General features: G+C 39.7%; 1 protein-coding gene across 5 annotated transcripts; it reads left to right on the forward strand.

Annotated features, from left to right (window-relative positions):
• Window positions 1–5251: 5251 nt before the first annotated feature.
• Window positions 5252–197272, forward strand: LCLAT1 (lysocardiolipin acyltransferase 1). Of its 5 annotated transcripts, none has more exons than XR_009600134.1 (7): window positions 5252–5393; window positions 81854–82022; window positions 88960–89158; window positions 115251–115397; window positions 119664–119780; window positions 193147–194943; window positions 195004–197272. XR_009600134.1 is itself a non-coding variant. In XM_060413845.1 (7 exons), the coding sequence occupies exons 3-7, from the start codon at window positions 81858–81860 to the stop codon at window positions 193647–193649; spliced, it is 1131 nt and encodes a 376-aa protein (XP_060269828.1). In that variant the 5' UTR covers window positions 5252–5393; window positions 67149–67290; window positions 81854–81857; the 3' UTR covers window positions 193650–197272. The 5 variants fall into 5 exon arrangements, 4 of the variants coding, with proteins under 4 accessions (XP_060269828.1, XP_027822450.1, XP_060269829.1 ...); XM_060413845.1 differs by adding an exon at window positions 67149–67290 and having other exon boundaries at window positions 193147–197272; XM_027966649.3 differs by having other exon boundaries at window positions 193147–197272.
• Window positions 197273–224822: the final 27550 nt, after the last annotated feature.

A 224822-nucleotide genomic window follows, 5' to 3' on the forward strand; every position in this document is an offset into this window, starting at 1 on the left:
CTTTAGAATAGACTGGTAACACACAATAAGAAGAGATTAATAGTAGAAGGCTGCGGTCAACATTATTCCAATGAAAAGTTATAATAACTTGCATGATTTAAAGACCTGAGCCTGTACGCAAACCTAGAATGCATGAACCAAAGGAAAGACTACGTGTCTATGAGAAAGAACGTGAACACCAGGGCAAGTGTGTACAGATTTTTTTTCAGTTCTTCTCCAAAGTGATTTATGGTTATTTTCTTGGATGGGAAAGAGGACTAATCTAATATTTTGAGGGATGTTGGATACAGGGTCTAAGTTGATGAGGATACCCAGGAGTCCGAAGCATCAGTAGGCCCTCCTATTAGAGGAGGGGCATATTGGAATCAGATAATAAACGGAGACTTCACCCAGGTCTGTCTCAGAGTGGGCTCACTGGCTCCTTTTATCAAACTGGTGGTCATGTCCTTGATTCCCAAATGTATGATTGGAATGGATGCACTTAGAAGTTGCCAGGATCCTCACATTGGTCCTTAGACCAAAAGTCTGTAGAGTGAGAGCTACTGTAGTAGGAAAAGCCAAGGAAAGCCCCTGGAACTGTGTCACCTCTGCCCCAACCAAGTAGTAAACCACAACAACGTTCAGAGGAAGATAACATTCACGTGGGCAAGAACACAATTCTACTTTTATAGTCTTGCTCCAGGGCTATGTTTATTTTCCTGTTTTCTGTCAGAATACATTCCAAAGGGACCCAGGCCATCTGGCCATTCCACAGAACATCACATTAGTCTATCATAGCGAAATAGCACGTTGCTTGGGCCTGACAAGCAAGACATGCAAGTAATCCGGATGTCTTGATGAGATACACGCTTTCCAGAGGGTGAATAAACCCCATAAAAATTCAGAACACTGATGAAAATTTTAAATGGCAATTATTACTTTTAACATTTTGAGATAATTTTAGATTGATAGGAGAGATGCAAGAAGAACACAGATTTCTGCAAGCATTTTACCCAGCTTGCCTTTATATTAACATCTAATATAAGCATAGAACATATATCAAAACTAAGAAAATAAACTTGTTGCTGGGCCGTGCTTCAGTCATTTCTCATTCTTTGCGATCCTATGGACTCTTGCCCACCAAGAGCCTCTGTCCATGAAATCCTCCAGGCAAGAATACTGGAGTGGATTGCCATGCCCTCCAGAGGATCTTTCTGACCCAAGGATCAAACCTGTATCTCTTATATCTCCTGCATTGGCAGGTGGGTTCTTTACCACTAGCACCACTGGGGGAAGCCCAACCTCGGTACAATACTATTCTCCAGAGCACAGACTTTGTGTGGATGGTGAAGAGGTCCAATGGTCAAAGGCATGCCAGAGATTTTTCTCCACAGTAAAGGACAACTTACCTTCTACAACTAAGAAAGAGTGCTTGGTAGATCTCTTCAGGTTAAGGTGGAAGGTTTCTAGTTTTAAGAAGGGCTCAGATCCATAAAGGACTCAGTAGCAGGTCCAGCCTCATTACAAGCAGTCCCGTGATTTGTGCTCTATCACTTGGCACATCTCACGATACTAGAAGTATCTGTGGTAGAGAAAAGGCCAACTGGAGTCTCTGGCAAGACCCAAAAGAAGAGATACAGCGCAGCCCATTACAGTTCTGGAGAATGGCCGAACCAACTGGGGGAGAGAAACATACACATTTGAAAAGCATCTACACTGGTGGTCCAATGATTAGACTTGGTGCTGGATGGGCTGGGACTGGGGGGTGGAGGAGGGCAGAGACCTGTCCAAAGGCCTACTCCCCCCTCTGACAATTAGGGGATAACAGTTTTATAGACAGGGAATTCCCTGAGCAGTGGGTAAAGAATCTTCCTGGGTCGGGAAGATCCCCTGGAGAAGAAAATGGCAACCCACTCCAGTATTCTTGCCTGGAAAACCCTAGAGACAGAGGAGCCTGCTGGGCTACAGCCCATGGGGTTGCAAGAGTTGGACATGATTTAGCGACTAAATCACCACCAGTTTTATAGACCTATAGATAGGGGTGGGTGTGGGGGTGTACATGCAGAAACAGCATAGTCAGCTCTGACAGTTATTTGAACGCGATCACTGGTGGTCTGAAGCATCATCTTGATTAAGTACAATTAATCTTTTCATTCCAGGGCTGGCTTGTTCCCATTTCCTTGAAGCCAGTTCTCAGAATTGTGGCAGCTTATGTCATGGCTACAGGCTGGTCACCAGGTAGTTAACTCCTTCCACCTGGTAGGGGTTTCAGTATCTATACAACAGCTCATAGGGTATGGCTCAGAATATTATCTATAGCCCTTAAGAAGGAAATAAACATCCTTGACTTTGCGTAATGACTAGCCTATTATTATTTGGTCTTCTTTGGCTGTTTTTCTTTGTTTCTGCATTTTCCTCACTTTTCTGATTAAACTTATTATTTAGTTTTTCCTTAGACAAAAGGCAGGTGAAAGTTATGGTAGGGAAGGACTACAGAGTCCTGCTCCATTTCAAAGGGGTTTATGAGGGTCTTTTGGTATTTATAACAAGCTTCTCTGAGCCTGTGTTTAAGCTAATGAATTGACTCTGGGAGAAGGGAAGCTGGTTGCCAGAGGAACAAACTCTGAGATTGGAGGCTTGAAACTTTCAACTCCACCCTTCAACCTCCCGGGCAGGGATTGAGTTAATCATTAGCGGTCAGTGATTTCATCAATTATGCCAAGATTGAAGGCAGGAGAAGGGGATGACAGAAGATGAGATGGTTGGATGGCATCACCGACTGAATGGATATGAATTTGAGTAAACTCTGGGAGTTGGTGATGGACAGGGAGGACTGGCATGCTGCAGTCTATGGGGAAGCAAAGAGTCGGACAGGACTGAGTGACTGAACTGAACTGAATGAAATCTCCATTAAAAAAACACTGACAACAGTTTCTGAGAGCTTCCTGGTTCCTGTGAACAGCGGAGTGCGACACACCCAGAGGGGGAATGGAAGCTGAGTCCCCTCGCCACAGCCCAGACCTTGCCCTATGCCTCTCTTCCATTTGACTGTTCTGAGCTATATCCTTTAGAATAAGCCAGTAGACAGAAGTAAAGCGTTCTCCTGAGTTCTGTGATCTGTTCTAGCAAACTGGACCCTGAGCAGGGTATTGTGGGATGTCCTGATTTACAGCCAGTTTGTCAGAAGTACCCAAGGTCTAGACTTCCCACTGGCATTTGAAGTAGGGAGCAGAGTTGCAGAACTAAGCCTTGAACCTCTGGGGTCTGCACTACTTTGGAGTTGTGAGTGTCAAAACTGAATTACCTTGTAGAACACTCAGTGCGTGTCCACAGAGCATTGGAGAATAGCTTGGTGTGGAAAAGCCACACACGTGGTAAACAAGAGCTAATGCCTTTAGTCTCTACAGTTTTGACCCTTTTCCTTCAGGTTCCACTGCTCCATTCCTCAAAAACTCCTAAGGCTAGGGAATTGAGATAGAGAAGAAACCAGGATGACTCATCAAGTCAGTTAATGTTCTGACTTGATGTCAGAAGTCAGTTCTTCATCAGTTGGCACTGTTTATTCTAGGAGTTACAAAGATGCAAAGATAAACTATTATATAATTCCTTCTTTCAAAAATCCATCTCCAAGGCTTTCAGGATGTCCCCCCTGGCCTCTAATAACAACAAGTTAAAAAACTTGTCGGGGTGAGCGGAGGAGGTAAGACTTTAGATAACTTTTTTTCCTAGCAATCTTATATTAAAGATTTTTTTTAAATGAGGCTTACGGTCACAGGGGTAATTGATAGAGCTGGCTTCTGTCTTGGTGTTTCCCTCTGTTGTTTAATCTTCATTTTCTAACACAATTTCAAATTTCAATATTTCTGAATAAAACTGGAGAGTTTGTGAAGCTGATTTTAGAAAAAGAACATGTAAACTTTTGATTCACAGAGAGTTTGGAGTATAATTTTTTGTTTGTTTGGTGGACCCTGTGGCTTGTGGGATCTTAGTTCTCTGATGAGGGATCAAACCCAGGCCTCAGCAGTGAGAGAACAAAGTCCTGACCACTGGTCCACCAGGGAACTCCAACGGAGTATAATTTAGCTACACTGAAGCTATGCATCCCAAACCTAGATGTTCATTATTGTTACACTCCATATTTTGTGAGGACAGGAATTCTGTATTTTGAAAAAAAATTCTTTCTCCTCTGTACTCTGATGAATAAATGAAAAGTCCATAAACATAGGTAAAGTGGCTAAGTGTGTGATGGGTAGTTAAATTTATTCTTTTTAGGGTTTTTAATCAGTAAATCTTTGTTGAAAACTAGCAAGAGGAAGGCACTATGCAGGAAAAGAAAAAGGCTTAACTGCAGTCCCCAACATCATGGAGCTTCAGAGTTTAGTAGGTTAAGGAACAGATGTCTCAGGACAGAAAGTGGCAGTGAAAGCCTTCTGTGAGGGATGCTCAAAGGAGGTAAAGTTTCCCTCTGACTGGGAAAACTTCATGCTAGGGAGAGCGTGGTGCTGCGCATCACGACCTGAATTCTAGAACTGGTTCTATTACTGATCTGCCTCTGTAGGTTAGGCTTTGTGGACAAAGAGTATCACCAGCCATATCAGTAAAGACAGGATGTTGTGGCCATCAGCCACTGTCCCCCGCCCCCACCCCGCCCAGATAGTTAAGGCGCCTGTCGGAGGAACTATTTCAGTGAGCCCAGACTCTTGCGTCTTTCCATAGGTAAAGTGCTAACTTCATTAATTTAAGCTGTCTGGCTTTTAATTAACAGTATATATTTTTTTAATATTCCGACTACCTAGTTTTTGTTGCAAATAAGTTCCTAAATATCCTGGCTCCTCTCTTTTCTCTTCTGAACAGCCCCTCAGAGCGATATGAAAGGCTGCCTCCTGGGCTTAAGTCCTCAGTATGTTCCTCCAGGAAAACTCAATTCTCAATTTTTAGGTCATACATTTTCCCACAGTACACAGTTTAAATTAAGCTCCCCAGATTTCTATTGTCACTCTGAAACTCTAGGGGTTAGAGGGAAAATGACCTTCAGATTTCCTATTTCTTATTGCTACTCGCCCCTACACCCCCTCGCTCTCTAAGTCCCTCTTCTGGAGGCCAGAGGGAGAAATGAAGGTGGTCCCTTTAAGGGAGCCCTCAGTGTCTGGCCTCGGGAAGCCCCAGGCAGGGAGCAGGGGCGGGGCTCCGGGGACCCGGGCTTCCCACGCAGCCGGGGACGCCGCTGCGTCATGGCGCTCACAGCCAATCAGGATGAAGCCTGTCTGGACGCATTACTAGGGCGACGGGCCCGACGCCTCTTGCTTCGGGATGAATTAGCGGCGGGTTCTGCACCCAGGTTGTGACCTCCACGGATTCTGCAGCTCACCCACGCGCTCTCCACTGCGTCGCGCGTAGTCCTCTGCTGGCCACAGGTAAGAAGCTGGAGCCGTCAGGTGGGGGTTCCGGCGCCGGGAAAATGGCGGCGGCGGTCGGGGGATCCCCGGTTGGCGGAGGGGGAGCAGTCCCATGGCTCTTCCCTGGACCGCGGGCCTCCCCGGGATGCGACCGCCTGTAACGGTCACTTGACGGGGAATTGAGGTCCGGATGCGGGTGGCTGTGCCACCGGCTCAGGTGAGAGGAGGCGTGGGGAAGCGATTCCCGGAGGCTGGCGGAGGCGTCGAGGGCCACAGAGCCGCTCGGCCGGCTCGATGGGCCGCTTTGCTCGGTGTTTACAGAAAGCGCACCAACACGTCCCTGCTACAGACCTGGGCGAGTCCAGGAGCTGCACCGTTGCGAACACAGTCCAGCCTTTCACTGTTAGATCGGATGTACAAAAGGTCCCAAGTGGCCGCCACGTGCGAGGCTTAGATGTGAACTGGAGAAGGCAGGGGCTGGAACTGGTTAATCTGTATCCTCCAGGCGCCTGCTTGTAGGTGACAGGGGCAGTGCCACGAAAGGAAGGGTAGGCCCCAACGAGGAGCTGATGTCAAGTCCGATCATTAAGGCGAGTGTCTGAGCTCCTGCTTCTCCATTGGAAGAGAAGAAGTAAAAAGTTTGGGCGCTTAGGTGTTGGGGAGACAGTCTTCCTCCTTGTACTTTCTGGGTTCAGGTGGGTTCCCCGGGGGCATTGCCCCTGCCTTCGAAGTTCTTTAGCTCTATTCCACGTGCACGTGGCTGCATGTACAGTTGAGGATTTGTTGCCAAAATCTTGGCTCTCTGTACACCAAAGCCAAACAGAAATAGACAGAGTTATGGAAGAGAAAGAAAGGGTAGCTTTATTACTTTGCCAGGAGGCAAAGCAGGAGCTCAGTACGCTAGCGGGAGAGGTTATGTAGTCAGACAGCAGTTTGTGATAAGGATCAAGGCGGTGACAGTCTTGTATTTACATCTTCTGAGAAGTTTCAAAACGGTGGGGGTTGCTAACAAGATGAGGGGTATGTACAGGGTCTCAGCAGGTCAATCTCCTAATCTTGATGAGCCTCTCTGTTCCCTTTAATCTTTGCCTCAGGTGGTTACCCTTGCTGTTCCTCCTACCCTTTGGAACTCAGAGAAGGTCGTGGGAGGCCGGAATCTTGCCTACAAGGAATGGGGAACAAAAGAGGTCTCCATGCCCAGGAGCCCAACCGGGCCCTGCTCAGTATCAGACTGACATTCAGTTTAAGCTCAGGAATGTAACGTGAAAGTGAAGTCGCTCAGTCATGTCCGACTCTTTGCGACCCCATGGACTGCAGCCTACCAGGCTCCTCTGTCCATGGGATTCTCCAGGCAAGAACACTGGAATGGGTTGCCATTTCCTTCTCCAGGGGATCTTCCCCACCCAGGGATCGAACCCAGGTCTCCTGCAATGCAGGCAGACGCTTTAACCTCTGCACCACCAGGGAAGCCCTTATAGAAGGGCTGTAAGGTCTTACAGAAATGAAATTTTGTCCATTTGTGTCAGTCCCTTATTTGAGCAAAGGCTTGTCATGATATATGAGGAAGCACAAATCAATAATTGAAGAAGGTTTTAAGTTTTTACTAAACTCTTCAAGAGAGTACTTTGCCAGATGACTTTTACAACATAATTTATGTTAGATGTTAAGATTTATTGCTTTGATGTATTTTTCTGGTTTCTGTTTATAGAAAAAAGGTAACATTGGTTCTTTCATTGAGCCTTGGTGGAACTGCCCAGCCAAGTCCTTGGGATATAAAGATTAATTGCTGATCCTGAGTGAGACAGAGAAGTTTGATTCACTAATGCAGGTGATAAGGACTCAAGTATAGTTGGGGTGGGTACAGAGAGCCACAGGAATGCATAGCAGGTAACAGTCGCTCTACTGTGGTCCTGTCTTAGAAAGAAAGGGAGCTGATTGCAAAGTAAAGGGGGAAGGAGCTTTAGGCAAAGGAGAAGGCAGTGCCAAGTTAGGTTGGGTTAGTTTTTTTAAAAAACTGTCTTGATGAAAGTCCTTTTTGCAAAACTGTTGTATCTTTTGAGAATAAAAGAAAAAGATTCATTTAAATTTTTTTCCCGTTTTAAAAAAGTTCCTATTGTACATTGCATGAAATGTACTTTCATGTGACAGAAAAGCAGGTTAAGTGCTTTTTGTTTTCTGTAGCAGTTTTGATTTAGTGGAGTACCTTGTTCTGTTATTAAGAGAGAGCACAGTGGCCCTTTTCACTTGGTATTTTTGGAGTGCCTGCTGTGAATCAGGCACTGTGAAAATGAGGTGTCTTCCTTGTTCTAATTTGAGCAAATGATGGTCCATTTCTTCCCCCCAGGTGCTTAGTCAGGCTGTTGCTGAGGACCAAGGGTAAACAATGGGGAAAAACCCAAAAGAGACTTTCTTCCACACTGCATCTGTGGAGATTTGGTGTTGGGCTGGAATTAGGTACAGTTTCTATTTCCTACTCTGCCACTGAAAATATCTTAGGGAAATCATTGTTTCCTTATTACCTTATCTTTGACATGGACAAAGCATTTCTCCTCCAAGCAATCTCACTGTTGTTGTGAGGAGAAAACAAAAGTATAGGTAAAAGGTCTTTAAAAAGTTAAAAGCACTGTGATGACAGTTGACATTATAGACACTGTTCCAGGAGCCTTATACAGGCTCACTCACCCAGCAGCATTGTGAAGTGAGAACTTTATCGTCTTTGTTTTACCGATGAGGAAACTGAGACACAACTGAACTTTTAAGTTACTTTCCCCAAATTGCGCTACTGTGTCATGGTGCCAGGCTGTGTTCTTAGCCACTGGGCATACTATCTTCTGTAACATGCGATGTTAATGTGTTAGGGGGATATATATGAACAGGCTTTCAATGAAGTAATTTTGTGTGTGGTCTTTTAGTTGTATAAATAATGACCATGACTCATTCCATTGGCATCCAATAGTGGTTTATATAGTGATGACTACGGTTACTTTGGTTAAGTGAAATAGTCATCCCACCTTTAATGTCCATTATTTTTAAAAGTATTTTAAAACAGGGTTGTTACTGACTTCCAAGAGGAAGCACAAATCAATAATTGAAGAAGGTTTTAGTTTTTATGAAACTCTTCAAAAGAATACTTTGCCAGATGACTTTTACAACATAATTTGTGTTAGGTGTTAAGATTCATTGCTTTGATGTATTTTGCTAGTCTCTGTTTATTTAAAAAAGGTAACATGAATAAAAGTGGCTGGGACATTCATTCTTTCATTGAGCCTTCATGGAACTGCCCTGCCAAGCCCTTGAGATGTAAAGATTAATTGCTGATCCTGAGTGAGACAGAGAAGTTTAATTCACTAATGCAGGTGGTAAGGACTCAAGTATAGTTGGGGTGGGTATGAAGAGCTGCAGAAACGCATAGCAGGTAAACAGTCACTTCTGCTGTGGTCCTGTGTAAGAAAGAAAGGGAGCTGATTGCAAGGTAAAGGGGGAAGGAGCTTTAGGCAAAGGAGGAGGCAATGTCAGATTGGGTTGAGAGGGCATGAGTGCCCAGTAGTCAGGCCAGAGTTTTGCAAAAGTTGGGGAGAAAGAAGCCAGGAAAGGTCAGGGCCAGATTATGAATTCTCAGTTGTGAGAGTGATTTTATCCTGTGGGCAGTGGGACCTATAGAAGGATGAGTAACATGACCACCTTTGTGCTCTGTAACGGGAACTTTGGTGATGGCAGGGTCAAAGACAGAATGTAAGGAAGAAACCAGTTAAGGGCAGGTTCCATACTCCAGACCAGAGACGGTGAGGGAGTGAGGCAGGGCATTCTCTGTGACAGCAAAGTTCAGAGTCCACCACACACATTTTGAAGGCAGAATGGAAGATGGCTGGGTGTTAAGAATAGTGGGGTGGGGAGGGGAGCACCTGCTGAGGGAGTGAAGGTAAGACTAAGGTGTTATATTTGGGGTGTTTTGGTAACCATATGGTTAGAGATCAGAAATACTGTTAAAAATTTTAAGGAAAAGGATGGAGCAAGGTGTTCTTTGTTACTGGGTTTTGGGAAACCTGTAAACCCTCTGAGGTGCTGGGTTACATAAAGTGTAACAGAACCACGTTTAACAGAAGCCTCTAGGCTTCTGATTGCTGAGACTATAGAACTTTTAATTATATCCTTGAAGACAGTAGGGTCTAGTGTAAAGTGACCCATTGAAGGAAAGCCACTCAAAGGGAATGGGAAGACGGTATGGTTGAAGTAAAATATTAGAATAACTAGTGTTACAGGGTGTTCCCCCCCGCCTTTGTTAACATTATGTTTTAATATATTTGTACAGAAGTCATATTACGAATGTAGTCACAAATGAATTCTCTAGTTGTAAAACTGACCGCTACTCAAATTTCCATAATACTAGAGTTGTCTTCTCACCAACCACATATCATAAATGCATTTGAAATCAACCACATGATGAAATTGTAAACCTTGCAGAGATGCAGAAACTCATGAATTCAGAGCAAGGCCAGGAACTGTTCAAACCATAAGCAGAACTCAAAGAACTACTGAGTAGAGTAGGCATAGATTTCTTTAAAAAGAGTTAAGGCAATGAGTGTAACAATGATTGACAAATTTGACTTCAGACTTTGTTAAAATTGAGAATTTTTCTCCATCTAAAGATAACATTAAGAGAATGAAGGGCAAAATACAGATTGGAAGAAGAAAATGGGAATTCATCTGGCAGATGTATGTATATTATGTAAACTTATTAAGAAAAAAGTTTTATTTTAAAATGCACAACAATTTTGAATAGGATCTCTGTATGGCCAGTATGCATATAGAGAAGTGTTCAACATCAGTCAATGGAGAAATGCAAATTAATTAATACAATAATGAAAAAACAACAGTGAGATACTACTGTCTGCCTTCTGGAATGGCTAAAATGAAAGAGTGTCAGTGACTTTCTTGGCAAGGATGTGGAGCCACAGGATCTCTTAAATGTTTTGGTAGGAATGTAAAATGGTATAGTCATCTTGGAAAACTGGCTGCATCTAATCCTACCCATGACCCATCATTTTCATTCTTAAGTATATACCCAAGGGAAATAGATGTATATTCTACCCCTCCCCCCAAAAGTAAAAGGATGTTCATGGCACCTTTATTCATGATAACCAAAAATTAGGTGAAACCCAACTGGACATTGGCAATAGAATGGATGAATAAGTTGTGGTTTATTTATATAATGAAAAATTAAAGAAGCAATAAAAGAGAAGGAACTACTGCTGATGTGCACATCAACATTGATGGATCTCACGGACTTAATGAGCCAGATAATTCATTGAATGCTATGTGGCTCCATTCAAATGAAGTTCAAAAACAGGTAACAGCTGTTTCCAGGTCAGAATAGTGGTTCCTCCAAGGGGTGGTGTTGGTAATGACTAGAAGAGGCATGAAAGAACCTTCTGGGATGTTGGAAATGGTCTGTATCCTGAGATGGCATGGGTGTATGTATATGAAAAATTCAAGTTGCATACCTAAGATTTGTACAATTTCTCTTATACTTTAATTTAAAAAGAGGCGCTAGTGAGAATTTGGCACTGTTAGACCGGTTAACTTTTGATGAGGAAAACCAGCAGGAATGACAATGAGAAAGGTGCTTTAAAGGAATATGAAAGGAGTATGAGAGGCTCCAGGGAAATGATGAAATCAGGATTTTTTTTTTATTTTTTATTTTGCAAAAATGTCTTTTATATGATTGTCTTGTAAAAGGCAAATGTGAAATTAAGGCTGCTGGGTTGTTTTACAGTTTGGTCTCAAAGTTATGTTCCAAACGCTGTACCAGTTGATTAGTTCCTTGTCCTAAGAATTAGTGCATAGTTTCAAGTGTAACCTCGGTTTTGGTAAATACAAGATATGTTATGGGAAATAAGTTGATGTGCATTTTGTTTAGTTTTGAGGGGAAAAATTCTAATCAAATCTCTTTTTCATCAATATGAAATGTGGTCCCTGTTTAAGAGAAGTCCCTGTGTGGCTTTTCCGCATCCCTGCTGATTACTTTTGGAGAATGAGCCCTGAGTTGTGATTCCTTTGGCTGCAGGGTCTTGAATGTAGTGATGGAGCTAAGAAAAGCCTTCGGTGAGCTACCTGTTGCAGCGAGGTAAAGCTCAAAAAAGGCCTTTGAACTACCATCGGATTTGACAGTGTTCATCACACCTCTCCCTGGTGGTGGTGGTGGTTTAGAAGCTAAGCCGTGTTTGGCCTTTGCCACCTCATGGAGTATAGCCTGCCAGGCTCCTCTGTCCATGGGATTCTCCAGACAAGAATGCTGGAGTGGATTGCCATTTCCTTCTCCAGGGGATCTTCCCAGCCCAGGGATCGAACCAGGATCTCCTGTACTGCCGACTGAGCTACACCTCTCCCTAGGTCTCTCTAACTGACAGTGGGGACGAGGGGTGGGTGGAGCCTACTGTGATGACCTGGGAGGCAGAAGTCTGAGGGGCAGCCACCAGTGGGAGCTGACTGGAAATGATTAACCACATCATCAGCTATAACTCTGTTATAGTTGAGGTTTCTGCACACATACAGTGCTCACTTCCTCCCAGGAAGGAGATTACTGTTCTAGGGATGATAAGGAGCACTTATGCTATCCTTAGTTTTCCATCTCAATTAGAGATCACCTTCTTTTTATGTTTGTAAGTGAAACTTAACCCCCTCCGGAGACCTTGTGGAGCAGGGACACAGCTTATTTCTGTGGTGAACTAGAGTCTACTGGTGTTACAAAGCAAATGATGGATAAGAGACAGGAATAAAGATGCAATGAGGGAAGAGATGTGAGTGGTGGCAGCCATCCTTAGGCTCTATGTGGCCAGTAATGTGGACTGAAAGATTGTTGTTGTTTTTTCTTAACTCTGACAGTGATTCTTTCCACACATGAATGTTAAGTATCTTGGGGAAAACATCTTTGGGTTATTATTTCTGCCTTCCTTTTCAAATATGAATACTTTTATTAGATTTATTTTTAAAATTATGTAGCCTTTAAATAATAATTTGCCTTTTGAGAAGAAGAATGGAGAAGAATGATGGTAACCAGGAGTGACTTGAATCCCGAAATGTTTATTTGTTTAATCTGAACATTTTTGAACCGTTACTATGAGCTTGGTGATGGAGACAGAATTGAGTAGGTACAGTTTCTGCCACCTCCAGAGGCTCTAGGGGGGGCCCTGCTCCTGGCCTCTTCTAGCCTCTGGTGGCCGCCTGCATTCCTTGGCTTGTGGCCCCATCACTCATTCCTCGTCTCTGTGGTCACTGCCTTCTCCTGTTCTGTCTGTGGTCAGATCTCCTTATGCCTCTTTTTTGAAAGAATATATGTGATTGTATTTAGGGCCCGCCATGATAGTCCAGCTTCCTAGGTGGTGCTAGTGGTAAAGAACTTGCCTGTCAGTGCAGGAGATATGAGACAAGGATTCAGGTTTGATCCCTGGATCGGGAAGATCCCCCAGAGGACAGCGTGGCAACCCGCTCCAGTATTCATGCCTGGAGAATTCCATGGACAGAGGAGCCTGGCAGGCTACAGTGTGTGGGGTTGCAAAGAGTCAGACACGACTGAAGTGACTTAAACAGGCATGATATTCCAGGATAATCCCTCCATCTTAAAAGGTTTAAGTTAGTCATATCTACAAAGTTTTTTTTTTCCCCCCCCTTTTCTGCTTAGGTAATGTTTACAGGTTCAAAGGATTAATACCTTATGTGGGTATCTTTTGAGAGGGTCATTATATAGCCAAGGTATTTGTTAATCTATGTATTGCAGGTGAAGAGATTACTTAAAGTCACAGAGTTAGAATTAACTTCTCTCTCTTTATAGATATGTTTCCCATCTGTGTACTACCTTTTGGAAGAAAGTAATATTCTGTGTTTATGTGGATTTGTGTCAAATTTAGGGATTCTTTTTTTTTTTTTCCTAAAAGACTTGTTATTTTGAGATAATTGTAGAATTACATGCAATTTTTAAGAAATAATACAAAAAATCCCCCATGTCCCCTTTATACAGTTTTTCCCAATATACAGTATTACAAACAGAATATTGACATTGATACAGCCAAGATACTGAGCAGCTTCCTCACACAGATTCCTTATATGGTCCTTTGATAGTTTCACATCCCCTTCTCTGCCCTCTGGCTATCACTAATGTGTTCTCAATTTCTATAATTCTGTCACTGCAAGAATGTTCAGTTCAGTTCAGTCGCTCAGTCGTGTCCTACTCTTTGTGACCCCATGAATTGCAGCACACCAGGTCTCCCTGTCCCTCACCAACTCCCGGAGTTCACTCAGACTCACGTCCATTGAGTCTGTGATGCCATCCAGCCATCTCAACCTCGGTCGTCCCTTTCTCCTCCTGCCCCCAATCCCTCCCAGCATCATGGAATTATACAGTGGGTAACCTTTGGAGATTTATCTTTTTTTCACATAGCAGGCTTCCCTGGACATTCATCCAAGTTGTTTTATGTATCAGTAGTTTATTCTTTTTTCTTGCGTAGTATTTCTTTATAGTCTTCAGTATTTTTGGTATTGTGTGTGCGTGCTCAGTTGTATCTGTCTCTTTGTGACCCTGTAGACTGTAACCCTGATGTGAAGAATTGACTCAGTGGAAAAGACCCTGATACTGGGAAGGACTGAAGGTGGGAGGCGGAGGGGACGACAGAGGATGAGATGGTTGGATGGCATCACCGACTCAGTGGACTTGAGTTTGAGCAAGCTCCAGGAGTTGTTGATGGACAGGGAAGCCTGGCATGCTGCAGTCCTTGGGGTGGCAAAGAGTCAGACATGACTGAGCAACTGAACTGAACTGAGACTGTACCCCACCAGGCTCCTCTGTCCAGGGAATTTTCCTCCAGGGGATCTTCTGGACCCAGGGATGGAATCCGTGTCTCCTGTGTTGCCAGGCAGATTCTTTACCATAGAGCTACCTGGTAATGTAGCTGAAGGACATCTTGTTTTTTTCTAGTTTTTGGCTGTTTTCACTAAAGCTACAGTGAACATTCATGTACAGATTTTATATGAACATAAGTTTTTATTTCATTGGAATAAATGCCCAGGAATGCAGTTCCTACACCGTATGGTAGTTGTATGGGTACATTGAACTCTTAATTCTCTTCTGTCCTGATGCTAATACCAAACTGTCTTAATTATCGTTGCTTTGTGGTAAGTTTTGAAAACGGGAAGTATGTCTCCTACTTTCTTTTTCAAAATTGTGTTGTTTTTTCTGGGTCCCTTGTAAGGCCTGACAAATGTTAGAATCAGCTTGTTGGTTTCAACAAAGACATCAGCTGTGGATCTGTTTGTCAGTAATTTTTAATACTGTTTTCATTGAGTTGTACAACCATTACCACAGTTCATTCTAGAACATTTTCTTCACCTCAGTGAGAAACCCTGTATCCATTAAAGGGACACCTCATCTTCTCTCATCCTCCTCTACTTTTGACCTAGGCAAATACTCATCTACTTTCTGCCTATCCTAGGCATTTCCTTTAAGTAGAACTACACAATATATGGCCTTTTGTAACTGGTTTCCTTCACTTCTTAGCATAATGTTTCAAAGGTTCATCCCTGTTGTAGCATATAACAACACTTAATTCCTTTTTATGTCTGAGTAATACTCCATTGTATGGATACACCACTTTTTATTTATCCATTCATAAGTTGGTGGACATTCATGTACAAGTTTTTACATAATTTTTTTTGCGTAATTATGCTGTAATTTTTTGGGGGGATAGGTACCTAGGAGTTGAATTTTTGGGTCATAGAGTAGCTTATGTGTTTAATCTTTTCAGGACTTTTCCAGACTTGCCCATCTTACAATCCCCTTGCAGTGTGTGGGGGTTTCCGTATTTCTCCATCCTCCTCCAACACTTGCTGTTATCTTTTTGATTATAACCATTCTAGACAAGTTTAATAAAACATTCTCTTGTAATAAAACATCTCAAAGAATAACAAAAAATCTTTATTACAGTAAAATACAATGTTTAAAATATTATATTTCATATCACTCCTAAATTCTTCATCATGTATCTTCCAAAAACAAGGTCATACATAACAAGAGTATAATACTACTACTCAACAATTTAATATAATACTATTGTTTAGTATACAATCCATATCTATGTTTCCTCAGTTGTCCTTTACAGATGTTTATTTCTGTATTAAGAATCCAATCAAAGAAGTGTTTTCATGTCTGTTTAGCTTCTTCAATCTAGACTAGTTGTAAGAAAACATTCTCTTGGATGTGAGGTGATCTCTCATTGCAGCTTTGACTTGCATTTCCCTGATGACAAGTGATGTCAGACATATTTTCATGCGGTTATTAGGCATTTGTTTATTTTCTTTGGGGAAATATCTATTCAGATCCTTTGCCCATTTTTTCCTCTTTTATTTTTTTTTAAATTATGAAAATATAACGCATTTTGCAAGAGACTTGGAAAATACAGAGTGAATTTACATATAGTTCTCTATATTACAATTTCTTTTTAAGTAGATAAATAAGATTTTTAGTTGGAGTTTCAATATCAAGCTCAAAAATTAACAGAATGACTATACATAGAAGTAGAAGGATATAGTAGACCTAAAAAGCACTATGAACCAATTCAACATAATTAAGATTTATACAGCTTTGCCTGTTTTTAATTGGGTTATTTGCCTTTTTACACTGAGTTATACCAGTTCTTCATATATTCCAGTTAGAAGCCCCTTATCCTATGTGTGATGTGTAGAAGTTTCCTTCTGTTCTGTAGGTTGTCTTTTCTATTGAAATGCAGTTTGCAGTTGATTTTCTTTCTTTCTTTTTTTAAGCTTATTTTTAATTGAAGGATAATTGCTGTATTGTGTTGGTTTCTACCAAACATCAACATGAATCGGCCTTTTCTGGTATGTTTATCTTGTATCTGTAGCCTTACTGAATTCACACTTCAGGAGGTTCTAGGACGTTTTGGGGCAGATTCTTTGGGATTGTGTATGTCAACCATCATGTCATCTGCAAATAGGGACAGGTTTATTTCTTCTTTCTGTATGGCTTTTATTTTCTTTTCTTGCCTTCTTGCATTGAGTAGAATTTCCAGCACTGTGTTGTACAAGAGTGGTGAGAGTGAACATCCTTGTTCTCAATAATAGAGGCAATGAATGCAGCGTTCATTTTTGTCATTTATCATTATGTGTAGTAATGTTTGCTGTTTTTTTACGATAGATGCTCATTATCTAGTTGAGGAAGTTCCCTGTATTCCCTTATTTTTATGAGCGCTTTTCTCTTGAACAGGATTGACTTATTATTATAGCTGCTACCAAGTTTTCTGGTCTCTTTTTGTAACTTTTTATTTTATATCGGGGTATAATCGATTAACAGTGTTGTGATAGTTTCAGTTGTGCCGCAAAATGATTCAGTTATACATGTGTATATTCTTTTTCAAATTCTTTCCTATTTAGGTGATTACATAATATTCAGCAGAGTTTCTTGTGCTATATGGTAGGTCCTTGCTGGTTGTTCATTTTTTTTATTACAAAAAAATTTTTTTTTCCTTTGTACAGCCAACTCACTAAACTTTTATTTTAAATGAATTGGTGTTTATGGTATGTATGATGTCACAGACAGCGACCATAGAACAGTTTTATTGTTGGGAACAGGCACAGTTGAAAAGTGGCTGACTTGCTACCCGTATACACAGGAGTAGGTCAGTTAGGGAGTTAAAATAATAGTCAACATAAGGCTGTTTGTTTTTTTTTTTTTACTTTTTCTTTTGTATTGGAGTATAGCTGATTAGCAAACAATGTTGTGATAGTTTCAGGTGAAGAACAAAGGAACTTAGCTATATACATACATGTATCCATTCTCCCCCAAACTCCCCTCCCATCCAGGCTGCCACATAACACTGAGTAGAATTCCATGTGCTCTAAGTAGGTCCTTGTTGGTTGTCCATTTAAAATATAGCAGCGTGTACATACATGTCAGTCCCAAACCCCTTAACTATCCTTTACAACCAAAACAGGATTTTTATCAGATGATTTTTTTCTGTGTAGACTGGTATGATCGTGTAAATATGTGTTTTTTCAGTTTGTTAGTATGTGGGTTACATTGATTCTTGAATACTGAACTAAGGATTTTTGTCATTATATTAATGTATTGGTCTATATTTTTTTTTTTTTTGTAGTAATGTCTTTTCCTGGTTTTTGAGGGCTTTTTTTTTTTTTTTTGAGGGCTTCTCTTGTAGGTCAGTTGGTAAAGAATCTGCCTGCAGTACAGGAGACCCGGGTTTGATCCTTGGGATGGGAAGGTCTCCTGGAGATGAAAATGGTAACCCACTCCAGTATCCTTGCCTGGAAAATCTCATGGACACAGGAGCCTGGTGGGCTGCAGTCCATGGGGTCCCAAAGAGTTAGGTACAACTGAGCGACTACCACACTACACTTCCTGGTTTTTGCATTAGGGAGATACTAGATTCTTAAAGTGATCTTGTGTTTTCCAAAGAGATTGTGTTAATTCTTGAAACATTTGGTAGAATTCTGTAATGAAACGATCTGGGCCAGGAGATTTCTTTTTTGGGAGGTTTTTAATTATGAGTTTAATTTCCTTAATAGTTACAGGGCTGTTCAGATTGTTTGATTTTGAGTGAGTTGTGTGTTTCGAGGAACTGGTCTGTTGTGCTGCTGGGCAGAGGTGGGAGTTTCAGCTCCTCTCTAGGCCTTTACTGATAGACTGCCTTCTTGCTGTTCCCCACATGGCCTAAACTGACACCACTGGGAGGGGATGACCTTCTTATGACTGGAGATAGAGAAAGTCCTGACTCTCTACTAGGCTGTCTCATACTATTCTGGTGGAGATGAGAAGGGGAGCCTCGTTACTGTCATAGGAGTAGAAGTGCAGGCTCTCCAGGTGTTCTTCCTAGATGCTGTGTGGCAGGGGCCAGGGGTCCTTAGCAAGGGAAGGAAGTTGGGGGTGGCCTCTTGTAATGCTGAGGCGCAGCAGTATATAGCCTGGTGAGAGGGAACGTTTAGGCTCCTTACTTGGCTTACCTTGCCAAGGTAAGGGTGAGCTACAGTTTATTCTGTGGTTTTGGCTGGAGTGCCAGTGGTTACTGTCTACAAGTTTTCTGTTTTGCTCTGCTGCTCTTTTCTTGGTTCTCTGAAAGAGCAGGGACTTTCTTTGTCTGCCTCCATTGGCGTTTCTGGATTACCGGCTGCTTCAGCTCTGTGCCCATGCAGTATTTGAGGCAAAAGGAAAACCCAGAGAATTCACCACCATGTTGTTCCACAGATCCCAGGGTCCCTCCCGAACTAAAGTGCCTTCTCTTCACTTTCAGAGTCTTCTTTTGTTTGTTTCACATACAGTGTCGTGAATATTCATTGGAAGGACTGATGTTGAGCTGAAGCTCCAATAATTTGGCCACCTGATGAGAAGAACTAGCTCATTAGAAAAGACCCTGATGCTGGGAAGGATTCAAGGCAGGAGGAGAAGGGAATGACAGAGGATAAGTTGGTTGGATGGCATCACTGACTCGATGGACATGAGTTTGAGCAAGTTCTGGGAGTTGGTGATAGACAGGGAAACTTGGCATGCTGCAGTCCATAGGGTTGCAAAGAGTCGGACATGACTGAGTGAGTGAACCAGTAATGTCCAGGGATTTTATTTGCTCTTAGCTGGAGCAGCAGGAACAGTACATTTACTGGATTTTATGGAGCAGTAGTTGGACTGGGATTAATTTTTTTTTTTTAATGGAAGAAAACATAGGGTAGAAATTAAGACACATAATTGGCTTGTTAGACACTTAAGTTAGTTTTGGGTCAGTTACTTTGAAGTGACAGTTTAACTATGTCTTCTATTCCCCTAGAGAGTAATTCTGTTTGTCATTGTTCAGTAAAACCAAACCCTCATTAGTTTAAGATCTCTTTTAAAGAAGCTTGAAAGTCCAATGAACTAATTTATTTCTGCATTTATATATTATAAATGCATTCGTAATTCTACATTTCTGGCTTAGTGTGTGATAGAAAAAAAATTATTGTAGTGAAATATTAGTTTTATAGAGGGACTAACTCAGTTTTTCTAATAGAGATCTTGAAGCTGTGGATTCTTTTCTTAAAGAAGAAAAAGGCATTGTGCATGGTGGTTAAGAACGACATAAGGAAAATTTGTGGAAGTCTTTGAAATGTACAAAACAGATTATGGGGTATCTTGGAAAACACGTTTCCTGGAGATTTGATCTATGGAATCTGCAGCTTTTATTATTTTTTGACTGACTTTATAACTTTGTAAGTTGTGGATAACTGACAGCAGTGCAAATTACTCTTGTCTTTAGACATGCAGATGAATTTTGTTGGCTGGAGGTACTAATGATTTCTTTTCCTCTTCTTTGGGAGAAGCCAGTTTTAGATCTGTTAAGCGAATACATTTCACCATTTCCAATTGCCTGTGTGTTTGTGTTCTTTGGATTCACTTTTGAACCAGATAAAGCATGTTATTTATTCCATAATTAATTAGTGAGTGAAATAAAATCATAGGTGTTCATTTTATATTTGTATGGGAGACACAATGTTATCTTTTTGTTTGTTTGAATTATCGTTTTAACAACTTAAACTCTGATGTGCTTGAATCCCACTGTAACACTTACTGTCATTGTGATTTGGAGCAGGGAGTTTTATCTTTTAACCTAAGTCTGTCTACCCGCTATAAAAAGGGGTCACAGTACTATTTTCCTGTTGATGTTTTTGTGAGGACTGAAAGAAATGTTGTTAGGAACACCCATCTCACTGGACCTCATACATCTTAAGAACTTTGCTTTTTACTGTTATAATGCTGCGGGCAACCATTTTACCTTCCTGAGACTTAATCTATTTTTTTTTTAAAGGAACTTTTGTATTTGGTTTTTAGGCCATAAGTTTTACTAGTCATAATTGCAAAGAATGGAAGAAGTAGCAGTAGTTGCTTCTGGAAGGAAGACCATTTTAAACATGCAAGTCACCTTGCTGCTCTGAGAAAGAGAAATGTAGAGTTGGATCTGGTGAGCCATTCATTAGAACAGTAGCCTGGTGATTGATCAGTAAACATTGATTGACGGGACCCTGCTGTGCTGGCCTTTGTACTAGGAAGAAGCAGTGGGGCTGGGAATGGGGCTTACCGGAGTAACAGGAATGTTCTTTTTTGCCATAAAACAATTTGGAGAGGGGATCAGGATAGATGAAAGACTTGGAGCTCAATACCCTGATGGATGTGGGCATGCTTAGCAGTGAGTAGAACTGGAAAAGGCTGAGTTTTGCTAAACAGGTAGGGCCATTTGGAGTTGTAAGGGCAATCTGGGGGCGAGTGGGAAGGTGGGACAATTGAAGAAGAGGGAGGAGCTGGAAAAATGGCTCCAGGATAACTGTTAACTTAAATTGACCGTTCCCTCTGACACTCAATATTGACCAGTGTTTTTACCTAAGGGTTTTTTGGGCTTTTGGGGGTTTAGGTAGATGGGAGCAGGATTCAGTTGGTGAACTGGTCGAGCTAAAAGAGGAGGTCCTTAGGCTGAGAGAATTTAAGTCCCTCAGAAATGAGCGCTGGTCTGGGAAAGGCCTATAATTGGAGCAAGCCAGGGGATAGTTCAAGGCAAGGGTATCCCCAGCCACTCTTAGTTTAGGATAGTGAGAATAATTCCAGCTACACTGCCAGGTGAGTATGGGGAGGAAGAGGACTTTCCTCTGCCTTCATAATCCTTCTGACTGGTCTAAGAATTAAATTGAGACAGACAGATTAATACGAGAAATCAATCCTAACTTTGTAAATACAGGAATCCCACGTACATGAGAAGGTCAGGAACTTCACATCCATGGGCTGTTCAAAGACAGAAAGGTAAAATGAGGTATGTATGTCATTTCTGAGCTAAGGGACTTCCAGAGTATATGCGTGTGACCTAAGTCACTTCAGTCATGTCCAACTCTCTGTGACCCTATGGGTGGTAGCCCGCCAGGCTCCTCTGTCCATGGGGATTCTCCAGGCAAGAATACTGGAGTGGGTTGCCATGCCGGTCTCCTGGGGATCTTCTGTCCCAAGGATGGAACTCATGTCTCTTACTTCTGCACTAGCAGGCAGGTTCTTTACCACTGGCTCTACCTGGGAAGCCCAGGACTTCCAAAGAGAGGAAGGTTACTCACAGAGCCGAAGAAGAAGAGCAGGTGTTGGGTAATTAGATGGTTGTCCTGTCTTACAGATGGGGCCACTGAGATAGTTAATTTCCGATAGTTACTCTTTTCCCGACAGAAATCGCCGATTTAGACTCAGGTGGTCAGGGGAGAGAGGCAGTACTAATAGGCGAGCGGTGTCGGATTTGTGATCTCCGAAGATTCAGCTTTGGGACCAGAAACCAGGCTTGACCACTCAGGGCTCTCATGTGGCAGAAGTTTTACTACAGTGAAAAGGGGCTGAAAAAGCTTCTGACATGGACATCAGAAGAGGGCGGAGAGTGGCCCACTCAGTCTTTACCAAGGGAATTACATACTTTTTAATCAGTTATTATAATAAACAAAAGAATGTCTCAAGGTTGTAAAAATTTTGTCAGACCCACTCCCACAATTTACATTTTAGGATAACAGGATTAGAGCTTAACAATAGGAAGATCCTGCCAGACCCACTCCCCTAATGTATGTTCTAAGGTATCAGGATTAGTCAGGAAGGTTTTCAGCAAGGAGAAACTGCCCTCAAGCAGGATACGTTATTGTTATATAATCCCTGGTACAGAGTTTAAACTGAGTTGTTTGTTGTGTGATCATCAGTTTAAAGGACTTAAAGGAAAATACTATTCTATGTGACTAAGGCTAAGGAATGTAGAGGGAAAAAAAAAAAAAGTTTGTCCTTTCCTCTTCCTCGAGAATTCCAGATCCCTATCTCCTCCTTGAGAACCCCAGGCCCCCTCTCCTCGGGGACCCCCGAACTGCTTATAAACCTGCCTAGGAATTGACTTTCTGAGTAGTATCTCTTGAACCTCCAGAATCTGGATTGATTTCAGCTCAAAATAGTCTTCTCGCAAGAGGGACACATCTTGGGGACGGACGTTCTGAACCTTTCCATGAACAAGGAGTTTATACATTGACGGATGACCATAGTTATAACCGGCTTATACACTGATTCTGACTTAACAAAATTAAGTACTACTATACACGAAAGCAAGAGTCTGCCCAAACATATTTTAAAGTTTTATGCACAGTAAAATAGTCCCTGTAATTTGGCTTTAGACTTGGGGCCCCAGAAGTGGGAAGAACGTCGTGTCTGCTTGCTTTCTTACAGAAGGTCTTAAGGTTCCTCTTGCCATCATTGGAACCTGAATATCCCAAGTGTTGGGTGTGGGGAGGGGAGCTGCTGCCTACCCCATTCCTTCTGGAGGTTGAGATCTGAGCTCAGATTTTGCCTTCACTGTCCAAATTCTGGCTAAGGGTGTTGCGGTGAGGGGAAAGCTGAAGCTTCAAGGACCCGGCTGGTTTTAGCACTCCAGCCTTGGGCTTCCCAGGTGGCGCTAGTGGTGAAGAACCTGATGCAGGTTTGATCCCCAGGTTGGGAAGATCCCCTGGAGGAGGGTACTGCAACCCACTCCAGTATTCTTGCCTGGAGAATCCTGTGGACAGAGGAGCCTGGTGGGCTGCAGTCCCTGGCATTGCAAAGAGTCAGGCACACCTGAAGAGACTGCACTCAGCCACTCCAGGTCTTCTCTCTCTGGAGCCTGAGGGCATGGGAGCACGTGTCGGGCTCTCACTGCTCTCTGGCATTCCTAACATAAGCACAGTCCTGCGGGCTTTCTGAGTTAATAAGCCTGTTCTTCAATCTAGTCAGTACTTGAATGTCTCAGTTCCATGGCCCCTTAGCCCTTTTATACCAGGAACCATATGACTACCAGTGTGCTGGCCCAAATTCCGCTTTTCCTTTCGTCTCCCGCTTGTCACCTTCACTGGCTGAAAGGGTTGGGAATTTCTTCTGTTAGCAACAAAAGGCTAAGATGATGTGTAAGTTATAGGGAAGAGTAAATTGTGATGCTTCAGAACGGTGGGCAATTAACAACAGTTTCTAGTTATTGAATGTGCTTTCTAAAAGCTGGCAGTAAGAGCTCTGAATGTCTGTGTAATGGTTTCCATGCTTGAAATGTTCATCCTGCTTCATGTATCTTTACAGGAAGCTTTCCTAAATTGCTCATAGTTGTCCTGTTTATGTTGTGTTGATGAAATGTTCTGTGGTTGTTCCATAAACTTTTCTTTGAAAAATAAACATTCCTGTTAGAGAGATGTAATGTAGGTTTCCTGTTGATAGAAAATAAAATGGTCCTTTTCTATCAAAGAACAAAACCCAGCATTTCTGTTTGGCATTTAATCCTGTGATTCTGTTTGAATCTTTATGTTAAAAATGAGGTACACCCTTTTGTTTAGAGTTCAAAATATTAAACCAAATATGTCCTAGAATTCAGCCCTTACATTTTCTGCTGTATGTGGTAACTTGCCTTTTTTTTTTTTTTTGACTTAGATGGTTATGTAACACCATTAGCTGATATCCTTCTTTGAGTAGTGATGGCTTTTGTGTGTTATGTTGTGGGTGGGGGCAGATTTTATCTCCGTGGAAAACTCTGACAGCTGATTCTGGCTGTTATCTCCCCGATCACTGGGCTCACATTCTCCTTCTGTCTAGGTCCATTTGAAATCCCTGGTCATTGCCACCAGACTCAACTTGGCTAACACTAAATTCATTCTCAATCTCCTCTTTGTCTGCCTGGATATGCCTGTTTCTGTCTGTTTAGTCATCCAGGCTTGAATCAATTTGACACCCCCTCCTTTTTCCCCCCTAGTGTTTCGTCTATTGTAATGCTTGTGATTTTTTTCCTTCCTTATCTTTATGCTTATATTATTTTTATAGCCTACTACTTGGTTTCTAAAATAATAGCTTCCATTTATTGTGTATGTGAGATAATAAAGAATATATCTGGTCTCTGTCCCTGGTTCCAGACACAGACCTTCAAAAACCCTTGGAATTTCCTGAGTAATAGGAGTATCCTTTGTTCATAAGTCCTCTTTAACCATACCTGAGTTTATGCTAATAAAGTGACCCAGGATGGGCCCACACATAGTTCTAAAAGAGGGGCTGGTCATACCAGAAAGAGTTTGCTCTTTTTAAAATTTTTTGTGAGGTTGTCATTTTTATTTAATCTGTAACCTGAAGCTGATAATTGGTTTTTGTTTTGTTTCTCTTAAAGATTATACTCCATTTATAGTTCTTATAAAACATGGCTGTATTCCTTGTGTTATACAGTGTATCCATGTAGCTTATTTTGTATGTAATAGTTTGTATCTCTTAATCACCTACTCCTATATTGTCCCTTTGCTCTCCCCACCGGTAACCACTAGTTTGTTCTCTATATTTGTGACTTTGTTTCTTTTTTATTATATTCACTGGTTCGTTTTACTCTTAGATTCTGCATATAAGGAATATCATCCAGTATTTGTCTTTTTCTGACTTACTTCACTTACCTTCCAGTCGATCCATATTGCTGCAGGTGGCAAAATTTCATTTTTTTTTCATGGCTGAGTATTCCATAATCCATTCATCTATTGATGGACATTTAGGTTGCTTCCATATCCTGGCAATTGTAAATAATGCTGCTGTGAACATTGAGGCACATGTATCTTTTTGAATTAGTGATTTTTTTTTTCACTTGTATATCCAGGCATGGAATTGCTGTTCAGTACAGTTCAGTCACTCAGTTGTGTCTGACTCTTTGCAACCCCATGGACTACAGCACGCCAAACCTCCCTGTCCATCACCAGCTCCTGGAGTTTACTCAAACTCACGTCCATCAAGTTGGTGATGCCATCCAACCATCTCATCCTTTGTCGTCCCCTCTCCTCTCGCCTTCAATCTTTCCCAGCATCAGGGTCTCTTCCAAAAGTCAGTTCTTTGCACCAGGTGGCCAAAGTATTGGAGTTTCAGCTTCAGCATCAGTCCTTCCAATGACTTTTCAAGACTGATTTCCTTTAGGATGGACTCGTTGGATCTCCCTGCTGTCCAAGGGACTTAAGAGTCTTCTTCAACACCACAGTTCAAAAGCATCAGTTCTTCAGTGTTCAGCTTTCTGAGTCTACTCTCACATCCATATGTGACTACTGGAAAAACCATAGCTTTGACTAGATGGACCTTTGTTGGCAAAGTAATGTCTCTGCTTTTTAATATGCTGTCTAGGTTGGTCATAACTTTTCTTCCAAGGAGTAAGTATTAATTTCATGGCTGTAGTCACCATCTGCAGTGATTTTGGAGCCCAAGAAAACAGCCTATCACTGTTTCCATTGTTTTCCTATCTATTTGCCACGAAGTGGTGGGACCAGATGCCATAATCTTAGTTTTCTGAATGTTGAGTTTTAAGCCATCCTTTTCACTCTTCTCTTCACTTTCATCAAGAAGCTCTTTAGTTCCTCTTCACTTTCTGCTTTAAGTGTGGTGTCATGTGTATATCTGAGATTATTGATATTTCTCCTGGCAATCTTTATTCCAGCTTGTGCTTCATCCAGCCCAGCATTTCTCTTGATGTACTCTGCATATAAGTTAAATAAGCAGGGTGACAATATACAGCCTTGACGTACTCCTTTTCCTGTTTGGAACCAGTCTGTTGTTCCATGTCCAGTTCTAACTGTTGCTTCCTGACCTGCATACAGATTTCTCAAGAGGCAGGTCAGTGGTCTGGTATTCCCATCTCTTTCAGAATTTTCCATAGTTTATTGTGATCTACACAGTCAAAGGCTTTGGCCTAGTCGATGAGGCAGAAGTAGATGTTTTTCTGAAACTCTCTTGCTTTTTGGATGATCCAATGAATGTTGGTAATTTGATCTCTGGTTTCCTCTGCCTTTTCTAAATCCAGCTTGAACATTTGAAAGTTCACAGTTCATGTACTGTTGAAGCCTGGCTTGGAGAATTTTGAGCATTACTTTGCTAGCGTGTCAGATGAGTGCAATTGTGCGGTAGTTTGAGCATTCTTTGGCATTGCCTTTCTTTGGGATTGGAATGAAAACTGACCTTTTCCAGTCCTGTGGCCACTGCTGAGTTTTCCAAATTTGCTGGCATATTGAGTGCAGCACTTTCACAGCATCATCTTTTAGGATTTGAAACAGCTCAACTGGAATTCCATCACCTCCACTAGCATTGTTCCTAGTGATGCTTCATAAGACCCACTTGACTTCGCATTCTAGGTGAGTGATCATACCATTGTGATTATCTGGGTTGTGAATATCTTTTTTGTACAGTTTTTCTGTGTATTCTTGCCATCTCTTCCTAATATTGTCTGTTTCTGTTAGGTCTCTACCATTTCTGTCCTTTATTGAGCCTATCTTTGCATGAAATGTTTCCTTGGTGTCTCTAATTTTTTTGAAGAGATCTCTAGTCCTTCCCATTCTGTTGTTTTCCTCTATTTCTTTGCAGTCATCCCTGAGGAAGGCTTTCTTATCTCTCCTTGCTCTTCTTTGGAACTCTGTATTGAAATGGGTATATCTTTCCTTTTCTCCTTTGCCTTTCACGTCTCTTCTTTTCACAGCTATTTGTAAGGCCTCATCAGACTACCATTTTTGCCTTTTGCATTTCTTTTTCTTGGGGATGGTCTTGACCACTGCCTCCTGTACAGTGTCACAAACCTCCATCCATAGTTCTTCAGGCACTCTTATCAGAACTAATCCCTTGAATCTATTTCTCACTTCCACTGTATAATCATAAGGATTTGATTAAGGTCATACCTGAATGGTCTAGTGGTTTTCCCTATTTTCTTCAGTTTAAGTCTGAATTTGGCAATAAGGAGTTCATGATCTGAGCCACAGTCATCTCCTGGCCTTTTTTGCTGACTATAGAGCTTCTCCATGTTTGGCTGCAAATAATGTACTCAATCTCATTTCAGTGTTGACCATCATCTGGTGATGTCCATGTGTAGAGTCTTCTCTCGTGTTGTTAGAAGAAGGTGTTTGCTATGACCAGTGCATTCTCCTTGGAAAAACTCTTTTAGCCTTTGCCCTGCTTCATTTTGTACTCCAAGGCCAAATTTGCCTGTTACTCCAGGTATTTCTTGACTTCCTACTTTCGCATTCCAGTCCCCTATACTGAAAAGGACATCTTTTTTGGGTGTTAGTTCTAGAAGGTCCTGTAGGTCTTCATAGAACCGTTCAGCTTCAGCTTCTTCAGCATTACTGGTAGGGGCAAAGATCTGGAATTGCTGGGTCATGTCATAATTCTATTTTTTGTTTTTTGAGGAATCTCTGCTATTTTCCATAGTGGCTGCACGAGTTTGCATTCTCACCAGCAGCGTACTGTGTTTCCCTTTTCTCCACATCCTTGCCAATCTTTGTTATTTGTGTTCATTTTGATGGTAGCTGTTCTGACAAGTGTAACGTGATATCTCCTTGTGGTTTTGATTTGGTGATTTCTGTGATGATTAGTGATTTTGAACATCTTTTCATGTCCCTGTTGGCCATCTTTGTGTCTTTTTTGGAAAAAAAAAAAAAAAAAAAGGTCTGTTCAGGTCTTCTGGCCATTTTTTAAATTGGGTTTTGTTGTTGTTGTTGTTTGGAAAGATTTAGCTTTTGATTGGGGGGTGGGAAGTATCACCCCCTGATCTCTGAGGTGGGGAGAGGGACTAGAGATTAAATCCAGTCACTTGGCCAATGATTTAGTTAACCATGCCTGTATAAGGAAGCCCTTTTCATATAAACCCTGGGATACTGGAGTTTCTGGGTTGTTGAATGTGCTGGGCGGGTGACACTTACATCTTAAAGAGAGGGCATGGCATCTCTGGATCTCTGCATCCTCTCTCCCTAGACCTTGCCCTGCACATGCCTTCCACTTGGCTGTTGCTGAGTTGTATCCTTTTATTATAAACTATAATCATTTAGGTGTAGTTTTTATTTGTGTTTTTGTTTTTTAGTGAGTTCTGTGACTCATTCTAGCAGATTATTGCACTTGAAGGAGGATCATGGGAGCCCCTAAATTTATAGCTAAGTTAGACATTGGTTCTGATAGCTTGGGGATGTCTGGAGCAAGGGCAGTCTTCTTGGGTGTCTTGCCTTTTCACCTGTGGGATCTGATGCTCACGCTCGGTAATAAGCACCAGAATTGCGTTGTAGGACACCCAGTTAGTGTCGGAGAATTGGTGTCCGAATACAGTGTGCTTACTGCCTCATCAGGCATTGTGTTGTGTGTTATATTCTGTAATACTCCCCATGGCTAGGTAGGCTCTGGTTTTCTCATCCTTGTTTTATGGATAAGGAAAAGGAAGCCTTTAAGAAGCCATATTACTTGCCCAGAGCTAGAAGGGTTAGAGAACGCAGTGCTTTCTGACTTTAACCCTTTATGCAAAGCTGGCTGCCTCCCTTGCTTTAGATGTTATAGCCTTTTCCAAATCTAGATGAAAGAGTGCTTTTTCTAAAATACACTTTTATTACATCATTTTTGAACTTAAGAACTTTATATTCTAGATCATTGCAGGATAAAACCCACACTTCTTAGGCTGCTATCCAAGGCTCACCACGGTCCATCAGGCCCAAACTAGTTAACTGTCGTGATCTCTATTTAGATGCAAAGGAATCAAATAACTATTGTATTTCTTGGATGGGCCTCTCATCTTGTATTTCCAGTGAATTGCATTAGAGATGGAAGACATATCTTCCAGTTACTTATAAACTATAACTAGGAAGTCGGAATATATTTAAAGATTGTCAGTATAAAAATAGCACATGCTGATCAAGTACAGATACTGAAATGCTTCTGGAGTTCCAAAGAGCAGCAGCTTCATGGAGCAGATGTATTTGGAGCTCAGTCTTAAAGAGATGGTAGGATCATATCTGGGGAGAGGACCCTTGTAGGCAGGATGCTCATGAATGAAAAGGAATGGAGTGGCTTACTGGACATGTATGGAAAGGTGGTGTTGATGGCAGTGAATAAGCTTATCTGGAGGGAACCTTTTTCTGAAGACCAGGGTTCTAGTCCCTGTCTCAAAACATTATTTCAAAAACTGCAGCATAATATTTTAACTAACTGAATTTGTGCTCGGTCTCTGTTCTTTGAAACCAGAGTTGTTTGAAATGACCACAAAATTATTTTAGGACCTCTTTAGGTACAAAGGTGGAGTGATCTTACTGGTTAATTCAATTTTACTTAAAAATAAGGTACAAGTATAATTGAGTACAAGTATAATTAAGGTACAGGTATAATCAAGGTACAAGTATAATCTTTTTATATGTCACCTGAGCTGATCAAAGGACATTTCAAACTATAAAAGTTCGAAAATACTTTCAGTAATGCAACATCACAATAAATGTAGTACTTCAAGTAACCAGTCTGAAGGAGATAGCATTGTTTATATTGGGCAGGTTTTGGCAAATATGTATTTTAAAAGGTCTTCTTTGTACCTGAAGTCATTGCATCATTTTATACTTAGTCTCCTATATTCCGTAGGGTTTCAATCATTCCTGACTGAAAGAGTTTTTTGGGTTCCCATTTAAAAACAAAGCTTTAATTTTTGTTTTGATTTTTTTAAATAACATGCATTTTGGAAAATAAATGTATAAAGAACAGATCAAAATCACATTATTACTCAGAGGTAATCACTCACCCTTATTAATACTGCACTGTTTTTGCTTATGTAATTACATACACAATTTTGTAATCTCTTCTTTTCATTGAATTTTATAAGGATTTTCCCATTTTATAAGATTTTTTTTGAAAATATGGCTTCTATTAATATTACAATATGTATAACTTTGTTAATTTGTTTTTCCCCTTAAGTAAAAACAGAGTAATTTACTTATTATATTTCAATTGCTTTTTTCACTTAATGTATCATGGCTGGCTTTCTAAATGACAGCTTGTATTGTTGTGTTTCATTTTTTTACTGGCCACATTGTATTCCATTGTAGATATATGCCATCATTTAGCCATTTCTCCTTTGATGGGCATTTATAACATTTCGTTCACATGCAAATAGAATTTCAGTGAGCATATACAATATTTATTTATTAAACTGAAGTACAATTGATTTACAAATATAGTTTCAGATGTACAACATAGTGATTCAGTATTTTTATAGAGTATATGCCATTTAAAGTTATTTTAAAATATTGTCTGTATCCCCTCTGCTGTACAATATATCCTTGTAGCTTATTTATTTTATACACAATAGTTTGTCCCTTAATCCCCTACCCCTGTCTTGCCCCACCTCCCTCCTCTGTCCCCATTGGTAATCGATTAGTAGTGTATTCCCTACATCGGTAAGTCTCTTTCTGTTTGGATATATTCATTCATTTCATTTTTTATATTCTACATGTAAGTGATAACATATAGTATTTTCTCTGACTGACTTCACTAAGCATAATGCTCTCCATTAGGTCTGGCTGGGTAATTTTCCAGAGTAGAGAATATGGCTGAGTAGAGAACACACTACTGATTACCAAGGTACTTTTAATGAGTATTTTTGTAAGATAGAAGTTAGAAGTGGAATTTTGGGGTAGAAATCTATTTAACTTTTAAATCTTGCCAGCTATGCAGAACTGCCTTTTAAAAGGTCCCTATCAGTTTATTCAGTTAATACTCAGGTAATAGTATGTTTAAGAGTCCCTGTGTCCCCACACCCTCACTTTTGCTAGGCATTATCGTTATCAAATATGGAAGGGTAATAGTTGGAAACATGACATCACATTGCTTTCATTTCTTTCTTTTTATTTTTTAGTGCTTCATGTGTGACTATTTTTCTTGCTTATTTTTCTGTTGCTATATTTTATTCTAATTCTTAATGCTTTCATACTTTACATATAACTCTTTAGTTCATCTGGAATTTATTTTGATTTTATGGAATGAAAACTGCTTGATTCTGGAAGAGATTCAAGGGCTAGTGGGCCTTGAAATTATGTATTGGAAAAATTTAGACAATAAAATTTTTGCTGTTTTTGGAAAGTAGTCCATTTCAAATTCATTTAAAAACTTAGTTTATTTTTACCCAATACTGTAAAGTTTGTTGGAGAAATAAGAAAACCCTGCCAACAAATGGACCTCTCTTTACCAATGTAGAAGGGAGAAAAAATTTATATTATTTATGTAGAAAGTTTAGGAGAGTCTCTAAAATTTGAGTAGAATTTCATTCATTTTACAGTAAATAGAGATTTAATTTTTCTTTTGTATTTTCAAGAGACAAATGGATGTCTCCTGTGATGGTTTCTTATGCACCTGGTGATATATTGCAGAGAGTTCTGAGAATCAGAAGGTTTGTGACCTTGCATTGTAAAAACTGGAGACTTAAGATTACCTACTTCCTGACCAAAAGGTTGCCCTGTGTTTTAAAGGAGACACACTGTGGTAGGCTGAAAATGGCTTTCCGAAAGAGTCAAGTGCCAATCTCTTGTAACACCATATGGCCAAAAAGAGTCTTTACAGATGTGATTAAATGGGGGGTCTTGAAGTGGTGCAGTTATCCTGCATTATCTGGTTGAGTCCTAAAGGCAATCACGTATACCCTTCTTAGAGGGAGGCGGAAGGAGATTGTACACATACAGAAGAGGAGGAGCAAGATGACCCATCAAGGAGGCAGAGATCGGAGTGATGAGGCCACAGGTCAGGGAATTCTGACGGCGGTCGGAAGCTGGAGGAGGCAGAGAGTGGATTCTCCCCTAACGCCTCTGAAGGGAGTGTTGCCTTGAGACTTTGATAAGTAACAGCCTACTAATAACTGATTTCAGACTTTTCGCTTATAAAACTGTGAAAGGATAACTTTGTGGCGTTCTAAGCCATCAAGTAATTTGTCACAGCAGCCATGGAAGGGAAATATGTCTCCTAAGGAGAGGAGTGCCTTAGCTCTCTCCCCTTTATTAAACTAAGAACATTTCATTTTATTTACCCTTGTATTAATTATTGGTAATAACACTTGGCTCTTGGCTTCCTCTTAGCTAATGACCATTATATATTTGTTCCTATGGACAGAGGAGCCTAGTGGGCTACAGTCCATGGAGTTGCAGAGAGTGGGACATGACTGAGCGCACACACACACACAATGTTGAATAACAGAGGTTAAAGTTGAATACGCTTCGAAGTGACTTAAGATAAAAATGAAAATTTTAACTTCGATGGTATTTGTAAAGTTAATTGTGATAAAATTTGACTGATAAAATTTTTCAGGTTTTTTTAAACCTGAAGAATGAGTAATTTAGAATCATTTATATCATGAGATTTTTTTTTTTTTTTGCTTTTGAATTGAGAATAAAGTTTATTGCTCTTATTAGTGAAACTGAGTGATAGTTACTAGATACTTATTAACCAGTTAGAATGTTTGACCTTTTTTTTTTTTCTGCAATGGAAAGACTTTAAAGTTCATAGAATTTTGTTAAGATTTTCCTCACTTTACAGGTTCTAATTTTTTTTTAACCAAGCAGCAGATTAGAGGGCTTCCCTGGTGGCTCAGGTGGTAAAGAATCTGCCTGCAAAGCTGGAGACCTGGCTTCGATCTCCGGGTTGGGAAGAGCCCCCGGAAGAGGACATGGCATCCCACCCCAGTATTCTTGCCTGGAGAATCCCCATGGACAGAGGAACCTGGGGGGTTACAGTCCATGGGGGTTGCAAAGAGCAGGACATGACTGAATAAGCACAGCACTGCATAGCAGATTGTAGCTAATGTCATAATTGAACTTCTGACTTTTTCATTGACAAAGAATTTCTTATATTTTTGATGAACTAACCATGTAGAGATTTAGAGTTATTAAAAAATCTATTTTCCAGAGTTTTCTGAAAAGTTTATTTTCTTTATGTTTTATTTTTTTTAAAGATGATGATTAATTTCTCCCCAATTCTATATTTGTCTATTTGAGAATTTATTTTGTTAGAATTTTCAGGACTTTAACCAAACTCATTTTAAAGTTTTGCTTTTTTAGTTTCCTAGACATGTAATTTTAGTTTCATTTATAATACCTTTATTTTAAAATTTTAAGTTGACTGCTTAGTTTATGTTCTCTTAAATTCTATTATTTTAGACAGTATATATGAATACAGCTTTGTGTGAATTCCAAGCTTTTGATAAGCAGTGTCTTTAGATTTTTTCCTTAATATTTTGTTATTGTTTTTAAACTTTGCTGGAGGGCTTATTAAAATATGGATGCTCTAACTCCACTCTTGACCTATTAAATGAGAATCTCTGGATGTAGGGCCTAAGCTTCTGTGTTTTAAACAAGCTCCCCAGGTAATCTGAGTGTACACCAAAGTTTGAGAAGTACATCTTACTTATCTTTTAATTAAAAAAAGTAATTCAGCATTATTTACGAGTTTAAAACTTTCCATTCATTAGGATTCTTTGTTTTGAATTTATTATTAATTCCTGGTTTTATTGTGTTATAATCAGAAAATAATGCCTTGTGAATTCATTAAGATTGCCATTATGGCTTAAGAGATGACTGATTTTTTTTGTAAATAACCTCCACTATGGATACTTGATAAAGAGATTATGACATTTGGTTTCTACCTATTAATTTAAAAAAGCTGAGATGAAATTCACAGATCATAAAATTAGCCTTTTTAAGTGAATGAATCAGTGGTGTTTAGCACATTCACATTGTTGTGCCACTGCTGCCTGTCTGGTTCCATGACACTTCATCGCTCCAGAAGGAAATCTCATTTCTCCCTTTTCTCCTGAGTCCCTGGCAACCATCAGTCGGCTTTCTATCTCTGTGCGTTTACCTATTCTGGATCTTTTATATAAATATTATAAATATGTGACCTTTTGTGTCTTGCTTCCTTTGCTTAGTATACTGTTATCAAGGTTCATGCATATTGTAGCATATATCAGTACTTGATTCCTTTTTAAGGCTGAGTAATATTCCCTGTATGTATATACTACAGTTTGTTTACCCATTCATCCATTGATGGGCCTTTGAGTTATTTCTGCCTTTTGGCTGTGGGTAAATAGTGCTGTTATAAACATCTGTGAACCTGTATTTGAGTATCTAGTTCTAGTTCTTCTAGCTATGTACCTAAGAGTGAAATGCTGGATGATTAAGTAAATCTGTGTTTAAATTTTAGAGAACTGCCAGCCTCTTTTCCCACAGTAGCTGCACCATTTTACATTCTCATCAGCAGTGTATGGGGGCTTCCAGATTTTCTGCATCTTCACCAATACTTGTTATTTTCCATTTAAAAAATTATGGCCATCTTTGTTGGGTCTGTAGTGGTACTTCATTGTGATTTTGATTTGTGTTTCCCTAATATTATCGTTGAGCATTTTTAAAATGTGCTTATCAACCATCTGTGTATCTTCTTTGGAGAATGTCTAACTTAAGTCCTTTGCTCACTTAAAAAAGTTGTTGTTTTGTTGTTGAATTGTAAGAGCTCTTTAATATTCTGGATACTAGGCCCTTGACTTGCAAAGGTTTTCCCCGTTATGTGCATTGTCTTTTCACTTTCTTGATACTGTTTTTTGATGCACAAATGTTTTAAATTTTTGATCAAGTCCAATTTTGTTTTCTGCCGCTCGTAGTTTCAGTGTCATATCTAAGGATCCATTGCCAAATCTAAGGTTACGAAGATTTACCCATATGTTTTATCTAGGAGTTTTATAGTTTCAGCTCTTACATTTAGATTATTGATCCATTTTGAGTTAATTTTTGTCTGTGGTGTAATACCAAAGTCAGTTCATTCTTTTGCATATGGAACTCCAGCTGTTCTTGTATTATTTGCCACAGACTATTCTTTCCCCATTGAGTGGTCTTGGCACCCTTGACAGAAATGTTGACCACAGACATATGGGTATATTTCTGGACTCTCACTTTTATCCCATTGATCTGCATGTCTTTTCTTATGCTACTACCATACTGTTTTCATTACTATAAGCTTTGTGGTAAGTTTTGAAATTGAGAAGTGTGAGTCTTTCAACTTTGTTCTTTCTTTAAAATTACTGTTTGGCTAATTGGGACCCATTGCAATTCCATACGAATTTGAGGATCAGCTTTTCCTTTTCTGCAAAAAAGGCTGTCAGAATTTCAAAAGAGATTGCACTAAATCTGTAGTTTATTTCACTGTTAAGTATGTTAGCCATATTTTTCTTTTAAACCTTAAAATTTTTGGAAATGGAGTTAATTGTAAAACTTTACATAAGCTAATTTAAATATTTTTGCCAGTTTATGGGAAGTAGTCTCAAAATTGAGAACAGAATAAATTTTTACATGGTAATAAGTTTTGGTTCATAAATGGTCAAGAATATACAAAAAGCATTTATGATAAAGGAGAGAAAAGGAGACAGGACCTTGAGAACTCACTGAATACAGAGTTTTACTCTCTAAACTACTGCCAGATTGAACCTTTTAAAATTAAACATGGGTCTAAAAACATTTTTTTTTATCATTTGGCCATGCTGCATGGCATATGGAATCTTTGTTCCCAGACCAGGGATCAAACCTGTGCGCATCCCCGATCCCCCCACCCCCCTGCCCAAACTGGCCTCATAGTCTTAAACACTGGACCATCCCAGGGAAGTCCCGAAAAATGTTTTTTAGTGTGTTAATTTCTTTGTTGATTTGTAATAAATGTTTATAAATATCAGTAAGTTTCTTTTTCTGAGGCCTACACAAGAGGAAAGAACCATTGACCAGTAACTAATTGACCAATGACTATATCAGAAGTTGCTCAGAAAAATGGAAATTCATTTTCTTATTAAAATGGAGTGGCCTGGGGAGGGAGGTGGGAGGGGGGGGGCATGTTTGGGAACGCATGTAAGAATTAAAGATTTTAAAATTAAAAAAATAAATAAATAAAAAATAAAATTTAAAAAAAAAATAAAAATAAAATAAAATGGAGTGGCCGTAAGAGTCAGAATGCACATTGATCTTGCAAGATATTACTTGACGTCCTTATAGCTATTTTAGTGACATTTAGATAGGCTTTATGCAAAATATTTTTGATGGACAAGGTTTTAGAAATATATTTCAGAGAGATACGAGGTAACTACCTTTCATATTCAGTTATTTTCAGTTTTCCTAAACATTTATAGGAAAAATAGCCAAGAACTTTTTTTGGTATTCGGTATTATGGTATTTCAGCATACCCAATTTTGCTTCTTTGAATCTTGCCAACCGTCCTCCTCCCAACCCTGCCCTTCGTCTTTTGTGCCGTGTTCAGCTAATGCATTCAAGTGAGACTTTTTAAGTCACAGAGGTAAGGAAGAGAAAAGATTAGCTTGGATCAGTGTGTTTCCAAAAACTTTTTGCATTAGACAAACCATAATTATCTTTTTCTCTCCATCCTCTCTGGAGTTTAAAAAATAGTGTAATGATTTATTATCTCTGAATATAATTGATATTTGTATACAATGTATCTGTGGCCTCACCAGTCAGTGAGAGCAGGTGTTTCCTCTTGGAAAGTAGTTTGCCTGGACTAGATATTTCTGATTGCTAATTTATTTTATATCTGTATTTATTTATTTCTGAGACAGCTCTGAACAAGGGCAGGATGTCTCTGTGTGTGTGTGTGTGTGTGTGTGTGTGTGTGTGTGTGTGTGTGTATGTGTATCTATTAGCGTTCTCCAGAGAAACAGAACCAGTAGGAGATAAGACATTTGCATATATGTCTTAAATATTAAAAATTTAAATGTATTTAAAATTTATATGTATTTATTTTTAATACATATATCTGTATATGTATTTAATATATATTTAATATACATAATATTAACATTTGAATGTAATATAATATTCAGTTCAAATGCTAATATTATATTGAAACACCCTCATAGACATATTTAGAAATAATGTTTAATCTGGGTACTCCAGTTAGGTTGACCTGTAAAATTAGCCATTACATTGTGCCTCTTATAAGTAAATGGAGTTGAAATCCATTAAGATCCTTCTTACTTAGGCTTGTGTCTTTTCGATAAAGGGAGTGGGTAGATGGAGAAGAACCTGGTGGACTTAGAAGTCACCTGGTTCTCCTAATGTGAGTTCTTGCATCTGGAACATCTTCGTTGACGCTGTTATCAGTATGTTTGTCATCCCTTTACTTCTCTTTATATTAATGATTCTCCATAATTATACTTCTGTGAAACTAAACAAAGATTTTTGCATTGATTTCTTCTAAAATGAGATAAAAATTGATTAGTACCTGCTTTTATGGTTGGGAGGTGAACATGGATACATGCAAAGGGATGGTAAAACCTTTAATAGAACAGAGACTACCAAATGTATTTTTCCATCTTCTGATATGAATGCTTCCATTGGATTGGCCATTATCTTTAGTCTTTTGAACTTCTTAAAGGGAGTCATTGAATGGATAGTGGAAATGAGTAGGCAGCAGCTTGTGTTGCTATTCCTTGGCTTTACCGTCATCCACAGTCTGAATATGGGCTTTTTGGTTCTGAAACCTGATTTTCCTGCTTCAAGTATGTGTGATTTCATTCATTTCATGCCAGCCCAAGTCACAGGATTGATTTTTCAGAAGCCAAGGGTTAGTTAATTAATTTACATGGTGAGATGGACCTTTCCAGTCCAATTCATACTCACTGTTGGAGTATCATTTTATGTTGATAATCTAAGTACTGAACGGTGTCTTTCCAATAGTAAGAAAGTTGACTAGTGCAGTAAACGATAATATAATGACTTAGATATAAAAATAAACATGTGTTAAGGATTTTATTTAATTCATACTCAACGTGGGAATCAGACAAATGTTATATAACCAGTTCAAAGAAAAGTAAAAAAAAGTTTCATAAATGTATATATGGAGTAAAGTAATGTTGAAATGGATTGCAAACGGATACAGAAGTGGTTTGTGGGGGAGGGGGAGCCACTGAGAAGTGAGTTAAGTCGGTTGAACCCTCTTCCTGACAGGATGTATCTGCTGGTCTTTTAGTTACTTATAGTCTACAGGTTTGTAAAATTTCCATAGAAGTTGGAATGTGATGAGGTGTAAGGGTGTGCTGTAAATAGTGCGCCTGGTTTTCCACGGTTTCCTCTCTGTGAGTGGGAGTTAGAAGATGTTCTAGGACTGTTCTCCTGGATCCTCTTAGGACCTGATAGACCTCTACAGTTGTACCATCACTCTGTTAATGAATGTGGACATGTTAAAATACTTTGGTTTTGGATCATATAAATAATTGGTGATACACAGATCCAAGTTTGAAGATTTTTTATAGACGTTGGTAATTTTCTCTCTGGTACTGGGTCTTTTCCTGGAAAGCTGGTGATGGAATATGGCTGCAAGGAGCATTAATGAATCACCCGGTTTTGTATGCTTTTCTCTTATAAATACATAAATTTTGAAATTGCTTAAAATTTTTTGGAGGCCTTATTGTGGGGTTGAAAAGAGCCCAAGGTTTATAATAATCTGAATTACTTATACAAGGATATGTAAATTATGATTTTATAGTCTAACTTCCTTTTAATTCCTTCTGAACATTTTCATGTTTGTTTAAACAGAATAATTTTTAAGTTAACATACATATTTTACACAGTTGGGTGTAGTATTTCTCTATTAGCCAGAATAAATGTTGAGTGATTCTTTTCTTTTCATGGTCTTTTCTGATAGATGATTTTTCCTAATATTGTGATGCCATCTAGTGAATTCAGCCTTTCAGATAAGAAGTTATGAGAGGAAGTAATGAGTACAATGAAATCTTCAAAGGGAACATTCTAGCAATTAGAACTGTTTTTATATGTCTTGTTGAGAAGGCAAGTTTCTGTTCCAGGAAGTGTTTAAGCAAAGATTTGATAATCTCCCACAAGTCTTACTGTTAAGTGAAACTGTTCCAGATGACCTCTAAAATCTCCTTCAGTTTCCAAGTTCTAGATTTCATATGAATTGCTGGTCTTCAGTCATAAATACTGAGCATCCAGTGTTTGGCACTGTCCTGAGAGTTGTGCAGATTTCAAAGGTATTGTTACGGCACTAATGTGACTTCAGGTAACTTTTTCTGCATCAGTTTGGAGAAAACAATAGTGTCTACCCTTTATTGAACACTTACTCTGTTCCTGAAGCTGCTCAGAATAATTTACCTTATGTCACTTAATCCACACAATAATCATGAGGTAGTAACCTCTTTCAGTTCAGTTCAGTCGCTCAGTCATGTCTGACTCTTCACAACCCCGTGAATAGCAGCACGCCAGGCCTCCCTGTCCATCACCAACTCCCGGAGTTCACTCAGACTCAAATCCATCAGGTCAGTGATGCCATCCAGCCATCTCATCCTCCGTCGTCCCCTTCTCCTCCTGCCCCCAATCCCTCCCAGCATCAGAGTCTTTTCCAATGAGTCAACTCTTCGCATGAGGTGGCCAAAGTACTGGAGTTCCAGCTTTAGCATCATTCCTTCCAAAGAAATCCCAGGGCTGATCTCCTTCAGAATGGACTGGTTGGATCTCCTTGCAGTCCAGGGGACTCTCAAGAGTCTCCTCCAACACCACAGTTCAAAAGCATCAATTCTTTGGCGCTCAGCCTTCTTCACAGTCCAACTCTCACATCCATACATGACCACAGGAAAAACCATAGCCTTGACTAGACAGACCTTTGTTGGCAAAGTAATGTCTCTGCTTTTGAATATACTATCTAGGTTGGTCATAACTTTTCTTCCAAGGAGTAAGCGTCTTTTAATTTCATGCCTGCAGTCACCATCTGCAGTGATTTTGGAGCCCCCAAAAATAAAGTCTGACACTGTTTCCACTGTTTCCCATCTATTTCCCATGAAGTGATGGGACTGGATGCCATGATCTTCGTTTTCTGAATGTTGAGCTTTAGGCCAACTTTTTCACTCTCCACTTTCACTTTCATCAAGAGGCTTTTAGCTCCTCTTCACTTTCTGCCCTAAGGGTGGTGTCATCTGCATATCTGAGGTTATTGATATTTCTCCCGGCAATCTTGATTCCAGCCTGTGTTTCTTCCAGCCCAGCATTTCTCATGATGTACTCTGCATAGAAGTTAAATAAGCAGGGTGACAATATACAGCCTTGACATACTCCTTTTCCTATTTGGAACCAGTCTGTTGTCCCATGTCCAGTTCTAACTGCTGCTTCCTGACCTGCATACAGATTTCTCAAGAGGCAGGTCAGGTGGTCTGTATTCCCATCTCTTTCAGAATTTTCCACAGTTTATTGTGATCCACACAGTCAAAGGCTTTGGCATAGTCAATAAAGCATAAATAGATGTTTTTCTGGAACTCTCTTGCTTTTTCCATGATCCAGCGGATGTTGGCAATTTGATCTCTGGTTCCTCTGCCTTTTCTAAAACCAGCTTGAACATCAGGAAGTTCACGGTTCACATATTGCTGAAGCCTGGCTTGGAGAATTTTAAGCATTACTTTACTAGTGTGTGAGATGAGTGCAATTGTGCGGTAGTTTGAGCATTCTTTGGCAGTGCTTTTCTTTGGGATTGGAATGAAAACTGACCTTTTCCAGTTCTGTGGCCACTGCTGAGTTTTCCCAATTTGCTGGCATATTGAGTGCAGCACTTTCACAGCATCATCTTTCAGGATTTGAAATAGCTCAACTGGAATTCCATCACCTCCACTAGCTTTGTTCATAGCGATGCTTTCTAAGGCCCACTTGACTTCACAATCCAGGATGTCTGGCTCTAGATTAGTGATCACACCATCATGATTATCTGGGTCGTGAAGATCTTTTCTGTGTAGTTCTTCTGTGTATTCTTGCCACCTCTTCTTAATATCTTCTGCTTCTGTTAGGTCCAGACCATTTCTGTCCTTTATCAAGCCCATCTTTGCATGAAGTGTTCCCTTGGTATCTCTAATTTTCTTGAAGAGATCTCTAGTCTTTCCTATTCTGTTCTTTTCCTCTATTTCTTTGCATTGATCGCTGAAGAAGGCTTTCTTATCTCTTCTTGCTATTCTCTGGAACTCTGCATTCAGATGCTTATATCTTTCCTTTCCTCCTTTGCTTTTCGCCTCTCTTCTTTTCACAGCTATTTGTAAGGCCTCCCCAGACCTACTTTAATAGTGCAGAAATAAAGACTCAGAGAGATTAAATAATCTGTCCAACTCATACAGTAAGTGATAGGATCATCTTATGTGAAGTAATAGTGAATAGGTTAAGGTGATTTTTAATTGTTTATAGGTTTCAGTTCAGTTCAGTCACTCACTCGTGTCTGACTCTTTGCGACCCCATGAACTGCAGCACGCCAGGCCTCCCTGTCTATCACCAACTCCCAGAGTCCACCCAAACCCATGTCCAGTGAGTCGGTGATGCCATTCAACCATCTCATCCTCTGTCGTCCTGTTCTCCTCCTGTGCTCAATCTTTCCCAGCATCAGGGTTTATAGGTTGGTAGCTCTCTGATTGAGTGGTTAGTTCTCTATTTCAAGCTAGTTCAGATTACTTTTGGATACATTACCTTTACATTGCTAAGTATGGTTTCTTATTTCATACAGGAAGTGGTAGTTTAGTAATTTGTATCTAAATTTTTTAGTCTAGTGATAAATTTTGGTCCTTTAGATACTTATTTCAAAGACTTATTTGACAGGATGATACAGTCTTACTTTACTAGTTTGCTTTCTGAAAATATCTGTTCTTTAAAGTTCGGAGAACCTACTGTTTATTCCTATGCTTAAGAGTTCTTTGAGGGCATTTATGACTTTTGGCTTTCAGAGTCATTTACCATCCTCTTCTTGAATCTTAAGGCGAGTGTAGCTCTCTCCATTTGGTTTTCATTATTTAGACCAAGTAGAAATTGATTTCTCCATTTGTTGGTAAGTTAATTTCATCAGATCGAGAGTGTTGGCTTTTTGATACCCTGGATTTTACCTATGCAAAGAGTTGACTCATTGGAAAAGACTCTGATGCTGGGAGGGATTGGGGGCAGGAGGAGAAGGGGACGACCGAGGATGGGATGGCTGGATGGCATCACTGACTCGATGGACATGAGTCTGAGTGAACTCCGGGAGATGGTGATGGACAGGGAGGCCTGGCGTGCTGTGATTCATGGGGTCGCAAAGAGTCGGACACGACTGAGCTACTGAACTGAACTGAACTGTGGTATACTGTGGTCAGTGTTAGTCATACAGAAACAGTATAGCATTCATTTTTGGTATAATTATTGGAAAGAGAAGGTGTGCCCTAGAACAAAAGAATATTGAATTATGATATATAAGGTAGATTTTTCTTATTTCTGAAAACTTATTTGGTGTTCATTTATGAAACTGTGTCTTTGCTCCAAATCACTTGTGTACAGTTCCTAATTTGTATTTAATAATTTACATTACTTTTGACCTTAAAGGCCTGACTACTTCTTAATCTCCATTTCTCTCTATTTCAGTTCTGTGTTTATACCTAAAGCCTTGTTGTCAGTGTGCCCTTTTTATTTTTCCATTTAGGGTCTCAGTCAGAAATGAGAGAGAATGTGAGAAGGAACAAAATAGCAGCTTTCTTAATGGAACAGAGATACTCAAAGTGCCCAGCCTAGGATTTTTAAAAGTAGGAGCTTAGAAAAATTGCATGCAACTCCATGTACCCTTTGGCACGTTTTAAATTTCATAAGATTTTGTGATCCTGCTTCATTTGTTTTTCCTATTTCTCTTTGTCCTTCTCCCAAAAGTTTTTTATAGCAGTGAAAAATCTTAAGAGTTATTTCAGAGATGAGAATTATTGGGTAAGTGTGGTCTTGAATTCTATGGCCCAGGATCTGGGAAAATAAAATGAAGAGTTTGGGTAAGAATAGGTATAAGCTGGCCACGTTCAAGAGAAAAGACAGAGATAGGAGTGAGGGAAAGGAAAGAATGAAAGATGACTCCTAGGTTTCTTGGTGGAGAATCTGAGTGGTTGCTGATACCATTTACAGAGATGGGGAAGGACAAAGGCTGGTGAGGGAATGGGGGAATGGCATTTATTCTGGATATGTTCTGGATATGCTGTTGGCTTCCCAGGTAGCTCAAATGGTGAATAATCTGCCTGCAATGCAGGAGACCTGGGTTCGATCCCTGGGTTGGGAAGAACTCCTGGAGAAGGGAATGGCAACCCATTCCAGTATTGCCTGGAGAATTCCATGGACAGAGGAGCCTGGCAGGCTCAGTCCATGGGGTCACAAAGAATCGGACACAACTGAACAACTAACACTTTCACTTTCACGCTCAGTTTACTAGAACTGTTAGACACCCGAGTGTCAGGTAATCAGCTGAATCTGCCAGTCAAGCTTGGAGGAGAGGATCGTGTTGGAGATACATTTTGGAAGGGTCACAATGAGGAGAGTAGAGAAGGAGGGAAGGAGGAAAAGGACAGAGAGAAGACAATGTCCCAGTGATAGGAAGCCCCAGAATTCAGAGGTCCAGTAGAGGAGGAGGAGCCACAGGAGATTCTGAGAGAGGGAGCAGTGAGGTCACAAGAAACCCGGGAAAGTGGTGTTGCAGAAGCAAAGAGAGGCGAGCCTTTCAGGGAGGAAGTGGCCATTCATATGGAGTAAAATGAGGACAGAGAAGGGGCCATTGGATTTGACAAGGTGAAAGTGGGCTTTTTTGCTGACGTGGTTACAGTAGAGTGGTAGAAGCAACAAGTCAGACTAGTTGATTGAAGAGGGAGTGGAAAGTGTCATCGCGATGCATTCCTCTATGGGCAGACATAAACTGAGGATACATGAAGAGTCTTCCAAACCCATTCAGTAAGCCTGGAGGTTTGCATCATCCACAGATGACTGTAGGAAGTTAGCAGTGACCTTTGTCTCCCAGTAATTTTCTTTGGTTAGCAGTTGACTGTTAATTTATAAGGTTCTAAATTTCATAGGTAGCTTCCATTTTAGAGTAAAATCAAATGTTCAATCTGTGTTAACTTCTAGAGTTATATTAACGTAAAACTTAGAGTATTTACCTTTTCAGGAAGGTAATTACAAGCCTTGAAAGTTAAGCCAGGACTGTTTCATCTTGCAACACTTAGAAATTCATTTTGGTTTTTTGTAATTACAGTGTTTCAGTTAGCGACATCTAAACAGGGATTGAGTTTGGCAGTTATGTACATGTTCTAAACTAAGCACTGTTTCTGTGGTTTAGATTTTTCCTTTATAAGTAGAATTTTAATCAGTATAGCTTAAATTTTTTTCCAAGCATGTTATAATTAGCATTGGCAACAACTTAATCCTAAATGTGCATAATAAATTTAATAGTATTTTGTAAGTACTGCTATTAAATTAAAGTAAATAGGACTTATGAATATTTAGAAACGTCTCTGGTTTGTATTTTTCTGTTATAGTGTGGGAAGAAAATATGGCTATTTAAAAAGAAGTAGTATTACCTGCTTGGTCATATCACTGGGAATGATGTTATACTTACATTTTGGAGTCAGATTTTATATTAGAGTGACATGGTCTTAAATACCATGACAGCTCATTCATATATTCTTCTGAATATACTATGTATTAATGTAGTTACTGGCAAAAAAAACCCTATTTATTGTAGGATCTGCTTTCCAAGTGTGATTGATCTACCAAGTTCAGGCCCACTGCACTGACCAACACATAGGTTTTAAAAATTCACTGCACTTTTAAAAATTCTAAGGACAAGAAATTTGATGTATAGGAAATTGTTTTGCAGAGTTGTTTTTCTGTAAATTTAAACCTGTTCTAAAATAAAAGTTTATTTCGGGGAAAAAAAGAACACGTGGGATAGGAGATATTTTTGTAGCTATTGTTGGGAAATACAATCTTCCATACTTCTTTACTCTGGTTATGTAAGCTTTGTGGATCCGAGTTTCCTTATCTTTAAAATGGAGATATAATGTGCCTTCCTAGTAGAGCTGTTTTGAGGGTTAAATGAGGAAATATAAGTGCCTAGCATACTGTCTCAGAGAATGAGACATACAGTCCATGGGGTAGCGAAGAGTCGGACACGACTGAGCGACTTTGATTTCACTTTTCACTTTCATGCATTGGAGAAGGCAATGGCAGCCTACTCCAGTACTCTTGCCTGGAAAATCCCGTGGAGGGAGGAGCCTGGTGGGCTGCATGTGAGTCGGACATGACTGAAGCAACTTAGCAGCAGCAGCATACTGTCTGGTGTTGTAAATGTTCAATAAATGCTATTAAGCAGTAATGATGCCAACTCATTAAATTTTATTTTTAAAGTCTGCATAAGAAACAAAGCATAGTCATACATTTTGACTGAGCTGTGAGAAGTGTGGCCTTCCCATGCTGGCCCTAGTTTAGGGCCTAACCTCACTGAACCTCTGTCCTTCAGTTGACTTTCTGATTCCCTGTCTCCTTTTTCTAGCAGTTAGAATCGACATCTCTAAAATTGCATTTCAAAATCACATTGCATATTATTAGAGAATTTGGGGGATTCTCAGTTGCCTTAACTTTAAAACAAAAACCCTTAATGAATTTTAAAGGCAATTCTACTTTCCTCTTCTCAAGCCTTGAAAACCATAGGCAATATAGCGTATAGGAAAGAATACTGAACAGGAATTAGGAGACTTGATGTTTAGTTCCTAGTTTGGTTGTAAGTATTGATAGTTAGGTGATTTGGGGTAATTTCTTTCAAATTCAGTTTTCTTAGAAGTTTCTTAGAAATTCTGTTTTCTTGTTGATAAAAGAGTTGGAATGAATGATAGTTGTAAAAGTTGATTCACATTGACATCTAAGTGAAAAATGTGCTTGGAACAGGCACTTTGGGATACTTTACTTTTCCAGGGTTGTCTCACAAAAGAAAATTGTCATTGCCTTATTTTATTTCTCTCCCTCTCTCTTTTTTTTTGGCTGTGCTGCACGCATGAGAGATCTTAGTTACCCAGCCAGGGATCAGACCATGCCCCTTGCAGTGAAAGTGCAGAGTCTTTACCCACTGGACCACCAGGGAATTCCCATACATCTCATTTTTGACCAAAAATATATTACTGTGCTGATGATCTCTATAGCAAACCTGTGAGACTCTTTCATGTTCTCTGTAGCAAACCTGTGTGACTCCTTCATTGGTTTGAAAACTCAAATATGCTAAGTTGGAAGATTCATCAAGGGTACTTAGTAAAATGTGCTAAACGTTCTGCAGAGATTTCCCAAAAATGAATTGTAAAAAAAAATACTATAATCATCAGCAGCATGTTGGAGTAAGTATTATAGCATCCTAAGCCAGTTTTTTTTGTTTGTTTGTTTAAGCCAGTGTTCTTTGAAGCATACACATCTTATTTGGAAATAATGACTCTGCAATTTCTTTATAAGTTGATTTGCTTTATGGGACTTACTTCCCATTGCTCTCTGTGACCCTAGATTTGAGACTCTTATTTTAAACTCTTATTTCTAATGATATTTCAATGTCATGTAACTCTTAGCTTTCCCATTGACCAGTATTATTGTAGTGCTGGAGGAGAATTGTAGGCAAGAGCTATGTTGTATAGAATAAAATCCCTAACACAGATCTGGTGTCTGTTTCTTTCCCGCTCACTTAGGGGGAACTACAGCTTGTCCATACATGTAATAAGTCTTAGCTATCAGATTTTAATATTACTAAAACTAGTATAATCAGTGTATATAACTGTTTGTCCAAGTGTGTAGCATTTAGTAACATATCTGCCAGACATTTTTTAAAAAGTGATTTCATTTTAAAATAATGAAAAATTGAACAGTTTATCAGATACTATTTCATTTTGCCAAGTATGTGGTAAATTGAGTTTTAGTAAACTGAAACTCTTTATTTGTATAAATAACTTTTCAGATTTTTTATCATGGTAATGGTATGTGAGTGTTAAATTTTTAAAAAGCAGTAACTTAGGGCTTCTCTGGTGTCTCAGAGGTAAAGAATCTGCCTGCCAATGCAGAAGACAAGAGTTTGATACCTGGTCCCAGAAGATGAAGGAAATGGCAACTGACTCCAGTATTCTTACTTGGGAAATCCCATGGACAGAGGAGCCTGGCGGGCTGCAGTTCATAGCATTGCAAAAGAATCAGATACGACTTAGCAACTACACAACAACAACAGCTCTCCGAAAATTCTTTAGAACCCAACTAAATGATCCAAACTCGTAACAGACTGCTCTGTGGTAGTGCTACGTGCTATGTGATGAAAGTGAAAGAGGAGAGTGAAAAAGTTGGCTTAAAACTCAACATTCCGAAAACTAAGATCATGGCATATGGCCCTGTCACTTTGTGGCAAATAGATGGGGAAACAATGGAAACAGTGACAGACTTTATTTTTGGGGGGCTCCAAAATCACTGCAGATGGTGACTGCAGCCATGAAATTAAAAGACACTTGCTTCTTGGAAGAAAAGCTATGACAAACCTAGACAGCATATTAAAAAGCAGAGACATTACTTTGCCAACAAAGGTCCATCTAGTCAAAGCTATGGTTTTTCCAATAGTCATGTATGGATGTGAGAATTGGACCATAAAGAAAGCTGAACAACCACAAAATTGATGCTTTTGAGCTGTGGTGTTGGAGAAGACTCTTGAGAGTCCGTCCCTTGGACTGCAAGGAGATCCAACTAGTCCATCCTAAAGGAAATCAGTCCTGAATATTCATTGGAAGGATTGATGCTAAAGCTGAAATGCCAATACTTTGGCCACCTGATGCGAAGAGCTGACTCATTGGAAAAGACCCTGACGCTGGGAAATACTGAAGGCAGGAGGAGAAGGGGACGACAGAGGATGAGATGGTTGGATGGCATCGCTGACTCAGTGGTCATGAGTTTGAGCAAGCTCCAGGAGTTGGTGATGGACAAGGAAGCCTGGGTACTGCAGTCCATGGAGTTGCAAAGAATCAAACACGACTGAGCAACTGAACTGAACTGATGTGGCAGAAATGGTTTTCGATGATTCCACTTAGACTGATCTTTCACCAGGGAATATTTGAACATTTTTCATGGAAAGCAAATTCTAAACTGCATAGAAAGATGTGTGACTAACATCTGCATGATGTTTGGAACTTACTGAAGCGTACTCCAGGCTTCTAATAAGTAGAATTTGCATCGGTTCTACTTCTCTTGAAATAGAGCTTTTTTTCTCTCCATTTTAAAGAAAGCATGCTGTGCAGTGTCGTCATTTCAAGCCTTGCCATTAGTGGTATATAGGATAAAAGGTAGAAAAAGTAGTGTTTATGGGCTTTGTTCGTTAAGAGGCTTGGAATTAGCTTTCTGTCTTTGATAAGCACATATTTCCATTGATGATAAGACTTTCTAAGTGTTCACTTTTAGTGTTTAAATTTAAAACTCCTTTATTCCAAATAAAATTCTTATTATTATGTCAGGAGTTGAATGATGACGCTTGAATTTCTCTGGCGAAAAGAGCATTTCACCTGCAGTTTTATTTTGGTTTTTCTAAATAGACAGTCACTTCTGTAAACAATGGGATTATTGTTTCAGCCCCAGCCCCTCATTCTTTACAACTTTTTGGTCTCACGTATTGGCTAGAACTGTCATTGTTGTTTAGTTGCTAAGTCATGTCTGACCCCCATCAGACTTATCTGTCCATGGGATTTCCCAGGCAAGAATACTGGAATGGATTGCCATTTCCTTTGGTTCACTTAGATCACCATTCCTCCCTTCCCCCCGTTCTTTCATACTTATTGCAGAGAGTTATGTGTCATCAGTCATATCTGACCCTTTGTGACCCCACCAAGGCTATATAGCACACCAGGCCCCTCTGTCCATGGACTTTTCCAGGCAAGATGAGTGGAGTGGATTGCCCTGCATTGGCAAGCAAGTTTTTTACCAGCTAAGTCACTGGGGAAACCTTTTGTTACTTATTAGGTATTTGCTAGTCTTTATAATGGAGAAGGCACTGGCACCCCATTCCCTGGATTATCTGCAATGATGCTAAATTTAGTTAACTTCATTTAATTTTCTGTGGTTACACTTTCATTCTAAAGGAGAAAAATACTAAAAATCCTTTTAATAAATTAGAACAAAGATCTCACAAGCTAGTAAAATTTGTAATAGTGAAGTCAGTTCCTTTTATCTCTTCTCCCTCCCCCTTTCCTTCTACACATGTGAAACATTTACAGCAGGGTCCTGTTCAGGCCCTAGGGGTACAGCAGAAAATAGACAAAAATTGTTGCCCTTTTGGAGTTTGAAAGTGAAAGTCACTCAGTTGTGTCCAACTCTTTGCGACCCCATGGACCACACTCCATGGAATTCTCCAGGCTAGAATACTGGAGTGGGTAGCCTTTCCCTTCTCCAGGAGATCTTCCCAACCCCAGGGGTCGAACCCCAGTCTCCCACATTGCAGGTGGATTCTTTACCAGCTGAGCCACAAGGGAAGCCCAAGCATACTGGAGTGGGTAGCCTATCCCTTCTCCAGCAGATCTTCCCGACCCAGGAATCGAACCATGGTCTCCTGCATTGCAGGCAGGTTCTTTATCAACTGAGCTATCAAGGAAGCCCTCATGGAGTTTACGGACAGTCAACATTAGAATGCTAGATGTTTTCAATATCTGGGGAAAAAGGAAGTGTATGCATGGGGTAAGGGCAGGGGGAGGCGGGTGATATGACGCTTGATGTGTGTGCTGCATGGGTGGCGTTACAGGTGTTGACTGGGTGGCCAGGGAAGGCCTCTCTGAGAAAGTGACCTTTGGGCTATGACCTGAGCCAGGTGAATGGAAACCATGTGGCTAACTGGAAAAAGAGCTATTAAATAGAGGAGACCACAAGTGCTCTTCAGCCTGAGGTGAGAATAATGAAAATGTTCTAAAATTGATTGTGGTGCTTCCATCTCACTACTCTGTGAATATACTAAAAACCACTGAAAAGTACACTTTAAATGCATGAATTTTCTGGTATGTGAATTATATCTCAGTAAAGCTATTAAAAAGAAAACCATCAGCTTTAGAGATTTTCAGCTTTGACCCAGGGAAAATCCTTCTCTTCCTTACTTCTCTCGTTAGAAATGGTAGGGTGTGTAGTAGTAGTCAGCGCAGTGAATCACACAAATTATGTTCCAGTTAGACCAGATACTGGGAAGCATGATAATCATTATGAATTATTTGTGAATCCATGTCAGCTTACATGGGCTGTTTTAAGTTTTTAAAAATTTCAGCACTGAAATCTGGTCATGTATATGCAGTCTTCATAGCTTGCTGCTAAAGTCACAGTAGATGATTATCCATTTTTTATATAACTTGGGAGGAAAAGGTACTGTTGGCTTATGCTCAGTAATGACTGATTTGGGATGGAGACTCGACTAAGTTTGCAGTCGCATCCCTCACCGACATGGCACTTGCCCAAGAGCATTGCCATTAGACTCAGGCTTGCTTTTTGTTTCCTTTTAATGATTTATATTCAAAACATCTTGGCTGTCTTAGCTCCTTTAGAAAGATGGTAACAATAACCCTATATGTAAGACACCAAAAGAGATACAGATGGATAGGACAGTCTTTTGGACCCTGTGGGAGAGGGTGAGGGTGGGATGATTTGGGAGAATGACATTGAAACATGTATATTATCATATATGAAAAAAAAAAATAGCTACACCAAAAAAAATAGTTTAGAGCTAGAAGGTGTCTAGTGTTCAGAGTTACATAGTCACTGCAAAGCTTGTATTAGATTCTCAATAATCTTGAATTCCATCTTCAGTGTCTTTTTCCAGTTCCATCACTGTACCTCCATACGAATAAATAATACTTATAAAGGTAGGTTCCCATTGACCCTAAGGAGATTATTTAGATTCTGTTACAATGTCTAACGGAGAAGGCAGTGGCAACCCACTCCAGTACTCTTGCCTGGAAAATCCCATGGGCGGAGGAGCCTGGTAGGCTGCAGTCCATGGGGTCACAAAGTGTCGGACACGACTGAGCAACTTCACTTTCACTTTTCACTTTCATGCCTTGGAGAAGGTAATGGCAACCCACTCCAGTGTTCTTGCCTGGAGAATCCCAGGGACGGGGGTGTCTGGTGGGCTGCCGTCTATGGGGTTGCACAGAGTCGGACACGACTGAAGCCACTTAGCAGCAGCAGCACCGTGTCTAAAAGTACTGATTCCAAATATCTTATATAAAGCATCAGATCATTTTGTCTCAGTCTGTAGTTACTCTTTGTCACAGGACTACTTTCCTCTTGTAGGTAAGGGGAGGCAGGTAGGTGGTCTGTTATTCCCATCTCTTTAAGAATTTTTCTCATTTTGTTGTGATCCACACAGTAGAAATCTGTATGCAGGTCAAAAAGCAACAGTTAGAATCCGACATGGAACAGACTGGTTCCAAATTGGGAAAGGAGTACATCAAGGCTGTTTATTGTCACCCTGCCTATTTAACTTATATGCAGAGTACATCATGCGAAATGCCAGGCTGGATGAAGCACAAGCTGGAATAAAGATTGCCAGGAGAAATATCAATAACCTCAGATACACAGATGATACCACCCTTATGGCAGAAGGCGAAGAAGAACCAAAGAGCCTCTTGATGAAAGTGAAAGAGGAGAGTGAAAAAGTTGGCTTAAAACTCAACATTCAGAAAACTAAGATCATGGCATCTGGTCCCATCACTTCATGGCAAATAGATGGGGAAACAATGGAAACAGTGACAGGCTGTTTTCTTGGGCTCCAAAATCACTGCAGATGGTGACTGTAGCCATGAAATTAAAAGATGCTTGCACCCTGGAAGAAAAGCTATGATAAACCTAGACAGCATATTAAAAAGCAGAGACATTGCTTTGCCAACAAAGGTCCATCTAGTCAAAGCTATGGTTTTTCCAGTAGTCATGTATGGATGTGAGAGTTGGACCATAAAGCTGAGTGCCGAAGAATTGATGCTTTTGAGCTGTGGTGTTGGAGAAGACTCTTGAGAGTCCTTGGATGGCAAGGAGATCCAACCAGTCCATCCTAAAGGAAATCAGTCCTGAATATTCATTGGAAGGACTGATGCTAAAGCTGAAACGCCAATACTTTGGCCACCTGATGCGAAGAACTGACTCATTTGAAAAGACCCTGATGCTGGGAAATATTGAAGGCAGGAGGAGAAGGGGATGACAGAGGATGAGATGGTTGGACGGCATCACTGACTCGATGGATATGAGTTTGAGCAAGCTCTGGGAGTTGGTGCTGGACAGGGAATCCTGGCATAGTGCAGTCCATGGGGTCCAACAAAGAGTTGGACATGACTGAGCAACTTAACTGAGTTTCCTCTTGTACTGATTAAGTTATCAAATGATTTTATTGCAGTTTGAACTGTTTATTTCCACAGTGATTCTAGGCCTGGCTCTGCCACTGACTTACTCTATGACTTTGTCAAGTAGTTTTCTGATTAAAGACAAATTTTGTATTTTAGAGGTAGGTTTTATAAGCAGGATTTCCCCACCCCGACTCCCCACCAAGAGAATGGATTTTATGTTGATATTACAGCTGAAAAGGTATAAGAGAAAAGCAAATGTAACATAAGTTTAGTAGACCTCCGGAAGGAAAGGAAGGGATTTTTTACTCCGTAAAGAGCTTCACAGTTTATTCTTTTTTTTTTGGCATGGAAATGATGATGATTATTAATTTATTTATTTATTTTTAATGGAGGCTAATTATTTTACAATATTGTGGTGGTTTTTGCCATACATTCACACGCATCAGCCATGGGTGTGTTCCCCATCCTGAATCTCCCTCCCACCTCCCTCCGCATCCCATCCCTCCCCTCAGGGTCATCCCAGTGAACCAGCCCTGAGGACCCTGTCTCATGCATTGGACTTGGACTGGCGATCTATTTCACTTATGATAATATACATGTTTGAATGCTATTCTCTCAAATCATCCCATCCTCACCTTCTCCCACAGAGTCCAAAACTCTGTTCTTTACATCTGTGTCTCTTTCACTGTCTTGCATATAGGGTCATCATTACCGTCTTTCTGAATTCCATATATGTGCATTAATATACTGTATTGGTGTTTTTCTTTCTGACTTACTTTGCTCTGTATAATAGGCTCCAGTTTCATCCACCTCATTAGAACTGATTCAAATGCATTCTTATTAACAGCTGAGTAATACTCCATTGTGTATATGTACCACAGCTTTCTTATCCATTCATCTGCTGATGGACATCTAGGTTGCTTCCATGTCCTGGCTATTATAAACAGTGCTGCGATGAACATTGGGGTACATGTGTCTCTTGCAATTCTGCTTTCCTTGATGTTTATGCCCAGCAGTGGCATTGCTGGGTTGTATGGCAGTTCTATCTGCAGTTGTTTAAGAATCTCCACACTGTTCTCCTTAGTGGCTGTACTACTTTGCATCCCCACCAACAGTGTAAGAGGGTTCCTTTTTCTCTGCACCCTCTCCAGCATTTATTGTTTGTAGACTTTTTGATAGCAGCCATGCTTCACAGCTTCTTACCACACAGGCAAGATGCAGTGGGGAAGGAACCCAGCTCTCTGTCATGTGGTCAAGGAAGAAGGGCTAATTTCGCCTGTAGGGCTTTGTAAGACAGGAGTTGGGGAGTGTGCTGTGGATTTGGTCTGGCCCAAGAGAGCTCTTAACTTTCATATGAAGCATTTGTATCTTGATTCAAACAAGAACATCTTAATCTAGAGCCTGCTGTTAATAAGAATGATAAAAACAAATATTTACTCAGTATGTACTATGCACCAATTGCTGCTCCAACCGCTTTCCATGTATTAACTCATCAGATTTTTCACAACTCTATCTGCTATTGACCTGACTTGGTACTGCTATTACCCCTATTTTTGAAATTGAGGAAGTTACAAGTTGGCAGTTCACAATTAAGTGGCGGAGCTGGGATTTAAACCCACAGCCTGTCTGACCACAGGTTTTGGTTTAAATAGGGAGAAGCCTGCTATCAAGGACGAGTGAGTTTCATTGTAGAGGCCTAGGACTCCCTGAGAGCCTCTACTCATAGCACTGAATTATTTCTCTGACTTTGTCTCTAAAATAGTTTTAAGAAATTAGGCCTTTAAAGTGCTTGCTGTTGGAGAAGTCTTAGGATTTTGAATCCACAGATAAAACGCCTCAGTCCCTCTTTTCAATAAACTTGAAGCATGAAGCTTTTATCATAATCTTACCTATAGTCATCAGTATGCAGCGTATACTACATGTGTTGCCCTGTGTCTAGTTGCGATGTGCCGTAGGGTTAAAATACGGAGCAGATTTTACAAACTTATTGTGAAAAAATGAATGTAGAGTATCTTATTAGTAATCTGTTTAAATTTGATCATGTTTTGAGATGATATTTATATTAGGTTAACTGTTAAAATTAATTATATCTTATTTTTCTTTATTTCTTAATGTGTTTGCTAGAAGATTTCAAATGACAAATGTGGCTCACAGTGTATTTCTGTTGGACAGTACTATTAAACGGAGTCTTAAGTGAGAGAAAGAAGGTATTTTTCCTATGGGTAGGAAACTAGTGAAGTAGATGGGAAAAATATGCATATCTGGTCAATCTGAGTGCATCAATGTTGTCTCCTACTTGGGTGAATAATATATGTTGTAATAACTTGAAAATGTTTGAAGAAATAAATTAGTTGAAAGAATAGATATATTTATGCCATATATAAGTCAGTAATGTATTTATTGAACTCTTACTACATACCAGGCACTCGTCTAAGCACTTTACATATATTAACTCTCTTAATACTAATGGTAACACTGTTAGGTAGGTACTGAAGAGGGTACAGTAAAGTTAAGCTAAGGCCTCTTAGTTAGTATAGGGAGTAACAAGAGTTACTTCAGGTCTATACAGTTTGGCTTCAGAATCAATACTCTTAACCATTCTTTTTATTACCTCTTTAAACCATTAGGTTCCCCAAAAAGGTTGTTTGGGTTTTTCCGTAAGATGGAGTGAAAGTCCCGAATGAACTTTTTGGCCAGCCCAGTACTTGACCTTGTGATTTGTTGTATTTTTGAATCTTATGATTTAGTATGGTAATATGTGCATGAATATAACCCATAGAATTTTTTTTTTAAGTTTGGCATTAATATTTTGTTTATAAATTTAAAGTTCCGAAGAGTGAATAATTTTTGTTTAGCTTCCTCTTAAAAGGCTGGTTGTTAAAGCTGAAACTCCAGTTCTTTGGCCACCTCATGTGAAGAGTTGACTCACTGGAAAAGACTCTGATGCTGGGAGGGATTGGAGGCAGGAGGAGAAGGGGACGACAAAGGATGAGATGGCTGGATGGCATCACTGACTCGATGGACGTTAGTCTGAGTGAACTCCAGGAGTTGGTGATGGACAGGGAGGCCTGGCATGCTGCGATTCATGGGGTCTCAAAGAGTCGGACACGACTGAGCAACTGAACTGAACTGAACTGAACTGAATGCCTTAATTTTAGCCTATTAACTGTATTTGTGATAATATTCCATAAATTTTGTATATTATAAAAGTTCTGCCTCAACTTTCAGGGAGAAATGTATATGACTAAATGATAATCAATAAACTTTTTATAATTTAAATGAGTGGGATCAAAAGAAAATACAGGAATTTTGCCTTGGGTTTTCTCTTTCTGAGAGCTACCATTTAGGCATTAGCCTTAGTAAAGATAATACATGTTTTAAATGTGTTTATGCTGAAGGGGAAACAGTAATACTTTGTCTAGGTGGAGCGTACATTAGATACTTATACCACATGTATTACATAAATATTTAAGGACAATTCTAAATTAGTTGTTACCTAAAATTAAAAATATTTTTCTGCCTACGAAAAGGTGTGATATGCTGTAGATGATACAAGAATAGATGTCACAGATCCCTGTCCTATAGAATTAAGACACACAGGAAAAAATGAAATACCAGTTCAGTTCAATAACACTGTGTACATCATGAAGGGACAAATAGGTGTTATAGGAATTCTGAGAAAAGGAGGAAGCTTTTGAACTAGCAGCTTGGGAAGGGTTGTAGGAAGAGGAAAGAATTGAGCTGGTCTTAGAGGACATGTTGGATTTCCTTACGTGGAGTAAAGAGGGCATTTGAACAAAACTTCAGACACAGGGAGGGACATGTAGAGCTAAAGAAACAGGAAGAATTCAGCCATGGTTAAAACAGAGTGTTAGGAAGATAAAGGCTTGGGCCAGACTTACAGAAGACCTTAAATTCCAGTAGTGGGAATTTGGATTCCTTAAGAAGTTTGGAGTTGAGGGGAGAAAAAAAAGCTTTGGGTATATGATACTTTATCCTTGATTTACTGCTCATGTGATGGACATCACCTAATAAGTCATATTCTTGACCTAAAATGCTAGATATCTTTAGTTGTTGGTAACAAGAAACACTGAAGGGCTTGTTTTCTTGATTCCTAGTTAAGTCTAGTGCTTAAAGTTAGCTTTTGTTAGCATTATCTGACTTCCTGATTGGAAGAATTTTAGATCGCTAGCAAATATTTGACGGTTTTTAGAGATGACAAATCAGTATTTTGCACTTATGGTTAATTTTGTTTATAAATTTCCACATTTGTATTATAAATTTCTACAGTTAATGTATACCCTTATTACCAGGCAAATGAAAACTTGCTCATATTTTAATGCTCTGGCTTATCTTGGCCTTGCTGTCTCATTAATCCAGCAACTGTGGGCTGCATTGTTTAACCTGCTGAACTCCATGTTCTTTCTTTGTAAAACTGGAGAATTATCTCTCTCCCATCGGTGGGAGATTGTTTAATGAGATAAGACTGTTTGAAAGAGAATGCAGTAATGATGTTTGGCCCATTTTGGACGTATATATTGAGTAAATTTTCTCTCCTTCCTTTCTGACTTTGAAATGGTTGTAAGACTAATTATTTCTTAATTTAAATAGACTCACATAACAGAACTTAAAAGAAATGTGGAAGTCAGTTACTTTTGCAAAGTCTGACTTTGTTGTATAATAACTTGAATTTTTAAAATGTCGATATGCTGAGAGAACTTATCGACAGTTAAAGATAAATTTGCAATGGTTTAATTAGAATCTCCGTAAAAACATCTGAACTGTTAAAGGACTAAAGTGTTTCTACCAGGTTATTTCATGAGCTGAAAGCAAAATTGGGCTGTGGCTTTGAAAGGAAATGAAATCCAGGAGAAATATTCTGTATCAGCCATTTTCTATATCATGTTGTTACGGAAATGCATTTAAACTTTTTTCTAAATGGATTTTTTTTTTTTTTTTGGTGTTCCTCTATCACTGTTAATGTATGTGTGGATTTGTGTAACTCCCACCATAGTTGGGAGCAGAATAGTTCCACCAGCCCCAAAAGTCCTGTGTGCTATCTGTCCCTTGTAGTCAACACCCTCACCTGGCCATCACTAGTCTGTTTTTTATTTCTTCCTTTATGGATGTATTAATGAAGGCTCTCAAATGATAAATATCTTATCAAATATGACAAAATATGAGGAATATCAAGTAAGAACGTATACAAAAGTGCTTGGCATATGTAAGACTTAATGAAAATTAGTTTCATATATAATATTAGGTCAATAGGTGAAGCTTAACTGTACTCTTCTTTTAGGGTCAACTTTGCATAATGTTTAACAGCTCTTTTCTCCTTGCTCAGAGGCTTTTAGGCATATTTTGGAAAGACTTTTTGTTCTACATGGCCTCAACTGTTGGAAGTCTCTGTGTTAAATGTCTTTTAACTTCCTGTCCCCTGGAGAAGGAAATGGTAACCCATTCCAGTTTTCTTGTCTGGGAAATCCCATGGACAGAGGAGCCTAGTGGGCTCTAGTCCATGGGACTGCAAAGAATTGGACACGACTGAGCAGCCTCATGTTCCTCATAAGAAAGAGTTGAAAATAGTGTCTACCTTGAGAGTTGTTACAGTAATTAAATGTGATGATATATATATATATATATATAAAAGCATACATATATTTGAAAAAATGAATCTATGAATATAAATACATGTTTACACATAGACACAGGTGTGTATGTTCACATATGTGTAAGTGCCCTGATCCATAGTAGGCATTCTACCAATTAAAAAATATCATAAATAATACAGTTTACAGTAACTTTGGAATAGCTTGTTAAAAGAATATCATGTCCTCTTGTTATCTGGATTCTCACCCACCCCTCCATCCTTCCAAAAGCTTCTGGAATGGGAAGGATGATCCTCAAAATACCAACTTTCTGTTTTAATAATTTTTTCTTAAGTTTATTTTTTTTCCCAGAAATTTTATCACCAATAAATTTCTGTTTTGGGTTGGAGGGGAGAATACCAATTCTGTTTAACTTTACCTTAATATTTCAGAGTTCATATCATAGTATACCCATTTCACAAAAGGTGATTTTTTTTGAAAATTGATGATTGGGACATATGGGCTGAATTTTTGCCAATCTCATGGCTGCCTTTCGAACATGTATCCCGAAGCTTCTACTTATAATAATGACTTTTCTGGCCATTTAAAACTTTTCCTTAAAAGTAAAGCACACGGTATTCTGATATATAACACTAGGCAGTGGGATATGATTGTTTTTCAACAAATTTAATTATTTAATCAAGTACAGAAGCAGATTTAGAGTTTTTTCCTTACCCACAGATCATCTACATTCTTTATCAGTGTGTTTTGTCACATTATTAGCATTGAACATATTAATAGAATCAGTAAATTACAAGACTAGAAAGAACCTTTGAAATCGTCTAGTCAAATACTCTTAATTCTGTCTAACCCAAACCCCCTTTTTATAATAAATATTTTGCAGTACTCTTTAGTGTCCAGAAGTGAATTTCAGTTAATGAAAAATTTTACCCACTTAATTAAATCAATTTAATTCTGTAAGTGTACTATAAAGGAAAAATAAAAGGAAAATTATTGGAAATATAATATGAGGTATGCTGAAGAAGGAAATGGAAAACCACTCCAGTATTCTTGCCTGGAGAATCTCATGGACAGAGGAGCCTGGTGGGCTACAGTCCATGGGGTCACAAGAGTCGGACACGACTTGGCAACAAAATCACCACCACCACCATGCTAGAAAACAAAACCTCAAAAGACAAAGAGCAACCCAACAGATTTCTAAAATGCTCCTTGTGGGGTGGGCTGCTCCATAGAGAACATGAGTTTTCTCATTTCATAGGTAAAGAAAGTAAGGGGTGGGTGTAAGAGAGCAGAAGGTGGGTATTGGATGGGCCTTGGTATCCTTCTCAGAATTACACAAGTGTTATTAGCAGTAGAGCTTGGATAGGAACTCTGGGTTTGAGGATCTGCCTTGCTGCCCTTGTTAATAGTGCTTCTGAAGCTGCCCTGGCTTCGGATGGAATCCAGTGGGCCACAAGTCCAGGGTGCCACTGTAGGTAGTCAGTAGGTGCCAGACTTTGCTTCCTGGTTTTTCTGAATACCTACCTTTAGGATGTCACACCTTTTGTCCTCTCCCCAGCAACTATCTTCACCAGCTCAGTCCTCACCTCCTCTTCCATCCTTCAGTAAGCACACAAACAAAAAACTTTAAGCAAAATTTTTCTCTTTTAGCTCCACTACTTGTATGTCAAGGAAGCCTTCTAGAAGAACACAGAGCCTTTGGTTAGATGCTTGCAGAGCTTTTTTTTGCATTATCACTCTTTACTGATTTGAATTTTTATTTCCTTGCTCAATTGTAGGTTCCATGAGAATTTTCTAGTCTACCCTATGTGCTTGTGTTGAAGGTAAAAGCATTATTTCCAAAATATTGACTCTCAGCAGAGAAGTGCTCTGTTTATATTCCAGTCTCAATCCTGTGTGATACTCTGGTGTTTCCAGAAGTGCTTGGAGTAGAGCCCAATATAAAGCACACAAGTTTGGGTTCCTTTTTATTTTCATCCCATTTAATTTCTTGGAGGAAGCATCATCCCCTATTACTTTCAGACTGTTGCTCCTGAATTTTACCAGTTATGCAGAATTCTGTTGTAGCTTAATTTTGATACTTTTGACGTTAGCCTTATACATTGAATTTTTTTATAAAATAGATTCCAAGTAATCAGGATCAAAGATCAGTTAATGAAGAACTAATACCTTTGTGGTATTCTACTAAACATCTGAAAGACATTTTACTCTTTTGTAAATAGTTTTGTTTTAGGTAGACTGTAACTTACTGTTCTACAGTAGCTATCTGACTTTGTATTTTAGACTTCATGTTTTTTTCCTCTTGTATTTTGGAATATCTTCATGTTTTTGCTTAAGTACAGTAATTTCACTTCTCATCGTTGATTTACTGAGTAGGCGCTGGTGATGCTTTCTTTACATTCGGCAGCTATGCCTCATTAATTTAAACCTGGCTTTGCTTTGTCTTACTGTGTTGTCAGCTATATTTCTCACAACCCCATTTCAGTGCTGCTAACTTAGGGTGTTCATGTCAGTAAATACCTTGATACTATTTTGGAGACTCTCTGGATGTTTTTCCTGGCTTGGACCATGGATTCCTTTCTTTTCTTCTGGCATTTGTGCTTTACAGCTGTAACACAGTTCATTGGAAAGAGCACAGGCTTATGAGTTAAATGGATGCAAGTTTAAATCCTAGGTTTGTGACCTGTCAACTATATAGTCTGGGAATATTTGGATGCTTTTGAGGTCACTTTCTCCAACTGTAGAATGGGTATACTTGTACCCATTTTTCAGAGTTGTGAGATAAGGAATATTGTATGTAAAGTACTTTGTCTTTTTCTCTCTTCTATGTCTCTTAACTGTCTCTGAAAGAGAAGCAGAGTAAACTTGAGGGAGATACACTGAGAGTGGAAGTCCTGGATAGCCCTACCCTTCTGTCTCAGAAATTACGTGTGTCTGTGGCTGACCCAGAATTCTGTATTTATGAATAAAAGCAGTAATGGACTTCAGTCAGAAAAACCTTGAATTAAAAAATATTTGATTTTATTCATCTTATGAGGTATTAAATAATAGCGATATTTCAGATATTTTTTAAGACAAGGCTTACTGCAAATAAATACAAATAAGTGATCTGTATTATTTCTACCCTTTCCACCACACTTTGTTGGTTTTTTGACTTCTTAATGAGAATAGTGGCTATATATGATTTATCCTTGGTTCTGTTTCCTTTTCCAGATACTTGTGTCTCATGGAAGAAAATTACATAGCATAGTTTCTTGAGAGTTAATGTCTCCAGAATTCCTGGTAACAGGAGACGATTTTAGGCTTTGGTTCACGTATTTCCCTAAAGCAGGAGAGCCCTGAACACATTCTGTGAAATACCTATAGGTAGACTACCCTTTGCTCTATGGAGAATAGATTGTGAATATTTTCTTTGTTTCCTTTTATCTATTAAAAGAAAAAAATATTATCAATGATTTTTTTGTTGTTGTTTAGTCATTAAGTGATGTCTGACTCTTTGGTGACCCCGTGGACAGTAGCCCACCAGAGTTCTCTGTCCATGGGATTTTTCCTTGCAAAAATACTGGAGAGTGGGTTGCCATTTCCTTCTCCAGGGGATCTTCCTGACCCAGGGATCAAACCCACATCTCCTGCATTACAGGTGGATTCTTTACCAGCTGAGCCATTGGAGAAGCCCCACATCCATAGCTTTGAAGTCTTTTGTTAAAGCTATATAACTACAGCTTTTTGAAATAATGTGATCAACTTGTTTTGTAATAATAAATAGGAAGAAAAACATTTTATTGCTTGTCCAGTCAAATCACTTGTTAGACGTTTCCCTGTAACAGTGGTATTTTATGCCTTCCAGTGAATACCAGTAATTGGGGGGTGGGGAACTATTGATATCAGAATATCAGCTCTTTCATGTATGGAGAACAGGGGGCCAGTGTCTTTAATATCAGATGGTTCACACTTTATATCTCTCTTGGTGGTTAACTTTACCCTCAGTATTTTCTTTGTGATGCACCTTGTCCAGTCTCTTAATGTAAGAGATTCTGGCACTTGATTTTTCCCTTTGAAATAAATGTTGTTGAGACTTTCGAAAAATTCTTTAAAAATAATACTGTTTGTCCCACAATTTGGGAAAAAAATCAAGCATAGTTTCACTCTACAGGGACAGTCCTTGTTAACATTTTGATGTCTTTCTGTGGTCTTTTTTCTGTTCTGTGATTTCATTCTGTCCATGTTTTGGTCCCCTTTGTTCTCTGGCTCCATTTGTATATGCTCGTTTCTAATTTCTTTTTTGTCTGCTTGATAGGTAAGAAGTAGATTTGTTTAGAGAGAAACACACTCCACAGACCAAGTGTGAGTCATCTCAGAAGGCAAGAGCATCCTCTTGTTTGTAATTTCTGAGATGTCAGTTATCATTTCTCTTTTCCTTCACCATTCATGATTTCCAGGGTAGAGTTGATTATAGAATTATTCATGTCTTGGTGATCTCCCAGCTAATTAACTTTTATTTTGAGATATAACTCACCTGCCATACAATTCAGCCATTTAAAATATACAAGCAGCAGCTTTTAGACCACCACTATTTGATGTTAGAAGACTTTTTTTTTACCCTCAAACAAACTTTATACTCATTAGTCCACTTGCCTTGAGCCCTAGTCACTAGTGCTAAGTTGCATCAGTCGTGTCCAACTCTGTGATCCTGTGGACCATAGTCCACCAGGTTCCTTTTTCATGGAATTCTTCAAGCAAGAATCCTGGAGTGGGTTGCCATTTCCTTCTCCAAGGTATCTTCCCGACTCAGGGATCGAACCTGCGTCCCTAGAGAACCACTAATCTCCTTTCTGTCTCTATAGATCTGCCTATTCTGGATATACATAAGTGAAATCATAGAATATGTGGACTTCTGTGACTGGCTTCTTTCACCTAGCATGACTTTTCAAAGTCCATCTGCGTTGTAGCATGTATCAAGTACTTGTTCCTTTTTTTGTTGAATGATAGCTGATATCTATACCAGTTATCTAATGAAGAAGTTTGGGTTGTTTCTACTCTGACTATTATGAATTGTCCTGCTATGAGCATTCCTGTATATGTTTTTGTCTGGACATAGAATTGCTGGGATATATAGTACCCTATAGTTAACATTTTGAGAATTATGTAAGTAATTTCAACGGGGAGAAAACTCTAATATAATAGCATTATACCAACCTGTCTTTCATGATTTTATCTAGTAATGTTCCACTTAGTGTGGGGGTGTGTGGTTTAAACTTTTACATCTTAAAAGGAAACCTCGTGTAATAACAGGAAATTGTTAAAATATAGTGAGTGTGCATGCCATTTACGCAGAAAAAAATTGGTGACATTTTCATTAAAAAAAAATACTTGTTCTTAATAATTCATATTGTTTGAAACAATTTCAAAGAAACAAAACCCAACAGAAATCCTGAGACTTTGGAAAAACTTCCTTATGACTAAGTAGCCCCCGTGCAGTGTGCATCATAAAGAATAACGTCAAGAAGTTGGCCTCTTGCCTAGCTTTTGTATCCTAGCTTGACAGGGTACTGTTCTTCCTCCAGGCCCAGGCCTTGTTTGCATCCTGATTCATTCATCATGTTTTAGTTGATTGCCTTAGACCTTTAGGATCCCTTTCCAAGAAAAGCACCCTGAGCTGCTGACTGGAGATGGGAGGTCTTCACCTAGTTCCATCATCACTGGTTTTGCCGTTGTGAGCACAGTCAGGTCCCTAAACGTTTCTGCTTTTCACTTTCTTCATTGGTGTGATTAGAGAATCATCTGTGAAACCAAAAGAGGTTTGAAGCTTGGTGATCTTTGTTTTTTTTAATCTACCATTTTCTTTTTTTGGCCATCCCATGTGGCTTGTGGGAGCTTAGTTCCCTGACCAGGGACTGAACCTGGGTCCATGGCAGTGAAAGGACCAAGTCCTAATCACTGGACTACCAGGGAGCTCCAAAACCTCGGTGGTCTTAATTCTAGTTCTGGACTTCTAAATCTTACACACTGATTGTCACACATACTGGTTTTTTCATGAATTTGACATTTAATATATGCTTTGTTGTGTTGCCTTCCCATCTTTTTCAGATTTGTTCTTCCCTCACCACCTAGATGATCTGCCCTAGAAGGGCAAAGAGTTTTGTTAGCAGTAACAAAGAATAGTCTTTAATACCTTGCCTGAGGCGGGTTAGTGTTTGATAGTGCAAGTATCATGAGTTTTCAGTGACTGTAGAATGACTCTAATTGGTCATATTCTCTGTGTAAATGAAATGATGGAAAATAACTTGATAAATTTACATAGATATTTTAACTTTTTCCTGTTTTCTTTTGAAGAGTATGCTTTGACTACAGTAGACATGGTATAGTCAGAAATGAACGTTCTGCTTTTGATAACTTTTCTTTAAATTAATTGATTTATTTTAATTAGAGGCTAATTACTTTACAGTAATTAAAGACTCGCAGAGTCAGACACGACTGAGTGACTGAACTGAACTTTACAGTATTGTGGTGGTTTTAGCCATACATTGACATGAATCAGCCACGGGTGTACATGTCTCCCCACATCCTGAACCCCCCCAAACCCCCCTCTCACCTCCCTCCCCACCCCATCCCTCTGGGTTGTCCAGAGCACCAGCTTTGAGTGCCCTGTTTCACGCATCGAAGTTGCACTGGTCATCTGTTTTGCATATGATAATTGACATGTTTCAGTGTCCTCTCAAATTGTCCCACCCTCGCCTTCTCTCACATAGTCCAAAAGTCTGTTCTTTATGTCTGTGTCTCTTTTGCATATAGGGCCGTTGTTTCCGGGTTTCTAAATTCTATATATGTGTGTTAGTATACTATATTGATGTTTCTCTTCATGACTTACTTTACTCTGTATATTTAGGCTCCAGTTTCATCCACTTCATTAGAACCGACTCAAATGCATTCCTTTTTTTATAGCTGAGTAATATGGCAATACTTTGGCCACCTCATGTGAAGAGTTGACTCATTGGAAAAGACCCTGATGCTGGGAGGGATTGGGGGCAGGAGGAGAAGGGGACAACAGAGGATGAGATGGCTGGATGGCATCACTGACTTGATGGACATGAGTCTGAGTGAACTCCAGGAGTTGGTGATGGATAAGGAGGCCTGGCGTGCTGTGATTCACGGGTTCGCAAAGAGTTGGACACGACTGAGCGACTGAACTGAATACTCCATTGTGTATATGTACCACGGCTTCCTTATCCATTCCTCTGCTGATGGACATCTAGGTTGCTTCCATGTCCTGGCTATTGTAAACAGTGCTGCAGTGAACATTGGGGTACATGTGTCTCTTTCAAATCTGGTTTCCTCAGTGTGTATGCCCAGCAGTGGGATTCCTGGATTGTATGGCAGTTCTCTTTCCATTTTTTAAAGGAAGCCACACTGTTCTCCATAGTGGCTGTACTAGTTTGCATTCCCACCAACAGTGTAAGAAGGTTCCCTTTTCTCCACACCCTCTCCAGCATTTATTGTTTGTAGACTTTTTGATGGCAGCCATTCTGACTGGCTTGAGAGCACTTAATTGTGGTTTTGATTTGCATTTCTCTGATGAGTGATGTTGAGCATCTTTTCATGCATTTGTTAGCCATCTGTATGTCTTCTTTGGAGAAATGTCTGTTTAGTTCTTTGGTCCACTGTTTGATTGGGTCGTTTATTTTTCTGATATTGAGCTGCATGAGCTGCTTGTATATTTTGGATTAATTCTTTGTCAGTTGCTTCGTCTGCTATTATTTTCTCCCATTCTGAAGGCTACCTTTTCACCTTGCTTATAGTTTTCTTCGTTATACAAGTTTTTAGTTTAATTTGGTCCCATTTGTTTATTTTTAATGTCCATTCCATTCTGTTTTTGGTAACTTTAATAACTGTTTTCTGCTAGAACTTTATCCTTATGACACTCATATGTGAAAGGTTCAGTTAACTTGCTTGCTTTCTGACAGTCTGTGTACCTCCATTACTTAGTACTTTAATTATACATTTTACTGGCTAGCTCTGTGGCCCATGAGGGAAGAAGCAAAACATGACTTTAAACTTCAGGTTGATGGAAATATAGTGCTATAAAGTAAACTGAATGATGGTTTTGAGTGACCTTTGTTAGGACAAGGATCCTTGAGGGTGCCCATGTAGTATTAGTTTACCTAGGATGCTTTAATCATTCATGTCTCAGTGTATGTTTTGAGTGGTTTTTAATATGTCTGTAAAAATTAAACTTTGGCAAATAGTAATTTGTCTAAGAGGTATGGGTTATTTCTTCCTCCTGATTTTTACTTTGATTATGGCATCACAGAAAAACTGGCATTACCAGCAAGCTGATTTTTTTTTGACTGTGCCTAAGCTACTGCTTTTTTCCTTTCTCTTTTCCTCCCTCCCTTTGTTCCTTCCTTTTTTCCCTTTTACTATGTAAGTGGAAATGTTCTCTTTTTAAAACATTATAGAAAGCTCTATTCCTTTTTGACCACCCTTAGTCACAACCTCATCCATCTCCACCAAAGCAACCATGGTGACATTGGCATGTATCCTTCTGAACTGATTTATATGTATTTACATTTATTTATATAAGCCAGATAGCATAGAGTTTTTGTGTGGGTGAGGGGAGGAAATGTGGTTCCTCCCTTCCAAAAATGGTACCATATTCTTTTCCACTTAGCAATACCTCTTGGAGACCTGTTTATCTTAGAAAAGACAGCTTACCCTCTGTTTCTTTACAGCTGCTGGTAGCATTTCATGTACTACAGTTTATTTAGCCCTTCTCTCATCAGTGGGCGGTTATATTTCCAGTTTTTACTGTTGTTATAGACAATGCTACAATGAAAATCTTTGTACCTAAAACTAAAGTATTTCTCAAGGGTAGATACTGAGAAAGCATTATGATGGTAGGCACTCAAAATTCTAATAACTGCTTATCTGTTTTCCCTCTAAAGTTTATATTCCTCTCCAACTGTGAGGGCAAAGATCCTACCAAATGAGTTTCAGAATATCGAAGTTAAGACGTAGACATTTTTATCAATCTTTGAGAAAGAATGGTGTTTCTTATTTTAACTTTTGCATTTTCTAAAAATAGGTTGAACTTTGTTGACTTGACCATTTGTATTTTTTTCCTATAAATTGCATATGTTGAATTGGATTCATTTCAGTTCAGTCACTCAGTTGTGTCTGACTCTTTGCGACCCTGTGGACTGTGACCCCATGGACTGCAGCACGCCAGGCCTCCCTGTCCATCGCCAATTCCTAGAGTTTACTCAAATTCATTATCCAGTTTAAATGATAACTTTGAGGGTAAGTATTATTAAAATATACATAAAGAAAGGTGTATAAACCACAAGTATATAGCTCAGTGAATTTTCAAAAAGTAAATACACCATGTGTAACCAGCACCCAAATAAGAAACAGCATTGCCAAAGCCCTTGAAGCCTCCTGGTGCCCCTTTCCGTAATCAACCCTGCTCTGCACTTCCAGGATAACTGCTCTCCTTACTTTTAATATTATAAGTTAGTTTCTATGCTTTTCATTGTCAGGTAAATAGAATCATACAGTATATACTCTTTGCTTCTTTCTTAGTATTAGCTTTTGAATATATCTTAAGTAAAAAATTGTATCAGTGTAGAGCTCTTTATACAGATAATTTCTTCTCTCACTAAACTTCAAGAGATAAGTTGTGTCATTTTATATAACCCCCAATGTCCTTACACAGGTGTAATAACTCAAGAGTGGACTCCCCCCAGCCAGGGCGTTAACAGACTTGTTTACTCAACTCCAGTTGATAGCTGAAAGTTCTTGCTTCGTTTTGGCTTAGTTATGGTTTGATCCTATTCTGCTCATTAGCTGTCTTTTTGTGTTTTGTCAGAATTTGCAAACCAGTTTTATTTCTTCTTAGTGCTCTGTAATGAGACTGCTGTCTAACCTTTCATCTTCTTTTTATATCTGGGAAAGTATTATTCTCTTGTGCTGCTTCAGGAAGGATGAAACTGTATAGTTTGCTCCTTTCCTGTTATCATTGTTTTCCCGAACAGGTAAAGGGACCTGCTGCAGCTTTAAATATTATCCTTTCCAGCTTCCCCTGGTTGCCTTATAAACATTTAATTGATAAGCAACGGTTTTAACTTCTTTTAACTAGTAAAATATGTAAAACTGAGTAAGGTTCTTCATAGGTGACACCGTTTAAACTTATTTTTAATTGATAGTCTGCTTCCTAAAAGAATTTAAAGTGATTTACAGTAAAAGACACATGAAGTATGCCAATAAGAATAAAAATATAAGATTGTAAGAGGAGAGAAAGATAATAATTACCATAAGTTTTGCTTCCAGAATTGGGTGTTAAATTTAGCTTTGAGCCTCTGTCTTTTGAGACTTGAAAACAAATATAATTATCACTTGGGAATAAGGAAGCTCATTATTTCATCAGGCAAGGCAGATGTGTTTGTTACTAAATTCCAAAAAATGAATAAATGCTCCTTAGAATCAGGTCATGCAGTGTATCTAGGGATTTTAGCATGTATCTAGGGATTTTAAAACGTATTGATGGGTTTGAAAGAAATCAGTCAGTTCATAAACATTTCACTTAACGTTTGTGAAAAAACTGTCAGTGTGATGGTATTTGGTTGTGAAATATTCATCTAGCTTACAGGAGTAGAGCATAAAGAGGATGCGCTTAAATTATTTAAATAATGAACAGTGTTAACTTCTTTCAGGTTGTGGGATAATTTCAATCATCAGGCTATGATTGTTGTAGTTGTCTGTTAAAACTATTTTCATTGCAAAGTGATCATAACTCTTATTATATATTGTATATATGCAGTGATTGATATTAGTGTTTATGCCCTCACTTTATGTATTTGATTTTGTCATGTGAATCAGGATCGGCATGTTGCTTATTTATTTTGGAGTAGTCTTAAAAAAATTATAAACACTTTTATAATTAAAATATCTTTAACTGTAAATTGATATGTTTATTCTTTATAAAATTAGAGTAATATACAAATACATGAATAAACTAGTGAAAGCTGTGTTCTTTCCTTGTTTCCACCAAAGATGGTAGTCACTAAAAGTTTTTGTTACTCTTGCTAATGTACTGTACAATTAGAATACTGTATGATATATGGAGTGTGTGCAGACTGGCAAAAATTGCCCTTGATATTATATTCTAAAAGTCATTGTTGGTGGACATATAAATAGCCACCATACTTAAGAAAGCTATTATCCTTTTCTGTTAGTTGTTCTTTTACTTTAAAAGTTTATCTGTGTTTGTATCCCTGGAGTGTATATATACATTTTTTTTTTCCTTTTTTTGAGAATTTGAGAGGTCGGCATAATCTGTTAAACACTGCCATCAAACACTGCCACAGTTAGATGAAGGCTTCTAGAGGTACAGAGGCACTGGGTGATAGTCAGACCTCAGCTTCCCAGAAGGCTCAACAGATAGATCCTTTTTAAGGGGAAGACAGTAGGCAAGTTCCTGCATAAATAAGTCCTAGAAAACTACAGTGGGAGGGCTCACCACAGTCAGGACTCTGCAAGTGTTAACTATCCGGCGGGAATATATTTTGTGCTTCTAAATTCACCATGCCCTCCCTCCATCTCTCAGGAGTAGATCAGAGCAGGGTTACTTATGATAGATAAAATGAATATCATCAGCTGATCTGGCAGAGAACAGGAATTTTACCAGCACCTGTTCAAGAAGCCAAGTACAGATTAGAACCTGTGCTGGGTTTACCTGGGCATTCTGTTCTGTTTCGCAGCAAGGATTTTGATGATACAGCATTCAAAGTCTTTTTCTTGTGTCACCCCCACCACCCCTGGTTTGTTTAGATTGGATATCTTCTCTGTCTTCCGCATGACTGTTACCCTGGGATCTCCCTTCATGATTCTCTTAGAGGTTTTCACCTAAGTTGGATCTCATTTCCTGTGCTTCAAGTCTTCCTCAGTCTTGTTTACTCTCTCGTTTTAGCAGAGCCCATTTTTCCAATAGCTTCTAGAGAAAAAGATTTTATGGGAGGTAACTTTGAGACCTTGTGGTAGTGTTTTTACTGTCCTTATACTTGATTATCTGATAGAGAGAGTGAATGGAATAATTTTCTTGAGAATTTTGTAGGGGTGGTTCTGTTTTCATCTTGCTTTTGGTATTGCTGCTGAGTCCAAAGCCAATCTAATTTTTGATCCTTTTTAACCTATTTTCATCCCCTCCAGAGATTGTGTAGACTGGCCATTGTCTCCTCTAATCTGAAAGCTGCAGCTATGTGCGGAAGCGAGCATTTGTTCTCTTCCATAATCCTAATTTTCAGTAGGCTCTGTGGAATGTCATGCTGTCCTATTCTGGGGAGGTTTTTGTTACTTTGTTGCTGATTTTCCTCCAGTTTCTCACTGCTTTCTTTTCGGGGTTTATATAATTTGCCTATGGCCCTTGTCTTGGTCCTCTAGTATTCTTTCTACTTTGCATTTCTCTATTGTCTGCTTGACTTTTGGGAGGATTTCTTCAGGTTTATTTTCTAACTCTTCTGTTGAGTTTTCATTTTTGCTGATGTTTTTACTAAACATTTGGCATGTTTTAAACTTCCAATTGCCCTATTTTCTGTTTCTATTTTTCATTTTACTTAAATTCTTTCCCCACAAGAACATATTATTGTTGTCCACCAGACACAGTATTTCTTATCTTTTTGAAAATGTTAAAGATTGTTTTCTTTTCCTTCCTAAATAGTTTGTTTCTTTCAAGTATACTTTCGTCTTGTTTTCGTATCTAATGTCATGTTAAAGTCTTTCCCCAGATGTCTCATAATCTACTCAGAATAAAAACTAAGGGACTTACAAAGCCAACTAGAAGCTTGCACATCGGTGTGGGTTATATGAACTTTGGGCTTCACAGTAGAGTTAATAGGTCAACTTTTTATTAGGGAACCACCAGTGTTTCTATAGTTTCATCTTGCCTCATGGTCTGGTAAGATTCCTCAGAGAAGTTTGTTCCTGTAAGTCTGCATAGAGCTGTGAGACTCATACTCAATACAGTAGCCACATGTGCCTGTTTAAATGTAAATACCATTGAATTAATAATTCAGTGTCCCTATTGTTCAGTTCAATCGCTCAGTCATATCCAACTCTTTGTGACCTCATGAACCGCAGCACGCCAGGCCTCCCTGTCCATCACCAACTCCCGGAGTTCACTCAGACTCATGTCCATGGAATCGGTGATGCCGTCCAACCATCTCATCCTCTGTCATCCACTTCTCCTCCTGCCCTCAGTCTTTCCCAGCATCAGGGTCTTTTCAAATGAGTCAGCTCTTCGCATCAGGTGGCCAAAGTACTGGAGTTTCAGATTCAACATCAGTCCTCTACCAATGAACACCCAGGACTGATCTCCTTTAGGATGGACTGGTTGGATCTCCTTGCAGTTCAAGGGACTCTCAAGAGTCTCCTCCAACACCACAGTTCAGAAGCATCAATTCTTCGGTGCTCAGCTTTCTTACATAGTCCAGCTCTCACATCCATACATGACCACTGGAAAAAACCATAGCCTCGACTATACGGACCTTTGTTTCCCTTTTGAGCTAACCACATTTCAAGTACTCAGTAGCCACATATAGCTAATGGCTGCCATGTTGAACAGCACAGCTACTGAATACTTCCATCACTGCAGAAAGTTTATTGGAGTGCACTGGACTAGAACTAAAATCTTGTTGCAGTCATCTGAGAGCTCAGTGAGGGAAGACTCTGTGGGGTCTCAATATTCACAATTCAGTAGGTATATGGTTACCTAATCCCACTGTTCTTAGAGTAGTGACTGCCCTTAGCTATGTATCCTCCAGCCCAGAAACTCTTGTTTTATCTTTTCCAGAGAAGACAAAGGCTTAAACAATATGCCTAACTCTTCATTTTACTTTAAATACTCAGTAAATACCTTTTGGCCTTGCAATCCTACTGGTCCCTGTTCTAAATTCTCCACTACATTTTGCAGGTATGCCCCTGGTAATAGATCCTCTCTCAGTATAAATAGTGTTAGGGACTTTTCATTAAGAGAACAAAGTCTCATATTTCTTCACCTGTAAATAACCACTGATATAATTAATATCTTATTTTGAAGTATTTGAATCGGATGAGAATGTTTTGTAAACTGCCTATTTCAGGACACATTGGGCATTATCAAGTTTTATAGCAAAGTCTTTGTAAGTGAAAGTGAAAGTGGCCCAGTCGTGTCCGACTCTTTGTGACCCCATGGACTGCAGCACACTAGGCCTCCCTGTCCATCGCCAACTCCTGGAGTTTACTCAAACTCATGTTCATTGAGTTGGTGATGCCATCCAACCATCTTATCCTTTGTTGTCCCCTTCTCCTCCTGCCTTCAATCCCTCCCAGCATCAGGGTCTTTTCCAATGAGTCAGTTCTGGCATCAGGTGGCCAGAGTATCAGAGTTTCAGCTTCAGCATCAGTCCTTCCAGTTAATGTTCAGGACTGATTTCCTTTAGGATGGACTGGTTGGATCTCCTTGCCATCCAAGGGACTCTCAAGAGTGTTCTCCAACACCACAGTTCAAAAGCATCAGTTCTTCCGTGCTCAGCTTTCTTTGTAGTCCAACTCTCACTTCCATATGTAACTACTGGAAAAACCATAGCTCTGACTAGACGGACCTTTGTTGGCAAAGTAATGTCTCTGCTTTTTAATATGCTGTCTAGGTTTGTCATAACTTTTCTTCCAGGGAGCTAGTGTCTTTTAATTTTATGGCTGCAGTCACCAACTGCAGTGATTTTGGAGCCCAAGAAAATAAAGTCAGACACTGTTTCCACTGTTTCCCCATCTATTTGCCATGAAGTGATGGGACCAGATGCCATGATCTTAGTTTTCTGAATGTTGAACTTTAAGCCAACTTTTCACTCTCCTTTTCACTTTCATCAAAAGGCTCTTTAGTTCTTCACTTTCTGCCATAAGGGTGGTGTCATCTGCATATCTGAGGTCATTGATATTTCTCCTGGCAATCTTGATTCCAGCCTGTGCTTCACCCAGCCCAGCATTTCACATGATGTACTCTGCATAGAAGTTAAATAAGCAGGGTGACAATATACAGCCTTGACATACTCCTTTCCCTACTTGGAACCAGTCTGTTGTTCCATGTCCGGTTCTAACTGTTGCTTCCTGACCTGCATACAGATTTCTCAAGAGGCAGGTCAGGTGGTCTGGTATTCCCATATCTTTCAGAATTTTCCAGAGTTTGTTGTGGTCCACACAGTCAAAGGCTTTGGCATAGTCAATAAAGCAGAAGTAGATATTTTTCTGGAACTCTCTTGCTTTTTTGATGATCCAACGAATGTTGGCAATTTGATCTCTGGTTCCTCTGCCTTTTCTAAATCCAGATTAAACATCTGAAAGCTCATGTTTCATGAACTGTTGAAGCCAGGCTTGGAAAATTTTGAGCATTACTTTACTGGTGTGTGAGATGAGTGCAATTGTGCGGTAGTTTGAGCATTCTTTGGCCTTGCCTTTCTTAGGGATGGGAATGAAAATGGACCTTTTTCAGTCCTTCCTGCTTTAGTAGGTGGTCATGATTATCAGGCTGTTGAGAGGTGGAACTGGATCAGGTGCTCCTGGCTCACATACCTCTCTGTTACCACCATCTATGAATGCTGCATTTTTGCTGTCAGTCCCATGCACTGTTTTAGAGAGCAGAGAAGCCCTTTGCTCTTAATAACTTTTAATCAGAGTGGAAATTAATTTTATTTATTGAGTCCAGGCTTACCTGCTCCATGTCACTTTTAATATTTATCCTAAAACACACCTTAGGTTTTTTTCCCCACCTACAGTGACATGCTCAGGGTGGTATTCTTGGCTATTTGGGCCTGGTTTTGTGCCCTTTGTATCTAGGAACTATGTTTTCTTGATTTCTTGCAACTCTCCAATGTATACGCTGTATCTCATTGATATCTAATGAGTTACAGTTCCTTATTTAGGGCATGCTGTTTCAAATTTCTGTGACTCTACATGTTCTGTTTTACTCTGTGAAGTAATCCCTCCCCTCCCCGAGTCTCTCATCCTCTAAGAGCCTAATGCATTCTTTAACCCCTTTTAGCAGAGTTCATCTTTCCTTACTTTGATCTAGCCGTAACACCCATTACATATCTCACACCAAACTGTAATCATTTCTTAACACACATAGTTTCCCTCCTAGACTGTGAAAGCAATGCTTGTTAATCCTTGAATTGTTAATGGGAATTTAAAAACTAAACGAATTTCGTGAAGTAAAGCATCTTTCTTTCCTGAGTAAGGAAGTATAAGTAAGCCTAATAGAGTCCACTAATCCTTGTCAGGGAGTGTCCTTCCACATCGTCATACTCCAGGAATAATATATGTAACCAAATAAGAAGTACAGGTGGGCTGTGTTTTGATTCCTGCCTTTGCTTGGCATTGCAGTCATTGGAACCACAAATGGTTAGACAAGGACAAGGATTAAAATTAGTTTATGAGCTAGGAAGTTAGTGGAGTAAGAGATCTTATTAACTCTTGAAAGGACAGTGGTATTAAGGGGAAAAGCTTCTGGATTACACTAATGTGTGGGCATAGCTTTTCTAGACGATCTTCAGTTTAGTTCTGTATATCTATATTTGGCAGTAAAATGGGTATGCCATTTTAAAACTATGATTATTTCTTTTCCGAATGGCTTTTTGAGATATGATAGCATTTTGAGAATGCTATCAGTATTATACAAAGAATGCACAGAAAAACAGTAAATTATGGTGTTTGTGGTGGCTTTTCAGTAATGTGGGCTTTATTTTGAAGGATTTTAAAAGATTAGGTGATTCATTTATCAGTTAAAAACCAGATTTTCTTCCAGCAGAAGCTGGCAACACCCATATTCAACTCTCCCCAAGTTCTTGTATGCTATATGTTAAGTACTAGGGAATGTTAAAGTAAGAAAGGCATTAAATTTTGTTGACTAAGTTCCTGTTAATTTCTCTAACTTTCAGAATAATTTTTGCTTGATACATTAAAATTTTGGTTTAGATTTGTGACATCTTGATTTTATATACAGAATAAAGTCTGTGTGTGTTAAATTACAAAAGCAGTATCTGCTTGAAAAGAGCAACGTGTTTATTAGGCTGAGCATGGACTCTGACCCCAAATTACCCAGATTCAAATCCCAGCTCCGCCATTTACTAGCTGTATAATCTTGAGCATGTTATTTAACCACTCTGTGCCTCAGTATACTTATATATAAAGTGTGGGGTAATGAAAATATCTATACCATGGGATCACTATATTAAATAGGTTCACACATTTGAAATACATGAAACAATGCCTGGCATATTCTAAAAGCTTGGCATAGTTCAGATGTGATTATAATTGAAATAATCCAAACATATAGAATTCTCCAGATCATAAAAGCTTAATGAATAGTATTATCAGATTTTATTTTACATAGCACATTCCTTTTAACTTAGTTTTTATTCTTTTTAACTTAGTTCTTACTCTACATACAATAAAGATCAGTAAAAATACGTTCTGTGAGCTTATGTAGTCTTGTAACTATCACTGCAGTCAGGAAATAGAAGTTTCCTCAACCCCTAAAAATTCCCTTGTGCTGTGCCTTCACAAACTCACTCCCTATCCCTGACCTTGACCACCATTGATCTGTTTCCTTGCTTATAGTTTTGCCTTTTCCAGAGTATCCTATAAATGAAATCATATAGTTAAAAACAAATCATTCCTTTTGAGCCTGGCTTCCTTCACTCAACATAATGCGTTTGAGGTTAACCCCAGATGTTGCATGTATCAGTCTTATCATCGCTGAGTAGTATTCTTTTCTATGGATGTATTAAGTGTGTGCATCCACATACTCCCAGGCTGACATGAGGGTTGTGTCTGCTGCTGCTGCTGCTAAGTCGCTTCAGTCGTGTCCGACTCTGTTTGACCCCATAGACGGCAGCCCACAAGGCTCCGCCATCCCTGGGATTCTCCAGGCAAGAGTACTGGAGTGCGTCGCCATTTCCTTCTCCAGTGCATGAAAGTGAAAAGTGAAAGTGAAGTCGCTCAGTTGTGTCCGACTCTTCGCGACCCCATGGACTGCAGCCTACCAGGCTCCTCTGTCCAGGGTTGTATCTGTCTTCTGCAATTACGAAGAATGCTGTTATAAAAAACTGTGTACAGGTTTGTGTATCAATATGAGTTTTCAGTCTGTCCTGTATATTCAGTAGTGGGATTGCTGGGCTATATGGTAAATGTACATTTAATATTTTAAGAAACTGAGCTGTTTTCCACTCTGGAAAATAGCTTCTCATGCCATTTTGCATTCCCACCTGCAATGTGAGTTCTGATTGCTCTGCATCCTTACTAGCACTTGGTTTTGCCAAAAAAAAAAAAAACAAAAACCCAAATTTAGTTGCTTTAAATAGATGTGTAGCTAGCGTAATTCTTAACTCAGTTTTCTAGCAAAGCCTTGAGACTTGGAAAAAGAGATAAAATAGGGCTTGATTAAATGCAGGTATCCGTAAGGAGGAGTTGGAAAGACTGTTCGATTTGTGAGAGCTTGGTTTATCTGTGGTGTTCACTGTTGTATCCCCAAATGACTGATACAGTGCCTGACACACTGTAGGAATCTCTTTGCATGTTTATCCAATCATTGAACAAATGATCGAGAGGTTAGGGAAGAAGCAGAGGTTAGGATTAGAATGGAAAAGTAAATTTAGGTTAGACTTGGTCTGACTAATAGTCATATTGACACATCTCTTAACTCTTCTGGTTCTCAACTTCATTGCTGTAAATTGAAAAGATTCTCTTAGATGATATCTAAGCTCTTTTAATGAATTTTTTTTTCTTTTTTATAACATCAAATGAAAAATAATTCAGTAAGTGAAGAAGAAGCATGTCAGATCCTTTGATGTGGACGTGTGGATGTAATGGGAAGTATAACCCTTCAGGGAGTTTAGGGGTGAGTGTCTAAACAGAAGCTAGCTAGCTAATGGCAGAAACAGATTAAAAAGTAGTTACAAGAGACTTTTCAAATCAAGTAGCAACATTGCAGTGATCTATTTGGGACAGGGGCTATGAAAGGAAGTAGGAGTTGAAAATACTGAATTTAGGATCTCATTTTTATTGATACTATTAGTTTTAAATGCTTTAAGTTAGACTAGAGAGAAGCAGCCTATGGTTAATGCAAAGAGGAGGAGCTGAGCCGCAGTAAAAGCAAAACCAAGGGTGTGTAGGACTTTTCAGAGCATCCTGGGCCCTGTGTGAGCAAATGTTTGGCTGCTGTTTTCCAGTGTTCTTTTTCTCTGCCCTCATTCCCTAAGCCTTGTTCTTAGAAGTTCCCATCTGGAATTTAGCAGAAAGCCAGTTCTTAGCAGATATTTGTTCTATTTGTACTTTGAAGGATTTTGTGTATAACACTGTCAGGTATTGGTAGAGATTTTTAAAATATACCAAGTATACAGAAGGCTTCCCTGGTGGCTCAGAGGTTAAAGTGTCTGCCTGCAATGAGGGAGACCCGGGTTCGATCCCTGGGTCGGGAAGATCCTCTGGAGAAGGAAATGGCAGCCCACTCCAGTATTCTTGCCTGGAGAATCCCATGGATGGAGGAGCCTGGTAGGCTACAGTCCATGGGGTCATGAAGAGTCGGACACGACTGAGCGACTTCACTTTCAAATATACAGATAAACTTGATTCTGCATTAAGGGATTTGACCTGTTTTGTCTGACTGCCATTTTTGAAAGCATCATGACATTTGAAAATTTTTTTCCTGTTGCAGTTCTTTTCAAATATTCAAAGGTCTTGATTGCTGAAATAGTTTTTTAAATGTATAGATTTTAAGGCCATTATTGTTTGCATGGTTTTAATATTTCCAACAGTTTTATTATTCTGAAGCAAAGCAAATTTTTGCTCAACAGAGTTTAGGTCGTAAAATCAAACATTTGATTATTCATTTTAGACTGCTTGCAACACTTCATTTTAAAACATCAATATTATATTCATCTGGTTATGAGGACCCTCAAAAGTAATCCTCTGGCAAATAATTGAGGCAAGTGATTGAGGAATCTGACTTCTACCTAACCTTTCAGCTCATAAAGACCAATTGCCCAAAGATACTACTTTTAGGTTCTAATGTAAAGAATTAATATTTCTAGACTAAAAAAAATTCAGTGCACTCTGTAAAACTGCCATCACTTTTAAGCATAGTCACCCTTAGGAAGCTGTTCTGCAGTTCTTAGTCCATGAAGTCTACTTTTTATAGTAAGGGATTAAGGGAAAAAAAAACCAAAAACAAAACCTGTGGAATATTTTAAGATTTAGTGTTGGATAACATCTTGGAAAAGAAAATAATGTAGTTTTATTTTAAGACTAATAACCAGGAAAAAAAAAAAAAAACAACCCAAGACTTTTAAAACAGCTTTGTTAGGTGGGGGGAGTGGTGGCAGTCGGACATTTACTCTTTAAACATATCTATTTCCTTTTTTAATTGAAGTATAGTTGATACACAATATTGTGTTAGTTTCTGCTGTACAGCAAAGTGATTCAGTTATACACACATGTATATATGCACACATACACATTTTTCCATAGTCTTTTCCTTTATTGCCGGGAGCCAGCGTGAGGAATTCCACCCGTGACAAGGTCATGCGGCAGAGCTCTGATGGCAAGGCTAATCAGACCTCAGGTTTTCCCCCTGGAATTTCCTGAGCATCCACCCCCCCCAAAAATAAGAATCTGCCTGCTTTTCCACTCTTCTAATATTCTCTGGCAAAAGTCAAATCAGGGCTTTAGTCTTCTGCATTTGAAAGGGATGTTTCAGTTAAACCCCCTCTGATAACTCTCTAGCTTGCCTAACAGGTTCCCCCCGGACCTCTTACAGCTTGTGAATTGCTTACAGCCCCCCCAACTGCGAGAGGCACAAAGCTTAAAAGCATCTTAAAGATACAGAGCCTTTTCTAAAGAGTTAAAAATTATATTGGTAGAGGGTTTTCACTGTTGACTCAATGACTGCTGCCAGGCCTCCATATTCTTTATCTTTTAGGCACCTGGGAGGATGTTAATCAATGTAAACGGGATATGGAAAAAGATATATAGTAGTTTTGATGTTAGCAACACTAGACTTTTGAGTTAATTACTTCTTTTGTTATATATCACTGCACTCCTCTTGTGTCCTTGCTATGTAAGAATGTAACTTTATTTAGTGCTTTCTGAGAGTGGCACCAGACTTTGGGAAGATCAACACAAATAAGTCTTCTGGTTGACAAATCCTTATCAAAAAAAAGGCTGTAAAATGTTAATTGGCCCTTTTTGGCCAGAAGATGATGTAAATCACCTAAGACTTGTGTATACAATTAGGTATGCAGAGAGAAAAGCCTGGTTTTGATAAGAGTCTGGACTGCTAACACTGCATAATTTTGTATTACCCATTGATCGCCATATTTTATCAAAAGTATAAAAGGCCTTCTGAACAATAGCGGATGGGGCCAGTCGCTGGACTGGTTTCCCTGTGTCTCCTCTTTACTCTAATTTCTGGCTGAATTCCCATCTGGAGCGGGGCGGCTCACCATGTCTACTTACTTGTCCTGGCTTTTAAGATCCACGCGAGGGGGAGCCCAAGGCGGGGCACCCCCCCGATATTCAAGTGGGTGCCAGTGGCCCAGCGTAGATGGTGCAAACTCCTTGTCTGGAACTTTATTGGCCTTCCCCGTAAGCCAAGTTATTCAGCCTTCTTTCTCCACTTAATTTTCCTGCTACGCTATTTCTTCCTAATCTAATCTTATATTTCTATATTAATAAATAAGTTCTCCTCACCGACGCCGTCCCCGCTTCGAATTCCCTGGATCCACTGGGGCTGGACCCCGGCACTTTATGGCTTATATAGAATATAAACAGGATGGGATGTAATTCCCCCTGTGCTATACAGTTGGTCTTCCCTGATAGTTCAGTTGGTCAAGGATCCAGTGGACTCTGTTGTTTACCTTGTGGCACTGCTGATCTCAAACTCCTACCATTTCCCTCCTTCACCTCCTTTCCCTTTGGTAACCATGTTTGTTTTCTATGACTTAAGTCTGTTTCTGTTTCATAAGTTCATTTGTGTCATATTTTAGATCCCATATGCAAGTGATAGCTCACCAGTGTCTGTCTTTCTCTTTCTGATTTACTTAGTATTATAATCTCTGCTGCTGCTGCCGCCACTAAGTTGCTTCAATCGTGTCCGACTCTGTGCAACTCCATAGACGGCAGCCCACCAGGCTCCCCCGTGCGTGGGATTTGCCAGGCAAGAGTACTGGAGTGGGGTGCCATTTCCTTCTCCAATGCATGAAAGTAAAAAGTGAAAGTGAAGTCGCTCAGTTATGTCTGACTCCTAGCGACCCAAGGGACTGCAGCCTACCAGGCTCCTCTATCCATGGGATTTGCCAGGCAAGAGTACTGGAGTGGGGCGCCATTGCCTTCTCCAGAATTATAATCTCTAGTTGCATCCATTTTGCTGCAGATGGCCTTTTCATTTTTTCAGAGCCAAATAGCAGTCCATTGTGTATATTTATAACATCTTTTATCTATCAGTGGACATTTAAGTTGCTTCCGTGTCTTGGCTATTGCTAATAGCCACTAATAGTGTCTTTTTGGACTATGGATATATGCCCAAGAGTGGGATTGCTGGATCATATGGTAGTGCTTTTGTTTTTTAAGGAACCGCCAGGGACTTCCTTGGTGGTCCAGTAGTCAAGACTCTGCTCACAATGTTGATCTTTGGTTGGGCACTAAGATCCCATATACTGAGCAGTGCGACCTGACAGAAAAGGGTGCAGGGGGGCTTCATATTGTGTTCTATAATACCTGCACCAATTTACATTCCCACCAACTCTGTAGGAAGGTTCCCTTTCCTCTATACCCTTTCCAGCATCTGTTACTTGTAGACATTTTGATGATGGCCATTCTGACTGGTGTGGTGGTTCCTCATTGTAGTTTTGATTTATGTTTCTCTAATAATTAGCAGTGCTGAGTATCTTTTCATGTGCCTTTTGAGCATCTGAAAGTCTTCTTTGAAGAAATGTTTATTAAAGTCTTCAGCCCAATTTTTAAATTGGGTTGTGTTTTTGTTACTGAGTTGTATGAGCTGTTTGTACAATTTGGTAATGAAGGCCTTGTCGGTCACATTGTTGGCAAATATTTTCTCCCATTTCATAGGTTTTTTCCGCTTTGTTTATGCTTTCCTTTGTGGTGCAAAAACTTGTGAGTTTGATTGGTTCCTATTGCTTTTGCCATGGGCAATTGAAAACATTGCTAAGTCATCGAATGTATTGCCTGTGTTCTCTTTTAGGAGTTTTATGGTCTCGTGTCTTAATATGTAAGTCATTTTGAGTTTATTGTTGTGTATGGTGTTGAGGGTATGTTCTAAATTCATCAGTTAACATGTGGCTGTCTAGTTTTCACAATACTGCTTGCTGAAGAGACTGGCTTTTCTCCATTATATATACCCTCACCTCCTTTGTCAAAGGCTTTTTTTGTTTCCCGCTTTTGCCTTGCCACACAGCATGTGGGATCTTAGTTCTCCAACTAGGAGAACTGTGCCCCTGTGCCCCTGCAGTAGAGGTATGGCGTTCTAACCACTGGAGCACTAGGGAATTCCTACAAAAGATTAATTGGCCGTAGGTGTGTGGGTTTATTTCTGCTCTTTATTCATTGATCCATAGGTCTGTTTTTCTGGAGTGCATCCATTTCTAATGTACTGACAACTTGTTAGACCTGTAGGACAGGTAAGAGGGCGTTCAAACTCATATTCTTTGTCAGAGCCTATTCTTCAGCCCTATAGTTAAAGATCATTAAATATATCATTCTGAAATTGAATTTGGGCAGTTGCAGTAATAAAATATATTGATTTTTTTTGTGTGTCTTTCAGAATCATGGTGTCATGGAGAGGGATATACTTTATACTCACTCTGTTTTGGGGAAGCTTTTTTGGAAGCATTTTCATGATGGGTCCCTTTTTACCTTTAATGTTTATAAGCCCATCTTGGTATCGCTGGATCAACAACCGGATTGTGGCAACCTGGCTCACGCTACCTGTGGTAAGTTAGACCCACAACAGAGAAAGAGATCGCACGAAAGTAGCCTGTCCTATTGATTTGTATTTTGTGAGTCAGATTTAGTCAAATATTATGAGAAACATATTCCTATTACATAAGAGGCACATTAGTTTTTGTATTTTCATCTTTAAATGCTAGGGAATGAAATAATTAATGTGTTTGAAATAGAATATTTTATCTATTTAATAGAATATCTTCCATATTCCTCATGAATTTATTTTCCTTTAGTGAGGTATGCTTTAGTAAAATGCACAAATCTAAAGATGCAGACTGAAGAATTTTTACATTGTTAGTTTTATGTTGCATTTTAGTTTTTATTTCTCTTGTTTGTCTTATTTATTATACATACATGTATCCTTTTTCAAATTTTTTTCCCATTTAAGTTATTACAGAATATTGAACAGAGTTCCCTGTGCTATACAGTGGGTCCTTGTTGGTTATCTGTTTTAAATATAGTAATGTGTATCTGTCAATCCAAAACTCCCATTTTATCCATCCCCTCAACTTCCCCCTTTAGTAACGACAAGTTTGTTTTCTAGTTTGTGAGTGTGTTTCTGGGTAAGTTCATTTGTATCTTTTTTTTTTTTTTTCCGAAGATTCTGCATATAAGCAATGTCATACGTTCTGTGTCTGACTTACTTCGCGTAGTATGATGATTTCCAGGTCCATCTGTGTTGTTGCAGATGGCGTTGTTTCATCACTTGTGATCGGTCAGTTCGTATTTTCTATTTCTTACTGTTTCAGTTTTGGGAGATGGTTCCTTTCTAAGCATTTGTCCATTTCTTCCAGGTTGTCCATTTTATTGGCATATAGTTGCTTATAGCAGTCTCTTATGATGCTTTGATTTCTGTGGTGTCCATTGTAACTTCTTTTTCATATCTGATTTTAGTGGTTTAAATTCTCTCCTCCATTCTTCTTCATGGACTGGCTAAACGTTTATCAGTTTTGCTTATCTTTTCAAAGAACCAGTTTTTAGTTTCATTGATCTGTTGTTTTCTTCATCTCTATTTCATTTATTTTTGCTCTGATCTTTATGATTCCTTTCCTTCCACTGATTTTTTGTTGTTCTTCTTTCTCTAGTTGCTTTAGGTGTGACATTAGGTTGTTGGGATTTTTCTTTCCTGAGGTGAGATTGTACTGCTGTAAACTTCCCTCGTAAAACTGCTTTTGCTGCATCCCATAGGTCTTAGATCATCATGGTTTTTTCATTGGTCAGTCTTTTTGATTTGCTCTTTGATTTCTTCCGTAATCCATTTGTTGTTGAGTTAGCCTATTGTTAGGTCTCTACATCTTTGTGTTTTTTACATTTTTTTCCCCCCTTATAGTTGATTTCTATTCTTATAGTGTTGTGGTTGGAAAGATGTTTAATATGATTTCAATTTTCTTAAATTTACTGAGGCTCACTTTGTGGCCCAGCATGTGATCAGTCCTGGAGAATATTCCATGTATACTTAAGAAGAATGTATATTCTGCTATTTTTGGATGGAATGTTCAAGAAATATCAGTTGAGTCCATTTCATTTAATGTGTCATTTAAGGCCTGTGATTCCTTATTGAGTCTAAAGCAAACATTTAGAGGTAATTTTTTAAAAATATCATATGTTGCCACTATACTTCATTTTCTTTAATGTCATAAATTTTCCATAGTGTATGATCTTTTGATTGTAAATCACATGTTTTTGGCTGAATCTCTCTACCAAAACCTTAAAAGTTCAAAGATTTCCATAAGTTAATACATCAGTAACTCATTATAACTGTTATGCTTCCCAGTGTCTAATCAGTCTAATTTCTTTGGAGAGCTAATGTAGGCAGAGTGCTTATTCAGATATTAGAGACAGACATTTGGTTTCGCTATTGGCCTTCCCACTTTCTAGTAGTTGGAACTTGGCTATTTGGCGTCTCTAAATTTCTCTTCCATCATCAGTTAAGGACAGTTAATACCACCTACCACAGAGTGTTTTTGTGATGACTAGATGAGATACTAAATATAGGCTTTGCAAAGTAAGCAATAATTGTTTTCTGCTTTACCAGCTTTAGGGGATAGGCTAAACTGCATTATCAAAGAGAATTCAGAGTGGCTCGAATAAGGCAAAACCTTTACCTTCAAGTCCTGGGTGCCAGGTTAGCTCTGCTCCCTGATATTATGCAAGGACTCAGATTCCTTCCACCCAGCCTGGTATAGCATCTTCTTCTGTATGGTTAAGACTGTTCACTACCCCTTCTTTGCCCTACTCAGCAGGAAGTGAGGAGGAAAGGAAGTCCAGAGCAATAGCCTTGCATTTATACCAGTGAATTATAAGTTGTATATAATCTCTCTTGCTCACCACATAGGTAAGAACAGCTAAAAGCTCTTATAGAATCTGGGAAGTGTTGGAAATGTAGTGTTTTGTTTTCTGGATGGCCATGTACACAATTAAAATCTATTACTTTGGAAGAAATGCTGGATTTTATTGGACAAATTAATGGACAGATTTTGCCATAGCTGCTACTACTGCTATTACAACCAATAGCAACCATACTGTTACAGCAGAATTATGTCACATCTATTTACCTTTGACAACTTCAATTCTGTACCCTAGAATGGATGAGGGGAGAGATAAGAGTGAATGAATGAAATCGAGTGGTCTGGTGCTAAATATGATTCTTGTGTTTAAAACCGCATGCAAATCAATAGTTTCATCTGATGATGGGTTGGAGAAATCTGGTCCAACATTTAGAAAAACTGGCTAAGCTGTACTTACTGATGTGTGCTAGTCTCTTGTAGGTACTTTTGTTTGAGATTTTCAAGGGTAATTTCAGCTATTCCTGACTGTTGCCTTATTACCTGTCTTGAGAACTTATCATAGGGACAAGATTCAACCACCATTGTAGTGTCAAATTGGTGTATATTTGTAAGAACTTGTGTTACCCAACTCTTTCACTCACTGACTTGCTTGCTGGTAATGATATATCGAGCAGAGTCTTTCAGTTAGAAATCTATAGAAGTTGAATCCCTTGTAGCCAGGTTACAGGAAATCATGTTCTGATTTTGAGAAAGTGAACGTCTCTGTTAAAAAGAAATGAAGAAAAACTGTCATGGTGTCTTTATGATTTTTTATTTCATACTTTTGCAGAGTGCTAATGGAATTTCTGCTTTGAAGCAAATAGTACAATAGATCACTTTTTATTCGGAAGGAGTTTTAGTTTTGTCTCCCCTGTAGGTATACTTTATTTGAAATACTCTCAGTTAAAAATCATTTTTCACTAAAATTAGGGTAAATGCATTCAGACTAATTATTGCTTCATAAAAATAATCACAAATTATTCTTTTGTATAATCTTTTGTAAGTTTTGCTTGTTCATTAAAATGATTTCATTGGCAAGATTTTTCTTATCTTACTATTTTTAACTGGTACATTTTCTGTTAAATGAGGTTCCACAGTAAAATTGTCTAGAATTTTAGAATTAGATGAGACTTAGAGGTCACCTAGTCTAACTTACCTGTGTGTCCAAGAATCCTTTCCCAAAGTCTGCAAAGTACTTGTAGTCTGCAAAGTAACCATTCATTCTCCTTTGAAAACGTTTTTGTAATGAGAAGTACATGTCTTTGTTCATTTCATTTTTGGATGGTTCTATTCAACATAATCAATACTGTCAGGTCAAACTTTGTTTGTGCCCAGAGAAATTTTTGCTTCTCAAAATTCTGAGTCTTTCCAACTGTCTGATTGTTAGCTAATTAATTACCAAGATTATGAGAACTACTTGGAGTTCTATCCTTTCACCATAAATCATGTCCTAGGAATTTAGTGGTCATTTTCTAACTTGCCATCTAGGACACATCTCTTCCCACAGCTTGCTGATTCCATTCCCGTTGTAGAACACAACAAGTATTCAACAAACATAGATGACTGAATACAATTTCTGTCTAGACTGCTGCTCTTAAAAAAAGAGGGTCTTGGTCTTTAAGTGACTTGGGATTGTACATCCTTCAATACCTAAGGATTTGAGGACCTAGGTCTACAGAGCCAAGGCAGACTTGATGATGAGGAATGTCACAGATCTTTCTTACATCAGACTAAGTAAAGATCCACTGGAATGATAAATAGGAGCATAGGCATCATGGCAAAACTGATTCTCTTTGATCATGAGGGTAACCCCTCATCTTTGTTTTTGTATACAGTGGAACACTTGGAGGTAGTAAACAGTGGTATATAAAAGATTCTCAGAAATTCCTCATTTATTTCTAATTCTAGGTGAGATCTTTGATCAAATAAATAAAAGTCCTGAGAATTATTACCACTCTTGGTTCAGACACAAAGCATTATAAAATTTTATAAGATTAGTTTCTTATTGCTAAAACTTATCTTCTGTCCTAGAAAGAGAACAAATATAAGAATAGTGTCTTTTTTTTTAACAGTTTTTGATCTGTATTAGTTGAATTCTGAAATTCTTTATAAGCATTAGAACTTTGTCTCTGTGTAGTGTATTTGTTAGTCTGCTTTTGCAGGAGCTGTGAATAATGTTGACTAGATATGTCTTTTCTGGCATTAAAAATGATTAATGTGAACTAGAGCTCTAGGTTGTCCAGAAGGTTATATATTATAACTCTCAAGCACAGTCTGATAGAGTTCTGGATGGCAGGAAAGAGAATACTTTATGATATGCTCCTCAACAAACAGTCTGGGGTTTTTTACTTTTGACATTTACTATAATGAAAAGCTAAAGATTGTTTTGGGATCCATAGGAAACACATATTAGAAATTTCACATGTAAGGCTAGAGTTGATGTTTGGGATTTATAGACCTAAGATTTTCATCTCTTTTCTATAGTACAGCATGGGCTGTCCCAGGTGGCACAGCTGTAAAGAATCCGCCTGCTGATGTGAAAAACGTGGATTCTCCATGGGGGTCCCAAAGAGTTGGGCATGACTGAGTGACTGAGCATACAAACTACACAATTAGTAATCAACTTCCTCTTTTGACTCTTAAAGGAAGTGTTCCTGTAGTTTAGTTATTTGCACACTCTGAAAATTATATATTGTATTTGGAATGCAGAGTGGAGCCAATCCAAATTAACCTTGGATGGTGACTTCATACACATCACCTGGGCCAAGACATATAATTCAGTGATTTCATTTTGGTAGTTGACAGCCCTTTACGCCTGTAAGTGGAAAATGGATATTTCTTGCTGTGGGTCCAAGTCTAGAGGACTCCTCCCTGATCTTCTCCATCCTGAAGTCTCTTCTACATTGGAATTTAGCTTTCCAAACTTTGAGGGGAGGGGGTTATAATTATTTGAGTGGTTATGGATGCTTTAGAAAATTTAACAAGAAACACAGGCATTTTTTAGCTACTTTAGCCTAAATGATCATGTTTTACATCTTAACACTCTGACTCTGTAATACTTTGGATATAATAACAAACGTATCTAATCTTTTATTTTTTAGCTTATATTCCTTTTAACCTGTTTTTTTTTCTTGGTCCTATTTGAAGTCCTATTGTTCTTTTGTATGTTTTTTAAAAAGCTCTTTTTGGAAATATAATGAAAAATTAATAAAACATGAAAGCACTTTAATTATTTTATTAAAGTATAAATATCAACCGGGTCAAGAAATAGAAAATTGCCAGCAGACCACCTAGCTTCTCAGTCACAAAACCCTTTTCAACAGAGGGAATATCCTGACTTTTAGTTATTTCGTTGCTCTTCTTTTTAATTTTGCCACCTGTATATTTACCCCTGGGCTTCCCTGGTGGCTCAGTGGTAAAGAATCTGCCTACCATTGCAGCAGACACGGGTTCAATCCCTGGGTCAGGAAGATCCCCTAGAGAAGGAAATGACAGCCGCACTCCAGTATCTTGCCTGGAAAATCCCAGGGACAGAGAAGCCCGGTGGGCTGCGGTCCATGGGGTCACAAAGAGTTGGACGCAACTGAGCATGAACTGAGCAGGCAAGCATATTTACCCCTGGAATATCATAGTTACTGTTTGTTTTAGAAAGTTTTACATATGGACAATTATTATGTTCTTGTTTTGTTTCTCAACACTATGCTTGTATGTTGTCCATGTTGCTACTGATACCCATAGTTCATTTATTTTCACTGTTGTATTATATTCCGTTGTATGACTATACCACAGTTTGCTTATTTGCTACATTTTGATCAAAGTTTTCTTAATATTGCCAAAGAGAACTTCTTATTTTCTTTTATCTGCCATGGACCAGTTTTCTTTCCCTTAAGTTTATTCTTGGAAATTATTCAGAAATTTAAATGGGCATTGCAGTGAGTAATCAGGGCTTCTTAATATCTGTTATTGTTCTTTCAAGAACCTCAGTCTATAATTTATTCTAAATATTTCATATATAATTTATGTCTCTCCATCAGTAAAGTTAATTAAGTAAATTCAGCAAATATTTGAGCATCTCCTATGTGTCAAGCACTGTGGCTGCAGTACTTTAGTAAACATACATTGCTTATATATTTAAAAAATAAACAAATACATGTATTTGTTTAAAAGAAACCATAGTACAAAGAGGTATAAAATGAAAATTTTGACTGTTCCCTCAGTCATACATCCAGCATTAAATTTCTTGGCTATTCTTTTATTTAAAAATGTAATAATCTTATATATCTGTAGACTTAAAAAATTATACAGTGGAGATCTTGTTGTATGCCTTTTGTACTTTTCATCTTAATAATTTATCTTGAAGATTTCATTGAAAGTTAGTATTTTTAAGTTAGGGAACTGCTGGAAGCTTAAATTAATAGAACTGAAAATACAAACAGTACTTTGTTCCAGATTAATTTATTATAGAAGCAAGAATAATGGGGGGAAATATGCTTTTGACTTATTAGAAATCAGATTTATTTATAGGACATGATAAACTTTTACCTATGGGAAATCATAACTTTAAATTGTTAAATATCTATGTGGTTTTTTTCTGTAGGCGTTGCTGGAGACCATGCTTGGTGTGAAAGTGGTTATAACAGGTGATGCATTTGTTCCTGGAGAAAGAAGTGTCATTATCATGAATCATCGGACAAGAATGGACTGGATGTTCCTATGGAATTGTCTGATGAGATATAGCTACCTCAGATTACAGAAAATTTGTCTCAAAGCCAGTCTCAAAAGTGTTCCTGGATTTGGTAGGTTTACATAAATTCTTTTAAGTTGTTCATTTATTTTATATGTGATATACTCAAAAACTACAGAATAACTTACTAAATTCCACTTAAGTACTAAAGCCATTTCCATTTTTTTCCCCTCCCTAGCCAAAAACAGATCACCAGTTTTTCTTTTTCCTTAGGGGATAATAGATTATTTTCATCTCTTTCTTGGAAACATCTTATGTTGAAAGAGAATAAACTATTCTTAAGGAAGTATATATGGTCCTAGAAGGACAAAAAGTTGAAGGATATGAATTAATAGTTCAGTAACTTATTTCATGCCATACTTATGGTAATTTAGACTAGAAACTGGTCTGTGCTGATAAGATACTTGAAAGGACCTGATTCCCTCACATTAATGTAATAAATAGTAATGAATACCCTTTGGTTCCAAGAAGCATACCAGGTACCATTGTTTTCTGAACTTACCTAATCTATCATTTTTAAATTCCTAGAAATGTCTACTTTCCATAGTTAGAAATGCAATGTGTTCATTGAGTAGTGGATAAGTATGGATTTTTCAGCATTGCTTAATTGCCCTTCTTTCAATGTGAAGAAGGGGTAAGGAACAGACAAAAATGTATTCAAACCTATTGTTCACATATGAATGAATGAAGCACCCACTAAATTCCCTGACAGCCTCATCCATTACACCTGTACTTCTTTGGTTTCCTATGTAATATTTCTCATTTGAATTCTTTGCTCTCTAAACCATGTCCCTATCAATAGTGTACTGAAACTGTGTAGGATTTTGACAGCAAAGGGCAGGCATTGTTCTCAGGACAGACTGGTAAGAAATATTGCCTGTTTGTGTTTTACTTGTCTTCATGCTTATAGTTTTGTCTTTGTCACATAACAGTATTATAGTGTCAGTATAGTCAGACTATTTAACTCATTATTGACCCAGGAGATATTCACAGAAACTAAATGCCCATGGCTGGCAATTTGTTATGTAAAGAAATATTGAAACATCTCCAATCAATAACATTCGGTAACAAAAGACATATTAATACATCTCTGTTCAATAATACATTAAATGTCAACTTTCCCTCGAGCAAACATCTCCGTAGAACCAGCAGAAAGCTGCAACATTTTATAACATAGCGCCAAAATTCATATAACAGCCTATCCACAGTACCTTATTGGTGGAAGCTGTCACTGTTCTTAAAGAGACTAGGGGAGGAAGCATACGCATCACCTCTTGATGGCAGAAATGTCAAAGATTTTTCAGTGTTTTAAAAACGGCCACATTCATCAAGAATGATAATGTCTTGTTTATAATTCCTTATTCTACATAAATATATTAACAGAATATTAATATTATGTGAATGAGCTTGAAAATGTATGTGAAATTAACAAGTGACATTGAGAAAAATACAAATGAAAAAGAAAAAATTAAAACAGCTTTGTGTTTAATAGATTGAATCCATAATAAAAAGCCTTCCCAGAATAGTTTTTGGAGGACAGTAGCAGCTGCCTGATTTTCCTTATCCTTAAAAAAAAAAAATCATCCAACCACATATCACCCATCTCTTCAGCATGATCAGGAGACAAAGAAGGCATTTAGAAGGTATGGTATTAAGTAGAGAAATAAAAAGTCTAAAAGAGTTCTCCCATCCATCACTGCAAACCTTTGGGTTCTAAGAGTGAAGAAAGGCTTAAGAGTAAAGGCGTTGACAACTTAGAAGAAGCACAGACAAAAGCATCCCCAGAAAGATTCCAGTCTAATGCTGAATGCCCAAATACCAACTGAACACGGGTCAGGACATAGTAGCTCATAGCACAAAATATAGGAAAGTGATTAGAAGGAGAGTGAGACCTGAAGATGCCTCAGAGAAGCATTGCTTCTGAGGGGGAATCAGATATATAGAGATGGGGTAAACTTCCCTTGGAAGTGTGGCAGTGAAGGGAAAGGAAATTGAAGATCTGGCAGGAATAAAAAGAGAAACATGAAATAAAAATCTTTGCTCACCCCATGCAAATTATGCTCACCCCAAACTCCATAACCACAAAAAAAAGTAGAGGGGAGAACTGAAAAACCAAAAAGTCAAAAAATGTATACCATAACACAGCACTCTAAATTGAATGAATTATTAAATAAGCATTTGATGATTTTGTTTAAAAAAAAAAACTTTTGAGAAATACAATGAATAGTAATGGACAAGAAAATTAGAAATATGTCAACTGAATTCAAGCAAAAAGAAAAAATTAAAAAGCAAAATCAGAAATAGTGAATTATGAAATACCCAAGAGGAAACAGAGTAAAATGACTCAGTGGTGAAAAGCTGGAAGCATGTCCTCTAAGATCAGGAACAAAACAAGAGTGTCCACTCTCACCTCTTTCTTTTGGCCATGCCAGGCAGCTTGCAGGATCTTGATTCCCTGTCCAGGGATTTGAACCTGGCAGTGAAAATGCTGAATCCTAACCGCTGGACCTCCATGGAATTCCCATACTCTTGCCACTTCTATTCAACATAGTTTTGAACATCCTAGCCATGACAGTCAAACAAGTAAATAAAAGGAGTCAGAACTGGAAAAGAAGTAGTAAAACTGTCACTCTTTGCAGATGATATGATTCTACATAAAGAAAAAAATCCTAAAGATGCTACCAGAAAACCACTAGAGCTCATCGGTGAATTTGGTAAGGTTGCAGGTTACAAAGTTAATACACAGAAGTCTCTTGAATTTCTACATATAACAACAAAAGATCAGAAAGAAAAATTAATGAAACAATTCCATTTATCATCATATGAGAATACCAAGTACCTAGAAATAAGCCTGTTTAATGAGGCAAAGGATTTGTACTCTGAAAAGAGCAAGATGCTGATGAAAGGAAGCAAAGATGACACAAACAGATGGAAAGATATACCATGTTCTTGAACTGGAAGAATCAATATTGTCAAAATGACTGTTCTACCCAAGGTAATCTACAGATTCAATGCAGTCCCAATGGCATTTGCCACAGAACTAGAACAAAAAAGTTTTATATTTGTATGGACATACACAGGACCTCGAACAGCCAGAGCAATCTGGGGAAGAAAACCAGATGGAGGAGTCAGGCTCCCTTACCTCGGAATATACTGCAAAGCTACAAAAACGGAAATATAGATCAGTGGAACAGGATAGAAAGCCTAGAAATAATGCCACACAGCTATGGTCAGTTAATCAACGACAAAGGAGGTAAGACTACACAATGAAGGAAAGACAGTCTCTTCAATAATCAGTGCTGAGGAAACTGAACAGCTACATGTGAAAGAATGAAATTAGAACATTCTCTTAACACCATACACAAAAATAAACTTCAGATGGATCAAAGACCTAAATGTAAGGCCAGGCACTATAAAATTCTTATAGGAAAATATAGAAAGAACACTCTTTGATATAACTTGCAGCAGTATCTTTTTCAGTCCATCTCCTATTACTGAAAATTTTAAAAACTAAATGAAACCTCATTAAACTTTTTTGCATAGCAAAGAAACCCATAAACAAAAAGACAGCCCATAGAATGGGAGAAAATAATTTGCAAAGGAAGTCACCAATAAGATTAACCTCAAAAATACACAGTTTATGTAGCTCCATGTCAAAATAAAACAACCCAATCAAAAAAAAAAAGGCAGAAGATCTAAACAGACATTTCAGAAGAGGCACATGAAAAGATGTTCAACATCACTAATTATTAGAGAAATGCAAATCACAACTGCAATGAGGTATTACTTGACACCTGTCAGAATGGCTATCATCAAAAACTCTGCAAACAATAAATGCTGAAGAGACTAGAGAAAAGGGAACCCTTCTATACTGTTGGTGGGAATGTGAATTGGTACAACCACTATGGAGAACAGTATAGAGGTGCTTAAAGAACTAAAAATAGAACTTCAGTGTGATCCAGCAGTTCCACTCTGGCATGTATCTAGAGAAGACCATAATCCAAAAAGATACATGCACCCCACTGTTCAGTGCAGCACTATATGTAATAGCTAAGACATGGAAGCAACTTAAATGTCCATCAACAGAAGAATGAATGAAGAAGTGGTGCATATATAAAATGGAGTATTACTCAGACATAAAAAATAACGAAATAATGCCATTTGCAGCAACATGGGTGGACCCAGAGATTATCATACTCTGAATTACTTCAAAGAAATACAAATATCATATCACTTATATGTGGAATCTAATATTTTTTTAAAAGATAGAATGAAATTATTTACGTAATAGAAACAGACTTACAGATATCAAAAACAAACTTATGGTTACCAAAGGGGAAATGTGGGAGGCAGGGCAGAATAAATCAGGAGCTTTGGATTAACATATACAAACTATATAAGACAACCACAAGGACCTCCTTTAGCACAGAGAACTCTGTTTGTTTAATATTTTGTGATAACCTACATGAGACAAGAATCTGAAAAAGAATGAGCATGGGTATAACTGAATCACTTTGCTGCACACCTGAAACTAATAACAACATTGTAAATAAACTATACTCCAACAGAATTTTTTAAAAAGAATGGAAAGGAGGAACAAGAAAAAAAATGTCAGAGGAAGTAGTTGAAATGAAAGATAGTCATAGTTATTCTAACAGCTATATAACTGGAGCCTCTAAAGAGTCAATCAAAACAGTGTAACTTAAGTATTACAAGGGTTATATTTAAAAGTATTACCAAGAGAAATCTTGGGCATAAAAGATGGCTGGAGAGGTACTTCCAGCATGACAGCGTGAGGAGCTCTCCATACCCACTCCCCAGTGAAACTGGAAAATCTAGAGTAGCAGTCATTTAAAGTCTCTGGAAATGGTCTGAAAGGCATACAGAAAATGAAAATACATTTATTCAAGAAAATTTAAGCCACGATTTGTCAAGAACAACGAGAATCTGTGTTTTTTAAAACAAGACACACTCATTTTCTCCCACCTCCCAGTTCAGCCTGACAGAAGCTCTGTCCCATACTGATGCAGCCAAGAACACAGGGTGACCCACAATCAGGAGAAATCTGAGCTTCTCCCTCAGGAGTGTAGGATTTGAACCTCACATTTAGCTCCCCAATTTTAACACTGACACCTGAGAGAGGAGTCTTCAAAACATCTAACTTTGAAAACCAATAGTTTCACATCTGTGAGTCTCATATAGGATAAATAGGAAACTAAACCTATATAAAATAGGATAGTGAAATAATTTTTAAAGGGCTCTTGCATACTTGTGTTCCTGTACTCCCGGATCCAGTGCAAAGGCAGCTGAATAGAAAGCACCCAGTCTTGCTGTGAAAGAGGGCCTATCTGTGAAAGATTTGCTTGTCTTCCTTGCTGTAGCCGGAGGGGCAGGGTTCTAATAAAACACACATCTAAGGGCACTGTAATCCTCTCCAGAGACCTTGGAGGGTGGTCACCAGTGTCTCTGAGAAGGGAGCTTATATACTTGTCTGGCACTCTGACTTTATGGCTGTTACCTAGAGAATACATCCCTTGGGAGTCTGGCTCTTGTAACCAGAGGTTTGTGTTCAGGGGTGGGGGTGGGGACAATGGGATGGTAGCAACCAAAGAAGAAACCATTCTTAGCTAACCATTGCTCTAGGGCTCAGTGTGGAGGGAACAGGCAGAAAAGCCCATCTCCAAGTCTTCTCCTAAAAGAAGAGAAGTATATTTGCATAATTTAAAAGCTGCTGTCTGAGGGTGTGACTTCCAGTTGGCCTGAATCAAGGTGTTGACATCCTCTCTATTGGCACATCTGTCCTCAACTACTGGGAGCCACTAAGAATAGAGTAGGTAGGCTGCTTGGACAATCACAGAAGGTGAGACAACCAAGAACTAGAGTATGGTTGAATGGTTCATCTCCTACACGAGGACACTCCTTCAAGACTGAGAGAGGTAGGTGTTTTATCTAATGCATAAAAATGAACACAGTCAAGGAAAATGAAGAGACAGGAATATATTCCAAATGACAGAACAAAATAAAACCTTAGAAAAAGACCTAAATGAACTGGAGAGGAGTGATTTACCTGGTGGTAAAAAGTTCAAAACAGTAGTCCTAGAGATACTCACTGAGCTCAGGAGAACAATACATGAGAAGTTTAACAGAGATAGAAGATATAAGAAAGAACTCATAGTGCTGGAGAACTCAATAACCAAACTGAAAACATAGGAGTGTAACAGTTTAGATAAAGCAGTAGAAAAGGTCAGTGAACTTGAAGATGGAGCCATACAATTTTCCAATCAAGGCAGCAAACAGAAAAAATGAAAGAGTGAAGATAACTTAAGGGAACTATCCCTGGAGATTCCCATAGACAGCCCTAGCAGGCTACAGTTTATGCGGTTGCAAAGAGTCAGACACAGCTGAGCAACTAACACTACTGCTTCTACTAAGGGAATTATGGGAAATATCAAGAGGCCTTACATTTGCATTACAGGGGTCCCAGAAGGAGAAGAGAAAAGGGAAAGGGCAGAAAACTTATTTGAAGAAACAGTGGCTAAAAACTGCCCCAACCTGGGGAAGGAAACAGTTCCAAAGAAGATGAACTTAACGTCAAGAAGATGACTCATGTCAAGACACATAATTAAAGATATGAAATCCAAAGACATGGAGAGAATTTTAAAAGCATCAAGTGCAAAACATGTTATGTACAAGGGAATTCCCATAAGATCATCAGCTTATTTTTCAGAAGCACCTTTGCACACCAGAAGGGAGTGACATGCTATATTCAAAGTGCTGAAATTTTAAAACTGCCAAACAAGAAGACTATATCTGACAAAGTATCTCCTTCAGAATTGAAGGAGAGATACAGATAAGCAAAAGCTCAAGGAGTCCATCACCTCTAGACTGGCCTTACAAAGAAATGTTAAAGGGACTTCTTTAGGCTGAAAAGAAAAGGTGCTAATTAGTACTGGGAAACAATAAATATCCTTGGTAAATACAAATATATAGTAAAATTTAGAATAATCTAATGTTGTAAGGTTTGTGAGTTAACTACTTCTAAAGCTAAAATAAATTTTAAGACAGAAGTATTAACAATAATTGTAACTACAGTAATTAAGGGATACAGAAGATAAAATGATGTAAATTGTGACCTCAGAAATAAAATATGGAGTAGTAAAAATGTATAGCCTTAGAATGTGTTCCAAATTAAGTTGTTATTAACTTAAAACAATATTATTTTATGTCTCATAGTAACCATAAAGCAAAAATCTATAGTGGATGCACAAATGATCGAGAATAAGGAATCTAAGCCCACCACTACTGAAAATCACAAAGGAATAAAGCAAGAGGGAGGTGGGAGTGGGGTTCAGAATGGGGAACATGTATACACCTGTGGCAGATTCATGTTGATGTATGGCAAAACCAATACAATATTGTAAAGTAATTAGCCTCCAATTAAAATAAATAAATTTAAATTTAAAAAAAAGGAATGAAGCAAGAGAGAAAGGAACAAAAGAATTCTAAAACAGCCACAAAGCAACCAAATGGCAGTAAGAACATAGCTATCAGTAATTAAAAGATAATCCATGCAGCAGAAATAAAAAGAAAGCTGAGTACAGACTTTAAGACAGTCTTTGATAAAAGACAGGGTCATTACATAATGACGAAGGGGTCAGTCCAACAACAGGATGTAACATATGTAAATATTTATGGATCTAACATAGGAACACCTAAATGTATAAAAAAATATTAACAGACCTAAGTGAGAAATAGCAGTAATTAATAGTAGATGACTTTCATCAATGGGTGGTCATCCAGACAGAAAATTAATAAGGAAACATTGGCCGTAAGTCCATTTGGTCTAATATAGTTTATAATAGACATATAAAACATTCCAAATTCCATGGACTGTGCAGTCCATGGGTCACAAAGAGTCGGACACGACTGAGCGACTTTCACACACACACACCATTCAAAAGCAATAAAATACACACTTCTCTCATTTTCCCATGGAATATTCTCTACAATAGATCATATGTTAGGCTGCAAAACAAGTTTTATTACATTGAAGAAGATTGAAATCACGTCAAAACAAGTTTTATTACATTTAAGAAGATTGAAATCACGTCAAGGAAACTCTTTCAATCATAGTGTTATGAAACTAGAAATAAATTATTTGAATTTTTCCAGTTATTTTCTTATATGTGGAAATTAAATGACGTGCTGCTGAATAACCTATGGGTCAAAGAAGAAATCAAAAGAGAAATTTAAAAATACCTTGAAATAAATGGTAATACAACACACCAGAACTTATGGGATGCATTAAAAAGTAACTCTTTTAAGAGAGGAATTCAATAAACAACCTATCTTTACACCTCAGGGGATTAGGAAAAAAAAAAAGACCAACTGAAGCCCAAAGTTAGAAGGAAGGAAATAAGTTAGAAGGCAGGAAAGAAAGAAATGGAAGAGGGACTAAAAAGACAACAAAAAAGATCAGTAAAATTAAGTTGGTCTTTTGAAAAGACAAAATTGACAAAGCTTTAGCTAGACTCACCAAGAAAAAGAGGACAAACAACCAGAAATGAAAGCGAATAGGTACATCTGATACCACAGAAATACAAGAAATCATGAGAGACTGCTATAAATAATTATATGTCAGTAAGTTGGACAAGCTAAAAGAAATGGATGAACTGCTAGAAACATATGACTTAGTGAGACTGAGTCAAAGAAACAGAAAGACTGAACAGAGACACTACTAGTAAGGAAATTGAATCAGTAATCATAAACCCCCCAACAAACAGAAGTCTAGATGACTTCAGTAGTGAATTCCTACCTAATATTAAAAAAATAATAATAATGCTAATCCTTCTCAATCTCTTCCAAAAAATTAGAAGAGAAGGGAACACATCTAAAGTCATTTTATGAGGCCAGCGTTACCTCAATACCAAAACCAAAGATGCCACAAAAGAAAATTATAGGCCAGTATCCCCAATGAACATAGATGTAAAATTCCTGGACAAAATATTGGCAAACGAAATTCAGCAATACACTAAAAGGATAATGCATTATGATCAAGTGGAATTTATCCTAGGGATGCAGAAATGATTTGACATCTGTAAATCAATCAGTGAGATATACCACACTGGCAAAAGGAAGGATAAAAATTATCTTATCATCTCAATACATGCAATAGAGGCAATAACAAGAAAAATATTTGTCAAAATTTAACATACATCAGTGACTAAAACTCCCAATATGACGGTTATAGAAGAAATGTATTTCAGTGTGTTAAAGGCCATCGATGACAAGCCCATAGTTAACATCAGACTTAATAGTAATGAAAACTTCTAAGTTCAGGAATAAGACAAGGATGCCCATACTATCCATTTTTATTCAACATTATATTGGAAGTTCTAGCCAGAGCAATTAGGCAAAATTAGCATCCAGAATGGAAAAAAGTAAAACCATCACTATTTGCAAATATCATATTACGTATAGAAAACTCTTAAGACTCCCACAAAAATTGTTAGGATACGTGAATTCAGTGGGGTTGCACAATACAGAATTAATACACAAAAATCTGTTGCATCGCTCTGTGCTAATAACAAACTAATCAGAAAGAGAAACTAAGAATATAACCCCATTTACAATTCCATCAAAGAGTAAAGTAGGAATAAATTTAACCAAGAAGGTGAAATACCGAAAATTATACAATATTGATGAAAGAAGTTGAAGAAGACAAATAAGTGTAAGGATATTTTATGCTGTGGATTGAAAGCATGGTTTTCAATTTGAAATTGTTTCAAAAACAATTTCGTAGTTTTCATAGCTGGCATTTTTTGACAGAAATATAACAAACAGTCCTAAAGTTTGTATGAAACTGCAAAGGCTCAGAATAGCCAAAGCAATCTTGAGAAAGAAGAACAAAGCTACAGGTATAATATTCCCTGATTTTAGGCTATATATAGAACTAGAATAATCAGAACAGTATGGCATTGGCATATAAACAGACAAATAGATCAATGCAACAGAATACAGCCCAGAAATAAACCCACACATATATGGTCAATTAATTTATGACAGAAGAACCAAGAGTATACAGTAAAGAAGGGATAGTCTTTTCAATAAAAAGTATTGTGAAAACTGGACTACTATCTACACCATATACGAAAACTAACTCAAAATGGAATAAAGACTTGACCACAAGGCCTGAAACCTTGAAGGTCCTGGAATGAAAAGTAGGTGGCAAGCTCCTAGACATTATTCTTGGTGATGATTTTTTGGATTTGGTACCAAAAGCAAAGGAAACAAAAGCAAAAATAAGTTGTACTACCTCAGACTGAAAATCTTCAGCACAAGAAAGGAAACCATCCACAAAATAAATAGGCAGCCTCTGGAATGGGAGAAAAATATTTGCAAATCATATTATCTGACAAAGGGTCAATATTCAAAATATATGAAGAACTCACAGAACTCAATAACAAAATAACAGTTCAATTAAGAAATGGGCTCAGAACATAAATGGACATTTTCCCAAAGAGATGTACAGATGGCCAACAGGTACATGAAAATGTGTTCAACAGCACTAATCATCTGGGAGATGCAAATCAAAAGCCATGAGATACCACATCACACCTGTTACAAGGGCTGCAGTCGAAAAACAGATAATAAGTGTTGGGAGGATGTAGAGAAAAAGGAACCCTGGTGCACTGTGGATAGGAATGTACATTGACACATACATGGTGGAAAACCATACAGATTAAAAATGGCACTACCATATGATCCAGCAATTTTACTTCTGGATATTTATTGGAAGAAATCAAACACACTAACTTGAAAAGATAGCTGCATCCCATGATTATTGCAGTGTTATTTACAATAACCAAGAGATGGAAACAACTTGTGTCCATTAGTAGATAAATGGATAAAGAAAATGGTAAATATAGACAGTGGCATATATTATTCAGATATAAAAAGGGATATTCTGTAATTTGTATCACCTGGATAGACTTTGAGGGCATCATGCTAAGTATAAAGTAAGATAGAAGAGAATTCCATGTGATCTCACTTACATGTGCAGTCCCCCCAAATAAAACAACGCAAACCCAAAAGAACCTGAACTGAAAATAGAGAATGGATGGTGGTTGTTAGAGGCTAGGATTTGGGGATGGGCAAAATGGGTGAGGTTGGTAAGAAGGCACAAACTTCCAGTCATAACATAAATAAGTTATGAGGATGTAATGTATAGCATGGTGACTGTAGTTAATAATATTCTACTGTATGTTTGAAAGTTTCTGAGAATAGATGTTAAAAATTCTGGTCTTAAGAAAAAAATCTGTAACTACATGCGGTTATAGATGTTAACTTAGACCTACTGTGTCATCATTCTGTGAGTATACATATATGGAATCATTTTGTTGAACACCTAAAACTGTTATGCCTAATGTTATTTGTCTCTTATATCTCAATTTAACAAAGAAATAATACAGCTTTATTGGGTGATTGTAAATATTAAATTAAATGCCAGTACAGTATTGCTGCTGCCTTTTATTTCTGTAGTTCCTTTTGGGACATCTACACTCTCACCTTTTGCATTACAGAGATCTGTATCAGACCTCTGATTTTTCCAGTGTCTCACAGAGCCACATTCTCTTTTTCTGACCACCTAATTTTTACTTCCTCCTGCTCTACAGTGGTATAGTCATTTTTAACATTGTTAAACTGTCTCTTCTCATTTTGAGCTCGTATGTGTTTTGTTCTTAGCTATCCCATTTTCTTATCCTCAAAGTTACAAGCTTCTTATAGAGTGTCTTTCATATTGTGGGCCCATAAAGTGTATGTAGACTTGATAGGATTTCCTGAAAAGGCAAACCATTAATGAGAACAGATTTTGGATCAAAGAAAACCCAATTTTAGAATCTTTAAAGTGAATAAGTGCAAAGTAAATTAAGCAAGGCAAAAGTGTAAGCAGGAAAAATAAAACAGAGTGTGTCTGCAAATGGAGTATTAAGGTTGGACTTTGCAGGAGAAAATGAAAAAAAAGAAAAAGAATGGATGTGTCTTACTGGTGAGCTCCATCCTGCTTCAGACTTTGCTAGGCTTAGCTTGTTGACAATTGCCATGACCTTAGAGTATATTTAATGTTGCTATTTATAATCATTTCTAAATAAATGTTTGCTTACCAGAGTTTGGAATATAATCATGTGGTTCTTTTAGTTCATTTACAAATGACTAAAAGGAAGTGAAAATATCTGTAGTATCCATTTGGAGAAGGGATGAGAATTTAGAATTTGGAAATTTTTTCTTCAAGTATGTAAGTAACAGACGTTATGTAAGAAATCATTAAGAGTGTTTAGATTCCAGTTCAAGTAGCGAAGAGTTTTGGTAAGCTAAGTAAACAGTTTAGAGTCTTCTAAGTTATGTGAAATTAGATTTCAAAGAAAAATGTCAGATAGTTAGATTTCAACTGTCTGTAATGGTGATTTAGACCTAGATTTTCACTTTAATAACTTCATAACTACTTAGTAACAGTGAGGGAAATACTAAACCCAAAGGTGTCATAAAAAGTCCATCTGCCTGGTGTTTTTGTACCGAGAAATTCATGTGCCATTTGGCCCACCTAGCTCACGGCTCATTGGGTTTTTCTGGGTTGCTTACTAATCACACTTGACTGGCAAAGAGAGTTTGGGGCTTTTAGAAAGCACAAAAAGAGGAGTAACATTAAAGAGATAGTGATTTAAAAAGTGTCCAGGTCATGGATTCAATTAAAAATCTACCTCACATACCTCATGGTTTCAACGTAGATTGTCATAGAATCCTGCTGTTGTCAAACTGCAACATAAGAATTGTGGCAAAAACTCGGAACCACCACAAATTGTGAAGTTTATCTAGATTGTTCAGGATGAGACCAAGAAGAAGTGAGAAGTAACCACATGACTTCTGATGAATGCTTTTATCCATTCTCAGTGTGTTCAAGGCATGCAAAGTCTGAATGAAGCCTCAGAGGCTCCTGTGGGTCCTGCTTTAGCAAGACATTTGAAACTGGGTCAGACACCACTTCTCCTAAGTCTGACCTCCCTGAATATAACCTGTCTGACAAAATATTAAGCATTTTTTGGTCAAATCTGATTTACAAAAATAACTGGAATTTTTAAAAATTGCCTTTGGTGTTGTATATGCATTCTCCTTTTTTCAAAGATCATGAATAGAAACTACTTGGTTAAAAGCTGTTGTCCACCTTGCCCAATACACTGGAGAAACAGTGATTATAGTGCGCACTGCTGTTACACATGAACACGCAACAAAACAGGGATCATACATGAGTTGGGAAGGTAATCCATCTTATGGTGTCAAGTTTTCAGTTTTCACTGTATTTCATTAACTATTTATGTTAGGTATAAAGTCACTTAAAGATGTTTCTCACACAGTTTTAAGAGTCACTAAATTTACTGAACTCACCTAAATTTTATTATCTGTTGTATATTAATACCTAGGGCTTCCCAGGTGATGCTAGTGGTGAAGAACCTCCCTGCCAGTGTAGGAGATTTGAAAGAGATGTGGGTTCGATCCCTGGTAAAATCCCCTGAAGGAGGAAATGGCAGCTCACTCCAATATTCTTGCCTGGAGAATCCCATGGACAGAGGAGCCTGTGGGCTACAGTCCATAGGGTCACAAAGAATTGGATACAACTGAAGCGACTTAGCATGCATGTATATTAAGTACAAAGAATGGATAATTTTCTGTTTGAAATATTGTGTTTATAATACTGGGCACCAAACTTAACTCCAGGGAGAAGGGAAACTCTCCACTTCCTACCCAGCTTCCTCCTGATTAAAATGGACATTCACAAAGACTAGAACCATCTTTAAGCCATAAATATTTTTGATATCATCCAATTTGGCGGACGCCCCTAAGATGGGGATATTATATTGTCCTCCTGGAGGAGGAAATGGCAACCTACTCCAGTGTTCTTGTCTGAAAAATCCCATGAACAGAGGGGCCTGGCAGGCTACAGTCCATGGAGTCACAGAGAATCGGACACAACCGTGTGAATGAGCACACATATCCTTTTTACTAAAGGTGGTTTTTTTTTAGCATACTTTCAATGTGATAAACAGGTTATATATCATGCATCTCATACTTATATAAATTCAGTAGTTTTACATGAATTGACAGAGTTCTCTATCAACTGACCAACTCCCTGTCATTCATGTTTTGGCTGAAATGTCTCAGCCTTTTATGTCATCTACAGCACTAATAAGCTCCCACCCCTCAGTACCAGGTTAATATCTGAAGTTTTCAATAACCCTCCATTTTCTTTTTGCTGCTATCAATTGAAACTGTCACTTTTTATAAACTTCAAGATTAATTCAACTCATCTTAAAAACTCATTGATTGCCTCTGACCCCTTCACTGTTTCACTTTGTTATGTTTCCCAGGATCAAAGAGAATACACAGCTTGCTGGGCACATTAACATAAGTTTCAGAGGCAACTATTAGAGCAAATGAAACATTTTTATGCAATTCTTTCTCAAAATTTCCTCCCAATTATGAAAAACAACACACCCGAATCCTCTTTTCAAATTATAGAAAGACATAAACATAGAATTACCCACCAGGACCGCTGTTCTTGGTATAGTGTGGACCCTTTCTAAATTTAACATTTCATGCCTTTCTTCTGTTTTACAACTCAAGAGAAAAGGTGAATACATTCCTAGATTGAAGACTCTCCACGAGAGTCAATAACAGCCCACTCCTGCCAGTTTCTTTGGTACACCTGAGACATCAGTTTTACTACCTTCGTTAAGTGAGCCTAGGCCCCCTGAGTAACAGCTGCTGAGGATCTCTACAGCAAATATATTTGAAGCTCCCTCTGTGACCCTTTTTTCAAAGGGCACTTCTAGTCAAGGATTCCTAAACATTTAATGACTAAACGGTAGATTGATTATCTTATTGCTTCCTACTGTATCTAAATCATGGAAGGTCTCATAGCAGCTTTCTTTCCTGTGTTGTTGCATCTATTACAAAATATCTAAGGCCAGAGAAGATGTTTCACTGTTTTTAACAATGTATTTCTATGATAAGCACATCCCATGAAAGCACATGAAAATACACCATATTGCCTTTCTCAGCCTTCTATCAGCCAGTTCCACCAAAGGCATGTAATAGGGAGACTTCTTGTTAGGAGGCCCTGGGAAGGATTTTCTTCCTTAATAAAATAGGTTCATGAAGGGACAATGCCATTCCTTTCCTACTTTGGGACATTATTGTGAGAACACATCATACTTGGAGCTGCTGCAACCATCTTGCATACAAGAGGATGGCCAAATAGAAATGTGAGACTGGTTTCTGAACCGGCCTTGGGGCCAGACTTCACTTTATGTGAGACGTGTACACCTAGGGTGTAACACTTCTGTTGGTATTCTGTTATTTAACATAGCCCGGAGCATCCTGATACAACTTCTTTCCCACATTTCACCAATGTATACAGAAAAGTATCCAACAATTGATTTACTCATTCAGTAAATTTTATTAAGTGGTTATAATGAGTTAAAATTTATATGAAAACTGTCAGAAGAAATAGGTATATTAAAATATTTTACTTCTATGGCTGGATATCATATACAACTGTATTTTCAGATGCATAACACAGACCATTTTCATCTTAGCTGTTCTACTACTATTTGAAAAATAAGTTTTTGTAGTTTCAGTTGCCAGACTTCCTTGGCTGAGACTGAGTTTTGATGTGGTGTTTTTTTGTTTTCTGTTTTTTTTTTTTTGTTTGTTTTTGTTTTTGTTTTTTTCTGTCAAAGAGGCAGGGAAACCCACTGGGAACAAAGGTTCAATAAATTTAGTAAGTCATCTGCCAGGCAGTATACCAGGATTATACTTGTTTATAGAATAACATTGAGAACTAAGTAATTTTTTTAGGGTTGCCTTGAGATGCGTGCGTGCGTGTGTGTGTATTTGTGGCCCGTGGGTTGCAGCCCACCAGGCTTCTCTGTCAGTGATATTATCCGGACAAGGATACTGGAGTGGGGTGCCATTTCTTACTCCAGGGGATCTTCATAGCCCAGGAATAGAACACCATGCAGGTCACTTGAGTCTCCTGCATTGGCAGGCAGATTCTTAACCACTCACACCACCTGGGAAGTTAAATGAAACTCTTGTTTGGCTGTGTTCACTGACTTCTTAATAAAGCTCAAGCTCTGAGCTTAGCCAGGTCTCCCACATTGCAGGCAGATTCTTTACCAGCTGAGCCACAAGGGAAGCCCTTACTACAGTTCAGTTCAGTCGCTCAGTCGTGTCCGACTCTTTGCGACCCCATGAATCACAGCATGCCAGGCCTCCCTGTCCATCACCAACTCCCGGAGTCCATCCAAACCCATGTCCATTGAGTCAGTGATGCCATCCAGCCATCTCATCCTCTGTCATCCCCTTCTCCTCCTGCCCTCAATCCCTCCCAGCATCAGGGTCTTTTCCAATGAGTCAACTCTTCGCAAGAGATGGCCAAAGTATTGAAGTTTCAGCTTCAGCATGTTCCAGTGAACACCCAGGACTGATCTCCTTTAGGATGGACTGGTTGGATCTCCTTGCAATCCAAGGGACTCTCAAGAGTCTTCTCCAACACCACAGTTCAAAAACATCAATTCTTCGGCGCTCAGCTTTCTTATATAGTCCAACTCTCACATCCATACATTACTGGAAAAACCATAGCCTTGACTAGACGGACCTTTGTTGGCAAAGTAATGTCTCTGCTTTTGAATATGCTATCTAGGTTGGTCATAACTTTCCTTCCAAGGAGTAAGCATCTTTTAATTTCATGGCTGAAATCACCATCTGCAGTGATTTTGGAGCCCCCCCAAAATAAAGTCTAACATTGTTTCCACTGTTTCCCCCATCTGTTTCCCATGAAGTGATGGGACCAGATGCCATGATCTTTGTTTTCTGAATGTTGAGCTTTAAGCCAACTTTTTCACTGTCCTCCTTCACTTCCGTTGAGAGGCTTTTTAGTTCCTCTTCACTTTCTGCCATAAGGGTGGTGTCATATGCATATCTGAGGTTATTGAGATTTCTCCCTGCAATCTTGATTCCAGTTTGTGCTGCTTCCAGCCCAGTGTTTCTCATGATGTACTCTGCATAGAAGTTAAATAAGCAGGGTGACACACTCCTTTTCCTATTTGGAACCAGTCTGTTGTTCCATGTCCAGTTGTAACTTGCTTCCTGACCTGCATACAGGTTTCTCAAGAGACAGGTCAGATGGTCTGGTATTCCCATCTCTTTCAGAATTTTCCACAGTTTGCTGTGATCCACACAGTCAAAGGCTTTGGCGTAGTCAATAAAGCAGAAACAGTTACTATAGTTGGTCACCTAAACTGGCTTGCCCATTAATGGGCACCTTCTCTAACACCTGAGTCACCTGCATTGCTTCAGAATGCGAGGTTTCCCACAGGCAAGGTATGAAGCATATTTTAACTCTAGGCCTTTCCACGCCCTTAGTTCTACTGAAAATGAGGATTTTTTTTTTTTTTTTTTGCCTAAATTAATAAGCGGTTCTAAAATACATGGTATTTTAACAGGACAATTTTAGGAGAAAGCACTAAGAGTTTGGGGGAGGAGCTTTGCAGTTCTTTGTCTGCTTTGCACTTAGTAGAGAAGCACAAATAAAGTTAATCTTACGATGACCAATTTGAGCCAACTTTGAAAAGGGTGTTTTACAATAATAGTAAAAAGATAGGAGAGACGCACTCAGTGTGCTTTATATATAGTTTGTTTGTCAACCTTAATTTCACTAGATAATGGGATTCCAGTGCCTTGACTGGTCCTTTCAGTTGTGACTAAGTAAGGATCTGTAAACTGTAGTGGTAGTTTTAAAGAGAAAGGTAATACTGGGGATCAAGTGAATTAGCTGTTGTTCACATATGTCTTTGTTAGGGGGGTTTACAAAAGCCGACGTGGCTTTTTATTTCCTTGTTTTTTTATTTTTCTAAATCTTACGGCAAATACTCAAGTCTGATGTTTCTGAGAGTTATACCATTGTGTAATGACTACCAGGCAGGGACCTATCATGTGACCAAGATTCAACATGTCCTTCCACAATAAAAGGCCCAAACTGTATCTTAGTATTGTTGGTACTGATAATCTTCTACTATTAAAATCAGTTAAATGAATCCCAACTAAGAACACTTAGGTATTTAATTTTACACTGCAAAATAGCTGTTATTCATGTATTTAATTAAACAGAAGTTTGCATTAATGTTACATATTCTTAAATGCCTTTTTATGCAGAATAATTTTAGATTTATTGAACGTTTGCAAAGAAAATAGAGAAAAATTTCCTATTTTTACCCATTTTCCCCTGATGTTAACCTCCTACACAACTGTGTGACATTTGTCAAAACAAAGAGATTAACATGGGTATAATACTACTGATATTAACTAAAGCACAAACTTTATTCAGATTTCACCAGTGTTTTCCCAGTGTCCTTTTTTTTGTTCTGGGATCCAATAGAGGATCTTGGTTTTTTGTTTTTAAATTTATTTATTTTTTTAATTGAAGGGTAATTCCTTTACAGAAGCAATTGTTGCTTCTGTTGTTTTTTATTTTCTGTCTAACCTCAACAATTGTTGAGGTTAACCAAAACAATTGTTGTGTTCTGTCTAACCTCAACATGAATCAGCCATAGGATCCTGTAATTTTTTTTTTCATCACCATATTCCCTTAGTCTTCCTCCATTCTGTGGCATTCCTTTATTTTAGTGCTTTTGAAGAGAACTGGTTGGATATTCTGTAGACTGTCTCTTGTTTTGAATTTGTTTTGCATTTGCTTTCTCATGACATTTTCTCAGGATTAGTTGAGAGTTATGGGTTTTGGGGGAAAAGCCTCACAAATGTGAACAAATGTGAGCCTCACAGTGATATTAATTATAATCATTTGATTAAGGTGGTGTCTGCCAGGATTCTGCACCACAAAATTAATGTTTTCTCCTCTATTTTATTCAGTAAGAGCAGTCTACATACAAGTGCTGGTTGTGGATAGCGGAATTAAACTTCACCTCCTAGAGTGGGGAGTATCCTTTGTAATTGTGTGAAGGAGATTTGTCCCTTCTCCTCAGTTGTTTAATTATCCAGTATGAACTTATCAATATTTTATTCTTTGGGTTATGATCTAATAGTACTGTTATTTATTTTGTAAATTCTGAGAAATAGAACTTACTTGTCCTGGATTTATTTGTATAACCATTGTTATGCACAACCACAGTCAGTAAATATAGTATTTGCTCATGATTGTTGTGATATGAGTTGATATAAAATTTGCATCTGTTCATATTATCACTCATTCTTATTTAAGAGAGGCCTGTGGGTAACATTTCCTTGGTGCATCCACACCCTGTATTCAGGATTAAAAATTGGTGGGAGAGAACAGTTTGTCATCTCTTGCACATTGCTTTTTTGTTTCTGGCATTGCATTCATGGTCTCATGATTCAGTACAGTAGATACTGTAATGAATTAATGAAAACTTGGACAATAGTGATAAATTAGTCTATCTTTGAAGTTCAGTTTTTAGCACATTAGGTGAGTAGTATAGATATTTCTGTGGTTCTCATAACTATAAATTTAGCCTTGAACACCACTGGTTTGAACTGCATGTGGATTTAATCCACGTAAGGTATTTTTTTTCCTAATAAATATGTACTGTAGTACTATACAATGTGTGGTTGTTTGAATCCATGGATGTGTAACTGTGGATATGGAGGGAATAACAGTAATGTTATAAGTGGATTTTCGACTGTGCTTGAGGGCAGGAACCCCTAACCCCCAGGCTGATCAAGGGTTAACTGTATATTTATCTACACTAAAAAGGAAAAATAAAATGCTGTGGAGGGCTTACTTTTTATGGAAAAAGAATGCATAATGTTAAAAATACACTCAAATAGTTGTTTTTTTTTTTTCCCTCTAGCCAACTCTAAAACTTGATTAAAGAAAATTTAAGCCAAGGAAAACCAGGTTCTAAACTTATGGAATATCTTTAGACTATAGAGTATGCTCAGAGATTATGCCTGTCTGTTTTGAGAAGGCAGTGCTAATAATGTATATGGGGTTTTTGAAAAAAAGATGGTGGTAGCAGTGCCATGCCAGCACCCACAGGGTCTATCTTTATAAAACCTGCTAGACCCTCCATCTTTGTCTGAGAAATTCAGGTGATAAGACAAAATGTCCTCCAATGGAAAAAGTATGAAACAGGCAGGTTATATAGACTAATTACATGATCAGTTGCACTGTTATTTATCAGTCCATAAAATTAGAAATAAATATATGATGACCTCAAGACTATTAAGAAAACTGTTAAGAAAAATCTGGATATTGCTTTTTAAGAAAAATAGGAATATTGCTTTAAATATGAATAACATGTAGCATTGGCAATGAAATGGGGAGAAAAAGACTCACAAGGCTTTGTGATTTTTATGAAAGAGAGAAGAACATTTAAGTTGAAGAGAATAGAAAAGATTGAAAAGCATTAGTGATGTATAAATGGAACATGAGAAGGCAAAGCACAAAGAATCATCATATCTTCAGAGGAGAGTTCTAAGAAGCTGATGATTCAGTCATTTTCCTTGCCTTTCTGGGATTTCTGAAACATATATAAAATATTAGAAAGTTTTATGACAATTTCATGGGTCTTCCTATTGCTCCCTTCCCCCAAGGGAGCAACAGCTGTCTCACTTGGAATGGAGAAATACACTCAACCTGTCAGTGTGTTCAGTCCAGAACAACTGTGCAGACAATGCAAAATTCACATTTGAGGAAAGTATACAGCTTTAAAGGAAGTCTAAGAAGAGACTCTGAAGAACAGGTATTTCTCTGAGGAGAACATCAACTGTGTTTAACTAATACCCTTAGAGAGATTCAAGTACATATTGCAAACAGGCTGTTAAGTACAGTGGTTAAAAAAATCAGCTTTGGAGCCCGACTGCTTGCATTTGAAACCTGGTTTTACCACAAATAGTTCTTTGAGTCTCAGTGTACCTTAGTTTCCTCATCCATAAAATCGGAATAATTTTACCTAATTTAAATAGTTGTCTTGATAATTAAATGAATTAATTAATGAAAAATGCCTCAAAGAGTACTAGGCACATAGTAACCATTCAGTCAACATTTTTATTAAAACTACTCCTGTCTGTATGTGTCATAGCTTATTATAGTTTTTGCTCTTTGTGCGTAAAAAATTGGCTTCTGTGATAAAGAACCAGTTGTGAAGTTTGAAAATTAAAGAGTTGCTTGCTGAAATGATCAATTAGTAAACCAGACACCACAGAAGAACAAATTAATGAGTCAAATGACCAAGCTAAAAGATTTTCCTTAAACAAATGATAGGAGATGCAAATTATGAGAGGAGAAATCCAGAAGTTTTAACACCTAAGAGACATTCCAAATAGAAAGTCTGAAGGAATGAAGAAGGGGAAAAAAATAGTATTTTCTTAAATAAGGGAAGGAATATTCCTAGTTTTAAAGAAATTCATATTAGAAGAGTATCCTCACTGCTGAGCCGAATTAGTGAAAAAGTTGCATACCTATATTCATACTAGTAAAGTTTCACAAAACCAGGGATACAGAGAAAGTCAATAAAGTTTTCAGAGGGGGAAAATTAGGTTATCTACAGAAATCAGATTGATATCAGACTTCTTATTAACTATATCAAGTTACAGAAGACTAGTGGGCAAAATAGCTTTGAAATTTTGAGGGGAAAATTACTTGGAAGTCTCAAGTTCTGTTTTAAGCAAAACTAGCCTCCAAAATTGAGAACAACAACAACAAAAATTACATTTCAGAGATATGAAGACTCAAACATTTTTTGAGAGAAATTCCTTGAGGAGGACTACCAGAAGGATGTGGGATATAAGAAACAAATGATACGAGAAGCCAAGACAGGCTTACCGAGTCAAGTCTAAATATTCAGAAATATTTCTGTGACACGTAAGGAATAGGAGTAGTAATAATGATGGCAGTTTGGGAGAACTGTTGGATGATTTGTTCAAATCTTGGAAGAGGGACAAGAGGAAAGCATAATTCTTTGTTTAGGGGAAGACTGTTTATTAACTCAACGTTGACAGTTATTTAAATGTTTGTTAGAAATAGAAAAGTGAAGTTATTTAAATCTTTGTTAGAAATAGAAAAGTAAAGTAAAACATGACCTTTAAAATAATAGAGTTTATAATTTCCAAGTTACTAGAAACGGGGTGAGCAATTGTGAATGGGAAATTTTTTTGTTACATTTTTATGTTCCTTGACGCAATATCCTTGGTATTATTGTAACTTAATCATAGTAATGATAATAGTGATTACTTATTGAATACTTTGTGCTAAATAATCTTATTTATTTCTTACAATTCCTATCAGGTAAAATGCTATTGTGGCATTAGGCTTATTATTACATTTGGGATCGATGAGGGACAATGGCTTAAGGCTGACCAGCTGGTTTGTGGTGGCTCCCTGATTCTAACCCACACAGTCTCACTCCAGAGTTACACAAAGGCTACAGACTGCACTGTGGGTGTGCGTGTCCTCAGGTGAAAGAGGAGAGATGTAGGTGTCTATCAGGTGGCTCTCACTGACAATACATACAGTGGGTGAGCAGCAGTTGAACACGTCTCAGCAAGACCTACGCTAACCTTATTTATATTTGTAGAATATAGTATTCTGGTTTGAACTTGCTTGTGCTTAGTCACTCAGTCATGTCCAACTCTTTGAGACCCCATGGAATGGAGCCCACCAGGGTCCTCTGTGCATGGGGATTCTCCAGGCAAGAAAACTAGAGTTGGTTGCCATGCCCTCCTCCAGGGGATCTTCCCAACCCAGGGATCCCACATTGCAGGTAGATTCTTTACCGTCTGAGACACCAGAGGAAGCCTAAGAATACTGGAGTTGGTAGCCTATCCCTTCTCTGAGGGAACTTCCTGACCCAGGAATCAAACTGGGTTCTCCTGCATTGCAAGCAATTCTTTACCAGCTGAGCTACTAGGGAAGTCCCAGTTTGTACTTACTCAAACCAAATAATATGGTCAAAATCCTTCAAGCTAGGCTTTAGCAGTATGTGAACCAAGAACTTCGGAATATACAAGCTGGATTTAGACAAGATAGAGGAACCAGAGATCAAATGGCCAACATTCGTTGGATCATAAGAAAAGCAGGAGAGTTCCAGAAAAACATCTACTTCTGCTTCATTGACTACAGTAATGCCTTTGACTGTGTGGATCACAACAAACTGTAGAAAATTCTTGAAGACACCACCATACCTGTCTCCTGAGAAACCTGTATGCAAGTCAAGAAGCAACAGTTGGAACCAGACATGGAGCAGGAGACTGGTTCCAAGTTGGGAAAGGCATATGACAAGGCGTATGTATGCGGTCCCTCTGCATATTTAAGTCGTATGCAGAGTGCATCATGTGAAATGTGGGGCTGGATGACTCACAAGCTGAAATTAAGATTTCAGCTGGGAGAAATATCTTCAACTTCAGATATACAGATGGTGCCATTCTAATGGCAGAAAGTAAAGAGGAACTTATGAGCCTCTTGATGAGGGTGAAAGAGGAGAGTGAAAAAGCTGGCTTAAAACTTAACATTCAAAAAACTAAGATCATGACATCTGGCCCCATCGCTTCACGGCAAATAGGTGGGGAAACAATGGAGACAGTGACAGAGTTTATTTTCTTGGGCTCCAAAATCACTGCGGACAGTGACTTCAGCCGTGAAATAACCAAAAAAAAAAAAAAAAAAAAAGTCCAAATAAAGTCCTACAACTTTACTAAATAACCAAGTAAAGTAAAAAAAAAAAACAAAAACCCTACAGTCTTTAAAAATCATTGATTAAATGATGTAATGATAGTTCTGTATATTTTCAGGGTCCTATAGTATCTACCTAATGACAGTAACTATTGTTTTAGTTGTGTTTGATTGCAAGAAACTGCCACTCATCCCCTCTAGCCGAAATAAGAAAAGCATATTGTAAAGATACACATGGCAGTAAGGGAGATGGAGTCTTGTGGATATTCAAGAGGTGAAACCAAGGACTGACCAGCCCTTGTGGAGAACTGCCTGTTGTTCTGATCGCAGTCAGCTTTAGGGGCCTCAATAGCAGAAGTTGTTTAGGCCTTCACTACAGTGGGCCCGCTTTATTTTGCCCCGGGGACTACTGTCTGTCTTATCTGCTTTCTTGTCCCCTCCGTTTGTCTTATAAACCAACTTGCTTTCTCCATGGTCCCAGGTAAAATTTCTGAGAGAAAACATTTGATTGGCCAGATAGTTACTGTGCATGGCCCGGGGTTTTTTTGCTTCATGGACTGTCAGATAAGACTATTGATTATCTGCCTTAAGTCAGGTATATTTACCACAGTTCAGTACAGTTCAGTCACTTAGTTGTGTCCGACTCTTTGCAACCCCACGGACTGCACCATGCCAGGCTTCCCTGTCCATCACCAACTCCCGGAGTTTACCCAAACTCAGTGTCCATTGAGTCGGTGATGCCATCCAGCCATCTCATCCTCTGTCATCTGCTTCTCCTCCTGACCTCAATCCTTCCCAGCATCAGGGTCTTTTCAAATGAGTCAGCCCTTCGCAAGAGGTGGCCAAAGTATTGGAGTTTCAACTTCAACATCAGTCCTTCCAATGAATATTCAGGACTGATATCATTTAGATTGGGCTGGTTGGATCTCCTTGCAGTCCAAGGGACTCTCAAGAGTCTTCTCCAGCACTACACACAGTTCAAAAGCATCAATTCTTCAGTGCTCAGCTTTCTTTATAGTCCAAATCTCACATCCATACATGACTACTGGAAAAACCATAGCCTTGATTAGATGGACCTTTGTTGGCAAAGTAATGTCTCTGCTTTCTAATATGCTATCTAAGTTGGTCATAACTTTCCTTCCAAGGAGTAAGTGTCTTTTAATTTCATGGCTGCAGTCACCATCTGCAGTGATTTTGGAGCCCAAAAAAATAAAGTCTGACACTGTTTCCACTGTTTCCCCATTTATTTCCCATGAAGTGATGGGACCAGATGCCATGATCTTAGTTTTCTGAATGTTGAGTTTTAGGCCAGCTTTTTCACTCTCCTCTTTGACTTTCATCAAGAGGCTCTTTAGTTCCTCGCTTTCTGCCATAAGGGTGGTGTCATCTGCATATCTGAGGTTATTGATATTTCTCCCAGCAATCTTGATTCCAGCTTGTGCTTCATCCAGCCCAGCGTTTCTCATGATGTGCTTTCCATATAAGTTAAATAAGCAGGGTGACAATATACAGCCTTGACGTACTCCTTTCCCTACTTGGAACCAGTATGTTGTTCCATGTCCAGTTCTAATTGTTGCTTCCTGACCTGCATACAGATTTCTCAAGAGGCAGGTCAGGTGGTATGGTATTGCCATTTCTTTCATAATTTTTCACAGTTTGTTGCTTCCTGACCTGTATACAGATTTCTCAAGAGGCAGGTCAGGTGCTCTGGTATTCCCATTTCTTTCATAATTTTCCGCAGTTTGTTGTGATCCACACTACCATAGTAATTCTAGTCATTTCTGACCAAGGAGGGATTCCAGCTGAGAAAAACCTGGCTTTTCTAGGACTGCCTCTTCAGTAACAAGGTTGACTTTGCCTTAGAGAAAGGGAATGTAAGCAGTGTGTTTAGTGGCCATTGCATTTTTTAAAAATAGAAGCCACACTGAAAATAGCAATGAGATTTAGAGATTGAGTAGTACAGAAAGGGAAATACTAAAGACTTTGTACACATGGCCTGAGAACAGATCCTTTGCTTACTGCTTTTGTAAGCCTGATAACACATAGTAACTTGGTTAAAATTTCTGTTTAATTTGGGATTTTAACTTTGGATGAGTTACTAATATATATTAAGGCAGTTTTTCTTTGTATTTCAATAGCTGGGTTTGGCTTGAAAAGAGGCTTTGGAGAATTTTGAAAATCTCAGAATTTAGCTAACTCCTTTAAGAATATCCTCTGGTGTAACCGTTATTTAATCCAAGGTCAGTGCTGAATTTCAGGTAGGTCATGAGACGCTCATTATGAAAGTAATTTATAGTAAAACCCCAAAACTCCAGAATATATATTTTAAATGTGGATATTGGTTAAAATTATATGTAAATACTTGTTAAATTGATTCTAGGTTGGGCTATGCAAGCTGCTGCCTATATCTTCATTCATAGGAAATGGAAGGATGACAAGAGCCATTTTGAAGACATGATTGATTATTTTTGTGATATCCATGAACCACTTCAACTCCTTCTATTCCCTGAGGGGACTGATCTCACAGGTAAGGTAGCCTGGGCTTGGATCACAGGACTTCATAACATGAAAGGAGAGGAAAATGAAGTCTGACTCTGCAAACCCATGGACTGTAGCCTACCAGGCTCCTCTGTCCATGGGATTTTCCAGGCAGTAGTACTGGAGTGGATTGCCATTTCCTTCTCCAACATGAAGGCACTCTGAAATCAACTATCTAGTGTAAACGTCTCAGTCCTCAGGCAGCTGAACGCTAGTGAGATTAATGGCCCATCCCTGGAGTCACTCAGTTAGTTAATCAGTGGCACATCAGAACCCAGAACTCCTGATGTTCAGCCCATAGAACTTAGAACTGGCAACTCCAAGAAATAGTGTTTTTATATAGTAGTGTTATATACTAAATTATATACTTAGTATGTTTATATGACTAATATATATTATATGTTTATATTATATAACTGATTATATATTAGTATGTTTGATTTTTATAGTTAAAATTCTAGTAGTAGTTAGATCACAGAGGGTAATACTGAGCATAATATTGGCTGCATATTGTTTAACCTTGAAATTATATTGTAAGTTGTAAGTTTATTGATTCCCAGAGCTGAATTATCATTGGGAAATTTTAATGGGCAGACTGTCATATTTACATTTTTTAATATTTAGAATGTGTAATAGTTAAATTTGGGTATTGAAATCAGCTGTATTAGAGTATAGAACATCATTTTCAGAAGTGATAGATTTATATTTATGAATGCCAAAATGTACACCAAAGAGTGGCAACTTTGTAAATTATTTAGTTATTAAAAGATAATTGGATAAAAGCTCATGGGTTGCTGTTACTTTGGTATATCAGTATAAAAATGTTCATACATTAGATATTCAGAAGTTATAAGGTATTTTAAACTTTTTTCACTCTATTTTTTCTCAAGTATCGTTTTTAAGTGATGAAGTTAACATCTATTTGAGTATTTTCAGGGTCCAGAATACTCATTATTCCATGATGTAGTTGCATGTTTTTAAAATTAAAACAGTATTTGCCAGATTGAGGAAATAGACTGATCTTAAAGCTTAAAAAAAAAAAAATTCAAACAGTATTTTACAAATAGTTTTGACTTGGGATATGATTTTTTTTTTCTAAGTAAGCTAGCAAATTACCTATGGTGTGAAAAAATAGTAGTTAAAGGTGTTTTTTACCTTCCATGATTAACTTTAAACTTGGGTTTTTAAGCCCAAAGAGAATGTTATATGATCCTCCTTTAGGTTCTGAATCCAAATTGTTTGCACATTTTTAAATTAGTGCCTTTAAATGTAACTTTTAATCTATTCTATTTTCATATGTTATCATTGTTTATAAACCTTTTTTTTTTTTTTTTGCTTATGCAAGTAATATACATAATACTCCACAAGTTAATTTGGATAAATTTATACTTTTTGTACTTAATGTTATATTGTAATATCACACTTTGCTAGTCATGGTTCTTCAGAAAAATAGAACCACCTCTGTGTATGTGTGTAGAAGGAGAGGGAAAGAGAGAGAAGGGGTGGGTCAAATTAGGAATTGGCTCACATGATTGTGGAGGGTGGTAAATTAAAAATAGATAGGGTATGTCCACAGGTGGAGACTAGGGGAGAGTTGCAGTTTGAGTCCAAAGGCAGTCTGCTGACAGAACTCTTGTTTTGGTTTGAGGAGTGAAAGTGAAGTTGCTGAGTCGTGTCTGACTCCTTGTGACCCCACAGACTATACATTTTCTCCAGGCCAGAATAAGTGAGTAGCTGTTCTCTCTAGGGGATCTTCCCAACCCAGGGATCAAACCCAGGTCTTCCATATTTCAGATGGATTCTTTACCAGCTGAGCCTCCCAAGAATACTGAAGTTGGTAGCCTTTCCCTCCGCCAGTGGATCTTCCCAATCCAGGAGTTGAACTAGGGTCTCCTGCATTGCAGGCAGATTTTTTACCCAGCTGAGTTACTAGGGAAGCTCTTGTTTAAGGAGATTAGTCCTTTTCTCTTAGGGCCTTCAGCTGATTGGATGAAGCCCACTCACATAATGCAAAGTCTATTGGTTTAAATATTAATCTCATAAAAAACACCTTCACAGACACAGCTCAAATAATGTTTGACCAATATCTGGGTACTTTGACCTAGCCGATTTGCCACACAAAATTAACCATCACAGTTGGTGTACTGTGATTTTGTGTTTTGTTTTCCTGATTTGGAAAGGAAAGCTTTTCTTGGTATTTAACAACTATAATATTACATGCAGTTCAACACCCTTGTATATTTAGTAAACTTCTTCATTTAATAAATATATGAGTGCCTAGAGCCTCATATTCCAAAAAATCTCTACTTTCATGAAACTTACATTCTAAGAGGAAAGACAGATAAAAAAATAATAAAAATATGCCAGGTATTCATGCATGCCTTACAGGAAAAGCAAGATAAGGAGAGAGTAATAAAAGATGGGGGCATAGGGTGCTGTTTAAGTAAAGTGGCTTGAGAGGGCCCCTTGAGTGATAGTTTCTCAGTCATGCCTGACTCTTTGCAACCTCATGGACTGTAGCCTGCTGGGCCCCTCTGTCCATGAAATTCTCCAGGCAAGATTACTGGAATGGGTTGTCATTTCCTTCTCCAGAAAAGAGCCCTTAACTTTTCATTTAAGTAGAGACTGAATGAACAAAGTAGAAGATCATGCAGATGTCTGAGTAGAAGGCATTCTGGCAAGAAGGAAGAATCTGAGGTGGAACATGACTGGCTGGTTTGAGAACATCTGAGCAGCCAGTATCACTGGAGTGGCAGGGCATGCTGGTGACAGAGTGTTAGAGGGAGCCAGCTAACGAGACAGGAGGCTGTGGTGAGAAAGTGAGATGCTAGTCCATTAGTCCTAATAATCACAGAGTCTGGGCGTAGGCAGATGAAGTGGGCAAGGAGGAGAAAATCTGCATCTCTGATCTGTGTCTGATTATTTCTGTCTTCCCACATCGTGCCCATGCTTTTTAGAACTACTTCCACCTGTATTCACATTCTACGTCAGAGTTCAGTTTTGGTCTTCAGATCCCCCAAGTCTGCGACCAGCTAGCTGCAAGAGAGAACTGAAGAGTAGTTACCTACTCATCTTTGTGGTGACTCTGGGATTCCCCATCCCATGTGAGATCCTGCCAGCTGTCTATAAAATACTGTTCTGTAGTCCCATGCCCAGAATACCACCAGAATGAGAGGAGCTTATTCCTTTTCTTGTTTAGGGCTTTTACTTTTGACCTGCTAGAGACCTGTTTAATCTTTTGACTCAGTTTACAGGAGTGTTCTTTTAGTGTTATAGTGTTGTGGAATCCATCTATACTTTTTTGAGATTTTGAGAACTCCATGGTATTAAATTTACTCCTCAGAAATTAGTATTTATTTTTATAGTTTTTTTTTTTCCACCCCCTGGTGATTTGGAATGGTCTAAATTTCAGGGATGCAGCTGAGAATTGCAGGTTCTAACATCTGTTGTCATCAGAAAGTATTTCATGATCTCCACCAGCAGCTGAGGCCAAATTTCTAAACACTTTACTTTTTCCAAATATAATTGCCGAATAATGCGCTTGGTTCTTCTTGGAACTTATAAAGTTACCTCATAGAATGGAAAAAGTTTTTGCCAACAGTTGGAACATACACTTGACTCTGTAACTATATCCAGCCAAACCATGTTCAGATGTTTGCGCATGATGTGCTAATCATGTGCCCGTTCTGTTGTGGAGTGGTTTTAGTTAGTGGTATTAGGGTGCTGTGTGCCTGGGCAACGCAGATACTTCACTTTGCACTGAAGCCCTAAATTACTGGGTTAAAACAGTGTTGATCTATTCGGCAAACTGTTGGTAATTTCTTCTGGATATCCAGATCCTTATGTTTTATTACTATTTTAGTTTTATTTCATCTTTATATTCTAGCATTTCAGTTTTTTATTATGTTATGAAAATTTTAGTTATTAGTGTTTTATTTATATTTCAGTTTATATTTATATTTATTTATATTTATATTTCATTGTGTATTGACTATTTTATAAAATCTCTTAGAGAATTTTAAGGATTTGAATATGTTATAAAACATCTTATTATAAGAATTTTCAAAATTCCAGTAAGTAGGTAACTCTAGGATTATTGTTAGGGATTTAATAAAGTGTTTCTGTCATTTGATTCAGCATGTTAGATTGAATAATTACAGAAAAATTAATTGCCATTTTTATAAAAAATTCTGTACCATTTCCTTTCTTTACTTATCATTCTTTATTTTATGGCTTCTACTGTTGTTTTGTTTAGAAAATAGCATGACTCGAAGTAATGAATTTGCTGAAAATAATGGACTTCAGAAATACAAATATGTCTTACATCCAAGAACTACAGGCTTTACTTTTGTAGTTGACCGTCTAAGAAAAGGTAAGCACCCGTCTCAAAATGTCCTTTTTTTATGTAAGTCGCAAAAATTGGTGAACTTCACATATAGCTCTTTTGAATTTACAAAGCACTTTTTTATACTTTATTTCAAGAAATAAGAATAGTACTGTATTTTTATACTGACTTGACTCCATGCACTAAAATATTTTAAAACAATCAAAAGCTTTTTTTTCTCCTTTTTTGGAATAGAAAATAATAAAATAATACATACAGTTAGACTATCATTCCATTTTTAAATGTTTCTTAAAAGTCGTAAAACTGTCTTGAGAGTATCTTATCACCTATAGTTATTTATAGCTTTAAAAATATTTTTATATTCATTATTCCACTAAGTGCAACAGATGATTCTGGTTGGTAGAAAGGAAGTACTGCTACCTCCATCTTATTGTTAAATAGAAGTGGCATCCGAGGTGGTTAGTAAATTTCCGTAGACCATGGATAGAACCTCATTCTTCTGCTTCCTACTCTGTGGCTCGTACTACCCTCTGCCCCTCATGTCTTCTAGAACCATGTCTATCGAAGGGCATCTAGAGATGAGTTTGATTCCATTGACCATGTCACACTCATTTAAATGTTTACATTTTGATATTTTTATGGGGAAAAAAACAACTGTACATTTTGTTCTAGCTGCATATTTAAGTATTTATATCTTCATACACACATGTACATACAAATAATAGACACATATGGATATATATGAAAAAGGAACTATCCAGAATCACCCTAATTGGCATCACTGTTGTTCCTTTAGGGTTTAATGTACTTTAAGATGTGGCTCAGACGGTTAAGCGTCTGTCTACAATGCGGGAGACTCCGGTTCAATCCCTGGGTCGGGAAGATCCCCTGGAGAAGGAAATGGCAATCCACTCCAGTACTGTTGCCTGGAAAATCCCATGGACAGAGGAGCCTGGTAGGCTACACGTGGTCCATGGGGTCACAAAGAGTCGGACACGACTGAGCAACTTCACCTCACTTCAAGATGTATTGTATTTAGTGAACCCTGTCAAAAGAAGTATCTTTACAGCTAAGTACTCATGAGTTAAAAGAAATGTATAAAAAGTCCAAAATCACATTGGTATAGTAAACTAAAGATGTTGTCCCTATTAGTTTGGCTTGCTTTTGGAATTCAGTGGTTATAACTAAAATGAAATGGAAACATAGGCTTGATGGTCATATTGTGTATGACCATCACCCATAGTAACTCATGGAGAACACAGTTCTTTATGCCCATGGAATAGGACAGGGAGCCCCAAGACATTAAAGCAATGATCCTGCTATTTTTTTTTTCTTCCCCAAAACATGGTACCACTTACTGTGGCATTCAGTTTAGGCTCACCCTTCTCATTCCATAATATGTTTTTTATTTTCTAATTGTCTGCTATTTTATAGTATTTAATGATTACTTTTAAAGTATTTCTGACATCATGGAACAATCTGTTGGAACACATCTTTTGCTAATAAAGATCTTTTTAATTGTAGGCAGGATAATGGAGAAATTATTTTACAGTGGATAAGGATATATCTGTAGAACTATCTGTTCTGGAAAATATTTTAGTAGCAAACTGATTTATAACTTTGGGGAACATGTATTACCTAGTCACCACTCAGAGTACTAGTTAACAACCACAGTATATAATTTTTCCTGCCCAAACTGGCAACTGATCTTCCCCCTTCAATGTACCAGTCAAAAAAAAAGGTAATACAGATGGCTTCATTTGCTTCAGCTAAAAAATGTTGATGAGTCTCTTTACTTCAGTTAGAAAAGTAGAATGGGTCCTATATACTATGATAGTAATAGAAATAAGAAATGTGATGGCTATAATTATAATAGTACTCTAACTAGAACAGTAGCTAACATTTATTGAACATTTACTAAGTACCAGGCAGTATGCTAAGTGCTTTGTATGCATAAAGTCAGTTAACCCTCACAACAACCAATATTTAACTTGTAGAGCAGAAATTTGGCACCCCACTCCAGTACTCTTGCCTGGAAAATCCCATGGACGGAAGAGCCTGGGGGGCTGCAGTCCACGGGGTCGCTATGAGTCGGACACTTTTCACTTTCCTGCATTGGAGAAGGAAATGGCAACCCACTCCAGTGTTCTTGCCTGGAGAATCCCAGGGATGGGGGAGCCTGGTGGGTTGCTGTCCCTGGGGTCGCACAGAGTCAGATACGACTGAAGTGACTTAGCAGCAGCAGCAGCAGAGCAGAAATTGAGGCGAAGAATCAGTTCAGAGTTATTGGAATATAGTTTGTCTGACTGAGTAGGCTGTGCTCCTTCCACTGTAACATGGTGCCTCTTGTATTTATAGTGTGATTTCAGTTAGAGCACCTTTGTAATAATAGTGAGCTGGCTGGTTTCTTCAAGGAAAGTGTTTAAAAGAAGAAAGAGGCTAAATGGCCAGATAATGGAGGGATGGTAGTCACAAGTTGAAGTGGTTGTGATGCTACCTCAGATGACAAGGGGAGCAGGCACAGTCTGGTGGAGGTGAGGAGGTGTCAAGTGAACAGAAAGAGAATAGGTTTCATCAAGAATCAGAGGTAAAGTGGTTCTTAGACCACCATCTAGTCAGAGTGTCCTTTTAGGAAAGCAGTCTAATACTCAAAAAGGGCCCAACACAACTGTCTCATCTTTTTGAGATATGCTTTTAGTAGTCAATTAAGTGAAAAAGCAGCTTGTGTTAAACAAATGACCATCATAAATAAATACTGCAGTGGAAGCCCAGAGACCACATATTAAAACCAACTACTGAAGAAATCTGTGAAGACAAGATGGCAGAGAAGAAGGATTCAAACCTACCTCCTCTCACTAAAACACCAAAATCACAACTGCTGAATAACCATCAACAAAAGACTCACACCTACCAAAAAAGATAATATACCCACAAAGAGAAAGCAGAGCCTCAAAAAGTTGGTAGGAGGAGCGCTTTCATGATATGATGAAATCCTATCCCTCTGAGTGGGCAACCCACAAACTAGAAAACAATTATATCACAGAGGTTCTCACACAGGACTGAGAACTGAGAGCCCTATGTCAGACTCCCCAGCCTGCAGGTCTGGCATCAGGAGGAGGAGCCCCCAGAGCAATTTGGCTTTGAAGGCCAGTGGAGCTTGAGTAGAGGGGCTCCACAGGACTAGGGGAAACAGATTCCACTCTAGGAGGACACAAACAAGGTTTCATGTGCACAGGGACCAAGGGCAGAGCAATGACTCCATAAGAATGTGGGCCAGACCTACTTGTGGGTCTTGGAGGGTCTTCTGAGGGAGACAGAGGTAGTCTGTGGCTCACTCTGGGGACAAGGACACTGATGGTTGACACCCAGGGGATTCTCTTCAGTGTGAGCTTTCCTGGAGGTTGCCATTTTGGCACCAAGAGCTTGCCCCACCCAACAGCCTGCAGGTTCCAATGATGGAACACTTCAGGCCAAACAACCAACAGGATGAGAACACAGCCCCCCCAATCATGGGACAGGCTGCCTAAAGTTGTCCTGAGCCACAGCCGTCTATAAACACACCCTTTGACACAGCCCTGCCCTCCAGAGGGATGGAACCCAGCTCTACCCACCAGGAAGCATGCACAAGCCTCATTGGGCCACCTTACTTACTGGGGGACAGAAACCAGAACCAAGAAGAATTATAATCCTACAGCCTAAGAAACAGAGACCATGAACATAGAAAGTTAGGCAAAATGAGATGGCAGAAAATATGTTCCAGAGAAAGGAATGAGATAAAGCTCCAGAAGAACAGGGAAGCAAACTAGAGATAGGTAATGTATCTGACAAAGAATTCAGAGTTTTGATGGTAAAGATGATCGAAGATCTCAGAAAAAGAATGGAGGCACAGACCCAAAGGATACAAAAATGTTTAATAAAGAGCTGGAAGCTCTGAAGAACAAACCGAAGAACAATACATTAACTGAAAAAGTACACTGGACAGAATCAGTATCAGAATAAACGAGGCAGAAGAATGAGTGAGCTGGAAGACAGATTGGTGGAAACCTCTGCTGCAGTACAGAATAAAGAATAAAAGAATGAAAAGAAATGAGGATAGTATCAGTGACCTCTGGGACAACATTAAACACACCTTGCATTCCAGGGGTCCCAGAAGAGAGAAAGGGCATGGGAAAATATTTGAAGAGATATTAACTGAAAACTTCCCTAACCTGGGAAAGGAAACAGTCACCTGAGTTGAGAAGTACAGAGAGTCCCATACAGGAGAAACCTAACAATGAACACACCAAGACAAACACTAATCAAATTGACCAAAATTAAAGACAAAGAGGAAATATTAAAAGCAACAAGGCAAAAGCAACAAATCACATAAAGGGAACTCCCATAAGGTTATCAGGTGATTGCTGAGCAGAAACTCTGAAGGCCAGAAAGGAGTGGCATGATATATTAAAGTGATGGAAGGGCAAAAGCTACAACCAAGAATGCTATAACCTGGAAGACTCTTACTCAGGTTCAAAATAAGAGAAAGATCAAAAGATCTTTTTTTGAAAGCTCAAAAGCTTTACAGACCAGCAAAATCTGAGAATTCAGCACCACCAAAACAGCTTCACAGCAAATGCTAAAGGCACTTCTCTAGATGGAAAAGAAAAGGCCACAACTATAAACAAAATCACGAATGAGAAAACTTTGCCAGTAAAGGCAAACATACAGTAAAGCTAGGAAGTCATCCACTCACAAATGCAGTATCAAAATGAGCAACTCTGACAAGAGGAAATTACAAATGAAAGATGTTGGAAATGCGTTTGAAATTAAGAGTCCAGCAGCTTAATTTGTGTGTGGATACACACACACACACACGTATAGACTGCTATATCAAATCCTCAAGGCAACAGCAAACCAAAATTCTACAGTAGACACACACACACAATAAGCAACACAAAACACTAAAGATAGCCATCAAATCACATGAGAGGAAAACAAAACAGGAAGGGAAGAAAAACAACCCCCCAGAAAGCAAAAAACACACCCCAAACAATTAACAGGATGGCAGTAAGAACATAAATATTGATAATTATTTTAAATGTCAACCAAAAGACACAGACTGGGTGAACTGACACAAAAATCAAACCTGTATGTATGCTGTCCACAAGAGACCCACTAAATCTAGGACATATACAGACTGAAAGTAAAGGAAGGGAAAAGGTATTCCATGCAAGTGGCATTCAGAAGAAAGCTGGAGTAGTAGTCCTCATATTAGAAAAAATAGACATCAAAAAAGACTACTACAAGACACAAAGTAGGATGCTACATAATGATCAAGTGATCGAGAAGATAAAACAACCATTAATATATATGCACCCAACATAAGGGCACCTCAGTATATAAGGCAAAGACTAACAGCCATAGAAGGAGAAACTGACACAGTAATAGTGGGGGACTTCCAACACCACACTTAGACCAATGGACAGAATCATCTGGAGAGAAAATCAGTCAGGAAACATTGGCCTTAAATGGCAAATTACATCAGAGTTAATCGATACAAAGTAACTTATTTACAAAATAGAAATAAAACTCAGGCTCTGAAAACAAACTTATAATTACCAAAGGGCAAATGTGGGAGGAGGGATAAATTATGAGTTTGGCAGTAATATCTACATACTACTGTATATAAAATAGGTAATCAACAAGGACCTAACGTATAGCATAGGGGACCCTACTGAGTAATCTGTAACAACCTATACAGGAGAAGAATGGATATATGTATAACTAAATTATTTTGCTGTACACCTGAAGTTAACACAACATTGTAAATCAACTTTAATATGAAATAAAAATTAAATTAAAAGAACAATTATCATGAGGTAGCATATTAAAAAGCAGAGACATTACTTTGCCAAAAAAGGCCCATCTAGTCAAGGTGGTCATGTATAGATGTGAGAGTTGGACTGTGAAGAAAGCTGAGCATCGAAGAATTGATGCTTTTGAACTGTGGTGTTGGAGAAGACTCTTGAGAGTCCCTTGGACTGCAAGGAGATCCAACCAGTCTATTCTAAAGGAGATCAGTCCTGGTTGTTCATTGGAAGGACTGATGCTAAAGCTGAAACTCCAATACTTTGGCCACCTCACGCGAAGAGTTGACTCGTTGGAAAAGACTCTGATGCTGGGAGGGACTGGGGGCAGGAGGAGAAGGGAGCAACAGAGGATGAGATGGCTGGATGGCATCACTGACGTGATGGACATGAGTTTGTGTGAACTCCGGGAGCTGGTGATGGACAGGGAGGCCTGGCGTGCTGCAATTCATGGGGCTGCAAAGAGTTGGACACGACTGAGTGACTGAACTGAACTGAACATCTTTACTGCTAACTCACACATGTAACTGAATTCAGTTTCTGACACCTAATAGCTAACACAAGGCAGGTGAGAAATTGAAGACATAAAGAAGTTACGGTTAAGAAGTCTTAGCAGGAAATACTGAAGAAGAGAAAATGCATAACAAAGAAAGTTGTTTCTGAGCCTGTGTTTACAATATACTTCACCAAGACTATTTAGAAACACACACTTAACCTGAATATAGCACCCATTATATAACATGATACAGATGTGTTGTTCTTGTAATAATAATGGTGAAAAGTTTTTCCTGAGTACCTTGATCTCCATCATTTTTGTACTTGATTTTATATTTTTACTAGATTATAACCTTCTTAAGGATATGTGTTGTCTTTCACATAATAAAGGCTCAATCAGTATTAGATGAGTTGAATGTTTTGTCTGAATAGATAAGCAGTGTACTACCATCTTCTGAGCGCTATGTGTGTTACACTGATCAGTATCTATCACGGATAATTTATTTTATATGTACCTCTAATCACAGGACAGTTCAGTAAGTGGTTATGTGACTCTTTTTGGTACTAGATTAACCCAGACCCAAAAGAAGTTGCTCACTTAGAAAAGAGCTTTTCCACGAGAAAGTTTTTGGTTTTGATTTTCAGTTACACACTGTTAATAAATTTATCACACAATTTAAAAATGTTAATGCACCAAAATGTAGTTATACTTACTACTATCACTGCTGCTCTGTTATTTTTAACAACAGTAGCTTTATTCTTTGATTTTAAACAATTAAGGATTTCCTCCAACCTTTGGTTTTGTTACATGTTTGGAAGCTGTCACTGAGTTTTAACCATGCAGTAATTGTCTTCATCATTAGGTGGCACAGGTGTGCACATTTGAGGCAACTTAAAATCAAGTTAAAGTAGTTGGGAGTGAGAAGTCAAACACTCCGTTGAACAAAACCCTGCCTTCAAGAAGTTTATAATCTTCCTGGATAGATAAGAATAGTGTTCATGGAAATACAAAAAAAATAGTATGACTGTTTAATTATGTGTTGGGTTGTGTGGTATATAGTATAAACTATTATGCTGAATTACACAATCACTTCATGGCAAATAGTTGGGGAAACAATAGAAACAGTGACAGACGTCATTTTTTGGGCTCCAAAATCACTTCAGATGGTGACTGTAGCCATGAAATTAAAAGACACTTGCTCCTTGGAAGAAAAGCTGTGACCAACCTAGACAGCATTTTAAAAAGCAGAGACATTACTTTGCCAACAAGGGTCCATCTAGTCAAAGCTATGGTTTTCCTGTAGTCATGTATGGATGTGAGAGGTGGACTATAAAGAAAGCTGAGCACCGAAGAATTGATGCTTTTGAGCTGTGATGTTGCAGAAGACTCTTGAGAATCCCTTGGACTGCAAGGAGATCCAACCAGTCAATCCTAAAAGAAATCAGTCTTGAATACTCAGTGGAAGGACTGATGCTGAAGCTGAAACTCCAATTCTTTGGCCACCAGATGTGAAGAACTGACTCACTGGAAAAGACCCTGATGCTGGGAAAGATTGAAGGCAGGAGGAGATGGGGACGACAGAGGATGAGATGGTTGGATGGCATCGCTGACTCAGTGGACATGAGTTTGAATAAGCTCCAGGAGTTGATGATGGACAGGGAAGCCTGGTGTGCTGCAGTTCATGGGGTCACAAAGAATAGAACATGACTGAGCAACTGGACTGACTGACTGACACAGTTGCAGATGTGTTCAGTGAAGAGAGCTCATGTTGAAATACTCAGGTAAGGCTTGTTCAGGAAACTGCATTTCCTTTGGAGCTTAGAGACCTTATGTAATTAGGATAGGCATAAAAAAAAATAAGGATGGCTGAGGACAGGAAAGGGAGAGTACAAGAACGGGCACGGAGTTTGGGCCAGGTGGAGCTGAGTGGTCAGCTAGGGAAAAACCAATCTGATTGAATTGAAGACCTGTGCCGTAAACTAACAGATGGTACTTAAGAAGGTTGTGTGGAGCCATTATTGTTGAAAAACTTAATTCCTGCTCCCAAAGAGTCATGTTTTTATTTTTTTCCATTTCTAGATCAAGTCACTCAAGCAAACAGCTCATGTGTTAGGACACTAAAACATATGGATATATTTAAGTTTCAGATGTGAAATGTTTTTTAAGTCAAAGTAAAACAATCCGTATTTTAGTTCGTATTAGTTCATATGCCTAAATTCTGAATATGAAGAAATGAAGAATACTGTCTTGCCACTAATCTAGGGGATATACACTTAACAGGTAAAGATTAAGTAAATTCCCACTAGGCGTTTTGGATCAGCACACCTGACCAAAATTCCTCAGTTTATATTCAGAGTGAGAGAAGCATTAACTGAACACCCAGATTACACTCAAGAGTATCTGATAGTCCTGTGTTGGGCTCCCTCATTTTGGTCTGTGGTAGTTCTTATTTGTTCTGATAAAGCTGGTGGTTTTCTAGGAACTAATACCAGTATATTGATCATAGAGAGCTCAGTCTTCAGTGGCCTTTTTAGACCACTTTTATGTCTTGGGCTTTTTGCTACCTACTGATAACCCAGTCGTTTCTTGCCCGTAGTGGCTGTGCAAATGGGGGATGAACAGTGGCCAGCAGGAGTCATAACACTGCAATTATCTTAATTGGTGAGCCTCCCCCAGGACTGCATTTCGATGACCCTTCCTACCAAACCGCGTGTTCGAGGAGCCCAGGAAGAAAAGGCAGACAAACTATTGGAATATTCTGTGCATTAAGTGTCATTGCACTCTGACTTGTTTATGTGACATTTTATTGCTGGAACTATTTATAAAATACAATAAGACCTTTCCCTTATGTTAAAAAAAATGTAATTGTGGAAGTAGATCTCTGAGATTTATTATAATATTTCCTGAGACCTAAATTTTCATCTTTCCCCAAATTTGTAGATATCTTTGTAGACTCTCTTTTGAGGCCATGTTTTAAAGAACAAAGCTTTTATCTATGGTGATGAATAAAATATAACAAAACCTAAAGGAAATTTGGATGTTGATCAGTGGGAAGTCACACAGATCAACTAAGTAACTTGGTCTTAATACATCATGAAGCAGAAATGATCCACAATTGCCTGGGCAAAATTATATATGACCATATGTTAAAGAACTTTGGAGTCACTCATTTCAAATCTTTGAATGCCATGGTACTGCTTTAGATCATAAATGGCATTTCTATTGTTCATTTTCATTTTTTCTCTCTTTGTCATAGCAAAACATCTGAGATGCTCACTTCAGGGAGAACTTGCCATTGTGTTCAGTGAAGAAAGTCATGACAGTCTTAATTTAAAATGATAGAAACCCTATTAGGTCCATAAAAACAACCAGGTCACATTTATCAAGTACTTGCCAGGTTCCATGCACTGAACTGTTCACATATTGCTGTCATGCAGTAGAACTGCCCAGGGAGCTTTCTAAAACATACATGCTTGGGTTTAGGCTCAGATCTGCTGAGTCAGAGTCTGGTGGTACACTCCTGGGCTCAGCTACCTCACTAGCCGCTTTCTTACGGATCACTTAGTTTTCGAAACTGTGCTTCCTGGTGGTTGGCCTCGCGCTACACCAAAGGAGACTGGCTCAGTTAGCAGCGTGCCTAGGTCTCAGTGGCTGCTGAGTGGAGTGCCATGAACTCAGGTCTCTTTGATGGCAAAGCCTATGTTTCTTCCTACGATGTAATAAGTTAACAGTTTTTCTATTCCAGATGCTACAAAAACACCATCATCATTGTGTAGAGGATTTTTCTCTGTTACCCAGATTGCGCTCTGATATCCTTGGCTATACTATGAGTTTTGTTTAAATGGAAAAATACATCAAGGATTTCCTTTTTGTAAGCGCTTTTTTTTTCTGGTTCTTTTATTTGCCAGCTCTTCCTTTATTTTTCTGATCCTTAAAGCTTAAACTATCTTTCCTTTCAAATTGTGGTTCTTTTTCTTTTTGCTACCAACTCTCAAATAGCTTGATGAGTTGATAATATTAGCTCTTTACATATATATGTGTGTGTACACGCACACACACACATACACACACACATAAGATGTGTATGTGTGTGCTAAGTTGCTTTAGTCATGTCCAATTCTTTGCGACCTTATGGACCATAGTCCACAGGCTTCTCTGTCCATGGGATTCTCCCAGGCAAGAATATTGGAGTGGGTTGCCATTTCCTTCTCCAGGGGATTTTCCCAAACCAGGGATCCAACCGCCATCTCTTATGTCTCCTGCATTGGTAGAAGGGTTCTTTACCACTAGTGCCACCTGGGAAGCTCCATATATAATGATATGTATCTTTTTATTTATTGTAAAAAAAAAAGTAGTTGGAAAATTAATTCCGAAAAAGAAAATGACACCCATAGTCTTGGCAGGCACTTCTCAGAAACATCCAGTGCCTTATGACATACAGTCTTCTTGTGTTTCTCCACATTTTATTTTTAAAATCTGGGTATATTCTATTTTGTTTGTAAAGTTTTTTCTTTTTTTATTTACTATAATGTGCACATTTTCACCATTCTTACATAATTTTTTATAAGTATGCTATGTTAATATATGCATGGGGCTTCATCAGATAGAAGTACCATTTTATTTAATGAGGCCTCTATTATTCAGTTAAATGGTTTCCAGTTTTCCACTCTTATAGATAATGCCACAGTGTGTGTACATCTCTAATTATTAGGGTATATTTCCAAATCTAATTACTGAGTCCAGGGTATGTTTTTTTTAAGTTAAAAAAATATATTTGTCTTATGTTCTGCTCCATTTCATTCAGTCACCAAAGTCTATGATATTACCTTGGAAGCATCTCTTAGAGAAACTTCCTACATTTCCAACAGTGGCCCCATTCAGTGGGGTCCTATTACCTCTTTTCACTCTTCCTGGCTTTCTCACTGGTCTACCTCTGGTATCTTCTTTGCTAATCCATATTGCACATAGCTAACACTTGGTCTTCATAAAGTACCACTCTAATGTAATTGTGTGTGTTTTCGTTTGTTCAGAAAATATTTCTTGGGCACATATGTTACATGAGTTGCTGAGATACCAAGACATCAGGTTAGGAAACATTAAAATGCATTATCATTCAAGAGATATGAATAAAAAGTAACTTAAGCACATACAGAAAATTAGTCTTTTTTGATATGGAATAGGTGGCATGTGAGCCGAGAAAGAATAATGAGGCATTTTCCAGGGAGAAAAAACATTTAAATATTTGCATTACTTCCATATTCCTTAGTCAGGACTTTTTATAATGTGGTTCCAATCTTTTTTTTAAATTTTATGCAGTGTGAGCCAACCTATTTGAATTAATGGACTATTCCTGACTGTGCCTTATGCTTTGTGACTTTTGCCTCTGGTTATATCTGTCCAGGCTAAGACCTTCCTGGTTTTGCTCTTATCTTTAACCTCCAAATGCTATTCTTCCTTTAATGATCTTCACCTAAGGGTCCATTCTCATTTCCCCTGCCTGGCAGACATCTGGACTGAATATCCTTTTCCTCTCTAATAGGACTTAGCACTTCCCTTAATGGCCACTTTAATACATTTTACCTCTTACCTTCCTAAAAGGAAAGCAACGGCCATGTCACCTAAACCATTAAGGGCAAAGATTTTATTTCTGAATCTAATGAATACCTTCATGCTTTTATATTACTTTCCTCTTAGCAGCATTTGGCACTGTTAATTCTTCTTGATATATGCTCTCCCTTTGGCTTTTCATTTTTCTCCTACTTCTCTGGCCTCCTCTCAAGACTTTTGCAGGTTCTTCATTCCTTTCTGTGTTCCTCATAAGGGTCTCCCAGACCCCTTTGTTCTATGCCAGACATTCTCCCTGGGACGTGTCATTCAAGGTGGTGGCTCAGATAATCATCCATGTGCTCGTGTCTCCTAATTCCGAATCTTTAGTTCAGAACCACTCTTAGTTCAGAGCCATATGTGTGACCTTTGCCACATGGAGTTTCTGCAGGCGTTTCAATATGCTCATAATTGAGTTTATCATTCACCCTAAACTGCATTTCCTCCTCTAGTCCTCACACTGTGGAATCATCATCATCATTGTCAATCAGGCCACTTCTAGATGAAAGTGACAGCACACTGCATTAGGCACTTGGGGCCTAGAGTCAAAAGACCTGGCTTTGAATCCTGGTTTCCTTGGGACTAGGAAGTATGTGACTGGTCAGATCGGTTTCTCTCATTAAGCTTCATTTTCATCTTCTGTAACATAGGTTTAATAACAGTGCTAGCTTCCTGTGGTTTTATAGGACTCTTGAGGGTTCAGTAAAGTCAGGCATGTAAAGCATTTAGCCTGCGCATGTGTTTGTGTGTGTGCAGTTAGTTGCTCAGTTGTGTTTGACTCTGGAAACCCATGGACTGCAGCCCACCAGGCTCCTCTGTCCATGGGATTCTCCAGGCAATAATACTGGGCCTGGGTTGCTCTTTCCTCCTCTAGGGGATCCTCCAAACCCAAAAATCGAACCCACGTCTCTTGCATTGGTAAGTGGATTCTTTACAACAGTGCCACCTGAAGCAGCCAAGAGCACTTAGCACAGTGCCTGAAAAATAGCAAGCACTCAATAAATGTTACAGTGCAGATTGGATTCTGTCAGCTCCCTGCAAATGGTTTTGGGTTTCACCGTATTCCAAGGTTAAATCTACTCCTTTGACTGATTCCAGGCCCCATGTGACCTGGTCCTTGCTTGCCTTTCCGGCCAACTGCCATCTCTGATTGTCCCACTGTCCTAGCTATGCTGACCTCCTCTCCTCCCCCAGGGTGCACAACACTCTGAGCCTTCCCCTAGAGCAGAGCTGCTCCTCCTCAGCCTGGAGGTTGCAGCCTAGATGACAGTTCATTTGGGAAGCCTTCCCAGCTATTGTAAGACTTCTTTGTTCTCTATGTGAATGCTTTTCTTACTATATTTGCCCTATATAAACTTTTTTTTACTGTGATATTGTCACTTATTTAATTATCCATTTTATCCATTAACTCTCAGTTTCCTGACCGTAAGGATCAGGTCAGGTCCATTGACAGCTTTTATCCTAGACTTCAGCACAGGCCTGGCGTATTAAAGGTGCTCTTTAGATTTTTTGAACCAATCGCTATTTGGTTGAGGTAATTTATACCCTACCATGGTTCAATACTGATTTAAAGTGGCAACATAAATATGTGTATTATGATAACAGCAGCAGCACAACATAAAAAAATTTAAGGTAAAGGGACAATAAAGGTATGAATTTAATAGACAAAGTATTTCTTACAAGGTTATTGTATATGTAAGATATATTATAAGCTCTGTATTCCTATAAAATATGGGTCTATAAATTGGCCCTGTGCTTTCTGGCATCTTCTATAAATAAAGGAACGGAATGGTATCATTGACAAGGGGCCATAAGATTACAGCAAACCATATGCCTCAGAAGCAGAAAGACACGTAGAGAGAAGATGGTAGGGTAGCAAAGGCCAAGAAACAGCAGAGGTCATGAGCTGATAGAAGACATAATTAAAAGCTGTAGAGGAACCAGAAGATATTAGAAGGCAGAAGTCATTAAAGAAGGAAAAGGAACATGCCTGGTGGGAAGGAGTGGTTGGGAGTCTGTCTGCCTGTTCAGGGGACATGAGTTCGGTCCCCGGTCCAGGAGGATCCCACATCCTATGAAGCAGCTAAGCCCATGTGCCACGACAACTAGGACTGCGCTTGGAACCCGCAAGCCACAACTACTGAAGCCTGTGTGCCCCAGAGCCTATGCTCTGCAAAAAGAGAAAGCCACCACAATGACAAACCTGTGCATCGCAGTAAAGAGTGGCTCCTGCTCGTCATCACATCTAGAGAAAGCCCGCGCCCAGCAACAAAGACTTAGTGTAGCCAATAAACAAACAAATGAAAAAAGTAAACATATTTTTAAAAAGAAGAAAAAGGAGGACATGGTGATGCTGGGGAGAAAGAAGAGAAGATGATGAGAACAAGAACTGAAAGGACCCTTGAGTAAAAGAAGCTAAAGGATATTAACATTGAAGAGGAAGATGATTGTTTGGAGGGTAAATATCAAAGAGCTGAGCCCCTCCAGTTGCAGAGGACCTCAGTTGGGACTGTCAGCTCCAGCGGCTTGGGGGATGTCCAGGTGACCCAGCCATTGGACCCCAATGATCTCCTTGTTCACCAACCCTGTTCCCTCCTCTCCCTCTGAGGCCTGAGTGAGCAACTATTCCTGAGTTCCCGTGAGGCTTGGCCTTGGGGCTAATGGTCCACTCTACTTATGCCCAAGGGTATCCTCATGATAAATCTTTTTTTTTTTTTTTTTGAAAAAATAAAGCAAACCACGTGCTCAGAAAAAGCATGCCCATTTATGGAACTAAAGCTCTTTGGTTCCTCACCAAGGACGTTGTGCACTGTGGTGACCAGCAGCCTCACAGCATCTTTATGTTCAGTGTTTCACATAGCCTCAGAGTGCTTGCCCACATTGGCTAATGGCAGAATGAGAAAGAGCAGTTCAGTAAAAGGTGTTGACCTCGTAAGAGGTCAAGACATTGTTTTAACTAAAGGTATGGAGAGGCCGCATGTCCTTTAAACCCTTCTCCACAATTGGTATTTCACTCATGAGCTTTGGATGAGAATTGCTTTGTACAGATTTTGGTGACTCTTCATAAGGCATATTTTGTATCATAAGTTAAGTACTAGTCCAAAGGCTTTAGTTGTAGGTGGAGCTGGAAGTAGGCTTCTCTACTGAGATTTTATGCAGGAACTGAAGGTGGCCAGTGTGGTCTGCAGAAAACAATTGCGATTTATGTGATATTGCTGGCAATGTTTAACAGAATGGTGCCTTGCCCAGAGAGAAGACCATTGCCCAAAGCTCAGTCCCTGCCTGTGTGGCCTTTCTGGTCTTGTTTCTTGCTCTAACAGCATGCCCTGTCTTCATTTCAGACAGGTGGAACATGCTTTTCTCATGCTACTCCTTTTCCTCAACTGTTCCCAGTCATCTGGGTAGCTCTCCTTGGTCCTTCAAAACAGTTCAAATGTCTTTTCCATTTCAGACACTCTCCTGAGCGGGTTCTCTCCTCTTAACTCTCATCATACTCTATGCATTTGTCTTAATCATTTTTTTTATCAGTGATTTTTTTTTTTAAATCTCTCTCGGGCTGTCTGTAGGGTCGCACAGAGTCGTTCACGACTGAAGCAACTTAGCAGCAGCAGTGGCAGCTTGGACCCTGAGCTCCTTTAGGGTAGATGCTGTCTTGTTTTTATATCTGAGGTTCTAGTGTCATGAATATTACCGGTACTCAGTATAGATTTGTACAGCCTCTTGTAGATACTGTTTTCAGCATCTCACAGATACACAAATGCACCTCACATGCTTGTTAATGCACTTGCAATTAGTAATGCCTTCTACCACATTCAGTCTAGAGATCAGACACTCCACATAGACCCCTTCATTTTAGCGGAGGTGAGGTTTATGGCAGTGCTACACGGCCACATAAGGCAGGTGCACAGTTGATTTTTTTTTTAAAGCCATCTTAAGACAGTTGCCTGCTTTGTTTTTTGTTTTGTTTTAAACTAGTGCAGGATACATATAAGGCTGATTTTTTCCAGATTATTTATACTGTTAGAAGGGACATACCGAAGACTATTATTTATAACTTAGATGACCAGCTCTTTGCATTTGATCATGTAAAAATCAGTATAGAATTGTAGTTCTTAAATGTTTCCCTGGATTATTAGTATTTCTACTCAACCACTTTCAGCTTCTGAGATAGCCCTCACAAGACGGGCACTGCAGACTTTTGCCTCTCTGTACCACTTGAATTCAGTAGGAGAGAAATCTTTTTCTTGGGTTATGTACTATTTCTAACACTGGCCAGCTATGATAAATGTCAAGGTAGTTATTTATCATAGTGTGAAAGGCAGGCCTGGGTGATGAGTTCATGTCTTATGACACCATTATTTAAAATTTTCAAAATACATATTTTCCTGTTGGTTAGACGATTATCATTTGCATAAATGAGTGAAAATTATATGCAAGTATTGGTACTCTTAAAAGTAGTACACTGAAAATTGCTGATAACTGACACTTATAAAATATGTTTATTTTAAAATTTAGAATTGTGGAAGAAGCTTTGTAAGTAAAATTTGTGGAACTTCCTTTGAGTGATAATTTTCTGTAGGCTGTATCTGATTGTCAAAAATACTGTTACATACATTAAAATCTTTCAGTTTTTCACTCTGAACGTGTTAGGGAGAGAGATGAATCAAGAGCAGAGAATGCTGGCACCTCTGCCCTCACGGTGTTACCTCACCGACTGGCAGCTAAACGCTCAATCTTCATGTCCTTATAATGAAGCAAAACAAGAGTTTCAGTGCATATGCACAGTGTGTGTAACAATACACTTTATCTTCCTGTTCATCTGAAAATCAGAGTTAATTCTCAGCGTGGAGTTGTTGGCCTGAATCCAACTGCTGTAGACCTTTTCATACAGAAATTCTTTTGAACAGGAAATTATGTCTGCCTTTTGGTTTTATATAGTGTATAATTTCATTGTGGATGTATGATTTTTCTTTTCTGGGCCTGTCCTTTTTTCTGAGCACATGTCCATTTCAGTACTTTTAAAGGTACCTTTCTCTTTTAGCTTTGTAGATTTGCTTGATAGGTTTTTTCCTTCATTATTTAAAATAATTAAATATAATTAAAAATAATTTTTTTCTATATTTTGTAGTTGCTAGGACCTCTTCTCATTTTGGTTTTTTTTTTGTTTGTTTGTTTTTAAATGAACTGATGCTCGTTTTGAGTGTTGCAAAGGTATTTTTAAAATAATACTGACCTTTGTTGATGTGTGTGTGTGTGTGTGTGTGTGTGCACATGTAAGCCAAGTTCATGTGCCTCCACTTTTTAAACATAGATTCCAACCAGAACTCAGTTCCACAAGAACATGAAACTAAATATAGAAATTATTTGTTTATTAATGTTGAAAATTACCTGAATGGCTTTCTAAATGAAAGAATTATTTTTTCCACTTTTTTCACATAATTATATTCCATATAAAATAAAATTATTACATTTATATGTGCTATTATATGTTTTACTGTATAGGCATCCCCCTGCTTATCATCTGATTGCTAAGAGCACCCAAATGCACTTGGTCGTAGATAGACTGGGCAAAACAAGTCCTGGTGCAGTTATCCCAAGCTGGCCCCTCTGCACTTATGAAATGCAAGATGTGAAAAGTGTGTTTGTAACTTTCTAATTCACCTGCTTTCTCATAATAGAGTTATATAGGAGGGGAAAGTACATGTGTCTCAATGGCTTGAATTATTAAGAAAACTAATATTGGAACCAACATATTAATGATATTTTTACAAATAAGAGAGTATATTATTAATAGTTTCTTTAACAAAAATTAATTCATTAACTATTTGGAAACTTTGTTTCGATTACTGATATGAACCTATTGTTGTTGTTAAATGTCGTTGTTAAAATTCTGTTCTGGATGAAAGCAACTAAGTCCTCTGACCCAGAAAAGCATGTTCAAAGTATAATTTCCATGTACTCACACCAATAGTGTGAAGTCCCTCTCCTGACTAGAAGCATATCAGGGCCAAATGGTAGATCTTTTATAATAATGACATCTAAGTGCAGTTTGCAAAAACAGGAATAATTTGTTGTTCGGCTTTGAGGAGTGCTAGTTAACCAGATTCAGTCAGGTCTGCTCCCTAAGAGCAGTGATAACTGTGCCCAGAAAAGACACTGACTGACACTTCCTTCTCTGCTATAAGCTAGCTCATCACCGTTGTAAATCACCAAAAGCTTAATGCAATGAGCAGAATCTAGGAAGACTATGCCTTGCCTTCTGAGAAGGTCATTGTTAAGGTTTATGTTTGACTAGAGCAGTTTTTCTTAGCTTGGATAATAATATGCCTTTCCTGCAAGCCCTGTGCACACACATATTTTAATACCTGACTTTGGCACTGTGAGCCATGTTTTTCTTATTTTCTCTTCTGTTAAAGGCCATTTTAAATCTATGGGGAGATGGGGAAGATGTAAATCATAGATAAACTATGAATACAGGATTTTAAAACTTTCGTACCACAGTCTCAAAAGTTCTATCAAAGTCTCCCACGTGGAACCCCAAACTGTGTTCTTTAAAAGACATAATCCCATAAGCCCATATGATCAAGGCATGCTGCTGACAGCACGAGAATAAAAATTTATGATGAGTGTCTTCCTGTGCTCACATTCGGAAAGTTAGTGTATGATCAGCTGCCATGGAGACAGTACACCAGGCAGAAGAGAAGGGCCGATAAGAACTGGCAGATCAAGGGGAGAGTTTAGGGAACCAGACTTTGACTTAGATCCTGAGGAACAATTTGCATTTGATTTGGTAAAGATACTGGGAGAGTACAGTCCGGGTTGGAGATCCAGTCATGGAGAATGGCCTAACTGGAATCCAGAGTTCATCTTTTTAAGTGATAAGAGTTAGAGAGATAGTCTTAGTTGTTGTGAAGTCTCACTTTAACAAAGTGAAAAACAAAAGGAGTCAGAAATGGTGGAAGTTGTGAAGGTAGTTTTTGTTATTTTGTAAAAATTCTCTGCTTTTTGAGAAATTGTTCCCTTCTTAGTATTCTTAGAGTTGATTATCTTCCTAAGCAATTTACTACTTGTTCTCAGATAAAATAAGATATCTTGGCTTTCCATCATCATAGTCATCCCAAAATAGTCTTTTATTTTGAGATTTCTGCCTTAATTATGTTCAGCCTAAAGGAAGACTCAGTAAAAGTGATTGTGTCTCATGTTTTTTGTTTTGTTTTTTTTTTAAAAAAAAAAAACATCTTTTTTGATCTATGAGAGAGGTATTTGCAGACTGCATGATGGCATATAAGTAGGGAAAAAAGCATGATTCATCCTAATTACAAAACTGTTCCCTAAGAAAGAATCATTGGAGAAATGTCTTATTTGTGTCTTTACAAATAGTTTTGAGACTTACAGAAAATTTTTTTGGCTTTTTCTGTATATGGCTGTAAATGACCATGATTTTATATTGCAATTTTTTTTGTGTGTGTGGGACCATTTACTTAGTGACTGCCACTCTAGTGACCTACAGAGTTAGCCATAAAACCTAATCCCTACCCCGTAATACCCCAATTCATACTTTTTAATAACTATGCCTTAAAGTGTGTTTTTGAAGTTGGAAACCCAGATAGGGAGTCCCTTAATAAATATCAGTAAATATTGATTTCATCTAAATCAATCTTCTTCAGCAATAGTTGGCTGATTTGCAAGGCTCAATATTCATTGACTTTGAGGGATTCATTTTCTAATATATTATCAGCTTATCTGAAATTCTAGATAGAATTTTTGGATGTAAAGTCAAAGAAGAACCCTTTGGGTGCAGCATTAAAATGCATTTGTTGACCTTAGAGTAGTTTCATGGGAGTTGGGGCTGCCAGAAACCAGATGTGTGTAGAGTGAGTCAAGACAGCAAGTTTAGGTGCTTCCTACAGGGAGTTGGCTGGAGTAATCAGCAGAAGAGGAAGCCATATCAAGTATTACTGATGGAGTTGAGTGTTTTTAAAGGCTGAGGAAATTTAATAGTGGAAATGCTGAAAGAGAAATGGATTGATGATGGAGCAAGTTTTCTGAGAAATCAGGAGTGATCAGGAACAGAAAATTAAAGGGATTCCTCATTTTCTAAGACAGGAAGCATGGCCGAGCTTGAATATATATTTTGGTTTGGGGAGTAAGGGGTAAGAGAGAGGTGCTTTGATGAAAGACTGTTCTGTCAGGTCAAGGGTCAGGTGGTCAAGGGTCAGGTGGTATCGTGATGCTTATGATGGAGAGAAATGGGGGCAGAGGTGAATGATGAGAGTTTGAAATAGTTGCTGTAGAAAATGAGAAAAGGAAGCTGATAAAAACAAGTAAAAGCATTGTTGAGCTCTCTGATCTCATGCTCCAGGCCCAGTCTGGCTTGCCACAATAACTGAGGTAAGGTAAAGTCGCTCAGTCGTGTCCGACTCTTTGTGACCCCATGGGCTGTAGCCTACCAGGCTCCTCTGTCCATGGGATTTTCCAGGCAGTAGTACTGGAGTGGATTGCCATTTCCTTCTCCAGAGGATCTTCCCAACCCAGGGATCGAACCCGGGTCTCCCACATTGTAGACAGACGCTTAACCGTCTGAGCCACCAGGGAAGTCCTGAGCTTCAGCCAAAGTGGAGACTCACTTTGCCTGCACCGGTCTCTCTCCTTCCTTCCCGTCACCTTTTACAACTGTCTTGTCTCTTCAGCCTTTCTTCAAAACTACTGTTCTTTTTCACCCCACTCAGGTAGATCATTTCTTGAATTCTTCAGCTGGCACCCTGTAGTCTTCTACAGTAGCTGAACCACTCTTAAGAATCATGTAATTTGCAAGTATGTTTTATCTTCTTTCCTAGATTGTAGGGTTTTGGGGGGTTAAGAATCACAGGTTTGCCAGTTGTCTTTGTTTCCATTTCTCTGCCTAGGGCAGTGCTCTTCTATCAGTCAGTAAAAGTGAATGAATAAATTAGTGAATGAAGCAGATCCACCAAATTGTGTGAGAGTGGTGGATGTATCTCTTTATGAACCAGTTAATTTCATTTTGTACTTTAATTAGCTCCTCTTGAGGAGGGGGGTGTTTTTAAAGTGTTGGCGTACACAAACTTAAGATATAGCTAAGTTAGCTAAGAGATACAACTAGTCATTTATTGGGTATCAATTCAGAGGATATTATTGTGGCTTATTGATAAAATAAAACTCTGTATTTAGATCTTAATTTGCATTACAGAATTTCATTTGGCATTATTCATTTGAGGAGCTAAAACAGAAGTTTCTCAGATGCTTCTAATTGCCTCTTTTGCCATATGGACATAGAGGTACAAATAGCAATCATAATTCACCTCCAAGATCATAGGCTTCATTATTTTCATTGAAATGCAGTAAAATGCTGACTTCTGCATCACCATAGCAATAGAAGTATTCCCCATCACCATTACCCATACCCAAAGCCCAGAGAATATACACTTGATTTTTTCCCTTATTTCCATGATACTGGTCCATCCATTTGTATCCAGGTTTTCCCATCTCAACCCCAGCACAGTATCTGGTAAGATACCGTTAAAATGTTGTACTCTCACCTTGAGAATAAATGGTCACAACAGATAAAACCCTCAAATTCTAGGTCTATCTGCTGACACGTCCAGAGTAGGCCAGTGTGAAGTGAATAAAATGCAGAGGAAAGAGGAAAAGAAATTTTGCCAAAACTGCCATCAATTCTGTGCTAGTTTCTGCCTATAGTGTTAAATTTCCACTCATTGGATTTTTCAGGTTCCTATGTATTGGTGTATGTATTGTATAGGGTATTTTCTTTGGATAGTCACTCAGTATTTTAGCTTTGTTTTTCCTGCTGAAATTATTAAATAGAGATACTTGATATGGTCAAGAAACGAGCTAGAGGATCATTATTAGTTGTGGCCACCTCATCCATGCACCTTCCAGCTTCTATCACCTAGAAGTAATCTTTTTTTCCCTAAATTTCTATAGCCATTTAACTGTATTCATATTGAGACAACTCAGTTTTAACCAGATATGGATACAGTCTATTAGCAGATGAGTGGATAAAGATGTAGTATATATAAATATATATACACATACACATTTATACACACAGTGGAATATTATTCAGCCAGAAAATGAATTTTTGCTATTTGTATATCTGTACAAAAAGATATGTGAACCACCATGTTCACAGCAGCACCATTCACAATAGCAAAGACATAAAACAACCTAAATATCCATTGACAGATGCAAAGATAAAGAAGATGTGTATATATATACAGTGGAATGCTGCTCAGTCATTTAAAAGCAGAGACATCACTTTGCTAATAAATGACTATATGGTCACAGCTATGGTTTTTCTAGTAGTCATGTATGGATGTGAGAGTTGGACCATAAAGAAGAATGACTGCCAAAAAATTGATGCTTTCAAATTGTGGTGCAGATGACTCTTGAGAGTCTCTTGGACAGCAGGGAGATAAACCAGTCAGTCTAAAGGAAATCAACCCTGAATAGTAATTGGAAGGACTGATGCTGAAGCTCCAGTACTTTGGCCACTTGATGCAAAGAGCTGACTCACTGAAAAAGACCCTGATGCTGGGAAAAATTGGGGGCAAGAGAAAAAAATTGGGGCCACAGAGGTTGAGACGGTTAGATGGAATCACTGACTGAGTAGACTTGAGTTTGAGCAAACTCTTGGAGATAGTGAAGGACAGGGAAGCCTGGTTTGCTGCAGTTCCTGGGGTCTCAAACAGTCAGACATGACTTAGCAACTGAGTAACAGCAACAACTACTCATTCATAAAAACGAATGAAATAACGGCATTTGCGGCAACATGAGTGCAACTAGAGATTATCATACTAAGAGAAAGATGAATACATATGATATTCATCTACATATGATACCACTTATATGCAGAATCTAAAGAATGACACAAATGATACAGAAACAAAAACAGAATCTCAGACATAGAGAACAGACTGGTGGTTGCCCAGGCGGAGAGGGTTGGAGGAGGGATGGAGGAGAGGTTGGGGTTAGCAGATGTAAGCTTTTATATATAAAATGGATATATACAAGGTCCTGCTGTATTGCACAGGGAACTGTAGTCAATATCCTATGAGAAACCATAATGGAAAAGAGTATATAAAAAGTGTATATGCATGTATAAGTAAATCAGTTTGCTATATAGCAGTAATTTACACACAAGTCAGACAACGAAAGACAAATACTGTATGTTTTCACTTACATGTGGAACCTAAAAAATAAAATGAATGAATATAACAAAACAGAAACAGACTCATAGATACAGAGAACAAACTAGTGGTTACCTGTGGGGAATGGGTAGAGGAAGGGAATGATGGAGGAAGGTGATTAAGAGACGTAACTTAGGTGTAAAATAAATAAGATGACATGGTGCACAATACAGGGAATATGGCCAAAATTCTATAATAATTTTAAATGAGTAAATCCATAAAAAGTATTGAATAACTATGTTGTATATCTGAAACTAACGTAACGTTGTAAATCAACTATACTTAATTTTTTAAAAAAGACACCGAGTTTGTGTTGCGGTTGCATGCATGAACCTTACTTTTCTACACTACTAACCTGTTGATTACCCTGCTCTTGCTCCGTTTTTGCAGTCCTCAATACATATAGCCAAAAATAGCTTCATTGTTTCAGTTGGGTTTTTTTTAATTGTTAATTATCCTGGTGATCTGATTCATATCTAGAATGGCTTTATTTTTCACCAGCGTGAGAGGGGCGCTTCTTGGTGACTTGAATGAATACATTCAAGATATGTTTTGTAGGTACAGATGCCAGTCTTAAAGAAGATCATTGTTTTGTATAGTGTAGAGATTGATGGCATATGGCCACACTCTGACAGTATTCTGGAAGGTTCTTTGCATGTCTTCTTATAATTGTCATCTAAAATTGATCACAGTTGATGATGCAGCTTATAGAAAAAAAATCTTTCTGTGATGACAATTAGTGTGACTTCTTTTCTACTTTTAGGTTACTAGACTTCCTCAATGATTAGAATCCATAAGAACTGGCTAAGCTATTCTAGACTGATATAAATTCTTATGTCTTCAGTGATGTCCTTTGCTGCTCAAGCACACCATAAGGTATTAATGATCTTTCTTTCCAACAATGTTCTTTGATGCCCATGGAAAAAGGAAGAGCCAGTCAATAAGCTACCAATATCACTGTGTTTAAAAACTCTAGGCTTCCTTAAAGGACATGAATAAAGGCAAAGTGTTAGATATTAGAGTGGCTTTGTGCTAGCCAAGTCACAATCTCTGTAAGAGAAATAGGAGGTAGATAAGAAAAATTCTCTCAGTCAGCAGCAGGGTAGGTACTTTCCTGTTGTCTTCTCAAGGGAAAACTAGTCATTGTCACACCTTACTACCTTATGATTTTAATTCAACTCTAATGTAATGCACCTTGGAGTTAAAAAAAAAAAAAACTTGACTTTTCTGAGCCTTCTGTGTCCAAATATGGCAACTTTTACCCTTCTCAGATATCAGTCAAACGTCTCCATCCTCTGCCTCAGCCCTCATTTCACTGGAGAGAAGAAACTTAGCACCTCTCTTAGCCTTCCACTCCACCCTGGTCCAGACATCCTCATACTTCATCTACACAATAACACCTTTAGCTCAGTTTCTTCCTTTCATACACAAGCTTCTTAGAAGAGCTGTGGACACTGTCGCCAGATCCTTACCCCTAGCAGCTTTACAAGCTTTGCAGGCAGTCTCCCACCCCCAAATTCAACTGAACCGGGACAGTCTCCCCAGTTTCATAAAACCGCAACCTTGTCCCTTCTTGCCCTCCCCACCAACACTTGACTGTGGTAGATATTCCCTTCTAGAAACAGCCGCTGCCCTGAGAACTAGGGGAGAGGATAAAATAGAACTAGAAGACGTCTGCGATCTCTCCCAGCTCTCAGTAAGGCTTGATGATTTTCTGAGATTTCAAGAATCTTCAGCTCTTTTTGTTTATAAAAATTCTCAGCAATTTTTGGCTATTTAAACATGGTAGTGCTTAAAAAAAATAATGTTGAGACTACAGAATGCAGCATCTTTCTCATGCGGTTACTGTAATTTCAAAGAGATTATTTTTAGTAACTGAATTTGTTATTATACAATTTCTCAGAAATAGAAAACACATTAGGGGAACTTTAAATAGAAACTGACTGTACTGAATTTAAAATTATGTGATTCAGAGATACAGATTTTGATGCATCAACTTATCATCTGAAGTTCTGAAGCCTGAAAAGTTCTCTTGTAATATAAGGTTTTTACATCTATTAGAATAGGCTTTTTATCTAATTTATTTTTTTCAGAGAGTAGGATGACAAATAATCTAAGAGAAAATGAAAACTAAATGGTATAAAAGAGTTAAGACTGAATAGTTTATAATTTCCTCCCTTTCCTAACAATATCTATAGTATGAAGAACTCAGTTGTTTAAGGCAAATTTTTTGAACAGTTCTCCCTTTAGACAAATAATTTGTCTCTATTAGAAGAGAAGCAACTCAATTAAAAAAAAAAATTATTTATTTATTTGGCTGTGTCGGTTCTTAGTTGCTGCATGTGGGAGCTAGTTCCCTGACCAGGGATTGAACTCAGGCCTTCTGCATTGGGATCTCAGAGTCTTAGCCACTGGACCACCAGGGAAATCCCTGATTTTTTTTTTTCTTTAAGCAACAGAAATTTATTTTCTCCTAGCTGAAATTAGGGTGTTAACAGAGCTGTGGAGCAACTTGGTTTTAATTCAAGAACAATGTTTAAAAAGTATGTCGCCAAGTCTTCCCGGCCTAAAGGTGCAGATGAGCTCGGACTAATGTCAGAAAGTCCTATGTTGGAGCCCCCTCCAACCTAGCTGCTGAACCTTGTCATTTCTCTCCAAGTGTCCATCAAGAATTTCCAAGTATTACGGTCTCATGGGCTCTGACCTGCTGGGAGAAGTCTGCTCTGCAGTCCCCGCAGGGAAGACACCGTGACCAGGTCATCCCATGGCTGGCATGAGCGTGCGACGCTGTCGCTGCCTAAGGCATGGCTCCGTGTCTCTACCGGGGCCAGGCAGCCCTGTGTTCCCGCATCCTGGCAGAAGTCCCTCCGGGAAAGAGCTCCTTGAGCTTTTAGTCAGAATTTTCTCTTTCTCCAGGACTCAGTCCTTGGGGAAAAGCACCTTGCCTCCTTTTCACCAGTTTCTGCCCTGTGTCTAGGCCCCAAACATCAAGTGTCTCTTTTCTCTGTCAGACCATACATTCACATAAGTGGCAGTAGAGAGGGGGCAGAAGAGTGGAAGCTAAGGCCCATCAGAGAGGCCGGTGCAGCCGCTGGAACCAGAGACCCACAATCCTGAGGCTTCAGACTCTCCCCTTACCTTTCAGTCTCTGCCTCTTCCCTCCCAGTTTTGTCCAGCTGTAGCAAATTAGTAAGATAGCCAATGAGAGCCAATCAAAACCTCAGAAGTTGTCAAAAGTTGTTAAAAAAAAAGTTTTCTTCCTTTCCAATTTGAATTGCTACAAACTGGATAGTTTAACAAGATTTTGGTAAAGAGTACGTTTTGTAAATTCTGCAAATTGGTTATTTGGCAATCAAACCTCTAGCAAATTGGCCTGCTTTCCAGTTCATCAGATAGTAAATCTCAGGTTCCCTTGGGACTTCCTACTGCCATAGCTCTTTCATGACAGTGTGCTTCAGAACATTCAAATATTATGCCTTCAAATTCCACATTTAGTTTTATTGAGAACAAAATGTTGTCATCTCTCTGGGGTTTTTGCATGCAGCACAATAACACGAGTTCTAGGATATCATGTTAGAGTCCTCTGCAACAGAACTGGATGGTGACCTTGCTTCTATTTATTTTTAATTGGTTGAATTTAGGAAGGAGTGGTACTGGAATGTGTGTTTATTCTGAGCCTGGAGAAGCACTACGAGGGGTGCCATGTTGAGAAAAAAGCAGAGAAAGGGGATAGTGTATTGCCATCTACTAAAGACTTAAATTAGACATACAGCTGAGTAAGAATGTGTTTTTCTCCTGTTCCCCTAATTCCCAAATTATAAAACTATTGAAATTGGATGTTCCTTAAGCACTAGTATTATCAGAGTGAATCGAGTTTATATATTACACTAGAAATCAAAGCAGCAACACAAACCCAAGGTTTGTATACCTGTAGATAGATAAACTCTAAATAAAAGCTATTTTATACTTGCTGTATGAGAGTATCCTGCTATAAAGGGATGAACTTTCACCCACTAGATTTGTATCAATAGTGCCCTTTGGATCTTCTGTTGCTCTTACAAGCGTCTGTGGCTCTTCTGCTGTCTTTGACGAATATTTAGCAACAGGGTAGGATTCTTTCTTGCTGTTTGTCCAGCATTTGAGAAAGATCCCTTGTAACCAGCTTCTCTAATACATGGCATTTTCAACTTTATCTTATTGAGTTGTTTGTTTTGAAACAAGGGTGATATTAAATATGTTACCTCATGATTGAGAGTTCAAGGACATCTGCCTTCAGCTCTGCCCTTCAGGTGTATTTGATTTCACTCATAGACTCATTCAATTTGTAGACAGATATCTAGACAAGATTCTTGGAACCTCCTGTGTAAGAGTTCTGGATCATTCTGCTTAAAAAGGGCTTTCCTTCAAACTGCTCCTAATTCTAGAATATTTGTGGGTAAAGATGTGGCTTAAAACACCACTTAAAATAGTTTTTGTCAGCTATTCACTTTGAACCTCTCCACTGATCTTAAAATACTCAAGGGGGCTTTTGAGAGACTGCCTTTTAGAGAAGAAAAAAGGCAGTTGCTTAGCTGTCCATTAGCTGAAACAGCTTTATAGGGGGCAAGGAAATCACTTGATTTTTTAAAGAAGTGAAGAATGCATTAGAAAGGAGATTTGATTTGTTCTACCACGAGGTAATACGCCCATTTGTTAGCCACTCTTAATGTGATGGTGGGTCCTAATATATATTCTGGGAGTGATGAAGCATGGCTCTCACATAGCAGAGAGAAATTAATAGGCAAATTACAAACTTGGAATGGAAACTTGACATTAAAACAGATCATCATATGTGTTCACTGCTTGAAACTCAGGAAGAGTTTCAAGAACTAATTATCTAGCAGCAGGTAGTAACATGGAAATAATATTAAACATACATAAAACACTCAGATCCTTGAGCATGCAAAAGGGTCAGGTCAATTTATTTTTACATAAATAAGTTTAAGGTTGCCAAAATCATATTAAAGCCAGAAAAAACAGTAAGGACCTGTAAACCAGCAAGAATATGCCTAGCCAAGGCTAATTAATGTGCCAGACATTACTTGTCCAGATACCAATAATGAAATACACTAATGTAACATCAAAGCATGCTGTGATGATACAGGTTTAATGTTCTAAATGTTCCCTTCTTTTCAGTCCTTTAACTTAGAGGTAAAATTTGGTAGCTGGTATTCAGTTTTCTTTGCATTTGTCCATTAGCAGGTAAAAGGGTGCTATTTCCACAGATTGGTGCATTGTACAAATAATTTGAATATCTAAAATGTATATATTACAACTATAGAAGAAAAAAAAGTTACTTTCCACCTGCTAAACTGCCCTCATCAGATCTGTAAAATGAGATACTCACCTAAATCCTAAAAGGATTATTGTTGGGAACATAAATGAGTAAAGAATTTAGCTCATTACCTGGGCCACACTGAAGTGTTCCATAAACACATCGTAAGTATTACTAGTTAACTGTTCAGGTACAGATTGTAGCACCTGAGCTTTGAGTTTAGCATTGAATTAAGAACTAGAATATTTATACTGGACCCTTTAAGGGCAAAAAATGAAAGTCCTTTTGGCACTATTTTTATTGCATTAAATAAACTAATATATTTAATTTTTAAATGTAGGTTATCAGTGTGTACAACTGTTAAAAACAAGTATATTATATTCTTGTGTTATTTTTGAAGTGTTATGGTAACAGAGGAAATAATCCTGCGAAAGTTTGATTGAGCACTCCCTATAATCAGACCCTGAAACTACAAGTTAATAAAAAACATAGGCCTATCTTCCTTAATTATCTAAAGCCCACAGGCTATTAAGGGAACAAACATGTGAACAATTAATAACATACTACACAATTTCATCTTTTTTTTTTTTGAAGAAATAGAGTAAGTATTTACCTGCCTCACCCCTTCCATTATACTTCTTTCTTTCTTTGAATGTCTCTGTATCTATTACATTCTTATACTGGTAGTATCAGTTCAGTCCAGTCACTCAGTCGTGTCCGACTCTTTGCAACCCCATGAACTGAACCTCAGCACGCCAGGCGTCCCTGTCCATCACCAGCTCCCGGAATCCACCCAAACCCATATCCATCAAGTTGGTGATGCCATCCAACCATCTCATCCTCTGTTGTTCCCTTCTCCTCCTGCCCTCAGTCTTTCCCAGCATCAGGGTCTTTTCAAATGAGTCAGCTCTTTGCATCAGGTGGCCAAAGGATTGGAGTTTCAGCTTCAACATCAGTCCTACCAACGAACATCCAGGATTGATCTCCTTTAGGGTGGACTGGTTGGATCTCCTTGCAGTCCAAGTGACTCTCAAGAGTCTTCTCTAACACGACAGTTCAAAAGCATCAGTTCTTTGGCGCTCAGGTTTCTTTATATAGTGATGTGTTTATTTACATGCCTGTCTCTCCTACCAGACTATTAATATCATAAGAGTTATCGTTCATCTTTGTGATTTCAGCTCTTAGCACAGGGCCTAGCACCTACCAAGCACTCCATAAATGTGGATGGATGGATACTGTCTACTCTTCCTTCTCCAATCCCTTTCTCATTTTCTAACACACGCCTTGAAAAGAAGTGATGGAACATCTCAGAAATGAACCAGAACTCATTAATAGAAGGGAATATTAAATATTTTGACAGATAAGAAAACTTTTTTCCTAGGTTAATCGTTAGTCATGTATAGTGAAACTTTATGAATGTGACTTTCTCAATTCAGAATGAATTATATTATTTATAGAACAGGACTGAATACATCATTTCACGTATAAGGAATGGGGTTGCAAAGCAGAAAACGGTATGAATAAAACTGCTGGAGGATTGTTTAATCTGTTTCATTTTAATAGCACCCATTTACATCCATTCAGTTACTGGGCTGATTACAAATGTTAACAATAGTCACTTATTTATTAAGGTATGTCCATTAGGAACTGTTACTTGCCAAAGTGCTACTGGTTATTTCCTTGTACAGAATATATGTAAAACAATCAAAATGCCATTCTTAAAGCAGTCTGAACTGGGAAGTAGCTCTTCCCAGTTAATTCAAATTAAAGAGCCCCTGAATTCCGTATCCTCAATGTTGAAAGACTGGACAATAAAGGCTTAGTTGAAAAACTTTTATAATTTCAAGTCAAATCCAATAGATAAGTATATTGTGGCCTATGGATCATACTAATAATCATTATTTATGACAGAGCATTCACTGGTGGTTAATTTTAATCAAGGATTTTAGTAGATGTATCTCAAAGCGGTTATTCAAAAATTGTTCTCAACAATTGAAAATCCACTTTTTGTGAAATGAAATGATCTAAATCTAAGACTCCAATAGGAAGAAGAATTATATTTATTACTTAGGCTGATTTTTGTTTCAGTGTTGCCCTGACTTGACCCTTTTATGATTCTATACGACAAAAGTAAATATTTTAGGATAATGTTCTAGTTCTTTGTTTCTTGTCAACCATATTTGTTATTTGAAAACTAAGACATTTAGTTTTACATTTATATTAAAATGAAATTTGTTTTGTATGACCAAGTTGGACTTAGATAAAAACTTAATAGACCTGGAATTGATTTTGTATCTCCTGGACTTCCATGAGTGTTATTTAACTGCGTATCAGTCTACCTGCCTGCCCCTCACCTCTACATTCACCTTTGTATCTTTTCGATTTTCAGTTCATGTAAGTTAACACTCAAGAAATCCAATGCTATTTTCAGTTATCCAGTTACTTAAGGCAAAATGAAATAAGTCCTAAACTTTAAAATTATTGAGAATATTATACCTAAATAATACAATTCAATATTAAACATCAGCAAAGTATCAGATTGATTATATTTTGTCTTTCCAAAGAAAGTCTTATTCAAGAAAATACTTTTCCTGTGTTTGGTAAATTGTTCATTTAAATTATTGTTGAGATTATTTAATTAGAATTTATCATCGCCTTTAAAAAATAGTATCACTAGCCAGTTAATCTGGCTGGTCGATTAAATCTTAATATGTCTGCAAGCTCCATATGAAAATATTAAAAGTCTGGCAGATGGCATATTTTCCTTATAGATTTTACCTGAGATTGATCCTAGGATCTGTCTAGTTAGAGACTAATACAAAGTTTTTTCTGAATCACTTTTCAAGGAAGTATAATCCAGTCCTCTCATGTAATATTTACTCAGGCTGGGGTTTTAATCAATGGATTGGACAATGACACACATTTTCAGGTCTCAGTGATTATTATTTCGTTTTCTTAGTCAGCTAAGCTTTCTCCTTTTTCTCTTGCCTCAAAGCACCACTAAGAAACTGCTGCTGTACTAGGCTCCCTGTGTTTTAGAAAACAACTTCCTTATCATTCCATGACTGTCCATTTTATTCCCCCACACATTCAAAGATATGGTAGGGGCGTGCCATTTTTCATCATAAGCCTTATTGTGCTTATTTGAATTTTTACTCTATGTGTCTGTGTTATTCTAAAATTAAGTAAAAATAATCAAAAGTTTCAGAAACTCGTTTATGCCAGAATACATGTTTTCTCTGTATTCAAAGAGTCCTGTCAATTCACCTAGTTGGTTTTTATACAATATTTCTTTATGAAAAGTTTCAAATATACAGCACAATTCAAAGGAATTAACAGTGAACACCCATGTACCCACCATCTAGATTCTGCCCCCAAAATTTTACTCTATTTGATCAAAAATCTGTTAGATAACTGATTGTTAGGTAATCTTAGACTGCTGTTGCTGCTGCTAAGTCGCTTCAGTCATGTCTGACTCTGTGTGACCCCATAGATAGCAGCCCACCAGGGATTCTCCAGCCAAGAGTACTGGAGTGGGTGGCCATTGCCTTCTCCAAATCTTAGACTAGAGCTCTTTTATGAATTCCTCTTTTGGCTTATTAGTTTTATTAATTGGCATCAAGTTGTACTGCTATTTCATTTAGCCTCATTTACTGAGATTCCTTTAATAACGTGTGTGAGGATCTGTATACATTTTCAAAATCACAGTTTCCGGGTATTTATACCAAAGTGGCCAGTTTTTTTCTATTGTATTAACTATTATTTGGGAAGGTCTCTTTGCATAATGTATAAGATTTTGATCTCCCATCTTTCTACGCTTGTCTCAGGAATTCCATTTTAATTGAAATGTAACAGTACATAATTAATATTTCTCTAGGAATAAACAATGAAACAAAGTATTGGACATTTTTAAAGGTATCTACAGCATTCATGCCATACTGGAATCTTGTTATCTAATCCTCTTATTTTAGTGAAACATAAAATGAGCATTATATACACATATATTCCCCCCATAAACCATGAACTTAAAGGCTATCTCCTTGATTATGCTAGTTTTCAGAAACGCTGCCTGTAAATTTTATTGGTTTGTCTTTGACCTTTTTTCCTTCTCTTTGTGTTCTCTAAAGATCAGTTTTAATCCTAGCTTTTTTGTGAATAAGTCTCCTATGTATCTTTTATTCTCTGAAACTTAAAGAGAATCAGTTTTCACTGTTTTCTGGTATACACCCATTTCTTAGTATGGAATTTCTCCCATCTTATATCTGTTTTCTTTCTAGGTGCTGTTCTGTGATAAATTATTAACCAGGGTACAGCAGCTTCTGACTTTTTTCCTTCTTACTTGGTTTCCCATTCCTTGTCTCTTTCTCTTCCTGATTTTTATAGGAGACCTAGAAGCTTTCTTAAGTTTTCATCTTTCATTCCAGTCACTAATGAACTGAGTACAATTATGTGCAAGCTCTAACTTGAACTATCCTGATACCTCCACCTTATCTTCATTCTGCTAAAGTGGAATTCTCAGTGCTTCCTGAACACACTGTGCTCATTCTCAACTGGAATATTTGACCTTGTTTGCCAGCGCTGTTCTCATCCATCCATAAGACTCAGCTACGCTGAGTTTTTGCTGACCTTAATTAGGTATATTTAAAAATAATACCTTAAAAGGCTTATTCATATCAAGGTATATTTATACCGAGGCCTTCAAATACTAGGTCTGCATAGTTTTGCAGGAGAGAGCCTGAATTTTGGGATTCTAAGTCTGAATATGGTATGCTATCACTTTTCAAATATTTTTGCTACATGCCAAGAACTGTTGTCGTATTTCTGGGCGATTTTTCAACACTAAATTCCTCTGTGAGTGAAGATAATTATTCAAGTGGTAAAACAACCAACGCAGAACACTTACTTTACTTTAGTATATTTATTATTTATTTTGGTTAAAGACCAATAAGACCAAGATTGTGGGTTTAATTGCATGTGGGCTGTTGACTTCCCACCCCAAAATATTTTTCATTATCCACATGCATATGACTGGTTTAGCACAAACCCATTTATCATGGTCAGTGGTGCAAACTTCATATTCCAAAGTTAACAGATGCAGAAAATAATACATTTTAATGAAAGCATTTAAGTTATTTGGCAAGGTTTTTGTTTGTGTTTTATTTCCAGTGCAGTGCCAGAGACATACCAACAAAGTGACATAGATATTGCATGTAATTTCTTTGTAAATAGTATAATTTGGTTGGTGTAGCATATAAATATCTTTCCTTTTCTCCTTTGCCTTTTGCTTTCAGCTATTTGTAAGCCCTCCTCAGACAACCATTTTGCTTTTTTGCATTTCTTTTTCTTGGAGATGGTTTTGATCACAGCCTCCTGTACAATGTTAACGAACCTCCATCCATAGTTCTTCAGGCACTCTATCATATCTAATCCCTTGAATCTATTTGTAACTTCCACTGTATAATCCTAAGGGATTTGATTTAGGTCATACCTGAATGGTCTAGTGGTTTTCCCTACTTTCTTCAATTTAAGTCTGAATTGGGCAATAAGGAGTTCATGATCTGAGCCACAGTCAGCTCCTGGTCTTGTTTTTGCAGACTGTATAGAACTTCTCCATCTTTGGCTGCAAAGAATATAATCAATCTGATTTCGGTATTGACCATCTGGTGATGTCCATGTGTAAAGTCTTCTCTTGTGTTGTTGGAAGAAGGTGTTTACTATGACCAGTGTGTTCTTAGAAAAACTGCTAGCCTTTGCCCTGCTTCATTTTGTTCTCCAAGGCTAAACTTGCCTGTGACTTCAGGTATCTCTTGACATCCTACTTTTGCATTCCAGTCCCCTATGATGAAAAGGACATCTCTTTTTTGGTGTTAGTGCTAGAAGGTCTTGTAGATCTTCATAGAACCAACCGTTCAACTTCTTCGGCATTACTCTTGGGGGCATAGACTTGAATTACTGTGATATTGAATGGTTTGCCTTGAGATTGCACCCAAGTACTGCATTTTGGACTCTTGTTGACTATGAGGGCTACTCCAATTCTTCTAAGGGATTCTTGCCCATAGTAGTAGATATAAATGGTCATCTGAATTAAATTCACCCATTCTAGTCCATTTTAGTTCACTGATTCCTGAAATGTCCATGTTCAATCTTGCCATCTCCTGTTTGACCACCTCCAATTTACCTTGATTCATGGACCTAAAATTCCAGGTTCCTATGCAGTATTGTTCTTACAGCATCAGACTTTACTTCCATCACCAGTCACATCCACAGCTGGGTGCTGTTTTTGCTTTGGCTCAGCCTCTTCATTCTTTCGGGAGCTATTTCTTCACTCTTCTCCAGTAGCATTTTGGGCATCTACCGAGTTGGGGAGTTCATCTTTCACTCTCATATCTTTTGCCTTTTCATACTGTTCATGGGGTTCTCAAGGCAAGAATACTGAAGTGGTTTGCCATTCCCTTCTCCAGTGGACCACGTTTTGTCAGAACTCTCCACCATGACCCATCCATCTTGGGTAGCCCTACGAGGCACGGGTCATAGTTTCATTGAGTTAGACAAGGCTGTGATCCATGAGATCAGTTTGGTTAGTTTTCTGTGATTGTGGTTTTCAGTCTGTCTGCCATTACTTTGCCGACAAAGATCCATCCAGTCAAAGCTATGGTTTTTCCAGTAGTCATATATGGATGTGAGAATTGAACCATAACCAAAGCTGAGTGCCAAAGAATTGAAGCTTTTGAACTGTGGTGTTGGAAAAGACTTGTGAGAGTCACTTGGACTCCAAGGAGATCAAACCAGTCAATCCTAAAGAAAATCAGTCCTGATGCTGAAGCTCCAATACTTTGGGCACCTGATGCGAAGAACTGACTCATTGGAAAAGGCCCTGATGCTGGGAAAGATTGAAGGTGGGAGGAGAAGGGGATGACAGAAGATGAGATGGTTGGATGTCAATGGAAATGAGTTTGAGCAAGCTCCGGGAGAGGGTGATGGACAGGAAAGCTTGGTGTGCTGCAGTTCACACAGCTTGGGGCCACAAAGAGTCAGACACAACTGAGCAACTGAACTAAACTGATCATATAAATAAAAAACTAAAAATACAAAAGAAAGGAATAGCATAAATTTGGGAACAAGAGAGATTTGGGGCCAACTCCAACAGTAGTCTATTAGCGTGAAAACTCTATTAGGGGACTGGTTGGTTGCTACCCAGTTTCTTTCTCAAAAGGATTTCCAGCCTTAGGCTACAGTAGGTTTAGTCAGATAGAGAAATAGAAAACTCATTGGGTTTTTACCAGGAAATAATGGGCTGATAAATGTGTGTGAGAGATTATCCTTGCAGCTGTGTTAACAGTACAGCAGTGTAGATTACTGAGCTTTTAAAATCACAGACACTTTATACTATGGTGGATCTCATTGAGTCTTACTGGCAGCTTGGAAAATGCCCCCTCCAGAAGAGTGTTTATTTCATTCCTTCTGCACTACACAACCAGGTCAAGTATTTGAACCCCAAGAGTTAGAGAGCCCTTGGAAGTTCTTTCATGAAGCCAGTCTTTAGTAAAATGGTTAAAGAGATAAGGTTTGTGTTAGAGGTAACTTGTTATCCTTTCTGTACTCCTCATCTTGGACTGAGATCCTGCTCATCTTTGGCCGTCTTAGGTTTCTACTTGGACACACATGCACTGGGGATTGTTCTAAACTCTGAACTTGTCCAAAATCGTCGGTTCTGTGTCTCATTTAAGAGCGTTTGACAACCAGTTAATCTAATCATTTCTCCCGAATGCCTTTCTCTTTCTTCCTTTCTATGTATTATACACATGTAGTAACCGAAAGCTTTTGTTTTAATGCTCTGAAATACAGGAGTGATCCTAAGCAAGCACCTTGGCCATCTACTTGAAAGGCTTTGCCCATACATCGATCCCTGAATGGTGTGCTCCTTCAATTGACTGAGCCCCTGTTTCCCACCACTTGTCTTTAGATCAAGCACATATAAATCTAGAGAAAGATGACATCTCTAGAAATGGAGACTGTACAGCTTTTCTTTCAGAGACAGTAAAACAATAACTTACAAGATTTCAGCTAGGAAAGGGAATCTCCAGCACGATGATGAGAGAGATCCAGGATGGCAGCTGCACGTTCAGGACTTGGGACCATAGTCCTGATCAGAGCAAGAGCATGGAGAGTTCCACAATGAACTTCTCCAAGGAGATGAACCTGATAGACTGTCTGGTGTGTGTGACTGTCCTGGAAGGAGATTTGTACTTCTGGCCAAGTTGGGAGATGAACTAGTGGCAGGTTTCTAGAAAATGAAGCAAACAGAAAAACAAGACCATTATTAACTCCAGGGAAAATGATTAGTAGCACAAGAAAAAGATGTGATAGCTGCTAGAAAACTATGCTGTGAGTAGCTGCCTTGTTTTTTAATGTAAACACTATGAATGTTAACTTTACCAAGATTATGATACAGCTTTATTTAGGGCCATGGAGGAAGGAAGGAACTGGAATAAGTGTTACAAAATCCTCATTTTTCATAGTAGAAAATAGATAACAGGAAGAGTGCAAAAAAAAAAAAACGGAAATGTCAGCATAGGCATTTTACATAGCTGCATGGAGGTAAACATGAGAATAAACAGCTTAAAGTCTTGGAAATGGTTGTCTTTGGGGAGTGACAGTACAGGTTAGGGAGGAATTGGGCAGGTGATTGCTTTGTATATTGATTAGAAGCCATGGTGGTTACTAATGCTCATCCATATTGGTCTTCTCTCATTCCTGGGGGAGCAGAAACATACGTGCCCAAATACCCTTCCAGCTAGTCTGAACCATAGGACTAGCTCTGGCCCACACAGAGGTGAAGGGATGTGTGTCATTTATGGACTACAACTGTGTGACCCTTCAACTCCTTCTTGCCAGACCTCAGCAACCTGCAAGGGATAAGGACAGACTGGAATCCATCCAGTAGTGTGGAAATCTTTCCTGCCTTCTTTGGAACTGTGACTTCTTAGAGAGGACTTTTCTGGAGAGGTCCAGATAGTAAATATTCTCGGCTCTGCAGGCCATATGGTTTCTTTCGCAACTACTTGACTCTGCTATTGTGGTGCAAGTGAATAAGGGTCTGTGTTCCATTAAAACTTTATTTATGGACACTGCAATTTGAATTTCATGACTTTCACATGTCATAAAATATACTCTTTTAATTTATTTTTTTCCCAGCCATTTAAAAAAGAAAGGGAAAAAAATTTTTTTTAGCTCATAGGCTGCACAAATAAAGGTGGAACTGGCCTGCAGTTGGCCTACCCCTGCCCCAAATATTCAAAAAATCTTTACACACAAAAGCTAATAGCATCATGCGTTTGCTTTTAGAGAATAAAACTAGAACAAAGGAGTGAGAGTCCCAAGGGGATCAATTTCAGCCTCAAATTTCCTCCCATAATGAGAGCATTACTATAAAATAAAAGCTGCCTGCAATGAAAAAGACTGCCCCAAGGTGTCCCTGTGCTTGAAACGTTCACCCTAAGGTGGGAGGGGGCACTTGGTGTCCAGGTGCCCCTTTTTATCTGTACATTTCATGGCCCTGTAACATGATTAAGATGAATCATTCTGATGAAGCTGTTTATTGTTTTTCAAAGTACAGTCATTTCCCCACTGGTTTTAGGACAGTGCTTAGAAAAAGTTAGGCTAGAATGTGTGCTTGAGGGCTGAGGGTGAGGAGAGGCATAAATGCTTTCTATTAAGCATTTATGGTGCCAAGGTTTACAAAGACCACTTGCTAGCTTAAACATGTTTGCACACAGCAGTAGCTTCTAATTTAAATTCAGTCATAATCTCCAAACAGCCCTAGCCTAGACTAGCTGAAGGTATAAACTTCATTTTCATCTCATTAGGCCACCTGGAAGCTGCAATCAGTGAGTAGTCCTGACGTCAATAGTCTGTCTGCTTCATTAAAATGTTAATTTCATGGCTTTAATTCTCTTTGTAAAATGTACCACTGCGGGACACTATATGCAGATTTATTCTAAAGCAGACCAATTTGCATGTCGCATTTTAGTATATTTATTTCTCCAGATTTCTCTATGTGTTGCTTTTCTTAGGAATTGCTTTCATGTTTAAAGAAGTGTTTAAATATCTAATATATTTAGACGTTTAAAGCAGTTTTAGCCTTGCAAAATTAGTGACATTAGTGACATACATAAATCCCCCTTCTTAGAGTGAAATACACATGGTTTTTCCCCTGTAGCACTGAATCTTCACCTTAAAGAAAGATTGAGTAACCGTTTTCATGAACAATCAGAATGAATCTAGATAGTGCCAGGTAGAAAAATGGATGAGCAAAATCTTTTGTCATATGAAGTCCTCTAAATTATCCTTTATGTTTTGAAAGTATCCATTTAAATTCCAAGTTCGTATTTTTACTCCTAAAACTCTTGAGTTTTGACTGATTTCCCACGAGGAAACATTAATCAGGAGATAACCAAGAGGCTGCTGCTACATTGACAAAACTAAGACTCCCTCCCAGTCTGTGCCCGGGTGCCAGTGCTTAGGGCCTACTAGATCCTTGTTGGTATCTTGGACTCTTCCTTATACTCTTGTACCAGGACCTTTGCATCTTGCCGATTTTCCCCACGATTATTTTCTCCTTTTAGGTGTCCTTTGCTGGCTTCCTTTCCTCCTTTCTGATCTCCAACAGAAAGACCATTCCCCAGAGTTCTGTCCTCTGCTACTGGCTCATTTCTCAGTATAGTCTCTCCCTTGGAATATGCCTCCATTCTGTGACTACCACTGCCATCTGTTTGCTAATAATTCTCAAATGTATGCTTCAAACTAACCTGTGTCCTGAGGTCTGACCTACCGGGATCTCCAATAAGTAGAGACATCTTATTTATAGATATGTCTCTATCACCCCAAATATAATATTTCTAATACCAAAGTGCTTACTTTCTTCTCAACTTCTCCATTCTGTCCATCAGTGCCACCATTTTTATATACTCATCAAGCTAGAAGTATTCTGGGAGGAGGCCCACAAAGATTTAATGTAGAAAATCAAAGAATAGTTCACCTCTTCCTTTTCATGAATGCTCAAAATTTATCTTGTGCTAGACCCACTGCATAGAGTCAGGTACTTCTTCGCCCAGGCGTACACATGAGAGTCCCATCCCGTTAATGACCTAGTGAGATCATAGTTCTTCCTCATTCGTGTACCTTCAGTTTCCACCATGGCCACCATACAGAGATTTATGTTATTCCTTTTTAGGAATTGAGGATGGGGGTTTAATTTTATCAACAGTGTCAAATCATCTGAAGTTTTTATTGAACATATTTCCCAGTCAGTCCTAAAATTGCTCTGTTCTCAAGCTTCATGAGTGGAAGGTAGCTCAAGGTACCACCCTAGGGCTTTGGGTTGCTTATGGGCTATAAATGTAGACCTGCCTTAGTGATATTCTAAAATAGTTTAGCAAGTGGCATTCCACTCTGTGTTTCTTGGATGAGTAGCTCATGCAGCTTTTTTTCAGCTTCATGACTAAGGGTCAGAGACAACTGGGTTTCAGATCCAATAACAAAAGCAAGCACCCAATTTTCTGGCCAGTGTGATACCATTATCATTAATTATCCCAGGCAACTGGGTATATGAGTCATGAGTTTAGCCACGTAAGTCACTGTTTTAATCATTGATTAAAGGATTAAATAATCATTTTATCTTGAAGTGTCTCTTATTGGTACTTTAACGGAAATGATTGTTAGCAAGGCTAAGGCATTTTTATTAAGCCAGTTACAATAGTTATAACTCACAGCAGATATCTATTCAATGTCCTTAGTGAGACTGCATCAAACTGTAAGTGCTATATGACATACAAGGACACTGCAATACTCAGACATTACTCTTGGGGAACCTGTACAATCTAGTATAATTTCTGACTGAGTTGGTGAGTTACAAACAAAACAATTACAAAAACTATAAGATTCAAAGCATTCTGTTTCCATATGAGTTGATGAATTTCTAAGGTCAGTTTTGGGACGTCTAAGTATTAATGCTTATGTAGGTATTCAGAGGGCTCTAGATCTGATCCTATGACTACTTTAAACCATTCTAGACACGAGTAGGATCAAGAATGATGGGGGCACTCTAAGCCCCCTTCTCCATGTCTCCCACAAGCAAGGACAGCTTAGTTTGACTTTGAAACCAACTTTGACCTTGGAACTTGGGGCAGGATAACATTCACACATACACACACAAGTGATCTCAAAAGAAGCTGCATCGAGGAGAATATGAGAAAATGAGAAAAACAGAAGTCAGTCAGTCTTAGAATGACTGAGCTTTTTTCCTAGACGGAAAGATGCACCAAAATGTAAATTCAGCTTTCATTTTAACTGTGCAAGCTGCTGTCTCTGAGTGAGTCTTATTGAATGTATGTTACTATCAATTTGCCTTTCCTAACTTTCTCCATGTAGGCAATAGTTTTGTTGCCTATGGTTAAGAAAGGTGGAGACTTACAGAGAGTCATGTCAGACTCAAAGTAATGCTATAACTCCAGCTGAGCCAGGTATAACAGAGTGTTTGTTTCTTTAGAGAGAAAGGGAAATATTGCCCCAAGAGTCATTGATGGGTTTTCATGAGAATGATGGATAGTAGCAGCACCATAGAGATAAAACTGTAGACAGAGATGAATGAACCACGGGAGAATATTCATTTATATGGTCATTCTGCTTACTTAGTAATGTTTAGTTTTCTGTCAGGCTGGATATAATAGATACTTTACTAAAATGAGGTGTATTCATATTAAATAGCAAATTTACTCTAAAACAGTGTTCATTCACTGGAATAAAAAATAACCTAGTTTGCCCTAGAAGGGTGATACCATTTCTCACTTATTACAGGTCAATTAAAGACCATTTAAAAGTTCATGTGTGAGCTGCTGATTCTTTCGGGTAGAATTGGGTATTCATAATCGTACCTAGAAGAGTAATGGAAAACTTTTCAATTTCAGAAAAACATGCAAGAAAATATACCATAGCCCAGGCCTTTTCCACTGGACACGTTCTCAATTAAAATAGTGTGTTTCTTCTGCTGTGGGTAAATGTTGATTAATTGGTGTTTTGTTTGTAATGTTTCAGAAACAGAAAGAATTTCACTTATATTTGCAGTGAAGTAAAATTAAGATATTAAGTCGTCTAAAAGGGTTTTGGTGCCAAACTTAACTTTTTGAGAGACTTTTAAAAAGATAACGTGAAGACCAGTTATATTCTTCTAGATCTTAACTTTTAAAAATTGTGCTATTGACAATACTAAATTACAGTTTAGGGGCCTGCAGTCCAGTCCTTTTATGCAATGGAAAGCGCTAACTAGAGCTGGGAGGCAGGAAACCAGACTTCTAAATTTAGTTCTTTTAATTCAGCTAACTCTAAGCCTCTTTGAAAAATTGCTTAATCTCTCTGATCTTCAGTTTACCAAACTGAAAATGAGAAATCCTGAACTGTCTCCCTATATTGAATTCTTGATCCTATCCCCAGGGCTTTAGAATCAGATTGCCCTAGGTTAAAATCATCACCTTGTCCCTTACTGGCTTTGTAACCTTGCATAAATTACTTAACCTGGGATTCAGTACCCACTTCATAGGGTTATTTTGAATATCGAATAAAAATAGTGTGAGGAAGTACATAGCATACTGTTTGGTTTAGTGTGTTTCTTTTTTCTTCGTCTTCATAATACAGAGGAATCATTTCTCTAACAGGTTTTGTATAAGTAGTATGTCCAAAGCAATGTAGAGAATATGAAGAGAAAGACATGCAGCCTGCCCTTGAATGTATAATCTAATCCAAGAAATATAAGTGACAAAAACTCCTGGTGTAAACTAGAAAAATGTTAAGTGCTGTAAGAGAAGTTCACAGAAAGAGCTATAGAGTTTAGAGAAGTGATAGTATATATATATATTATCATTGGATCCCAGAGTTCAGATAACTGGGAAAAAACATAACCTTTGAATGTTACCATCATTTTCATAAACCACAGCAATGTGTACATTGAAAGTGAATGTTGCCCATCCATGTTGCATCAGTGTGTATTAAAAGTCAAAATGGCTGTCATCAAAAAACTCCACAAACAGTAAGTACTGGAGAGGATTTGGAGAGAAGGGAACCCTCCTACACTGTTGGTGGGAATGTAAATTGGTACAGCCATTATGGAGAACAGTATGGAGGTTCCTTGAAAAACTAAAAACAGAGCTGCCATATGACCCTGCAATCCCACTCCTGAGCATGTACCCAGAGAAAAACATGATCTGAAACGATACATGCACCCATACAGTCACTGCAGCACTGTTTACAATAGCCAAGACATGGATGCAGCCTCGATGTCAGTTGACAGAGGAATGGATAAAGCAGATGTGGTGCATATATACAATGGAATATTACTCAGCCCTTAAAAGAGTGCAGTAATGCCATTTGCAGCAACATGGATGGACCTAGAGATTGTCGCACTGAGTGAAGCAAGTCAGACAGAAGGGGAAATATTGTATGACATCTCTTATATGCATAATCTAAAAAGAAGTTATACAAATAAGCTTATTTACAAAAAAAGAGACAGAATGAAAGAATGGGGAGAAGGGATAGTTAGGGAGTTTGGGATCAAAATGTACACACTGCTGTATTTAAAGAGAAAGATAGTGGATGGTGATATGCTTCACTGAGAAGGGTGCAGCATCACTTCTAAAGTTTTCATGCCAAAATGCATAACTTGGATTTAATCATAAGGAAACATCAGACAAACGAAATTGAGAGAAAATAATTGTCAACATTGGTTCCTGGATTGGATCCTGAATCAGAAAAAAGGACAATAGTGGAACAAATCAGCAAAGTTTGGGTAAAATTTGATCAATAGTAAAATCTACTATTAGCTAATATAGTAAAGTGTCAATGTTAATCTCTTGGTTTTATTTAATTGTATTATAGTTGTATAATATGTTAATCTTTGGGGATGGTGGGTGAAGTTCACTCTGAGTCATTTTAGTACTTACTTTGCAACATTTTATAAACCTGAAATCATTTTAAAGTAAAATTTAAAATAAAAAGAATAGATCCTCATATAAATCAGATGAAGATAGTTCAAGTAAAGATCTGTCTTAGATTCACATGTGAGAATTAAAGGGGACTGAGCTGAGCAGTCACAGCAAAGCTGTTTCTAAATTTAAAAATATTTTGAAAGGTTTCATTTGACTCACAACCCAAAACTAAAATGTTGCACATTAAAACCAGATATCTAAATAATCTCATCCTCAGAATTTGTAGTACTCCAGTTTAGAATAGGTTCTACTGGCCAAGACAAACCTCCCCCATCCCATGATGTGTATTAAAATTATAGTGTTCCATGGCAGTGGGGATTGAGCTTTAAATCTTGCTTCAAAAATTTTGCTAAATCTTCCCTTCTAAACATGTTATTTATTTAACATGTATCTTTTTGCTTCTATTGTTCCTGTAAAATTTTTTGTTTCGTATTCCTGTATTTTTAAGTTCACACAAATCAGACACCTAGATATCTATTTCTTGCATTTTCACTTGGCCTTTTGCTTTTGAAATATCAATACATTTGTGCTTGTTAACCAAAATTTTAGGAGACTTGATTGAAATAAGGTGTTTATGTGGGGTTTATTAGGACAGCACCCAGGAGCTACAGATTCAAGAAGGGCTTAAATTGTGTTCCACTAGACCACGAAATTGGGAAGGTTTATAAAGGCAAAAACCACGAGGTTAGGGTTACATGAGCTGTTTGTCAATAATTATAATTGGAGCTGGCAAGAAGTAAGTTGAGAGTGCTCCTTAAATAAGGATTGGTTGGGGTCCGAAATGGTTGCATAGTAACAGGGAGAGACCTTGAGACCATAGTGGTGCAGGTGTCATTCTGAATGTGCTGATGGGTCTCGTACAGTTCAAAGAAAGTTCAGGTTCTCAGTAGTGCAGAGACATGTCTGAGACCAGATCCTTAATGGCTGCCCAATTCCATTTTTTTGCATGCCTCAACTATGATCACTCCATTATAGTTTCAGCTTGTCATCATACTGTTTTCCATGTGTCTCTAATCTTTGGCTTCTGACTACTGTCTTCTGCATGTCAGAAGAGATGCCCTCCCTTCCCCATCTCAAGTTATTGAGGGCCCCAAAGACAGACATACAGGATAGCTTCTAATTCTCCCCAGCACAAAAGCACTGCAGTTAATATTTTATGGTATCTTCTGTACACATGTGAAATTTTCTCTAGGATATATATCTAAGAGTTCAGTTCAGTTCAGTCGCTTTGTCGTGTCCGGCTCTTTGTGACCCCATGGACTGCAGCACCCCAGGCTTCCCTGTCCATCACCAACTCCCAGAGCTTGCTCAAACTCACGTCCGTAGAGCTGGTGATGCCATCCAACCATCTCATCCTCTGTTGTCCCCTTCTCCTCCTGCCCTCAGTCTTTCCCAGCATCAGGGTCTTTTCCAGTGAGACAGTTCTTCACATCAGGTGGCTGAAGTATTAGACTTTCAGCTTCAGCATCAGTCCTTCCAGTGAATATTCGGGACTGATTTCCTTTAGGATGAACTGGTTGGATCTCCTTGCAGTCCAAGGGACTCTCAAGAGTCCTCTCCACCACAGTTCAAAAGCATCCATTATTTGGCTCTCAGCTTTGTTTATAGTCCAACTCTCACATCTCATGGCTGTGTTAAGTAAAAGACCAGGACACCAAAAGAGTATCTAACAGGCTTTTTTTAATGGCGAAGCGCTCCTGGGTGGGGTTCCCCAGACCCGAACGAGGCAGGTGGAGGAAGTCCACGCCCAGACCATGTTGGGGGTGGTTTTTATATGTTCGTTGCGAGGGATGGTCAGGCTAGATGGACAGGGGGTTCAGATAGGTCGCCAGGCCTAGGCGTCGCGGGCTGGCAGGTCCTTCTACGTGGCTGGGGTGGGGCAGCTTTAGCTGGTGAAGTGTGCTGTCATTGGTCCCTGATCTGGGAGGCGCCTTCCGTTAGGGACTTCCCCCGCCGGCGGGAGGCAGAGGAGGGGCAGCCCGTCAATGGCCCCGGGGTCCAGCCTTACAGGCAGCAGTCACCATCTGCAGTGATTTTGGAGTCCAAAAAAATAAACTCTCACTGTTTCCCCATCTAGTTGCCATGAAGCAATGGGACCAGATGCCATGATCTTAATTTTCTTAATCTTGAGCTTTTAAGCCAACTTTTTCACGCTTCACTTTCATCAAGAGGCTCTTTAGTTCTTCTTTGCTTTCTGCCATAAGGTGATGTCATCTCCATATCTGAGGTTATTGATATTTCTCCCGCCAATCTTTTTGATTCCAGCTTGTGCTTCATCCAGCCCCGGCGTTTCTCATGATGTACGCTGCATGTAAGTTAAATAAGCAGGGTGACAGTATACAGCCTTGACGTACTCCTTTTCCTATTTGGAACCAGTCTGTTGTTCGATGTCCAGTTCTAACTGTTGCTTCTTGACCTGCATATAGGTTTCTCAGGAGGCAGGTCAGATGATCTGGTATTCCCATCTCTTGAAGTATTTTCGAGTTTGTTGTGTTCCACATAGTCAAAGGCTTTGGCGTAGCCAGTAAAGCAGAAGTGGATGTTTTTCTGGAACTGTCTTGCTTTTTTGATGATCCAACGGATGTTGGCAATTTGATCTCTGGCTCCTCTGGCTTTTCTAAATCCAGCTTGAACATCTGGAAGTTCACGCCTCACGAACTGTTGAAGCCTGGCTTGGAGAATTGTGAGCATTACTTTGCTAGCATGTCAGATGAGTGCAATTGTGCCGTAGTTTGAGAATTCTTTGGCATTGCCTTTCTTTGGGATTGGAATGAAAACTGACCTTTTCCAGTCCTGTGGCCGCTGCTGAGTTTTCCCAATTTGCTGGCCTATTGAGTGCAGCACTGTCACAGCAAGGCCTAAGCGAGAACTGCTGAAACACTACAGGCCTGCCTTGGAGATGCTGCAGGTCTGGTTCCAGACCACAGCAATAAAGCAAATATTTAACAACAACAGAAAGTAGAATTGCCGAGTCAGGAGGATTAATTGGGTAGTCCCAATTTGACTAGCTCCCAGTTGCTCTCCAAAATGATTACTCCCCTCTTAATTCCCTCTGGCAGTGCGTCACCCTCTCACTGCTACCAGCATTTGGCATTATCCAGCATTCTACTTTGTATAAAGAAGTTCCTTATTGGTATTTGTTTGCTGTTGTCTGATTTCAAAGGATTTTCATCTGCCAGTTAGGTTTCTGCATTTTTTTTCCTATATCTTCTATTTTTCTCTTGAGATTACTTTAGTGACACTGATTTGTACTGGTTCTTTTTGCGTTATAGATTTTAATCCCTTGTTCATTTTAGATGTTGCAAATATTTTATTCTGTGACATATAGACTGAACAGAAATGTTCAATATAATCAAAATGATTAAGATTTATGCTTTTAAAAATATTGTAATAAAACCTTTCTTGCTACTTGATTAGAAAAATAGTCTTCTGTTAAGTGTATAACTGCATCTTACATTTAAATTTTTATCTTCTCAAGTCCTCCTTTAAATATGTTGTTGGTGAGAAGATGCAGTTTTATTTTTCTCCAAGACTATATATTACACAACTGTCATTCCCCTGTTGATCTGTGATGTTATCTTTGTTGTACATTAAATTCCCATGTATCCATGAGAATGGCTTTGAACTCTATTCTCTATTCTATTAGTTTTTTTTTTTGAGACATCTGATTTTGTTTTTTATAACTACTTAATTCTTTTAGACTGTATTTTCCATATTGAAAATGCTGTTTCTTCTAAATCTCAAGGAACTAGTTCTTGCATGTGTTAAACCGGAATATCCTTCTTGTTTTTAAAACTGTTTAGGCCTTTCAGCCCCGCGATCTTGTCCTTCTCTGAACTCACCCATAGTATTTATTTTCCATTGCACTTAGTTCTTTTAAAATTTTGTGTTAACTTTGATTTCCCTTGTTATTCCTTTTCACATGATTATATCTTGTATTTCCATGACTTTGAGTCTACCATAGTAGCTGTAGCTAGCACGGGATCTGCAATTGTCATTGTAGCCATGATTTACTAGACTTTCTGGGGATTCCCAGGTGGTGCTAGTGGTAAAGAACCTGTCTGCCAGTGCAGGAAACGTGGGTTCAATCCCTGGGTCAGGAAGGTCCTCTGGAGCAGGGGACAGCAACCCACTCCAGTATTCTTGCCTAGAGAATCCCATGGACAGAGGAGCCGGGTATGGGGCTACAGTCCATAGGACAGCAAAGAGCCAAACACAACTGAAACAGGTTCGCACTCATGCACGAGACTTTACATCAGTGCCTTTGATTTGATGGATGTATGTCGTCTTAACTGAATTGTAAGCACATAAGGGCAACGACTAACTTAAAGCAGTGGTCTCCAGCCTTTTTGTCACCAGGGACCGGTTTCATGGAAGACTGTTTTTCCATGGACCAGAATTGGGTAGGGAGGAATGGTTTCACGATGGTTCAAGTGCCTTACATTTATTGTACACTTTATTTCTGTTATTATCACATTTTCAGCTCCACCTCAGATCATCAGGTATCAGATCCCTGATCATTAAAGAACGTTGGACAGACATCCAGTTTCTAGATGTAGTAACTGAACACAGCTCTGTCTAACGCAGCAGGACTTCCCCCAACCCTCACATCATTAAACTTTTTGTTACATCGGAATTTCTTCATACTTAAAAAACAAAGTTTTAATTTACCTATTTTTCGCTCCCTTTTTATTTTTAGTAATTGCATTTTACTTAGTTTTCTTCAGGGAACCAAGTGAAAAGCAGTTGTGGTAAATAAATCATGTGCAGGGGAAAGCAATATATTATAATTAGGATTCATTATCATTTAATTAGGCCTTCCATTATTGAATTGGTATCTCTGGTTTCCCGTGGTCTCTGACTAATCCTGAAAAACATTCTTCTCTGTGGACAAATATTAGCCTGTAATAATTAAGAGGATTCATCTATGCCAAGGCTTTTCATTAAATCTCTTTCTGATTAAGTACAGGCTGATTTAATTTAATATGATTTATCCACTTGTATATCAAGGTCTGGTGGAAATTGTTTTTAACACCGGAGTATTAGGAATATTAAGATCATCTTTACAGTCACAGATCTCTCAGGTTTTTAAGACCTTGCTGTTTGACTCGTTCTGTACACCTAGGTGTGATGTCACTGTTAAATTCAGGAGTGTGACATGTACCGAAATAGCCCATCATTGAAAACAGAAGACTCATTCTGTTTTATATTAAAATACTGACCTTAAAGTTACATATTCTTATGTTCCTTTGGTTTGGGAGTCAGTTTTCATCCCAATTAGTTGGTTCACCACATTTAAGTATGCCTTTTCAGTTTTACCAGAAGTTCAGTTTTAATAGAAACAAGCTTTATAGATGGATATTCTGAAATGGGGGCCTCCGTGGACATGAGTGTAACTGTTTGTTTAACTCCTTGAATTTGACCATTATTGCTTCCTCACCCTTTACCTTCCTTCTGTTTTCCCTGTTTTTCATTGATGGATCTTTAATAGATATTGAATTTAATTGGTGTCTTTTTCTTCTTCCTTCATCATCATTCCCCAACATTCCTCCTACTTTATCCAAGTCTGGCCCCACCACTTGCTCTTATAACTTTTCCTAACCCTTTTGTCCAGTTTTTCATTTTTTGGTTCTTTTAGCCCTTCCTCTTCCCCACTATGTGTGCAGGAGAAAGTTTACATTGCTTTCTGCATGTGAATTGATTAAAGCTACATCAATTAACTGTATGAAGCCAAAACATATTCTAATATGCTGCAGCCAAAAAAAAAAAAAAACCTGAAAATACGTTTTTGTGTGTGTGTGATACCCATGAAGCCTATTATGAAGCCAACTAAATGATGTCTTCTGATCACAATTTAGCTCTAGTTTCAGGAAACTCCGGGGAGGGGAGAGGTGAATGTGTTTGTGCCCACGCATGGTCTCAGCGGAGCCCTCGGCAGAGGGCAGGCGGGCCATGGGGCAGGAAGGAAAGGCAGTCCAGCGTCCCGAGCTGCCCTCTGCTGCCAGGCCCCTGCTTCCACCTGCCTGAGGGTGGCTGACTGCCTCTTCTGCCCGCATGTGAACTACTTCTCGTGTGGAAGCTGATTTGGTAGGGACCTGAGTCAGTAGGGCGAAAGCTAAATAGAAGGTGCTTTGGAGTCCGAACTAGCAGCAGAGGAATCTCAGACCAGGTCAGGCTGAGATTCCTCACAGGTCTGGGGTGGATTGAGGAGGCTCTAAGCGGCTTATCTGGTCAGCAGGGGAGGTGGTTGATGAACCCATTAGCAGGCCACGTGAAATAACAGCATGGAATACTGTGGTCATTTGCAGAAGAGACCCCTTTGGACAGCGGTCAGAGTAGACATGGCATGTCATGTAAGGCAGCAATTACTGGTTTCAGAGTAATGGAAATGCCAGCTCTGCGAGAATTTTTTTCAAGCTAGTGAGAACCCTGTGTGTCTCATGGATAGCAAGAAAAAAGTAGCACGGTAGAGAAATTACAAGGCTTTGAGGAGATTGGTGATTCTCTTTAAAGACATATTTTTGGAATTGATTAGGAAACAAATGCCTCTGCTGTAATACGTCAATTAATGAAGGGGCAACATGCCAGTGAGGCTTAAGGATGTACTTTTTGTTGTTGGAGAGTAATGATACAGAAAGCTCTCAGTATTCCATTCCAGAATTTCAGGAAAGAATTTTACTTTAAAAATAGTGTTATGTATTTAATGTTGTCAAATATGCCATAAGCTAGAAAACATTCATCTGGGGATTTGAAGGGAGTGAGAGGGGGAATGTCAGCCTCACTCAGCTCTCTACACCTGGAAGAGGCGCCTGTGCAAAAGCTTCCTGGCCTTTTGGCGGCCTGGAGATGTCCTCATGTTCCTAGGTCTGCATCCTCGAACTACTGTTACTGCCCCACGCACATGATCTTGATGCCCAGTATATCACCTGAAATCTATTATTATCTCAAGTTGCCCGATAACCTGTGAAGAATACCGGTGCTTTCAAAAATATATATAGCAGTGTTTGCACAAATGGAGATGGAGAATAGCCGAAGCACAGTGTGTCTGGGACTTAGCAAGGAGTGTCTGATGCTCACAGCACAGAAGCATAAATCTCTGTCTGCCTTCTCTCCTCTGGTCTGGAGGATCATTCATCATAGTTACTGTCCAGCAGCAAGCCCCAGCCACCACCTCCTCCCTCCCCGCGCCGTGCCCCTTCCTCCTGCAGGCTGTTAGCAAAGGCTCTATTCCTGGGTGCTCTTCCTGCCAGAAGTGCTCCAGAGAGGGAAGCTTTGCTCAGTTTCCCTCTTCTGCTCACTCAGCATATTCACTAAGTAGCTATTTTACTGAGCATATTGAAGAAGCACTGGGGATAAGCCAGTGAGTAAAAGCAACAAAAATACTACTCCTCTCTGGTGCTTTCATTTTAGCAGCAGAAAAACAGGCAATAAACAAGTAAAAAATTATATAGTTTGTCAATAGTAAGCCTACAGAGGAAAAATAAATCCGGGAAGAGGAAAGCCTGCCATCTTAAGTAGGGTCCTTGGGGCCCCCTGAAAAGGTGAATTTGGGGGAAGAACATCTCAGGTAGAGGAACAGCTCAGGTCCTGGAATGGGACTGTGACTGGTGTGTTCAAAGGAGAGCACAGAACTCAGTGTGGCCGGAGCAGTGAGTCTGGTGGGCAGCAGAATAAAATGAGTGCTGAAGGGTAACGGGCTGTTGGGCAAGTGTAGGCTCTGGGCGTTCTCTCTGAGTGAAACGGGCTGAGGAAACCAAGGTGGGTTATAATGATTAACATTCTGAAAGGATGACTCTGGTTGCTGTGCTGCAAAGAATCTGTAGGAGGGAAGGTGGTCAAACAGAGAAACCAATTAGGTGTTTGCAGTAATCGGGTGGGAGGTGGTAGCTTGAGAGAAAGTTTGGGGAGGTGGCCAGAATTGGCTGGACTCTGGATCTGTTTTAGGTGGAGCCAGTAGGACCTTATGATGGAATGCATGTGGAGTATGAGAGAGAGGAAGCAAGGATGACTCACGGTTCTTCCTCCTGGAGGCAGAAATGGTGGGAAGCAAGACTGTGTTAAACTTGACATTCTAATTAGGCATCCAAAGAGAGATGTGAAGTTAGTAGTCAGATACATGAGTCTGAAGGGAGAGAGGCAGGCTGGAGGTACAGATTTGGGGGGCATCAGCACATAAGCTTTAAGACTGAAAGAGATCACCTAGGGAATGAGTGCCGATAAACTAAAATAAGACTTGGCACTGGTCAGTGAGTCTGGAAAAGCAGCGAGAGAATCATAAGGGCAGGGAACAAGGTGAAATAGTTTTTCAAGGAGGGAGGGAATCACTGGAGTTGGTTTTATTGAAGGTCACTGATGACTCTGGAGAGCCGTTTTGGCAAAGCTTAATGGGCACGGGTTCAAGAGAAAGATGAGAAGACTGAAGATGATGAGTGTAGACAACTCAAGACGTTTAGCTGCATGGGTGAGGACAGAAGTGAACGGTAGCCAGAGGACATGTGTTAATAGGGGGTGATAGGAAGAATTACATGCATGTTGATCTGCAAGACAGGAGTGATTATTATCGCTGGAGAAATGTCATCAGAATCACTAGATCAGACAAGATGATAGAGCACACAGGTGGAGGGACAGGCCCTAAGTAGGAGTGTCGGCAGGTCATCTGTATAAAGAAGAGAAAGCAAAGTATATGTATGGACTTACCTGCAAGTAAGTGGGTAGATGCGATGGTAAGAGCTTGTAGAAGTTTCTCAGGAGTCATTTTCTTAGAGAAACGGATGAGACTGAGGGATAACGAAGCGTAGTGGAGGTTTGAAAGAAAAACAGAGGCATGAAATACTCAAATCCGGGTGGCTGGGACACAGAACAGACCACAGAAACCTGTGGGGTTACCGAGCAGTGCTGAGGGCCAACTCTCAGCTAATCATCATGAATTTACCAAGGACCCCCACTAGCCTCCAATCCCAGTAAACAAACAAAAATACTCTGTCAAAGCAGGTACCCATCCAACAGGCTCAAGTGAGTGTCTGGGCAAGGAGGAGGGAGCAGACAAAAAACCTCCTGCAGGCAGAGGGTTATGTAAACGAGTGAAGTGGAAGGAGGTATAAAATCTTAGGAACTGAGCCCACAAATTCCATTTCACTTATTTGCTTTACGAAGCTATGGAGGAAAAGGAAAAGGTAAGTCATACATCGGGAGGACTAAATCAGATTTCTTCCTGGTTTTATGTCTCAAGACTGGTTGAATGGTTAAGCAATCTATTCATATCATATAATCAGTCAATAGGTCAGCCTGTGTAAAGTGCTGTAATGAGACCCTTTCCCATTGAGTAAAGGCGGGGAGGGCACTAGATCCCAGGGCAGGAGCCTCTGGACACAGAGTGACCACCTCCCCATCAGCCTGACCTGGCCTTGTCAGTGGCCATCGTGTGTCAGTGTCCACTGTGTCCACTGTGTGTGAATAATTCAGAGCTAAGCAAAGTAATCTTGATGCCAAGGTCACATATTCTGTGGCACTGAGAGAGTGCTGCTGTTGAGTTGCTGTGGTATGTGAGGAGATTGGTGCTCTGTTTTGGATGGTGGTAGAGCAAGTATTTGGCGGAGAGCCATGGGGGTGGCTGTGGGGAGAGGGAGGTTACAATGGGTATGTTAAACCAGTTCTATGTCATAATGTTGGTTAAAAGCAGAAACATATCCTCCAAAATATGAACTATTAGAATAGATGATACACTGTCTCAGTATTGAAGGGTGCAGTGGGGTGTGTGTGTGTGTGTACATGTGCGCACACAAGCTTTGTTTGATAATCCTGAAGCCCTGCCCTGCTACCACTGTGGTTATCTAATTAGAGAGCTCTGCTTCTAAAATATTGATCACAAGACACATTGTCTCCCACTTTGTTGTTATCTTTATTCTTTGTCAGTCCTAATTGAATCATTTGCAACTGCTTCAAAAGTATGTTGATTCAATCCTTTTCCTTTCTAGATGGTTAAGCAAGAAAACATTTGGGCATTATTTGTGACCCTGAAAGAAATTAGGGTGGTAGAAGTTTTAAAATGTCATGTTGCACTTAGCATAATTTTTTAATTTGGGAATTATATTAGCCAAGAAAGGAAAAACTTGTGCAAAACAATAATGCAAAACTTATGGATATGTCAGTGTTTATTTGAGTAAATAGGAAAATGTTCTGTTTCCAATAAAATGCAAAAACCAAAAAAAGTCATTAAAAATTAGTGCATGTGAATAAATTTTGGACTTGTTTCAAACTTTATATTCTGTTTTCTAACATTTTAGTTTGATGAGAATCCAACCAGTGTAAATAATGCTATATTTGTATTATACCAGATACTACAAATTTGTTATATTGTGTCTCTTAAATATTAGAGTACATATTTGAGAAGCTTTCAAAAATAACAACTTTTAGAGGAACAATTTACTTGCTTTAAAGTGCAAGTACATTTTAAATGTACAGTTAGATGCATTTTGAGAAATGTAGTCATATAACTACTGCTATAGTCAAAATACAGAGTATTTCATTATACCTAAAAGTTCTCTTAGGACCCCCATTTGCCATGAAACCTCTTCCTTGAACCCACAGCCTCTACTAACTGCTGATCTGCTTTCTGTCACTGTAACTTTGCCTTTTGTAGATTTTTATATAAATGGAATTAAGCAGTATGTAGTTGACTTTACCTCGCTTCTTTCACTTAGCGTAATGCTTTTTAAATTTCATCCATATTGTTTTACAGTATCAGTTTATCCCTTTTTATGGCTGAGTGGTTTTCTGCTGTGTGGAATATGACACAGTTTTCCTGTTCATGTACTGGTAGCTATTTGGGTTGCTTACTGTTTAAGAATATTATGTATAACATGGCCATGACCATTTCCATACAGGGATTGACATAGATGTTTTCCAGGGTAAATACCTAAAAGTGTGATTGCTGGGCCATTGCCAAACTGTCTTTTCCAGAGTGGCTGTACTAAGTTAGATTCCCATCATCAGTGCTGGAGAATTGTTAGGCATCATCATCAAGACTTGTTATTGTCAGCTTTTTCAGTTCTAGCCATTCTGTTAGGTATGCAGTGGTAACTTACTGTCCTTTCAGTTTGTATTCCCCTAATAACAAAGACGTTAAGCGTCTTTTCCTGGATTTACTCGCCTTTCATATACGTTCTTTGGTGATGCCAGTTCCATTCTTTTACGTATTCTTGAAAACCGGGCCGTCTTTTTATTACTGAGTTTTAAGAGTTTTTAATATTGGGCTGGCCAAAATGTTTGTGAGGTTGTAACTAATTTTTTTTTTCATTTTCATCAAGAATTTTATTGAACAATCTTATTCACTAATGAAATCAACTTTTTGGCCAGCCCAATATATTAGATTCAAGTCCTTTATCATGTATATGGGTTGCAGTTATTTTCTCCCAATCTGTAGCTTGCCTTTTCATTTTCTTAAAATTGTTTTATGGAGAGTCAAGGTGTTTAATTTTGATGAAGTACAATTTCTCCACTGTTTCCTTTCTTATTTTTGCTCTCTGTGACCTAAGAAATTATTGCCTGATCAGGGTCACAAAGATTTTCTCCTATGTTTCACTATAGAAATGTTACAGTTTTAGCATTTACATTTACTCCTCTGCTTAGAGTCATCCTTATGTTTTCCAAAGTGTGGCCCTCCAACCCTCTACATCAGATCAGAATCTCCTGCAGTGCCTATTAAAACATGGATTCCTTGATTTCACCCATACATATTAAATGAGCATCTTGGGAATGAGGTCCAGGACTTCTCATATTCAGCTAGTTTCCCAGGTGACTTAGGCCACTGAAGGCTGATAACCACTGGCACAGCCTCTCCTTCTCAACTAAGGAACAAGTCTCAGCAGTTTGTAGGAATTGCCATAAAATGGTAGCTCTGCATTCTCCATCAGAACCTGTAGCTACTTTCCTCAGATAAATTTAGGAAACAAAGTGTTAATTTTCCATACTGCTGTCTTTGACAGTTAGATGACCTGGCTCTTTATTCTCAAAATGCCACTTTATAACTCGAAAGTACAATAAATCTCTAGAAGAATTGTCCTTCCCCAAAATAAAGCCTCAAAAAAGAAGCAATCCTTGACATTCAATATTGCTTAATGTGTACTGTGTCAGTTTCCTAGGCTGCCATTAAAAAAATCACTATATATTAGATGCCTTAAAAATAAAAAGAAATCTAGGTACTGGCAGGGGCCATACCCTCGCCCGAAGCTCTAAGGGAGCATCTTTTGTAGTCTGTGCTAGCTTGTTGGCTCCTGGCATTCCTTAGCTTGGCTACGTAACTCTAGTCCTCCCAGCATCTTTACACGATCCCCTGTTCTGTCTTTTTTTTTTTTTTTTTTTTTAAACATTTGGTTTTGTTATATTTATTTATTTATTTATTTTTTAAATTTTAAAATCTTTAATTCTTACATGCGTTCCCAAACATGAACCCCCCTCCCACCTCCCTCCCCATACCCTGTTCTGTCTTAAGAGGACATCTTTTAAGGTGCATTTAAAGTCCACCTTAATCCACTGTGATCTCATCTTAGTCCTTAACCTTAATTACATCTGTGAGACCCTATTTCCAAATAAAGTCATATTCTGAAGTTTTGCTGGACAGTAAATTTTGGGGGAGAGAAAACTCAACCCACTGTGCTGTGTGTTTCGTTGCTCAGTGGTGTCCGGCTCTTTGAGATCCCATGGACTGTAGCCTGCCTGGCTTCTCTGCCCACAGGGTTTCTCCAGGCAAGAATACTAGAGTGGGTAGCCTATCCCTTCTCCAGGGGAGCTTCCTGACCCAGGAATTGAACAGGGGTCTCCTGAATTGCTGGCATATTTTTTACTAGCTGAGCTACCAGAGAAAGACCATTCAACCCACTACATATACTGATTTACTTCCCTAATTTTTTGTTATTCTTACAGCTCAAGTTTCATAGTAGCTATTCATCCAGATGTTAACTCTCCTTACATTTCTGAATTTAAACAGAAAGTCCAGTTATTACCCAAATGACTTTTTATGCCGATTCATAGGAGTTGATCCCTGGATGGAAACACTTTTTGCTACTAATGAATATCTTCAAAGAAAGCATCTGCTCTTTAATACTTTACTTACTGCAGTGTTCCCATCCTGATTCCCCCTCTCTGGCTCACATGAAGCAGCTGTTGAGCCAACAGTTGGGCTAGATCATCAGCACTGACCTCTGCTGGAGGCCTGACTGAGGAAACTTGACAGAGTTAACTAGAAGATGAATTTGCCTTAATATCTTCCCCCACCACCCAGTCTCCACTGATGCTTTGGGGAGTATTGTTTTGAGAAGTTTGTCAGCACTGAGGAATTTCTGGTTGATGGTTGAGAAATGTTTAGAAGAATCCTTGATCCTGTCTCATCTTAGGAATAAAATATGCTGAAAAAAACAAGTGTTATACAGAACATTCCCTCCCCTGTATCAGCAGCAGTTGACTCCTCAGGATGCAAGAAAATGAGTTTTCTGCCTGTAAGAAGATACAGCATGCCACAGCTATTGAAAACTAGGAATTTTAAGTCTGTAAATGTAGATAACTACCTGTATGGATTCTGCTCATTTACAAAGATATGGAGTACTTGTATTCGTTTTCAGTTTGGTGTAATGTTAACATGTGTCTTTGAACTTTATCCACAAGAAAAAAGAAAGAGAGGGAGGGAAGGTACAAAAAGGAAAAAAAAGTACTAAAAGAAAAAGAGGAAACTGTCACCTCTTTTGGTCAGAAGTATCAAAATTGTATATGATATTATCGGTATGTCTGCTCTGTTCTTTGAAACACATCTTTCTGAGCTGCACAAAGTCCATTTTCTTTTTCTCATTTTAAACTTCAGAAGATACTCTATAAATGCTGTCAGAACAGAGTCTATTGTTCCTTTGTCACACTGGAAGAACCTGAGACTTTTGTCCTTCAGTTGGGCTGCACACTGTCTGGTTCTTTATCATTTTATTGGAAAAGAAGTCCCAGTCCCATTAAATGGTCCTTTCTTCCCAGTAGTGGCACCTTTTGCATAAGTGACTTCACCATTTGAAAGTTTGGATATTTCCTGTGTTGACCCATTTCTTTACTACCACCACTGCACTTTACAGGCTCATTAAAACAAAGGAAAAAGAAGAATGAATGATGACTGTTCCTACTAAAAGAGTACAAAAGCCATAACGTACGTTCCCTAGTAGAGTATTGAATTTGGTCATTTAGGAGAACAGAATATTAGTGGGTTGTGAGGAGGGAAGAAGTGGGAAACCCAGCCTTCAGAATAACCTTGTTCAGAAGTATCCCCTCACACACACACACATTCCATCAACCAAAAGGACTCTGGGATTGCTAAGCCCTGCTCTAGAAGGTGTGCAGCCATGGTTGGATCTGTCCTGGCTGATGGGAAACAAAAACAAAATAACAGCAAGACCATGTAGTAAGATCCTCAATCCCCAGTCAGGCAGAGGTCAAGTTTACTGATTGGGAATTTTGGTTTCCGAGTGACTGAAAGCAGGTGACTTAATTCTTGGGTCATCTAAGTAGAAGACTAGGCAGGAAATGTAGCATAAACCCAACGTTGGGACCGATCAGTGTGGCTTCCAATGCAGAACTCAGGGCCACAGAAAGGACGAAATGTGTCACCTGCAATCAGAGACCTTCACTTCTGCTCTACCTTCTCCCTATTTTTGAAGAAACCACCTTGGTCTCTACCCATTAATAAGATTACATCCCCAACCAAATTAACTTTCCCTCTCAAAGGAGAAAAGGATGAAACTGCAGCAGACTCTGTTATATGCAAAATCACATACACAATAAAGCTATAGAGAGAGCAGTAGGGTTAGGCTTTGATTTGGGGCCATACTTTTTACTAGTTTAAACTGTATTGTTACTATTAATTTTTTAGATTTATAAGATTATAATTTACACACTCCACTGTGGTTTAGGTAACTGCTACAAAGTGGATGGTAGGGTCTAGCTTGTGGTTTGGTGAACCAGTCAATTAAGTTTGTCCTACAGTGGCACCCCACTCCAGTACTCTTGCCTGGAATATCCCATGGACAGAGGAGCCTGGTAGGCTGCAGTCCGTGGGATCACCAAGAGTTGGACACTTACTGAGCAACTTCACTTTCACTTCTCACTTTCATGCATTGGAGAAGAAAATGGCAACCCACTCCAGTGTTCTTGCCTGAAGAATCCCAGGATGGTGGAGCCTGGTGGGCTGCCATTGGTGGGGTCGCACAGAGTTGGACACGACTGCAGTGACTTAGCAGTAGCAGCAGGAGTATATAGTTAGAACTGGACATGGAACAACAGACTGGTTCCAAATAGGAGAAGGAATACGTCAAGGCTGTATATTGTCACCCTGCTTATTTAACTTCTATGCAGAGTACATCATGAGAAATGCTGGGCTGGAAGACGCACAAGCTGGAATCAAGATTGCCGGGAGAAATCTCAATAACGTCAGATATGCAGATGACACCACCCTTATGGCAGAAAGTGAAAAGGAACTAAAGAGCCTCTTGATGAAAGTGAAAGAGGAGAGTGAAAAAGTTGGCTTAAAGCTCAACGTTCGGAAAACAAAGATCAGGGCATCTGGTCCCATCACTTCATGGGAAATAGCTGGGGAAACAGTGGAAACAGTGTCAGACTTTATTTTGGGGGTGCTCTAAAATCACTGCAGATGGTGATTGCAGCCATGAAATTAAAAGACACTTATTCCTTGGAAGAAAAGTTATGACCAACCTAGATAGCATATTCAAAAGCAGAGACATTACTTGGCCAACAAAGGTCCATCTAGTCAAGGCTATGGTTTTTCCTGTGGTCATGTATGGATATTAGAGTTGGACTGTGAAGAAAGCTGAGCACCGAAGAATTGATGCTTTTGAACTGTGGTGTTGGAGAAGACTCTTGAGAGTCCCTTGGACTGCAAGGAGATCCAACCAGTCCATTCTGAAGGAGATCAGTCCTGGGTGTTCTTTGGAAGGAATGATGCTAAAGCTGAAACTCCAGTACTTTGGCCACCTCATGCGAAGAGTTGACTCATTGTGAAAGACTCTGATGCTGGGAGGGATTGGGGGCAGGAGGAGAAGGGGATGGCAGAGGATGAGATGGCTGGATGGCATCACCGACTCAATGGACATGAGTTTGAATGAACTCCAGGAGTTGGTGATGGACAGGGAGGCCTGGCGTGCTGCAATTTATGGGGTCGCAAAGAGTTGGACACGACTGACCAACCGTACTGAAGTGTGTATCAGAAATGTATACAAGATCTAATCATTTATACTTTGTATAAAACTATAGCCAAGACTCTGTTAATCAGAATATGTGAATGATATAGTTGAAAATAATATAGTGCAAGACTGAAAGAAAAACACCAAGATCTTTCATTTTTGATGCCCTTACTAAGTACTGCCTTTACAGACTGGCTGAAAGATATGTTTTGTTTCTTCTAGCCCTCCAAGGGAAGCATTATTACCAGATTGCAGGTGAGGAGCCTGAGGCCCAGGGAGGTTAAGTAACTTGTTCAAGGTCACATGGCTAATAAGACTGTGCCTGGGTACAAACCAGGTCAGTCTGATTCTGCACCTACTGTTCTTAATGTGCAGTTCATAGAAGGTAGAACGGCATAGTGGAAAGGCTTTGTAATCAGCCACAGTGATTTCTACTAACTGATCTTCAGCAAGTGACACTTCTTTGTGCCTCAGTTTCCACAACTGCTAAAGAGGGATACCACCACAAAAGTGTTGTCCTGATAAACGCCATAAGGGAGGGGTCTTCCTTTTGTCCGCCAGTGTACCCCAAATGCCTACAGCTTTTGGTCCTACTCTTGAATCAGTTATGCCTGGAACTTAATAAGCACTCAATACATGGATAAAAGAGCATGGTGGTCTACAGTCCATGGAGTCGCAAAGAGTCGGACACAACTGAGCAACTTAAGCACATACACACATAATACATGGTAATGTCCAAGTGCATCATTAGTCATCTTCAATCCTAACCTCAGAGCACAGAGACTAATAATGTGCTGTCTCTGATCTCATTTAATTCAAACACTAGCAAATTAGTACAGTATGCATATGGTGACATTTCTAATCTTTTAATCCAGTATTGATTCATGTCCATGGGCTTTGGAACATCTAAACAAATTTGTTGACTCCAACAATACGACAAAATTTTTTTTGTTATTGCTTTTTTTTTTTTTTGCATTGAATTTTGAATGCCTTCTCTAAACATTCTAGCACATGTTTTTTCTTTTAAAGAATAATGAAAACAAAGAGGATGAAGTTTTGAAAGAATAGGCAAAATAAGTCTGTGTCATCAAAAACACAATCTACAGATGCACCAGTGTAAGTAGCAGTTATGCTTAGTAGATCCTGGGAGTGAAAACAGTTTGAAACTAGAACTTTTGTCCTTTTCCCATCATAGCACTGTGTTATTTTATCCCTCGCTGTCTATGTTTGTTCTGTAAATTCTACACTAAAATCCTGGGGGCTAAGGAGACCCAGCGCATGAGCTACATTGGCCTGCCTATAAAATTAGCACCCATGCTCTTTGTCCTTAGTACACAGCAAGAAGAACTTGCCTTCTGTTGAAAATAGACTAATGATATTTTACAATTTTTGAACCAAACACAAATTTTCACCAATCAGATCTGAAGCACAATGTATAGTATATATGTACATGGATCCTCTACTGTGGTTTTATTAATATATTATCTCATGTGTAGACTGACATTCTCACAATTGTTTTAATCTCTTCTGTATTTGTGATTTTCCCTCGTTTGCTATCTGTGATCTTAAATATGTATGCTCTCTTTTCCCCTTAATTGCCTTCATAGAGTTTAATCTTTTATTCATCAAATACCTAGCTTTTGCATTTGTTTATTCTTTGACTATTTATTTTTGGTGAATTTTGCTAGAATGCTAGAATGTTTAGGGAAGGCATTCAACATTTAACTATATCCCATTGATTCTGTTTTTCATTCCTTTTAAGTAGTTTGCAATTTTTCTTTTGATTTCATCTTTCATCACAGAATTAACTAAACATATTCTTTTAGAGGGGGTTATTATATTTTGTTTTTTATTTATATTTTTATAGATTCTTGATTTGAGAATGTGACTTTTATAATAATATTTAAAAATCTTTTTGCCACCAAGTAAATGATCAACCATCAGTGTGTTTAAGATATTTTTGAGGGACATACAGATCTATATGTGGAGAAGGAAATGGCAACCCACTCCAGTATTCTTGCCTGGAGAATGCCATGGACAGAGGAGCCTGGCGGGCTACAGTGCATGGGATCATAAAGAGTCGGACACAACTGAGCAGCTGACACATACACATGGGTCTATGTGAGTCTCTTAAATCAAATTTATCAGTATTTATTCAGTTCCTTTATTTTTTTATCTACAGAGTTCTATTATGAAAGATACTGAAGCCTTCACTATAATTACTTTTCAGTTTCTCTTTGCATTTTTTATATTTTTCCTTTTAATATAATAGTTTGGTTCATACAGATGTTCTTATAGACCAATATTTTCATTTTTAACAAAACATGTGTTTGATCCTTTCCATAGTTGCAGAAAAAAATTTTGATAAACTTAAGGCATTCATAATAAAAATTATAACAAAATAGAATTTAGTTAAATGTAGTACTGTGTTGCCAAAACTCAACAGTATCTGATATGCTAAAGCATTTAAAGCCACATTTTAAAGTCAGATCTATGCCTTTTATTATTAAGCAAATGCTAATGAAAGCACTGAGAAAAGACCATAAAGATGAGAAAATTGAACATAAAGCTATGTTTTTGCTGCTATAGAAAATCTAGAAAGTCAGAAGGTCTAGTAAAAAAAAATCAACTTGACTTAATTTTATGATATTAACATGGCTACAAATAAGATAAATATACACTAACAATTGACTTTCTGTATTCTAAACAGAGAAAAACAGTAGAAAGGTAAAGACTAGAAATCTCTCCAAAAAAATTAGAAATATCAAGGGAACATTACATACAAGGATGGGCACAACAAAGGACAGAAATGGCAAGGACCTAACAGAAGCAGAAGAGATTTAAGAAGAGGTGGCAAAAATACACAGAAGAACTATACAAAAAACATCCCAGTAACCCAGATAACCATGATGGTGTGGTCACTCACCTAGAGCCAGACCTCCTGAAATGTGAAATCAAGTGGGCCTTAGGAAGCATTACTATAAGCAATGTAAGTAGAGATGATGGAATTCCAGCTGAGCTATTTCAAATCCTAAAAGATGATGCTGTTAAACTGCAGTACTCAATATGCCAGCAAATTTGGAAAACTCAGCAGTGGCCGCAGGACTGGAAAAGATCAGTTTTCATTCCAATTCCAAAGAAAGGCAATGCCAAAGAAGTACATGAACCGAGAACTTCTTGATGTACAAGCTGGATTTAGAAAAGGCAGAGGAACCAGAGATCAAATTGCCAGCATCTGTTGGATCATAAAAAAAGCAAGAGAGTTCCAGAAAAACATCTGCTTCATTGACTATGCTAAAGCCTTGAACTGTGTGGAACACAACAATCTGCGGAAAATTCTGAAAGAGATGGGAATACCAGACCATCTCACCTGCCTCCTGAGGAACCTGTATGCAGGTCAAGAAGCAACAGTTAGAACCAGACATGGAAACAAAAAACTGATTCAAAGTTGGAAAAGAAGTATGACAAGGCTGTTTGTTGTCACCCTGCTTATTTAACTTCTGTGGAGAGTACATCATGTGACAATGTCCGGCTGGAAGTATCACAGGCTGGAATCAAGACTGCCAGGAGAAATAGCAACAATCTCAGATATGCGGATGATACCACTCTGATAGCAGAAAGTGAAGAGGAACTTAAGAGCCTCTTGATGAGGGTTAAAGAGGAGAGTGAAAAAGCTGGCTTAAAACTCAGCATTCAAAAACCTTAAGATCATGGCATCTGGTCCCACCACATAGAAGGAGAAAAAGTGGAAACAGTGACAGATTTTATTTTCTTGAGCTCTAAAACCACTGCAGACTTTGACGGCTGCCATGAAATTTAAAGATGCTTGTTCCTTGGAAAGTAAGCTATGACAAACCTAGACAATGTATTAAAAAGCAGAGACATCACTCTGCTGACAAGGTCCATATAGTCAGAGCTATTATGGTTTTTCCAGTAGTTATGTATGGATGTGAGAGATGGACTATAAAGAAAGCTGAGCACCGAAGAATTGATGCTTTTGAACCATGGTTCTGGAAAAGATGTTGAGAGTCGCCTGGACTTCAAGGAGATCCAACCAGTCAATCCTAAAGGAAGTCAACCCTGAATATTCTTTGGAAGGACTGATGCTGAAACTGAAACTCCAATACTTTGGCCACCTGATGTGAAGAGCCAACTCATTGGACAAGACCCTGATGCTGGGAAAGACTGAGGGCAGGAGAAGGGGGTGGTAGAGGATGAGATGGTTAGAGTCACCGACTCAATGGACATGAGCAAACTCCGGGAGATAGTGAAGGACACAGAAGTTCAGCATGCTACAGTCCTTGGGGTCACAAAGAGTCGGACAGGACTTAATGACTGAACAACAAGCAGTGGTTGCCTAAAAGCATTAAGTAGGACCATATATCCCATCCACAATAGTCCAAAGAATTATGAAATTATTTAGGAATAAATTTTTAAGTCACAAAAGTTTTGTGAAGAAACCTGAAGTCTTGTTGGAAGATAAACTAAGATTTGAGCAAATGGAAACACATTTTTCTTGAGAAAACAATATAAAAGTGTCAGTTCTTTCAAAGTTCAGTTCAGTTCAGTTGCTCAGTCATGTTCGACTCTTTGCAACCCCATGGACTGCAGCACACCAGGCTTCCCTGTCCTTCACCAACTCCCAGAGCTTGCTCAAACTCATGTCCATTGAGTCGGTGATACCATCCAATCATCCCATCCTCTGTCGTCCCCTTCTCCTCCTGCCTTCAGTCTTTCTCAGCATCAGGGTCTTTTTCAATGAGTCAACTCTTTGCATCAGTTGGCCAAAGTATTGGCGTTTCAGCTTCAACATCAGTGAACACCCAGAACTGATTTCCTTTAGGATGGACTGGTTGGATCTCCTCGCAGTCCAAGGGACTCTCAAGAGTCTTCTCCAACACCACAGCTCAAAAGCATTAATTCTGCAGCACTCAGCTTTCTTTCTTTATAGTCCAACACTCACTTTTAAAAGAAAGACGAGTTCTTTCAAAAGTATAATGTAAATATAATGCAAATACAATTTCAGGATAAGTTGAGAGGAGGGTGGTTTTTTGTGTTAGAATTGTGCATGTTAATTTGCTTCAGTTGTGTCCAACCCTTTGAGACCCTATGGACTGTAGCCCACCAGACTCCTCTGTCTGTGGGGATTCTCCAGGCAAGAATACTGGAGTTGGTTGTCATGCCCTCCTCCAGGGGATCTTCCCAACCCAGGGACTGCACTCCTGTCTCTTAAGTCCCCTTAATTGGCAGGGTTATTTACCTGGCTGCTCTTAAATTTATATTGCTAAATAGGTGCCAGCAGGAGCCCAGTACAGTGTGAAAAAGAAAGATTTGCTTTATTAGATATTAAGTAACTAAGGAAAGGAATAAACACAGCTCAGTGGAGCAGAAGAGAGAAAGGAGACTGGATAGCTGTATATTTGAGAATCTAATATATGACCAGGTGGTATTTCAAAATAGTAGAAAAAAGAGTTACTTAATAAAGGATGCTAGAAAAACAGATGTCTTGAAAGAAAGTAAAGGTGGGTTATAAAATTAAATGAAAAATGTTTTTTCATCTTGTAGAAAACTACAAAGTGTACAAACAGTCTCATTGCCGGAAAGACCAAGTAGGAATCTAAAAGCTATAACAGAAAAAATGATGAACTTGTATAGACATAGACACCCACACATATTGGAAGTATGCCATAAATAATGGCAACAGATATCAGATTTATAAAACTATTTGCAACAAAGAATACAGAATATTAATAATCCATGGTAAAGAACAAGTTTTGCAAATTGACTAGACAGACAGCCCATAGGAACTGGATAAAAGACGTAAAGCTACATTTCATAGACAGCAACAAAATAAACCCATCAGTGATCAGGGAAACACTAGTGTTAGATGACCAAAACTGGTATAAAAGATTTAAAGCATGTATAAAGAGGTCTTACAAATCCGTAAGATGACAAATCACTGAATTACAAAACCTATAGGGATAACCGTAGTGGATATACCCAGTGATATGTTGTTATATCTAACCAAAGACATACAAATTAAAACAAAAATGACATATTTTGGCAACTTTCTAAAAGTAACAATTCCAAGCATTAGTAAAAGTGTGAAAAAGAAAGCACCATCATACATTTCTTGTGTGTTTTTATTAAACTGACCTTTCTGGGGGTCAGTTTCCCATATGCAGCAAAAGCCTATTCATATTCTTTGATCCAGCAATTTAACTTACTGAAATTTACCCTATAAAATCCTTATTATTAGTTACAAAGATGTCTATTTAAATATTGATATTTAATACTGTGTGAAAACAAATATCTGATAAAGTAATTTTTAATGTTTACACATCTATAAAATGATATTTTAGAAAATTACAATGGCATGAATGGGAAGTACATGTAACAGTTATAAAACAGTATATACAGTATGATCTCATTTTTGAAAGTTTCTGTATCTTTTTTTGAGGCACATGTTTTATATACATGTGTGCATATGAGTGTATGTGTCTGTCCGTCCTCAGCAAGTGCTATATGTTATTCACATCTCGCCTTGATGATCTTCTAATGCACCAGTATTGTTGAATTGTGGAAAATGTCAACAGGTTCCCATTGTACCTAGAAAATAAAACTTGTTTTGAAGTTCCATCAAAAGAGAGATTTATAATTGAAAAGGTTCATGCATTTACACAGAAAACAAAAAGTTCAACAGATTTAGGATAGGAAAGTGAAAATATGTCTCCCTAAAATTGTAGGTAAGAGCTGAATTCCTGGATAAGCATGATTATTCACAGGGATACTGTTTTTAGTGTCATCTTTCAGCTGAAGGATGCTTTTTAAGTGCAGAATGGTTCTTTCTTAGAAAAAGAGTAGACACTAACTTCAACTTATCAAAAACAGTAACAGCAACATGAGACAAGAGACCAGTGATCCTAGAGCACAAGTCATCAGCTTCTAATTCTAAATGCCATCAGAGGATTCAATTTCTTTGCTGAGCTTAAAATGTCCAAGAGATGAGTTATTAGGGTTGGAAAAGAAAGTGCATCAGGAGATAAATTGGGGCCTTGATGCACTTGCTTGATATGCTTGAACTTACCTAAATGACTTTACTTCTCTACCGGGGAGAGGAGTGGACGGAATATTAGACAGTAGGCCTCAGTGTCACTACAAGAGACTTGTCTGTCTCCCAAAGAAAGAGGAAATCTAGAGAAAAATGGAAGGTAAAGGATAGCACCCTAAACCAAACAGGTGCTGTCGGTGACCTTCCCCTGTGAGGAATAACAGAATCTGAGCACATACCTGCCAAGCCTTGTTCCCAACTGATCTTCACAAAGCCCTGTGAGGGTCGCTGCTGTTTTCATTTGCATTTACAGATGAGGCTTCTTGTGAACTTGCCGAGTCATAGAGCTGATAAGAGGCAGGGCTAGAAGCCTCCTGACACCACGTTTTGTTCCATATGCATCCAATTTGTACAGAAGGAAAAAATGAACAATGTTCTTAGGAGGGAACAGTAATGTTTTCTCTAACAAAGAAAATGGTACTGTTTGAGCCTTAATACTAGTTGGTTTTAAGTGATTCATGCATGCCCCATTATTTTGACCCTGAAAGATTTCTTCTTTATTGGTATTTCTTGTCTAGATATATCCAAATCTGTCCATTGAAAGCTGTTCTTCAAAGTGTACTGACTAGTGTCAGTCAGTCATGCTTATTTTTAGACATGTACTATTCAGTATCAAAGTGGCACAGTGAATGACTGCTTAGTTACTAACTCCCACTTTTATCCTGTTTTTTTTTTTTCCAATCTAATAAAGTAGTGCACGAAACCAGTGACTTCAGCATTTTAACACAAACACATCTTAGATGACAAGCTGCTTTATTGAAAACTCTCCAATACATACAGGTAGATTTATAGATCTAGATCTGCCAGAAAGTGTGTGTATAATTTTTTTAAAGCAGGCATTAAAATGAACTTCTAAATTTTTGTATATTTTGCATACATTTGATTATGGTATCGGGAAAGAAAAAAACACTTCAGTTGTTATCAACTTCATTAAAGTTGTCCAACTCTTTGCCACCCCATGACTGTCCAGTCCATGGCATTCTCCAGGCCAGAAAACTAGAATAGGTAGCCTTTCCCTTCTCCAGGGGATCTTCACAACCCAGGGATCGAACCCAGGTCTCCTGCATTGCTGGCAGATTCTTTACCACCTGAGCCACCAGGGAAGCCCAAGAATACTGGAGTGGGTAGCCTATCCCTTCTCCAGTGGCTCTTCCTGACCCAGGAATTGAACCGGGGTCATCTGCTTTGCAGGCAGATTCTTTACCAGCTGAGCTACAGGAGAAGCCCCATTAAAGATCACTTTGGATTAAAAAGAAAGAGAAATAACATTTCTGTTGTTCTGCTACTCAACTATATAATTGAATCTGGGCAAACTGGGATTTCTTTTCTTGGTTCTTTTCATTTTAAACATACAGATGTGTAAAGACTTGGCCCTCCCCCATTCCTGGTGAGTAGAGCTCTGCTGATAATCATTGGCCCCCTTACTATTTGGGGAGAACCGCTCTTCTGCATAGGACATTCATGAAGTCTAGTAATGCCTTTTAAACTTCTAGTGGTTAAACACAACTGAAGTATTAAGAATTCCCCCAGTCTCAGTCTGAGACTAAAAATTAAGACTTGGAATATTAAGCAAGTGCTTTTTCTGTTCTAGAGAACAAACATCTCTCGACCCAGCTGAGTGTTGTTCTTCTAGCAGAATGGTTGCTTTTCAAAATAATACTCAAGTATGAAACTGTCCAGTAGACACAGTATCAGAAACAGCAGATCCATTTTCTAAGCCCCATGTAGGCAGACAGCATCTAGATTTTTAATTTAAACTATCTAAAAAGCAATACAATCTTCTAAGAATGGCTTTTACTAATGGCAACCATCATGATTCACATACTAAAACGTCTCTTGTTCTTGTACCAGAAAATGTAAAGGTAGTGTAACTTCTTTGTCATTGCAGGAGCTTATCTGAATCTATTATGCATTGTGTTAGCTATTATAAATTGGTAAATGAAATAAAGGCACATCTCAGCTTTTGACTATCCATTTCATTATTGTCACTTACATATGAACCAAGCTCTGCAAGCCTGCCCACCCCTGGGAGGAAGATACCTTGTCAGGTAGTAAGGACTCCCCTGGGCTAGAGGCCCCAGGGCAGGAGGTCTTGAAGAGATGGTGTGAAAAGTAACCTCTTAGCAATTCTTATGTTGATTAAACTCAACATAATTAAAATAATATCTTAATAGTATTTTAAATACTATTAAATATAAATAGCATTTAAATACTATTGTAATACTATTTTAATTATGTTGAGTTCTATCATTCCACAGCTCTAAATGCCAAACAAGCAACTTATAGAAATTTATGGAATATTGCCTTTTTGTAAAGTGATCTCCCAACACCCTCACCCAAGATTGTTGTAATTCTTTCAGAACCAAGAATTCACAGAACCAAGTTGCAAAAAGATCCAGTGGAGCAAGTCAGTCTCATTAACTGAATATAGAAGTTATAGTGGATGCTAACATTTAAGAACTTCCCATGTGCCAGTCCTATGCAAAGAGCCTTGTGTATAAAAGTTCACTAAATTGTTTTAACAGCCTCATGCAGAAGGCATGATAATTCCCTCCTGTATCTTTAGATGAGAAGATAGACTATAGATATTGGTAAAATATGTGTTTCTCTAAGTTTAGGGCAGTATGTTAGTTATTAAGGTTCTAAGCAGTCAGAGACATGGTCCTGCCCTTAAGATTCTTGTTTTCCTGGGACACTGGGTTCTCGTGAGCTTCTCATACTGTCCTGCAGGACGGCAAGTGAATGCCCAAATGAGCACATCAAAACATATGTCTTAAGCAGTCACTGCAGGCAAGACCACTTGGCCTGAATACATAAGGAAACTCTTCTTAGAGCCCTTAGAATTTGAGCTGGTCATTGAATAAAGCTGAGATAAAATATTTCAGGGAAAGAGTCTGAAATATTTGAGGCAGAGCAGTGTCCTTGGCCACTTTGTGAAATAGTAGTTTGAACATTTGTCTTATGTGGAAGACATGTGGTAATTATAATTGGTGTCTTCAGGGCCCAGAAGAGCAGTGCCCTGGACAGTGGTTTAAAGAAGATGCTTGAATGCAGTATTTTCCCCACTATCCATGCTGGCATCTGTGGACTCAGTTCAGTTCAGTCCCTTAGTCATGTCCAACTCTTTGTGGCCCCATGAACCACAGTACAGCAGGCCTCCCTGTCCATCACCAATTCCCAGAGCTTGCTCAAACTCATGTCCATTGAGTTGATGATGCCATCCAACCATCTCATCCTCTGTTGTCCCCTTTTCCTGCCCTCAATCTTCCCCAGCATCAGGGTCTTTTCAAATGAGTCAGCTCTTCGCATCAGGTGGCCAAAGTATTGGAGTTTCAGCTTCAACATCAGTCCTTCCAGTGAACACCCAGAACTGATTTCCTTTAGGATGGACTGGTTGGATCTCCTTGCAGTCCAAGGGACTCTCAAGAATCTTCTCCAACACCACAGTTCAAAAGCATCAATTCTTGAGCCCTCAGCTTTCTTTATAGTCCAACTTTGACATCCATACATGACCACTGGAAAAACCATAGCCTTGACTAGACGGACCTTTGTTGACAAAATAATGTCTCTGCTTTTTACTCAAAGCTAAATTCACGTTAGAGCCCAACATGCTAATGTTATGATTCAGTAACAGCCACAGCAGCTAACATTTGTTGAGCGCTTACTACATATCAGATCCTTTTTTGTGTTTTTACTTAGCTCATTTATCCCTCACAACAACCCTGTGAGGTAATTTATAGATCTGCTGCTGCTGCTAAGTCGCTTCAGTCGTGTCCGACTCTGTGCGACCCCAGAGAGCGCAGCCCACCAGCCTCCCCCGTCCCTGGGATTCTCCAGGCAAGAACACTGGAGTGGGTTGCCATTTCCTTCTCCAATTTATAGATCTAGGAACTAATAATGAAGCCACAGAGATTCATTCATTCACTTACTAAGAAGCAGAGCTAGGGTTTGAACCCAAGCAGTCTGCCTCCACAGCCCTCATGCTCTGTACTACAATACATCTAGAGCTTTTCTTCACAGAACATTTCTGTACGTGGTACCATCTCTGTCCCCAGACTCGCTGTATGTATTTTGAGCAGACACTCTTCTGCGTGTACACACACTCCTCCTACCCTACAGGTTGCTAAGAAGAATGCAGAAAGGACATCTTCAGATTCTTACACATTATATAGTATGTATTCTATATACTTTGCTACAAATTTGTGATAATACGAGGATTATGGTTCTGGTTGGTGGGCATCGATGAACAGGCTCTGAGTTCTGCAGGTAGAGGGGGCACTAAAACATCAAACTCATTTGTCAAGGAAAGTTTGATCAATACAGAGCAGGGTAATCATGATTAATGTTGAACTGACAAAAGGTTGATCAATTTGTAATGCAGGTGAGGTTAACAGGTAAGACATTATATTACCATCTTAGTGGATGTATCAGGCTGTGTACCAGTGAGAACTGGTCTTTGGATGCCTGACCAGACAGCCTTCCTTCCCGTGGGTAGGTTCCTGCTACAGCCCACCAGGTGGGAGTCAGCCAGCCTTTTCTCAAACAGTGGACACATCACCTCTTGACAGCTGTTAAACATTTTCCTGTGGTCTCTCACCACAGGACCCATTTCCCTCCTCTGAAGCCGAACAGGCCAGGCCTCGTTTCCCCCCCCAGGCCGTCAGGCACGAGTGCCCTGGAGTCACCTCCACCAGCCTTTCATTGCCTCCTCTGCCGCCAGGTAAACAGCACACAGCGTCCTGAAAGGACTTCCCTCCAGTTTTGAGTCTAAACCATGTTAATACGGGTACTCTCATTTCTTATGACATAGCTCTTAAGGGCTGAGTATTTTATAAGACAGTTCTGAAACCAGATTGAAACCTAGTCTTTTCCCTAAAGTAAATCACAGAGGAGAGGAGGCTGACTGCCAACATTTACAGAGAAATTGAGCACAAGCTAATGGTTCAGGAGGAAGGGGAAACCTGGTGATATAAGGTGGGGAAGTTGCTTCATATCTTTGTCGTTCTTAAGATTGAGGTAAAATTTGGAGAGAGTGAAACTGTACAGGTCTTAAATGTACCATTTCATGGAATCCAAACTCAAGATACAGAATGTCTCTGCGCCCCACCCCACACCCCCCCGAAAATTTCCTCGTTCTCCCTTCCCGCCAGTCCCCACCCCCACATGCAACTGCTGATCTCCACCACAGGTTGATTTTGCCTACATCATAGAGTCCTGTGATGAATCAAGATTTCACATCGAAAGTCTCTCACCGAAGATAACTTGGTATGGAAGAAAGCAACATTCAGAGATTAGGCATCGACACGCTGTGTGTCCTTGGGCCAAAAACTTAGCCTCCCTGGGCCTCTTACAGGATTCCGTGGGTGATCCTCTTGATTCTTTAAAGATGGCACTCTAGTCACATTTCTGATCTCAGAGATCCCCTCTTCCCCCAGTCCGTTCGAGAACCCCAAACAGAAATAAACCTGGGCTCATTCCACCCCCTCCAGTTGAGCACTCTGTCGGGTCAGTCCTTCCTTGTGATGTTTTTTGAACACCTCACTTCCTTTAGGCCCTGCCTCCTCTTCACTTCTTGCCTTGTAATGATCAAACTACTCTTCCAACCTCTTTGCCCCTGGTCCTCTCCAGACTATTCTTGTTACTGCTCTCAAGCTAACCCCTGCTCAAATGAAACAAATTCTGATTCCTTGTCTATTTAAAATCCTTAAGAGATTCTCTATCACCTGCAGACTTGAGTTCCCGTTCTCAAGGCTGACAGTGAGGGTCCTCACTGGATGGCCTCCAGCCCAGTCAGTGCCTTCAGCCCTGCAGTGCTCTCTGCTTTAGGACACTGCTTGCCTGCCTCCCTGATGCTGCTGGGAGCTCTGGAGTGAAGTTAGGGATTGGCGTTTTTCGGTTCACTTCTCCATCTCCTGGCATATGATTTTGCTGAAAACACTTGACCCCACGGTAACTAAACAATGAAATTTTTAAGGACGATGGCATACTAAGTCAGGGTCTCATTCAGTCTCTGAATTTGACTTCACACTGATGTTTCTAGAAATTAAAAAGTCATATGGAAGTTTTCAGGCATGTCTCTGACCACTGTATCAACTCTGACCCGGGGTTTTTCTTTCCAGTAGCCTTCATAGTGATATTGAGTCAAAAGAAAGTTTTTTATTTGGAGAGAGGGTGTCTATTGATAGGAGATCTCGAAACAGTGAATCCTGTTGGTGGAGAAGAGCTGCGTTAATTCCTATCTGAAATCTAATTTAAGGTGCTTATCTATTTAATTCTTGAATGGAAGATTCTTATTTCTAGGAACAAAGATAATTTCTTTCTAAAGGTCTTTGTGGTAATTAGCAAGCAGATAAAAAACTAAGTGACGGCTAAATATTGACGCAAGAGCCCAGGAACACAGGTATTTATAGCCCTTGTTTGTTCGTCTTGGTTCACTCTGTCCTGATTTTTTTCCCCCTGCCTTCAGTGTGAATCAGCATTGCTGTCCAAATGGATCTTTATTCTGTCTGTATTTAATCTTTTCCAAAACCTAGGTAAGAACCTTGACGCCGTCCATGACATCACGGTGGCATACCCTCACAACATTCCCCAGACAGAGAAGCACCTCCTCCTCGGGGACTTTCCCAAGGAGATCCACTTCCACGTCCACCGGTACCCCGTGAACACCCTCCCCGAGTCCAAGGAGGACCTCCAGCTCTGGTGCTACAAGCGGTGGGAGGAGAAAGAAGAGAGGCTGCGCTCCTTCTATCAAGGGGAGAAGAATTTTTCCTTCACAGGGCAGACAGTCGTTCCTCCTTGCAAGTCAGATCTCAGGGTCCTGGTGGTCAAATTTCTCTCCATCCTCTACTGGACCCTGTTCAGCCCCACAATGTGCCTGTTCATCTACCTGTACAGTCTTGTCCGGTGGTATTTTATCATCGTCATTGTCATCTTCGTGCTGCAGGAGAGAATATTTGGTGGACTGGAGATCCTCGAACTTGCATGTTACCGCCTCTTACACAAACAGCCACATTTAAACGCAAAGAAAAACGAGTAAGATGGTTAAGGTTCACGGTGGAAAAGCCTAGGGCATATTTCGGAAATGTTCTAAGCCTTTGTAAATGGAGATGCATTTTTGCATGACTGTGTCAAATATTTCTTACAACCGTCATTATTTGTTAAAGATATTTTGCACTTAGTTTTGTGGAACAATATTGCTACACACATGACTTTTTTTTCTTTTTAAATCTCTGAATGTAATTTCAACACTGTGTAGCAGGGAGCGATGGCGGCAAAATTAACGCGGGCCGGAGTTAAACAATCATCAGGCTGTTAGCAGTCAAGGTACACAGATATCTTACAGGTCCAGTCCTGCTTCCTGACAAATTCCCCAGATGGGAGGCAGAGCTGAAGCTCCTGAGCACCAGCCCAGGTCAAGTGCTGGCACTTGACTGTGGAGGTGAGAGACCTTCCTCCCAGCTCCCTCTCGGCGCTGTCCCTGCACCCCTTTCCATGCCAAACTCTTGCATCCTTCCTTAAGACCAGAAGACAAAAACCCCTTCTCCTTAAGCCGAACAAACATTTTGATAGGAAGCCCTTCATTATTCATGAAACCTTGGCATTTAGCCTTGCACTGACCGAGACATCAGAAAACCACTGGTGCCCTTTTCTCACGCAGAAAATAAGACCTAGACGAGTCTCAGGGAGCAACCACAGGCTCTCCACTCAGAAACCTTAGTTTAAATTTTTAAAGCTCAGAGTTCAAACAGTTCAGTTCTTCACTTCTGTGTACCTTTGCATATTTAGCACTTGTTTCATTACAGAGTGTTGGCAGGTGTCGCTTTTCTGCATTAACAATGGTATACATCAAAGTCACTTACCTTTCAGAGAACATTCTGGTATTGCCGTCAGAAACTCACTTTTGAAGTTGTGTCTTAGTTGAAATATTTCTTTAAAACCTGCCACAAAAAGGAAGGTTATTGTATTTTCTACATGTGCACGTGTGTCTAACCTCTGCCACTAAATCAACAACAAAAACACTTGCAGACAGGGCCATGATGGTTTAATCTAAATTATTCAACCCTTGTAGCCTTGACAAATTTTATTAAAATCAAAATGGTGACAAAAATGAATCCTTTCTTAATGATAGGGATCTCTCTCTTTTTTAGTCTCAGGCTTCCTCTTTCACTAGTAAAATTTAAGCCCACTTTTGACCAATTGTTCTCCTAAATATTCCTGTCGTTTGGAGTCAGTGGAAAATCCAGCAAGCCAACAGTACCAATCTCCTTCTGGGGCAAAAAAAAAAAAAAAAACGAAACATGTGGTCGAGGTTTCCACTCCACTGGAGCCTGGCAATTACTTTTTAAATTTATTTATTTATTTTGTCCGAATGGGAATGCTGGTCAGAGTAGCCAATTACTTTTTAAATTTATTTATTTATTTTGTCCGAATGGGAATGCTGGTCAGAGTAGCAGAAAAGATGGGGCAATTAAAAGTCTTGTGCTGTAAAGCAGACCTGCCTGCTTATTCCTGCCTTGAACCAGCCTCAAACATTCTTTCTAGCTTGGTATACTCTTGGCACAAGTGCTTTCTCAGTGATGTCTTATTTTTGCTGGACGGTGATTTCCATCCGGTGAACAGTGGACACAGGCATCGCCAGGAAAGGCAAGCACGCTGTGAGCTGGACTTACCAGGCAGACTCTTCCGGAAGGTCCTGGTTGCAGCAGCCCTCTGTCTGCACACCACCTTCACTTGGAGAGTTCTAACTAGTGCCTCTACTGAAGGCCCAGCCTATTGAACTCCTCCCCCAAGGCTGTTTGCAGTATGGCTGGGGCTTCTGACTCGTTACTACCCACATCTGCTCCAGACCCAGCTCTTCAGTGGTTTTAAAGGTGGTTATTTTTTTTAAACCTTCTCTCCCCCGCCCCAACCCCCAATAAAAGAAGTTTTTAATTTAGGTCTTTCTCAGACTTCTGCTTATATTTGGAAGCAAGAAATAGTTTAGCGATCAGGATTGCCCTTGTCCTGGGTGAGAGAGAGGCCGTACTTTCTACCTTGTAGGTGTTAGTGATGTAGGCGGCCAACCCTTCCTCCAAGCTTCCGATGGCTCCTCTGGCTTTAACGGCAGGTCCTCTTTAACCCTCTGAAACCTGTAAAGGGGGAACGCTTCCTTTTTAAAACATGATTTCTTTTGGTCTTTAAAAAAACAAACATTTTATGATAAAACGCAAGCCCCTTTTATAGTGCCCAGAACTCATTAGCCCAGAAACAGAGATATTGTACTTGCTCTAAGACTCAGAAGTGGTAACTTTAAAAAGAAAAAAGTTGCCTTTTGGGGGTGTTTTGTGTGTGTGTTTGGGGGTGTGTTTTGTGTTTTTTAGGGGGGGGGCGAGGGGGGGTTGCAATAAGCCTTCTTTTAAAATTGTAACTATTTGTTTTCCTACCCATCTTTTTATTCTCTTCTTTAAAGAAATATATGGTCCATGATTTGGGCTCTAAAACGGATAGCAAGTAGAGATTAGTAGTAGTGTCAAGTAGAGGTTAATGCAGCTTCAGTCCTGCCTGGCCCCAGGAAGGAGCCCCTCCCCACCTCCCACCCTCCCCCTGGACTCAGCAGCCCCTTGTCTGGCTGCATATGGGCCCTCGCCTCCATCTTAGAGCCCTTTCAGTCCATCAAAAGTAAACTCAGTGGAGTTTGAAATGTTTACAGTGCTGTGTGTCCACTTGTCACGTCGTTCCCATTTGGAAACGTTTTCAATAAAGCGAGTGTGGTTTATAGGGGACGTGAAAGATTACACTTAAAATAGGAACCTACAAGGAAGGGCGCTGATGAGGCCACCAGTTTTCCCACCAGGCCTCTCTGATGAAACAAGCCAAAGGAATTGTAAAATTCAGGGGAAGAACGTGGTGGAAGACTGAAAGAAAAATAAATGTCAGAGCCCATAATTTAAAGCCCTTCGTAAAATCCTTTCCTTGTTTGTCATGCTACTAAAACACAGCTTCCTCTTGAGTCACTTTGAAATGAGTTACGTCCACAGCCCCAGGTCAGACGTCGACCGTCGGCGGCCGAGACTCCAGGGAGACGTTCCCATCTCACCCGGACTTTACGCGCCTGACCGTGCTGCCCTTGTGCACTTTTATAACAGAGACTAATGGAGGGAGCCTGTTGGTATTAAATTGTTTACATTTCTTTATATAAATAATGTGCTTTCAGTGCCTTAGTTACAGGTCCCTTTCTTTTTCTTGTTCCAAGAATCCTGCAGTGTGTCTCTTAGGTAAAAGTCTCTTTGCTATTCACTGGGAGAAATATGGTTTATAGAACACTGGTCACTGTGGTCAATACTACTTTATGATGACATCTGGAAAAGAGAACTTGATGCTGAGGGTAGTGGTTGCCTCAGGGCTGTGATTTATATTGTAGAAAACAAAGATGCTCTTGTCACATGATGAACTTCAGATTAGATACGGCCCTAAAGCTGTCTTGTGCTGACCTTATATTCTTATCTCAGAAGAGAAATCTTGGTTTGGGTAATTCATTTTTTAAAAAAGATCATTATGTGCAAAACACTAGGTTTTAAAAATAACTCACAGAATGGCCTTAGTTTTCAATGTCCACTGGTATGTTTGTGAGTTGTGGTCTCTAGTATCCATCCCAGAATAAAGTGGAATGAATTGAATAGAGTTTACATGTGTGTTGGACTTCTGTTCGTGCAGGGATGACTGGGTGCCATATCATTACAGTTTCACCGTGTGTCCTGTTGGGGAAGAGCTGATCAGTTAGGACTCTCTTTCACAGATGGTTGAAACAAAATGCCAGAGCAAAAAGGGGATATAATGCCTTCATCCTTGAAAAAGCCCAGGGGCCACAGCCGAATTCAGTGCTCAGTGAATGTCCTCAGAACATTCTCTTCCTCCATCTCTCAGTTCAGCCTGAGGGGAATGTGGTCATGCCACAAAAAGGGGGGTCAACGGGGAATATCCACATCAGCAGCTCTAAGAGGCAAGTGGGACTCTACTCATTGCTCCTCCACTGTCAGGGAAGCTGAAACTAGGAAGGCACACCTTTTACCAAAGCCTGACAAGTGCATAAAAACATACTTAGCCAACAGACACAAAAGTCGTGGGACTTAAGGGTAGCAGAATATGCCCACCCCAATATATGCATATAGGCACTCAGGGCATGCCACCCCAAATAGACCACGTTGGTATGTTGATTATTTTCAGTTGTAGGAACTTGAAAAATAACAAATACAGGGAAGGGCGATCTCTGAACTCCCCTTTTCTACCTAAAGAGATCCTCCAAAAGGAACTCAGTCTCCATAAATCCCCTCCCTGGCGGTTTCATCAAACTGACTGACTCTCGTCACAGGAGAGGAGAGAACACACCCACACACTTTGTCACAAAAGGCCATACTCCCCACCCCCCCACACACCCCCATCTATTCCAAGGTCCCATTCATCTTTCCTGATCACCATTCACTCTCCCCTAAGAAGGTTACTTTCTCCCTCCCCTTTCCATTAAGTGGTATTTCAGCCTGGATTCTAAGCCACCTTGGGGAGTTACTCAGTTTTCCCTGGGTATCTCTATGAATACAGGAGGGATGATACATGCTAATCAATTTTTGATTATTCTCTTGTTAATCTGTCTGATATTTCAAGAACCCAGAAGGGTAGAAGGAAAATGATTTTCCCTGCAGAACCTGAGCTCTGCAGCGCCCCACTCTGTCTTCGGATCTTCCAATGAGCATCTGCTTGAAAGATTCACTCTGAGGGGAGCGCCCATCGCCATTCTCTGGGAAAGGGGTGTGCAGGACCCGAAGAGCCAGGTTGCCAGGATGGCAGTCATCAGGCTGCTGGGATGTCTATAATCTGATCAGACAGAGGGGAGAGGAGAGCAGGGTCTTTCTGGTCACCCGTGTGCTTCCACATCACTCATTTCACTGATAAATTATATAAAGGGCTTCAGCAACCCCCTGTGAAGGTAGGTAGGATGCCAGCTAGTAGGCCATAGGATGTCACAGAATCTAACCTGCACGCAGGCATGCAGTCTCCATGCCAAACAGTTTTAAAAAGACAACCTGTGCTGTCTTGGTGGTGTTGACTTGATTCCCAGGAGCCACATGGTGACTTGATGCCCACAGTCACCTCAGCCTTACATCCTCTCAGGTTCAAATCCAGTGGGAAAAAACCAGAGAGACCGCTTCCCCAGTGGAACAACACAAATTCTAAATTGGGTTGCAATGGTCATTCCTGAACCACACACTGGCCTGGAAATATTAGGTGGGTTGCGTCCCTGGGTTACTTACCACCTCCTAGAGCCAGGTCTGGAGGGTGTCCCCTTGGACCACAGGGACAAGGTGTTGGGGAGGGATGAACTTTAAGAGGATTGCTATTGAGATCAGGATAAAAATGATGCTGGATGGCCAGATGTCCACCTCGACTCTGCAACTTCGAAAACCTCCCAGTGGAGTCGGGAGGAAATTGGCACGGCTTCCAGCAAGAGTCCCAGACCCTGCACTGTGAGAGACACAGAGGAGCTCGGCCACCTTCTCCCTCACCCCAGGGGACATCGGGGAGCCCACGCGTTCTCCAGAGTTGCACACAGACAACCTCATCAACAACTGGCCCTTCTGAGGACTTCAGTCATGACCTCCACCTAGATCACTCGGACTTAAGACAGTGTGGACAGCATTTCCATGCGAAACTGGTGAAAGTATAGCTCTCTCCCTCCTAGCCAATGCAGTCCTCTTTCCCCCAGCCCTGCAGACACAGAACCTCACCATCTCACTCATCCCTCCCTCACCTGCCCTGACAGTCAGGTCATCACCCCCACGTGTGCCTTCCTCCTCAGGGGCAGCTCTTCAGTCCTGTTACATTAAATCTGGCAAGTCTGCACCATTTACCAGCTCTCCCTGCTCCAGGAGATGATGCCTTTGTCTGTCCACAGGACCCAGCTGATATCCCCACAGTGCCAGTTTAATCAGGGAACCCCACTTCTCATTGCCCTCAGTGACTTCCTAATGATGTCAGGCAGCCCAGATTCAACCTCTCTCTCCCTGTTCCTCCCAACCCAGCCTAACCTTGGGCCCAGGATTGTCCCCAGATGTGGATCTTCGCCTAAAACTCACATGCCCCCTGCCTTTTCCCACCTTCGCTCATAAAGGTGCTTCCTTCACAGCCCAAATTCAGTCAAATCCCACTTTTTCTCTGAACCATTTCCTGATCAAGCTAGCTTGAAATGTCCTCCTCTCATGGTGATATTTCTCTGCAAATCTTGCTTAGCTGTATTACATACTATCTTATGTTATAGTTATTTTTCAGTCCTATCACCTCAGCTGGATTATAAGCTTCTGGAAAGCCAAGATAAGAATGTCTCATATTTCTCTTATCCTGACCAGTGTTTAGCCCAGCATCTCACCAATTCCTTTTGCACAGTAAATTCTAAACAATGATTCCTTGGAAGTCGTTCAGAAAGGATCCTGAACTAAAGCTGGGTGCAAAATTTTATAAATTTAACATAACAGAAACAAAAATTTGAAATGCAAACCCATCTACTTCTGGGAAATAATTAGCTTTTTTTTTTACATGAATCAAATCATTTTTGATTGATGGTATGATTTACCAAAATATATTAGCATCCAAATTCCTAAAAGCAGAAACTTGACTCAAAAAGTGCACCCTGAGAACATCCCTGGTGGCTCAGTGGATAGGACCCTTCTGCCAATACAGGAGACTTGGGTTCAATCCCCGGTCCAGGAAGATCCCACACGCCATGAAGCAACTAAGCCCGTGCACCACAACTGTTGAGTCTGTGCTTTAGAGCCTGGGAACCCCCAACTACTGAGCCCACGTGCTACAGCTACTGAAGCCCAAGTGCCCTAGGGCCCATGAGAAGCCACCGCAATGAGAAGTGCAAGCATTGCAACAAAGAGTAGCCCCTGCTTGCCTCAATGCAGCAGTCCACGCAGCAACAAAGACCCGGTACAGCCAAAATAAATAAATAAATAATCTTTTAAAATGTGCATCCTTAAGAGTCTTGTCCAACTAATCTCACCTCCACCCAGCTACACCTGTAGAGGAGAATTTTCCAATCAGTTCAGTTCAGACACTCAGTCATATCCGACTCTTAGCGACGCCATGGACTGCAGCATGCCAGGCTTCCCTGTCTATCACCAACTCCCAGAGCTTGCTCAAGCTCATGTCCATTGAATTGGTGATGCCATCCAACCATCTCATCCTCTGTTGTCCCCTTCTCCTCCTGCCTTCAATCTTTCCCAGCAGCAGGGTCTTTTCAAATGAGTCAGTTCTTTGGCCACCATCAGGTGGCCAAAGTATTGGAGCTTCAGCTTCAGCATTAGTCCTTCCAATGAATATTCAGGACAGATCTCCTTTAGGATGGACTGGTTGGATCTCCTTGCAGTCCAAGGGACTCTCAAGAGTCTTTTCCAACCCCACAGTTCAAAAGCAGCAATTCTTCAGTGCTCAGCCTTCTTTATGGTCCAACTCTTACACCCATACATGACTACTGGAAAAACCATAGCTTTGACTAGACGGACCTTTGTCAGCAAGATAATGTCTCTACTTTTTAATATGCTATCTAGGTTTGTCATAGCTTTTCTTCCACGGAGCAAATGTCTTTTAATTTCATGGCTGCAGTCACCATCTGCAGTGATTTTGGAGCCCAAGAAAATAAAGAATTTTCCAATATCTAACATAATTCTTATGCATTGATCTATCCTCAAAAATGCACTGACAAAAAAAAAAAAAAGTAAGATGCATGCACAAAACTCTCCATTGCAGCTCTATTAGTAAGAATAAAACACTACCAACAAGCTAAATGTCTGAGGTAGGGAATGATTGAATACACCATGGTAAAATTCTATGATTGAGTTCTGTACAGAGGCATGATGCACAGCTCCATACACTGATATGAAACATTTCTCAAAAATACTATGTTAAGCGAAAAAAGAAAGATAGAGAACAAGGTACATAGTTATGCTATCTTTTATCAAAAAAGGTGAGGCCATACACATACACACACACATGCTTAATTTCAAAGCTAATTTATTCAAAATAATTTAACAGAAATTATAAAAGTAAAATGGTAACACATGGGGGGAGGGAAGGAGCTTGATGGATGGGACTAGGAAAGGAACTAGATTTCCTTTATGTACCTTATTTTACGCTATATGCTTGACTTTGGAACCAAGTTAATGTTTTACATAATTATAAAACTAAATGAGAGTTTTGTAAAACTAACCATGACTCAGCACTTTCACTGTGGTGGCCCAGGTTTAATCTTTGTTTGGAGAACTAATATCCTGCACGCTGTGTATCATGGCCAAAAAATTTTTTTTAATGTTTTTAAATAAAATTAAATGAAAAATGTAAAAAGCAATTTCTAAAAATAAAAAGGAAAATTAAACAAATGACCCTAACATATCAAATTTGTGGAATAACTACACACAGAAGAATGGTTTCAGTTAATTATAATATACTTAACAGTATATAGTTTAAGACAAAAAGAATTTTTTTAAAAAACTTGTTTTTATCGTTATTTTGTTAGTAATGATACCAGTTTATTTTCTGAAATTATTGCATTTATTGTTAAATTTAGGCATATAAGTGATTACAATAATGTTGCTGGAACCAAGATCTTCAGTGTAAAAGATATATAAGTATAGAATTTTAAAAGTTTCAATAAAATCCCCATAATCCTAAATTTGGACTGAAAATAATCAGTATAAATTTATGATGTATTTGGTCTTGAAAATGAAACAAAAACAGAAGAGAGCTACTTGGTTGTCCTGTCCATTGAAAATGCCATAAATAATGGCCAACCATTGAGTAGCCTAGTTTCCAGATAATGGAAAATCATTTTCCATTCAAAAGAACCAGAGATTCTTGGACAAATGGTCCAGGACTGTAGAAGGTAAACCTGGACATCTTGAGATACTATTTCAAAAGCAAGGAAGTTTTCAAAGACTCTTGAGGTCAGTGATTAGGGCTTAATTGCCAAAATATACAAACAATTCATATAGCTCAAAAATAAACAAACCAATAGCAAAATGAACAGAAGACCTAAATAGACATTTCTCCAAAGAGGATATGCAGATGACCCAACAGGCACATAAGAAAGTGCTCATCATCACTAATTATTAGAGAAACTAAAGACCTATATATAGAAAAACATAAAACACTGATGAAAGATATCAAAGAAGACACTAATAGATGGAGAAATATACCATGTTCATGGATCGGAAGAATCAATATAGTGAAAATGAGTATTCTACCCAAAGCAATTTACAAATTCAATGCAATCCCTATCAAGCTACCAGTGATATTTTTCACAGAACTAGAACAAATAATTTCAAGATTTGTATGGAAATACAAAAAACCTCGAATAGCCAAAGCAATCTTGAGAAAGAAGAACGGAACTGGAGGAATCAACTTGCCTGACTTCAGGCGCTACTACAAAGCCACAGTCATCAAGACAGTATGGTACTGGCACAAAGACAGAAATATAGATCAATGGAACAAAATAGAAAGCCCAGAGATAAATCCACTCACATATGGACACCTTATCTTTGACAGAGGAGGCAAGAATATACAATGGAGTAAAGACAATCTCTTTAACAAGTGGTGCTGGGAAAACTGGTCAACCACTTGTAAAAGAATGAAACTAGATCACTTTCTAACACCGCACATGAAAATAAACTCAAAATGGATTAAAGATCTAAATGTAAGACCAGAAACTATAAAACTCCTAGAGGAGAACATAGGCAAAACACTCTCCGACATAAATCACAGCAGGATCCTCTATGATCCACCTCCCAGAATTCTGGAAATAAAAGCAAAAATAAACAAATGGGATCTAATTAAAATTAAAAGCTTCTGCACAACAAAGGAAAATATAAGCAAGGTGAAAAGACAGCCTTCTGAATGGGAGAAAATAATAGCAAATGAAACAACTGACAAACAACTAATCTCAAAAATATACAAGCAACTTGTACAACTCAATTCCAGAAAAATAAACGACCCAATCAAAAAATGGGCCAAAGAACTAAATAGACATTTCTCCAAAGAAGACATACGGATGGCTAACAAACACATGAAGAGCTGCTCAACATCACTCATTATTAGACAAATGCAAATCAAAACCACAATGAGGTACCACTTCACACCAGTCAGAATGTCTGCGATCCAAAAATCTGCAAGCAATAAATGCTGGAGAGGGTGTGGAGAAAAGGGGACCCTTCTACACTGTTGGTGGGAATGCAAACTAGTACAACCACTATGGAAAACAGTGTGGAGATTCCTTAAAAAATTGCAAATAGAACTGCCATATGACCCAGCAATCCCACTGCTAGGCATACACACCGAGGAAACCAGAATTGAAAGAGACACATGTACCCCAATGTTCATCGCAGCACTGTTTATAATAGCCAGGACATGGAAACAACCTAGATGTCCATCAGCAGATGAATGGATAAGAAAGCTGTGGTACATATACACAATGGAGTATTACTCAGCTGTTAAAAAGAATACATTTGAATCAGTTCTGTTGAGATGGATGAAACTGGAGCCGATTATACAGAGTGAAGTAAGCCAGAAAGAAAAACATCAATACAGTATACTAACACATATATATGGAATTTAGAAAGATGGCAATGATGACCCTATATGCAAGACAGCAAAAAAGACACAGATGTGTATAGTGGACTTTTGGACTCAGAGGGAGAGGGAGAGGGTGGGATGATTTGGGAGAATGGCATTGTAACATGTATACTATCATGTAAGAATCGAATCACCAGTCTATGTCCAATGCAGGATACAGCATGCTTGGGGCTGGTGCATGGGGATGACCCAGAGGGATGTTGTGGGGAGGGAGGTGGGAGGGGGGTGCATATTTGGGATCGCATGTACACCCGTGGTGGATTCATGTCAATGTATGGCAAAACCAATACAGTATTGTAAAGTAAAATAAAGTAAAAATAAAAATTAAAATAAATAAATAAATAAATAAAGTACATTTAAAAAAAGAGAAATTCAAATCAAAACTAAAATGAGGTACCATCTCACACCAGTCAGAATGATCATTATCAAAAAGTCTAGGACTTTCCTGGGGTCCAGTGGTTAGAAGCCTTCCTGCCAATGCAGGGGGCACAGGTTTGATCCCTGATCTAGGAAGATTCCACATACCACAGGGCAGCTAAGCCCATGCACCACAACAACTGGATCTATATGGTCTCCAGAGCCCCTGAGCTGCAACTACTAAAGCCCGTGCACCCTAGAGCATGTGTTCTGCAACAGCCAAGTCCACCGCAACAAGAAACCCACACATCGCAACTAGAGAGTAGCCCATGCATAGCAACAAAGACCCAGTGCCATCAAAAATAAACAACAAAATAAAATTTTAAGAGTCTATAAGTAACATGCTGGAGAACATGTTACTTAAAGGGAACCTTCCTACATTGTTGATGGTACTATAAATTTGTTACAGCCACTACAGAAAACAGTATGGAGATTCCTCATAAAAACTGAAAGTAGAGCTACCGTATGATCCAGCAATTCCACTCCTGGGCATATATCCTGAGAAAGTCATAATTCAAAAAGAGTCATACACCCAATGTTCATGGCAGCATTATTTAAAATAGCCAAGACAAGGAAGCAACCTACATGTCCATTGACAGATGAATGGATAAAGAAGATGTGGTGCACACATACAATGGAATATTACTCAGCCACAAAAAGGAATGAAATAATGCCATTTGAAGCAATATGCATTGACCTAGAGATTATCATACTAAGCAAAGTAAGAAAGAGAAAGACAAATACCATATGAAATCAAATAATATTATATGTGGCCTCTAAAATATGGCACAAATGACCAAATCTATGAAACAGAAACACACTCGGAGATACTATATAGAGAACAGATTTGTGGTTGCCAAAGGGTGATGGGAGAGGAAAGGATTGGGAGGTTGGAATTAGCAGATGCAAACTACTCTCTATATGATGGATGAACAATAAGTTCCTACTGTGTAATACCGGAAACTATATTCAGTATTCTATGATAAGCCATAATGGAAAAGAATATGAAAAGGAATATATATAGGTGTAACTGAATCACTTTGCTATACAGCAGAAATTAACACAACATTGTAAATCAACTATATTTCAATAAAATTTAAAAAACAACAACAAGAAAACCCAAAAAACCTTTGATGTCAGGACCGAAAGACTCAGGAGCCAACTTAAGCTCCCACCGCTCAAAGAGGGACAGTTTGAATATCAGTAAGAGAAATAATTGAAATACAGAGAAAGATGTCAAGTGTGGTAAAAGCCCAGTGTTAATGATGCTCAAAATAAATAAATAAATAAAAACACACATTGATACATTTGGAGGATGCTGGATAACTAATTATTTACTCTGAAGAGTGGTATCTAGAGGAAAAGAACTTAGCATTTAACCTTCCTTTCCAACATAATGGTATCTCAAGCTAAGTATTTGATGAAGGAAAGTTTCTCTCAGTGGAAGTAATTCAGCTTATAACTGATAAAAAAAAAACTATAGACTGTGACTTCAGAGTCACATTAATCAAATGCAGTGGGTAAATCTTATTGGGTCCTCTTTTGAGTAAATAAACCATAAAAATAAACTATGAGATAGTCAGTTACACTAACTGGATATTTAATGATCTTAAGGAATTATTTTTAGGTGTGAAATGGTGTGTGATTATTTTTAAGAAGTCTTATCTTTTGCAGAACCCAATGCAGTGCTGTGCAGTCTGGGGCAGAAAACCACTGCGCAGACCCCGAGTGGGTGGCCCTGTGTCTCCTGATGGTAGGCAAGCCTGCATCATTCCGGTCTCTCTAAAGTGTGCCCTTGGAGTAAGAAAATGGTAAACAAAATTGCTGCCTTGAGAGATTTTAGGATCCATACTTGTTTCAGCTCTCTTGCTGATGATAAGAAGGCACAGACAGCTGGAGAAAGCTGGGCATGGAGGGCTGGGGTCCTGTCTTGTTCCTCGGGATAGCGGGACTCTGAGTTTGGCCCTTTCTCTCTAGTCTGGGCTCGGGACCACCTTGGGATGGCTTGCTGCCCCTTAGCCTGTCCTGGGTCATCCAACCGCAGTGCAGGTTTCTCAGCAGGGCCAGGAGACACAAGATGCGCATGTGTTGAATGCCCAGTGCTCTCTCCATCCACTCAACTCACCAAAGATACCCCTCCTCGGTGAGGGTCGGCAGGGGCACGGACAGCACCCTCTCTGGTCTGGTCTCCACATATAGGTCCTGCCTTCACCTTCCCCTGAGGCCAGGGCCTGCCAACCAAATCACCTGGATCACCTGCAGAGCTTTCACACCTGCACCTGGTCGCACCCCGGAATTCTGACTTAATCGGTCAGGATGCCAGCTGAGCATCAGGTGCCATCAAGGTTCCCAGACAGTACTAACAAGCGTCCAGTGTGTCCATGCTTCTCAGGCCCCACACAGAGGGCGTCCCCTCCCCGGGTCCCCATACCCTCATCTGTAAAATGAGCCCTTGGTCTGAGATGCTCTGGATGAAGTTTGAGCTAATTTAATTCAGTAAATATTTATTATCTCCTCACTGCCTGTGGGGCCCTGCACAAAGGAGGGAGCAAAGATGAGGGGGCTTTACTCCCTGTCCCTCCTGCCCACACACAAGCTTTCCTTCTCTGCAAAACAAAAACAAACCACTGTTCATGAGGTGTGAAGCCAACCAGACAGAAGCAAAGAGGGCCAACAAGAGAGGGCATCTTGCCCAAAGCACAAACTGTTACTGGTGCCAAAGTCTGGGCCCAGGGGGGCTGGAGGGGCCCCGCACGTGGTAGGTGAGCAGGGGCACCCACCCTCAGTCCACTGTCCAGGGAAAGAAGTGTTGCAGACAAAAGGCCATAGTCCACAAGGTGTATTTTCCATCTCACAAGCAGGCTGAAGGGAGGGTCCGTCTTTCTTCACCTCTATATTCTGCAAGACCTCTGTTGGAACCGGGAGATTACCATCAGGGACCCACACTTGCAGGGGACTGAGTGGCAGATTCAGTTTCCCCGTTGGGCCCTGTCAGAACAGCGAGTGATGAGGAAGGGACAGGCTGCCTGGAGGGTGCACCCACAGTGATAGGTGAGTTTGGGCCTGCAGCCAGATGTCAGCCACACGGGGCTTTGAGGAGCCAGGAGGTCATTCTAAGGAGAGAGGCCTGCAGAGGCCAGCTCTGCCCTGCCCGCCCCTGCTGTGGCGATGCCCCCACTGGTCCTGAGGAGCCGTGGGACTGGCTGCCTTGAGGCCACCCGTGACTCTACTCATGGCGCTAAATACAGACGGGGACCCCAGACTGGATCCTGGCAGGTTTGCCTGTGTTCTGTTAAGTTAGTCAGCACTCCTGTAGAAATGTTCAGTTCCTGGGTTGGATGACTGTTCTCTGGCTGTGTAAGGGTGTCAGATCTGGGGAGCTGGAGGAACTATGCTCATCAAAATTCTTTCCCTGAGGTCCCTGCTGCCAAGACGCTGTTTCCCAGAGAACACGTGGCTTGTTCATTCAGTCCCTTCCTGGCTTTATTTGGACACCTCAAGGCCTGAGGAGTCATCAACTTTTCCACTGCAGGCGTCTGTCATTCAACCAAGCCACGTGCTCCCCATTCACTTTTCGGGAAACATCCCCACAGTCTTCCTATTGAGATGAGAAGACAAATATCAAATGTGGGAGCGGCCAGGCCAGTGCGTCACCTTTTCTGGCTGGATGAAAAGAAGGTCAGGGGGTAGGAGTGTGAGGGGGGCTGCGCACATCCAAGTAGGGGTGCTGTCAGGCAGAACAAAGGGCAGCTTCTGCTCACCACTTCTCTCTCGCAGGCTGGGGGCTAGAAGCAGGCTGGTCAGTGATGAGGCCCGTGGCACCCTTTCCCCGATCAGCAGTGGGGGCCTCTGAGCAGGAGTCTACTGCAGAGCAGTACCTACTGCTCTCCCTGATTTACAGTCAAGGAAACAGGTTTAGAGAGTTAAGTGACTTAGCCAAGGTCCTGAAATCAGAGCTGAGATTGGAAAACTCCGCAGGTTTGACTCTGGGGCCCTTGCATTCATCCCTCCTGTGCGGACTGTAAAAAGCGATGCTACCCGCACGCTTTTGCTACGTTGCTGCACCTCCTTTCCTCACCCCGGGTCCCTCCTTCCATTAACTGTGAAATCTTCCTTCTGGGAGCATCTTCCTCTCCCACCTCACAGTGAACTTAGACGCCTCCTCTATCTTCCTCCTTGGCTTCCCTCTTGTTCTTAGAACAGGGAGGCCATCCTCCTTGGGGCTGACTCAAGATGTTCTCAGAGGTCCTGGAGGCAGGAGGGGCTCAGGTTCAGCCAAGAGGCTGTTGTGGAGTGACCAGGGCACACAGGTGCTGGACTGCATCCCATTCTGGGTCACAGCCTATTGGGGTCCAGAGGAATGCTGAGGCCACTGGCTCCATCTAGGGGTCCTCCATGGTGCGAGTCCCGGGGTTTTCTTCCCGACTTTGGAGCCCAGGCCCTGCCCTGCCTCTCCCTAACCTTGGCCCAGTCACTTCCCCTCTACAGGGCTCCCACGATCACTGCATCAGGATGTATGTTTGGCTGAACAAGTCCCTTTAAGAACTTCTTCTATTAGATGCTGGGAGGAGTGAGTGGGAATTTGGTCAAATCTAGTCAGAGGAAAGTGGAAAACTGACTTTCTCCAAAGTGAGGTCCTTACACGCAGAAGAAGGGGATTGGAAAAGATAAAGGGGCTTCTGCACAGCAAAAGAAACAATCAGCAAAATAAAAGGACAACCTACAGAATAGGAGGAAATAGATGAAAATCATCTGCCTGGTGAGTTAATATATAAAATACATAAGGAACTCATATAATAGCAAAAAATCTGATTAAAACATGGGCAAAAGACTTAAATGGACATATTTCTAGAGAAGACATACAAATAGCCAACAGGTAACATGAAAAAATGCTCAGCATCATTGATCACTAGGAGAAAGGCAAATTAAAACCATGAGATATCACCTCATATCTGTTAGAATGGTCACCATGGAGAAAATAAGTGTGGGCAAGGATGGAGAAGAGGAACCCAGGTATATTGCTGGTGGGAATATAAATTGGTTACAGCCATTATGGAAAACAGTATGGAAGTTCTTCCAAAAAATTAAAAATATGACTACTATGAAGTGAAGTCGCTCAGTCGTGTCCGACTCTTTGCAACCCCATGGACTGTAGCCTACCAAGCTCCTCTGTACATGGGATTTTCCGGGCAATAGTACTGGAGTGGATTGCCATTTCCTTCTCCAGAGGATCTTCCCGACCTAAGGATCGAACCCGGGTTTCCCGCATTGTAGACAGACGCTTTACCATCTGGATCCAGCAATTTCATTCCTGGGTATTTCTCTGAAGGAAATGAAAACACTGTCTTAAATATCTGCATTCCATATTCATTGATAAATCCTTTACAACAGCCAAGACATGGAAACAACCTAAGGGTTCATCAATGACCTGAATGAATAAAGAAAATGTGATGCATACATACAACAGAATATTATTCAACCAGAAAAAAGAAGGAACTCTTGCCATTTGCAACAATATGGATAGACTTTGAGGGCATTCCCTGGTGGCTCAGACAGTAAATAATCTGCCTTCAGTGCAGGAGACCAGAGTTTGATCCCTGGGTCAGGAAGATCCCCTGGAGAAGAGAATGGCTACCCACTCCACTATTCTTGCCTGGAGAATTCCATGAACAGAGGAGCCTACATGGCTGCAGTCCATGGTGTCATAAAGAGTCAGACATGGCTGAGTGACTAACACTAACACTTTGAGGGCATCATGCTAAGTAAAATAAGTTGAACAGAGAAAGACAAATACTGTATGTTCTCACATGCAGAACCTAAAAGAGCTGAACTCATGGAAAGTAGAATGATGGTTGCCAGGGGCTGGGTGGTAATAGGGAGATGTTGGTTCAAAGGGCACAAATTCCAGCTGTATGCAAATAGGATCTAGGGTCTACTGCACAGCATGCTGACTGTAATTAACCACTGTGTTCTATATTAGAAAGTTTTTAAGAGAGTAGATTTTAAATGCTATCACCACACACATAAAATCATAATTATGTGAATGGATAGAGGTATTAAGTAAACTTACTGTGGTAGTAATTTTGTAGTGTGATATACACCTAAAACTTACATATGTTGCAGGTCAATAATATCTCAGTAAAGCTGGAAAAAAAAGATCAAGGGGCAGATGCAATCTGATCAGTAGCTCAGGTCTGCTGGCCTACTTACTAAGTCATTCAGCATTTACTGAGTCTACACTGGCTGAGGTGTGCATGGGGAGTATTTGCTCAGTTTCTACAGCAAATAAACTGAGGTGCAGAGTGGTAGGAGGTGGGTGGAAGCTGGGCCTTGCGAGCCACAGTGTAAGATGTACATTGCATATTGCTTGTCTACTGGAGAACAGACATATTGTCTGAGTTACATGGTGAATAAAGAGATCACACTAGGACTGTGTGAAGGATGGACTGTGGAACCAGAGTGGAACCAGAGTGATGAGCTTGTCAGGACAGGGCAGGCCACCAGATGAAGGCATCTGTTTGCCCTACAAAAGGGAGCGCCAGCATCTCACGTTCCCGTCTTCTGCCAAACCTGCTCTGGAATCTCTCCTAGATTTTCCTGCAGCCTAGTGACTTTGCCCACCCTTCTAGCCACTCAATCAACGTCCTGCTGCTGCTACTAAGTCGCTTCGGTTGTGTCCAACTCTGTGCGACCCCATGGACGGCAGCCCACCAGGCTCCCCTGTCCCTGGGATTCTCCAGGCAAGAACACTGGAGTAGGTTGCCATTTCCTTCTCCAATGCATGAAAGTGAAAAGTGAAAGTGAAGTCACTCAGTCGTGTCCGACTCTTCACAACCCCATGGACTGCAGCCTACCAGGCTCCTCTGTCCATGGGATTTTCCAGGCAAGAGTACTGGAGTGGGGTGCCATTGCCTTCTCCGCAATCAACATCCTGCTATGTGTCAAATATCTGCTTAGTGCAGATCCAGGCAAAGACATGTGCTCTCAGGCCCCAGATCCTGTCCTAGCTCCCACAGCTGGTTTCAGCCCACCCACTGTTGGCAGATATCTTGGAGACACACACTATGGCTAGTATCTCTGAAATTCTGGGCAGCCTTAGAGAATTAAAGGGGAGGAAATGTCCGCATTTGCAAAACTTCCCATGATAGAGCAAAGCCTTCATGGGGCACCACAGGTCGTTTCAATGCTGGCTTCTTTCCCCCTCTCCTTTCTTGAACTAAAGATAGAAGGCTAAGAACCCTCTGCTTCCCTCGGAGCCCTAATACTGGTGTTCATGAATTAGCTAACACCATATGATGAGTGATGGAGAAGGCAATGGCAATCCACTCCAGTACTCTTGCCTGGAAAACCCCATGGACGGAGGGGCCTGGTGGGCTGTGGTCCACAGAGTCGCTAGGAGTCGGACACCACTGAGCAACTTCACTTTCACTTTTCACTTTCATGCATTGGAGAAGGAAACGGCAACCCACTCCAGTGTTCTTGCCTGGAGAATCCCAGGGACAGGGGAGCCTGGTGGGCTGCTGTCTATGGGGTCACACAGAGTCGGTCACACAGAATCAGACATGACCGAAGCAACTTAGCAGCAGCAGCATATGATGAGTGAAGCCTGGCTTGGCATCCCTGCCCTCATTTGTACCCTTGACATTCACCATGACTTGACCTCTGGTGCCAACAGCTCTTTTCCCTACCTGCCTTGTCAGTAAAGCTCCAGCTTGAGTTGTCTGTCTTCAGCAGAGACTGAAAGTCACTCCATTCTGAGAGTGGAACTTTGGACTTTCCCAAAGGGAAGTTTCTGCTGTGAAATGAGCACAGGCTCTGAGAACAACCCAATTTGAGTTCAACCTCAAAGTCATCATGGAGCCACTGCTTAAACCTGGGCAGAGCTCAGGGCTGCTCAAACTTTCTGAGCTTCTATTTCTTCAACTGGAAATTAGGGATGATAACGCGTGGCTCAGCGTCACCATAAGGATGATAAAATGATGAGTGTCAAACACAGGATACACTGTAGGTGATAAAAACACATCACTTCCTGCCCCCCACACTGGTAGCTAATATGGGCTGGCTCTGCATCTACCACCATGCATTTCCGATTTATCCCGACAATTATGATTTGGAATGCATGCATTATAGAGGTTAATGTGAGTTGCACATATGCAGTGGTCTCATTTTCACTGTGAGGTGGAATAGTTAACCCTTCTAGAGTGGCCTGCAGTTTTCTGAACTGAATGTCACCTCCATTCAGTGGTCCCTGTGGAAGGAAAGCACAGAAAGACCCTCTGATCATCTGGTCCAGCTGTTTCATGCACAGATGGGAAGACAGAGATCAACAGCAGAAGAAGGGTTTACCTAAGTTTATAGAGTAAATAGTGGCAGAGTTGGACTAGGACTCAGGATTTCTGACACTTGGACACCCTGGTCTCCAGGGCAGCCTTTATCTGGGCTTGGAAGAGCTGAAGTGATGGATTGATATGAAATGGAACTGAACTCACAGTACTGGTTCCTTGATTCTTAATGCCAGTTGGTGCAGATGATGTCTAACAGACATTTTCTAGATTTATTCTGTCCTCAAGCGTCCCACAAGAGGTCCACAGTCTTCCAGCTTGGCCCTGAACTTCTAAGGCATGACTTATTTCCTGCCCTCTTTATGCCTTGCCAAAGAGTTTCAATTCATTCATCTAACAAACATGAATAGGCTTCTTCTAATACAAAGAACACAGCTAGCACGCATTGAGAATTTAGAATATGACAACTATGCATGTATTTCTCATTGAATATTTCCAGTAATCTGAGTTTAGTAAGTATTACTATCTCTATTTTACTAATGAGGAACCAAGGCTCAGAGAAAAGTAATTTGCTACAGGCCAAAAGCTGCATGGTGCTGTCAGTCCAGTTTAAATGGGAGCTACGCTTCCCAGATTCCCTTCCCCATCTGGCTATGGGTTATAGGAGATTTTTAAGGTGAAAGTAGAGCAGGGGCCATTATTCTCTGAAGGTTACCATGGTTGCATATGGTGTTGGATGGATGCAAAGACATCTAGCAGGTCACAGCTTGTCCTCACGCTCCTCTATTTCATATCTAGCTTGTCACTCTGACTGCTGATCCCTCAGAACAATAGAGGCCCCCCACTCCCAACTGGAAGGTTGACAGTGAGTCCACAGAGGCAGTAGGTAGACAGGGGGCAGTTTTCACTGGGCCTTGCTATGCATCCCCTGTCCATCTACTCTAGGGGCTGGGCATGTTTGGTATCATCATTTCCCAGAAACCTCTGACTTGTCCACTTCAGACAGACAGAGTAGACACTCTGAATCTCTGACTCCCCTTCTAGACCTCCATCCTCTCAGTTCTTGCCATATTTTCTTAAGGTCCAATTCCTGGAATAAGTCTCTTAGGCTTATAACACTCTTAGTAGCTCTTCTGCCCTAACTGAAGCCTGACTGATACAGCCACACAACTGGTGTGGAGTAGAGATCAACTCCAGCCCCCTTGAACACAGATTCTGAGTTCTTAACCACTGAGCTAGCCCACTGCACTAGGCGCTGGGTACATGAATATGACCAAGACACTGGCGCCTGTCCTCCGAAAGTTTACAGTCTGGCAGGGCATACAAACAAATTGTTTCAGTTTTCCATTGCTTATAACAAATCACCCAACACTTAGTGACTACAAATAACTCTTTTATTATCTTATGATTGTGTTGGTTGCCTGGGTTCAGCATAGTGGTTCTTCTGTTCCACATGATGTCGGCCAGGGATGCAGTCCTCTGGAGGCCCAGACATCCAAGGTGGCTTGCTCACATGGCAGCAGCAGAGAGTGGGGCAGAGGCTGCAGCTGTAGGGACTACAAGTGGCCTAGCCCTGCAGTATGGGCTTCTCAATGCTTCATGGCTGGATTCCAAGGAGCGCCCCAGGAAAAGTATCCCAAGAGGAAAGAGGCAGAAGGTGCCAGTCCTGGCACAGGTCATTTCCTCAAAGCAGCCCCAGGCCCAGCCAAAATTCAAGCAGAGAAGACATAGGTTCTGATTCTGGATGGGGCAGAAGAAAGCACATACAGGAAGAGGCAGAATTGTTTGGGGGTCATCTTTTGAGCTCAGCACCCCCAAGTCCATTGATGTGGTAAGGACTCTCAGAGAAGGTAGGCACTAGCTGGGTGGGATCACAGAAAGACAGACGTGGCTTGTGCCCACAGTGGTTCTAAAGGTGAAAAAGAGACACGGTGACAGGTTCTAGCTGTGTCCTAAGTGAGGAAGTGTTCTCCAGGTAGAGACGTAGCTTGAGTGGGGGAGTGGGGGGTGAAGCAGAAGAGGGTGGAGACAGGATTCAGGCAATGGGAAGAGCAAGTCTTCAGAGACTGGAATATTATTTCAAAGGGCTGTTGTGAGGCTCAGATACAGTAGAGAAGTTGAAGTGCCTTAGTAACCAGAGCCATAGGAGAGAGGCAAAGGGGCAAGTTATGATTACTATATTGTGATATGCAATTATCTTTGCAAGAAACTTAGGCTTCATAAAGATCTAAATTTGGAGTGTGGGGAGAGGGAGGCTTAAGAGTCTTGGCACTTGGGAGCCACAGCTCCAGGGTCTTCAAGTCACATAGCCCCTGGGATCTCCATCCTAGATGAGAAAGCCCCTCTGCTGAAGCCCAGACCTCTGGACACCCAATTCAAAAGTCCCTGGGTCAGCAGGGAAATGGATTTCCCTAGGCTGGGACAGGCAGAGAAGGCGATGGCACTCCACTCTAGTACTCTTGCCTGGAAAATCCCATGGATGGAGGAGCCTGGTGGGCTGCAGTCCATGGGGTCACGGAGAGTCAGACACAACTAATTGACTTCACTTTGACTTTTCACTTTCATGCATTGGAGAAGGAAATGGCAACCCACTCCGGTGTTCTTGCCTGGAGAATCCCAAGGATGGGGGAGCCTGGTGGGCTGCCGTCTATGGGGTTGCACAGAGTCAGATATGACTGAAGCGACTTAGCAGGCTGGGGCAGGACAGAAGCTGGATGGAAGTCAGGCACACTAAGTGTTGACTGAGCTCACAAGGATTCCAAAAATTCATAGCCTTGGACACATCCTGCTGCCCCAAGGTCAGACTAGTGTGAACATGGAGCTCTGGGTTCCTCCATAACCCTCCAGGCAGGAATAAGAAGACAGCAGCAGAGCCAGAAGACAGCAGCCAATGTCTCCTCAGAGCTGGAAGATTTCTAGGAACCGAGAAAGAATCAGTCAGTCCTTCAAGACAGGAAGGCATCGATCTCACCATGCCATAGAAACAAGACCTAATTTAGCCACTTGGAGCTCAGCAGGCCCTGGAGACTGCCAAGTCGGTCATGGAGAAGTGGTCAACTATGTGCTAAGGAGGCAAGACAGGAAGACTGCACAGGCAGAATTTAAGACGTGAGCAAGCCAGTCAGTCCCACTGAGTTCTGATGTTCTCGACTGCAAAGTGGGGTGAATCTCATTTTTTCCCATTTCCCAGGGTAGATCAGTGAAAATGGTCAGTGTGGGCACAGCTTGGAAGCCCTCTCCAAATGGAACAGATGATCACAAGTCCTTCATGGACTGAACGGATGTAGAGACAAATTCCTGAGTGAATCTCCACATACATTTCATCTGAGGTCCTCAAGTTGTTTGACAATCATCCTCTGGTATCATTCCAGAAAAAGGTCCTTCCCAGGTTTGCAGTTGTAATTTTTAGTCTAGGTCCCATGGAACTATAGTGCAGCTCCAGACCTGGAAAAGGGCACCTGGCAAAGAATGTGACTGGCAGGAAGGTGGGGAGGGCTGGCTGATGATGCCCACAGCTCCTTTGGCTCGTGCGCTGATCACAGCGGCATGCTAATTCTCCCCAAATCTCCATCACACACAACTCTACTGGGGAACAGACTCGTGTCACTCACTTCCCTGAGGGTACCGGGGGGTTGTTCTGAAAAGCATATGGTCTCCCTCTGATGTGAATGTTCCACGGGGTTAATCATTCCAACTGACGGGTTGTGCAAAAAGTATGCAGTTGATCACTGAAGCAGCTAATAAGATCTAGATCATTCTTAGCTAAAAATAAGAAATCTCTGTAGAACATAGGCCTCCTGTGGCCTGACAGCTGTTGTGCTGGATGAGTGAGCTCAGGACACATGTGGCTTCTCTTTGAGTAGAGCTTTTATTAGCAGACCTGGGAGGCTTATTAAATAGAAGAACATGGATGCTGTTTGAATCATGAAGATGTTCCTCATTAGCTGTGTGGCCCTGGGTCAAAATCCTGCCTGTTCTGCCAACCTGCCCAAGTACTCTGGTACAGGTGATGGGTAGGGAAGTGGAGGAGAGCTAAATCTGCATAAACCTTCTTGGCCTTATGGGAACTCTTGGGAAGGAGTCTTTGAAGCAAAAATTAAGCCCTCCAATACCAGGATGAAGGGTCCCTCCCCACCTCCAACAAAAGTCAGCCCTTTAACCTGTGGAGAAGTACTCTGGAGGAGACAGGAATTCATCACAAGGGGATGAGAGGGGAAGGGAAGACTTGTGCCTCGCTGTTCAAGGTAGTAACTCCAAATATGAAGGAGGAATTGAAGAAGCTCTCGTTGTGTAGCAAGAGCATTGACCTTGAGTAGAGGGATATTGCGTGTGGCTGTGCACAGTCGCTCAGTCACGTCTGATGTGTTGAGATCCCATGGACTATAGCCCCCCAGACCCCTCTGTCCATGGAATTTTCCAGCCAAGAATATTGAAGCAGGTTGCCATTTCCTTCTCCAGGGGATCTTCCCGACCCAGGGATCGAACCCGTGACTCCTGCATCTCCTGCACTGGCAAGTGGATTCTTTACCACTGCACCAACTGGGAAGCCCCAGAGGGATATTGTACTAAAACAATCCAGGCAGATGCTTGGCTCCATACAGAAATGGTGTGATTTTTGGCAAGGAGGTGGAGGCTCTGAGGAGACCAGATGGTTATTTACTTGGAGGGAAAGGGAGCAGAGGAACTGGCAATGTCAAGGCCAGGGTCAGGGAGGAGGCGTCTGGCAGCCACCTCCTGAAAGAGGGAGCTGCAGGGCCTTGCCTTGACCTTGGGGTCAGTACCCTATCCCAAGGGGCTGGCAGTGCTGGATTTCCCAAAGCAGGTGCTGCAGATGAGATCTGAGTCCTTCATTAGTCCGTGTCTGGTGGTGATTCCACGTCAGCACTGAAACAGTCTCTTGACCCAAAAGGTGGAGACCCCATTTGCATCAGCCAACTCCTCTGTTCACCACCAGCTCCTGTCTGTGACTGTTGAGGGAATCCCTAAAGCAAAAGCCCTCCACCAAAGCAAGACTTCCACCAGCTCCCAAAGACTGAAAAGCCATCAGTGAGTGCGCTCAATGAGGCGGCCTTCCCCCACCTTACTCATGTGCCCCAATTCTGCTATCTTCCCCACTGCCACCCCACCCCACTCCCCCCACACCCTGCCATTTGCACCTTGCTTGTGGATGCCCTTCCCCATGTCTGCACAAACGTAGGTGCTGCCCTCCTGGGGGTTCCCCCTCCCCCTTTTCTTACGGTCTGTAGCACTTGAAGAGGTGTATGTTTTACTTCCCCTAATGGATTGTGAAGCCTTCTGAAAAGGACTTCTGGCTTGTGCCTTGTCTCCTACAGAGCTTAGTAACACGCTGTGCAAACAGGAGGAGCTTAAAAGGAGCTCGTTGAATGAGAGATCTGAACACAGACTAAGGAGCCCTTGCCAGTGGGGTTTGTCTCTTAGCAGCCTGTGAGTCTCTCGGCCCAAGGATACGACCACCAAGCATGAACAGCGCCCTCCAGTGACAACAACTCTCATCTAAATGTGAACCCAACGCAGGGGTACCAGGGGCGCCTGCAGGGGAGTTGACCTGGTGGGGGAACGGAGGAGGAACGTGATGGGCCAAGGGGCTGCATACGTGGGAGAGACCACGCGGCCAGGCCTTTGAGCAGGGAGGCAGACGAAGCCGCCTCTTGTCCAGGGCGCTCTGCTTCCCCACGGCGCTGCTTCAAACTTTGGGGGCCTCTGGGACCCACATCTGGAGGCCACCTCCCCCCACCCGACTCACCCCTCCCAGCCAAGCAGCCAGCAGTTTATTGCGCTCCCGGTCCTCCCCGGGCTGCACCGGCCCAGATTGCCCGCTCGCTCCTCGGGGTCAGAATGGGAAACAGGCCCTCGGCTCCATCCTGAACAGTGCTCTCGCACTAGCTCCCTCGGGGCCGCTCCGCAAGCCGTTTCCACAGCAAACAGTCGTAAATGGGCGGAAGGGGACAGGATTTCAGGTGCCGGAGGAGGGGAGGAGGAGGGGTGCGCGCTCTGGCAGGGCCCATTTTCCTCCAGATGTTTTTAGCCATAAACTGAGGGGAATGCGAAACAAGAAGCGGGCCAGATTACTAAGGACGAGGCCTGCAGAGCCCATTAGGCCGCAGCTCAGATGGTGACTCAGAGCATCCTCAGGTGCGGCTCTCCACGCATGATCAGCTGGGCTGGGTGCAAAGGGGTTGGGACACAGAACTCCCCCAACTCCCCAGTACACAATTAGAGGGGTCCACTTTCTTCACTTCTAATTAGTACGATTTCTGAAACATCTCAGGCATCTACTATATGCAGGTTCTGTGAAGAGGACGATGTCTGCATCTAAGGGTCTCCAGTCATGCAGGGACGATGGGGAGTGCACACAGCTGGTGACGCAGGTCGGACTGTATCTTGAACCAGGACAGAGGGGCAGCATGCAGGGGAAGCACGGAAGTGGAGGGAGACAGAGTAATCAGACTTGGGGCCAAGGGATGGCAGCAAGGTGACCCTTTGTAGGTGGGTGGGGTTTGGAGAGATGTGGAAAGGAAAGCACAGGAGGATAGGGGACCAGCGTCCATGTGATGGGCCAAAAGGTGTCCTGGGAATGGTGAGCAGCCAAGTGTCACAGCGCGGGCTTCCCTTGCGGCTCAGATGGTAGAATCTGCAATGTGGGAGACCTGGGTTGGATCCCTGGGTTGGGAAGATCCCTTGGAGAAGGAAACGGCTACCTACTCTGGTATTCTTGCTTGGAGAATCCCATGGACTGAGGAGCCTAGCAGGCTACAGTCCATGGGGTTGCAAAGAGTTGGACACGACTGAGTGACTGAGCAGATAGCACAGCCTAGTACAGCTCTGGGCCATCAGCAGGGCGGTCAGCTGTCAGGAGATGGCGCTGGGATCACATGTGGGATCCAGACCAAGAATGGACTGCAATGCAAGAACAAGGACTTTAGTCAGCGTTTCATTTGTGGGTTAGTTACCAACTTCTATAAATTAAGAGATTTTTGTAAGCAAAGCTGGGTTCTCATGAAAGTCTGAAAGGTCTGGCATGTTGGGATCTTGGCTCCCTTAAGCCGCACTTGGCTCTTGCTGAGTGACAGCGGCCCCTAACAGGACGAGCATTCTCCATTCAGCCCCAGTTCTCACCCCTCTGAACTGTGGCCCTTCATCAAGTCCCCTCAGCCTTGTTGTTGTACAGTCACTAAGCCGTGTCCAACTCTTTGCAACCCCATGAACTGCAGCGCACCAAGCTTCCCTGTCCTTCACTATCTCCCTGAGCCTGCTTCCTTCCTATTTGTCATCTGTTTGCCCTCCATGGGCCTATGAGTTCATGGCTTTCCTACAGACCCCAAAGAGATGACAGTGGAGGGCAGGGAGCTGCCACCAAGACATGTTTAGTAAAATACACCACCTGGAGCGTGGGGAGAAATCTGCAGCCTGGAGTCAGCAAGACTAGGGAGGGGTGTCCTGAAAGAGCTCTTGTGGAAGAAAGGGTACAAAAGGAGGCAGAAGCAGGAGGATGGAAGAAAGGGGCAGACCTGCTGGGCTAGATGATGGGGTTGATGGAAAGGGATGAGCTGATGTGAACTCCGGGATTTCAGGACCAACCAGGATTCAGGGCAAAGGTGGAGTCAATCAAGGAGGCAGATGCTTTGCCTCCTTGGTGACACTTGGTGAGCTTTGCCTGGGTGTTTGGGGCAGGGCAGCCCTGTGCAAACACGTGGGTATGCCAGCCTGGACTTGGCATGCCAGAGGACCAGAGACCCCCTGGGAGTCTCTGCAGATAGGTATGCTCAGGGAGGGCCCTGCAGAGGCAGGAGGAGGAACTGAGCCATGCCTCCTCACTCTCCTCTGATGAGCTCAGCTCCTGCTCTGAGAACTTAATCACAACCTGTGCTCTGAGGACCCCTGCCAGGAGGGGACCATCCCTCCATTAGCACATCCCTGAAAAGACGTGTCACTCAGAGGCCAGGGCAGTGCCCACCGTTGTCTCTCAGGCAGGAGGGGAGCAGTGGGCATGAACAGACCAGGCTGTGTCTCTCTCTGCCTAAGTCACATGAAATAATTTTGTCTGTAGTTCCTCAGAAGCACTCCTGGGGGGCGGGGAGGGGCAGGGGCCCTGAGTCATGTGAGTCCTGTGCAGCAGATGGTGGAGGGCAGTGAGTCATACTCTTAATCGGAAGCATACTGACGACTCAGAATGTATCCATGCCAGGGTGCCCAGCTTACTAGTGACTGTCCCTCAAACGTTGACAGACGGGGCTGTCACCTGTGAGACTTAGTTCAGATAGTCACACCTATTTTCTCCCTGAATCTGTTTCTAAACATACTTCATTTGTGTGGTGTTTTTGGTGACTATCTGTACCCCACACTGGACTCTGAGAACAAGGACCAGGCCCTTAGCATTGAGCCCATTTAAAATGAACAAATGAATGAATGGTTCCAACTGGTATTAAAATTTAATATGCAAGTGTGTCTGTGTAATCTACTACATACGTACATATGCTATTTTATGTATAGAATGTTTTTGGAAGAATATGATCTCAAAGATAGTAATAACAGAGCTTGCTTCCTAGACACAGAGGCTGGGGATAGGAGTCTGAAATTTTATTTTCACTTGATATTTTTACTTTTCTTTTTTTCTCTTTCTCCACTCTGCTCTTACAACAAGCAAAAAGACTTTACAAAGGGGTGCACACCACTCACATTGTTCCCCACTGCTCTCTTCCACTGTGTGAACACGGTGGACATCTTTTGTGAGTGTCTGAATGGATTTTGTACCCTTGGGGGCTGCCGTGCCACATCCCAGCCCTCTTGGAGTCTGCTGTCTATTAGGTGGACTCCACACTTGGGTTCGGGGATGCTGGTGTGACCCCTTGTCTCTAGGGCACTGTGATGGGTTCTTGAGGAAACAAAGGGCCTGCCTAGTGACTGGCTGAGATCTCGCTCTTGGATATGGAAGCATAGGGAAGGAGCAGAAGCCAGCATTATGGCTCACTGAGGACCCCAGGCAGAAGGAGGATGCAGTCAGGGCTGAGAGAGGGGGCAGGTTTCATGCAAACCGCCACATGTGTAAGGGCTTCTGCCTTCTCTGTCTTTCTTGAAAGCACGTGGTGGAGGATCATGGTAGAGAGGGTCTTGAGTGCTTCAAGGTTCAGCAAGAGAAGCTATCCAACATTAAATAGGTGAGAGAAAGGACTCTGCTTTTCAAATGTGCTGAAACCGTTGAATATCCATATGCAGAAAACAAATAAACACACAAAATTCAATGTGTATCTTATACCATATCCACAAATAAACTCAAAACAGATGATAGATCTACATGTAAAACCTAACACTGTAATGTTTCTAAAAGAAAACGTAGAATATCTTTGTAAATTTGGATTAGGCAAAGATCGCTAAAAATGCAACACTAAAAAAAAACAACCCATGAAAAAATGAACTGATGAACCTGACTTTATCAAAATGAAAAATCTCTGCTTTGGGGCTTCCCTGGTGCCGCAGTGGTAAAGAATCTGCTAGCCAATGATGCAGGAGGCACGGGTTTGATCCCTGGTATGGGAGAATCCCACGTGCCTTGGAGCGACTAAGCCCATGGGCCACAGCTCCTGAGCCTGTGCTCTAGAGACCGGAAGCCACAACACTGAGCCCACCTGCTGCAACTACTGGAGCCCCAAAGCTCGAGAGCCTGTGCTCCAAAGGGAGCAGCCCCCACTTGCCACAACTAGAGAGAGGCCATGCAGTGGCGGAGACCCAGCACAGGCAAATGAGTGAAGAAATAAGCCTGGGCTCCTTAAAAGAAAATCTGCTCTTCAAAAGATTTTGTTAAGAGACTAAAGAAAACCACAGGCTGGAAAAAAATTTGCAAAGCATAGATCCAATGAGGGACTTGTATGCAGAATATATAAAGGATGCTAAAAGCCAATAATAAGAAATCAAAAGACCTAATTTAAAAATGGGCCTAAGTCTTGAAGAGATGTGTTACCAAAGAAGATACGTAGATAGTAAATAAGCATGTGAAAAAGTGATTAGCCACACAAATCACCAAGTAAATGCAAATTAAAACAACTACACTGAGATACCACAATGCATTTAATAGAATGGCTAAAATTAAAAAGACTGACCATATCAGCTTTTGGTGAAGTATGGAAAACATACACTACTGATGGGAATATAAAATAGTACAACCATTTTGGAAAACAGTTTGACAATTTCTTAAAATGTTAAACATGTATCCTCTACATGATTCAACCATTTCCCTCTTGGGTGTTTTCCAAGAGAAGTGAAAACATGTGTCCATAATGAAGACTTCCACAGCAGCTTTTTGTAACAAATATCCATCAATAGGTAAAAGGATAAACAAATTAAACTATGTCCAAACAATGGAATACTATTGTGCAGCAAAAAATAATGAACATAGATGAATCTCAAAGTAATTATGTTGAATGAGGGAAACTAAACAATATGGAGTATATAACTCCATAAGTGGAGAGAAAAAAATATGCCCATAGATGTGAAAAGCCAATATCCTAACAAGGTTGCTGCTGCTGCTAAGTCATATCAGTCATGTCTGACTCTGTGCAACCCCATTATCTCCAAATTAATTTATGTTTTCAATACAATCTTAATAAAAATCCACTTCTGTCTTCTTTTAATGGAACCTGATAACCAACTGTAGAATCTAAGTGGAGGAAACAAACGTTGCAAAAGTACTTGGAAGTAGAAAGGGTGAATTCTTCTGGCCAGGGATCAAGACATAAAGTTACAGTAATTACTACAGCATGGTATTACCACTCAGATAGACCCATAGTCAGGTTGGAACCGGAGATATTTCAGAAGAATCATTACAAATACTTGGCAAAAGGATGAAAACATTTGGTTATCTGAATGGAAAAAAAATAGTATTTTTGCTACACCAAATATTTCTGCTACACCAAAAAATATTTTCCAGATGGATTAAAAATCCAAATGTGAAAAGCAGAACTAAAAAAGTGTTATAAATTTATATCAAATTAAACAAGACAGCACAAAATTGAGAGACAAGTTGACAATTTTGATTACATTAAAATCAGACATGTCTGTTGTTCAAAAAACATCAAAACCAAAACAAACATGTTACATATTGGGAGAGGATAACTACCACCCATAAGACTAAGAAAGAATTAATATCCAGAATATATAAAGAATATCTACAGAGATTCCTTAAAAAATTGCAAATAGAACTACCTTATGACCCAGCAATCCCACTGCTGGGCATACACACCGAGGAAACCAGAATTGAAAGAGACACATGTACCCCAATGTTCATCGCAGCACTGTTTATAATAGCCAGGACACGGAAACAACCTAGACGTCCATCAGCAGATGAATGGATAAGAAAGCTGTGGTACATACACACAATGGAGTATTACTCAGCTGTTAAAAAGAATTCATTTGAATCAGTTCTGATGAGATGGATGAAACTGGAGCCAATTATACAGAGTGAAGTAAGCCAAAAAGAAAAATACCAATACAGTATACTAACACATATATATGGAATTTAGAAAGATGGCAATGACAACCCTGTATGCAAGATAGCAAAAAAGACACAGATGTGTATAACGGACTTTTGGACTCAGAGGGAGAGGGAGAGGGTGGGATGATTTGGGAGAATGGCATTCTAACATGTATACTATCATGTAAGAATCGAATCGCCAGTCTATGTCTGACGCAGGATACAGCATGCTTGGGGCTGGTGCATGGGGATGACCCAGAGAGATGTTATGGGGAGGGAGGTGGGAGGGGGTTCATGTATGGGAATGCATGTAAGAATTAAAGATTTTAAAATTTAAAAAAATAAAAAATAATGAAAATAAAAATAAAAG

Source organism: Ovis aries, chromosome 3 (assembly GCF_016772045.2).
Source record: "Ovis aries strain OAR_USU_Benz2616 breed Rambouillet chromosome 3, ARS-UI_Ramb_v3.0, whole genome shotgun sequence".
NCBI lineage: Eukaryota > Metazoa > Chordata > Mammalia > Artiodactyla > Bovidae > Ovis > Ovis aries.

Bases quoted from the DNA above. Each gene is read 5' to 3' on its own strand.
- LCLAT1 (XM_060413845.1), top strand. From the start codon at position 81,858: ATGGTGTCATGGAGAGGGATATACTTTATACTCACTCTGTTTTGGGGA. The intron at 82,023-88,959 runs GTAAGTTAGACC...TTTTTTCTGTAG, and splicing joins CCTGGCTCACGCTACCTGTG to GCGTTGCTGGAGACCATGCT. The intron at 119,781-193,146 runs GTAAGCACCCGT...TCCAAAACCTAG, and splicing joins AGTTGACCGTCTAAGAAAAG to GTAAGAACCTTGACGCCGTC.